General features: G+C 34.2%; 24 protein-coding genes, 1 long non-coding RNA gene and 3 pseudogenes across 36 annotated transcripts in view; 11 read left to right on the plus strand and 17 right to left on the minus strand.

Moving 5' to 3' along the window:
- Positions 1-5364: 5364 nt before the first annotated feature.
- Positions 5365-39193, minus strand: LOC128165206 (uncharacterized; annotated as a pseudogene).
- Positions 9526-13410, minus strand: LOC128165196 (uncharacterized; annotated as a pseudogene).
- On the minus strand, positions 21914-31072 carry LOC128165202 (uncharacterized). Of its 2 annotated transcripts, XM_052829469.1 has the most exons (4): positions 30577-31072; positions 22786-23223; positions 22365-22580; positions 21914-22167 (listed from the first exon to the last, which is right to left on the minus strand). In XM_052829469.1, exons 1-4 carry the CDS (start codon positions 30577-30579, stop codon positions 21922-21924), a joined length of 903 nt encoding a protein of 300 aa, XP_052685429.1. In that variant the 5' UTR covers positions 30580-31072; the 3' UTR covers positions 21914-21921. The 2 variants fall into 2 exon arrangements, with proteins under 2 accessions (XP_052685429.1, XP_052685428.1); XM_052829468.1 differs by lacking the exon at positions 30577-31072 and having other exon boundaries at positions 22786-23784.
- LOC128165075 (uncharacterized) lies at positions 37202-41527 on the minus strand. Its single transcript, XM_052829281.1, has 4 exons — positions 40118-41527; positions 39213-39862; positions 38922-39127; positions 37202-37323 (listed from the first exon to the last, which is right to left on the minus strand). The coding sequence occupies exons 1-4, from the start codon at positions 40157-40159 to the stop codon at positions 37202-37204; spliced, it is 1020 nt and encodes a 339-aa protein (XP_052685241.1). The 5' UTR covers positions 40160-41527.
- Positions 41528-41984: 457 nt separating this feature from the next.
- LOC128165076 (uncharacterized) lies at positions 41985-45771 on the minus strand (annotated as a pseudogene).
- A 5723-nt stretch (positions 45772-51494) lies between these two features.
- LOC128165200 (uncharacterized) lies at positions 51495-55984 on the minus strand. 3 transcript variants are annotated; one of them, XM_052829462.1, is made up of 4 exons: positions 53546-55984; positions 52460-53329; positions 52010-52336; positions 51495-51888 (listed from the first exon to the last, which is right to left on the minus strand). In XM_052829462.1, exons 2-4 carry the CDS (start codon positions 52865-52867, stop codon positions 51499-51501), a joined length of 1125 nt encoding a protein of 374 aa, XP_052685422.1. In that variant the 5' UTR covers positions 52868-53329; positions 53546-55984; the 3' UTR covers positions 51495-51498. The 3 variants fall into 3 exon arrangements, with proteins under 3 accessions (XP_052685422.1, XP_052685424.1, XP_052685421.1); XM_052829464.1 differs by having other exon boundaries at positions 52460-52716; positions 52844-55984; XM_052829461.1 differs by having other exon boundaries at positions 52460-55984.
- Positions 55985-57299: 1315 nt separating this feature from the next.
- LOC128165208 (uncharacterized) lies at positions 57300-59308 on the plus strand. Its single transcript, XR_008241024.1, has 2 exons — positions 57300-58923; positions 58970-59308. It is a non-coding gene; the product is annotated as an uncharacterized LOC128165208 (long non-coding RNA).
- A 1141-nt stretch (positions 59309-60449) lies between these two features.
- LOC128165195 (YTH domain-containing protein 1-like) lies at positions 60450-66941 on the plus strand. The gene is made up of 17 exons (XM_052829458.1): positions 60450-60602; positions 60784-60900; positions 61022-61309; positions 61444-61512; positions 61660-61815; positions 62477-62656; positions 62745-62893; positions 62993-63047; positions 63158-63275; positions 63385-63469; positions 63560-63738; positions 64854-64933; positions 65291-65318; positions 65444-65486; positions 65607-65681; positions 65827-65958; positions 66103-66941. Exons 1-17 carry the CDS (start codon positions 60575-60577, stop codon positions 66226-66228), a joined length of 1908 nt encoding a protein of 635 aa, XP_052685418.1. The 5' UTR covers positions 60450-60574; the 3' UTR covers positions 66229-66941.
- LOC128165201 (organic solute transporter subunit alpha-like) lies at positions 66671-81498 on the minus strand. 3 transcript variants are annotated; one of them, XM_052829467.1, is made up of 10 exons: positions 81406-81498; positions 79475-79555; positions 78543-78712; positions 75971-76044; positions 73994-74158; positions 73332-73446; positions 72853-73105; positions 72405-72508; positions 70608-70638; positions 66671-69341 (listed from the first exon to the last, which is right to left on the minus strand). In XM_052829467.1, exons 2-9 carry the CDS (start codon positions 79548-79550, stop codon positions 70609-70611), a joined length of 987 nt encoding a protein of 328 aa, XP_052685427.1. In that variant the 5' UTR covers positions 79551-79555; positions 81406-81498; the 3' UTR covers positions 66671-69341; position 70608. The 3 variants fall into 3 exon arrangements, with proteins under 3 accessions (XP_052685427.1, XP_052685426.1, XP_052685425.1); XM_052829466.1 differs by having other exon boundaries at positions 66671-70638; XM_052829465.1 differs by having other exon boundaries at positions 66671-72508.
- Positions 81499-81678: 180 nt separating this feature from the next.
- LOC128165207 (uncharacterized) lies at positions 81679-84729 on the plus strand. The gene is made up of 5 exons (XM_052829475.1): positions 81679-81839; positions 82351-82471; positions 83284-83423; positions 83633-83765; positions 84024-84729. Exons 1-5 carry the CDS (start codon positions 81701-81703, stop codon positions 84031-84033), a joined length of 543 nt encoding a protein of 180 aa, XP_052685435.1. The 5' UTR covers positions 81679-81700; the 3' UTR covers positions 84034-84729.
- A 1278-nt stretch (positions 84730-86007) lies between these two features.
- On the minus strand, positions 86008-89121 carry LOC128165205 (transcription factor Sox-18A-like). Its single transcript, XM_052829474.1, has 2 exons — positions 88661-89121; positions 86008-87844 (listed from the first exon to the last, which is right to left on the minus strand). The coding sequence occupies exons 1-2, from the start codon at positions 88896-88898 to the stop codon at positions 87243-87245; spliced, it is 840 nt and encodes a 279-aa protein (XP_052685434.1). The 5' UTR covers positions 88899-89121; the 3' UTR covers positions 86008-87242.
- Positions 89122-90120: 999 nt separating this feature from the next.
- LOC128165198 (octopine dehydrogenase-like) lies at positions 90121-92378 on the plus strand. The gene is made up of 2 exons (XM_052829459.1): positions 90121-90314; positions 91051-92378. Exon 2 carries the CDS (start codon positions 91064-91066, stop codon positions 92288-92290), a length of 1227 nt encoding a protein of 408 aa, XP_052685419.1. The 5' UTR covers positions 90121-90314; positions 91051-91063; the 3' UTR covers positions 92291-92378.
- A 1023-nt stretch (positions 92379-93401) lies between these two features.
- Positions 93402-100184, minus strand: LOC128165203 (transmembrane protein 68-like). Its single transcript, XM_052829470.1, has 9 exons — positions 100016-100184; positions 99309-99587; positions 98886-99053; positions 98670-98768; positions 98056-98150; positions 97839-97902; positions 97396-97471; positions 97110-97173; positions 93402-95440 (listed from the first exon to the last, which is right to left on the minus strand). The coding sequence occupies exons 1-9, from the start codon at positions 100047-100049 to the stop codon at positions 95354-95356; spliced, it is 966 nt and encodes a 321-aa protein (XP_052685430.1). The 5' UTR covers positions 100050-100184; the 3' UTR covers positions 93402-95353.
- Positions 100185-100524: 340 nt separating this feature from the next.
- LOC128165193 (aminopeptidase O-like) lies at positions 100525-107770 on the plus strand. Of its 2 annotated transcripts, XM_052829457.1 has the most exons (16): positions 100525-101342; positions 101605-101771; positions 102058-102163; positions 102291-102476; positions 103670-103856; positions 104238-104356; positions 104499-104589; positions 104669-104776; positions 104865-104905; positions 105013-105076; positions 105424-105480; positions 105631-105696; positions 105910-106026; positions 106401-106490; positions 106660-106786; positions 107337-107770. In XM_052829457.1, exons 1-16 carry the CDS (start codon positions 100531-100533, stop codon positions 107354-107356), a joined length of 2358 nt encoding a protein of 785 aa, XP_052685417.1. In that variant the 5' UTR covers positions 100525-100530; the 3' UTR covers positions 107357-107770. The 2 variants fall into 2 exon arrangements, with proteins under 2 accessions (XP_052685417.1, XP_052685416.1); XM_052829456.1 differs by lacking the exon at positions 107337-107770 and having other exon boundaries at positions 106660-107028.
- A 2178-nt stretch (positions 107771-109948) lies between these two features.
- On the minus strand, positions 109949-114800 carry LOC128166865 (cell division cycle protein 20 homolog). The gene is made up of 8 exons (XM_052832300.1): positions 114513-114800; positions 114288-114401; positions 113960-114168; positions 113267-113364; positions 111651-111864; positions 111427-111552; positions 110360-110546; positions 109949-110200 (listed from the first exon to the last, which is right to left on the minus strand). The coding sequence occupies exons 1-8, from the start codon at positions 114757-114759 to the stop codon at positions 110088-110090; spliced, it is 1308 nt and encodes a 435-aa protein (XP_052688260.1). The 5' UTR covers positions 114760-114800; the 3' UTR covers positions 109949-110087.
- Positions 114801-129128: 14328 nt separating this feature from the next.
- LOC128166566 (40S ribosomal protein S21-like) lies at positions 129129-131944 on the minus strand. Of its 3 annotated transcripts, none has more exons than XM_052831829.1 (6): positions 131888-131944; positions 131578-131639; positions 130486-130549; positions 130297-130368; positions 129449-129504; positions 129129-129193 (listed from the first exon to the last, which is right to left on the minus strand). In XM_052831829.1, the coding sequence occupies exons 2-6, from the start codon at positions 131625-131627 to the stop codon at positions 129184-129186; spliced, it is 252 nt and encodes an 83-aa protein (XP_052687789.1). In that variant the 5' UTR covers positions 131628-131639; positions 131888-131944; the 3' UTR covers positions 129129-129183. The 3 variants fall into 3 exon arrangements, with proteins under 3 accessions (XP_052687789.1, XP_052687791.1, XP_052687790.1); XM_052831831.1 differs by having other exon boundaries at positions 131859-131897; XM_052831830.1 differs by having other exon boundaries at positions 131830-131890.
- Positions 131945-132113: 169 nt separating this feature from the next.
- Positions 132114-139506, plus strand: LOC128166578 (ankyrin repeat domain-containing protein 29-like). Its single transcript, XM_052831846.1, has 9 exons — positions 132114-132261; positions 133691-133801; positions 134051-134149; positions 134556-134654; positions 135127-135324; positions 135652-135750; positions 135965-136060; positions 136153-136251; positions 136370-139506. Exons 1-9 carry the CDS (start codon positions 132250-132252, stop codon positions 136481-136483), a joined length of 927 nt encoding a protein of 308 aa, XP_052687806.1. The 5' UTR covers positions 132114-132249; the 3' UTR covers positions 136484-139506.
- On the minus strand, positions 139093-142624 carry LOC128166577 (PHD finger protein 24-like). The gene is made up of 7 exons (XM_052831844.1): positions 142332-142624; positions 141115-141297; positions 140729-140807; positions 140369-140556; positions 140110-140261; positions 139943-140020; positions 139093-139806 (listed from the first exon to the last, which is right to left on the minus strand). Exons 1-7 carry the CDS (start codon positions 142587-142589, stop codon positions 139725-139727), a joined length of 1020 nt encoding a protein of 339 aa, XP_052687804.1. The 5' UTR covers positions 142590-142624; the 3' UTR covers positions 139093-139724.
- Positions 142625-145476: 2852 nt separating this feature from the next.
- On the minus strand, positions 145477-147913 carry LOC128167065 (PHD finger protein 24-like). The gene is made up of 7 exons (XM_052832571.1): positions 147596-147913; positions 147130-147318; positions 146721-146799; positions 146403-146584; positions 146126-146274; positions 145948-146025; positions 145477-145644 (listed from the first exon to the last, which is right to left on the minus strand). The coding sequence occupies exons 1-7, from the start codon at positions 147863-147865 to the stop codon at positions 145566-145568; spliced, it is 1026 nt and encodes a 341-aa protein (XP_052688531.1). The 5' UTR covers positions 147866-147913; the 3' UTR covers positions 145477-145565.
- A 4446-nt stretch (positions 147914-152359) lies between these two features.
- Positions 152360-156146, minus strand: LOC128166507 (sister chromatid cohesion protein DCC1-like). Its single transcript, XM_052831714.1, has 11 exons — positions 156074-156146; positions 155796-155960; positions 155478-155643; positions 155220-155354; positions 154986-155076; positions 154683-154821; positions 154416-154513; positions 154207-154283; positions 153915-153992; positions 153105-153253; positions 152360-152587 (listed from the first exon to the last, which is right to left on the minus strand). The coding sequence occupies exons 1-11, from the start codon at positions 156094-156096 to the stop codon at positions 152479-152481; spliced, it is 1230 nt and encodes a 409-aa protein (XP_052687674.1). The 5' UTR covers positions 156097-156146; the 3' UTR covers positions 152360-152478.
- A 1487-nt stretch (positions 156147-157633) lies between these two features.
- LOC128165191 (dolichyl pyrophosphate Man9GlcNAc2 alpha-1,3-glucosyltransferase-like) lies at positions 157634-163946 on the minus strand. The gene is made up of 14 exons (XM_052829454.1): positions 163788-163946; positions 162952-163036; positions 161645-161734; positions 161417-161505; positions 161193-161272; positions 161014-161078; positions 160575-160751; positions 160216-160351; positions 159944-160029; positions 159463-159547; positions 158923-158993; positions 158516-158584; positions 158228-158369; positions 157634-157844 (listed from the first exon to the last, which is right to left on the minus strand). Exons 1-14 carry the CDS (start codon positions 163864-163866, stop codon positions 157647-157649), a joined length of 1452 nt encoding a protein of 483 aa, XP_052685414.1. The 5' UTR covers positions 163867-163946; the 3' UTR covers positions 157634-157646.
- A 203-nt stretch (positions 163947-164149) lies between these two features.
- Positions 164150-175998, plus strand: LOC128165189 (EF-hand calcium-binding domain-containing protein 7-like). 3 transcript variants are annotated; one of them, XM_052829449.1, is made up of 21 exons: positions 164150-164266; positions 164941-165076; positions 165410-165475; positions 165651-165796; positions 165945-166031; positions 166784-166889; positions 167078-167131; positions 168829-168873; positions 169285-170109; positions 170571-170612; positions 172060-172101; positions 172219-172310; positions 173001-173142; positions 173428-173534; positions 173721-173875; positions 174127-174260; positions 174594-174742; positions 174833-174955; positions 175332-175421; positions 175528-175635; positions 175870-175998. In XM_052829449.1, exons 2-21 carry the CDS (start codon positions 164944-164946, stop codon positions 175942-175944), a joined length of 2721 nt encoding a protein of 906 aa, XP_052685409.1. In that variant the 5' UTR covers positions 164150-164266; positions 164941-164943; the 3' UTR covers positions 175945-175998. The 3 variants fall into 3 exon arrangements, with proteins under 3 accessions (XP_052685409.1, XP_052685410.1, XP_052685411.1); XM_052829450.1 differs by lacking the exon at positions 167078-167131; XM_052829451.1 differs by lacking the exons at positions 169285-170109; positions 170571-170612 and having other exon boundaries at positions 164151-164266.
- A 4307-nt stretch (positions 175999-180305) lies between these two features.
- Positions 180306-184239, plus strand: LOC128165192 (uncharacterized). Its single transcript, XM_052829455.1, has 2 exons — positions 180306-181753; positions 183468-184239. The coding sequence occupies exon 1, from the start codon at positions 180408-180410 to the stop codon at positions 181740-181742; it is 1335 nt and encodes a 444-aa protein (XP_052685415.1). The 5' UTR covers positions 180306-180407; the 3' UTR covers positions 181743-181753; positions 183468-184239.
- Positions 184240-186519: 2280 nt separating this feature from the next.
- On the plus strand, positions 186520-194712 carry LOC128165190 (DNA-directed primase/polymerase protein-like). The gene is made up of 14 exons (XM_052829453.1): positions 186520-186599; positions 187732-187815; positions 188482-188560; positions 188793-188893; positions 189011-189057; positions 189866-189957; positions 190116-190189; positions 190307-190380; positions 191117-191449; positions 191631-191784; positions 192108-192196; positions 193000-193195; positions 193342-193424; positions 193511-194712. Exons 1-14 carry the CDS (start codon positions 186544-186546, stop codon positions 193630-193632), a joined length of 1584 nt encoding a protein of 527 aa, XP_052685413.1. The 5' UTR covers positions 186520-186543; the 3' UTR covers positions 193633-194712.
- A 6573-nt stretch (positions 194713-201285) lies between these two features.
- LOC128165549 (uncharacterized) lies at positions 201286-205174 on the plus strand. Its single transcript, XM_052830196.1, has 2 exons — positions 201286-201386; positions 203067-205174. Exons 1-2 carry the CDS (start codon positions 201318-201320, stop codon positions 204876-204878), a joined length of 1881 nt encoding a protein of 626 aa, XP_052686156.1. The 5' UTR covers positions 201286-201317; the 3' UTR covers positions 204879-205174.
- Positions 205175-206103: 929 nt separating this feature from the next.
- LOC128165550 (DNA-dependent protein kinase catalytic subunit-like) lies at positions 206104-255391 on the minus strand. Its single transcript, XM_052830197.1, has 95 exons — positions 255220-255391; positions 253978-254054; positions 253766-253858; positions 253585-253659; positions 253109-253220; positions 252799-252911; positions 252539-252632; positions 251629-251780; positions 251435-251527; positions 251266-251325; positions 251072-251167; positions 250882-250964; positions 250317-250404; positions 250024-250192; positions 249572-249726; positions 249141-249287; positions 248950-249062; positions 247702-247785; positions 247511-247586; positions 247127-247246; positions 246753-246872; positions 246468-246624; positions 245920-246032; positions 245535-245721; positions 245057-245262; positions 244595-244702; positions 244403-244498; positions 243996-244120; positions 243652-243746; positions 243134-243236; positions 242804-242928; positions 241934-242003; positions 241634-241809; positions 241075-241225; positions 240575-240653; positions 240239-240361; positions 239784-239878; positions 239253-239427; positions 239039-239146; positions 238393-238640; positions 237955-238084; positions 237623-237715; positions 237413-237477; positions 237225-237327; positions 236909-237036; positions 236366-236573; positions 235905-236086; positions 235060-235228; positions 234529-234594; positions 234134-234313; positions 233669-233743; positions 233249-233383; positions 232623-232739; positions 232024-232161; positions 231590-231741; positions 231276-231407; positions 230642-230875; positions 230298-230447; positions 229982-230155; positions 229715-229804; positions 228917-229127; positions 228633-228792; positions 228321-228539; positions 227431-227540; positions 227053-227184; positions 226381-226560; positions 224813-224900; positions 224591-224711; positions 224095-224233; positions 223902-223976; positions 223692-223793; positions 223453-223581; positions 223151-223249; positions 222835-222943; positions 222396-222507; positions 217932-218124; positions 217620-217764; positions 216931-217121; positions 216646-216805; positions 215875-216047; positions 215557-215679; positions 215048-215124; positions 214847-214940; positions 212537-212734; positions 212281-212349; positions 211359-211509; positions 210326-210393; positions 209998-210218; positions 208909-209004; positions 208472-208633; positions 207944-208145; positions 207578-207766; positions 207402-207441; positions 206782-206875; positions 206104-206701 (listed from the first exon to the last, which is right to left on the minus strand). The coding sequence occupies exons 1-95, from the start codon at positions 255362-255364 to the stop codon at positions 206497-206499; spliced, it is 12363 nt and encodes a 4120-aa protein (XP_052686157.1). The 5' UTR covers positions 255365-255391; the 3' UTR covers positions 206104-206496.
- A 1477-nt stretch (positions 255392-256868) lies between these two features.
- On the plus strand, positions 256869-261842 carry LOC128168057 (synaptopodin 2-like protein). Of its 2 annotated transcripts, XM_052834143.1 has the most exons (5): positions 256869-257125; positions 258803-258954; positions 259050-259231; positions 261051-261122; positions 261295-261842. In XM_052834143.1, exons 1-5 carry the CDS (start codon positions 257015-257017, stop codon positions 261300-261302), a joined length of 525 nt encoding a protein of 174 aa, XP_052690103.1. In that variant the 5' UTR covers positions 256869-257014; the 3' UTR covers positions 261303-261842. The 2 variants fall into 2 exon arrangements, with proteins under 2 accessions (XP_052690103.1, XP_052690105.1); XM_052834145.1 differs by lacking the exon at positions 261051-261122 and having other exon boundaries at positions 256871-257125.
- LOC128168058 (uncharacterized) overlaps positions 261644-286353 on the minus strand; it is a 30237-nt gene continuing 5527 nt past the window's right edge. Inside the window, exons 7-32 of the mRNA XM_052834146.1 lie at positions 285968-286353; positions 282666-282888; positions 282214-282374; positions 281256-281496; positions 280384-280568; positions 279573-280290; positions 279207-279293; positions 278983-279103; positions 275460-275674; positions 274695-275227; positions 270172-270309; positions 269002-269094; positions 268665-268779; positions 268082-268277; positions 267759-267828; positions 267030-267131; positions 266796-266870; positions 266374-266476; positions 266120-266229; positions 265873-265936; positions 265498-265586; positions 265282-265365; positions 264930-264999; positions 264539-264645; positions 264110-264243; positions 261644-262834 (exon numbers count right to left, since the gene is read on the minus strand). The exon at positions 285968-286353 is cut by the window's right edge and continues 2020 nt beyond it. Coding sequence (XP_052690106.1) covers positions 262720-262834; positions 264110-264243; positions 264539-264645; positions 264930-264999; positions 265282-265365; positions 265498-265586; positions 265873-265936; positions 266120-266229; positions 266374-266476; positions 266796-266870; positions 267030-267131; positions 267759-267828; positions 268082-268277; positions 268665-268779; positions 269002-269094; positions 270172-270309; positions 274695-275227; positions 275460-275674; positions 278983-279103; positions 279207-279293; positions 279573-280290; positions 280384-280568; positions 281256-281496; positions 282214-282374; positions 282666-282888; positions 285968-286353 — 4535 coding nt within the window. The 3' untranslated portion in view covers positions 261644-262719. The remainder of the gene's footprint in view (positions 262835-264109; positions 264244-264538; positions 264646-264929; positions 265000-265281; positions 265366-265497; positions 265587-265872; positions 265937-266119; positions 266230-266373; positions 266477-266795; positions 266871-267029; positions 267132-267758; positions 267829-268081; positions 268278-268664; positions 268780-269001; positions 269095-270171; positions 270310-274694; positions 275228-275459; positions 275675-278982; positions 279104-279206; positions 279294-279572; positions 280291-280383; positions 280569-281255; positions 281497-282213; positions 282375-282665; positions 282889-285967) is intronic.

A 286353-nucleotide genomic window follows, 5' to 3' on the forward strand; every position in this document is an offset into this window, starting at 1 on the left:
GGCTTTTATTTTGCCACGGCCCGGTTTTGCTTACCCATTTTACCAAGACTCGTATTCCATACTTCTAAAACGAGGTTCTTTGTTTAAAGCAGCCATGACATTATACGAAAAAGGGTCGATCTGACTATGATGAATTTGCTTGTTGTGCAACATTTCGCGTATGAAGGGAAATTTTTGAAACATGAAAAATATATTGGTGCCGATTTTGTGAAGTAAATTGAGGCTAAATATTTCAATGCGTTGACAGTTTTCACACATGACGTTGATGTTAGCTTGTTCTGATTTTCGTTTCGTTTTCATTATTTATGCTTTGTAACCTGGAAACTGTCGTCTGTATTTCGTGATTTTTACGTATCAAATCAAACAGAGACTTCGGTAAATCAAAGAGTTACGTTAACTGTTTACCTGCGCAAATTAAGCAAAATCTGATGTAGGAGTACTGAAATACAATTCATTCTATCGGTAATTCGGCATTATTTTTTGCGTAATGGTAGATTAATGCAATAGGTTTTTGTTAAGATGCTCGGCATTTTCTCTAGTTTATTCAGTTTAAATAGAGTTTGATATCGCTTACGGAAATATGTAGGTATATACATGTATATATATGATTCATTTCGAAAAAATAAATTGTGTTCTTTATTTGTTATACATGTAGTGCATGTTTCTTGTGTTTAATTGTTAACAATTTCTATTTACTAACCATTTTTGAGTGTTTGCTTCGAATTATAAGCAAGATACAGAGAATTGCTAGCAATTCTATGTTTGTACACAGATCTTAAAAGCTAAAGATTAAATCAAAGTACTGATAGTACTGAAAAGCGCTAACCCAGCTTCTGTATGTATATAACAGATATATGTATATAGCATTTCAGCTTCTGTATACGCACTATATTTCCTCATCACTGCATGACAGTCCCTGCAATGATGTATGTAAGCCCCGTACATTAATTTCACAATAACCCGTAAATTAGATTCACAATAGCCCGTGCATAAACCTCTGAAACTGGTTCCCTTACCAGTTTAAATGATGTATACTTTTGCTTAGAGGGGGCGGTTATTCGATGCACCGGAAGTTGAAGTCTAACGACAATAAAGGGCTGAGCTATGCTTAGCGCTTTAAAAAGTAAAATAATTGTCAATATTTATTACGAAAATTTTCAAAATCTGTTCTTCCAGAAACCAACTTATTGAATTGTAAACTTAACCTTTTTAGCTCACCTGAGAATGGGGCCACAATGGGGGGTCGAAGTTTAACAAATGAATATATAGAGTAAATCTTTAGAAATCCTCTTCTCAGAAACTAATCGGCCAGGAAAGCTGAAACTTGTGTGGAAGCATCCTCAGGTAGAGTAGATTCAAAGATGTGAAAATCATGACCCCTGGGGATAGGGTGGGGCCACAATGGAGGGTCGAAGTTTAACATATGAATATAAAAAGTAAATCTTTAAAAATCTTCTTCTCAGAAACTAATTGGCCAGGAAAGCTGACACTTGTGTGGATGCATCCTTATGTAGTGAAGATTCAAATTTGTGAAAATCATGACCCCCGGGGGTAGGTTTGGGCCACAATGGGAGATCGACGTTTTACATAGGAATATACACAGTTAATCTTTAAAAATCTTCTTCTCAGACACTAATCAGCCAGGAAAGCTGACACTTGTGTGGATGCATCCTCAGGTAGTGAAGATTCAAAGTTGTGAAAATCATGACCCCTGGGGGTAGGTTGGGGCCAAAATGGGGGATTGAAGTTAAACATATGATTATATACAGTAAATCTTTAAAAATCTTCTTCTCAGAAACTAATTAGCCAGGAAAGCTAAAACTTGTGTGGAAGCATCCTCAGTTAGTGTAGATTCAAATTTGTGAAAAGCATGACCCCTGGGGGTAGGTTTGGGCCACGATGGGAGGTCGATGTTTTACATAGGAATAAACAGAGTCATCTTTAAAAATCTTCTTCTTAGAAACTAATCAGCCAGGAAAGCTGGAACTTGTGTGAAAGCATCCTCAGGTAGTGTAGATTCAAAGTTGTGAAAATAATGATCCCCAGGGGTAGGTTGGGGCCACAATGGGGGGGGGGGGGTCAAAGTTTAACAAAGGAATTTATAGGGTAAATCTTTAAAAATCTTCTCAGAAACTAATCAGCCAGATGATTCTTTATAATTGTTAAGACTTTGGCCTCAGGACAATTCTTTGGCCTCACGAGAAGGTTGAGAGTTTACTGTACGTTTATATCCCATATATAAACTATTGTTAGGGATCTTTTTGAGAACTGCAATACTCAACACATGATATGACTATAAAATCATCCTGTTAGAAAAGGGACTAATGATTATAAACATTAGAATATCCAGGGGAAAATGGATTTTATTTATACAGGATTTACATGAATTATTGTATATTGTCCAGATAGTTTGTATTATGACTCCATTGAGCTGATTTTATCATACCTATTGTTCCTCAGGTGAGCGATGTGGCCCATGGGCCTCTTGTTTTAATTATGAGAAGAATATTCTTTTGTAAATAACACTCTTGTCTCTGTTTTTCCAAAGAAATGTTTGAATAGCATCTCGTCCTTGATTTGATTTTTTTGTTTTAAAAAAACCTAATTTTGCAACAATCTTGCTTTCATTTATATTAATTATGAGATTTACTGAAGAATATCACTCGAGTGGACACCTGTAGTAGCTGTTATGAGCATTCATGTGAATTTCAATGGGACACATATTTTTCTTATTTTTATTTTATTTTCTTCCAAATTTTGTCTCGACTGTAACTTAAGACATTAAGACCTCAAACTTGAAACACAGATAAATGTTATTGATAAGAATCAAAAAAAATTTGAATTTGACCGATTTTATTTTTCAAGGTCGAGCATTTTCTAATAATATTGTCTAGACCATTACGCAAGATATTTTAGACAAACAAAATACTTTGATTTAATGGCTTCAAACAAAAATAATACACTGAAATATACTATTGTTAAATATTTGACCTTGACCCTTTTCTTTATTCAAGGTCAAATTAAGAAAAAAAAATGATTTTGTTTAAACCATAACTTTAATATCTTTTGGCTGGTTTTGCAATGAATTCATTGTTGTTTCTATCAAAAATGCCATTTGTGGTCTTATGAATGGTGGACAGCATGTGAACATCCTGTTTGTCCTGATACTTCACTGATAACAGTTCGTCCTGAAAATTACTTGTGAAGTATGTAGTTTCTGTTTCATTTTTATGGCCTCTGAATATAACATGATAATGGCGATCTTAATGTGTCTGGAGATCGCTAAGTATGTTCTGAAAAAAGAACAAATTAAAGGAATGTCCCCATCATCCAAGCGTTTCTCCTAATGTAATGGATGAGGGGCATTCTTGGAAGTCAATTAATCTTCAGCCTCAGACTGTCTTCCAAGAATGCCCCTCATCCATCACATCCACAATGTCTATGGCATTGGAAATCCCATACCTCTTAAATGCTTTTACAATTGTATTCTTTGGCAGTTCCATCCATGCAGCTAGGATCTACTGGCATATGGTAGGAAGATCTGTTTTCTTCTTAGTCTGCCTTGGGTGTAGCTGTGTTATTCAGCATCCACTCATTTTATTTTCTTTGAAGGTTGCAGGGGCAAACCTAGACTGAAATTTCAGGGAGACTTCATTTCTCTCTCTGGGAAATTAAGGGAGACTTTTCTGATTTTAGGGAGAAAACGCATGTTTCGCCAACCTTCACAAATCTTTGTGTTGGCCGATATCAATTTGCTCTTATTCAATTATCAAACTTAACAGTTTAACTAATTTATAAGTAATTGCAATTGTTAATACTGTGTTTATACACGCACACACATATATATATATATATATATAAATGTATGTATACACACATGATCATGAATGCAATATAATGCATGAAAACTGTTCTCATGGAGATTATTTACCACTCTGTAAAGTTACTCATTAATCACAGTTAATATTCACAATGCAAATAACTTTCGCTTCTTTCCTAGCTTCCATATTTTCAGGGCCTCTGGAAAGTCAGTATGTCATGGAAGAACCATCTTCAGAAATACTCATTAAATCATTCAATAAAATGTTGTTCAAGTTGGTTCTCGGTTTAGATTTGATTCTGTTTTGGGGTGAGCTCTTTCACATGTTGGACTGCTGACTGGTATTACAGTACAACAGTAAATCACTCACAATATTTGGCATAATATCTTCATACTCAGATCTATGCAAGGTTAAATCACATATCACTGAGGGACTGGATTGATTAATGGATAGCAAAGGGGTTGGCAAGAACAGCAATTTCCTCACTTCCATACTTTGCTAGTTCTTTCTTGTTGGCAGATGTAATATGAATAGGCTGTAGCACTTGCATTTTTTTAATGAAAACATGTTCCTGAAATCTGTATCTAAATTTGCAACAATGTAATCCAAGTACTTCGGCGTGATACTTGTTGTTGATAATTCCTAACCCTAACCACTCTTTTTCCCTATCATGTCACATTTAAAAAAAAATGATTGAAAATTTAGGACATGTCCAAGATATGGAAACTTGCTACATGTACCTTTATGTTTAAATTTAAGAAGATGAACTGATATCTTAATATCAACGTTATTATAAAAATTTAAAATTGAAATCAATTCAAGTATTATTTGATATATTTGTTATGTACTTACAAGATGCATGTCACACATGATTTAAAGTTTTCACTGGTTTTTCTGTTTAAGCGTTGTCCATTTTTAAAGAATGACACCATGTACAGTGCCATTTATTTTCTGAATCCTTTTGATACCAGTCAAAGGAATCTTGGGAAATTTCCTTTGAAAATTTCTTTCTTGAAGATTCGTTTGTGTCATCTGGTCTTCTTCTTTCTCGTTGTCGCTCTTGTCTTCCAAAAGCAGATCGTCCTCAGTCCCGTCCATGGCGTTTGATTTCTTGAAAGACAATGATCTTCTTAGGCAGCTCCAACCACACATCTAGGATCCACTGGCATGTGGTAGGGAGATCTGGCTTTCTGCATCATCCCCCTTTGGTGTAGCTGTGATCTCCGTTCAGCATCCACTCATTCCATTTTCTCCATAGACTGTTGCAATATGCTGGTCATTCCTCCGGGGATGATCGCTGGTGTTGTCTTTTTCTTCATTAGTAATTTCTTTGTCTTCTCTGTCTTGTGACACCTGAAGGCATCCAATACAAGTAGGCTTGGCTCGCTGTGTCTTGTCCTCTTTCCCCATAAAGTCTTGATCCAGTAGTGCGTCAGGTCTTTGTCCATCCATCCTTTTTCATGTACTTTAACTATCACTCCTTCAGGAAATTTGTCTTTAGGCAGGGTTTTCCTCTTGAAGATGACATATGGCGGCAGCTTCCCTCCATCACCAGTACATGTAAGCATGACTGTAAATCTATTCTTTTCATTTCCCTTTGTCTTAATGCTGATAGATCTGTCTCCTTTGCCACTGTCTGATGTTCGCCTCGTTGACCTTGAATTCTCTACCAGCAGCTCGGTTGCTGTTCGTCTCAGCATACTTGATGATCTTCAACTTCTCCGTCATCGTGTAGGAAATCTTTCTTTACCCATCATTGAATTCTCAGATGATGTTTGATACCAATGTAAATCATGCCCCCATATTTATCTAAAAATGAAAAACAATATATTTTTTCGTAAGTCCGCCCATATAATTATGAGAAAAAGTGGCTTGTGTTTTTTTTAGATGAGACACTGATGCTTATATCGCTTGGGCTAAGTTCCGATCACAAAATTACAGAAATTGCGCTTTGGTTATAAAATTATTATAAAACATCGATAGTTCTGTGGGAAAATTACAAATATTTTGCATGGGTTAAAAAATTATCATTAAACATCGATAGTTCTTTGAGAAAATTTGAAAGTTCTTGATCTCTTGAAGTGAACTCACGGTCCCAACTTTTTTCTCTATATAACTAAGCAAATTTACTCTTGATCTCTCGAACTCCGATCTCTTGAAGTTCTTGATCTCGAAGTAAAACCTAAAGTCCCGTAATACATATTTCATTGTTATTCACTCTTGATAACTCGAAGTGGTTGCTGCATGTGTACACACGCGGCCAATCAAGCATATAATTATAGCTCTGCTCACAGTGGACCTTACCAGGATGGCTGAGTGAACTATTGGGGGTTAGTGTGATAGTGTTAATTGGTTGATTACGCAAGTGACACTATAACCCATTGCTCACTTCAGAGGGTAGATAGGTAATTTGTAACTGATCTATGAATTTCAACAACTTGTGAACGCTTGGTAAACTGCTCTTTATGTAAAATATTTCACACCTGAAAAATGGGTTTGAAAAATTCACATGTGAAAATCAGGTTCCAAAGCAATGTGTTATTTCACATGTGAAAAAGTCAAGTGTGATTTAATCAAATGTGATTTTTTCTCAGGTGAGAACTTATAATGATAACAAAATCAAATGTCCTTTTTTCACAGAAAAATGGCTTTAATTATCTAAATAAACACAATTCAGTGACAATATTTTCATTTGTTAAATCCACTTTCTTCTTTCAGGAATTAGATCTGATGTTTTGATAGAGACTTTGCGATGTCAAGGCATTTTCTGTTGATGATGCCATTGATATCTTCTATTCTGAAATTCTTCTGCAGAAATTCTGTCATAAAATAGAAAAAATATATTGAAAACTGTAATGCATTATTAATGATTCAGAATTTACTGGGAAAATGTTGAATTTGCTACCTGAAAACAAAGTGTTCAACATACCTCTTATTGGTTGAATGATTTCTGTAGGAAGTCCCCTTTTCTGGGACTTCAAGCCTGTAGCAGAATGTTTGAGCCACATATTCTGGTTGAATAAAGTACATCAGCAAGTCTCAAACAACCTTTGAATGATTTTTCCTTCCTTTGTGCCTGATTGCAACCAGTTTTGTTGAATCTATGTAAAGATTATGCGATTCAACAATTTTCACCTGAAAATAAGAACATTTTTATAGTCTTTTTCTTTGTAGCTTTCAACATACCGTATTTCACGGAATTTAGGTCGATATGGTTTATAGGGCGAAGGAGCCCGTTTTTAGCAAAAAAAAAAAAAAAAAAGGTATAAATAGGTTGACTTCGATGAATTGGTCGAAAAATTACCGCTAGTTTGAATGATTAAAAATAGCAGTGTTTTAAATCAACAACGTTATCATAGTAGCACTCTTATACAGGTTAACAATTTTAATAGAAGGTTAATAAAAAAATGAATTATTTAAATTTACGCATCGTAATAAAATGCGCGAATTTGCACCATGATTTTCAACCCATTTTACTCAGTACGTTTGTTATACCCGGTAGAGTGTTTACACTATTTGATCAAGGTGCTTAAGTTCACTTCCCTGTCACGTGTTCAAACTGCCCGGAGGCATGTATAGCATATGCAACCTTGTGTCATTGTTGTAAGGTATTAATTAATTAACCGGGGTAGGGCAGGTTTTTATTTTATTTCATTATGTTACCGGCCACTATCGGCATTATAATTATTCGTCAAGACTTTAAGTCAGTATAACTTTTAAATTTTTACTCAGGTATCGTACCACATGAATTACATAATCTTGGTAATCGTGCGACTTTTTACTGTGTATATACACATAGATCAACCTCTGAACTTATCAAAGCCTGCGGGCATGATTAGCACGTGCGTATAGCTCGACTGTGTATAAATAGGTACACTGATTATCTCCCAGACCGAATTCAGACACTCATATACTAAGTTTTAGTATCAAATGGAAATAAACACACAAATCTTAGTTAACAATATTTTTTTTTTCAAGCATCATCAGTTAAAAACAATAAATAGTAATAAATAAATAGCACAAAATTAACAAAGTCTTGTTCTTTGTGTACACATGTGGAGTTCACAATTTTAGCACACAGTCACATCACTGTTCAATGTTCAAGCACATCTCTTGTCTGCATCGGAATCGAAGCTCTCAAAGTCTGAACTTTCACTATCGCTGTGGAACAAGGCGGCAAGTGACAACGGCAGGTCGTCGGTTGATGCAGCCAGTGGAGGTTCTTCGTCTTCTGGCAACGGAACATCGTCGATCTCGGCTTTCACGAATCCACTGATGATGGCAGAGGGAGGGACTGCCATCCACGCATCTTTTACCCACTGGCAGACGGTCTGGTATGATGCTCCCCGCATACGGCCGGTGTTCGTGAAGCTCTTTTCCCCAGTTGACATCCAGCTCTCCCACATCTTCCGCATCTCTGTCTTGAAGCACTTGTTGACCGATATATCCAGGGGCTGTAGGATCTTCGTCAGGCCTCCGGGGATAACGGCAGGGATGGAGTCTGTGGCTTTGATGCGATCTTTTGTGATGTCGCTGATATGTGCACGCATTGTGTCGAGAACAAGTAGGCATTTGGACTGCCTGAAGAAGCCGTCGGGCCTCTTTACGTAACAGGAGGATATATACGTGTAGTCCCTGTTTTTGGTCGTTATTTCAACAAATATACAAGTATACCTGGTTTAGATTTCGAATTTAAAAAAATGAAAATAAATGACAAAAAAAAAATCCAAGTTTATTCCGTAATTACATTTTGTACGGTTCTCATTTTACTTTTACCAACCGACATCGATTTCCTGTTTATCGTAAGCAGATTGTAACATTCGTGTTAGTTATTGCAAAAGCCTTTCTATCATACTTTGCAATTAAAAAAGAAATTTATGAAGGAAACAGATTAATTGATTTAATTCACATTAGGTTTGTCATGATATATTACTACATTATAATACCGGTAATAATGAAAAGTCATACGATAGATATTGAACGGTGTTTGACAAAACTTTGATTTTTTAAATAGTTTTTAATAGGTAAATTTGCCTTAACTTTTGAAAATTTTTATATCAAATTAAAAAAAACCCATTAAATAGGGCGAAACGATGAATTGGGCGAGGGCCATGTGACAAGGGAAAAAAGTATCGACCTAAATTCCGTGAATACGGTATATCTTTTTTTAATCAATTCTTTCAATATCATTAAATATAGTTACACAATTATAGGTCACAAAATGGGCCCCTCATTCAAGCATACCCTGGATGTTATGGATGAGGGACATTCTTGGAGTACAGCCGGAGGCTGAGGAGTATCAATAGCATAATTCTTGACTAATTATACTCGGGCTCACTCTTCAAAGAATTCAAACCATGTGACGTCAGTAGTATATATAGCACCGCCATGTATCTATCACTCATAATTTAAAGAAAATTTATTGTCAATTAGAAACTAGTGGCGGGCATGAATGTTTCACATGGGTTGGGAATGTTGATACTCCTCAGCCTCCGGCTGTACTCCAAGAATGTCCCTCATCCATCACATCCAGGGTATGCTTGGATGAGGGGCCCATTCTTTTCATACAGCCTTCGGCATATCGGAGTATCAATAGCATGTTCAAAGAATTGACAATAAATTAGATCAATTATTTATTCAAAAAACAATTTAAGACTGTGTCAACAACAACTACATTTGTAAAACAGCATTCATAAATGTTATTACTTGCTGTAACATTACATGTATCTCTACAATAGAATTTTTTAAAATTCTTGGAAGAAGACCAGTCACCAGTTTTAAGTATATCCGTCAATGAGGCACCACTCCTTAATGCTGAAGAAGATGCAGCTGAACGAATAGAGTGTGCTTTGAAATAAGTGATATCTATTCCTGCACTTCCCATAACATCTTTGATCCATCTTGCCACTGTACTAGTAGATACTTTATTGAAAGTCTTATATGACACTAAAAGTTGATCACACTTTCTCCTTTTCTTCGTTCTTTTGAGATATTCATGAAGTGTCGACACAACACATAATTTCTTATCACTATATTTTTGCAATGAAATAGAATAAGACCTTCCTGGTCTGGATGTTTTCAACAATGACGTAAAATAAAACACAACACTATCTGAATTTAAACACATATTCTTAATATTCATACACACTAATGTCTGAGCTCTAGCCGCCGTAGTCAATGCTAACAAGGTACACAGTTTCAATGTGAGAAATTTAATGTCCAAAGACTCCAAAGGAAACAAACTTTTCAAAAAGGTTAATACTTTAGACACATCCCATGTCAACTTGTATTTCGGTAAAGATGGTCTCAGGTTGAACAATCCTTTCATAAACTTAGTTAAAGATATAGAATTCTTACTCCATTTATCATCGTTCAGAGCTAAAGTTTGAGTCACTGCCACTTTATGAGTATTTATCGTGGAATATGATTTTCCATTTTGGAAGATACTAAACAAATATGACATTAGTTCTTTCTCAGTAATTTCATTTGCAGATCTATTCCGTTTATCACACCAAAATATGAAATTTTTCCAGGCAAGGTCATACTGCTTCCTTGTTGATTTTCTGCATGATGAGAGCAGGACGATTCTAATGTCTTTTGGAAACCCTCGATTCTCCAATGTTTTCCAGATATAAGTGCTGCGGCTAGTAAGATTGTTTTGTTGAGGGGATGTTTCCGCTCTCCATCTGTCATTAAATCTGTGTGCCTTGGCAGCCTAACTGGAACAGAAATGAGCATTGAGAGAAGTAAAGGAAACCAAGATTGAGATTTCCAAACTGGAAACACTACAATAGCTTTATCGACCTTATCCTCAATTATTTTATTCAAAATTTTCCCCAATAGATGAAAAGGTGGAAATATACTTCCATGTAAAGGAAAAAGCATCGATTTTCCATGCTTGTGGACAATATTTCCATGTAACAAACTTTTCAATTTTATGATTGGCAAATGATGCAAAAAGATCAACATCAGGAGAAAAATATTGTTTCAAAATTCTTTCATATATTTCTGGTTTCAATGACCATTCTGCTGAACTAGATGTTTCTCTTGAAAAATAATCTGCTAATTCATTTGATTTACCAGGCAAGTATTGACACGTCACCCAAATATTTCTTTTAAAACACCATTCCCAAATATTTCTTGTTAAATAATCCATATCTTGTGAAATCATTCCACCCATATTATTGACATAAGCAATGGCTGTTGTATTGTCACATTTCACTCCAATATGAACATTATGTTTCTCTTTAAAGAAGAATTTTAATGCTAAATATATTGCTAATAATTCGAGGTAATTAATGTGAAATTTCTCCTCCACTGATGACCAACTTTTGCTAAAATTCCTATCTCCAAATACAGCCCCCATGCCTTTAAGAGAGGCATCTGTCTCTATCCAGTAATCTACATGAGATAGTCTAATAAGTTTGCCATTCTTTAACTCAATATTTTCTATCCACCAGTTTAGATCAAGTCTACTTAGAGTAGATAAAGTTGTCTGACCTTCATAATCTTTGTCATTTTTATTTAATGCCTTAATTTTATCCCTTTCCAAAGATCTATAATAAAGTTGACCTGGGGAGATGGCATTACATGCATGAATAATTAATCCAATGAGAGTAGCTAAATCTCTTATTTTATTAAACCTTTCTTCCATTATTTTTCTTGCTACTTCTAATAATCTCTCAATTTTTTCCTTTGGTAAATATACCTTAAAACTTCTGGAGTCTATAATCAACCCAAAAAATTCAATAATTTGAGTGGGTTCTGACACAGATTTATCAAGATTCACTTGAAATCCCAAAGTATTCAATGTGTTCATTATAATCTGAGTATTCTTTCTACAATCATCTATATTTTTGTTCATTATTAATGAATCATCTAGATAATATGTACATCTGATACCCATGGATCTAAAATAAGCATACACAGGCTTTAATATCTTTGTAAAAATTGCCCCCTTTTTCCACAATTCAGTCACTTCTTCATCAACAAGAGATGTTTCGTATGTATCAAAAGCTATTTGGGAAGGTCTGTTTTTCTGATATGGTAATTCATTAAAGGAAATTTCATAACCTTGAATTGTCTTCAACACCCATTGATCATTGGTTATTTTCTTCCATTCATGAACGAAATTTTTTAGTCTCCCTACCTTAATCACATCTTTCTCTAAAATCTGTTCTTTCCTCTTCTGTCCACATTTCTCATCTCTCTGCCATATGCATTTCTTCCCCCTAAAAAAGGTCTGTTTGATCCTCTACCTCTACCATAATTATAATTGTAAGGGTAATTCTTTCTTCCTCTTGTGTTAGTATAAAAAGAGTTGTTCCTTGGCCTGTCTCTTTTGTATTTATCAAAGTCTGACAATTCTTTGATCTTTTTCTGAATATCGCCCCCAAACAAAAGTTCTGATACGGGCTGAGATGTATTACATATGTCTTGGAATCTACTGGGTAAAACCCCTCTCATCAAAAATCGTCTCTTTTGAGAAATTTGGTAGATGGAATTACACAACACGATAATCGACTGTTTTAACAGATTTCTTATCTCTTTGAACTTATCATTTGTCTTCATCATTTCAGCAATTCTGAGTATAGGTGTAATACCCGCAACAATGGTTCTTTGCACTGCTTGAAAACCAGAATCACGACTCTGGGCAAATTTTGGTAAAATGTTCCATATGTCCGTATTGACCCTAGGTGCTACTAAATTATTGCAATTAGCTGGCCTTGGATTATCTTCAATAATTTTTGATGTCTCACCCTCTTTAATACACAAAGTATTGACCATTTCTGCCAGTTTAGAATCAATATCTTTCCCTTTCTTATCTGAACTAAACCAATCTGGTATTGCCCAATCACTTAATTCTATGTCTTTCTCTGATTCATTATCAGCAAAGAAATCAAACTCGTTTTGATTTTCATTCTCACTAGAGATGCTTTCGTGTTCTATCGACTGATTTGTACTTGCACTATCTTGTTGCAAATTGTAAATACAACCAATTAAATCATTTATGCCCATGAGTTCCCTAAACTTATCAATCTCATCTTGACCCATGTTTACTAGTGCATTGGTAATATCTTAACCAGATAACTTGTCATCTTTCTTCGTTTTGTTTGTCTTATTTTTATTGCCATTTGCTTTCTTTCGTTTTGTACCTTTAGAACTCTCTACCAGCCTCGCCAATGCACATTCACTCTGGTCATTACCATTATTGTTTAAGTCTTTGCTCACAGAACCTGTGGCAGAATTAGCTCTAGTAACTGCTTTAACTTCGTTCAATTTTTTAGCAAGTCTTTTTTCTGCTTCTCGAATAGCATCGCTATCGAAACCCTCAAACGAATCATTATCAGAGTCTGCCATTATAGAGAGGACCTCGTCCCCAGATTCGATACAAGATGACATGTAAAAATGTCAACAAAGAAATTCACACGTGAACCACGTGTGTATAAGAAATATACAGCAGCGTAAATTTCAAGCAGTTAAGTCATTAAAAACGAACAAACACGTGAACCACGTGTTAACAAAGACAACGTCTCAGTTTTAATATGATAACAAACCGTAAGTTAAGCTGAGCCCGCACGAAGTGCGCCAAGAAAAAATATGAGTTATAGATACATGGCGGTGCTATATATACTACTGACGTCACATGGTTTGAATTCTTTGAAGAGCGAGCCCGAGTATAATTAGTCAAGAATTATGCTATTGATACTCTGATATGCTGAAGGCTGTATGAAAAGAATGCATATAAATAGCTGGTATTGCAACTTTTAACTTCTTCATTTAATCACTGTGTTAATTGAAAGAAAAAAGATAATTGATCATTGCATGTCTTTACCTTGTTCTCTCCGGGTTCAAAAAAGTTAAAGTCTGTCACTGTTGTGAGTGAATCTGGGCCAGGAACAGTACAGCTGAAGGGAGATTTCCGTTCTGATGTTGATGTAAATTTACAGGGTTTTGGGGGTGTTAATACCGATTCCTCCCAGTTTTCAATTCTCGACACCGCCGATGATTCCTGTGCCTTACGAACATAATAATTGTATGGATTATTGAAGTTGATGCCAACCTGAGGTCTCTCCCATTTTGTGATTAAATTTTTCAGATCCAAGAGAATACCCTGTCCTTCATTTGAGTTTGGAATTCCTGAAACATTCAAATATTATTTTGAAATGAGTGTTCTTTGAAAAAGAGTTGAATAGAATAATTGAAAAAAAAAATTTATATATAATACATGTACTGGTATTGCGAAACATATGATTAAAAGCTGTATAATACCACTAAGTGATTCAATTTCACTCTGTAGCTGATGAACTTCCATGTTCCCCCTCACTGCATCTCAGATAAGCTCGTTATCTACACTCGCAGTGCTGACCACTGCAGTAGTGTTATCTCCTCACTCGGCATGCGCTCCTGATAGCACCATCTCCGCAGGCATTTTCAGAAATAAACAAGACTCGAGTCGTCCAGGTCTTCTAAATCTGAGTCTTCATCGGCTTTTTCTTCAGTATCAGAAATGTCATCTCTATCCCGGTCGTCATTTGTCAATTTCATTCGTTTTGAAGGCCAATCGTCGTCTTTTTCCTCATGTTTTTCTTCATGTCGCTTATTGTCTGTTATCAATGATGATAACTCTTTTATAGATCTTACTAAGATAGTGTCTAATCCCAAGGCTTTATGCAACAAAGCCACTGTATGTTGATCAATCATGGGCGCCGCCATGTTAGGTGTGACGTCAGTCGAATTTCCGGTAGAACTAAGATCTGATCGTGCAGCCGAATCCGGAAAAGTTTTAGTAGCAGGAACATCGGAAGAACGCTTTTCCGTAAATTGAGCAACTGCTGTTGCAATTAATGGCTTCATATTTGGCGCAGATTGGCAAAGCCGAATGGGCAAACCTTGCGCCAAAGGAGATCCACTAAATGGATGGCGTATCGGATTACATGACGCATCTTCAACTTGTAATCGTCTCGAGAAACGAGATCATTATTTGAGCCAGCGATGCTCAATTTTGGCATTGCCACAGAAAAGGTGGGATTAGAACCACAAATGTTTGGCATTGAAGCCTCTGTGGGCACTTTAGTGAGCTGCTCTGAGGCAGCGCGCCCTGCCATGTTAATTAATGGCGTCAGCATCTCTTGGTCCTTCGCCGTAGAATTATCTACAGATCGGGAATTCGGAGAGTCCGAGCGATGTTGAATTATAATATAATCCTGACTTTTATCCATAATAAAGTTCTAACACACACAATAAAAGATAAAAACGTCCAAAAATAAGTAAAAAACAAAAAAGAGATGGGTTACACAACGCGGGTGGTCTTCTCTGAGTGAGCACTGAATTAATATGATGGGTAGTGGCGGGAAATCTTTTATTGTTTCTATGAATAAGTGGTCATTATCTGCGCTTGGCTGGATACTGCATATTTAGCTATGAATGTACGTAAGAGGACGAAGGATATACAAGACTCTCTGACTGTGTTTACATTTACTCTGATATTTTCACTATTATTTGGCAGAAGCCAATAAAAGTATATATTTACTTTTTCAGCAATGATTTATCTATAACATGGTGAAATAAAAAAACACATTTATTTACATATTTGCAACAAATAGGTCAAAAGAAATACAAATTTACTGATTGTCTTTCTGAAAAAGTTTCTTTTTTCTTTGATTGTTGGTCTGTTTTTTAGCTCAAGTGAGCTATTCTGATCACATTTTGTCTGTCGTCCGTCTGTCCGTCCGTCTGTCTGTCTGTCCGTCTGTCCGTAAACTTTTCACATTTTCAACATCTTCTCAAGAACTACTAGGCCAATTTCAACCAAACTTGGCACAAATCATCCTTAGGCAAAGAAGATTCAAAGTTGTGAAAATTAAGGGCCACACCCGTTTTCAAGGGGAGATAATTAGAAATTAATGAAAAATTTCAAGAAATTTTCAAAAATCTTCTTCTCAAGAACCAGAAAGCCAGGAAAGCTGAAACTTGTGTGGAAGCATCCTCAGGTAGTGTAGATTCAAAGTTGTGAAATTCATGACCCCCGGGGGTAGGGTGGGGCCACAATGGGGGGGTCGAAGTTTAACATAGGAATATTTAGAGTAAATCTTTAAAAATCTTCTTCTCAGAAACTAAACAGCCAGGAAATCTGAAACTTGTGTGGAAGCATCCTCAGGTAGTGTAGATTCAAGGTTGTAAAAATCATGACCCCCGGGGGTAGGGTGGGGCCACAATGGGTGGTCAAAGTTTTACATAGGAATATATAGAGTAAATCTTTAAAAATCTTCTTCTCAGAAACTAAACAGCCAGGAAAGCTGAAACTTGTGTGGAAGCATCCTCAGGTAGCGTAGATTCAAAGTTGTGAAAATCATGACCCCCGGGGGTAGGGTGGGCCCACAATGGGGGGTCAAAGTTTTACATAGGTATATATAGAGTATATCTTGAAAAATCTTCTTCTCAGAAACTAAACAGCCAGGAAAGCTGAAACTTGTGTGGAAGCATCCTCAGGTAGTGTAGATTCAAAGTTGTGAAAATCATGACCCCTGGGGGTAGGGTGGGGCCACAATGGGGGGTCGAAGTTTTACATAGGAATATATAGAGTAAATCTTTAAAAATCTTCTTCTCAGAAACTAAACAGCCAGGAAATCTGAAACTTGTGTGGAAGCATCCTCAGGTAGTGTAGATTCAAAGTTGTGAAATTCATGACCCCCGGGGTAGGGTGAGGCCACATTGGGGGGGGGGGGGTGTTAAAATTTTACATAGAAATATATAAAGTAAATCTTTAAAAATCTTCTTCTCAGAAACTATTCAGCCAGGAAAGCTGAAACTTGTGTGGAAGCATCCTCAGGCAGTGTAGATTCAAAGTTGTGAAAATCATGATCCCTGGAGGTAGGGTGGGGCACAATGGGGGGGTTGAAGTTTTACATAGGAATTTATAGAGTAAATCTTTAAAAATCTTCTTCTCAGAAACTAAACAGCCAGGAAAGCTGAAACTTGTGTGGAAGCATCCCCAGGTAGTGTAGATTCAAAGTTGTGAAATTCATGACCCCCGGGGGTAGGGTGAGGCCACATTGGGGGGGGGTGTTAAAATTTTACATAGGAATATATAGAGTAAATCTTTAAAAATCTTCTTCTCAGAAACTATTCAGCCAGGAAAGCTGAAACTTTTGTGGAAGCATCCTCAGGCAGTGTAGATTCAAAGTTGTGAAAATCATGATCCCTGGGGGTAGGGTGGGGCACAATGAGGGGGTTGAAGTTTTACATAGGAATTTATAGAGTAAATATTTAAAAATCTTCTTCTCAGAAACTAATAAGCCAGGAAAGCTGAAACTTGTGTGGAAGTATCCTCAGGTAGTGTAGATTCAAAGTTGTGAAAATCATGATCCCTGGGGGTAGGGTGAGGCCACATTGGGGGGGGGGGGTGTTAAAGTTTTACATAGGAATATATAGAGCAAATCTTTAAAAATCTTCTTCCTAGAAACGGATCAGCAAGATGATACTTTATAATTGTTAAGACTTTGGCTCCAGGACAATTCTTCGGCCTCACAAGAAGGTTCAGAGTTTGATGCAGCTAAATATCCCATATGTAAACAATTGAAAAGGAGCTTTTTGAAAACTGCAATACTCAACATGTGATATGACTATAAAATTGAGGCAGGCAGCTATTTCTTCATTAAAATCTTTTTGTATTTCTGTATTGAGTTATTGCCCTTGATTTATTGATTCTTGATTATTTTAATTAATGCATCCACTGTTAACCAATTATTGTGATGATTATTTTTATACAATAATAAATATTCAATGTATATAAGTTGTTCTGCGTAAGTAGTTTTTGGTTAGGCCGGATTAGTTTGTTTATTTTTGATTTCCAATTTTTAGATACTATGAATTATTTTAGGCCGGCACATATATAGGGACAGTGTCTCTTGCATTACAATGTGCGACTGTTTGGGGTTAAACTTGAACAGGTAAGGATAGATTGAGTGTGTGGACACCCCTGCTCTATCTAATCTTAGGATTTCTAACCTATGATACAGAGTGTGCGCTCTTTCCTGCCCTGTATAGCATTAATACAAGTGTGTGGTCATACTTGCTTGTGGTGGTTGTGGCGGAGCACTAGTAAATGGTCATCTCTGCTGGTGTTCTGGCCTTTCTAGCGCAAGTGTGCGGCATTCCCTGCTTGCGTTATGTTGAGCTGTTGGCGCAAGTGTGCGTTCATTCCTGCTTGCGTTATCCCTGCTTGCGTTAACGTTGGTACCTGTTGAGTTGCGTAGGTGTGCGGACATCCCTGCCTGCGTAACGTTGAGTCCCTATACATGTGCAGGAGCGGTAACTAAAGTCTGCTCTTGTAAATATTGGCAGCAATCAGGGCTATCCGAGTTCCAAGGGGGAAAAATGGATTTTATTTATACAGGATCTACATGTATTATTGTACATTGTGCAGATTGTTTGTATTATGACTCCATTAAGCTGACTTTATCATACCTATTGTTCCTCAGGTGAGCGATGTGGCCCATGGGCCTCTTGTTCTTATTACTGTGCAGAATAGTATGCAAAGTGGCATCCATCTTTGCACAAATGTGCATTGCACACTTTGCATCCATAAACAGTCTCTTTTCTTTCCTTTCTGTTCATGTGTGTGCATCTTGGTTTTGTTCCCATATGGGTAGATTCATGACCAGCAAAGTTTTGGGGCTCATGTACAACTTCACGGTTCTCAATAGACTTTCTTTTTCTGCCAGAAAAACCAGCGATTAGGTGTTGAGCCAATTCTAGTCTGAAGTCCACATGAGTGAACCTTTTCTTTGAATTCTTCCTCTGAGATTCATTACTGAATATTATGAAAGCATTCACCATTGCACAGTTCAAAATAAAATGAATCAAAGTACTGAAAGTACTGAAAGCCGGGCTAAGATGCAGGGTTTTGTGCGTTTTAATTTATATAAAATATAGAATTACATTTATATTGAAACTATAATCATCTAAATTGTTATTTGTTTGTTAGTATTTTCTCATTTTGATGCGTTATTTCCATTATTTTTTATAATATTTTGAGCTTTACCCATAGCTGCAGATATCAGTGCAATTCCAAGTCTGCAGAAAATGAACATACCCAGTATATTTCCTTGGATTTTAGGAAATCTGAATTAAGATGTTTATTTATTTTGAATTAAGTTGTTTATTTATTTTGCATGGTAGGGGCATTTTGTGTCATTTTACAAGTATTCATTTGCCTACAGAGTACTTTTAATAAATTAATCATGCATTGGACTTTTGAGATTGTTAGATTACAGGTACTTAATTCTCAAATAAACTCAGTAAATCAAAACAAGTATCTGTTTGTGATAGAGATTTATTAACGTTTGATAAGTCACATATTTAACAAAGATGAACTATAGATAAAGTATGAATAAACCAAGAAATTATTACTTTTGTAAAACAAAGAACGCTGTCTTTGGTGAGGCAGAATCTAGTAACTATGTAGATGTAAAGTAATTTTTCACCAATAGGATAAACAAACAGATTAGCGATATATTAAATGCAATATCAATGAATAATAATAACAGTTAAAGGAGCAGTGGAAGGTTTTTTTTAAAACAAATGATATTTCATACACAACAAAATTGTATGGAGAAGAACACATGCATAAAATGTGAAACAGGAAAAAATCACATGTATCTGCTAGCCAATGCTCAGTAACAATACCCCCGCTATGAGATAAAGAAACAGAATGAGCCAAAGTTTCTTTATTTAGATAAGAAACCCTCCTTCTAGCAGGACTGGACGAAAAGAGTGTGAAAGTTTGAAACACAATTAATGAGTGGTTGTGAAAATATGTTTAAAATGTATATCTAACATAGAAACAGTAATAATTTAACAGAAAATCGACACAATATTTGTACAAAAATTCATCCCTACATTTAGCATACCTAAACAAACACAGTGTTTGATTGTCAAGCATTTTAGAATAATAGTTGCAGAGAGTAATGTTATTAAAATTTGTTACAGTCAGTCAGACACATGGGTAAAATGGTAAATAAAAGCATCTTCTTCTGAGCAGGGGTATAATCTATTCTAGAAGGTAAAAAATTTTCTAGTATCTATACAACACATCCTAATAAGTACTACCTACAGATTAGACACTGCTATCTAAAGAGTAAATCTAGATATGAATAACTTTTTGTCTAGTCATAAAACTAGAACAATCAACAACTAAGCCTATGTTTGAAATTGTTCATCATAGTTGATCTTACGTACTTACTATGATGTTAAAATAATTTAAGTTTTTAAACAGTGTACTGGTGATTGGTTTGTTTTGAAAAGCACGTTTCAAATATCATATGTGTTTAAGCAGTTGATATTGTTTGTGCAAGGTAGATATCGTAAGCAAAACTGTTTGTAGATTATGGACCTTTTCAAGCAAATATAATTCTATATGGTTTTTAATGTCAAGTGTGCACTAATCAAATAATATGCCCAAGGAAATGAAATAAACAAGTAAAATTGATTTTGAAGATGAAAAAAAAAATAACACATCAGACATTTCTGATGGGGCAATATATGGTCAGACAATGTAAATGAACATTTTATGCGTGAGCATGATGGTCTTTGAAAGTTTGAAGACATTGCAATTGAAAATGAGTATTATCAGATTTTAACAATCAAAACATAGGTAACAAAAGTCATATATACAAGACTAGCTGAACACATTTAGACAGTAGGAAATATAAAACAAAAATATGTGCTATTTTCATGGCAAGATATGAGTTCTATTTGGCAGCACTGTTTTTGGCACTATATAGGGAATATTAGAGTAAATGATTGGGTGTAATTAGAATATATATGATTGGCCATCCTATTTTCATAAGTACTTATGAATATTAAAATTGGCATGAAATAAGCACACAATCTTTTAAGAAATAGAAATACATGTAATGTAAACATTACAAGTAAAGGTTTGGTAAACTAAACAAAAACCCAACATTACATATGTGTACTACATTATCAAAACAACAATAAATTTAAAGGTAGAAAAATGTTACAATATTTGTCCAATTAACATGTTTATGTTAAACATGTAGGAGAACTGAACAATTTAAAAAAAACTGTAACATATTTTAGAAGATAACTTGTCCACAGAGAGAAATGCATCAATACTATTTCAGACAAGCACACAATTGATGAAAAGGTCATGGCATTTTTCGGCACTACACAATTAGTATGACACATATTTTGGGATTTTAGGAAGCATAATTGAAAAAGTAATTGAGCAATGAAATATAAAAATATGTAAGAGGTAAACAATTGTAAAATATGGCATTTTTTGGCACTTTCTGAAAAATATCAGGTTTTAAAAATACTTATGATGTCAACTTTCATATGTTCTATGCAAAATATATGTTACAATTGGTATGACACATATTTTAGGATTATAGTCAGGTAAATGAAAATGTAATAGGGCAATGAAATATAGGAATAATTGAAAGGTAAAGAATTATATTGTATGATATATTTTCAAAGGACATTGTATGTTGTTATTCACAACCTGTTTTTTTTTTAACGAAATGTATGAACATATAGGACTGTGTAATGATATTATTCTGAGAAATTTATAAAAATGATATTTGCAATAATGGCTATACAATAAGTGAAATTAGGTAGCAGGACATAACCTGGTATATGCAGAGTCTCTATGCCAGATAAGAAACAAGGCAAAATCACCTTGAAACATAGCCGTATGTTAAGATTTCTAGACTCTCTGTTTAGAACAATCCATATGTAAACAAACAAAGTATTTAGATGAAATATATACAAAAGAGCAGAACTTGCTTTAAAAAATGTTACAATTTGATAAGAAATATGCAGACAAGCATAACAAAAAAAACAAAATTCACAAGAACATCCACACTCCTACAAAACAATACAACTACTCAACATGCAATTGATCAGTTCACATCTAAAAATGTTTCTGGACAGCAGAAAATTTCCAAATTATTTTCAAGCAAATGTTTATGATAAAAGTAAACATCTTTTAATGGAGACATTAAACATGGCGAAGATTATTTATAGAATTCCTTTAAGATTATTAAGTGTTCAAAGAACATTACATTAATGTTCACAAAAACTCAATGCTTATGACACTGCTCCCCTTTGAGGTGCATCTAATAGACAGCATCGGATTGCAGCGGCTGATTACATAACTTTCAATTTCCTCTTTCTCAACATTTGGTAGGGCAACTTCTACCAATTCCAATGGCATGGTTAGAATGGTATCATCTTCCAACAGGAATGTCATATTTTCCCCATCAACACAGCCAGAGACAGCCTGCTTGACTTTCACTTCTGGAGGACAATCCGTCTTCTAGAAACATAAGATCATGGTTATTTTTTCAGTTCTTTACCCCAGTTCTTTTAAATCAGGAATATTGAGAAATACATTGTCAAATCATGACATCTTTGTTACACTTATATACTACGTGTAGTATGCAACTCCTTTTTTGTTTGTATATGAAGTTGGCACTCTTAGCAAGTAAGAAAGTGATAAGTATAACTACTTACTGTAATTTTGGTTTTTGAAGTTGTTGTCAAGGACACTTCATTGCGGAAGGTGTTGATCACAACATCTGTGATATGGACATAATCTCCTGGTCTTATGTCTTTTTCAGCAAAGCTGCGCCACAATGCAACTTTGCACTTGCTTGTTGCATCCTCTATGTAAATGTTCTTTACATTAACTCTTTCCTCCCTTACAAAAACTTGTCTTGTTGCTTCTTCCTAAAATATAGAAAAATATAGGTAAGATAAGAGATAATAGTTGTTATAATAATGAGGAAGAGATGATTTATAAAAAAATACATAAACTTAGACGATGGCATATATATCAGACATATACTAATTAAATTAAATCACTCCATTAACAATTTTTTGATAAATATTAATTACAAAATGTCAAATTGAATTTGTAAAGTTTGTGTCTTACCTGGGTGATTGTCCCCTTTATTGAAACTCTCTCTTTAGGCGGCGAATTCAAAGCTTCGCTCACCGTCTTTGTTGGGGCAGGTGGGGGGTGCAGAAGATTTTTAGCTTGGTTCACAATGTGCTCAGGAACACTAACTTCTGCACAGGGGAATACCTTTGTGTTGCTAGTGACAGCAACCCCATCAGGCTTCTTAATCACATTTCTCAAGATAACTGAGCTCCCCTCCTTGAATCTTGGGAATTTTGTCTGGTCATACACGACGCACAGAACTGCTTTTCCCTCATCAGCTATGACACAGTTTTTCAGAATACGTGACTCATTTCTCTCATTGGTGTAGGAATGTTCCGGATCGGTGTCGATCACTTTGGCTTTAACACTCTTAGTGTAAGGGATTTGACCCTTTTGAGCCATCAGATCTGACAGAGAGATAGTTGTAGCCTGAAACAGTGATATGTTAATTAGTTTATTGAATATTAATGTACAGCAGATTAAGAAAATTGAATGAATATATTGTTTGGTGTAATACATTTGTATTGGCAGGCACAACAAGATGAATTTAGACTTGTGACAAGCTGAAAAGTTATCATGTTTTAAGATGTTTCTGATATCACTGATAAATATATTGGTTTATGATCAGAATAGTATGATTCTAATGTTCCAGAAAGACAAAGACGATCTTGGGGGAAATTTATGTAAATATGATCTAAACAAGAATCATAATCAGTTGTTGGAGATTTCAAAATTTGATGAAATGAGTAATTGTGCTGAAGGAAGTTTAATACTGAACAATTTTGTAATGCATTTTGATTAAAGTCTCCCATTATAATGGTTGGTTTAGTTATATTTATGATTGACTGTAAATATTGCATGACATTTGCAAAATTCTGATTGGTAGCTGATTTTGGAGGACAATAAATAAAACAAATATTTGCAACATCCAAGATTGTAATAAGTAGTTCTATACCACTAATTGAGGTTGCAATTAATTGGTTCTGAACGATATTTGGTTTGTAGTACAGTGCCATTCCATGTTTGCTTTGTTGTTGATCAGCACAAAACAAAGAGAGTCCTTCAATGTTGAGATCTAGGTCTGATTCAAATACTCTAGTTTCACATAAAGCTAGAATATCCACATGCTTCAAATAAATGTCTGTACGAAGATCATCAATATGTTTTCTCAAAGAGCGACAGTTATGAAAACATACAAGTGCACAATTATTGTTCAGTTTACTCAGATCTGGTAACCTGAGTTGCAGTGGTGATGTTGTTGTCATACGGTTCATTTCCTCTCGGACATCTGAACAAATACTTATCTTTTTGGAGTTTAATTCCTTGATAAAGAGGTTGGACAGGTTTTTGATACGACTTAAACCAACATAATGGATATGGTCATTTTTCCTGCTTCCAAAATGTAAAACTGCACTATTCATAGTAGACCCTTGTGCCTTATGTATAGTCTTTGCTGCAGACATCTGTAGGGGAAACTGTCGTCTAACAACATTATAAGTTTTGTAATGCTGAATGTTAAAACATCTTGTAACCTCTAATATTGGTGTCCAGCTATGGGGAACATTTGTTGTATATAAACTGGAATATTTTTGTCGCCATTGGCAGCCAGATGAGGAGTTTTCAAACTCAACCCAAACAATACTGACACGATGATGCGATGAATCTACACGATAGTCGAACATTTTTATTGAACAGGATGCCCCATTTGTTAAGCCATCTTCTACACTTACATTTAAGCACAATTCATATGGGGGTCCAATGGCAAGATGGAGATTTTTTTGAAGTCCCATTGTTTTCCCTGCATCATCTGGCACTTTGTTCAATATTTTTTCTTTTAATGAACATGGAACATTTCCTGAAACACTGTCAATTGAGTGTACAACTGCCTTCATAGAATCAGGCAGTTTTGTTAATAGATGGAAGTTATGCAAATCACACTCTGCACGGGTGGTAAATAAATGAGGTATCAAATCTAAGTCTGGTGGATGAATAGCATTTGGTGCATTGAGCAGTCTTGACTGCAGAATCTGTATGTCCTGTGGAATCATATGGTTTCCTTCCCGTAGCCTATTCAGAAGTTGGGCAAATGATTTGTCATCTTTTTGACGCATTATTTCCTCTAATTCAAAAATGGTGAAATGGTCTTGCCACAAATTAGCACCAATAGATTCAATGCCTACACGAGGTATAGTAAATATCCAGGAATCCATTACAGGTTTTAACTGATACAAGTCTCCAAATACTATCACACTTACACCACCAAATGGTTTGCAACACCCTTTTATCTCTTGTAACCTTAAGTTTATGAAATTAAACATTCTTTTTCCCACCATTGAGATTTCATTTATGAATACAATTTTCAAATGAAAGAACCTGCATCTCATAGAATCGAGCTGGTGCATATCTAGGGGCTTGAATGCAAATCCTCTTCCAACTGGTATACCAAATGCAGAATGTATTGTATTTCCTCCTATGTTATGAGCTGCCTTGCCAGTAGGTGCACAAAGAAGTACTTTCAGGTTATCTGGGTTTTCACCTACTTTATGATTGAAGTACTTAATAAGAGCTTGGTAAAGAGATCGCAAAAGAACACTTTTTCCTACACCTGCTCCACCAGTAAGAAATGTATACAAGGGCGTTTCATTTGTTTTGAAATGGTTTAAAACATTGTAAAAAAATTGCTTCTGTTTTTCATTCAGACTCTGTACTAATGACCTGTAATTATTATCTGACATTTCATTCATTGGTAACGATTCATTCTCAAATCGCTTACGTGCTATTCCAAAATCCTGACCAATATCATATTCATTGTTTGATACTGTGCCTGTGCAATGACTTTCTGTTCCAGGGTCAAAGCAACCAAAATTATCAGACAATGTAGAACCCTGAGCAGAATCAATTGTTTCTTGATGTTCATTTTCAGGCAAGACAACATTCCTTTGATAGTCATCCATATCATCTACATCATGCAACATGTCCTCTCCAATTTCACATGATATCTTCATATATCGAGCTTTAACTCCCTCCACTTCATCCTTAACCTTCGTAAAACTTTCTTCATATGTATGACAGCCATGTAAGAGATCTGTTTCCTCTTTTCTCCATTTTGTAAATAACATCAATAACTGCCTATAATGACCTTCCCTATCAACATTTAGTGCAATGGTATGGTATCTCAATACCTTCTGCTTTTTGCGCTTCTTCATAATGGTTCCATCTCTAAATTCAAACAATGTCTGCTCATTATGAGAAAAACTGTCTGTATCTTCATTTGATTCAGCTGAAGCTAAAATATCATCTTCTAGGTCATGTGAATAATCTTCCTCCAACAATTCTCCTTCGCAATTTTCAACTTGCTTCTTACACTTTTCTAGAGATGTATCAAACCAAGTAACAAAATCTGCATAACAGTATTTGCTCATCTGTTTTGGTCGTCTCTTGTAGCGTTTTAAAGCATTATCTGATTCCACATTAGTTGAGGATTCTGGCATATCTTTTAAACTGGAATATGGTTTTAGTAAGACTGTTCTATTGTTTAATTCATTTGTGTCAATGAAAACCACTTCTCTGGAAGATTTCCTCAAAGGCATTTGAAGAACCAAGTATGCAGCTTCCTGCGCACCTATTTCCACATGGCTAAGAAATTGATTACCAATTCTTCTTACTTGCTGTCTTATATCACTGTCTTTTTGTTTGGCTTCTTTGCATGCTTCAGATAATATGTTTGATAAACCCCTTTGACCTTTTGAGATATATGACACTATATATGAAACACAAGCATAAGGATCAAGTATGAACTGTATGTCCATGTTTGCCTCCCAGCACTTCAATAAAGTTTTGTTATAGCTGTTAATGCGCACTTCTTCCACAGTACGCTTTAAGAAAATTTTGGAGACAGACAGTGTTGACCGTATTGCCTGCAAGTAAGATGCCAAATTCATGTCTAGTTTGCATAGAAAGTCATCAAAAATGACAAATTCCTGTGTATCATTTGATTTCATATCAGATAACATTTTGGCAATTTTATGAAAATTCTGAATTCCAAGGGCTTTTTCTTCTTCATCAAGAATGGGATCCAGAACAACTGTATTAGGCATGGGAGGAAGGGGGAAATTGAATCTACATATGGCTTTTCCTTTTTTCCTACAGGTTCTAGCATGTCTATGAGTTTGGTAATTAACTAAATTGTATATTTCATCATCTTTTTTGCATGTAACATGTTTATCAATGAATTTTGCCACTTCTTCATGATTTGTTCCATTGTATTCAGGTGCATCTTTTATCCAAATTAACATGTGCACATGTGGAGATCCTCTTTGCTGAAATTCTACTCGGTAAAAAAAATCAACAATTTCTCCAATTGGATTCATTTTGCTTTTCATCACATTGACCAGAAATGTTTGGAATCTATGTTCAAAATACCTTGCACAGGTTACTGGGTCAGATTTTATCAAAATGCATTTTTCTTCCCATGTCAATGCACTGACTTCCTCATCAGTTAGAGACTTTTGCTTGACCAATTTGTTTAAACATTTCAGTAGGGGTGGCCACTTTGTTTCTGCAGCTGAAAAGGAGCAAAACCAAGTTGGTTTTCCTAATTGCCTGATCATAGCAAATACATCTTTCTTTGTTTGCTCCCAATAAGGTGGTGATCCCCTTAAGTTCCTCAGTACTCTAAATCCATCATCTTGTTTTACCAAATTGTCAACAAAGTTAGGAGATAGCACTTCAGAAACAGTCATTTTTTTCCCTTTGGTTTTACATTTTCTTACTGCTAGAGTCACTTTGTCACGAATTTGTTTAATTTGAAGTCGTTTTAGTTTATAGAAAATATTTGGTATAGACATCGCAGCCCTTCTATCAACATTTCGTAATTCCCATTTACAAATATTGCTATAATGTACTGGAATAGATCTTAACGAATTGTCTGGTCTAGCTTGTCCACAATATATAGTTGGGAAAGCTAAATACTCAGAATACACATCTTGAAATAGACCAAGGGGTGTTTGATTTTCACCAGGTGCTAAAGACAATATTTGGTTATATTCCCTAAAATCCATTGCTTGTAAAACAGTGTCAGTATTGCCTGTTGGTCGGTCATGAAAATTATCTTCTTCAGTCCAGTCATCAGAGGACTGATTTGCATCCTTAGATTGCAACAAATTCTGTGTCTCAGGGGCATCATTTACTAAGTTTTGATTATCTTCAACTTCTTCACTTTGTATACACCTGCTTGCATCCTCAAACCAAGAATTGTTTATTTCTATGCCTTCATTTTTGAATAAATCACTATGTTCAACTAACCACTTTGCAGCTTCAAGCACTTTGTTTGGTCTAATTTTCTCAAATGCAACACTGTGTTTATATGACAGTTTTCGTTTTAATTTTACTGGTATTGTTTCTGTGTCATCCAACATTCTTGGTAGTTGTTTTACTGTTGCATTGACATCTGCTGGTACATTAACAACATTACCCTTTAAATTTAATTGGCCACCTCTTGGAAGCTCTCTAAGTTGCATAAATGCAAGTCTTGGTGAAATAAGTCTTTCCTCTAGATGAGTAATATTCAACTGCTCTGGAATAATGGGAAATTTCATATTATTTGCAGTACTGCATGCAGGAATTTTACCTTGTTGAATGGCAAGTAAACATGTTTTACAAATCCATTCATTGTTGTTTACACTCTTAATATTTGACAAACAAACATTCATCAAATGCTGATGTTTGAATCTGACCAATGAGGTCATGCTTACAGAGTGGCGGAAAAATGTTTGTGTGCAACAAGTACAAACATACAGAGGACCATCTGCTATTTTTGATTGAAATGTCTTGTAAATACAATCAATGTCCTGCAGAGACTGAGTCTGAGATTCAGTTGAATTTGTTGGCTGGTCTGACACATTTTGACAAACAGAGGTTTGAAAATTTTCATTTCTATCTAAAGTGAACTGTTCTGAAGATTGTATGTGATCCCTTACAAAGACATTATCTACAGAGAAGTGAGTAGAGGATCGAACAGTTTGATTTTCAATACAATTATCTATATATGACACTCCATTATTTGGAGTTGTATGTTCAGTCTCGGACAAACATTCTGTTGATCTTAATCTATTTTGATCAAATTCTGTTGATTTTGCTTGCTTTCCTTTGCTCATGTACACATTTTCTTCAATAGATGCCTTTCTTTTCCTTTGACCACCATTGACCTTTACTGAATTTATGCAGTTCACCTTGTAGGGAACTGTTATAATATTAGTTGCACTATGGCTTTTGCAGTAAATTTTTTTGGGTTTGTTAAACACAATATGATGCAAATCATACTGAATTTCTTGGGGCTTTAAAGCAGTCAGAGAAGATGCAAACTTCCGTAGGTAAACACAAACCTCAGATAAATTTTCAAGAACACTCAGAATACTTTTTCCAGACTCTGAAGGTAAACCAAACTTGTCTCGTGCATGAGGATCAAAAAAATAATATTTTGAATCATGGAATACAATTCCAATTGCTGTACCAACACATATGAATATCATCAACTTGGAAGCAGTTCCACTGCATAGGGTTGCAAATGCAATCTCTAATGACAATAATGGCCAGTTGCCTGTAAAATCTGAGGAAATTGATCCACTAATTGTTGATTTCAGTTGAAAATGAACAAACACATTGTCAAATTTCATGTGACAAGGAATCGATGAAGGATGTAAGAAATCTGATGTTTCAGACAAAACATTTCTAATTTTTAAGTATAAATAATCCCCAAGATGTAAAATTTTGTGTAATATGTCCTTTGACCATTCAAGAAAAGAATAGTTCTCTTCAAATGCTGTCAGTAGAAATACAACACAATTAGCAACACACTGCCTTCCCCTAGACAAATCGCTAAACAAAAATTCATCACCTTGATGATAGTCAGCATTGCACAATACTTTAAAATCCACCATATTTTATATCATAAATATATGGAAAGTTCAAGCTTCAATATCTCACATAACATTCTTTTTTTTCAAAGACAATTATGATCACCAAGTTTCCAAAGTTTCAATATCTTCAGGTTTTTCAATTTCTCTCCATGTTTCAATTTCTATTTTCTCCAAGTTTCAATAACATATGTCTTCCCTCCAAGATTTACATGCATGTAACAGATACAAGACAATTCATGATCTCCAAGTTTCCAATTTTCAATTTCTCCAAGTTTTTTCAAATTTCCCTCCAAGTTTCAATTTTTAATTATCTCCAAGTTTCAAAATTGTGTTTTCTCCAAGATTTCAATTCCTATCTTTGTCAGATTTCCGCTGTCTTAAGGATCATTTATCATACAAGTTAATTTCTTAATCATTTCTCCATATAATGAATTATCTAAAAAAAATGTACCCGTATGACCTTAGTCAAACCTATAAATCAATAATCAAGGTTTCTAATAACTGATAGATAAGGAAAATTAATACAAATACTGTAATAGTCTGTGCAAAATGATGCGACGATAGCCGATCAAGTAAAGAAATTTGTTGGAAAACACCTCTAGTGGGGATCACGTGACCTTAATTTGTAAACATTGAAAAATGACTAGGCCAGTATTGAAACATCTTTTTTCTACAAACATGTATGTCGTGGATGTTTAATAAACTATCAAAAATAATCTTAGAAAAACTTAATCATTTTTACGCGCAAAGTAAAAATTATATCAATCTTGTAACGATGCATGTGCCTGCCGAGGTACTACATGTTATATATCTTTTATGGCTCAAAACTTAGATTAGCTCCATAAATAAGAAAAGCAATATTTACCATGTCAACTTCTCTCTAATTCTTGATCTTTTTACGCAGTTGTTGTTTACTGAATTCCTTCTAATGATGAAAATCTGCTCAAAATCTTCTCTGGACACTTTCGCTTTCTCAAACCCACGCTATCTTGTTTACGTTTTGATATTACTACGCATTGTACATGATTTTTTTTATTCGAAACGTAAGCATGTCTATATTAATCATAAGTGTTATTTATATCACTTTTGTACATTTGAAATTTTGAAATTGAAAATTATATCTCATATGTGTACATGAATTTAAATGAAAATTCATTTACTTCTGGTACTATTTCTGTATGCGCATGAACATTGAAATACGTACTATACAGAGTGTGCATGTGGAGCAGTAATATTCAAATCTTCCATACATTTCAAATGAAAAAAAAAGTCTATACAAACATGCTTCTTTGTTTTCATTTTCTTTACTATATTAAACAGGGTAGAATTTTAAATACAATTCAACTAAGCAGCAATGATTAGTACTGAGTTAACATGCACTCTTTTAAGTTCGTATGGCGGTGTTGCGGTCAGCTTCCGCCTTGAACAGGCTGACAATAGCCGGCTATTGCTCTTTGAGCAATACGCCCGGCTAAAAATGTATTTCCATGCCTTCTTGCTATCACGGCCAACAGAATACTTCATTCGGAGCTGGCCATGCCTGTCCACACCGTTCATATATTTATTGTATTCATTGGCAGCATGAGGTTGGGTCAGATCGAGTACATTGCGGCCATGTTGTCTGGTGACGGGAACCTGCAGACGAGGATTACTAAGAGTGCTCAGGAAAGCCACTGGTTTTTTGTCCTGCCAAACTGAAGCTTCTGTCTTGTCCGACTTTCTCCTCTCTGCAATCTAAGTTTTCCCTTGAGATCATCTGGAAATCCACGTCTATTTATTCTCACTGCCCTTACCGAAAAAAGAGGCTTCTGGTGAAGTATTTCAGCAAATCTGCTGCAAACTTAGCAGCAAAGTTACCGCAGTTTGTCTGCAGCAACCTTATGGTGACTTTTTACCATGCAAATGAAGTGTACAGCAGACTTGCCGCAAATTTTAGATAGCCAAATATGGATTTTGGTGAACCTCTGGTGAAGTTCTGCGGTTAACCTTTGGCAAACTTCTGATAGCCAAGTACAGTTTGCAGCGAACCTCTAGCAGTGGCAAACATTGTCAGATAGCTATGTATAGTTTGCAGCGAACCTCTGGCAAACATTGTCGGATAGCCTTATATATAGGTTGTGATAAACCTCTGGCAGCTTTCAATTATAACTCCTTAAAACTATGAATGGCTACAAAAGACTAATTACTTATACAAGGGTAATTTGAATTTACATGATCTTCCTTAGACTTTCTCTATATTAATAGAATTTCAAAAACAAATGATGACAATTTCATTTTTAAGAATACATGTATTGTTTATTAAATACTTAAATTATTTTTGATAATCATGCACATTGCAGTTTAATATACAGTGACTGAGAGGATATACTGCTCATCAATAAATTTCATTCATACAAGTTTATACATGTCTTGCCAGATATACATATAAATTTGGTTTTGACAAATAAATCTCAATTAATATTTGCTTCAATATAATATAAAAACTTGAGCCACAGATTTGTCTTCCAAACATAATAGTCAAATGGCCAACTTAAGCTATGATTTGATCTTGTTGTGACCATGTCCAATTGATTTCTTGCACATGAAATTAGACTAAGGATGAACTTTTTAACATTTCTATTTGATTCTTAAATGAATTGAAAACATGCATATTACCTACAACTGGATGAAAAAGCAAAGTGTCTATGAAGGTTTTCATTTAAATCACAGAACACAATCCATTTTTTTTTGGCAAATTAAGATCCAATACTAGTAATTCATACCATCCAGAAAAAAAAAGTTACACAGTGCTGATCTTTGAGCTAAATGAATTGAACACAGGATATATACCGGTATCTATTTGGATAGTCTGTTTTCTTTGATAGCGCGGCACATGGTCCCTATTTTGGTGTTGATATCTTTAACAATGTCTGTGCTGTCCATTCCTAAGATTGTGACTGCAAATGCTGGAAAAATTTAAAAGAAAAATTAACATAATACAAATAACAAACTAAATAAAGAATAATATTAATGTTAAAATCTTAACAAATATTGCAGTCTGATCTCACCTTTCAAAGCCTGGCCAAGAGGCGTCTGCAATAAAATCATTGCGGTTTTCTTTTGAATTTCATTTGGCTCATCAAGTCCATTCATAATCAATTTTAAGCAGTGAGGTTTTGTCTTCCCCCTGAATAGGCTTTTGACATTGGAGAGCCACTTGGCTTCAGTATATATGTCACGTCCTTCTACAAACTTGACCTAACCCCTTGGGATTGTAAAATTTTCTGGGTTTTCAGCAACAACCTAAAATATTACAATTAAAACAAATGATTAATTAGACAATACTTATCTACCAAATATAAGGAAAGTTAAATAACTTGCTTGCACATATTAAATATAAATATATAAATATGTTGTTTTTATTTGTTTATTAATCCTTTATTATTTCAACGGAAGTATGAGTATATATAGTTGATAATGAATAAAAGATAACAACATTTGTCAACACAGATTCCCCTTTTTGGTAGATAATGGTTGCTCTGGCCATCAGATGTTTCTTTGGCTGATTCAGAGCTGTTTTTCTTTAATGCTTCTGATAAAAAAAAAAGGTAGTGAGAAACAAAAGAACATGGGGGGGGGGTTATATATGTGTGCATGCATGTATTTTTTGAAATTAATATATTCCAGAATATCGAAATTTACTATCTAATAAATTTAATTCATTCAAGTCAGAATTTTGATATCCAGATTTGCTAAATAAATTGTGGTTTTTTTGTGTAGGAACTTATAATTTATTTTAATTTACTCATCAAACAGAGATATATATATTTTTTAAGAGCATTAACCTAATTCAACCCTCAATTTAAGAGCCTCAGACTTCCAGTAGGCAATATCTCTCTCTTGCTGATTCTGAAACTCTCTACAACTATTTAATTCAGTATCCTTTAGAATACATTCGCCACAGCCGTTGTCTGAGAGAGCAGATAAAAAGGAGTCTGACTGTCAGGATGTAGCAGGGCAGGAAGACACATTAGCACCAGCATCTGTGTTTGTTAGATATACTGTCGCAATCAACATTCAGATCATTGTCAACTGTGCAAGGAATGTCAGATGTCAAATTCAAAAGATGCGTAGAGCTATCTGAGTGAGAAGGGGGACATTCCGTTGAAGTTGAAAGATTGAGTTTTGGAGGAGAATGCACATTCATAACATTATTAGGGAAGACTGATGGGTAATGATTTTGGTTTTGTTGATACATAGGATAGTAGAATGGTGGAAGGGGGATGGAAACCCAAAACCTCTGTTAAAATGAGGGAGTGAATCAACAGAACATGCCTGGGAAGACTGAGATTGAGGAGAAGAGGACTTGAAAGGAGAAATGGGTTCATAGTCTGGAGTACATGAAGGTGCAGGGGAGGATATAAGAGGCACTTCTATATTATTTAAACTAACATCATTTGTAGCATGCGATGCAGTTAGAAAACTACATTTGAACAACTCCTCAGCAGTTGTAATTGCTGTATGCTTTTGTGCCGCTTTCTCATTTTTTTCTGAAATTAATTCATTTTTGGTTGTCAGTGAATAGATAATCAAAATACAATATATTATGCAATAAACCAGAAATTTCAATAGGGTGAATTAACCATGCATCGGACACATACCTTGGATCGGACAACTTTGTTTATAAATATACAAATAAATGTGCATGGGCTCATGTGTTGTTTTGTATATTCCTGAATTAGAACAAATGAACTTTATCATTATTAAGAATTTGACAGTCACATTGTCAAAGAAATAGCAATATAGGCATCGTAAATTGACATCAACTACGCCATTATTGAAAATTTAGTTACGAAGATTTTACACTAAAGCATTATTTGAATGTTGTGCGTTTGATTGTGAATTAGTGAAAATGCACGTTCTGCGTATAATAATTAAACAGAAGTAATTTTTGAAACAAAATTTGATTAAAATAAGTCCAAGAAATTTGAACAATTAATGTCAAGGTCATTATTGCACCATATGTTCATTTCACCATGGATCGGACACAAATTAACCATGCATCGGACAGTTTTCACTGCATGATTTCTTCTAATATCATGGAGATTATGTGCGCATTCCTTGTGATATACTTTAAATGTGAAGTAAAATAAAAATTTTAAAAATAATTGATACAAACGTTTTCCTCAGATCACTTAGAAATCAAGTTTTACGGATACAGCCCTTTTAGTCCAAAGTTCCTGTAGGAGCTGGCACGATAAAGAACCCCTTATGATAAATATTCCTTTAAACATGTTAAACAGAAGCACTAGTCTAAATTCCTATACGTTGATTTGAGGATTTACATTAAAAGAAATCTGAATAGTAATTGAATAAATTAATTTTTCTGAACCTTTGTATTTTTGCATTAAAACCATAAAATGTTGTTATTTTTAATCTCTACTGTACTGCTATAACTGTCCGATGCTTGGTAAATATTGTCCGATCCATGGTGAAATAGTTCAACACTTCATTAGTTTGCTTTATTTTCTACATTTTTAACAATTTCACAATTTTTTCTCCAATAATTAAGCAAGGGGAAAACCTGTAACTTTTAAAACAAGTTTTCTATATATTTGGACGATATTTGATGCGTAAACAAAGGGAAAAATCCAAAGGTGTCCGATGCATGGTGAAATCACCCTATATAGATATTAACATAAACTTGGAGTTAACAGAACATAAAATATGATCATGAACCTTTCTTTGATTTCTTGAGAATAGCATCTGCATCCTCAACATCTGCAGCAGTTTTATTGGTTGGTACAAGTACTCTCCTTCTTTTCTTTGTCTTCTTCTTTGAATCTTTGTACTTAAGACATTCGTCTTTACTGTCTATAATAAAATAAGTATAAAAGTTAGCTAGTTATGTCTAGACCATGACTATAATGACCTATATATTTGCAAACGATCGATTAAATATCTTGCATTTATCTAAATTCACTAATTAACTCATTCATTTTAAATTACAAAATAAACATACCACTTTCAAATTCAATCTCTCCCTGGTACATGACTCCATTCCATGGTGCTTGCCCTCATGTAAATTTTTTTCCTTAAAATTTGCTGAAACCTGTCTGAAACAGCTTTGAAAAATTGCTTACTGTATTTTTTCAGCTGAAACACTTCTGAACATATATCAGCAACATTGCTGAGCATATCTGAAACATCTGAACACTTCTGAAATCATCTGAACAATTTCTGAAACTGTTATTTTTCTGAAAGACCTCTGAACATAGTTCAACATAAATGCTGAACTATATCTGAACACTTTTGAAATTTTCTGATCAATTTCTGAAATCCATATTTTACTTCATGAAGTAAAATTTGCTCTGAAAAAATTCTTAACATATTTCAGCACCATTGCTGAACTAATCTGAAACATCTGAACACTTTTGAAATTTCTGAAACCTAATAGCTTGAGCAGGCCAGTGCTTTAAATAGGTGAATGAATTTTAATTTCCTCTGAAACACTTGTGAAAATACACTATAGTTTAGCTGCAAAATTCAATTTTGTATTCTCTCATTATAAGAACTCTTAATGTTTAATCATGTAAACATTTTTAGAAACTTGTCTTTTAAATATCTGTGCATTTTTTTTTGTCTATAATTTGCTACATTGGGATATAAATATATCAATCTATAATTTGCTACATTGAGATATAAATATATCAATCAAGGGGAGACAATATTCTTTAAAAAATGTATACTGAGTATACAAGTAACAGCTTACTTCTACTTTGAAAATGCATTAGGAATAAGAATGCTGTACAAGATTTTGAATAAAATATATTTAAACACACTAGGACATTTTTCATGCAATGTTGATGGCATATCAGTAGAGCATTTAAAAATTAAAAGTAACATGTAGAACATTGCACAGAGCTGATATCACAATAATCAAGAAGATAATGACATTCTATGAAATGGCTTTAACACAGCTAGTTCTTTAGTAAGCAGCAGGAGTTTACTTTATTAATTAAATGAATAACACAGTTTAGCTGAATATTCTTGACACAGAATATTGTACTTGTCCAACTCTTAATCTTTTTCATATCTATTTGGGAAAAACCTTCCAAAAATATATTCTTAGTTCTTCATTTCCATCAGGACAATCTTTGTTAGCACCTTGCAGGTTGGAATAAGCTTCATTTGCTGTCTCCTTCATTTTTTAAATAAAAAATAATTGATAATCAAATAGAGCAGAATAGATCATTTTGCAAACAATACACTGATTTTTTTTACACCACAAGTTTTAATAAACAATTTTTTTTAGCTGATTAAAAATCACTTGAAAAATAAACCTAATTGTTCTGGTGCTTGATCAAATTACATCTTGTATATTATTATAAATATTAATTTAATACTCAAATTTTAGAAAAAAATATATATCATTTAGCTACCTTTCCTTCCTGAAGATATGCAGACCCTTAGTAACTTTGCCTGTGGTGTTGTCCTTTACAATGTTGACGTTAATCTCCAACTTTAAATACTTTCTCCTCCCCAGTCTTTCCTGTTTCTTCATCCTCCAATTGACTAGAGGTCAGGAGTGGACTTAATTCCTTATCTGACGTGTATGGAATCACAAACCATTCTTGAAAAACAAATCATTTGAATAGTTTATGCATTTAGGGTATGTAGATTCTCAACTTAATTTAATAACAATCTAATTCATGCATGATGTCTCTTACCATATTTACGTTGTATACAAATTTTAAGAGAACCAATATTCTGATATGGAGAGATTTTATGTGTATAACTATATGCTGTATAGTAATTTACATATGTTAAATCTTTAAGAATAATATCAACACAAAGGCGGTTCAATACTCGCGCGCCCGTGATATCGATGGCGCTGAAAAATATTTTCTGAAAATCGTATTCTTAATACGTTTATTAAATCACAATTACAAATCAAAGTAGGAAGAATCTGAAAATCTTCCTGGGAGTTTGACTCTCCTTTTCGACATATTGGCGTTAGTCTTGACTTCCAATCTTGCCGATGAATTCCACTTCCGACTTCGAATATAACGGTAAAATGCGCGTGGTTATTTGATTTGTCGGGAGAAATCGAAAGTAAACTTGTACACTTTGGCTAAAACGAAATAATTCAGCATGTTGGTATACATATTCTTTACAATGTTTTATTTTGTTTAAAAAAAGGAGGAGATTAGAATACATAAATGGTTCCTATAAAATTGCATAGCTTTGAATAGCATTCAACAACAAAACTGAAGAAAATACTTTTTTTGAAGCTCAAAATAATTATGATTTAAAAAAAACAACAACAAACAAATCTCTCTCTTTCTCATTCCAGTCAAGGACATTAAAGGAATTTACACATGTTCCATCCCATTGACTTTCATCACAAACAGAAGATGTTACATCTTCATACAGCAGTGATATTTGTGTACTTGTTGAATTTGGCCCAGATGGTGTAGATACATAGTAAGCTGCTCTACTTTCTGTCTGTGGATAGGTTATTCTCCTTGGGGTTTCTCCTTTATATGCCGACAGTCGTGGTGACTTCCTTCGGGTTTCTAAATTCAGAAGCATTTTCTTTGGTGTAGCATTTACCCTTAGGGGTAGACAATGATTCTCCTCTAGTTTCCAACTGTGACAGTGGTTGTGCAGTGGATGATGACAGTGGTGGTGACCTCCGAGGGGTTTCCAAATTAACCAGCATTTTTTTTGGTGTTGTTGGTCCTGACTATCATATTCCACTTGAAGGAAATCCACCATGAATTGTTCTATCAAGCTTCCTTTTCAGTTGCTTTCTAGCATAGCTGATTTTTTCCGTGATGGCCTCGTTTATCAAACTATCTGAGGGGTCACTGAAACCATTCGCTTTAAACCAGCATCTGACATAAAATGCAAGGAATAATACATTTAAGTGAATCTATAGAATTGAACTTAGAATAATGAACTTTGAATTAGAATAATCAGCTACTGTGGAATCATTAAATTTCGTGGGGGCCAATTTTCGTGGATTGCTTAAATTTTACAGGTTCGAGGGGACGTAATTTCATGTATTTTTGTATACATACAAAAAGATTATGACTTTATAGCCCTAGTTTATTAGTTCGTGGGGGTGTATATTCGTGGATGAGAGGTAGCCACGAATTCCACGAAAATTGAGCCACCACGAAATCTAATGATTCCACAGTATTTCACTTAAAACAATATCAATACCTTTCAAAACTAAGACTTTATCTTTATCTAGAGCTAGCCTCAAGTCCCCTTTTTTGGCTAAAAGGCCTTGACTTCTTGACAGAGCCATCTCCTCAGTTGTGAAGAGGCCAGGCATCAACTTCATGGTCAAGGTGTAAGCTGGTTTGGCCGATTTTTTGGCTAGCCTGACAGCCACAGCCAATACCTCCTTGTCAATGGTGATGTTACTGTTCAGAAATGTACCATAAATATACATTGCTTTGAACTTAAACTTTTGAATAACACATTGTTAAAATTTTACAATTTACTCACATTGTTTTTTTCTGTTGAGATATCAACTTCAAGGGTACTCTTGGATGACATCTTCCTTGGAGATATCCTGCTGTTTGGGGGTTGAGGTTGGAATCTCCTGAATTTTGAAGAGGTTGAGGTATTGGTAGCCATTGGGGAATTAGTGGGGAAGGTGAAATGATCCGTTGGCTGTAGTTTTTTTGTGCCTCCATCGGAGTAACCATGTTGTTTATTTGCATATTAGTGGTGGGAAGAGGGGATTCAGTTAGTGAGGTGAATTGACCAGGACTAGAAGAAATGTTCATTTTTCTTGAGGGGGTCCTTGGCAAGTACCGGTAAGTCGAGATTGGTCTTGGAGAGTCATTGGTTAAGTTGAACTGCTGAAGCTGATCATAGGAAAGTTCATCTTCAACAGGCATGGCTGGTAAATTAATTTTTTTCCGAGGTGATCTGAGTGTCACTGTCTGTGTTGGTGTGGCACTACAAGGCATCTCGAAGGATTGAGACGAGTCAGAATAGGGTTTGTCTTCAAAAAGCATGGTTGACATAGGCATTTGATCCAAGGAAATAAGAGGTGTTGACAAACAAGCATTTTGGTCGAATTCTTTACTGTGTTCTGGTGAGTCCAAATTCAAAAACACCGACTCATGGCCATGATGGGAGGCACATTCCTGTCAATATTAAAAAGTTCCAAGGCATTTAAAATCACTGGAAAGAATTCAATTTAACACTTGTTTTATCATACTTGTAATAAGCAAAAACTTATTTGAGTTATTCAAATTAGTTTACCCACTTCAAATATATACTCTAAACTCAAAATAAATAATGAATGACAAAATGTTCAAGTGATTATTCAAAATATTAAAGCTCAAAAACATAATTAAAAAATATTTGGATGTTGATATAATTATAAAATGTTATACTACCTGAATATTCTGACTTCCAAACTGATCAACCATTTTCTTCATGTAACCACTCGCACATGGATCGAGAAGCAATGAAAAAAGCTGCAAAACTTTCTGAGGAGGTGGTATGTGTGCATCTGTGCAATTTAAGAAATTGAATTTATGTTCTCTTTCGCTTCGCTCAGCCGAACATAAATTATTTCCTATTCTAATAAAATAAAAAAACACATAATATAGGATAGACGTAGTTAGCCATTTATTAAACTACAAATTGCACATAAGTCATCAGGAGGACAGGTCTACTTCCATAGAATAACCTTCGATTGGATCTTGGATGCCGCAAAAACCATGGCAACTGTTGAAGACTGAAATTTATTCCCAATGCTTATTTATCTGAAAATAAAACTCAATTTGTAATAATAAAATGATAAACTTAGCAACTTGTCAGTCGTGTGGCTAACTAATGTCGAATGATTACTCTGACCGATTCCTGGATTTAAATACCCTAGAGCCAAAGTACCCATAAATCGCTACGATACATGATATAGTACTTATAATATAACACACACGACTGAAACGTTTAAATACCCAGAATTATCCAGCGTGAGTGGCCGTGTGGAACATACGATGGCTCAACAACCAAAACATCTCAGGCTCGAACCCAACAGACAACACTTATATTTTTTTTTACATTTAACCTAAAAGAAATTTATTTATGTTCTCTTTCGCTTTGCTCAGCCGAACATAAATTATTTCCTATTCTAATAAAATAAAACAAACACATAATATAGGATAGACGTAGTTAGCCATTTCGAAAAACAAACGTCGGGTGATGACTAAAGTTGAATAATTTAATACTACATGAAATTAATACATAACAAACCAAGATTTTTTGAAACTGATAAAATAATATTAATATTGTCTTTAACGTAACCATCCTTCGCAGTCTCACTTCTCCATCTTCCATGAGCTTTAAACAACCTGTCTGGAATGTCCGCATTAGCAGCTGCCGTTGCCCCTCCTGACCTTAGGGAATGAAGTCCGAATTTTCTAGGTTCTTCACCGACTTCTGATAACGCTCTTAAAAAAATCTCTCTCATAGATGTATAAGATAAAGGTTTATCAGCAAGAGACAATTTATAAGATCTGCTGTTTCTGAAAAACCTAACGGATCTAAAAATAAATTCATCCGCATGAGTTCGAATGTCAGCCAGACAAAGATAGTCTTTCAAACACTGATAAGGACAAAAAGGCGAATTGGATTTCGCTATATGAACAGAATTACCTCTCCTGTATATATCGGTCTGAGCTCCTGATCTTAATTTCAACATACTCATCATGGAACTTAATGTCCGAATTTTTAATGCTGCACAATTCACTTGCTCTAAAAAAGCCTGCATATCCTAAAACACATATTAATCTGGTGCGTTAATGACACAAGTTATCCATGTCATTTTTTGATTTGAAGATTTTTTCAATAATGTCAATAGTGATAGGTTCCTTCTTATTAACAAACGGTTTAGCCAAAATGCGTCTTCCACCTTCCGCAGTAAGTTTCACCAATTTTTCATAACATGGATTAGGAAATAAATTTTTGTCATGATACCACTGAATAGCATAAATAGTAGCAGTCAGAACAGAAGAAGATGAATTAGCTTGAACCAAAAAGGAAATATAAAGTGAAACCGTAGATGCCGATGCCGGCAGCGAGTCAAGATCATACATTTTACACCAGTTTTGAAATTTGGAAAAATAAGTTTTATATTTACGCAAGGTGGAGTCCGATTTTGATGCATCTATTAAACTAGGAATCTGTCTAGCCAACAAAGCGATTGGTCCATCCATGTGTATATTTAGTTCATTCCAGTGTGAATGTGACAAAGACAGATTACTGTCTATCTGCGGCTGTACTCTGGGTCGTTTGTGTTGCTGTTGGTTTTGTAATGCCTTGAGCTCTTCTCTTAAGAGGGCAGTTGACGCTTCAGTGACCGAAGGCATTGCAGTAAAGGCATTGATCCAGTTGGACTCTGAACGGAGTGTTGATTGCGTCGTTGGCATTGAGGTTTCTCTGGTAGGGCGATATTCTTGAGGATTGAAATTTACTGCGATAGCCACGAAAAGGATTGCTGTTAATGTTAGAATCAAACCTCTTACGTTTGGCCCTCTGCTCTGCCTGCCGCAAGCGTTGGCTGTCTTCAGAATTGTCCGTGATAGGGTCATCCTTGTACTCTCTAGCGACGTCCCAACCATACTTGTCAGCTATCCTGATAACTTTCTGTTGTTCTTTTATTTTGCTAATAGATTCAACAATAATTTTATGAGTATCATCAAGGTCACCACGTTGAACAAGTTTTTCTATATTTTCGAAATTTTCTTTTAATTCCGACAGGAATTTAAATCTTTCTCTATGATGAGATAATTTAAAATCAACGTTCTTATCTTTTACAGTAGAGGTGGATGTCCTTGACTCCAGTTCTCGTAAGATAGTTTTCTTATTTTCTGCAAGGGCTGTGTCAAGTTTATAAGCAAACAGCTGGTACGCTTCAGCATTAGACAAATCCGCATTCCCAGGTCTGGATGGTCCTCCTCGAGACTCTCGGGCAGGTGAGCTCACTTGGCCTTCACTAGCACGTGGTAAAAAACGAATTTCCTCTGCGTCGGACATCAGAACTTGTCAGTCGTGTGGCTAACTAATGTCGAATGATTACTCTGACCGATTCCTGGATTTAAATACCCTGGAGCCAAAGTACCCATAATTCGCTACGATACATGATATAGTACTTATAATATAACACACACGACTGAAACGTTTAAATACCCAGAATTATCCAGCGTGAGTGGCCGTGTGGAACATACGATGGCTCAACAACCAAAACATCTCAGGCTCGAACCCAACAGACAACACTTATATTTTTTTTTACATTTAACCTAAAAGAAATTTATTTACCGGCAGGTATTTATAGCAGTATATTAACATGTTCATTTAAGCCAAAATAAAACTATTTTTGTTTGGAATTGTCCCTACTGCCTCAAGTGGTTTCATTGAAATAATTATAACCCCATGCGCCACTTTTGTTTAAACTTAACTTACAGATGTCGTGAATTTTAGTTTTATACTTAACTTCTCGCTAACTATATCGAGGTGCAAAGGGATTCTGATGGGACGCCAAATTCTGTTCTGGGGAGTGTGTACCCACCTGCTGTACATGTAGATGACGTTGGTGACGCTTGTTGACGGATTGCTGCCATTACCGTGTCCAATGTGCATGATGTGTGGTCATCCTTTTCCTTTCTCTTCTCCGATACAAGGGTCATTACAGTATTTTGAAGACCTAGTACTGTCTGTTGCATGCTCTGCATAGTATTGAGCATGCTGCAGACTATGTCATTGTTCATAGTCGCGGCCGCCATATTGGACGAATTTGCACTCGATCCCGATTGAATAGTGAAGGATGGGCTCGATCCCGACCCCGACTGTGAAACATTTACTCCCGATCTCGCTGTTTCAGTAGGCCTAGTGTTTGCCTCTGGGATAGGTTCAGCGCTCGGAGGATCACTCGCGGCATTTGTGTTTTCCCCGTCTCCCGAATTGATATTGATACGGGCATCTGAGGAGTTCGCGGGGGGCATTCCTTGGTTTTCCAAATAAAGTTTTTTCATTACAACTTTCCCGATATTCGACGGGACACGAATGCCGAGTTAAGCAAGTTCTTGGATGTAACGCTGGGTTGTCCAATTGTTGATGTGGCCATCGTCCCAGCGATTTGATTGTATGCGTCGGTTTCGATTTCGTGAACGATCAGCCATGTTGATGAAAGTAACTTGATCCTCAGCGTCCGAAGTCAAACAATCAGCGTGATACTAAATATCACTGTAAATATCCACAATTTTGCACAATCACATTCTACACGAAAACGATATCTTCAACGAAGGTTAGTCTTCAGTAGGTAGAGTAATAGAAAAGTCCGTGAAACGGACCAAAAAAATTTTAAGATCACAATTTCTTCACAATTTTATCGCACTGCTTACATGTAATTGAATCCCCACTATAAAAATAACAGCCAATCAGATTGAAGCAACATAAATTTAGAATCAATAATGGCGGAAAAGTCAAATCCGAAATAAACCTGTCTTTCCAACATAAACCTGGCTTATTCCATAAGCCTCAAACAGCATTGACAGCATCCTACTTAAATTTCTAAATGTAAATGATACTTACTGAATGTTTGTTGCACATGACTTTGTGTCTCAGGAATTACTTCAGACTGAAGGGCTGGTTTACATAATCTCCATGTTGTAGTGAGATATGTTCCATCTTCTGACTTCTTATTCAGCTCAGATTCCAAGCTGAACTGACTGCTTAAATCAGGATTTCTTTTTCTGTACATAGAGCTACTGTTTCCTGATTTTTTTCTCCGTTTTTCTTGCAGCAGCAGATTCATCCTTTCTCTTCTTCTCCTTTGATTTTTTTGGACTTTCATTATTGCCACTGGCACAACTGTTTTTCTTTTTCTTGGGGCTACATATCTCGGCCTGCTCCTTGCTTTCTTTTATCTTTTCTGTCTGCACCGAATCCTCTTAGTCTTGCGATCGGCATTTGCCGATTTATAGGAAAAGGTTAGGAGCTTTTTCAGTTTGTTTTCAGTGCACACGTCTTTGTTTAGCAAAACATTTTGTTTGCTGCATTTGCAAACTTATTAAGTTGTTCCTCATTATCTAAGAATCATAAAAAAATATAAATTGTTAATAATGAAGGATTAATTCACTGTGAATGGTGATCAAATGCCGCAACAGATTAGCGAGGAAATTCGGTTAGACATGCTCTCAGAAATTAGCCGTAATTGTTCATTTTAAGTTTTATTCAGGGTGACATTTTAAATAAAACATTTTTGACAAACATATACCTACATTGTTTGATCAGGCATCAATAAGAAGGCTAATGAGTAATGATTATGAAAAGTGACTGCATGTTTACGATAGTTCCGAACATTTGCTTCAATCGGTACACCTCGGTACTTATCTTACGAGCTTAGTTTATATTTGACAAACCTTGGGCGATTCACTTGCAAACGTGAGCATTGTAGATAAGAAAAAAGGATGTTCCGAAAGACCGTAACATACGAGTTACGCAAGATGAATGTACTATAAAAATGCTTATTTTAAAAAACCCAAAGAAATAATGATATAATATTAAAAGAAAACTTTAGCAGCACGAACTAAACCAAAGGTTCAATTTAATTCAGTAACGTATATAATTATATTTGTAAAACTTGTATAGATTTAAAAAACGTATCATCAGATAATTGTAGGATTTACTCTGCATAGATTAAGGAATATGATAAAAGAAAATGACGTTAAACTCATATTTATTTGCTGATATTTTGATGCTTGATACTTGTGTAACACGTACATGCTGAATGTTAAGTAAAACGTACCGTTGCTAGATGGTGGGAAAAGGAAGTGCTACCTAATTAATCAACTCGTACCAATATGAGTCTTTTCTTTTGGATTATAACCAATTCGTTCCACTTTTAGTTTTAACAATATTGTAATGTGCTTCCGTCAATTAAATGAGATTAATTTGGTATAAAGGCCAATTAATCTGCCCTAAATAACAAGGAATAAAATGAAGAAAAAAACAGTTAAAAAAATTATGTAGATACTGCATATAGTCAAACCATAATGAGTTACTAATATATGTACTATGCTTTTCAATCAATTTACAAATAAATTTTAATGGTGATTAACAAAGATGTTTAACTTAAACAGCTGCGCAAAATTAGAGATAAAGGACACAAGTTAAAATTGTTAACTTTAAATTTTACAAAAATGATGAACAAACAATAATGAAATTTGACAAATAGTACTTAACAGATCGGTGATGACTGATGATTTGTTGCTGCAGATCGATAAACTTGAATGCAGTTTGATCACAACATGCATGCACAGATGAACTTGGTCAAAAGTTCACAATGAGCGAAGTTCAAACAATATAGATCACAATTAAGCCCTGCACGGTCACTGGTCATATTACAATTAATCACGGCATTCTTTAAGACAATCTCGATGTCTTTTTTATGACAGTTTCCTGTACATGCTCTCCGATTTAATTTCACACATCAACAATATCACACAGTCGAATATCACAATAATGTCCACAATGGAATGGTCAGACTTCAGCACTGTTGTTTATATGCTTTTCTACGTATTTTTTACACAAATTCTGTCTTCACTCTTTTTTGGTTGCATCATTTGATCATAAAATCAGTGAGTTAGTTGTTCAAGCATGGTTTTCTTAAGGTCTGTGTAACCCGGTCACCTGGGCAGACACCTATTGGAAAGATAAATGGATTTCATATAAGCACAACTGTTTTCAAATTTAAAGCAGTTTTTAAGAAAAACAAGTTAGCCTATATCAATATACTTACTCAATCTATTAATCTATATAAAGCTACAAATTTGCACTACTAACTCTGACTATGTGAGTAGAACATGAATTCTTTTATTCAAGTAATAAGATGTACTCATACACTATGTAATGATAATTTCCTAAATTTGGCGTTGTTTAAATAAATTTTAAATTGAAATTATTTGTTCAGGCATCACAACGATGTCAATAACAAGCGGTTTTGGGTGTCAAAATGTACTTGTTTACAGAATTTTGCAATTCCTTACGTGAGGAAAAAGGACCTAATTTTTATTTAACTTTGATACTGCATATACTGACTAAGTCCAATTTCCTAACCTCTTGCTCACGTGAGAAAGTTGAACTTCGAAAAAAAATCTACCGTCAGTGTATCCGTATAGCCTGTTGCTTACATGAGCAATTCGAATAGAATTTTGTTCAAGAGCAATCAGGTGAGCAAATTTTTGCACATGTGCATTTTGGTTAGTATTTTCCTCCCCAACAGAGACTAACAATCTGCACATGAGCAAAATGAATTCCTACCTAATTTGCATTTATTTCTTACTAAATTCTCATGTGCTTCTCATGAGCTGCTCATGAGCATTTGTTAGAATGTTTGGTACGGGCATACATGGGAAATAACAAGATAGGGGCACATCCCTCCATGATGATGTGTTTCTGTGAATGCATGAAGCATTGATGCATGGCGCTGGAATATTCCTCCATTGTTACTTGGTCTTGCAATACAAAATCTTGTACAAATAAGCTTAATAAAATCTGTCAATTACATCACATCATTGAAGAGCATTCTTTCATATTTATGTGTTGCCAACAAATATACTGTACATATATGTTGCTGGCAGAGTAGATTACAGTACATTATTTTTCCTCAATGTATTTGGTAATTGCTACAACTGCTCATCAACAGTTGTGGACAGTTTATCTATTTTGATATTGTTCTCATCTACAATTCCCTTCATTGATAAAATTATAAATTCCTTTTAGAAAGTTTGCTGATCCTTGTCATTAAGTTTAAAAGAATGTTTTTGAGGGGAATGCACAAATTGGTCATCTCTAATTAATCCTACTGGCTTGTGGCAATATGTGAGAATAGCTCCTGTTCTTGCAGCATAAAATATTTTGCCATTGGTGTATTCAACCAATAGGATTTCTTTTTCTTGTTCCTCCTCTATTTCTTTGTTTTTCAAAAATGTTTTTTTAAAGTTGATTTGAATATGATCATTTTATGAATATGAATTCTATTACAAGAAATAGGTTTGATTTAATGACATTATATAACCAATAAAAAAACCTAATCCTTCCCTTCACAACCCGCACTTAATTTAAAAAAGAGAGGTTGTGAATTACCTTTTTCTCACCAGCTGAACGAACCCTTGGTAATTCATTTGGAATGCTCTCCCTTTTCTCTAAACTTTTGTAAATGCTGGAATAAATTTATTATTTTCAAATTTTAAGAATAATTTCTATAATGAATGATGAATGATTATTAAAATTTAGTGTTCATACCTTAGCATTAAAAAGTCCCTCCATGTTTCTTCAGCAAAACATTTCTCATTATGGTTAATTCCTCGAATTGGGAGGTTCTGAAGCTGTTTGAAGTCTCGTCATTTCTTGATAGGCCAAGAAATGACATTTCATGCTATTTGTCTAGCCCTGTGGCTAGTAAGTAAGGCCTGGTTTAATCCCCTGACAACATATATCTCTTGCACATTAAAGTCATTCTTTAACTCGTACAGAAATTTTCTTAACGCATTTAACTTTGTATTTTCCATTCTGTTTCCTAGTCCATGCAATGACCTGTTCACATGCAAAAGTTTCACTTCTTTAAGGGCTTTCCTGCAGGTAGAATAATTATTCTGAGCTGATCTGCCCTATCCACACCAAATGTGTACTTGTTGTACATTTGTCCGATGATAGGACTAGGAACATCCTTGATGGTTCAATCTTTCTGTTTTCGCTGAACATTGATAGTTTCAGAGGGGTTGCAGTTGGTGGAAAGATAAAAAAACAACCTTTTTGTTCTTCCAGGCTGCTGCACATAGTTCTTTCTTTTGCATTAGCAAAGAATCAAGTTTTTTCAGCTTGATCCCCTTCATTTCTTCAGGCATTCCTTTCCTATTTCCTTGCACCAATCTACAACAATAAACTTGTTATTCATACAATTCACAATAAAGGTTTGGCGAGGAGAAAAAGTTATCCATGTAAACATGATGTCCTTTTCCTGTAATTTTACGTGTTAGATCTTTCACTACGCGATATCTGAGTCCTTCTTCTGCGTAACTACATCTACTTTTCCAGTGTAAATTTGAAATTCATGGCAGTAGCAGTTGCGGGGCGAGGCACGTTCCCAAACTTTGATTCCAAATTTAGTTGGTTTAGCGGGCAAATATTGTTTGGAGGAAAGTCTGCCTTTAAAAGCAATCATGCCCTCATCTATGCTTTGTTCTCTGTATGGCTGGTAGTTTGTCAGACACTTGTCATTGATGTCATTCAAAATAGGTCTAACATGACAGAGTTTGTCATGGCCTGGTATTCGTCTTGGTGGATTTTGTGATGCATCATTACAATGAAAATACTGACTAATTTCCTTTTGCACATCTTTTCTTCTGTCTAATGTTGCCAATCTTGTTTTGAATAGTTGCGTTGAACACTGTTGGTCTTAGATGTTCTATCTGTAGACTTTGGCATTTGAAAAACAAGTTATCAGAATAGAAAATGAAAATATATTTGTAATATAAATTTTTTAAAATATAAAATATAATTGCATAATGACTACTTAATTAAAAATAAATAATTTAATTAATATCTTCTGTCTAATGTTGCCAATCTTGTTTTGAATACTAGTAGTTGTGTTGAACACTGTTGGTCTTAGATGTTCTATCTGTAGACTTTGGCATTTGAAAAACATGTATTCAGAAAATATATTTGTAATATGAATTTTTTAAAATATAATTGCATAATGACTACTTAATTAAAAATAAATAATTTATTAATTAATAAAATACATGATGTGGTTGAAGAGGTTTTTATATCTATATTAAAAAAGTGAGACTTTAAATATTGTACAGTATTTAATTTACATGTACCTTTAAGGGTGTTGTTTACTCAGGGTTTGAGTTCTCGAATTCGGATTGTTATAAAGTTCAATGTCATGAGTAAAATTTGTTCTAAACACAAAAAGTATCTGTGAAATGAATTATTATTGACATAACATTCGATATTTCTACTATATTATGGAATTATGCCAAAACAAAAATAGACTTTTAGCCAAACAGAGGAAATTCGGACTAAATTTTGCAGATTTTGTTTTCTGCTAAAACATTCTTGGAAGTACTCTAATATTAAAAGTTAAGATTTTATATTTTAGTCTATATAATTTTGCATATTTTCTGGTAGTTTTACCTCATTTATTCATTATAATAACCGTATGGCATGAATTTAAAAAATATTGAAATATGCTAAAAAACGAGAAAAGACACCATATCTCAAAATTTTGATCATTGACCTCATATAAATTATATGCCAACAGAATAAGATCAATATAAGTAGTTTAAAACTATAAATGTTTTTGTATTATCATCATTCTATTTTTTGTAAAATTGGATCGAAAACGGGTAGGAATTTGAAAAGTGATAGAGGAAATTCGGACTGGAATATTTATAAGAATTGTGAAGAAAAACTTAATGCTTTGTATGTATTTAGTGTCACTGCCATTCATGAATTGTATTTCATTTTCAAAAGTGTTGAGCAATTTGTATTATTTTCACAATTAAGAAAATTTCAATCATAGTGTAAAAATTTTAAGTGATTTTCCTTTAATTTTCCAAAAATATACAATGGCCATTAACTCAAAAAGTAGGTCATTGACCTACTTTTTTGAAAATGAAAAATAACACTACAATAAAAGGTCTATAACACACAATAGTTGGTTTTTCATTATCATCAGTGGAATTTTTTTTCATTCTGAGTAAACGTCATCCTTAATGGCAATCTGTTTTGTGCTTGTCCAATCCTATGGCACCCTTTGTATCCCTCAGTTCTTCTTCAGAGAACACCAATTCCAGCACTTTGGATCTGTTTTTGGGGGGTTGTTGATGGTTTGTACACTCTTGGTGGTATTGATGTTTCAATAGGTGATGATGACAAGCGCCCTGGTAATTTTGCAAGGATCTGTTTTTTGGCGGTCATTGATGGTCTGTGGCATCTTGGGGATGACGTTTCAATAGGTGATGATGATATGCCTCTTGGTGATCTTTTGGTCAGTTTTGAAGTCTGAACTCTCACTGTCACTATGGAACAAGGCGGTGAGTGGTCATCAGTTGATGCAGCCAATGGAGTTTCTTCATCTTCTGGCATTGGGACATCGACGATCTCAGCTTTTACGAACCCACTGATGATGACAGAGGGAAGGATGCCTCTTTCACCCCCTGACACATGGTTTGGTAGGATGTGTCGAGTACTAGTAGGCATTTGGATTGTCTAAAGAAGCCGCCAGGCCTCTTCACATAGCAGGAAGACAGCCACAGGTTCATGACATTGTTGTGCATTCAGCCTTTTTCATTTTGATGAACGATGATCTCTTTTTGGGCAGCATTTCTTTAATGGGTGTCTTTCTCTTGAAGATGAGGGGTGGCAGCTTCTTCCCACTGGAAGTGCACGCTAGGACTTCCCTCCATATCATCATTGATGTTCTTGAGTCCTCTCTCTACATCATTTATTTTTTTTGTTACCTGGAATGAAATTGTCACAGCTTGATGATGACTATATATATTTATATATTAAGTTTTACAGTTTTATTCATTATTACCTTGCCAGTGTTTTCCCCAGAAAATTTTTGATGCATGGGGGAAAATTTGTCAGATTGTAGCGCGGCGCGCCGTAACACAGCCTCGGTCGGGACATACTTACCATGCATTATAGTTGATGCTTACTCATGATATATACAACAAAAAAGTAACAATATTCAATTTATTTCTTATTCATATTTATGCAGAAATTTTCTGATTTTTCCTTTTGCAAAACTAATAGCACTTTTTTCAAAATCAAATTGTTCAACTGGCTGTCCTTCACATGAAATGTTCACAAGACAGTTTAATACTTTCTGCCCCATTCTGTTTCTAAGTGGGGTTTTAAGTCTTTTCAAGCATGAAAAACATCTTTCACAGTCTGCTGTTGAAACAGGTAGAACAAGTCCAATAGCAACAAACTTTGTCATGCAGGGATACAGATACAACTTCACTATTTTATGAAGGGCTTGTCTAAATCCCAGCCCCTTACATTCCTTGTAAAGAAGATCCTTCAGCCCCTCCCACTCAGAACAGATATTCTCCTTTGTGCCAATGGAAACAAATTTATCAACCAATGTCTGCAAGAACAGGATTACATTGTATTAGAAAATAAACAGGTAGTTCTAAGATAGAAAATAGTTTTTACATAAAATACCTAAACAAAATAGAATTAAATAAATATTTCATATGTTTCATTACCTGCAGCTTTGTTTGATGAATCCAGTCATGCTCTGATGGATCATCACCCAGGAGATCTGGATCCAATAGAGTTAGAGCCTCTAGGACTGGGTTGTCTGGAAATCTGTCATGCAGGTTTTCAATTACATTTTGAATGTAGGGGATGTACACCTGGTCATGAAATGTTGTTAAGTTTTCAGGACCTCCCTTGACACCATATCCCTTAAGTTCCTCCAGTACTTGGGGTAGGGCCTTCATATGCTGTCCATAACTTGCCAGGAGTCTGGTCAAGGTCAACTGGGTTGCAGCAACCAGGGTGTCCACAATAGTGAAGTCAACATCTGTTTTCTGCAAGTTAACATTATTTCATCTGAATTTTGTTATTCAATAAAATATTATATTACCGTACAGTCAGTATTGCATATATTCAAGTTATAATATCTAAATATACACCTGTTTACAACTCTGTACCTGGAATGACTTTGATAGTCTTGATAGATGGGGTAGAACATCTGACATCATGTAGATGGAGGCAATGAAATTTGGATTTTTTACAAACATACTTAAACCAGCTGCTGTGGCATCTGATCGCTTACTTGCTTCCCTCTCTAAACTTGTAATAAGGGCAGGCAAGCACTGTCTGACTGCTGAATCAGCCCTGTCATGAGACAACCAGCGAGTGTCTCTCCTACTTCTTTCATCTTTATTTTCTGTCCTCCTAAAATTGTCTATACAAAAGTAGCATGCAGTATTTAGAAATTTATTGACAAGGAGCTTGATCACAATTACCATGCATAGATTTGATCCCAAAACACATCCAATTTTACCAGTAATCTCATCTAATTTTTTAAATACCTCAATTTCTTTCAGTCCTGCCATTCTCACAGCTGAGTTTTGATAGAATTTAAAAATCTGCTGTAATATATCTTTGAACTTTTTCAGATATGGGATGCTATATCAGTACATAGCATGATACATGAATTAGGGATGACATTAGTGATGGGGACATCTAGACCCCAAAATATCAAATGTTTTGGTGTTTTTGGTTGGAAGAATTCATCTAGACACTTTTGTTTTTACTTTCCTTTTGTACCTGGTGTCTGCAAATTGAGTATGCAGTCAGAATACGTCTTTGCAGGAGTAATATTCATGTTCTTTATTTCGAATGGCCGTAAGTACTCCGTCCTGCAACTCATCACCGCCAGTTTCACAAACTCCTCTTTGTGACATACCAGACTATTCTGCCTGGTGCAGGCAGATAGCTAACCATGAACAAAAGTCAAACGCTTTCATGTTTTATTGTGTGGTACACGTTGCTGTCGTGCTAAGGATTGGTAAAAACTACAACAAATAGAAATAACAATTTACAAAATAGGAAAATGTAGAACCATTACCTTATACCTTAGAAAAAATGTGTAAATTACTTAAGACCAAAATGGCTTGCCATACTTTTCAGAATGTTTTATCTGTATAATAAATCTCCATCTGTAATAATACTTCAAAAATATGATTCAATACTGACAAACTAAAGCAATTTATACTAAGAAAAATACTTACATAGTGGTTTGAGGCTCGCATCTAACAGGATGGAATAGGATTGACAAAATGTGACCGCACTGGTCAGTAAGGCTGACCAAAACTAAATGGTTAACTTGTACCAAAGATGTTTATATTAAACTCAGAGTAGTTATCTTGTACATAAAATCCTTCTCATGAATTTTTAAATTGAACTGTAGACAACACACCAGACTGTCATCACTTTCGTGGAGAAATTTCTAAGTTTTTCCATCTCTATCAATCACAATGAAATGGCTGTAATGATCGAAAATCGCGCAATAGTGGACTGGTACTAAAAAAAAACCCGATGAAAATTCTTATTTCATAACCTGCAACTCATGATTCAAATTGTTAAAGAGACAGTACAGCTGAAAACGTATGAATGACTTCAGATTTACCTATTGTATTGATAGGAAATAAGAAATTAAACTCATTGTAATAGTTGAAATACATTAAAATCCCTTCCACATACTTAATTAACGTAATTATAAGCTTCCGGAAATTAAAGGGTCATACAAACCAGAATAATCTTACATTGTTTATTTGTACCATGTGGACTTTAATTGACAGTAATTGACACAAGCTGAAAAATACAAGACCTTCGTCCGACTATGGTCTTCATGGTCATCAGGGTAAAGGGACTCTCTAAACAGAGCACATCCTCACTTACTCGATAATTTATAAATGGTTTACCAATTTCGGTTCAGACATAAATATGTCAAATAACCCCTCAAGGGGCCTCATTTGCAAAAATGAATTTAGGTTGTAGCAACTCCTATGATAAACACAAAAAATACATACTTACAAAATAATAATTGTGGTTATTTTAAAAACTTTGGTCAATTACTATCTGGGAGAAGTTGAAAAGACATATTTTTATCAACAAACTTGTCTAGGAGAATCTTCGCAAGCCCTGCATGGATTTTGTTTACAGTTAATACGCATGCATAATAGTAAAAAAAGGCTAAACCCCGTAACACGTTGTAATGTAAATATGTGATGGGTTATATGTAATCATTAATTTTAATGAAATAAATCTAATTATTTCATTAAAATTAATAATTACGTATAACCTATCACATATTTATTTCATGGAGAACTTAGTAATTATTTGAAAGTTTATACATTCATGAGTAGTACAAAAATATCGAACCCGATTGGAAAAATTTTTCAAGTCGGTTTTTTTTATAAGATGCGCTGTACTGTCTCTTTAACCTATTACACCCAATAGTGTCATCACTCAGTACATCAGTTGCAGCATATTCACCCATGCAAAATTTGTCATAAAACTCTCCTTATTTATTTTATTATACTGGATTTCCTTATTGTAAAGAAAAATTTACTGATTTTATATATATAGGAATGATGTGAATTCTACGGCAAACTGTACAAACTTAATTTACGCACATGTAACATTTTGTTGTGTTACCCGTTGCCAAGCTAACGCTAAGGGTAAAAAAAAAAAACAGATTATAAACTGTGTCTAAACCAATTAGATTTCTGTATTTAACATGAAGTATAATAACAAGTAACTGTTGCACTTTTGCATTGCTCAATATGATGATGAGGGTGGATTCTTTATGGTTCTAACTGCTGGGCATTTTTGTTTTAACTTTCTTCGAGCACTAGTAACTTGATTTGTATTGCAAGAATTGAATTGTAATGGTGATGGTTCTTTCTGGCCAGTTGGACAGTTTGTGATTACACAATATTAAAGAAGATCTGAAACTGGAATTTCAACATGTTTATAAAAGACACCAGTTACAATTAATAATCTTTAAATTTAACACATTTTATAAATACAATAAACACAAATATGATTAACAAATCATGATGAAACTTGATTAAAAGTACTCAGCCGATCAGTGACGATTTGTTGCTGCAGATAAACATGTATTGCAGTTTGATTGACACAAAGCACACAGACGGATATGGACAAAAGTTCACTGTTTACCGGAAGCAAAGCTCAAACCATATACCGTAGTTCACAAGTCCTGCACAACCACTTGCTATATTACGATTGATCGAGGCATTCGTCCAAGGCATTCCAAATGTCCTTTTTTTTGACAGTCTCGTGGGCATTCTGATTTCACACATAAACAATCACAAAACCAGCTATCAGAATATCACAACAAAATCCACATTGGAATTCAGCACTGTTGTGTATATGTTCCTCTCCATAATCTTAAACAAATTACGTCATCATTCTTTTTTGGTTGCCAGTTGCACCATTTATTTAATCAGTAAGGTGACAGCTTTTTTCATGGTTTTCTTCAGGTCTGTGTAACCCAGGGCAGACCTATTGGGAAGATAAATGGATTTCATATAAGCACATTGGCAATTGTTTTCATATTTTAAGCAGTTTCTAAGAAAAACAACTTACAATTATTAAAGCTACAATTAAATTGCTCTACTAACTCAAAGAAGAACATGAATTCTTTTTTTAACCGGGTTTTCCAACGGAAAAATCCGTTTATTAAAATGGTGAAAATGGCGGGCGGGCGGGCGGGCGGCTGCCAAAAGGGTACCCTCATTGTACGGATAACTCCTCCTACAGTTTTCAAGATAGGAAGTTGTTCTTTTGCAGATCAATTGTACATATATCAGAGGTGTGCATATTGCTAAGATTTTGATTTCCGATAATTTATCGAAAAAAATACCAGCTTTTGAACTTAGTCATTTTTTGGCAAAATGTTGCATATAGGGTACCCTCATTGTACGGATAACTCCTCCTACAATTCTCAAGATAGGAAGTTGTTCTTTTGCAGATCAATTGTACATATATCAGAGGTGTGCATATTGCTAGGATTTTGATTTCCAATAATTTATCGAAAAAATACCAGCTTTTGAACTTAGTCATTTTTTGGCAAAATATTGCATATAGGGTACCCTCATTGTACGGATAACTCCTCCTACAGTTCTCAAGATAGGAAGTTGTTCTTTTGCAGATCAATTGTACATATATCAGAGGTGTGCATATTGCTAGGATTTTGATTTCCGATAATTTATTGAAAAAATATCAACTTTTGAACTTAGTCATTTTTTGGCAAAATATTGCATATAGGGTACCCTCATGGTACGGATAACTCCTCCTACAGTTCTCAAGATAGGAAGTTGTTCTTTTGCAGATCAATTGTACATATATCAGAGGTGTGCATATTGCTAGGATTTCGATTTCCGATAATTTATGAAAAAAATACTAGCTTTTGAACTTAGTCATTTTTTGGCAAAATGTTGCATAAACATGTAGGGTACTCCATTTCACTGGAAAAGGGTTGACATGGATTATGGATACAGTTTACATAAAAGAAAACCCGGTTTGCTGTCACATTGACAGCTTTTCACTTGTTTTTTTGTTTACGTCATATAAATGTAAATTTTATAAAATGCAATTACCTGTTTGGTTATACATTTTCGAATTATAATTTTCTAAATTTGAAATTGTTAAAATAAAGCTTTTTAGATTATTTGTTCATACGAGTAAACATTAAAAAAAAAAAAACGGGCATTTTGCTAGATCTGAAACATGGTATTGTCTTAGGATTGGTCTCATGCGCGGATCTGGAGGGGGGGGGGGGGGGGGCAGGAGGGTCCAAACCCCCCCCCTGCAAAATTCAAATTTCTTTAAATTACATTATAAAACTACCAAAAATATGTCTCGGACCCCCTTCCCCTGGCAAACTCAAATACCCCCCCCCCCCCCCCCCCCCCCGGAAAAATTTCTGGATCAGCGCATGGGTCTTAAACAGTGTTAAACCCATTGGTATAAAGGTAGATCGCAGTCTTTCGGTTTATATTCTTATAATTTCTTTATCTTGTTATAATTAATGCAGAAATCAAATATGATGCCTAGCAGCATTGCCATAATTATATATTATGTATAAATTAATTAGTTCATGATTTTAAATGATCAAATACATGTAGATGTTACCAGAAATTATTTCTGGCAGTATGAGTATTGCCAGAATATTACCAGAAGTCGTTGCAGCTAGTGGCAATATTCTAGGTGCATGTTAATATAATTTTTTACAGAAATAACTCTAATAGTATTGCCAGAATATTGCCAGAAGTTATTGCTGCTAGCGGCAACACTCCAGCAGTATTGCCAAAATGTTAATAGAAGTTGTTGCAGCTAGCGGCAAAATTTCACTAGTCTCAAAATCTGGTTTCTGGTAACAAAAATGTGTTGCTACAATATTGCCGCATTGTTGCAGCAATAATTTTACTTTGGTAAGGACCTAAAACATTGACTATGGTGTGTGTGCATGTTTTTTTTTGCTTTATATGGGATATGAATCCAATAAGAATAGAAACAAAAAAATTTAAATTATGCAAACAAAATCCTTACAGATTTGTTAAGGATAATGCCTCCATCTCATAAAACTGTGCTTCTGTGTCTTTCCTGCATGTTTTTCCTTTTTCTTCAAAAAAGTTATGAGAAAGATTATAACTTCAGCACAAAAAGAGAACTCCCCCTGGGAGTTTTGGTGTAGTTCATTGTGTTGATACTTGATAGCATGTTACTCATTTGCAATGAAATTATCAATTTTTTCACACTTTTTTCAAGCTAAGAGAATACTAACATCAAAGAAAGAGGTCAATGCATTATTTACAAACATAATATGCACATACAATAAGAAAGAAATGCATAAAATCGAAAGACCACAAAAGAAATACAGGCACTACACGTCGGCCCGGAGTTTCAGGTGTGCAATCTAAGGTTTACCGGTACATACTGGTACCTGGCCTGTGTGACGGTGCCTATTTAGAAACAGTGATCAGCTTCACCGTAAATTAATGACGGTCAAAGAAAATTTTAAAACCTCTACCTCCACCTCTTCTTGTCGACCTAAGACAATAAGGTGGTAATTATCTGTATAATTGAAGAAGTCTTGTAAACCAATTGTTTGTTTTTAATGAGATCCAACAAAGTAGTTTTTAATTAGGTTTTAAATATGTATTTTTTAACCTTTTGGCAAAAATTCATCTATTTAAATGATCAAATACTTTTGTTGCCCGTAACCAAAAGGACCCAATTAAACCTCTATGCTTCTAGATATGATGTCTTAAGCTTTTAATTAAATTTGAATATTTTGCTATACATCTGTACAGTTCTTCTTTCTAAGGATATTAATATAGTGTATTAAGCAACAACATTCCAGCCTTCTTAAATAACTTTTTATTAATCCATTGTTAGCGAAGTCATATCTTTGTATAAATGCCAATCTACACAACTTTAAGCTGGTGTCATTTAGAAAAACAAAATTATTTTTTAATGAAGGCCTAAGAAACATAATTATGTTATTGCAATAAAATTGTAGTAGAAACACTTTGTTTCAGAAAATTTTGTTGCAGGTTTTTGTATTATTTTGTAGCAGGTTTTTGTATAATTTTGTAGCAGGTTTTTGTATGATTTTGTAGCAGGTTTTTTGTATAATTTTGAAGCAGTTTTTTTTGGTATAATTTGATATGCTTTATGATAGTCATTGTTTAAGATACATTGTTTCTTTTTATCATATGTATGCACAGTCAACTTTTTGTACTTGAAAATGAAGCATTGCTTCAATATGTGTATCAAACTTTTCTCTCAAAATTTGTGAATTTTGATTATTATTTTTTGGATTCATATTTCATTCACATATAAAGTATACATATGAAAATGTAATGTAGAATCATTTGTGGGATAATTTTGTGGATTTTATCTTCTACTTGCATCTATTTGTAATGAATAAGAGCTGAAAATAAACTCTAATATGCATTGAATTTGTGTTTGTTTGGAGTTTGTTGTCAAAAGGATAAAGAATATTGAAGGAAGGAGTACTGGTATATAAGGAAAGCCAGATCAGACCACAAGGTAGATATTTGATCTCCTGTAATTAAATGCACTAGCAGTTTTCCAGATCTTCATCCCTTAGCCCAATTCACACATGGAGTGCCTGTGGACAAAAGTTGTGCAGTAATTAAAGGTCAAGGTCATGTTAAAGCTTATCGTATAAATTCAATATTGACGTATTGTTGGGGGCGCCAGCAGGGTTTTCATATTTAATATTTTTATTTTTATTTTAATCGTACAATTGCTGTAAATTAAATAAATATAAGTAATAAGGAATCATTCTTTGAATATTTTTAGGTAATAATTTTGGTTGTGGCATGATTAAATCTAACAGAATGCCCTTTGGGCTTCATTGAATTTAATCATACCCCAAAATCAACCAAAATTATCACCTCATAATACTCAAAGAATAATTCCTTATTCCTTAAATAAACTTAATATGCAAAGTCTATGTATATGTTTATCTCAATACTATATAAAATCAATTTAATAGTAGAGGGGGTGAACATGTAATTATATAGACTAAATTTTATATTATAGAAGGTAAACATATATTGACTCAATTTTATAAAGAGAGAGAGGGAGACACACACACAGTGTTATAGTGATAAGAGGATAAACGTATATATAGACTTATCATTCGTCATTTACAAAATTAGATGTGGTGCGTCTATGAATAATTCAGAAAAATAATTATTAGACGAAGCATTGGTACTAATAATTAAGTTATGAAAAAAACTTAAACCTTAAGGGAGGGATTGTTTAGAAGTACCTCTCTTAGTAATTGATTTTAAAAAATCAAACTTGCTTACGTCAAGTCTTCCCACTATAGACTATGAAATGGCGAAATATTTTTTTGGAAAAATAAAAAGGAAATGAGGGCTGTTCAGGTGAGAGATGTAGGCCATGAGCCTCAGATTTAGAAACCAATAACCAGACGGGTGGCACGGTGATATTATGAATACGATATAGATTCACTGATTTCAGTTCTTTGCTAACACCCAATGTATATTTCTGAAACTCGTATTATATTCATATCTTTAGGAGGTTGGTCTACACGAAAGTTCACAATCGAGTACTTAAAGAACGACTTAACTTGCGTCTTCTTCGCCGCCATATTTGTTTCATTGTTTTTGGTTGAAAGTGAAGCGAGGAAAATTACGTCAAATACTGCTAAAATCGTTTGAGAAAGCACAATGAGTGCTGAATCAAATGATACATCAGGTAGTTTATATTATATTTTAGTGTAAAGTGATGAAAATATTGGTTTTAAGGAAAAATGTGTGCATACTACGTAGGATTGATGATGCCAACTCGTGTTAATATTTTATTCACACAAACCAGGAATATTAATTAGTTTATTTGAGGGTATTGCAGTAAAAATTAAAATTCTTTATATTTTAAGGTGGGGATGGAGTAGTTAACGTACTGGACGATATTTTGGAAGGCCACACGGGAGACGATGATCTAAGTGCTGAAATCGTTGAGGAGGAAAAAGAGGAACCCGAAAAGCCTATTCAAGGTTTCGGAAATTAACATTGGTTAACTATATGAAAGTCAAAGTTGTTTTGTTGAAGAATAATTTAACCTAATTTTTTATGGTTGAACTTTGAATTTTTATTTAATATGTTAAATTTTATCAGTGAAAAAGGCTCGCACACCAGCCACCAGAAAGAAGAAAAAAGCACAGTCTGCAGCTGCAAAGCGTTTAGCTGCTCAGAAAGCAGCAGAGAAAAAGGCTAAAGAAGCAGACGAAGAAGCAAAAGAGGATGAGGAAGTAGAAGAGGGGACCAAAGTCAAAGAGGAGCCTGAAGAACAGGAGCAGCAGGCAGGAGATGAGACCCCAGACAAGCCAGCTGAAGAAACACCAGTTAAAGAATCGCCCAAGAAGAAAGCCATGACCAAGTCTAAAGGTTCTGTGAAGGCAAAGAGTAAGAAAAAGCTGGTCATCCATTTTATAATGTGTTTTTATGTAATGATCTTCAATGTAAAACAGTAAACTATTTAAATATTTTTGTTGCAAAATATTTAAAGATAAAATATTGATCATTTGTGTTATTTGTAGCAAAGTCTCCAAAGGTTATTAAATCTCCAAAGAAGAAAGTGACGACTGAAAATGTCTCACAAGATGAAGGTAACATTCTCTTTTCTAGACCTTGTTTAAGTGTTGTTTCTTTTTATGGATAATCATATCAGTAGAAATTTATTGAAGGGAAAATTGTTTCAATTAATATGGATGTTAGAAAAATGGTACCAGTTTTGAATTACCATTGCTTTACAGAAAATGAGTCCATGGAAGGGGACAAGACACAAGAAGAGGGAGAGGCAGAACCCCGCCCTGTCCCAGAGCCAATGGACGCTCAGGATTATGACACTCGCAGCGAGGCAGGCTCCAGTGATGGCAGCTTGAACAATGAAGAGGAATCAGGGGAATCTGGTATGTCATTAAGTTTGTTTATTTACGATAACTCTTGTTTATAGTATCAATCTTGGAACCATTGTTACACTCAAAAACTGAAAACAATCTAATGATTTCACATCAGTTTATTCCCTTAGGGTATCAGTGCGAGGTTGAACAAAGACTGACTAAATTTCTCATTCAATGTCTTTTAAATAGAAATAAAATTAAAATGTCTAATTGCCATTGACAGGATGTAGGTAATTAAATGTTAAAACTAGAGTAATTTGAAATTGCCTAGCCTTGTTTACAATCTGTAATTTAATTAAAACAAAATCTGCTAAGTCCCACGATTTGAGTGATAAGGTGCGAGAGAGAGTGGGGAAAGATGTCAAAGCCATTCCCCCATTCATAATTTTACATCATTTGCTGACCTTACTGGAATTTGTAGAATTCTTACTACAAGGAAATTTAGGTTAAATTTTACTCTTGACACCAATGTGCATTTTTGTGTTGCTTTTGGCTGTTTTTATTTTATTAAAACATATACACCTTCATATTGTTTCCTCATCTCTTGTTTCAGAAAAATAGGTTTGAATATAATTTTGAAAACCTACCTATATTTGAATGTAAATTTTGATAAACAAACAAATTCTGAAGCATCTTTTGCACATTTTTAAATTTATGAACTTAATTTTAGGGTTGGATGATGAAGAAGAAAGTTCCATTCCAGAAAAGAAAAAGCGAAAGACTAGAGACATTTCTCCCATTGAGTGGGATAGAAAAAGTGAAGGGAAGAGCGAAGAGGAGGAAGGAGAGGAAGAAGATGCTAAAAGCGATGATAATAAGAGTGAGAAATCAGAAGACTCAACTGCCAGAAGTGAGTAGAATTGAATAAAGTTTTATAAAAAATATTTAAAATCTTCATATCTGTCATTGATCTACTTTTTCATTTTCTTTGTCCACAGAAATAAGCTCTAAAATGAAGTACATATACCGTGGAGCTCGGTATTTTTTGATCAAAAGTAACAATCATGAAAATGTGGCCCTGGCTAAAGCTAAAGGTGTGTGGTCCACACCTCCTCAGAATGAAATTCGCCTGAACAATGCTTATAAGGTAAGATACCTCAATAAAATTAAACTTGCTCGATTTTCAGGGGGGTTGCTTCTTTTAAAGAATTAAAAATCGGGTAACATCTCCCTCTCTTTTTTCCAGAGCTGTGATAATGTGATACTTATATTTTCTGTCAGAGAAAGTGGAAAGTTTCAAGGTAAATTATGAAATTGTACGAGATTTACAGTGCTAAATGAATTATGCTTGATGTTGTGTAAATTGTAGTTTAGTTTGAATAGGCTTGTACAATGCTTTGTTTATTCTAAGGTTTTGCTCGTATTGCTGATGAATCCACAAAAGATCATCCTCCGATCAGATGGGTGCTTCCCCCAGGTTTGAGTGCAAGAGCACTCAGTGGTGTTTTTAAGCTTGATTGGATCAACAGGTAAAAAAATTCTGGCATAATTTCAAAGCAGTGTGTCATTACTCTGTTTTTCTCTTCACTTTTGTATGAATGCTCATGTAACATTTACATGAATGTATCATTTGTGTAGGAAAGAACTTGCCTTTACAAAGACTCAACATCTTCACAATGCGTGGAATGACAATAAACCAGTCAAAATTGGAAGGGATGGACAGGTAGAATTCAAATATTTTTTGTTTCAACAGCATATGGTGAAGTGATTTTAAGCCCCTTGTTTTTACTTTAAATGTCTGCTTTTGTTGTAGGAAGTGGAACCCAGATGTGGAGAAGCTTTGTGTAAAATGTTTCCACCCGATGAAAATGTGGATCTCTCTTCTATTGCAAGAAAAGCTCGCAAATCTGCTCGTACTGGAGGTGGACATCATCAAGAGATCACAGAAAGAAGAGATCGTGGGAGTTTTCGCGGGCGACATGATTTCATTAGGTTAGAGACGTTTGGAAAATTGTGTAGTAACCTTGTAGGACTTTGTATTAGGTACCTAAATGTAATGCAAACAAATTTGCTTGTGGTAAGTATGTGGAGGACGACTGACCGTTCATTGATTTTGTTTGAAGATTTTTCAGGTGTAGAGCCTCCAGTTAATAATTCTGGAACAAAATGTGTGGACTATTTTGTAGCATGGCTAGGTGCCTAAATAGCCAACAACAAAATGGTTTTGAACTGTATGGGCTCTTAGCATGCTATGTGTGACTGCCACACTAAAGTTCGAAAGGACTATTCCCCCCATATTTGTGACCCCTCTCTATATCTGGACTAATCCACCACAATACTAGCTACAATGTTTATCAGTGGATTCATCATTCTAGCTCTGTATGGACCAGAGAAAACAACCAATGTGGTTAAAATGGGGGGAAATTTGTGAATGAACTCTCATCTCTGGACTAAAGTAGTTATTGAAGCCAGGTGTTCTAAAAATTAATGTGTGAAATGAACTTTTCTTTGGACTAATATTGTATTACCACCAGTTGTTGCATTATATTGTGTGAATGAACTTTTCCTATTTGGACAATGTTGTAAACGATGTGTAATTGACAGCAGTGATAAGTATGTGAAGATGCTGACCGAGCAATGTACGGTATGTTATTTGAACTATTGACTTACATCAAGTCCACAAACCCTATATAGAGAGGTATAAAATGCCAACATTCATTCAATTTCCCATTCATTTTGATTATACATGTACTTAAAAAAACAAAAATAGAAAACCAGACATGCACTTCATGAGATAAATACTTCCTACACACCTAAACATAACAATACTTAGATACAAATCAAGGTAATTTTACAAGTGCAAAGACACATTTATGGCTAAATAAATTAAGCAATTTAGTTACAGTTGTATTTTTTGTAAAGTTTGATTTGATTATATGAATAACCATGTTGACTGGGTTGAAAAAAGATGAGGTTTCCCGTGGAATGACAGCAGATGGACTTGATGTAAGGAACCATTGTAAATTCTAACACAACTGTTTAATGTTTTTTTGGTTTATATTGATCTTACACTGATGCAAGTTTGGTTGTTGTGATGTTGAATATAGGCATCGTCCATCATACAGAGAGGATTTCTTTGACCAGGATCGAAGAAAGAGAAACCGAGATGAGATGGAGCACGGTAGAGGTAAAAATCAGTGTTTTAATTGAAATAAATTGCAGTTTTTTAAAGATGCCCAAAATTAGAAATGTCCAATCCTGTATCCTATTTGAGTACTGTAGATTCTTTATTTTACGCGAGTACTTAATTCCCCGGTTCATAGGTTTTCCATCAAATCGCGAGAAAATTAAATCAGGAATGTCAAAATTTTATCATAGTTTAACGTAGTTTACATATGTTTGAAAATTAAAAGCGAGATTTTAAAATTCGCAAGACGGGCTTCTCGCGATTTTACGCGGGTATTAATTCGTCGCGTTTAATTTGGAATTTACAGTATATGTAATATTTACAGCTATTAATGTGTTCCTTGCTTGCATATTTCAGGTTTCTTCAAAGACAGAAGGATGGACAGGTTGGTACTTTGTTTCTTGACATCGGTACTTGAGGTCATTTATAAAATTAACATGTAATTCAAGGTTTAAACAAAGAAACATGTTTGATTCATGTATGATATTCGTTGTTTATATTTTATTTCAGGTCACCTAGATATGGAGTTCGGAGGGAAACTTTTATAAATGGGGTTAGGAAAAACCTGCTTTTTATAACCTTGTCTTCATTGTCTTGGTATTTAAAAAAAATCAGTGAGTAAAGAAAATATGCATGTCTATCATAATACCGGTAATTTAACTTTTGCTTTTAGTCATACAGCGATTACATCAGGGAGTTCACCCACAGCAGAGCACCCCCTCCCCCTATGCCACCTTATGGACCACCGGTAAGTTATGCAAAATCTATAGAACAAATTTTTCACCATCCAATTTTACTAAATTGGACTTTTTGCTAAGGTACATTAATCAACAAAGTGCATGTGGTAATTTGTTGAGTGCAAGTTTTAATTATCGTACTCTGTTTTAATACAGCCTCCAGGATTTGCAATGGACCCAATGAACCCTTACGGTAGCCACTATGATCAGAGACCAAGAGAATACATGATGACTTCCCAAGAATTCAATATGGCGTCAATCTCCCGATCCAGAGCAGATAAAAGATCAGTAAGTTAATAATTTATGGAAAATTCATCACCTGTTAAGTTTCCTTGAATCTTATATACGCTTCAGCTATGATTGTTTTCCCTTATTTTAATCTGTTTGATTTTCCTACTTTATATAAATGGTTGTGATTTCCCGTTATTTTAGTATGAGAGGGATGTGGATGATTTTCTGAGACGGACCACAGAGGGAAGTAGACGACGTCGACATAGCAGTGGTGATCGCGAGCGTAGTCGAGAGAGGGACCGTCATAGACATCGGGACCGCAGATAATAGCATCATCTAATCAGATCCATTTTTGCACTGCGCATCATTTATGTTGATTTTAGTCATCTTCTACCATGTGATTCTAAGTTTTGTTTTTAGATGTTCGTTTATATTTGTGAAAATATATAAATGTGTTGTTTTTACCTCCTTGCTATGAACAAGTCTCGTGTAGTATTAAGTGCCATTCCCTATCATCTATCAAATCCCAAAATATCAATTTTAATATCAAATTTTAGTAGATTTGATGTTTATACTGATGCTGATGTTGTACTGCAAGAATATTCCTTCTACTTGGTAGAAACGTAGGTGTATATGTAAATGTTTATTTCTGTTTTGAAGTGTTGTTTTGAGCAAAATGGTGAAAGATTTCACATTAAGCAAGGAGATCATTAGAGATTCTTCATTCTTCTTTTTTTCACTTTTATACCAGATCTGGAAGATTTTCCTCTCACTATTAGATTTAGGATAATTTCAATCATCCCATCTTTGCTGTCATTTTCCATTGAAGTCTGTGATTATGTTTTGGCAATATCTTGACATTTCATGGTGACATTACTGGGTTTAGGGAGGTGATGTGTGTTTAAGAGGAGCTTGGTTGTGTGCATTGTATGATCTACATAATTCACATGTAAGGGGTTCATAAATGATGCAAGTTGTACTTCATTTATTTTGTACAAAAATATCTTCATCTATATGTCAAATAAAGAATGAAATTGTGATATTTTTTTTATTTTGTAGGTTATTTTCAAAGCCTCAGTAATATACATGAGGCCTCACTCTATCAATAATGATGAAAAGAAAAATTTACAATTATATCAGATTCTATCTTAAACTTTATTTGTATAAAATTCCAATTTTCATTTGAATACAACAAAGAAAAACGTGACTCGCATGTATAATGATTGTACAATTTAAATAGCACCAGATACCAGGGAATATGTGTCAACAAATCAAATCACTTTTGGATCTACAACATTTAAAAAGCCCTTGATTAAAAAAGAATACACTGTTATCAGATTCGGCACAACCCAAAATAACATGAATGTTTCTACAAAGTCTGCACTCCTATCAATATGTATAAACAGAATCAAATAAAAGTGAAATGCCAAACAGTTCCCATTTAAAAGTTCAAAGTCTCTATTTCAGAGAACTAGCTTAAATTGAAGAATTAAAGGGACCTAGACATGATTTGAGATAAAAAGAATTATAAATTTTTCTGTATCAAATGATTTATGTGGGTATTTGTGTGTGTATTTGGTATGATTTACCAAAATTTCAATGCTAGAAATCAAGTTACAAGCAAGATACTGAGGATGTTTACAAATACTGTAAAGTAATTATCATTTTTTAGACAAAAAAACTTGTGGCAACAAGATACACTGATTTAATTTGTTCCTGAATACTTTTATGAACAACAATAAGCAACATTAGAGTGAAACTTATTCCAATACAATGCATATGTAAACAATAACAAGACTTAAGCTTTGTTTACAGAACAAAGAATTTTAACCTCTGTAACTTGCTTGTAACTCTATATATGACTTTCAAAGTTTGATAAAGCATTAAAAACATTCATATTAACCATTATAGTCAACAAAAATGAAAAAAAAAAAAAAGGAAAAATTTGAGCTCAAATCTTGTCCAAGTTCATTTAAGTATACTTCTATATACATGTAGTTTACATTCTAACCAATGCATACAGATTCTATGATAAAAAAAATGGTTTAAGATATATTACCTGATTTCATACTCTTTAGTCAAAATTTAAAACTATTTTATGTTTATTCCAAAAAGGAAACCGTGTGTTCTTGTTAAAAGCTAACCCACAGACTTTGAAGAACTATATGCAGTAGCACATTACTTCATTAACGATGAAAGCAAAAAGAAATAGAAAAAAACATTGTCATGTCATCTCATCATCTCTTTAACAACACAAAAACAACAGGACCATAGGCCTGAAAGCAAAAAAAAAGAAAAAGAAAAAACTGTCATGTCATCTCATCATCTCTCTAACAAAACAATAGGGCCATAGGCCACATCGCTCATAATACAGTTCCTTGTATCATTCTATTTCAGTTTTTAAATATTTTCCCTATATATTTCTTTGTGAAACTTTGAACCCCTGTAAGGGTCTCAGTATCAGTCCAGGGGTCATGATTTTAACAGTTTATAATCTATTATTTGAGGATGCTTGCATAGTAATTTTACAAATTGTATAATTTGAACTCTTGAGAAGATTTGAACATTTTCCCTCTAATATTTTTATGTTAAACTTTGAACATCTTTTGGGGCTTCAATAATTGTCTGGGGTCATAATTTTAACAATTTAGAATGCACTATTTTATGATGCTTGCATAGTAAACTCACAAATTGTAGCATTATTGTTCGTTAAATGATTTTTAAACATTTTCCTTATATATTTCTATGTTAAATTTTGAACCCCTCTTGGGGCTCCAGTATTGGTCCAGGGGTCACAATTTAAAAAATTTAGAATCTTCACTATATATATACAAGTTTGGTGTAATCACTGGCATTTCTGATGCAATGGTTCATAAGATTTTTTAAGATGCACCATATTTTCACTGGTTTGCAATTATTTACCTTTTATAAAATGGTTTTGCCCTTCATTTTAACAATTTAGAATCTCCTTCCCATTAGGATGCTTTTTATCAAGTTTTGGATCAATTTTGGCTCATTGGTTCTACAGAAGAAGTAAAAAATGGAAAAGTTTACTGACGGACGATGGACAACAGGTGATCAGAAAAGCTCACTTGAACATTCGGTTCAGGTGAGCTAAAAATGTAGCTAGATTTATACAACAACTTTATCTGTATCATTTCTATACATTCACATGTACCAGAGACTTCACAATGATCTGAAGTTAGTTTCAAAGTAAAATTAAGAAGCAGAATGGGCTTATTGGTAAAATAAAAAATTTAACTTGCAAAATATGCCGTTGATCCAAATGTCTAGAGAAAAATTTGCGTAATTAGATTCTGAATTTCAAATCACAGAACCGAATGAGGATATCAAAATACAATACATTGTAATACCATAAATCCAAATTACAATTTATTTGTTGTTTAATTTTTTTTTATTTACCCACTAGGAGTCTCAACCTGAAATAAATTTTGATAGTAGTATTAAAACAATATTTCATCTTTCATTGAATTGACACATATGATTGGTTGGTAAAACAAAATTAATGAATATGTGTCTAAAATTTACTTTCCACCATTCTATGACACTCAGTTTGCTAAAATTGCACGTACTACACAAGAATCCTGCATGCATTCCCCTAATTATGAAACATACCACCAAGTCTAATACATATACATAAGAAATAACACTAGGAGTTTTATTTCAACACTGATTCAATGCATACATAAAATTACAATATTTCCAATTGGAAATGATACCCTATACCCAAATTTAATTAAAATTAGATGTTAGATCCCCTTGCTTACTCGCTATACACAAAGATGTTCGAGAATAGAGCAGATCTAAACATCTAATATTAATTAGATTGCCGTAAAACATACTTAATGATAGATTTAAAAAAGAGTGTCAAAATCATGAATCAAGTTACAGTACGCTTAAAGGCAACGGACCTTTCGTAAACAAAAAAAATAATGATCTGTAACATGTAATTATAAACATGGCAAAATGAATCAAATTTAATAATTAGTATATGTACCAGATAACTTTGATAACGATCTACAGTGGTGACATGCTTATCTAAAGGTCATGGTCATGATATATACTATAAGTCAAAATAGCTTATATTTGAAATTTGTCAAGGTCTTCAACTTACATTTTATTTATATTTCACCATTAGAATTTTGAATTGATTATTATTCTTTGTTACATGTGCATTGCCATTAGATTATTCTTATATGATCCACAGACACATTCCACTGATGTTTCACAAAGATTTCAAGTCAAGGACTCTGAGATGACTCAATCAAGTCTAATGGCAAAAAAAAAGAAAACAACAGCAAAATAGCAAATTTTCATTACATGCAAAAACTGGACAAACATCATAGAAAATTGATAATAAGTGAAAAGAACTTTCTTTTTGGTTTTCTCTTTTGGCCTAGCAAACTAAATTTGTTATATATTTTTCCAAAAGATTTACTTCCATGTGCAACAAAATTCACATTTACCGGTAAATTTGTCCAAGCTGATTGCTTTAAAGGGTAGTTGGGGGTTGGCTGTCCACCTTTCACAACAATGATGTATGTGTTACGGTAACCCCCTCCCTCCCTCCAAAAAGGGGAAAAATTATTGAAGTGAGTGAGGGTGTACAGATATATATATTATACAGGAAAAACAGTCTACATGCAGAGATACTCAGTGACTAGCACTACATTTGTAATGCTTACTCTAGTCTGCTGGTTTCAGTTTTTCCTGAATCTATCATAAATAAAAAATAAGATTTTATTTTTAAATTTCACAATACAAAAAAAAAAAAAAACTCTGTTCTAAACAAGTTATGAAATGATTTCATATCTCTTATATTGGAGTAACTAAAAGGTCACTCTTTTGAAGCAGAGGTAGATTGAAGAGAATCAGTGTAAAATTATATATATCACAGACCAAATGAGATTTCATTTAATATTAATACATGTTTACAAAAAGTGATAAAAAGTTCTTTTGAAGAAACTTAAAGCTAATGAACACCACTCATAAATCGGCACTGTCACACAGGTTACATGTATAAATCCTTTGATTTTGTTACACCCCATTGCACATCTGAAACTTGTGGCCGATGTGTAGTTTCTATTTTTTAGTCTTACATTTTGTGCTTTTATTTCTGGTTTTATGTGCATTTTTTGTTTAAAAATAATGCATTAACTTGTAAATTTGATGTTAGTGTTATCATTTCTTGGAAGAAAAAAAAGCATTAAAAAAGTGCATACAAATTTGATGAATTCATTGTGATTGAGTAACACAGAAATGTAAGATGTAAGTCCACGCATGTGAGATTTCTAAACTGAAATAATTTGAAGTGTTAAGAGGTCTGCAGCTCATATAGAAGTTGTAGAGATATAGCGACAATGAAAGAGAAATACATGTATGGCAGACCTTTTACAAGTAGTGTTCAGCTTTAAAACTTCAGCCATGGACAAACATGAGCATATATTTATACATTTACCTGCTACCCTGTTAAGTAAACAAACTTGATTGAAACTGTTACAAAATCCCATACAGTAAAACACGTTTATAACGAAATGTCAGACCATTTTGCTTCGTTATAAGCATAGTTTGTTATATCTGTCAAGTTTACAACATATAGAATAGTCACAGGGAATGAAAATCACTTCGCTGTAAGCATCAATTCATTATATGCATGTGTGCTATAACCGTGTTTTACTGTACTTATGGTACTCTATTATAAAAACCATACATTTTGTAAGTACATTACAATATTTCTATATAACAATACGTATATTTTTCAACAAAAGTATCAGAATAAAAACCAACAATTGTATGCAGATAATGCCCTATACGACTTCAATACAATCAAATAAGTATCATTTTGGTATAAAAATCATTGAAATTATTAACTGTTTAACAGACATTATGCAGAGGCATATAGTAAATTCTGAATTTGAAGTCAGGGATTAATTTTGACATTAATATGTTATTAGCATGAGAGTTTTGCAAATTTGAATATTGCTTACAATTCATTTACTGGTCAACAAAGGTTATACCGGTAATATTATATAAAATATTTCATAAAAAATATTATTTAGGTTGAAACTAAGTAGATACTGAGGTTTCATCAATATTCGTTAAATACCAATTTTCGTGGATTTTGTTAATCAGATGATCCACGAAATTAAATGTTTATTGAAGTGCAATTTCTAATAACATTTTGTATTGATAAGGCCACTGGCCACAAATTCACGTTTCCTTGAAACTTTGATTTTCACTTTATCCACGAAAATTGATACCCTTGAATATTAATAAAACCACAGTATTGGTATCCCACTTCAAAGTCTGCTTATACAGATTTTTTTTTCTTTTTAATGATAAAAAATATATTTTCAAATCTACAAATTATATATTTATGAAAATATAAAATATGAATAAGGGTACTGCATGAGAGACATGCATCTCTACTGCATTCACAAGTAGGTCTGGGGCTCTGATCCTTTGTTAGCTATGTTGTTTACCTCCCTGGTCGTTGCTTTGTAGCTCTCCTCTTTTCTCTTGAATGCAATTCTGGCAAAAATCATCAGCAGGAGCATCTCAATAATCAATATGAAGTAATTGGACCCTGAAAAAAATCTCTTGTTTATAGGACATCATATACAATACATGTACATGTATTAGATTGTTAAAGCAAATAAAATTGCTGAAGAACTAAAATCAAGTACCAGGTACTGTAGATTTCTAATAATACACAAAGAATTAATATCAGCGTAAAATCATGATAAGCACCTTTCACGAATTTTGAAATCTCATCATTATTTTTAAGAGTTGAGAACTATAAGAAACAAAGAGAAAAGTTCCACGTTAGCGATTTTATATTCTTGCAACTTATTAGTATACAAACCAGTGAGATTGTGGAATTAAGTACTCACATATTAATATAAAGAATTTACAGTATATTACACTCACTGTATGCCCTGACTGTGGAGCTAAGGGCCCTGACACACTCTGGAATGTTGTACTTGGCCAGAATTTGGAACAGAAATCCTTGAATGTTGACCACCACAATGGTCAGCTGAAGGGCTGCAAACTTCTTTCCAACATTGTAGTCCTGTAATTGACTTCTCAACGACCTGAAGGTGACCATCATGGCCCACATAGCAACCAAACTGGACACAGCACCAATCAGGTTCAGATATAACGAGGCAGCTGATGGACTCATCTATACAGCAGGCAAAATTAAATGTTTTCCTAAATTTTCTATTTCACAATCCATACATAAAGTATACAAGCAGTCTTAAAATCACATTTATCATGCAAACACTGCATTTAAGAGAGATTAGTTTTAAACTTTCAACTTTATTCAAATTTCAAATATCGGTAATATCATCGCTTATTGTTATTTGTTAAAATATCTGTCTACTGCAATTCTTCACTCTCTCACTTACATCTTCTCCTAGGATGTAGCGTTTATCAGCCCAGAGAATCAAAGCTACAATGGTGATTATTGGTCGAACAAAAGCTCCCTGTAATGTCATCAGGTTTACTCTTTTGAGGTTTGTGCTACAAAGTTAAATGAATATTACAAGCATAATTTTCAGTCAGATAAGTACTTAATTCTCTTCTACCAATAAACCATGTGGGTATAATGAACATACGGATAACCAGTAAATATAAACATGCATCTCCAAAAAATAATTTCAGACATGATCATTTTAACTACAATTTTTTTTGTCTGATAAATGATGCCCATAGTGGTACATTATCTGCATAGTTCTTTCCTATTTTACATACAGAATGCTTGTGAGCTTCACACCTGTAATAAATTGCCCCAACAGTCTAAGCAGACATTCTTTTTAAAACTTCAAAACTTTCCTATTTTTGCTTTCTGAAGATTCCTAATTAAAAGCATGGAATTAATATCCACGTAAAATCACGACAAGCGCATCTCACAAATTTTAAAATCTCGCTTTTATTTTTCGGACATTTGTAAACTACAGATTATTCGTAATTTTATGTTCTTGCAGTTTAGTGGAAAATGGGTGAATCACAAAATTAAATGCGCGTAAAATAAGGAATCTGCAGTAATAGGAAGCTAACTGTCCCTGACCTGTTGACCTTCTGTTTGTACACCCCGGGACAGCAGCAACAACAGCAGCAGGGCGGGGTCCTGAAGGACATCTGTTCCCCCTCCATCTCCTTACACACCGCTTTGAATCCACCCATGTAATCCACCACCATTCTTACAAACATTAGAATGCACACAGCCATGTACCTAAAAATACCATCATGTACGTAACATACATTTACCGGTATGTACAATGTTTACAAAGGAACAGGAAACGATTGAACCTTCAACACTTATTGATCTGCCATGTAACACCCCATGATTTGCTTTGTACCATTTCACACTGATATACCACGTAACTCACACATGTTATAATGTAACACATAATGATTTCCTAAATATCACTCAATGCTCGACCATGTAACATACAATGCTCTACTATGTAACATACAATGCTCTACCATGTAACACACAATGCTCTACTATGTAACACAATGCTCTACTATGTAACACACAATGCTCTACTATGTAACACAATGCTCTACTATGTAACACACAATACTATGTAACACTTAATGATCTTCCATGTAACCTACCATGATTTACCATGTAACACACAATGGTTGAACATGTAACAAAACAGGCTGACCATGTAACAAACAAAGATCTACCATGTAACACACAATGATCTTCTTATTGACAGTTTTGAATAATTGATCCCAAAAATGTAAAAAAAAATTGTGGTATACCATATACCAAAAATAACCACAAGCACACCTCTATATAATCATGATATTGTACTTTATAGTCTATGCAAATGCACATAAGTAATAAATTAGTGCAAAAAGCTGATATAAGCAAAGAGCTAAGTCATGTTGCTGCTACATAGTATGTTCTCTAAAAGATGAATAATATGTGCAAGTCATTTAAATATATATATAAATAATTTCCGACTTCAGCTTTTCACAATTTTTATATAATACACTATGTTCATTTCACTGTGAGGGAATGAGAAACTATAGACTATAATATTTGTACATGTATTATGACAACCAAAGTCAGATACCCAAGTTAGCCTTGCTTCTGTCACTAAACAATTTAAATACTTTACCCATAGTCACCTTTAGATGAGAGGCCCATGGGCAATAATGCTCACCTGAGCAACAATATCCATATCAGCTTACTGATAATTTATGGTATCAAATACAAAATATCTAAAATGATAATATAGTAAAAAATATTTTATTATATAAGATCTTCAATTTTATCACATGTTTAACTTAATATGCGATGGATATCACTCATGTGATAAATTTTTGATATTCCACTGTGTGTTTTTACACCTTGTGTCATCATTATTAAACATTACCTAGCTTTTGGCAGATGATTGACTTGGAATGCAAAAAAAATAATTCAGTTGAAAAGTGTAGCATTATAAATTTAAAGCATTAAATGCTGTTTCATTTTTTTCATAAACTGATAAAAGTATATGTCAGAAAATGAAATGCTTGTTTGTTAATCTTCAAGGAACTTTTTTCCATGCGTGAAGTTGTTGACCTCTTGTTGTGAATGTGTTATGTGGCTCACAATTATAATGTTTACAGAAAAGACTGAGGTTTAACAAATGACATGGTAAAACATGTGAACAGTGATATAAATAGAATCTCTCATGATCTGCGATGGTATATGATTTTTATCTAACCAGTTGTGTGTATTCTATCCCCGAGCCTTACTGAGGTCAAGATTTTAATACTGTACAACATGATACATGTACAAGAAAACTAACTTACAGATGGATAAGCCCACCACAGAAGGGCATATGTAAAATGGTAAGAAATGCAAGACTCACTGGGTTTCAGACAATGTATACAATTAACTCTGCATTGGATTTAGTAGGATCTAACAAGATTAGCATAGATATAGGATCTAGCTCTTTCACAATGGTTGTCAAACACAGCTTTGTACGGTACACATGGAACAGAAATTATAAACTATACCTGAAAGTTGACTTGCACTTACATTGCAATCATAAGCTCGGCTATCATTGTCGTACGGGGCAGTAAAAGTGACAGCATACAAACACAAGACACTAACTGAAAAAGTATGCAATACGACAATTTACAACATTCCTGTCCTATTGCTGCAAAAAAAACATTCATAGAGTGCATCATTTCAAGACCTCTGTCCTGTATCTAATTAATTATGATTCAGATAAAATTCTTCAATATGTAAATTAAATTGTTCATATGCTGTTTCCACCAATTCTAAACAACCTTAAACACTATAGAATACCCAAACATAGGTCAATGTTAGCTAGATTAAAGAGGTTGGCACAGTGCACTGTTGGATACTTCTCTGTAGACAATTTGTCTACCAATACATTTCAATTTAGGATAAAGACTTGAAGAGAAAGGGAATGAATGATTCACTGTGTCAATTGTTTGCCTTCTTTTTTTACCAAAATTGTTATAAATTGGTATAGGTTAAAAAGGCATCTATATGCTAAGCTCTTGGACAAATTAACACAAGATTTCCTAACAATATTCTTTTTGTTGACTCAGGGTTTTTAGTGCAACATAAATGGCTTCCTCAACATACAAACTAAAATTTAACCCACTGAAACTGTGCAAAAAATGCAACTTGAAAAGCATGCAATTCATCATAAAAATTAAAGAATGTAAGATTTATATATAGATTATGATCAATCAAAGATGCTCAATGAAGCTTTTGCAAAGGCATATTACACATGGAAAATAAAGCTGAAAATGCAATTACAACAGATAAGCAAAAATGTTCCACCATCATAGCACAAAATGGCAGTGTAATATGTTGGGTGTTGCTAAAATGCAAAATGTAACATGGAAACAAATCAATCTTTAGCTAATAATGAGTTATTGTTTTGGAAATGATGTCTCATTCATGTATGAGGTTTCCTTCAATTATGGGCATAGCACTTGGTCTGTATCAATACTAGTAGATTAATATAGTAGATTTCCATTTATTTTGTTTTCCATTTCACATTTCAGCAACATCATCATATACCGGTATACCATCTCTCACATCATCATAACAGCACCTAATGTGTTGTACAATGAGATCAAAGTTTTCACTTTTCTTATTTTGTTTGTTTTTTTCCTTTAGTTTTTCTCTGATACTTGAATAATTATGTCATCTTATATGAAATCCTAGAATAAACAAACATGTATTTATTTTTAGTAGTTTTTCTCTGATACTTGAATAATTATGTCATCTTATATGAAATCCTAGAATAAACAAACATGTATGATAATGAATGGATAAATCTATTTGTCTTGTTATTTGAACAAAAATCATAATAAATATGTTTTTCAAAGATTGCACAGCAGGTAGACATTAGGCTGTATATCACAGTATACAATTATTTAATGCTTTAGCAGTCAACAGACCAGAATATTTTTCCCGAGGTGCAGGGAACAGCTCAGTGTGATCTATTGCCCGAGGCCAACGGCCGAGGGCAATAGATCATACTGAGCTGTTCCCTGCACCAAGGGAAAAATTCTGGTCTATTGACTGTTCAAGTGTTAAATAATTGTTTTATTACCTAATTCCTTTTTTAGTTTTCGGGGTTTACAATTTGCATATTGCAGATGGTTTTCGTGCCATAATGCAAAATACTAAGATTTTTTTTTCATCTTTTACATGCACAAAACCTGTTGCATGCATTACAACATCTCCATTTAAATTAGTTTTCACAAAGAAAGGGGAGTCTTCAACCCATTAGATTTTAAATACATGTAGTCTTTTACCTTATATGAGGCTTTGAAACTGTTGATTATTTGATACTCCATTTTGATAACATTGAACTTGGTTTCACCAAGTACTAAAAACAGCGTCTATGTAAAGGAATATACATTCCATGAGAACTATCGAAAGGATGTAACATTAACATACCCGCGTTCTGAAATACGTTGCCGGTCCAATAGATCGCAGTCTATTGACCGGCAGTCCAATAGATCGCAGTCTATTGACCGGCGGTCCAATAGATCGAAGTCTATTGACCGGCGGTCTAATAGATCGCAATCTATTGACCGGCAGTTCAAAATAGACGCAAATATTTAATATGTAATAAAACAACAAAATCCCTTTGATTAGGTAATAATACAGAATAGAGGAGGACCACTCCTTACAGAACAGTGGAGGACCACTCCTGACAGAATAGTGGAGGACCACTCCTGACAGAATAGTGGAGGACAACTCCTTACAGAATAGTGGAGGACCACTCCCTACAGAATAGTGGAGGACCACTCCTGACAGAATAGTGGAGGACCACTCCTTACAGAACATTGGAGGACCACTCCTGACAGAATAGTGGAGGACCACTCCTGACAGAATAGTGGAGGACAACTCCTTACAGAATAGTGGAGGACCACTCCCTACAGAATAGTGGAGGACCACTCCTGACAGAATAGAGGAGGACCACTCCTTACAGAACAGTGGAGGACCACTCCTGACAGAATAGTGGAGGACCACTCCTGACAGAATAGTGGAGGACCACTCCTTACAGAATAGTGGAGGACCACTCCTTACAGAATAGTGGAGGACCACTCCTTACCGGATAAAGTCCCAGCATTACTATCACTTTGTACTTGTTGATTTTGATTCCCTCTAGCCGGCGGTGGCTATACAAAAACCTCAAGGTGACAAAGTACAGGACCACTGTCGCGATACACATGAATCCTGCTGCAATGGTCAGGCCTAGAATCACAGGCTGCCTCTCCAGTTCTGTATTTGAGAGAGAAAATATGTGTATACTCTGAAATTCCTATTTCTATAACACATGCATGTGTATAAAGTATAGATAATCACGTTTACATCAGACAAGAGGAACAATGCATACATGTACAGTATCAAGAATTTTCAGCATCATATACTGTGAAAAAGTGTACAGTCTGCCTAAATTATTTCTTTTTTAAGCTTAAAAGTTTTAATGTGATATAATACTGTTAACCAACTTTTATTCGCGTGCAAGAAATTTTCGCGAGGTCCGTGAGGGCCTCATTGTGGCGAATATTTCTCGCTGCAGACCAGTATTTACCATATAGTATAATAATATACTATATGATATATACTAAATAATAAAAGAAACAGGTGTGGATAAGGTTTAGTCGCAAAAATTAGACGCCACCGACCAGTTCATCTCGGATATATCGCGAAATAAAGTTGTCGCGAATAATAGTTGGTTTACAGTATGTAAAATGTAGGTAAATTTTCTTTAAAATATAATTTGCATATTGTGATATTGGGATATTGTCAATAAAAAAGTTTAGGTTCAAAATCCAGTTCCCATTATCACTGAAGCCTTCAGATTACTGAAGTTCAAATCACTGAATCCATATTTTATTTCCTTGAAAAATTAAAATTTTACTAAAACTGGACTGTAAAGTTGTGAATCAGTACCAGTGCTTTGGATAATAATAATAATAAAAGTAATAAAAAAAAGTCAAGTTTCTGTATCTTTTACGTCAAAACATGAACTTACGGTACCTGAAAACAGAACAATGGAGACGGGGAAATCAGTGTGTCTACAACCCACATCTTCTTCAATGCTGCTGTTTGTCATGGTTGCTGTAAATTAAAATTGACATGGTCAATGATAAATATATTCAATCCTTTATTTGTCTACTATATAACTCAGCTGCAGATCTGTAGCTCTCTGGTTGATAAAATTTGGATAGACAAATCTGTTTTTTTCAACCAGAGAACTACAGATCTGCAGCTGCTATATACTTATGAGTAGAGCATCTGATTGTATATATACTTGCCTTTGAATCAAATGCACATTCTCATCCATAAATGTTAAGGTGGAATAACACATCATCACAAAATGGCTGACCGCTGATTGAAACGACACTTCGTTTTATTAAAAGGATTTTATGAACTGAAACAAGTAACTTACTCCATAGCCAAGTGGATAAAGTGTCGGACTTGTGATCCGTACATCCCGAGTTCGAATCTCGCAGTGGCTTTTGTTGTTACATACTGGATTATTCATTTTTCATCCCAAAACTGCAAATTTTTCGCTTATTTGACATTTGTACAGTTTATTTATCATTATACCTTTCATTATCAAAAAATTTCCTGTTAATTTGAGTGACTTTTTTCCAGGTATGTTATTCCACCTTTAAGTTAATGAAAACAAATAAACAACAATATAGCCTTTAAAAAAAATGATAATTAAACTACCGGGTATATACGATTCAAAGCTTTAATTTTAAAAAAAAAAAGGATTTTTATAATTACATCATTTTTCAAAAAAAAGGATTTTTATAATTACATCATTTTTCAAGGCTAAGTTTAACTTAATTAAGTCAACTTATCAATATGTAACTGCAGACTCAAAATATGATGAAAATAAACAAACCATATAGCTCAATTAAAGTCATAAATTAAAGGGACCTGGACACAATTTGAGATCAAAAATTTTATTTTTATTTTTTATGTATAAAATGGTTTACTGATGCATTTTAAATGATTGACCAAAATACTGAATGTTAAAGTACAGTTACAAGCGAGATACAGAGGTAAGAATTGATTGTTTTGTAAACAAAGCTCGAGTCTTATAGTTGTTTACAAAAAATGTAATGTAGAGAATTATCATTTCTTAGACAAAATGACATGTAAAAACAATTTAAACTAATTCAATATATTCATAAATACTATCATCAACAAAAGAAAGATATTTTTGATTGAAACTTACACCAATGCAACACATATGTAAAAAATGACGATATTCAAACTTTGTTTACAAAACAAAGAACTAGTAAATCTATATCTTGCTTATAACTTGATATCTGACTTTCAAATTTTGACATAGCATTATAAACTTCAATATTTATCAGTTTAAACATTGAAAATGGAAAAATAAAATTTGAAAATTTTATTATTAAGTAAAATCGTGTCCAAGTCCTTTTAAGGGGGGGGGGGGGGGGTGGTGGGTATGTATAACAGTTTATTACTTAAAAGTCATACTTTAAAAATTACACATTTTCATCTGAATTAATTAAATAAAATAATGTACCAGGAGTCTGGGACAGAAGTTTAATTCATATTTATCCTTCTGTAGCCTGACAAATATCTTATTCTCCCTATTTTACCTGGAATACCTAGTGTAATTAAATTCTTGTGCATTGTGTTCCCAACCTGCACCCATTCCCACTTAGCAAACACAGATCTACCTGTATTTTACCTGTATTTTTTCAAACTGTTGGCTAAGTGAAAAGACACCAAAGTCATGACAATAGTTCTTGCAGGCCTATATGTATACATGCTTAACGTTATATAAAATAAAGATATTCATCTTACAGTGCTTACATTTTTATAAATAATTACGAGCAAATGATACTTTGTGCTGTTTCTAATTAGGTCCAACTAGACTAGTCTTAACTTAAAAACTGAGTTTAGGATTATCACATCACCTGTTCAAAACAAAATCCTCTACCAAATGCACATGCTGCATAAAGTTGAAAAACTGGGTGTTTACTCTCAATCGGAACTCCTCAGATGTTTCCCACACTAAACACACATTTAGAATGAATGTGTGTGAAACATCCGAGGAATTCCGTCAATTTACACCAATCGTAACTACTCGGTCATTTCCGCTGGCGAAAAATAAATTATTTTTCGCCAGCGGATATGGCCGAGTAGTTACGATTGTGGTTACACAATGGGGATAGACTAGGAACCAGTTTAAAAGTTACTTAGGTAAACAATATGGCGGCTAGTGGAGGGAAGTGGCGAATTTTCTGTCGAGTTTCTTTGGCAGTCTTATTTCTCGTGATTCTGAATTGTGAACTCATTTACACAACAAAACCAACAATAGCTGTTAAAGAATCGAAGCCTCTTACATGGGGTAAATAACTATAAAATAATATTTTATGATCATGCTGATTATTGAATCACAGGCACCTGAATTTTTATCAATCAGTCGCTTAATAAGCCAAATATTAAAAAAATTCTACCTCCTCTATAAATAAATACATTTTTGTATTTATAAATAGAGGTGGTAGAATGTTTTAATATTTGGCTTATTAAGCATGTTGTCTGTGATTGAATTTATTCCGACCTATAATCTGGCCCAAAATATTTATGCAGCACATTTGGACGATTTTTAATAAGAATACACATACCCGTGAAAGAAGGGTACATGTAAAGTGCGAAATCGAAATCGAAACAAAACGAAACCGAACGAAAGTAAATTTTACTTACTGGTATACAATGCCATTATATATACATGTACAGTGTATTATCAAAAATGCTTTCCATACATTCAATTAGGATTGAGGGATTACATTTATCTCAAAGAGACTGAAAATTTTCTGAGAAGACCTCAGTTTAAAATATAAAGAATCATTACTTTTCAGATTGCACAGATAACAACGGTGCAGTTGTTGGACATGAAGCAACATGGCCTACATCAACAGGTTCCTGTGATAAGAATAAATGTTGGCATGGAACGCTCAAGAAATTTGTCCTTACATACAGGTACTAAAGTATATCATTATTATCAAGGCCAAAATAAAATTATTATTTGTTTGAAATTGCCTCCCTCCTCATTGAAATATGCCCAGCTGATAAATTTTATAAGCCAAAAAAAAATTATTTGGATATTTTTATTTTTTAACCAATTTTTTTATTAGTTATACTTCAAGTTTATAAAATAATTAAAAAAATTCCCTCCCTCCCTCCTCGATCTGAAAACCTGCTAGTGCCAATTCCAAACAAAAATATTTTTAAGGATAACCTAAGGACAAAGGACCCCACATGTCACTTTGTTTTTCTCGTGTAATTGTGCAGCTAAAAAAGTGATAATTACAATAGACATGACTCTAAATATGACATTACAATCACTTATATTTTTCATTAAAAAGTCTTTTATGATGCAATATTTACATACATGCAACTATGTGAATATGTTTCCCAAGATGAACCATTATAAAAAGCAAAAACGTTCATTACTGTGTAAACTATAAACATAACCCATTCTTTTGCAAATTTAAAGTTGCTAAAAGATTCTATTACACGTATAAGTAATGTAAAGTACACTTTAATTAGCCTTTTAAAAGTTTCATAAATCAACTCAATTAAATTTTTTCTTAGAGTTTGCCCAAGTAATTCTTTATCGAATATTTTAATTAAAGAAGATATTTGATGTTCATGTAATTGTGCAGTAGATATTGTTAATGAGATATTCTCCTTCATGTTTTAATGCAGATCTCAGTGTGATTATTTAGTTAAAAGCTGGAGTGACTTACTTCAGGCAAGAATTTGGTTTAATTTGAATATTTTTGTTGCAGTTGCCCTTCATTGAAATCGGGTGAGAACCCTGACACAGATAACTGCTTTGAGACGTCCAATTCAGCTCTTAGCTTCCCAGATTGCTGTCCAACTCTTACCTGCAATTCCTCCGCTCCACTGACAACTTTAGCCCCAACAGGTCAACATTTTATACTCACAAATTAAAAACTGAAAAACAAAAATGATGACATATGAATTGGATATATTTAATTTTGAAGTATTTTAAAGCATTTGTTTTATCATCTGAGGAAGTGAAAAATAACTGTAAACTTTTTTGTGTGTGTACTTTTGATATTTCAAGGGTTAGTAACATTATGTTTGTTGCAAGTACTTTTTTGTGATTTCCAGCCTGCTATGACTTGGGGTCAGACTTTGCCTGTAGCGTGTGGTCCAACATGACCGCAGGCTGTGTCAGTGGGACGGACGGGTACGGGGACAGGATATACAACTACACGGTCGTCTACTGTAGAAAGACTTGTAGGTTAGTGTCTCCAATGTCAGTCATCGGAGAGAGAGAGAGAGAGAGAGAGAGAGAGAGAGAGAGAGAGAGAGAGAGAGAGAGATCTCAAAATCAATAACAAGTATTGGGCATAAAATCCTAATAGTTTACTTATGTCACTAGAACCGAATATAATTTATATTTCATTCATAAATTATATAATATATGCCTGATTTTAATGTTTTTTGTCACAATATTTATATGTATTACAATGTAAAGAATTCTTTTTTTTTATTTTAGGTTTTGTTAAACAAAACACTCATCAAGTGACAGAGGGATAAACATGTATTGTGCTCTGTCCAGGATATTGTAATATTGTACAATCAATTCTATAATCACCCTCACAACATTAATACACATATTAACCAAATGAATTTCATAGCAAACATTTTGTACTTTTATAATATTCATTTGTTTTTCTTGTCATTATTCCAATACTTTGTATATTCAAACTCTGTATGTTAAGCAGGTTAATTGCATTCAATCAAACCAAAAGACCAAAAACTGTAAAATTTTGTAAATATTCAGGGAGTAAATTAAATATGTAGCTTGTGATAATTTTTGCAGGTATTAAGACTTGTAACAAAAATTTTTGTTTTTTTTACCAGAAGCTATTTCTTTTCATGATGATTTTGCAAATCTGAAGTTATTTTAAAATTTGAAAAGCACCTCAGAAATGCCTCCACAATATTGTAGTTCTGGTCTTGTCTTTCAGTTTTGTTTCATCTTGTCTTACAATTCAATGTTGATGGATTTCTTTCTGTGATAGGGTTTTTTTTTTTTTAATTTCTTCTTATAAACTTTGTTATACATATTTACATTATATTTTAATACTTTATATTTTATGAGATTATCATTATCCACCAAATGCTGTATATTAGGGCAGGTCCCAATGTATATAAAATAAATTTCCTTGTTTAATAAATCTTATTTAATACACATGCCAGATTGGAGTGGGGCGTTTTTTTATGCTGAATAACTTTGAGTCGCTTATAGTTGATCAACTAAGCTTTTACTGCAACATTTTTAATAATGTCAACCTACCGGTACTTTAATCTTGACATCCCTTCCACCACCCAAACAAAGCAAAAAAACATGCACACACACCAAAGTCAATGTTTTAAGGGTGTAATAATGTTATATGTTATATATGTATTGTTTATTATCGGACAAACAGATTGCACAGTATGGACGCCTTTACTTAAAGTGTAACTTTTGTGGGAGATAATGACGATAGGCAAAGGCATCATGGATTATGCATTGAAGTTTTTCAAGATTTCTTTAATATTTATGTTCTTTGAACTTGGGCATTATATTAGAAATACTTTCATGTGTTTTAGAGATTCTAATCCTGAAAATTTCCCCTTATTAGCTTTACATATGCTCTATACCCCTATACTATGTCCCCATTACTAATCTGAGTGAATTAAGGTCATTTTAGGCCTCTCTTTTTTGGGAGTTGATTTTAATCAACTCTCCTATGCAGTTACTCTGGCAAACCGAAAGTGAAACAGTGTTTGGACCTAAGCACAAATCACCGCCGCTGACAAGACTTAGATCTTGAAAATATTAGATAAATTCTGTGTACTGTATGCTGAACCATTAATTTTCAAGGAAACGTATTATTACATACCTTGAAAATAGTCAGATTTAAAATAGTAGGAACAATTTAGATATATTTTGTAGTCGTATGTATTCCTACGCCAGAGTGCAATTTAGTCTCGTTTATCCAGACGCTCGGCTGTATCCGTAAATCTCCGACAAACAGTGAGTCTCTCTTGGTAGTCGGAGATTAACGGAGACAGCCGAGCATCTGGTTGAACGAGACTAGAGTTCAATATTGCTTGGATCCAGACATGTGTACAATTTTTAGAAATATTTCGTTTACTGATACATAGTTTGATGGAATTAGTTCTATCTTTTAATATTACACAACATGATTCATATGGGGTTTTCTTGAAATTCTTGTCCGAAATGTTCAAGATTTCATATTATAAAAATGTGCGTAATTCAAATACAGATTAGAAACTACTTGCCTTGCAAAATAACATATCGTTGATTTTAAAATTAATAATAATCGATAAAATCAACTCCCGTCAGTACTTCAGTACTTTGATTTTTCTTGGATGTGTAGTTGGATCAGCACCAGAGCACGTGACAGAAGTTCACACCCTGATGAACTTATCACAAGTCACATGACTTTATAGTACAAGTGAAGTCGCCAGGTGTTGTGTTGATTTATATTGACCCTTTGATAAGTAAATCACAGTCATACATGCTTACATTACTGTACAATTATAACGAGAAATTTTGAAATTAAAAATTAGATGAACTGAATAATATGACATCCATGAAAGTCGATTTATTATAACAAGTCTATAAAACACAGCAAAAAAATCAAGAATCTACAGACCATCAACATACAGAGTATATGAATTCATCAAACAATTTACGATTACATCAGAAAATATTATAAGTCGGTCACTTTTAATAAGAAAAAAGATCATTATATATTTCATAGTAAAGTCTACAATTCAAATTGATCATTTTTTTCAATAGAATTCTATCATAATATACTTCGATTAATGTAAAAAAAAAAGTTCTATTTAGCCATAAATGGTTTTCTCAAGCAGGGAACAAACAAACAAATTACATAAAATAAATAAATATCACACAATTCTTACACAACATGTGTATTACATATAATCGCTATCACGCGACCCCAGATCATGAATCCACGACCCGTGTTATCACATAGTCAATTGGACGACCGTGTTAATTGATTTTGAACTCTCTATTTATATAGATTACTGAATCTGGAAAATATATGTTTTGTGTGTCTAATTATAGAAATATTTGCATTACACAAAATATATGCAATTGATATTTCCCCCAAAAAATCTCTAAAACATAAAAATGTTCATTTCACGTAAAAAAGTACAATAATTTAGATTCATGAAAATAAATAAATGATGTTTATATAAAATGATTATTATATAAACAGTTTCAGTGCAAGGCGTCCATTCAGCTCAAATAAAAAATAAGCAATTCTTAAACAACACAGAGACTTCAGCAAATAAGGGTGGCAAGCAGAATACATAGAGTTCATAAAATATTGATAAATAATAGTAAAGCGAGAAAGGATTACAATCCTTAATCCCTGTGACCTTTCATAGCTTATGAATTCTTTTGGGTTAAATATATCATATAAGGTAAATCGCGCTTTACCGAAACCTGTGTTCTTCATCTTAAATTGTCATTTTGGACATAACACAAATATTAATGAGAAATCATTTCATCTTGTGTTATCCAAATATTACTTCGTAATGTAGCCTTTTGAACCATACGAATAATACACAATATATGTAATGACGTAAAACTTTTGAAAAAAATGGGTGTGGGTTTTGTTCCTTTTTTTTGGGGGGGGGGGGGGGGCAATGGAAGTCAACTTTCTAAATATCACGTTTCTGTTGTGCATTTGACGTTGTCGTCTGCTTTGAGATACTGATCAAACTCCGTGCTGTCAATCTCTGTCACATCTCTTAGTTCTTGTGACGACAACACGTAGTTTTCCGGAGTTTCCAACTCTGGACACTGAATTGCGGACGACATGGCTCCGTGCAAGAAGGTCAAAGGTCGCTCTTGCAAATAATGACACATTTCGACACGAGTGTTGGAACAACCATCGGAAAAGTCAAAACCCTTAAATCTGTTGTAATAGGGTGGAGTATCCGGGTATTCTCGGAAGTTCAAAGTCGCATCGGTCATCGTGTGGTCAAAACTCATTTCCTCCGAGACAGAGAACGGGGTTACCATCTTCGGATGTGATGGCACAGGACTGGCAGGAGGCGTTAGGTGACCAGAATTAAGCACGACACCTTCGATTTCCCCGAAATCGTACGCAGTCCGATTGTCATCATGGGGGACTTTGAACTTGGCCTTTCTCCGACGCGGGCGGTACTTGTAATCCGGGTATTTTTGCATGTGGAGATCTCGCAACTTGTCAGCCTCTTCGCTGTAATACTTCTTTTGAGAAGGACTGAGCTCTCGCCATTTTTGTCCTAAGAAAAGATTTTACAATTTAGACAGACTGATTTAAACAGAAGTGAATATCAATGATCTTAGTTTTTTGTTTTGTTTTTTTTTGGTTTTTTTTTTTGTAAATTAGATTTTTATCATTTTTTAATTATGTTACCAATATTGGTGATTATTTTATTGAAATCTTTAAGAGTTTGGAAAACATGTAATGTTTATTAACGAATAAAAACTTTAATTTAATCAATTATAAATGAAAATTTTTGTGAGAAATATCATTATGTAGTGTTTATTCATATTAAATCGTTCGGTGTAAGGATTTTTTTATCGATAAAAATCATTTGATTGCATAAAATTTGCTTTTTATTATCTGAAGAACAGACAGTTACTGTCGTTTTCAGTTGTAAAACTTCCAGATATTGCATAACAACAACGAAGTGTTCACTGTATTTTATTACCATTGTAAATTGTCTTTGAATGTGATGTCTGAAGTAAATACGCGACAGGTGATTAAATATATTGCGTGTATGTACTTTAATACAAATGATTTTTAAAAATGTTTCCACATGATGTAATAGCCTCTAATGATTTAGCATGGGTTTATTATTTTTTTTTTTAATAAAATAAGTATCTAACAAATAAATTCTACATGTGCAATATGTACGATAAAGCATTTTTTTAAATAAAAGAATTATGCAAAAATGTCATTATTTAAAATAAGGTAGAGAAAAATATGAGTCATTTATTTTTTTTTTAATAAAAAAAAACATATTACTTTGTTGGATAAACGGTAAAGTTCTAATTCAAGCATACCGGTCATCATTCATTATGCGACAACTCACCAAGGATTTTACTCAGGTCAGCATTGTGAACTTCCGGATTTTCCAGAGCTAATTTCTTCCTTTCCGTTTTGGCCCAGACCATGAAAGCGTTCATTGGGCGTCGAATGCGTTCCTCCCCTCTTTTACCCTGGGGTGGGTTCGGTATAAACTCGTGACTAGAACCAGTCTCAGGCATCTGGTACGAAGTAAAGATATCCTTAATCGGTGGCAACTTCATTTTGTTATCCGAATTATCCATAGCTGGGGTTATTTTTTCAGTTTATTTCCCTGTATAACAAATCGGTAGGCACACGTAGTCTATGCAGTGAACTCATAATTTTTTGTAAATAAATACCCAGGTAAATTGTGTATGTCACTTAAAATAGCAGGGGAAATTGCTGTACATATATCAGTGGGCGAGATTCATGTCAATCATCTACCTTTATTATCTTATCACAAATTTCAAAGGGCAGTAAAAGTGAAACTTTTATATACAAGCACATCCATACCCGTAAAAACCACAAAGATACAAAATCCAGTTCGGGCGTCACGAGTCTCATTACATTAGCTATATGTATATCAAAATCACCAAGAGTTTAGGGGTGTTTATTTTCTTTCCAGTACTCTTTTATATGTATATATTTTTAAAGTTTTGTGTTGGTTTTTTTTCGTGAAGATTTAGTTATTGATTCATTAATTCATCTATCAATTTATTTATCATTTACCTATATATATTCATTTGAAAAATGAGAAAGACTGTAACGTTCATAACGAAAAATGTTTAAAAAAAAATTAAAAAAAAAAAATTTTAAAGGGACCTAGATACGATTTGGGGTCTAAATTTCATTTTATATTATTTTTCATGCATAAAATAGTTTAATTGAGCATTTTGAATGATATACCAAAATTTAAATGTTAGAAGTCAAGTTAATTACAAGCAAAATAAAGAGGTATAACAAATGAATTGTTATGCAAACAAATCTCGAGTCTGCTATTTGTTTACAAACAATATGTAAAGAAATTGCCATTTCCTTGACAAATTAATGAGTTGTGGCAAACAAGATAAACTGATTCAATGTGTTTGAAAATAGTATCATCAACAAAAAAGCAACACAGAGAGAGAGAGAGAGAGAGAGAGAGAGAGAGAGAGAGAGAGAGAGAGAGAGAGAGAGAGAGAGAGAACTTCAGATTTTTATAAGCATGCATCGTTTCATAAATATTACATTCGTTTTTCACTCTAGGAGTTTTGAAAAGACGTTGTTAATCGGGAAAAAAAGAACATAAATTGAAAAAAGTACATATTCTAATCATATAGACGCCTTGGAAAAAACAAAGCGACATGATCGAAGGGATTCTTGTCACAACTTTTTTAGCATTTAATGAAATGCCAAAAAGTAATCTCATAGTTTCTGTTCGCCCTTGAACAACACTGATTATTATTGACGGATTCCTGGTAAATATAGCGAGGCATTCTAAGCCATCGCGGAGGATGAGTCTTTGGTTGGGGAAAAGTGGAAACAAATGTATCTACTGCACGCGCTCTGTCATGCAGGGAACTGAATAGGATATCTTTCCTGTCTACAGTGGGGATCTGATTTCTGCATGTGCGCGCACCTTGTTGCATTAGACATCACATACTACACGAGCCGACCTTGCCGGACTCTCTTCCGTGAAGGTAAGTGACCAACAATGTTTTTGCTTCATGTATGCATGTTTACCTGTTCTTAATTAAAGTTCGCTAAATCCAAACCTTTTTAAACTTTTTTTTATTTTTGTTGTTGTATTTACGGATATTTCGCAAGGTTTTGGATAAGTTATCAACGTAATTAATCAAGAGCGATATACTTATTTTCATGAATAAAATCAAATTATATTAACCCTTATCGTAAGTAAGAAATTATAGATCTGCGATGTCTTGGCAGCAGCGCAATAAGGCTGTCTCAGTTTGGTGCTAGAAGTGGTGTCGTAATTGGTTTGTGGATGATGATTTTTGACGTCAATGCAGTTGACGTATAATCGAATTAGAAAAAGAGAAAAGAAAGCTGAATGTTATTGCCTACACCTGCTGATGCTGCTGAAGTAGTTGCACAAACATTCCTTGTTCCGAGGTATGCACGTGTAGCTAAGAGGATACCAGGAAGTATAGGTATAGAGCAAAGCTCGCCGCTGACCGGACTGTGTGTATAACGATAAAAAGCGGAATGTCGATTGAAGACTACTATAAATAAATAGAGAACAATTGTTCTTATTGAAACTTAAGTAGAGGTTGGATGATACTTATAGATATTTTACACGAGAGAGAGAGAGAGAGAGAGAGAGAGAGAGAGAGAGAGAGAGAGAGAGAGAGAGAGAGAGAGAGATTTTTAAAAACACCTTTTTAATAATCAAAATGTTTTGCTTCTTTGTTTCAGTACAATATAAGTCATGGCGTCTGGACCATTAAAGATTTGTGTCTGTGGGGGTGACAACAACACTCATCTCGTCGCAGCGTTCTCCGCATCCAACCCGGAAGCTGAGACGCGCATTCTGGTCCTTAACGAAGAAGAGGCCACTAAATGGGAAAATACACTGGACAAGAAAGGGGGTATGGTTCTAACCATCAACGAGGAGTCTGGTACTAAGAGAGATGTTAAGGCAAAACCTAGGCTGGTGACAAGCAATCCAAAGGAAGCCATCAATGCTAGCGACCTTATCATCCTTACAACGTCAGCTCTGGACCACGAGAAATATCTCCAAGCAATTGAACCGTTTGTAAACAGGAACGCCGTCATTATTGGTTTACCGGGAAGGCCCGGATTTGAATATCTGTGTTATAAAATTTTAGGGAGCAAAGCGGATCTTTGCACGTTTCTGTCTTTCGAAGAACCGTCTTGGACATCCAAGCTCATAGAATTTGGTTATCAAGTAGAAGCCCTGAGTGCCATGAAGGTTTTGGTCGGTTCAATTGTTCGTGGGCGAGGAATTTGCAGACGACCGCCCCTGATGTGTCTTCAAATGATACATGGAAGTCAACCGTTGTTTCGACCTTCTAGGCATTTTTTAGAGGTCACACTATCGCCAAACACGTTCCTTCGCCCAGTTATTATCTATGGGCAATGGGACAAATGGGACGGAAAACCCGTATCAGAGGCACCACTATTTTACCATGGAATTAGCCAAGAAACAACCGAAATTCTAAACGTCTGCAGCCAAGAATGCCTGGATATAGCACAGGCATTAACGACATCCGAACAAGTCCGAGTTGATGTGACGGGCGTGCAGGATTTGTACCAGTGGTGCATGGAACGATTCAAGGGGGACTATAGTAGCAATGCCGATTTGCACAGTATCCTCACTACCATAAAGCAATTCGCCGATTTGCGGCACGTGATGAAAGAAGCAGATGGCGGTCTGGTACCGGATTTCGACTGTCTTATCGAGGATTTAGAAGCGGGATTAGTGGTCATCAAAGGTATTGCACTGATAGCCGAAGTACAAACTCCTAAAACAGATGAACTTATTACGTGGTGTCAAGAGAAAGTCGGCAAACAGTATTTAGTGAACGGAGAATTAACTGGAAGTGACGTTGCAGCTTCCAGATGCCCCCAGAGGTTCGGTCTATCAACGCTAGAAGCAGTCGTAAATGGAAAGCTACTAGATCAAGAACTTTAGCAAATTACGTTTAAAAGAATCTTCATTCCATTAACACTGTCCATTACCTTAAATATGAAATGCTAATATAATTTTTCACCCGCCCTCATTTATGTGTAATTGAGTGATTTTATATATAAAATATATATCGATAAACGAAGGTTTGAACACACTCCTTCCAAATTTCAGAGGTACACTTGTAAACAAGCATACATTGTACTGATTAGTACTACAATACATGTATAGTACATCAAGAGAAAGCGAGACAGCATGATGTCAGCTACTAATGAGCTGTCGCGATCGTTATCAGGGTAACTATGACGGTAGGGGAGATAATGCTGTCAGACGGCCTTGGTGTAACTTATCAACAAGGTAATCCGAGAATATCCTAACTCCAATCACAAACAAACCCACTGAACACACGAAATGTATTATGAAACTTAATATTGACCAGAGACGCTTTTTTGAAACACGCTTACTAGGACACGGAAGAGCCACAGAGACGTATACCGTATATCCGGTAATTTTCGCGATGATCTTATTTTCGCTATTTCTTTCAAATCGCAAAATATTGAATACGTAGAAATTATATCTTAAATTATTTTCAAAAAGAAACTTTTAAAATCGCAAAAATGACTTTCGCACATTAAAAATGCAACATGTTTTCCCCATTTTCGCAAATTTTGTGACACGCGAAAGAAACAAAATAAATTAAGGAATGTTAAATTTTCTAATTTCACATGAAGACATATCCAAGTTCAATTTAGGTATAGTTGTGCAAATCAACTTGTAAAAAAACATTATTTTGCCTTGGACTTAAATGACGCAACGCCAATATTCAATAGATAAAGGGCCTTGTGTGTTGCCGTCGATAATTCTGTAGTCAGCTAGTAGAAAATTATAGACTGCAACAAAACGGCCGCGAGGTCTTTTTTCGTCTTCAATTTGTTAATATGCATGAAGTTTGAGGCCTTGACAAAACAAAGCACTTATTAGGTTAGTTACTGAATGTCCACGGGAATATGTTGGGTTTCAACAAACCTTATAGTTATACTTTGTGGTATCCTTATCATAATAATGTTTATTAGTATTTATATAAAGTTCTAAAAAGATTACAATTTCAAACTCAGAGTCTCAGTCAAAACTTTAATAATAACATCGACAAGAAACAAATATTGAATGTTCTTTGCAACAAAAATTGCTTGGAAAAAAAAAATGAAATAATATTCCACATTTCTAAGACAGACAGTAAAAACAGACACATAAAACTGATATCAAAGGATTGTATCTATTGAACACAAACATTTTAATGTCAAAAATACATTGCCACATGTTTGGTGCACATGAATAGAGATCAGTGGGAAATAAATATATACGGTATGTACATATGTACTAGTATGTTATTCACAGCTATTAGCCCATTTGAGGACAGAATCACAGTTTCAAAAGCATTATACAATTAAGTTACTTATAACAAATAATTACTTTTTCACTATAGCACTTTTAAATTTAGACAGAACATTAAAGAGACAAATTGCAAAAATTTTACATTTGTCAATGAATTTGAAATAATATCCCACCTGTTATCCTATTGCACACATTCTTATAAAATATTTCAAGTTTCATACATATATATAAATATAATAAGGGGGAAAAATAAATAAAAATAAATGGAATTTGCAAAACACTGACTTTCTGTGCATTCCTAAATTATATAAATATCATAAATCAGAGAAACATTTTCATTCCTAACATTCATTTTTACTCTTAATTAATTCTACATTTTCTTCATGAATTTCATCGATATCACATAACAACTTGCATATCATAATTATCAAAAATTTAGTAGATGTATGACAACATACAAATGCTAACAAAGACTACTCTACATACATACACTGGTATCTATAGAAAAGACAAACATCTTCCAATAATTAAATATTAACCTCTTTATATGAGAGTTTGATGTATATTCTAATTTATAAATGTAAAACATTTAACAGACACTGTACTACATCACAATTCTGTGATTTGTATATATATAAATCTAAATGCTGTTCAAAATTGTTTACTCACTTTATATACAAGTGGTGGTATCAACTTAAGAAAACTAAAAAAATAATATCAAATGCTTGTTCTTATTGGTAGCAACTATATAAAAAGTAAACTGCTCCTCTGACTTTTATTTTTACACCTAAATTCAATCTTTTTAAAATTAGACTCGTAAAACCGCTCCTCTACGATATGCTGTTCATGATCTAACAATATCCCTTACAGGGTATCTCAGAGTGACCTTTCAAATAGCCAATGAAATCACTGCTTTTGAAATCTTGACTGGTAGTTTGAACATGTTGTTTCTTTATCACAGATGAACTTCAATCCCCGAGATGCCTTGTAATGTGAACAAAGTTATGGCGAAGTTTCTTAGTTTTTGTACGGTAATTGTTATTTGCATTATTCAAGGAAAAATAGCAAATCAGAAGGATTTTATACACAATATTGGCAGAAAAACTTAAAAGGGCATAAAATAGACAACCAAGCATTAGAGATAGTTATAAGAAATAAAGCTATCAAAGTATGTAAGACTTGTTTACTAAAGCTTGAATCCGATTGGTTTTCATGTATATATTTATTTATACTTAAAAGGTCGTCCTGAGATGATTTTGTATGGAATGTTGGTGGATCTTGTATAGCTTATTGTAGTGGAGTGGTTTTACATGTCTAATATTAATCAGATTTCATCTAAATCGTAGTTAATATCACAAAAGTTTCGATCAAATATTCATTTCCACAATTAGATGGAAGTACATAGTGTCTTCCATCCACAATGGTGACACCCACCCTTTCTCTTTAACTACAAGATGATGATTGTTGAAATATTGGAGATATGTTGCATTCAAAGGAAATCAAACAGACAAATCGGAATCAATCTTATATGAGAACATGGTATACTTATCTAAAGAACAGTTCATTTCTACACACTACTCCTGAGAAATTGATGAAAGCAGGGACCTATATTTAATAGTATCCATGTTTAGGTCTCTGATGAAAGCCAGCATTGGGTAATGGGCGTGTCTGCCTTTCTCACACAAGTCTGTCAATCAGGGCGAAGAGAATATTGCCCGGCAGTCTCTGATGCTGATATATCAAGGTTCCTACGGAATTCATTACCTAGCAAATATACACATATACAGTACTGATCAGACCCAACCTAACAGAAAGTAAACCCCAACTAAACCCTGGGTTTACTTTCTGGGTTTACTTAAGGTTTTACCCCAGGGTTACTAAAGTGGACCCAGAGTAAACCCAGAGTAAACCCAAGTAAACCCAGATTGGACACAGAGAGAAAGCCTGGTCAGATGTACACCCCTGAAAGCAGACGCTAACTGTGTATTCAGAATATACAAGGGACAGGAATTACAGGCAGTAGGATGGTAAAATAAAAGACGGGTCTGCTTCACATTTCAGTGCGTACAGTTGATCTCAAGAGCAATTTCCAAGTAAACCCAAAGTAAACACAGAGTGGACCCAAATTTTCAAAAAGCAAACCCAGAGTAAACCCAAAGTAAACCCCAGGTTCAGTTGCGGTTTACTCTGGTGTTAGGTTCAGTCTAATCGTTACTGTATGTACACTCATAAAAATTTCTAAAAAACTTAATTGTGAGCAATTGCAAGATCCATTGAAAACATACAGATGAAATACAGAGCTTTGTTATAAACAACATGATGCAACATTTTTAAAGATTCAATACAGATAAGAAGGAATATAATTAATCAACAGGTTTCTATCAACTGTCTGGATGAACTCCCAAAACGGAGTTCACGGAAGTGAATTTCTGCAAGCATTTTGGAGTCCGTTTTGGGAGTCTACGCATGCGCACTGGTACAAAATATGGCGATTTTTCGATGAAAACATGGGGTCAACAAGAAATCGTCTTGCAAAGTGCTGCATGTGTTGGCAGACTTCTTATATGTTATAAAAGACCCAGAATATAATTTACTATTGATCGTATTTGCACAAAATAGGGGTTTATTTGCACTTAAGAAAGTTATTCATCTACGAAGTTGGACGTTAGGACAATGCTTAAAAAGTGATATTTTTGTGTTTTTCATGGAATTTTATTGTTAGTTAAAGGTAAATTGCATTAAATTTTACTTTTTTCATATTGTGTTACAATTTAAAATCACCAAACATACAAATTGATAAGTGCGTAAACGAAAAAAGCTTTGATTACTAACAAAAACTGGCTGCTCTAGCAATGATTAAAAAAGTCAATTCAAAAAATAGGATTGATTGTTTAAAAGCCTAGAAAATTAAACAAATTGTCACTCTAGATAAAATATTGAACTGATAATTATCATTAAAACAATTATAGTCGCTCGCAGCATTTGTGATGTTAGAAAACCATGTTAATTATATAATCATTCAAGATAATTGAATAATTTAGCATGAAAATGATTGAAATGAGACTAAACTTTAAACAAACAATGATAAATAAACATATCGAAGTTTTTGGTGAATTTTTCATTTTAAAAATTAATCATACGTAATTCAAGTAAACGGCTATGAACATAGGATATCAATATGACACATAAACGTTCAGAAATGTTTTTTAAAGTTTAGAATTAATTTTTGTTGTGTTTTTGGCCAATTTTAGAGATTTATTTAGAACCAAGGGGCATAACTCACATGTTTACATTAGAAACGCCATTTTACCACAATGCATGATGGAGCCAAAGACTTTATTTTGGGAGTTAACTCCGTTTTGGTAGTCTTGTCTAGACTGATCAAGATTTGTTGTTAAACTTTGTAGGAATATTTGTGTAAGTTTGCATGTACCTCATTAGAAAGTGATTCTGAAGTTTGGTCCTTTTTTGGATAAATGGGATCCCCTATAAACATCCTGGAAGAAACAGAGGAATACATCATCATCATCATCATCAAATCTAAAACCTTAATATGACAGAGTTACCTTTGCTAAAATTACATGTATGTTACTTTGATGCCCAGATTTAATTTCAAAACACAGATAAAATGAGCTAGAATGCCCCCCCCCCCCCCCCCCACCACCAAATATTTTTTTAACTCTCTTAACAAAAAAAAATTATGCGGGAAAATTTCTTACTTGAATTTAACAGGAAAGAATCCATAGATTGGAACAAGAGGAAGGCGAGTCTTTTCATACAACCTTCGTAGACAAGCTTCAAGAAAAATTGTAAATCCTGAGACATCAAACTTCATCAAAATTTCTAAATTTGGTAGAGATTTACAGTATGGACTAATGCCTTAGCCATCTCAATATTTGGATTGACACCTTTCATCAACAAGAGTGTTAGTCCAAATATCAAGCTGAGCCAAATTTTTATCAAGATTATAAATTTAAAGTTCTTCTATCAAAATGAATACTATTCATTTGTTTGTGATGTAAATTACATGTAGGAACAGTAAAGTATTTTTGGCAGATATCTGACTGCTTAAATTCAACATATTTAACATTGTACATATAACTACAAAAGGCACTTCAGTCCTACTACATAGTACTTGTAATTTAAAGGGGGAATAACTCACCCCTGGTAACCTTGGGGGTTCTAAAGGCTTCTCTAACATTCTGTGTGAACACTGGAATTATTGGCTGTAAAATGAAGACAAACATTACATATCAAGGGTTGTGGAAATTTGATTGACAGGATCAGCCCTCTTCTGGAAACACACATTCTCTAATTCTAATCAAAGATCAAATCAAACCTTAAAATGATATCAATGAACCCTTCACAAATAGTCATACCACATTTGCTTGTATAGCAGCTTTGGCAAATCCCTGACGTTTTCCCCACAATATGGGATAGTTCTCATCACCAAACAACGCTTCTCTCACTCCACCTGTAACGCACATGTACTGCATACAGAAAACCAAGCAGATTAAGTCACATTATTAATAAATGATAATCTCATAATTCTCAAATACGCTGCCTACAAAAAGGATATATTTGCTTATCAAGTTATTTTCATAATAAAAAACAAACATTCTGAGAGTATGGCATAAGCAACCCACGTCTCTTTCGTGCATCCGGATTATTTTTTTTATGTGCTAAATAGGTTTCAAGAAAATTCGATGGAAGATTCTTTTCAAATTACGAATCCCATTAGTAAAACAACGAGTTGTTTTATAGTAAAATTAATTTCTTCATCATCTGTTCATCAATCTTAATAAAACTTAAACTTAATCTGTAGTTTCTCATTATAAAGCTACACTGCAAGTTTCAAATAGATTCACTAAACCATAACGAAAAAAAAGGTTTGGAAAACAAAGTTGGTACAGAATGACCGACAGATAGCAATAAAGACTTAAGTCCCCTCCGGTTTCACCAGCAGGGGACTAATGAAATTAAACAAGCATACCTGGAGCAATGGCCAGCAAGTGTCCATCATTCAAGACACTAACACAGCTTTGTAGTGTACCAGGGGTGACTCTGAAGACCTCCAAAAACCTTCTTAACCCTGTCAATGTATGATTTGGAAAAAACAAATTCTACCATTATAGATTTGAAAAAAATTACAAATTCTATCATTATAGATTTGAAAAATAATAAATTTTGAAAACTTGAAGGCATTGACCTGGTATATGGAAAAGGAAGTTGTCCCCTACTGCTCTTATATGTCTCTTCTTTTCCAGTAAACATCTGGCAGCAAGGTAATAGAAGTCAATGGGTAAAGTTCCATGGTAGTATACAATCAATGCTGCACCCTTGTCAGGGATCTTCTCCAAACCATCTATCTCAAAACCTATCACCAGTATATCATAAAGTACCAGTATATATTTCAGAAAAAAATACTGTGACCAGAAACAGCACGTAAATATTTCATTTCTGTTATCAAACAAAGTTTTCATATGATTATGATTTTTATAGTGTAAAGTTTATATGCAAATCAAATGTCAATTTTAAACAATGTCATCTGATACTAATAAAAAAAACAACTATATCAATAAAGTTAGAAAGATACTCATGCAGATAATGCATTATTAAGTGAAATCCTTACCATGCCAAATTCTTCCCTGGGCATCCCAGGCAGCAGCTATGGCTGTCCTTGCACCATCCCATACATCATGATTGTAAGCCTCTCTGAAGTTGTGTCGGTAATTGTATAAATGAAGAAAGAATGCTGAACAGTATAGAAATAACAGGATAAAGATTGGAAGTAGGAATGAAAGAATAATGGGATATATGACCCAAAGCACCCAGCGCCAGTAGTCTATGTCAAGGTCACTCAGCGTCTCTTGGAAACCTTCCCAGTAACCAAGGCAATATTCCCAAGTCCCTAAAAAAGTGTAAGAAAAATTTATTTTTTTGTGTAGGCTCTTTTAGTAAAAACATATTTACTTATTTTTTTGTGGGTTTGGGGGGGGGGGGGGGGGGTAGGTTAAGAGATAAGTAACTGCCTATGCAATTGAAGATTTGGAAAAGATTTAAAAGTGTCTTATTGAACAAGTTAGGCCAAATTGTCAATTTTCCCATTACCACAGGTTTCAAATTCACTTATGATTCTTTCATTAGAATGTGTTGTAATAAAAAAGAGGACAGACAGACAATTATCTTATATCTACAGCTATTTCATACTATCCCGTCTTTGAAAAATTGCTGTTGTAATAGCAATTGTTTCAGAGTATGTTTTGGACCGAATTTTCTCTATCTTTAAATGGGAGTTTATTAATTTTTCACAAAATAAGAGATTCACATTTTCTTTACCTTCCCATATTCCATTATTAGAAGCTGACATCATCTTTATACATCGAAAAGTCTTTCTACCTTCTTAACACTACATGTTTGTTGAGTAGTTGTGTTCAAACCCGACTCTTTGCCGATTGAAGATTCAGAGTTGGTTTTATCTTTAATCAGGCCTACGAAACTTCCGGTATACAATCTTTTTATCAAACACACACAAATGCACAACAAACTGTTAACATTTTGCTACATTGACTCTCAAGTCACATAGAATATTCCTTTTCACAGACAATTACTATTTCCATGTTTCCTTCAGGATAAATAGTGCGATATGGTATGCCGACATCTTAATTGACTCCAATTTCGACTTTATCAGGGCAAGAAAAGACATGTGCATCTGCACGAAATGGACAAGTACACGTAACAGGCTGTACAGCTATTACTATTTGTGCTAAAAATCGATGTAGTTCGTACATGGGTTGTTACAATAATACTATACAATCGAAGAATTGGTCAACCTCAGGCTTAAATGACTAAAGATGGACGCTAATGTCCAGAAAAGAGGAGAATTAGATCTGCCACTGTCATCTAACTCCTCGGATATACAGGTTCATCACTACTTGATAGATCTCAAATGTGATCTCTGTAACGATTTTTTTCAAGGAAGTACAACTGTTTATTTTACCAAACAAATGAAGAGGGATCGACTTCCAGATCCACTTGATATCGACTCTGGTATCTCTGAAAATACAACACCAAAAAGTGCAGATTCTGAAACCACCCCGATAGAGGAGAAAGAAGAACTCAAAAGTAAAAGTTTTGTTGCAGAATTATCAAGTGAAAATGAACCAGTTAACAATTACATTGAAATTGTAGATGAGAAATGTAGAGTGATGTGTGATGTAGGAAAAACAAGTATGAAAAGAAAAGTCAATGACACAGATATTTCAGCAGCTACACTCCCAATGAATAAACATTTAAAGCAATCAGTTTCTTTAAAAGATGATACAAACATATCTTATGATGCAAACCTACAGAGGTTTGACTGTGAGAAAGAAAATAATAAAGATTTTATTCTGATATTGGACTGTCATGAACTGGAAATACAAAGTGTATCAGAGACAGAGGTAACTACAAGCATTGATGCACAAACACTAAGCTCACCCCATTGGTCAACAGATGAGGGACAGACATCAGAGAACTTGCTTCAGTATGATTTGGGAGACCAGTGTTTAAAAATTAAGGTTCCAAGTCAGAAAGAATCTGAGGACAATCTCAGAGCAATTAAAATATCGTACAAAACAACCACAGATGGTCTGTCTCTGAAATGGACCAAGGATCAGGATGGCAAGTCAGTACCGTTTCTGTTTATGTTCTTGAATATAATAAGCATGCCGTAACTTTATTTTTATTTATCTAGCATCCATACCTTTAAAAGTCCAGAGATGCGCTCTGATAATTGACAAAGCTCAATCAATATCAATTTTAAATCCTTTATATTATACGTGTTTATAAATTAAATTGATTGCCATCCAAAATGGGTAAATCATTTGTTTAAAAATCCAATATTTTGCTCTCTTTTTATGATGCAGAGCTCTATTTTATGGTTGCAGTGATTGTGTGTACACACATGGGCACTGGGTCAACAATCGCTCACTGTTTCCAAGTCAGGATGTTCCAGAAGCCCTGGCTACTTGGCAAGCCTACATAACAGTACAACAGGGACTCACTGTCATTATGAGTGGAGACCTAGAGCCACAGTGTAGAGAGTGTAGTGATGGTGAGTAGTCTTTCACATCAGGGAGAATTGAAGAAAAGGAAGATACTATCAGTCCTTCTTTATTGCCAGGAAAATTTTTGTTCTTTGTGATGCTTTCCCTTTTTTGAATATTCTTCTAGAAAGTAGGTTAGGAAGGAGTCTCACATCAAAATTGAGTGGATATTGGTTTGTTTTAAAAAAGGTGATACAATACAATGCCTTACTAGTACATGGATATCCACCCATTGTAAGTACAAATGTAAATGCCTTGAACTTCACTCACTCATTTAATTTTCTTTGGGTATAGGCATGGAATGTTTCTACTTTTGGACAACCTTCCCGATGCCTAGTTCTACTCTTTCTCTTGCTGTTGGATCTTGGAAGGAGTGCAAAAAGCCAAAACTCCAAAATCAGTCAGTCATTGTTTGAACTGCATCATGAAAAGATACAATCAATCGTGTAAATGACTAGCATAATAGAATTATTTGGTACATTTGACATGTCATTTCAAAGACAAAATTCCATTTTGATTTATGGTAGGTCTGCCAATGAGAGTATCCCCTACCGTGTCTTTGGTCCTGAGACATTGATGACCAAAATGAATGACATTCATCGATACATTCCTTTGTGTCTGAAGGAAGTCACCACTGTGTTGGGCCCACATCCCATGAAAAGACAGGATATTTTAGTGGTGCCCTCATCTTTTGACAGTCTAGGAATGGCAAGGCAAGGATGAAATCCTTTTCCATTCTGTACACTAATTAATGCTTTAGTAATGTAACAGGGGTCCTATGTAATGAGTATAAACAGACACCTGCTGGTTCGTTGATATATGATTTATCATATTATCACAATAAATCACCCTGTAAATATGCATAAATATAATTCAATTTCATATACATGTTCAATGCACATATGCTATAAATAAGACAGAGTGATTCCCCTTGTCACAGCATTTAATAAAACACTTAATTCAGATCTATCATCATGATCAGTATTGAACATTCATATTTCAATTATATATTCTTGTAAAAAGTATAAAATTAAGCATATATTTATGACAAAGAATAAGTACCTGTTTATGGAACAGAGCTTTCAGTCTTAATTACTGAATCTACTGTATGAGTATGAAGTACTATGACTGTAATTAAAAAAACACATTCACTCTAATATCTTTCACACTTTATACATTGAATTTAGTTTGATAACTCAGAATAAATTATGAGATGATTAATTTACAACTTGTTAATTAGAAGAGAAAAGTTAGTTCTTACATAATTATTGGTTCTGCTCAGTCTCTTATAATATAACTAAAGCCAGATCATGCACAAATTTCAAGTCAGTCTAGATTGGCAGTAGCTGATTAAATGTCTTTGTCTTAGGTCAAAGTTTTGGAGGTAAAAGTTTTAACCAATGAAATTTAAGGAATAAATAAAGCTTAAATACTACTCAGGTACCCTCTTACAGGTGTACTGAGAGTATCAGTGGTGGATCAAAAGATTTAGTTATTAATGAATTATTCATTGAAATATTTTATTTTATTATTTGATTAATTATCTTTATTCAATGTATACACAATGTTGATAAAATGATACATACATTATTGCTGGTCAATATTAATTGACACATAGCTTTGTATATATATATCATTAATTAATTAAAATAGAGTTACATATTCATAAATGTACAATCATGTAATTGTACATTTAAATTATTTAAAATATACCAACTATTACGGTAACACCAAATAAGGAAGTCTGCATTTTATTCCCTTGCAACCTTAAATGATGTGTCTTTGCCAAATTGGTTTATTTAAAAATTTTCTATGTTGCTCTAGATTTTTTTCAGATCTTCATACCATATGCAATTTAATTGAAAATATGATTTTCATGAATATTTTTCAATGGTTTATTTTTCAGCCCAAGTGTTTTGTACATCTCCCAGTCCCTCCTACATTCAGATTTGTCCATGTTTTACCGGCTGGCACACGAGGTGTGTCACACATGGTTCGGCATTGTGATTGGTCCGTTAGACTGGACAGAGGAATGGCTGACCGAGGGCTTCTGTACCTATCTAGAGGACATCATACACACCAGAGTCCTAAAAGTAAAAAAAAAAATCAAGTTCTGTGCTTTCATCAGTATTTGTTGAATTTTGTTGGGTTGAACTACGAAAAGAAGTGACCTTGAGCTGCAGCGTCTAATAACAAATTGTATTAATAAGATAATTTGCAATGAATTTATGTCTAATTTATTTCTTACTGAAAGCCCCCTACACCTTTATCAATATTTTTATGATACAAACATGTATTCAACAAAACAATACAGACTGAAATAGAATACCGGTATATAATTTCTGCTTTTATTTTTGTAAATCTAGGGTTTTGAGAATGCATGCTTACTGTAATATAAAAAAAATAGCTGAGTTATTTCAAGATAAAAATGTAATGTACCGGAAGTTGCAAATCACTTCTTTTGTTTTCTGCAGACAGCTGGAATGATCTCGGAAAAGGAGGAGAGTGATGTTCGATACCTGAGAGATTTTGTAAAGTTAAGAACTCTGACTGCTGAACAGCAAAATACAGAGGAAAGCCTACAGACTCTGAAGTATGTTAAAGTTTTATTGGTAGCTGAGTATTAAGTATTTTGCTTTGTTAAACATTAAAAACTTGGAGAGAGAGAGAGAGTTGGGTTTATGAACCTGTATATTTTATTTAACAGATTACCAGGTATCTTTTCATTTTTATAGACCTGATTGCTGTGAATTGAGCACCAACAAAACTTTTGTTAAGAATGGAATGAACCCAGAGAAGAAGTATTTACAGGTTCATTATCTCAAAGTAAGAGACTTCAATAACCTATTTATTTTGAGTCTTATATACACATTCAGAGAGAGTACATGTATGTTATTTATTTTAGGGATATTTTCTACTAAGATACCTAGAAAAAATGGCAGGATCTTTAGAGTTTCTTGCTTGTCTCAGGAAGTATGTGCAAAAGTATCATGGAAAACTTGTTTCATCTCAGGTAGGTTTTGATTGATTTTTTTTTTCAATAAATTATAACATGTACCAGATTTTCTTTACATAAAATGAATGCAATATTTTGTTTATAGGAAGTGCTACAATTCTTCATCCAGGAATGTGAACAAATTTCGTAAGAATTTCACACTCTCGCAAGCTGCTGAATGAAATGCTCTTCTAATTAATTAATTGGGCTTTATGTTTTGTTCCTTTTGTAATAAAGGTAAATGATTGTTTTAGAGCAGCAGAAGTTACAGCACCAGAGTTGTCCTTAGTTTGGTTAGAGTGCTCAGGGATACCCTCAGTGAGTCAAACTTAGAATGAATCATTTTTCTTTCTAAAATATGCTGTGGAATGGGGCCAATTTTCATGGATTGTGGGGTTTTTTTTTGCTTATTTGTGGGGATGTAATTTCTTGGATGCGTCAGCTTTCAGTTTCAGTAGGAAACTTGATCTTCTTAAAATTAGTTTTTGCTGGGGGTGTTAATTCTTGGGCAAGGGCTACCCGCGATTACCACAAAAATTGAGCCACCATGAATTCCAATGATTCCACAGTACATGTAGATATTAATGAAAGTTGACTAAAAAAGGAAAGATTAAAAAACAACGGAAAAACTGTTTTAGAAAGTGTTTTTCAATTTTTTTTTAAAGCCTCTTTTACAAATGATGGAGACAGAGAGTGGTGTAATGTCCTCATTCAAAAGACAGGTATGCCTTTGTAAAAAAACAAAAAAAAAAAAAAAAAACAACCAGCTGTTTAGTTTTGATTCAATGTAAAATATCATTTTGTAGGTGATACATATTTTTAAAACTTTATTGCTTTTTATCATTACCGGCAATGTCTTTTCTCTGTCTTAGGTTAAAGAATTTTGCAAAAGCTGTAAAAGAAAAACAACAAAGTTTGCCCAAGATACTTTAAAAGATGTGAGTTTTTATTATGTCATTTTCAAGGAATTAATTTACAGAAATATTCGAACAAAATTAGCTTTATCTTCAATTCCTTATTACTTAATATTTCTGATAATATTTTACAATTTTGCTAAAAAAAAAAAAAAAAAGAGACAAACTAACGCAATAATGTAAATCTTTGTCAAATATCAGCTTATCTTGCAGAAAATTGATTTTTTAATGTTTCAGTTTAACCCAGATGAATTATTACTATTTTTGGAGCTACTCCTGGATGTAAAAGAGATACCACTGATTGCCTTGTCTTGTCTAAAGAAAAAGTACAACATAGATAACTGTAATGCAGAGGTATGGAACACTTATTAATCACATGTTGATCTATAAATCAGTGTATAATGAGGAAGACAGACGTATTTTACTTTTATTTTGCAAAGGGAAATAACTCAATTTTTGTATTTTAACTGAAAATTGAGTTATTTCCCTTTCTACATGCCAAAAAAATTAATTTATGTGGCAGCATCTTACCTAATGCGGTGGTACATGAAGGCCAAAACATTAATTTTTTTTTAGCCTAAGCTGCCAGTCTGGAAAATGTTTATTTCTAATATGCATATTCTCTTGGAGAGGGAAGAAGTGTGGCGGAGGGGGGATAATCAGACTACCGGTATCATGCAATGTTTCTTTATTTAATTCTAATACTGTGCTTTTCTTTTTTCTTTTAGATCAAACATAGGTGGTGTGAACTTGTAATAAAATGCAAACAAGGAAATAAATTCAATAAAGACATTCAGAATTTTCTCCTAGACCACCAGGTAAAGAAAAATTGTACTCGGGTCATGAAAAGAAAAAATGTTTAATTAAATAAAATCTGAAACATGCGTTTTCTTCATAATGTACTTGTCCAGACTGATGTCTACTGGTACATGTACTTTAAATTAAATTACCTCTATGACCTACTGTTTATTTATTTCATCATTCTAGGGCATGGGGGTGTACCTTTATGGTGAAATGATGTTGAGTGGCAGGAAAGCGTTGATTGACCTCGCACACAAATGTTTCCAACAACTTCAGCACAGTATGAGCACAGACAATTACAACACAGTCCATTCCATGCTGTTTGGGGACTGAAGAGCACAGACAATTACAACTCAGTCCATACCATGCTGTTTGGGGACTGAAGAGCACAGGCAATTACAACACAGTCCATTCCATGCTGTTTGGGGACTGAAGAGCACAGACAATTACAACTCAGTCCATACCATGCTGTTTGGGGACTGAAGAGCACAGGCAATTACAACACAGTCCATACCATGCTGTTTGGGGACTGAAGAGCACAGACAATTACAACTCAGTCCATACCATGCTGTTTGGGGACTGAAGAGCACAGGCAATTACAACTCAGTCCATTCCATGCTGTTTGGGGACTGAAGAGCACAGGCAATTACAACTCAGTCCATACCATGCTGTTTGGGGACTGAAGAGCACAGGCAATTACAACACAGTCCATTCCATGCTGTTTGGGGACTGAAGAGCACAGGCAATTACAACACAGTCCATTCCATGCTGTTTGGGGACTGAAGAGCACAGACAATTACAACTCAGTCCATTCCATGCTGTTTGGGGACTGAAGAGCACAGACAATTACAACACAGTCCATACCATGCTGTTTGGGGACTGAAGACCACTTTTGGGTATCCGATGCTCAATGCTTATTCACATTATCACCTAGGTTGCTGAACCCCATTGAGAGGAATCATAGTTTCCAGCTGTAAGATGGGTTTCACATGTTTTCAAAAGTTTTATCCAGACTCAGAGAAAACATGCAGGTAGCCAGAAAGCATCCCAATATTTCGTAAACTCAAAGGATTGACATTATAAATGTTGCATTACGTCGGAAAGTGCAGACTGAAATAACCCTCCTTCAAGATCTTGGCATAAAATTCTTATTATTACATTTTTGTACAAGTGTGTTACAATTTTTACAAAATAAAAGAAATTGAATGCCTATATTACAGTATATGTGAGGGTCATTATGGAAATTACGTGTCTGAAAAAAATGAAATGAAAAGAACGTGAATATATTTTCTCTCTCTTTTTTTACTGAATATCAAAGATTTACCTTGCAACAAAGTTATTTGTCTTTTGAAGATACCTTCATTAGGATATCATATATATTTCTCATATACATAATTAAATTGATTAAATGTTGCATAAAAAGTTTAACATTTCAAAAAAAAAAATTCAAACTTAACAGACTTCAAGCTGAAGGAACTTTTCAACTTAGTGGCCTAGCCGTTGACTGTCTTTGCATAAACATCGGAATTATTAAGATTATAGCGAATTTTCTCAGAACCCAAGAATCTGTTCAGACTAAAATATGGTGTACTGTTAAATACATGTATGTGTAGCATCAAAGCCATTCCAAAATATTTTGACTTTAATTATGAGTAACCCCCCCCCCCCCCCCTCCCCCTTAAAAAAATTAAATATTAATAAAAGAAGATGGATTAATAAGATGGTGCATTTGCCTACTTGGTTCAATAATATATAATATATAATATAGAGATAATTTTTTCCATTGAAATTTACCTTACTACATAAAACAATTTTTCAAACGCAAAAGTTCTAATTATACAGTATATAGTAAGTTTGAAAATTTTTTTTATAAAATAAAAAATAGATTATCCCTATTCTAGAAAAAAACACAGCAAAGAATGGACCCATATAAAAATACAACCGAGTCAATTTGAAAGGATGGATAGGGGTCCAATTTCACTTAATAGAGATTTTTTCCGAAGTTGAAGTATTGCAACAAAATCCTTTTGTACGTACATGTATATGTATGTTACAAACATACCGGTAGGTGATCACAGATTACAGAGCTCAACGAGATGAGGCATCGCCTTTTTGAGACAGCCTTGATCATAATACATGTGTAGGAAAATCATAGTTAATGATCTCTTATATCAAAATATTAGATAATCATATTGTGGCGGGGCTTGACACAATTTCATAGAATACAAAATTGTATGATAATCATACTTTCTTTGAATATCAATTAAATATTGGTTTACTTATAAATATGATGGTCCACAAAACTTGATGCAATATTAAAAAAATAACTGATTGAGCGATGGTTTAAAGTGAATCTATAATGAAAAAAAATAAATCTTAATACATACCGGTACTAGTAGCCGCTGGAAGACAATTGAAAGGGGGTATGTATAACAGCCAAAATATACATGTATAAAAAAAAGGTTTGTTTGGCTAAGCCATAATTTTCTTTTCCTATATCATGTACCTTTTCAAAAGACATGGAGTGGGCGCTGGGATGGGTGGGGGGGGGGGGGGGGGGGGAGACTTAACCTCCCTTCTCCAGTTCCGACGCCTATGTAATACGACTCAAGCCTAATTGACCAATTTGATGAGAAATTATCTTTGTGGTTCGACGTAAAAATTTTCGAATGGCGTTTCCTTGTTTACTCTATAACAATCGGGCTTTTCGTCAAAAAGAAAAAGAAATGAAAAATTAAAGAATTATAATTATCTCTATTAATTAAATTTTTCTCTATATAATCCTATGTAAAAAGTCGACCACCTATTGTGTCCAAACACTAAAACCCCATTGTACCACCAGGGATCTTGATTTGAACAAAAGGATACTTCCACATAAATTTAAAGTGTTCCTAATCCAGGCACGTAGCATCGGGGGGGGGGGGGGGGATTATCATGGAGTTGCCCCCCCCCCCCCCCCCCCACTTTTTTGGGCGCATGTAAAAAATTAATATGATAATAAGGAGATACTACGCCAGCAGCCCCCACCACGGATTAGGATTTTGAAGATTTTGGGAATGTCCTAATTTCCTTTTCTCTTTTTTCTTTTTTTTTTGGTTTTTTTTTGTTCGTCAAGATTTTTTGGATGAGTCTGCCCCCCCCCCCCCTTTCAAAAACTATGCTACGTGCCTGTAATCGATTAGTTATTCAGAAAAAAAATTGAAAATACTCAACAAATTTTTATTAAATCTGAATTATCTCCCTTTGAAAGAGGGCGTGACACTTCATTTGAACAAATTTAATCACTTTCACAAAATAATGCAAGTTTGGTTGAAATTAACCAAGTGGTTCGGGAAAAGATGTCGAAAATTCGAAAATGTAAAAAAAAAAAACCCCAAGTTTAAGGACAGACGGACGGACATACGGCGCAAGACAAAAAGTGATTAGAAAAGCTCACTGGAGCTTTCAGCTTATGTGAGCTAAAGAGACTATCGCCAACAGAAATACATACTTTTAATTCAGACTCTACAACAAAAACAAAACATTGATATCTACAATTATAGAAATCACAGTGATTGGGACCATTCGTTACAGAACACACGACAGTCATCGAATCATCTACTAAACTCGGAATTTCATCGAATCATCTGGTCCAGTGCTAAGGTCGAAGACGACTGTCTCCGAAGGTGATCGCGATTTTCTGGAAAACATTCCCAGATGCACATCATTTCATCCACTCCCGCAGAAGCTGCAAAAGACAAAAGCATGAAAATAACGAAATAATGATCAGAATGCATTCCTTATGGGATAAAAAAAAAATGGCGGCAATTAAGAGTACGAACTATATGATCAAAATGCATGTCATGCGGGACAACAAAATGATGGTATTTTTTTTCAAAGAACTTACCAATAGTGGTACCATTAGGACTGAGCGCCATGTGAAGTGGTCTCGCGAGATGCTGCTGAAGTCTAGTCTGGGGTTCGAATTGAAATCTGGACATCCTCCACAGGACGATGTCGTTATTTTCTGGAGTTACTGAACCGTGACTAGAAGCAAGTTCTTGATACTCTTGGGACCACAACAAACCACATATCTAATAAAAATCGGCCGTTTTAAGTGACTGATATAATAGCCTAAGTCCTTACTTGTGCAAAAAAGAAAGTATCTGGGCTGCATTTTGCAAAAGAACTTACGAAAAAGTACGAAAAAGTAGTAAATATTAACAGTCTCGTAAATTGATATTGAATGAACAAAATTGACTTAAAACCATTTGTTTACTATAGCATTGAATCATGATTTTTTGAAGTATACACTCTCATAACTGCAGCGGTGTGTGCATACAAATTGAGTAACGCGCGTTAGCGCGTTATGAAAATTTGTATGCACACACCGCTGCAGTTATGAGAGTGTATACTTCAAAAAATCATGATTTAATGCTTATATTTACATTTTTTTTAACTTCTTGCCTTGTCTGCAAATGTGATTCATACCTTAAAATTCCTATCTTATCCTAAGGGTAAGTTAATATTAATGGAAGAGCCACAGTAACAGCCATAAGCGTGAACTTTGATTTTAGCTTGTGACGTTGCAGATTACAGCGTTCAACGTTTGTGACGTCATAATAAAACTCGTCAATTTGACCTTTGACTACTTGTTGCATTTAGAGGCATTTAAACATCACGGAATTTAATGGAAAAACACAGTAGAATGTAAATATAAACATTTCAATTCTCATAATTATATTTTCCAGCCATAAGAATAAATCATTAAATAGTTGGCGATCATTTACCATTAATTAATTCGGTCGTAAGTCGTAAGTTCTTTTGTAAAACGCATATCACATATTTTTGCTAAAGCTTAATTAATGTTTGCAGTAGTTAAAGACCATTTTTGCAAATTGATATACTAGTATTTGAATATCTGGTTCTGTATAAAACAGTGAACTTGGGAATTCACTCAGGACTGTCGCATACCTGTGAGTTGGTTGAAACCTCACCAATCATTTCCCCGGTGTGGATCTGCCATAGTCTGATGTACCCATCCTGTGCGCCGCCACCCGTTGCTATAACACTACTTCTCCAAGGACACCATGCAAGTGCCTGTGTATATTTCAAATTGAAAATTACCGATATTGACTTTCAAATTATGAGAAAAATTAAACCAAAATTCATTAGAGTGTAAAAGAACCGAACCATACCTTGGCACATGCGCTGTGCGCTTTGATTGTTCGAAAACACTGATGCGTGCGCAAATCCCATAACCGCACCAGTCCTCCATTTCCGCCAGTCACCACATGGTGGGAATTATGGGACATTGCCATGCCGCAGACATCTTGTCCGTGTCCCAACCGTCTACCACCAAGATTTGGACACCTTGTATCGTACTGGATAACACCCCCGTTACGGTTTCCACTAACAGAAAGATAGTGAGAGGTCTGGTGAAAAAATGATGAATAAAATGACGTAAGCAAAATAAGGAACATTTAAGTCACGGTCTGGGGTCAGGTAAAAAAATTTGGACAGTTCAATTGATTTCACTAGAGTCCTTCACATCCTTCCATATATATTCCTTGGATACTTTGAATTCTAGCATGCGATCGACTTGAAAATGACAGAAAAATGGTGCAATCTTTGGGGGGTCAACTTTTAAAGACTCATCGTTATTCATAACAACAAAACCTTGCAGTATTTGATATTGGGTGCTGTGGGTCAACAGACCAAAATTATACCCACTGTGCTACAAAGATCCGGTGATATGTATTAATATATAAACAAGTTTATATAAAATTTGCGTCAAAAAAGTTATAATTGACAGTATTTATTATCAATTTTCCTAATTTTAACTTGTATATTGATCAAATTCAAAATCGACGAATATCAGCGCAAAATTTGGGAGTGTCCAAAGTATGACACAATAATGTCAGTCAACTACCGTTCTCCCTTCAGCTTTTCATCGCATAAGTTAGGCAGAAGATGCTGATTGAGGGGTGATTTTTATTAATGACAGGTGTGTTTTGCTGTATACCTTCTGTACACTTACAGATGTAAAAAAAATTTATAATGAGGAAAATATATGACGTCATGCGCCTGTCATGCGATTTATTAACTATAGTTTTCATCTATAAAACTATATGTAACGGTTGTTAACTATAGTTAACGTTAACGGATGATAATCTAAGTTTATCTGTCTGCAAATAACGTTAACAATAGATTTTGCTGATAAATATAAAATATAGTTTAAAAGAGTTGTAAATCATAGTTTTACAATCGTGAAACTATATTTATCATATGAATTATGTTTTGTAATCACAGATGGTTGTTTTCAGTGTTAATCATAGTTTTGCTCTTCTGAAACATAGATGATCGCGTTAACTATGGTTTACAGATGTAAAATATAGACTATCGTCGTTAAACCGTTAAACTTAGTTCATCGACTGTGAAACTATGATTAGCTCATTTTTGTGAATTTGGCGTGCCAAACACACCGAAGAGTGATGTAAGCGCAAAATATGATATACATTGTAGTGAGGTCACGGTGAAATGTCTGATCAGAAAAATATGAGTCGATTCGATTGCTATCATCTATACATTTCGATAAGAAAATCATGATTTTTTTTTGTTTAAATCTAAGCATAGAAAAAGTGTGTCGGACAAACAGAAGAAATAAAGAGGAAGATCATAGCAAACACCTTAATCATTTGTCTCGGTCAAATACATGGAAGACTTATAAATGAATAACAACATGCTTAATCATTGTGTTACTAATAAAGAATTTTCTATTTTCAATCCCATAATTTACATGGTTTATATTTACGTGTATAGTTCGTGCGTTCTCCATCTTAAAACGCTGATTGTGGCATTTCCATTTACTCCAATATTCTGTATAATTTTCTCCGTTTCAGGGTCGAAAACCTGCCAAATGATAAATTATGCCTTATATATATATATATATATATACAAAATACGATATGCTCCCTCACAGTAAAGGCTGGGTATAGGGAAGATGCAGGTGTTTTGATTTTTGTTTTTTCGTTTCAAATTACTCCAAGCGTCTTCTCGAGGCATGGTATATACATGTATATTTACATCTATACCAAGCATAATTTCCTCTATTTCTTACTGAAACTTATAGTTAATTCAAAGCTCTATAGAAACAACTACGTTAGACTGAAATCTACACGCCCTATTTATCGATTGGTCGAAATCTACAGCGGCTGAAAGTGACAGGACTGAAATTGACACGCCCTGTTTATCGATTAGTCTGAACCTACAGCGACATTAGTAAAATCCCGGACTGCACGAAAAAATCATGCGGGTTATGAAGGTAGCGATCATTGCAGGAAAAATTTACATAACCCGCGTTATGTATTTTTCCTGCAATGTCGCTACCTTCATATCCCGAATGAATCACCAAAGAAAGCATTTTATTGTTTAAATATACATGTATTTGGTAAACATGATAAGTAATTTTTTCCTTTTTCTTATAGATTGTAGTAGATGCTTTAACCTTCAGATGTCCCTTGTTATCTCCCGTTGCCACAAGGTGGCCCTCGTTGTCCCAGCAGACGGCAGATACAAAATACAAGCTGGCTTCCTCTTCCTCCGAGGCGACATTTATCTTCTTGCAAATTTTGGACTCTACATCCCAGATGTATGTCGTCTGCTCTAAAGCCACAGCAATTTTGTTGGACTGTCCCCAGTCAAGAACATTGGTATCTGTATGGACAGAGAGTACATATTTATAGAACGTATGATAGTATCTACTTGTAAATATTTATTTGGCAAAATGACTTTTTGAACGATATTTTTTACAAAAACTACATATGGTTACTTACAGAAATCGTTCCTTATTTTCGGCATATCCAGGATATTTTTGGGGGATGATGCAACCCTCCTTCTGGTTTTTCTTGAACATGATTTTGGGTCATCAAAGAGTGGTGTTGTGGGACCTAAATCGATTGGTCAATGTCAGTTTAGGAAATAATGATCTATTTTATAAATAATCAACAAGCTACCAAAAAGATATTCTTTATATAGTGGTCCGGTAGTTGTTTACTTACTTGTTGCTTCCGGGCTTTGTTGAAAGATGGGCAACACTTGTTTGTGTCCGGGAGTATCGAGAATTCCACCCAGAACATCGCTGTAGATTAACAAGCGCTCGTCGTACCAGGGGGACTGACAATTCCTGGCACCACTGGGAGGGCTCATCACCCGAGCGTGGGCCACATCTACATTTAGGTGTGGTCGATATGGAATAAAACGATCGTACGTGGAAACTTTCGGAGAACTCAGCTTACCGGCAGCCATTACTTTGCCATTCTTTGCCTGAATACGATGATCACTCAAGTGAAACGACTAGAGCATTCTTTACTCGATAACAGGATCACTCATGTGAAACGAGTTGTGTTCGTTTCTAAAAGTAGACACATGCCACGGACTTTCTTAGCTGATCTCATATACGTTGTTTTTTCTTATACTAGATGATATCCCGTGAAATGACGGGAATTAACACTAATTAATACATAATAATATAATACAATGCAGCATGCTTAATATTTTGAACTATATTTCTTTTTCATTTTTGTTTTTGTTTTGCAGCTGACTGAGGAAAAATACTTTTTTACTTTATGTCAAACGAAAGAGTGTGTGTATAATGCGTCGTATCTCTCATATTATTTGGTTCTTTATATCAAATTTCACTATAACTTTTATCACTGTCCCAAATCAGAAACTTTCAGATAAAAGACTGCAACCACCACCCCCTGAACTCAACTTCCCCGTTTTATGCATATATCATTTATTCATATAGACAGAGTTGTTAACACAATTTGTATTTTGACTCCAACCCCTACCTGCGTATGTGCTGCCCATGTCACTGACTCATTTTAGTGCATGCGCCTTGTTCTGTGCATGCGCAGCGATGATCCCGCACAGCCTCCTAGCGCTGCGTGACTAAGGCGCTTCGAGTACGTCGACAACGCCGGATCATGTGTTCCTTTCTTCCTACCTAAAAATAAATGTGACCAACAGAAAGAGCATTCAATTGCCATTCTAAAATGTGTTTGAACTGCGAAATTCGTCCAGATATAAGCAAAATACGAGCAATTTATGTATCGCTAATAAATTCATCATAGTAATCATTGTTTCTCCATGTTTCCAAGGGAGGCTAGGGGTGTTCTGTGCGCAATTTTCTAGCAATTCCAATGAATCTAAACACACACTTATCCTAACACAATTAACGCCGTAAGAAAAGCACACTCCCAACCCTATTTTCAGCACCGGAAATGAGTAGAGTGTCCGCGTATCTCATTTATCTCAGCTTTATTTACATACTGAGTTGTATATTTTGACTGCCACCCCTAACCGCGTATGTGCTGCCCATGTTACTGACTCATTTTAGTGCATGCGCCTTGTTCTGTGCATGCGCAACCATGATCCCGCACAGCCTCCTAGCGCTGAGTGACTAAGGCGCTTCGCGTACGTCGGCAACGCCGGATCATGTGTTCCTTTCTTCCTACCTAAAAATAAATGTGACCAACAGAAAGAGCATTCAATTTCTATTCTAAAATGTGTTTGAACTGCGAAATTCGTCCAGAAATTAGCGAAATACGAGCAATTTATGTATCGCTAATAAATTCATCATAGTATGTATCCAAGGGAGGCTACTATGACGTTCAAGTGATTTTTCTATTTTTAACCAAACTTAGTAACAGACTTTGATTCAACGCCAAATATTTATTTGTGCAACGATTTGAGTGCGGTTTTCGCTAATGTGTTCTGTGTGCAATTTTCTAGCGATTCCAATAAATCTAAATACACACACTTATCCTTACGCAATAAACGCCGTAAGAAAAGCACACTCCCAACCCTATTTTCAGCACCGGAAATGAGTAGAGTGTCCGCGTATCTCATTTATCTCAGCTTTATTTACATACTGAGTTGTATATTTTGACTGCCACCCCTAACCGCGTATGTGCTGCCCATGTTACTGACTCATTTTAGTGCATGCGCCTTGTTCTGTGCATGCGCAACCATGATCCCGCACAGCCTCCTAGCGCTGAGTGACTAAGGCGCTTCGCGTACGTCGGCAACGCCGGATCATGTGTTCCTTTCTTCCTACCTAAAAATAAATGTGACCAACAGAAAGAGCATTCAATTTCTATTCTAAAATGTGTTTGAACTGCGAAATTCGTCCAGAAATTAGCGAAATACGAGCAATTTATGTATCGCTAATAAATTCATCATAGTATGTATCCAAGGGAGGCTACTATGACGTTCAAGTGATTTTTCTATTTTTAACCAAACTTAGTAACAGACTTTGATTCAACGCCAAATATTTATTTGTGCACCGATTTGAGTGCGGTTTTCGCTAATGTGTTCTGTGTGCAATTTTCTAGCGATTCCAATAAATCTAAATACACACACTTATCCTTACGCAATAAACGCCGTAAAAAAAGCACACTCCCAACCCTATTTTCAGCCCCGGAAATGAGTAGAGTGTCCGCGTATCTCATATATCTCAGCTTTATTTACATACTGAGTTGTATATTTTGACTTCCACCCATACCCGCGTATGTGCTGCCCATGTCACTGACTCATTTTAGTAGATTCGCCTTGTTCTGTGCATGCGCAACCATGATCCCGCACAGCCTCATAGCGCTGCGCCACAAAGGCGCTTCGAGTACGTCGGCAACGCCAGATCATGTGTTCCTTTCTTTCTACCTAAAAATAAATGTGACCAACAGAAAGAGCATTCAATTTCTATTCTGAAATGTGTTTGAACTGCGAAATTCGTCCAGAAATAAGCAAAATACGAGCAATTTATGTATCGCTAATAAATTCATCATAGTAAGTAGTAACCATTGATCCTCCATGTATCCAAGGGAGGCTACTATGACGTTCAAGTGATTCTTCTATTTTTATACAAACTTAGTAACAGACTTTAATTCAACGCCAAATATTTATTTGTGAACCGATTTGAGTGTGGTTTTCGCTAATGTGTTCTGTGCGCAATTTTCTAGCAATTCCAATGAATCTAAACAAACAATTATCCTAACGCAACTAACGCCGTAAAAAAAAAGCACACTCCCAACCCTATTTTCAGCACCGGAAATGAGTAGAGTGTCCGCGTATCTCATTTATCTCAGCTTTATTTACATACTGAGTTGTATATTTTGACTCCCACCCCTAACCGCGTATGTGCTGCCCATGTCACTGACTCATTTTAGTGCATGCGCCTTGTTCTGTGCATGCGCAGCGATGATCCCGCACAGCCTCCTAGCGCTGCGTGACTAAGGCGCTTCGAGTACGTCGACAACGCCGGATCATGTGTTCCTTTCTTCCTACCTAAAAATAAATGTGACCAACAGAAAGAGCATTCAATTTCTATTCTAAAATGTGTTTGAACTGCGAAATTCGTCCAGAAATTAGCGAAATACGAGCAATTTATGTATCGCTAATAAATTCATCATAGTATGTATCCAAGGGAGGCTACTATGACGTTCAAGTGATTTTTCTATTTTTAACCAAACTTAGTAACAGACTTTGATTCAACGCCAAATATTTATTTGTGCACCGATTTGAGTGCGGTTTTCGCTAATGTGTTCTGTGTGCAATTTTCTAGCGATTCCAATAAATCTAAATACACACACTTATCCTTACGCAATAAACGCCGTAAAAAAAGCACACTCCCAACCCTATTTTCAGCCCCGGAAATGAGTAGAGTGTCCGCGTATCTCATTTATCTCAGCATTATTTACATACTGAGTTGTATATTTTGACTCCCACCCCTACCCGCGTATGTGCTGCCCATGTCACTGACTCATTTTAGTGCATGCGTCTTGTTCTGTGCATGCGCAACCATGATCCCGCACAGCCTCATAGCGCTGCGCCACAAAGGCGCTTCGAGTACGTCGGCAACGCCAGATCATGTGTTCCTTTCTTTCTACCTAAAAATAAATGTGACCAACAGAAAGAGCATTCGATTTCTATTCTGAAATGTGTTTGAACTGCGAAATTCGTCCAGAAATGAGCAAAATACGAGCAATTTATGTATCGCTAATAAATTCATCATAGTAATCATTGTTTCTCCACGTTTCCAAGGGAGGCTACTATGACGTTCAAGTGATTCTTCTATTTTTATACAAACTTAGTAACAGACTCTAATTCAACGCCAAATATTTATTTGTGCACCGATTTGAGTGCGGTTTTCGCTAATGTGTTCTGTGCGCAATTTTCTAGCAATTCCAATGAATCTAAACAAACAATTATCCTAACGCAACTAACGCCGTAAAAAAAAAGCACACTCCCAACCCTATTTTCAGCCCCGGAAATGAGTAGAGTGTACGCATATCTCATTTATCTCAGCTTTATTTACATACTGAGTTGTATATTTTGACTCCCACCCCTAACCGCGTATGTGCTGCCCATGTCACTGACTCATTTTAGTGCATGCGCCTTGTTCTGTGCATGCGCAACCATGATCCCGCACAGCCTCCTAGCGCTGAGTGACTAAGGCGCTTCGCGTACGTCGGCAACGCCGGATCATGTGTTCCTTTCTTCCTACCTAAAAATAAATGTGACCAACAGAAAGAACATTCAATTGCCATTCTAAAATGTGTTTGAACTGCGAAATTCGTCCAGAAATAAGCGAAATACGAGCAATTTATGTATCGCTAATAAATTCATCATAGTAATCATTGTTTCTCCATGTTTCCAAGGGAGGCTACTATGACGTTCAAGTGATTTTTCTATTTTTAACCAAACTTAGTAACAGACTTTAATTCAATGCCAAATATTTATTTGTGCACCGATTTGAGTGCGGTTTTCGCTAATGTGTTCTGTGTGCAATTTTCTAGCAATTCCAATGAATCTAAACAAACAATTATCCTAACGCAACTAACGCCGTAAGAAAAGCACACTCCCAAGCCTATTTTCAGCACCGGAAATGAGTAGAGTGTCCGCGTATCTCATATATCTCAGCTTTATTTACATACTGAGTTGTATATTTTGACTTCCACCCCTACCCGCGTATGTGCTGCCCATGTCACTGACTCATTTATAGGATTCGCCTTGTTCTGTGCATGCGCAACCATGATCCCGCACAGCCTCATAGCGCTGCGCCACAAAGGCGCTTCGAGTACGTCGGCAACGCCAGATCATGTGTTCCTTTCTTTCTACCTAAAAATAAATGTGACCAACAGAAAGAGCATTCAATTGCCATTCTAAAATGTGTTTGAACTGCGAAATTCGTCCAGAAATAAGCAAAATACGAGCAATTTATGTATCGCTAATAAATTCATCATAGTAAGTAGTAACCATTGATCCTCCATGTATCCAAGGGAGGCTACTATGACGTTCAAGTGATTCTTCTATTTTTATACAAACTTAGTAACAGACTTTAATTCAACGCCAAATATTTATTTGTGCACCGATTTGAGTGCGGTTTTCGCTAATGTGTTCTGTGCGCAATTTTCTAGCAATTCCAATGAATCTAAACAAACAAATATCCTAACGCAACTAACACCGTAAAAAAAAAGCACACTCCCAACCCTATTTTCAGCCCCGGAAATGAGTAGAGTGTCCGCGTATCTCATTTATCTCAGCTTTATTTACATACTGAGTTGTATATTTTGACTCCCACCCCTAACCGCGTATGTGCTGCCCATGTTACTGACTCGTTTTAGTGCATGCGCCTTGTTCTGTGCATGCGCAACCATGATCCCGCACAGCCTCCTAGCGCTGCGTGACTAAGGCGCTTCGAGTACGTCGACAACGCCGGATCATGTGTTCCTTTCTTCCTACCTAAAAATAAATGTGACCAACAGAAAGAGCATTCAATTTCTATTCTAAAATGTGTTTGAACTGCGAAATTCGTCCAGAAATTAGCGAAATACGAGCAATTTATGTATCGCTAATAAATTCATCATAGTATGTATCCAAGGGAGGCTACTATGACGTTCAAGTGATTCTTCTATTTTTAACCAAACTTAGTAACAGACTTTGATTCAACGCCAAATATTTATTTGTGCACCGATTTGAGTGCGGTTTTCGCTAATGTGTTCTGTGTGCAATTTTCTAGCGATTCCAATAAATCTAAATACACACACTTATCCTTACGCAATAAACGCCGTAAGAAAAGCACACTCCCAACCCTATTTTCAGCACCGGAAATGAGTAGAGTGTCCGCGTATCTCATTTATCTCAGCTTTATTTACATACTGAGTTGTATATTTTGACTGCCACCCCTAACCGCGTATGTGCTGCCCATGTTACTGACTCATTTTAGTGCATGCGCCTTGTTCTGTGCATGCGCAACCATGATCCCGCACAGCCTCCTAGCGCTGAGTGACTAAGGCGCTTCGAGTACGTCGGCAACGCCGGATCATGTGTTCCTTTCTTCCTACCTAAAAATAAATGTGACCAACAGAAAGAGCATTCAATTTCTATTCTAAAATGTGTTTGAACTGCGAAATTCGTCCAGAAATTAGCGAAATACGAGCAATTTATGTATCGCTAATAAATTCATCATAGTATGTATCCAAGGGAGGCTACTATGACGTTCAAGTGATTTTTCTATTTTTAACCAAACTTAGTAACAGACTTTGATTCAACGCCAAATATTTATTTGTGCACCGATTTGAGTGCGGTTTTCGCTAATGTGTTCTGTGTGCAATTTTCTAGCGATTCCAATAAATCTAAATACACACACTTATCCTTACGCAATAAACGCCGTAAAAAAAGCACACTCCCAACCCTATTTTCAGCCCCGGAAATGAGTAGAGTGTCCGCGTATCTCATATATCTCAGCTTTATTTACATACTGAGTTGTATATTTTGACTTCCACCCATACCCGCGTATGTGCTGCCCATGTCACTGACTCATTTTAGTAGATTCGCCTTGTTCTGTGCATGCGCAACCATGATCCCGCACAGCCTCATAGCGCTGCGCCACAAAGGCGCTTCGAGTACGTCGGCAACGCCAGATCATGTGTTCCTTTCTTTCTACCTAAAAATAAATGTGACCAACAGAAAGAGCATTCAATTTCTATTCTGAAATGTGTTTGAACTGCGAAATTCGTCCAGAAATAAGCAAAATACGAGCAATTTATGTATCGCTAATAAATTCATCATAGTAAGTAGTAACCATTGATCCTCCATGTATCCAAGGGAGGCTACTATGACGTTCAAGTGATTCTTCTATTTTTATACAAACTTAGTAACAGACTTTAATTCAACGCCAAATATTTATTTGTGCACCGATTTGAGTGCGGTTTTCGCTAATGTGTTCTGTGTGCAATTTTCTAGCGATTCCAATAAATCTAAATACACACACTTATCCTTACGCAATAAACGCCGTAAGAAAAGCACACTCCCAACCCTATTTTCAGCCCCGGAAATGAGTAGAGTGTCCGCGTATCTCATTTATCTCAGCTTTATTTACATACTGAGTTGTATATTTTGACTGCCACCCCTAACCGCGTATGTGCTGCCCATGTTACTGACTCATTTTAGTGCATGCGCCTTGTTCTGTGCATGCGCAACCATGATCCCGCACAGCCTCCTAGCGCTGAGTGACTAAGGCGCTTCGAGTACGTCGGCAACGCCGGATCATGTGTTCCTTTCTTCCTACCTAAAAATAAATGTGACCAACAGAAAGAGCATTCAATTTCTATTCTAAAATGTGTTTGAACTGCGAAATTCGTCCAGAAATTAGCGAAATACGAGCAATTTATGTATCGCTAATAAATTCATCATAGTATGTATCCAAGGGAGGCTACTATGACGTTCAAGTGATTTTTCTATTTTTAACCAAACTTAGTAACAGACTTTGATTCAACGCCAAATATTTATTTGTGCACCGATTTGAGTGCGGTTTTCGCTAATGTGTTCTGTGTGCAATTTTCTAGCGATTCCAATAAATCTAAATACACACACTTATCCTTACGCAATAAACGCCGTAAGAAAAGCACACTCCCAACCCTATTTTCAGCACCGGAAATGAGTAGAGTGTCCGCGTATCTCATTTATCTCAGCTTTATTTACATACTGAGTTGTATATTTTGACTGCCACCCCTAACCGCGTATGTGCTGCCCATGTTACTGACTCATTTTAGTGCATGCGCCTTGTTCTGTGCATGCGCAACCATGATCCCGCACAGCCTCCTAGCGCTGAGTGACTAAGGCGCTTCGCGTACGTCAGCAACGCCGGATCATGTGTTCCTTTCTTCCTACCTAAAAATAAATGTGACCAACAGAAAGAGCATTCAATTTCTATTCTAAAATGTGTTTGAACTGCGAAATTCGTCCAGAAATTAGCGAAATACGAGCAATTTATGTATCGCTAATAAATTCATCATAGTATGTATCCAAGGGAGGCTACTATGACGTTCAAGTGATTTTTCTATTTTTAACCAAACTTAGTAACAGACTTTGATTCAACGCCAAATATTTATTTGTGCACCGATTTGAGTGCGGTTTTCGCTAATGTGTTCTGTGTGCAATTTTCTAGCGATTCCAATAAATCTAAATACACACACTTATCCTTACGCAATAAACGCCGTAAAAAAAGCACACTCCCAACCCTATTTTCAGCCCCGGAAATGAGTAGAGTGTCCGCGTATCTCATATATCTCAGCTTTATTTACATACTGAGTTGTATATTTTGACTTCCACCCATACCCGCGTATGTGCTGCCCATGTCACTGACTCATTTTAGTAGATTCGCCTTGTTCTGTGCATGCGCAACCATGATCCCGCACAGCCTCATAGCGCTGCGCCACAAAGGCGCTTCGAGTACGTCGGCAACGCCAGATCATGTGTTCCTTTCTTTCTACCTAAAAATAAATGTGACCAACAGAAAGAGCATTCAATTTCTATTCTGAAATGTGTTTGAACTGCGAAATTCGTCCAGAAATAAGCAAAATACGAGCAATTTATGTATCGCTAATAAATTCATCACAGTAAGTAGTAACCATTGATCCTCCATGTATCCAAGGGAGGCTACTATGACGTTCAAGTGATTCTTCTATTTTTATACAAACTTAGTAACAGACTTTAATTCAACGCCAAATATTCATTTGTGAACCGATTTGAGTGTGGTTTTCGCTAATGTGTTCTGTGCGCAATTTTCTAGCAATTCCAATGAATCTAAACAAACAATTATCCTAACGCAACTAACGCCGTAAAAAAAAAGCACACTCCCAACCCTATTTTCAGCACCGGAAATGAGTAGAGTGTCCGCGTATCTCATTTATCTCAGCTTTATTTACATACTGAGTTGTATATTTTGACTCCCACCCCTAACCGCGTATGTGCTGCCCATGTCACTGACTCATTTTAGTGCATGCGCCTTGTTCTGTGCATGCGCAGCGATGATCCCGCACAGCCTCCTAGCGCTGAGTGACTAAGGCGCTTCGAGTACGTCGACAACGCCGGATCATGTGTTCCTTTCTTCCTACCTAAAAATAAATGTGACCAACAGAAAGAGCATTCAATTTCTATTCTAAAATGTGTTTGAACTGCGAAATTCGTCCAGAAATTAGCGAAATACGAGCAATTTATGTATCGCTAATAAATTCATCATAGTATGTATCCAAGGGAGGCTACTATGACGTTCAAGTGATTTTTCTATTTTTAACCAAACTTAGTAACAGACTTTGATTCAACGCCAAATATTTATTTGTGCACCGATTTGAGTGCGGTTTTCGCTAATGTGTTCTGTGTGCAATTTTCTAGCGATTCCAATAAATCTAAATACACACACTTATCCTTACGCAATAAACGCCGTAAAAAAAGCACACTCCCAACCCTATTTTCAGCCCCGGAAATGAGTAGAGTGTCCGCGTATCTCATTTATCTCAGCATTATTTACATACTGAGTTGTATATTTTGACTCCCACCCCTACCCGCGTATGTGCTGCCCATGTCACTGACTCATTTTAGTGCATGCGTCTTGTTCTGTGCATGCGCAACCATGATCCCGCACAGCCTCATAGCGCTGCGCCACAAAGGCGCTTCGAGTACGTCGGCAACGCCAGATCATGTGTTCCTTTCTTTCTACCTAAAAATAAATGTGACCAACAGAAAGAGCATTCGATTTCTATTCTGAAATGTGTTTGAACTGCGAAATTCGTCCAGAAATGAGCAAAATACGAGCAATTTATGTATCGCTAATAAATTCATCATAGTAATCATTGTTTCTCCACGTTTCCAAGGGAGGCTACTATGACGTTCAAGTGATTCTTCTATTTTTATACAAACTTAGTAACAGACTCTAATTCAACGCCAAATATTTATTTGTGCACCGATTTGAGTGCGGTTTTCGCTAATGTGTTCTGTGCGCAATTTTCTAGCAATTCCAATGAATCTAAACAAACAATTATCCTAACGCAACTAACGCCGTAAAAAAAAAAGCACACTCCCAACCCTATTTTCAGCCCCGGAAATGAGTAGAGTGTACGCATATCTCATTTATCTCAGCTTTATTTACATACTGAGTTGTATATTTTGACTCCCACCCCTAACCGCGTATGTGCTGCCCATGTCACTGACTCATTTTAGTGCATGCGCCTTGTTCTGTGCATGCGCAGCGATGATCCCGCACAGCCTCCTAGCGCTGCGTGACTAAGGCGCTTCGAGTACGTCGACAACGCCGGATCATGTGTTCCTTTCTTCCTACCTAAAAATAAATGTGACCAACAGAAAGAACATTCAATTGCCATTCTAAAATGTGTTTGAACTGCGAAATTCGTCCAGAAATAAGCGAAATACGAGCAATTTATGTATCGCTAATAAATTCATCAAAGTAATCATTGTTTCTCCATGTTTCCAAGGGAGGCTACTATGACGTTCAAGTGATTTTTCTATTTTTAACCAAACTTAGTAACAGACTTTAATTCAACGCCAAATATTTATTTGTGCACCGATTTGAGTGCGGTTTTCGCTAATGTGTTCTGTGTGCAATTTTCTAGCGATTCCAATAAATCTAAATACACACACTTATCCTTACGCAATAAACGCCGTAAAAAAAGCACACTCCCAACCCTATTTTCAGCCCCAGAAATGAGTAGAGTGTCCGCGTATCTCATTTATCTCAGCATTATTTACATACTGAGTTGTATATTTTGACTCCCACCCCTACCCGCGTATGTGCTGCCCATGTCACTGACTCATTTTAGTGCATGCGTCTTGTTCTGTGCATGCGCAACCATGATCCCGCACAGCCTCATAGCGCTGCGCCACAAAGGCGCTTCGAGTACGTCGGCAACGCCAGATCATGTGTTCCTTTCTTTCTACCTAAAAGTAAATGTGACCAACAGAAAGAGCATTCGATTTCTATTCTGAAATGTGTTTGAACTGCGAAATTCGTCCAGAAATGAGCAAAATACGAGCAATTTATGTATCGCTAATAAATTCATCATAGTAATCATTGTTTCTCCACGTTTCCAAGGGAGGCTACTATGACGTTCAAGTGATTCTTCTATTTTTATACAAACTTAGTAACAGACTCTAATTCAACGCCAAATATTTATTTGTGCACCGATTTGAGTGCGGTTTTCGCTAATGTGTTCTGTGCGCAATTTTCTAGCAATTCCAATGAATCTAAACAAACAATTATCCTAACGCAACTAACGCCGTAAAAAAAAAGCACACTCCCAACCCTATTTTCAGCCCCGGAAATGAGTAGAGTGTACGCATATCTCATTTATCTCAGCTTTATTTACATACTGAGTTGTATATTTTGACTCCCACCCCTAACCGCGTATGTGCTGCCCATGTCACTGACTCATTTTAGTGCATGCGCCTTGTTCTGTGCATGCGCAACCATGATCCCGCACAGCCTCATAGCGCTGCGCCACAAAGGCGCTTCGAGTACGTCGGCAACGCCAGATCATGTGTTCCTTTCTTTCTACCTAAAAATAAATGTGACCAACAGAAAGAGCATTCAATTGCCATTCTAAAATGTGTTTGAACTGCGAAATTCGTCCAGAAATAAGCAAAATACGAGCAATTTATGTATCGCTAATAAATTCATCATAGTAAGTAGTAACCATTGATCCTCCATGTATCCAAGGGAGGCTACTATGACGTTCAAGTGATTCTTCTATTTTTATACAAACTTAGTAACAGACTTTAATTCAACGCCAAATATTTATTTGTGCACCGATTTGAGTGCGGTTTTCGCTAATGTGTTCTGTGCGCAATTTTCTAGCAATTCCAATAAATCTAAACAAACAATTATCCTAACGCAACTAACGCCGTAAAAAAAGCACACTCCCAACCCTATTTTCAGCCCCGGAAATGAGTAGAGTGTCCGCGTATCTCATTTATCTCAGCTTTATTTACATACTGAGTTGTATATTTTGACTGCCACCCCTAACCGCGTATGTGCTGCCCATGTTACTGACTCGTTTTAGTGCATGCGCCTTGTTCTGTGCATGCGCAACCATGATCCCGCACAGCCTCCTAGCGCTGCGTGACTAAGGCGCTTCGAGTACGTCGACAACGCCGGATCATGTGTTCCTTTCTTCCTACCTAAAAATAAATGTGACCAACAGAAAGAGCATTCAATTTCTATTCTAAAATGTGTTTGAACTGCGAAATTCGTCCAGAAATTAGCGAAATACGAGCAATTTATGTATCGCTAATAAATTCATCATAGTATGTATCCAAGGGAGGCTACTATGACGTTCAAGTGATTCTTCTATTTTTAACCAAACTTAGTAACAGACTTTGATTCAACGCCAAATATTTATTTGTGCACCGATTTGAGTGCGGTTTTCGCTAATGTGTTCTGTGTGCAATTTTCTAGCGATTCCAATAAATCTAAATACACACACTTATCCTTACGCAATAAACGCCGTAAGAAAAGCACACTCCCAACCCTATTTTCAGCCCCGGAAATGAGTAGAGTGTCCGCGTATCTCATTTATCTCAGCATTATTTACATACTGAGTTGTATATTTTGACTCCCACCCCTACCCGCGTATGTGCTGCCCATGTCACTGACTCATTTTAGTGCATGCGTCTTGTTCTGTGCATGCGCAACCATGATCCCGCACAGCCTCATAGCGCTGCGCCACAAAGGCGCTTCGAGTACGTCGGCAACGCCAGATCATGTGTTCCTTTCTTTCTACCTAAAAATAAATGTGACCAACAGAAAGAGCATTCAATTTCTATTCTGAAATGAGTTTGAACTGCGAAATTCGTCCAGAAATAAGCAAAATACGAGCAATTTATGTATCGCTAATAAATTCATCATAGTAATCATTGTTTCTCCACGTTTCCAAGGGAGGCTACTATGACGTTCAAGTGATTCTTCTATTTTTATACAAACTTAGTAACAGACTTTAATTCAACGCCAAATATTTATTTGTGCACCGATTTGAGTGCGGTTTTCGCTAATGTGTTCTGTGCGCAATTTTCTAGTAATTCCAATGAATCTAAACAAACAATTATCCTAACGCAACTAACGCCGTAAAAAAAAAAGCACACTCCCAACCCTATTTTCAGCCCCGGAAATGAGTAGAGTGTACGCATATCTCATTTATCTCAGCTTTATTTACATACTGATTTGTATATTTTGACTCCCACCCCTAACCGCGTATGTGCTGCCCATGTCACTGACTCATTTTAGTGCATGCGCCTTGTTCTGTGCATGCGCAGCGATGATCCCGCACAGCCTCCTAGCGCTGCGTGACTAAGGCGCTTCGAGTACGTCGACAACGCCGGATCATGTGTTCCTTTCTTCCTACCTAAAAATAAATGTGACCAACAGAAAGAACATTCAATTGCCATTCTAAAATGTGTTTGAACTGCGAAATTCGTCCAGAAATAAGCGAAATACGAGCAATTTATGTATCGCTAATAAATTCATCACAGTAATCATTGTTTCTCCATGTTTCCAAGGGAGGCTACTATGACGTTCAAGTGATTTTTCTATTTTTAACCAAACTTAGTAACAGACTTTAATTCAACGCCAAATATTTATTTGTGCACCGATTTGAGTGCGGTTTTCGCTAATGTGTTCTGTGTGCAATTTTCTAGCGATTCCAATAAATCTAAATACACACACTTATCCTTACGCAATAAACGCCGTAAAAAAAGCACACTCCCAACCCTATTTTCAGCACCGGAAATGAGTAGAGTGTCCGCGTATCTCATATATCTCAGCTTTATTTACATACTGAGTTGTATATTTTGACTCCCACCCCTACCCGCGTATGTGCTGCCCATGTCACTGACTCATTTTAGTGCATGCGTCTTGTTCTGTACATGCGCAACCATGATCCCGCACAGCCTCATAGCGCTGCGCCACAAAGGCGCTTCGAGTACGTCGGCAACGCCAGATCATGTGTTCCTTTCTTTCTACCTAAAAATAAATGTGACCAACAGAAAGAGCATTCAATTGCCATTCTAAAATGTGTTTGAACTGCGAAATTCGTCCAGAAATAAGTAAAATACAAGCAATTTATGTATCGCTAATAAATTCATCATAGTAACCATTGATCCTCCATGTATCCAAGGTAGGCTACTATGACGTTAAAGTGATTCTTCTTTTTTTAGTCAATTTTTGCTTTTTTTACGATCACTTTTACATTGCAAACTATTGAATACACAGAAATTAAATCTGGTATAATAATCTATAACGAATAAACTGAAAAACAAGGACAAACTTTGATGTTGTGTAAGTGTTTATTATTCTTAAAAGTAACACATTTCACTACATCTTCAGAAGTTCCTAGGGAAAAAAAACAAGAGAAATATTTTAATCTTAAACATGGTGAAACATATTAACATTTTTTTTAAAAAAGCTGATTTCTAAAATGCAATCAATTTGAAACAGGAAACTGTTGAATTAGCAATGCCTTTATTTCAAGTAAAACTTCTAACAACAAATACTTTAAAGCATTTTAAATTTATCACAAATACATCCACTTCACAAATTGAAAAAACTTTGAATGTAACTTGACATTTTATAAATCAGAGTACTTACTGAGCTATGAGGTGATCTCTTTTAGCCAGTCTGATCAAGGAGTCATCTGATTCTCCCTACACAACAACAAAAACTTATCTTAGTTTTTGACGACAATTTTACTATTAACAATACCTTTAAATATAAAAACTGTATAAGCACTATGATGGTAAGTGAAAGATATGCTTTATGGCTTGATTTTAAATTTATGCACTAGACAAAATACAAATAAAAGTTGACCAGTGTTTTGCACTTTAAGAGTTGATGCTTTTCTGCAACCTTAGTGCTTAAACAACCTGTCTCATGTATTTTCAAGAAAACATGTCCCATCAGATTTTACTCCCATTGAATAAACTTATCTTAATGAGGTATTGAAGAAAAAATTACTGTTATATCATGTTCAGATATGCAAATTTGGTTAATAAAAAGAATGCTAACATGAGCAGCGTGTTATAAAACATCAAGTTGCAATTTCACTATCTGAGAATGGGCAGTACATGTCATTTTGCAATAATCGCTTTAGTCCCCATCAACAGGAATGGGGTAATCATAATTGGTTAATTGTAATCAATTGCAATGATTACTCGTTTTCAAATAATCCACAATAATCTTTTATTGAAGAGATTTTTTACTTCTACTTTTTAATCGTGATTTAATCGATTACAGCTAAAAATTTCAGTGTCATTATAATTACTTTTTCAATTACTCTTCACATTAGTGGGACCTTAAGACCTCTAGGACCTACATAAATAAGCGTTATACATGCTAAAACAATCTATAAATATTCTATATATTTTAAATATATATATTTTATATAATATATATTTTAAATATATAAATATTTTCTAGCAAGAATTAAATGCACATACCATTCGCCTGATATTTCCACAGATGGCATATGTTGTGTTGGATCCAGTCATGCGTCCAGTGGTGGGATCCACCTGTAATTTTGAATTCAAGAAAAAATATACGTAGTCCTGTCAAAATGCCAGTTAAGGTAATGAATATGGTGGCCTTATCAAAAATTAAAATATCACATCAAAATATATTGAACTTACATCAGCGATGTTGATCTGGATAGAAGCATGGTCCTTTGCAGCAATAATTCTGTTACTTGCAGAGCTGAAAGTATTTATTTAATGTTAACAGTTTTGTATTATGCAACCTATACTTATTTGAATCCAACATGAATCACCAAAGAAAGCATTTTATTGTTTAAGTGTTGACATTTAATCATTACTGGCACTGTACCAGTTATCGGCTAAAATTTAATGTTTTCTGTTCGTATTTCCTAATTTCTTGATATTTTGGATAAAACTTGACATGCTTTATATGGTGCACTCCTTATTTATCTATCTGTTAGCTTATATCATTATTTAGAACCCAAATCATCTTGTTTTTGTGATTTTAGCATGCCTCAAACTTTTTACGATTTACAGTACCAGTTATCAGCTTCCTGATAAAATAGTAAAGCCCCTGTACATGTTCATTTTATAGTAATACTCTGCAAAATGTAATTTGAATTTATATGCCCCTTCAGGGTCAGAATAAAGGTTGTAGGGGTTATGATACGGTACATTAACAAAACTCATAAACTTATTCGGTTGTTATCATACGGTAATACACAAAATTGTAGACTATTTAATGCACAGTTGTGCAATCAGGCATTCAACTGCACTATGAATCTCTCGGAATTTAATGAATTTCTTTTGCTTACACGTTATACATTTCAAATTAAAGAAGGGATGTAATAACGTATCACAAAGAGGTAATATTCTAATTTTTAACTTACTACGTCACTTCCCTCACTGCTGAAAGCGCAAAGGTGATAAACATCAGTAAACAATGATTGTTTTAGCTCATGTTTAAAAAATATTTCATACAAACTTACTGTTCTTCATCTGAAACAGATGACTGAATTGAAAAATCTTGGATTGTCGCGTGCTATAAACCTGAACTCTTAGTTTAGCCAATAACTGGTCTAAGCCGATAATATTGGTACAGTTATAATTATTCATTGAAAAAAAACTTGAATAGTAATGCAAAAGAGCAAATAAACATGAAATTATGATCACAAATGCATGTTCTTTTAAAAGACATGAACTACTAGAAATCAAAGAATTTAGTTGCATTGTGATTTGTAAACAAACCATTTTCTTGGGATGTACATATCCACAAACTCTCCAGTTTCGTTCTGCATGTTGTCAACTTACTGAAAGATAAGTTAAAATTTCGAAAACTACATCACACTTTAGTAGGGGTAAGTCTATGCTAAATCTACTGAAACCAATACATGTCCACTCTTATTTTAGGAATGAATATTATCATTCTTCACCAGTATTGATAATAGTTGTGAATGTATAATTGAATTCAATATCCGTAAAAAATTATGTGAAGTATACTTATAACTATTTAAGCTTCAAAAACTGACACAGAGAGAGTGACAAAATAAATACACACGACTGCAATGGCTGTTATAAGCAAAAAGGAAGCACATGGGATAATTACCCATAATGCAATAGTTCCTAATATGAAAGGGTTGGTATAAAAACTCATAAAATTATAAATAAATGAGTATAGAAATGGGCCGTCTTTCGTCATTGTATAAATTGATTAATTTTATTGGTAAGTTCTCATGAAAACATATAAAACATAATCAATATAGGGGATCTCTCATTAAAACTTCCACTGTACTGTAAATCAAATACACGTACGAGTTGACAATATTTTTCAAGCGTCTCGGTGAGGAACTTTATTTTCACCCGTGCGCTTTTGGTCTGCTGGAGAAGTTGGAAGTTGGAGAAGTTTTGGTTCCCTCCAAGATGTCCTTAAAGGTTTGTATTTCAGTTAAGCCCTAAGTTTGCATTTATTTGTTGTTATGACATTATGTTTTATGTTGAATTGAATATACTATTTTCTGGAAGGGTTAATGTCTTTGGAAAGGTACCGTGGAAGGGTGTACAGCAAAAGATATCTGGAAGTCACTCATCCGTGACTGACATGACTGTCAGTGACAGTAAAGTTGATCATGTTAATAATGTAAAGATGTAGAAAAAAGTTAAAATTTATTATTTAAATATATATGTGAGGAAACTCATAATAAGAGAACGTTTTAGGGTTGCTCTTATCACAGTTCACAGAGTTTTAGCCATAATTCGTATACTGTTATCTTTGATCCGACAAGCATTACGAGTGATAAGACCAGTAAAAGGTGCTCAAGGGCAAGAAATCATAAACCTGCCATGTTTAAATTGCATTAGTCTACAAAACTGTCGTAATCAAAACCGACTTTCACTACAACTATGAATTTAACACATGTAACAGATGGAATAACTAATGTGATTTCATCTCAACACATGCTATTCATTATGATACCAAAACTGCAGGCAAAAAGATAACATAGCAGGATTAGAAGAATTAACAGAATTATAGAGATGAAAAGTATTTACATTTACCTACAAATACTTCCAAAGCTCTTAAAAAGGAATTTGAGAATTTGAGAAAAGTCTTTTAAAAGTTAATGGAGATGTTTAAACCAATGATAAAAAATAACACCGATAGTTTTTATCATGCAGTAACAAAATTGGGTAACTGGGGTGAAAAATAATGTCATAGTTTAAATCAGTTGAACTTTGGCATTTCAAAAAAATTGATATCATGCATATGTTGGACCCAACAAGAAAACTTTTAACGAAGATTTGTTTGTCATCTCTTAGGCCATCCTTGAAAGAAAAACATTTGTGTGGAATTACCATCTGGTGGTTTCTAGACCCAGGAAAAAGGGAGGGATTTTTTTTTTTTTAATTTTTCAAACTTGAAGTTTAACTAATTAAAAATTGGTAAAAAATAAAAATGTCCATTTAAAAAAAAAGTTCTTTACTTTTTGCTAATAAAATTTTATCGGGGGGGGGGGGGGGTATTTCAATGAGACAGGAGGCAATTCCAAACAAACAATAATTTCATTTTGGCCTAGATAGACTCTGATAATATAGGGTTGGTTTGTATGGAACTTAATTTTTATTATGAGTTGAGTACCTTTTGCTAGTCAGTCAGAAGACTACAAATAAATAATTTTTGAAAGATGACCCCACTGTTAATTGTACATTTTTGTATCTAAATTCCTCTGATATTTATTTTTGGCCCCATTGAGTTTTAGATGTCAAGGTATGTGTCCTTTTAAAGATAATGGAGACTTTGTTCTATGATAATTTGATAAATATGTCAATTGGCCAAATCAAAAGTAGCACTATCTATTTTTTGTAGAAGGAAACACCCTCTGACCAGCAGCTTCATTTAGCTGCTTTACAAGGGAATATAGAACAACTAAAGCGTGTTCTGGACAGTGGAAAAGTACATGTGGATTGCAAAGATAAGGTAATATGATGTAATGCTATATTATTTAAATGAATAATTATGTGAATAATTATAAGGATAAATTTTGTCAAAATGTTCATTAGGTAATTGATTTGAAGTCTTCGTTTCTTTATGAAAATGTTGTTGCACATGCAGATAGTCTATAAACATTTTATCGAAGTTGAATGCCTTGATTTAGATGAGACTGTTCTGAAATATTTTTTTACTTGGACTATAGAGTATAGTTATCTGATTTTGGCTTCCTTTTAGGAAGGAACAACTCCATTGATTTTGTCTGCAGCGAACAACCATCTTGAGTGTGTGAAAGAACTCTTGAAGCAAGGTGCAGATCCATCAGCTCGAAGACTGGTATGCTGCACAGAAAATTGGTCAACTAATTATATACTTTAAAATGAAGTTCAAAACTGCATCTCTCTCTCTCTCTCTCTCTCTCTCTCTCTGAGAGAGAAAACAAGTAAGGTATTTTAATTTTATGGAGTAACTTATAAAAAAAGCCTACTGTGGAATCAATAGGATTCATGGTGGTTTAATTTTCATGGTATTCTTGTGTAGCCCTCATCCATGAATTACATTGAAAAAAAAAATTATAAAAGTGTTAGTTTTCTCTCCAAAATTGAAAACCAATGCATCCATGAAATTACATCCCCAATGAATAAGCAAAAAACACACAATCCACGAAAATTGGCCCCCACAAATTTACATGATTCCACAATATATACCAGTATTGATTTTCAAATTTATGAGTGTTTTACAGACAGGTACTTGTGCCCTGTTCTTTGCCGCTCAAGGAGGATTTTTGGACATTGTCCGTGTTTTGTTGGACAGTGGAGCTTCTCTGGATTTGGCAAGCTATGTAAGTTTACAATGAATTACAATATATGTGTTTCCTCATTGATTCTGATGAAAGTCCAATGTAAATGAGGTATAAAAGCGTCATTTGAAACCCATGGTGAGTTATGCTATATTGTTCTCACCATCACTGGTGAAGAGAGGAACGAAGCAAAATCACCAATCAACCATGGAATTCCAAAAATGATGCTAAATTACAAGGTCACTCACAAAGTTCATGATTATTTTGATGATAAATGTGACTAGCTTCGAGGTAATGTGTTTCAATTCAATTTATTTTTCAATTTATTTACCATTTTCACTCAGACCATCTAGATTACAAGCACTACCTTAATACTTAATATCAATGAAAACAAAGGGAAATTGTATGGTAAATGAATTTGATATCCTTTTACATATAGTTGTATGGATGGATTGTGGTTTATGGTTTTACATTGATTTGATTTACATGGTCTGATTTGCTGTGATTTTGACAGGATGGAGGGACCCCCTTGTTTGTAGCCTGTCAGTGTAATCACCTGGATGTCGTGGAGGAGTTACTCAGCCGGGGGGCAGATCTTCATGCACAAATGATTGATGGTGCCACACCTCTGTTCATCACTGCACAAAACGGTCACCTTCATCTGTTGAAATACCTCATCAGTCGTGGGGCTGATGTCAATGTCAAAAGACAGGTAGGTAACAGGAACATAAGAACGGTATAATGCTGTTACTTAATGGTGCAAGGTGTAGTTAGATTAAAACTGTAGTAGTTGAATGAACAATTTTACTAACCATTTCATAATTTAAAATTTATAATGATGATTGATGCTGTAAACAGGTAAGATAAGATATACCAGTGAATCGACCAGACTTGAGTTGTTAATCTAAATTTTAAAAAAATTCTAGTTCTTAAAACAGATCATTTCATTAAAAATTACCCAAAGTCCTGCAATAATTTTTTCTTTTTTTATGATAACAAGGTTAGATGTTCCAACAGTAAATTTTCTATGGTTTTGCAGGATCAAGCCACACCTTTGTGGATAGCTTCACAAATGGGACATACTTCTGTCGTCAAAGAACTTCTGTCATCTGGTGCTGATGTAGATGCCATAAGAGAGGTAAAAAGTCAACTTTCATTTATTCACACCACCATTTGTCTCAAATGAAACAAGGTTAGATTGTGTAGGTTTTCTTTTATTTAAAATTTTAAATCCAAATGTCACTTGAAATACTTATTAGATAAGTTATTGATTGTTTTTTAAAGACTTATAATATTCTGCTAAAGCTAGTATATTTATAGACATGTACAGGGTGTGTACTATCTTTTCACAGGATGGAGCCACGCCCCTCTTTAAAGCCTGTCACAAAGGCCATTTAGATGTTGCGGAACAGCTTCTGAAACACAAACCTAACTTGGGACTATTGCAGGTTTGTTGGTTTTAGGAAAGAATTGTTTTTTTTAATTCAGTACCACAAGATTTAAAGCTAACAGTTAATTTTTGATTGCTGGTTGTGTTTAGAATGGCGAGACCCCACTCCATGCTGCTGCCTTGTTTGGACACATGAAAGTGATGAAGCTCCTCATGTCCTATGGTGTAGACACAAGGCTCAAAAACAAGGTGAGGAAAATAACTGGAACTCTTTGAGCCATAGTCAAACACAGCTAATATAACGTAAGAGTTTTTTCTAATCGAATGTCAAAGGCACATGCATGCACAGACCTTTTTTCTATTTCAGGAGGGAAAAACTGCAGGAGAACTTGCTCAAGATGCTGGATATGACTACATTGCCAAATTTATCAACAGTTACCAAACCAGTCAAGACAGAAAAAGCCCCACTACTCCTCCTTAATGTTCCAGCTGATTAAGGAACTTGATTATAAACCCCACCGGCTTCCAGCTAAGCAAGCTTTCTGTTTGTCTGTGATTCTACCAAGGTCCCATATTTACCATCAAGTGTTTCATAATTACGCAAATTTAGATATTTTTTTTGTAGGTTATGAACTACTTATATGTACATGTAGGCCATTTTCTTTGTGTACATGAATTTTATGCAGATGATTTATTTTTACGCATTCTCAAACTTTTTTGTTGAAAAAGGGGAGAGAGAGGGTTGTATATAGAAACCATCATCATGGTTAATGTCATTTTTTGTTGACAGAAGTTATATATGAATATAACCTTGGATTTTTTTCCTGATGAAAAGTTTTTCAGACATTGTGATTCCTGCATAAGTATGGTTTAAAGTGTCAATGCCTGACTCCTCTATGTGTAAACATGTAGTTTAAAGTGTCAATGCTTGCACTTTGATTTTTTCTGAATGATCTTGCCCTTGTTTTCAAGGCTTTAAAATTGTTTTTGGAAATGTTTGTTTATGTGGTGCAGGCCACCGTGTCAATGGCGTTGGTTCATCCTGTGAATGATTGTATTTATGTGTTTATATATTTTGAAGCCAAAAGTATTGTGACCACTTAATGTTATAAAACTGGCTCTTTCTGACATATTACCATTACTTGCAGCACATCTTGCAAATCAATTCAACTGAAAGTATCAACAACAAACAAGTTTTAAGTACTGGTATTTAGAAAGGGGAAGAAAATCTGCATTTGTATTTTGTTGGGGGTTTCAAAGGGATGGATTTTAAAGTCAAAGATGATTCAACATTCAATGCAGCACTGCAAATTGTGATACATACAAGATCTGCTTTCTTTTAAAGTATACATGTATATATATTTAAATATTTATTTATATTGATGTCTTTATGTAATACTCTTAACTGATACCTTTGATAATCATAATTTGAATACTTTATGCACTTCCAGTGCGACATGAGCTAGGGAATTGTAGTGCAATTTTATATTTCTATGCTAGTCATTACCAGCATGCACAGATCTTGTGCAACAGCAGTGTACTGAAGAAGAAAAAATGGTAGAAATAGTCCTTGTAATATATACATGTATATTGAAATACCTCAACATTGATAGTAGTTTCTGAGACAATAGGAATTGATTAGTTGGATGTAATTGTGTGCGTTTGTAATGCAGAGAAATAATTGAAATTGGTGCATAATATTTATGGGTGGTATTTTCATTTTTAATGTCAGTTTTTGTAAATATCATCCTCCAAGTCTTTCCATGAAATGAAGGCTGCCTTAAATGTTGTGCTGGTGCTTCTTTGGCCTTTTGTAGATATTGAAATTGTTGATGCTTTTTATAGACTCGTAAAATTAGAGATGTTTATTTGGACTAATTAGGTACTATGCTTGAATAGTTGACAATCAAAAAACCGAGCACAATGGTGAAACTGGTTTTGTTTTTCTTCTTTTACAATTTGTATAACCAGTGTGAATACAAATATCAAAATACAAAGTACTTGTTTTAAATTCACTTCAAGATATTTGATAGATTTAATTTCATTGGTTGTGAGCTAGTTTACATAGACATGGATAGATATACATATTTCAAGTAACATGGTTATTAATTAATGATGCAACATGCAATGACTCTGAATACTAGAAATGTAATGAATATCGATATATATATTTTTTTGGCGGAGCACTGTACATCAATGAATTGACACAACATATATTTTGGGGTTTTTGTACAGTTTCATGGTCTCAAGACAGTTGAGAATGGTGCAGATATGAATCCTTGCAATTCATGTATAGTAGATTCCCACAAAATCCAATTATTTTTTACACCACCCCTATGTAAAGCACAATTTCTCAATGTTAAACAAGTTTATGCAATTTAGCTTTTTAGAGTCAACTTCAAAAGGAAGGTTGTGTTAAAGACTACAATATTGAATGCATGCACTTTCAAACAGAAATTATATTTTTTGTTTTGTTCAACATTTAATTACTGTAATTGCAATTTTCATTTCTCTGAATAATCAAACATTTATAGTGGCCTGATACTGGTGTCATTTATCTCCAGATTATTTATTTCTGAATATACTTTTGAGATCATCTTTTTCTAGAGGTTAGAAGTACTTGATGTAAACAAACTCAAATTACCTGGTTTCAATATTCTAGCTTGAGGATGTGAAATCTAAATGCTTTAGTTTGCAGGCTGCATCATTTGTTCAGTGACTATAGTGAATAGTTCAGAAATTTTTTTTTAGATATGCATGTAGTATTGTATATATTAGTATAAAACGCATTCATACTTGTTATTTAATTCTGTGATTAAAAAAGAGTTTCTGTGAACAGTATTAGCTTTTATTAATACTGCATTTTTTATTAAAACTACATGCATATTTTTGCTACCTACATGTATTTGTGTTTAATAACGAAAAATAACTGTGCAATAAAATCAAAGCATTCAGAATGACAAAACCGTATGAAACCAGTGGATATGGAATCAGCAATGGTGGTGACTGATTATTTATTTTCTGAGCTTAATACATCAGCCGATTTTTGTTTAAGAAAAAATACCAAAACAATAAAATGGACCAATGGTATAGAAAACCAGGTACTTTTATTAACATAACATGCGTCTGTTAACAACTTTTTGGGGTGCCATTGGTTGAATATTGTTTGATTATGAATGATGCACTCTATAGTCATGATTATTTATACTATAAAAATAATGCCTCAGAACTTTTTATTTACATGTAAGTCATTGTAATAATAAATCTTTTTATCTTGTTTTCTGCTAGTTAATAATCACAGTAGTTTTGTTTGAGAGTTGTCGCCCATTTATGAATTGATATTAACTCATGTAGTCCAAGTCATATGTACTCATGTGTTGTGAAAAAATCAAAGCAACTGGATCATCTACTTAATTATTTGGACAGTTTTTGTTACATAATTGTATTATTGTTATAATCAATATAATTTTAATTATATAGCAAATAAACCTTATGCATTGGCAATGGTTTTGATGTCTTAATTTGAATTCTACAACATTTAATGCAATTTATGCAATTTTTTTTAAAATTCTCTTACACAACACAATTTACCAAGCAAATCTATAGCATTTTCTCTAATAATCATTCGATGGCTTGCAACTTCTTTAGCATTGTCTCTAATAATCATTTAATGGCTTGCAACTATCTCTAAAAAAATTCACAAAAACGACAACACGCTTTCTTCATTTCAACTCTGTCATATTTGGGCGAACAGCAATGATATATTGTGCCTGACCATTAAGAAATTCATCCCATGTTACTGATCTGAAAGAAACAAATAGTTATACATGTAAATTTAAGCATGTTATTCGGAAAATATGAAATGTTTTTATCTGCAAATATTGAACATTAACAATTAAACGATACTAATAAATGTCTATTGAAAATTGCTCATACTGACCCCATTTCTTTTACATCTAATGACATGGCACGTTCAAGGGCATGCTTGGCATACGTCTCTGAACCAGTATTCTTCCTCCTTCAATAGAGATCAACCATGTCCAAAAATAAACATATCAAGGAGCATACCAATAATAGGTAACACTGTGATTCTATGTATATACATACCCATCAGATATGTTGAGACAACTAAAATACTCATCGAACACCTTCCGTGCTTCGTGTTCCGTAATGCTGCCATCATTGTTGATGTCCAACCGGGAGAAGGCAATCTTTGCCATCATCACTTCTTTTTCCGTCAGCAAGTGAACTAACTCAGCCTGGTGTACAAAAAACCCACTTCAATTCTAGTTTTATTTGTATATGAACCAGCGATTTATATAATATGTCAAAGGTATAATATTATGAAATCTACTTTAAAACAAACCTGTTCCCTTGAAGCAATTTTCGTTTTTGCTTGGAAATTAAGAAATTCCCACCAATCAATCGTCCCGCTGCCGTCTGTATCAACCAATCGAAATTCGAGATCAAACTGTTTGCGTTCATCCTCTGTCACATGACGTCCATATTGTTTTTTCTTGTATTCAATGAATTCTTCAAATGTGATTTGTCCTCCTGTAAAACGTTCATAATCTTGCAATAATTTATTACAGGGGTAATGAAATTTAACATTAAAAGCGGTGAACTAAATTGAATGTAGATTGATAATTTACATAGTTCATCGTCCGAAACTTAGCCAGTCTCGAATATTTTAGCAAATTCGACGATGCCAATACTGATCCTTTACCTTTAGGATTGATTTCTTCATCGAAAGTATCTATGATGCTTTGTAGATCCTTTTCTTTTAAAAGTAAACTCAGGTCGTCCTGTCAAAACAAAGGAGTTTGTGTTGAAACTACAATATCTTTTTCATGCTTGAACTTATCCAAATTTCTGTTTCTCGGACTGTTTCATTGTCTCGGTTTATCCGTCTTTTCTTTCGATCTTTCTTTCTTTATTCCCGAATGACTGTTGGATTTTAAATAATCACAGTATACATGCCCTTTATTACAGGCACCTGCCGTTACATATGTTTTCATAATGAAAAAGATATACCCTCTTCCTTTTATTATGATCGAGATAAATACATATGATAACGTCAGGTGCATGTGCCCTTTCTATAAAGAATCTTACACACTCTGGGCAGCTCCAACCGACACTGGTGTTGGCTCTCTTTATGGCGGTAAGATGGGACGGGTGCAGTTCCTTTAGGGAAAGAACACAATCTTTGTGGAACACTTTGTCACATATTCGACATGGATACTGCTCTTCACAGGCTTCGAACTCTTTTCTACATATGTGACAAACCTCATTCTCCTTGAAAAAAGAACAAAAGTGGTGTATACCCATCCTTGAATACATCAAATAAATTAACAATAAAAATGACGCAACTAATCGACAGTACAAAAGGTTTTTTTTATTGTTTGATATTTGTCCATTGAATTTTTTCCACTACATGTACTTTAGAAAACCCATTGTTGTTCATTCCGCTATTGGCGAAACCAAATCTATTTCCAGCCAGTTTAAAAGTATAAATCAATTTCATGCGCGGATCTAGAGGGGGGGTCGGGGGGGTCCCGACCCCCCCTGGAAAATGAAAATTTATTAAATTTACATAGTAAAATTATCGAAAATATGCCTCGGACCCCCCCTGGCAAACACAATTATCCTTCGGACCCCCCCTGGAAAAATTTTCTGGATCCGCGCATGAATTTGTCCGCCTAAGAATTATACGCATCCTTTGAACTTTTTACAAAGCTTTCAAAATAATGAACTTGAACTTGGGAATAGGGAATACTATTAAACGCCGACGGACGCCAGACTTGCACTTCCTTATTTGGAAGAATTTGCTCTTCTTTCTATGTAACGTTCCGATCAACAATAATTTGTACATACGTTACTCGTTCTACACGAATTCATAAGAAGATGTAATATATAATATTATATGTTCTTTAGTGGTTGATGCGGCTATGAATGTTCCAATTACTGCAAAAAATTGTAATAACCCGCTGTAATGCTAGCTTTTTTCATACTCTTATGAACCACCAAAAATTTAAAAACTAGAAATATCGGAAAAGGTATAATTAATGACTCAGCATTCTGTTACTACATGGTACATGTCTATAAACTAGTTGGCGTCCATGCTTAACTCATAGTTCTGTGTCATCTTAATTGATATTAGCCAATTAAGGTAATTTCTGTGCACCATAAAATTGGAGTTCTAAAAACATCATTTTCTTTATGAATAGAACTCTTTCCTTTTTCTAACTTGTGGATGAATAACATAAGTTTAAAAACAAACACAACAGACTAAAATTCTGTTCGAAATTACATGTGTATCCCCGACTCACCTGATGACGCATCAGTAGGTCCCTGTGCGTCAGACCGACGGACGCCGCGTTCGATTTCCTCCTGATGTACCACTCCCGTACCACAGAGTCCTCATCTTTGAGGTCCTCCTGTGTCTTCTGGGAGTCCTTTTTCATTTCATTCATAAACTCCCTCAGCTCCTGTCGAATTTGAAGATGATCTTTGCAGTGTTTCAGAAGCGAGCCCACAAGGGCCGCTCTGGGGAGGAACTTGTGCCATTTTTGTCCGGTTTTGTCCATGACTGTCCACGAACTTACTACTGGTACTTAGTCAGAACAGCTAGGTCATTCAGATTTTTCTTTTTCTTTTCAGCATTTAAAAAGAAAAGATTTAATACGATTATGATAAACTCTTACAGTGCGAAACGTTAAGTTTGAGTACTACATGTAGTATATTGGTATAAATAAGATATTTTAGGACTGTTTTTGAGTGTTCGTTTACAAACACGTTAATCATAAATTAAATTTAATCTTTTAATTTCTTTTACCCGGAATTGCGTATTGAAATAAAGAATTAGATCATTGCACGTAAGCTTTTGTGTTCTTTGACCAATTAGCGAGAGAAGAATTACTTACATTCTTTAGAAAACCGATTTTAGGTGACGGTTATAATTGGTTTGTTGTAACTTTTGAACTTATCTAAAATATCAATCTATATACCATGAAAACTTTATTGTGAAGTGAAAAAAACGACATTAGTTTTCCAATTTTCTACGCATTTAATTTATTGAAAATTCGGTGTTCAGGTTGACAAAAGCATAGAGTTCGAAAATTAAAAGTGAATACATGTAGTGTTGGGGCATGATGATAATCGAAATATTGTCTTGTAAAATTCAATTGAAGTTTACGGACAACATTTTACATCATTTACGGACATCAATTTACGGATAGTATTTTTAAGTTTAATGTTGCAGTAGCAGTAAGTACTAACTTTAAGTCTGGCATTGTTCCAGTTAAGGAATAATGATTTTTTGTTTTCTACGAAAGCCAATTAAAGGCAATGCAGTGATGTCATGCAGAAGAAAGAGGCTTCCGAAGAAATATCTTTGATTTTAGCGGACAAAAAGGAGCCGATAATAAACCGTTTTGGTTTTTTGTTTTTTTTTTGTTGGTTTGGATTTTTTCCCTTGTATTCAACAACTAATCAGGGAAGATGCTGATCGGAATACATTTGAAAGAGTGCAAATATATACAGTGTAATATTATTGAAAAAGACCCATTGAAATTAAATTAGGAATTTCGTTCCATCTCAATTGCTTGGTCATATAGATACAGGCAACTGCATATTTACAAATTTCACAGCATTTCAAAGTTTAATTAATTAAGGGCTAAGCTGTGATTTATCATTAGATATGTACAGTTAACACCAGATTACTGTAAAGTGAGATATGAATGGCTAAGAAAGCGCTGTTTGGGCCGAAACAAGACATTTAAGTTGTCTTCTTCTATAGTTCTACATAACAAGGATTCAGATATTGTATAGATAACAATATTGTAAAACGCTTTTCCTTTCATGATTTACTGTACATGAATTGGTAAACGACAACTCTGAATGTAAGCATTGCCACCGTCCGACTGAGATTTTGAAATGTTTAATATCGTGTATATTCTGATTATGCTTTTTTACATTTGTTGAGATTTTCGTCTCTTTTTTTTCCAAACATAAAATTTTGATATGGAATTACACCCATTCAGTTCGAGGGTAGAGTTATCCAAATATTGCTTTGCTGCATAATGGAATTAGTATTGTTTCTTGTCCCGTTTCACCACAAATAAAGCGGTATCAATACCTAGAAAATAAGCTAGTCATCTTTGTTACGCTCTGTGTTCAAGTTTTGTTTGTAATAAGGGATTTCAGGGGCTTATCTTCTGACATATGACCAGTGAGGCGCCAAAATTTTTACTATAAGTGATACGGTACTGATCCGCATTGTAAATCCTTAGAGTATAATCGTCTTGCTTTTAAAATACTTAGTTGCAATGACTTTTCTTGACCAAAAGAGTCCTCCTTCTACTGTATTTACTATGGTTTAATTTTCCGTTGCTCTCAAAACAATCATTTGAAATGAAATAGAAGGTACAATCTATATTTTTCTTTTATTTAAGTAACAGTTATAGTACCAAACGAATAAGTCAAATCGTTTGTATTCAGATTGTAATTTAAAAGAAAAATGTTGATTCGTAAAGAATTAAATAACGTTTCAGAATAAAAATACGTGATTTGGGTAACTTTCAGTTATTTTATTTTATGTTTTGTGATATTCTTTTTTTTATTTTCCATATTTTTGTATTTACAAGAAACTAGTATATCTATAAATCATAAAAAGGATCATTAAATACATCTCAAAGTGTACAAAGGCTGGGTATATTTAATCTTCATCTTCTGTCAGATATCAAGAGGGCCGGGTGGTTGTGTCCATTGTTGGACTATATTGGTCTCTTTAAGAAGGAGAGCTCGTTATACCGATATAGCAAAATAATCAAATGTAAAAGATAAAATATCTGGATTTTTTCTTTACTAACTGAAAATTTAAAGCGAAACAAATCATATATGGAGGTTAAAGGAAGTTCTGCTGGTTAATTCGTTAACCAACGAGCCTCCTTTAGCCGTGGAGTTTATATTATCAAATCATGTTATTGTTCAAGATTATTATTTACTGTCTTTTTCACCGTTTTGAATAATATTGATAAAACCACACGGATTAACGTGCACAAATACTGCATGCGTCAATGGTAGCATTGTTGTCTGATTTCTTTAAAACGTTCGTTGAAACATTGAGTATTTAAGACGGCTCGATGGCCGAAGCTATTTTTAAACTGTATTGATCTCCTTTTAAAGAAGAGCTTCCTATCAAAATATAAAAGAATACCCAAAGTTTAAAGACTAAACAAACGGATATTTTTCTTTGTTGCTTAATTAACAAATCATATCTTAAAGTTTTAAGAAGATCTGATGGTTAACTTGCTCCTTAATAATCAACTTGCCGAAATTCCACATAACCCGTTCTCCGGCATACGGGTAATAGTCAGATAGGCAGCAATACCACTCTCCAAAAAAAAAAAATGCGGAACAAAAAGTGTTAACTACAATAACACGTTTAACGCACAATAACTTTTAAAAACAAGGTTACATACTTCACCGGCATTTTATTCTATATCAGACATCACAAATAAATATTTTCATGTATAGATTTTTTTTATGGATTCTGTTTTTGTTTAGATCTTAATAATGTTTGGACGAGCACCAATTATGTATTTGGCTTGCCCCTTCAGAAAGTCATTCCACGAAATAGACCTGAAAAAAAAGTTCAAAATAAAATGGTAAACATTGTATTCTTAACGAAAAGTGCTTAATATCTCTCTTATTAATGCATTTATTTTAGATTCATGAAAAATGCATAATGTACAATAAATGGTTTATAATTCTTATAAGAGTTTCTTTTTCATTTTGGATATACGTTTTTCTTAGAAAATAACGTGATATTTGCAATCTTCTGCATTAATTTACCATAAATGTGAAAATATAAACTTGAATAGTATAAAATTTATGCATTCAGAATGTTTTTTAATCAAAAATAGAATAATGATTTAAGCGTACCCAGGTGGAGTATTATCTAGCGCCATAATTCTTGTAGCGGCAAGGCTTGCATAGTGATCAAGCATTTCACGTTGTTCGCTACGTTGAACGAAAGAAAAGAAAAATACATATCAAAGTTGGTCCTCAATAAAAATTTATTTGGCATAGTGCACGACTCGGTTCATTGAGTACCACTGACCCGTGACTGTCCAGAAGTCGGTACCACTCCGACAGAACACGCTTGGATTCCCCAGGGGACACTCGTCCACTTGTGTTCAGTTTCAAGTGGGAGAAGGCGGACTCTGCCGCTTCTATCTCCTTTGCGGTCAAAAGATTCACGAGTTCGTCCTACAACAATGCAACTGACATCATCATCATCATCATCATCATCATCGTTATCGTCACCATCATCAACAACAACAAGAACAAACTCGATCGACAGATTTTCTGTCATATGACAATGCAATGATGATTACCTGATTCCGAGAGAAGAGCTTCATTTTGGCCTGGTAGGTCAGAAACTCCCACCAGTCGATTCTTCCATTGGCGTCTGTGTCGACCAATCGGAACTCCAGACGCAGCCTCTTCACGTCTTCCTCTGTTGTGTCGCCATGGACGCTTTTAAAAGCCAAAAACTCTTCAAAGGAAATCTGGTCACCTTGCAAAGACAGCAACATTTTTTTGGTCCGTAATACCTCTCTCTCTCTCTCTCTCTCTCTCTCTCTCCTCTCTCTCTCTCTCTCTCTCTCTCTCTCTCTCTCTCTCTCTCTCTCTCTCTCTCTCTCTCCAAATACCTTTCGGGTGAATTTCTTCATCAAAAGTTTGTATAATTTGATTCAACTCGTCTTCAGAGAGTAAGAGGCTTAGATCGTCCTAAAATATTGGAAGCAAAGTTACCCTAATCAAGATTTGAAAACTATCATTTACTTTATTAAACTACTCATTTTTCATTTTGTAAATAATGTAATGTAATGTACTAGATATAAAAACTACATTTATTACAAACTGTTAACATGTGGTACAGAAGCATTCGCCTTATATTATAAAGAACGATATTTCGTACGTGTATATGAAGTAAAATAAATGTTAAAAAGCAATCCTTAGCATAAGAATAAAAAGCTCGGTTTTGAAACGGTATACATGTATAAAGAAGTAATGGAAACTCTAAACAAAAACAATGGATAAGTATACTATATAACTGACACAAGCTGGACAACTCCAGCCTATTTTGGAGCTGGCTCGTTCGATGGTGGATGCGTGGGATGGGTGAACATCAGTGATACCCAGGACACAGTCTCTGTGGAACACCCCCTCACAGATACGGCAGGGGTACTGTCTGTCCGCCTTCCGGAACCGGCACTGACATACCTCACAGTATACGTCATCTGAAACCTGCAAGAAAAAAATTCTGTTGAATCTGCACTGCGCATACTGTCATTTTCTATGATAACGATGATTTCTTTTAAAATACCATTTAAAGGAATTTAAAGTCGAAAGACATGATGAAGACAAGAAACTAGCAAAGTAAAACACAAGTGTTGCATCTGGTAGTCCCCTCCCTTTTCATTCACTTTACATGCAGGCCGACTCCCTTACTCAAAACTTGCAAACAGTCATTAGGAAAAGGGGAAAAAACCCAGCATGTATGCAACCAAATCAGTTACCTTACCTTTTTGGCTTTTGGAATAGAGCAAGGAGTAAGCCTAGTCTCGGACCCGCGCCGGATGAGCCATCGATGATCTCCGGGGCCCTCCTTCTCCAACTCTGTGCTAATTTCTCTCGTCTGCTCCTTCATGTCTTTAATGAAATCCTTCAGTTCATGATTACTCTGTCTTCTCGTCTGCAAAACCTCTAGATTCTTGCGACAGTGCTGTACTAGGGAGCCAATGAATAAGATGCTGGACGAAGCAGACGACCACTTGGTATGAGAACTCTCCATCGGACGTTCTGTTGACTTTTATGTTTTCTGTTAGAACGATGTACCCTCTTCGGATTAACTGCAGAATCGGTGTTAATCCTTGTTGGTAAATTTATCGGATTATCACAGTCAAATTGACCCAACCAGTAATACTAAACCCACAAGGATTTTGACAAGTATCAAGTACATGTATACCTGTATTATTTTCAAAAACAACAAACAAAGTTTACGGCGTTATGAATTACAGTTCTCCTCTTGGCATGTTCCATGATGTCCGTTAACGCCTCATGGATAATAGTTAAAGGGGCATGGCCACGATTTTGGTCAAAAATTATTTTTCCGATTTTATTATTTACAATGTTTCAGAAAGGCATTTTAAATAGGCAACCGAAATTTGAGTGTCATTTAATGAGTTATATGCGAGTTACAGAGCTTGAAATTCTTCGCTATTTAAACAAAGCGCTTGTTTACATTTTGAACATTGAAGTAAAAATTTCAGTTTTAAACCTAAAACGAATGTGTTAAACGTTAGGAACTGTTTATCTATGATAAAAATAGATAAAAAGATAGACAAATAAGCTGGAAAAAGATTTTTTTACTGGTATATTGAACCTACGTAAACAAAAACAGGGCACGAGCATTGTTTACATGACAAAGAATTATGAGCCCTGTATCTTGCTTATAACTCTACGAATGACTCTCAAATTTAATTTGATCATTTGAAATGCATTTCTGAAGCATTGTATATAATAAAAACATAAAAATAATATTTGACCAAAAGCGTGACCACGCCCCTTTAAAGGGCATGGTCACAATATTTTTTCTATCTGCTAATTTGTCTTGGACATGAAAAACAGTTCCTATTGTTTATCACATTCTATTTAGGGCTAAACCTGGAATTTTGCGACAAAATGTAAACAAAAACATGATCTGAGGTTTGTTTACATAACAAAGAACTATGAGTTCTGTATCTCCCTTATAACTCGACGACTGACACTCAAATTTCGGTTAACTATTGGTAATGCCTTACTGAAGCATTGTTAACATTTAATACCGGTATATTCAACAAATGTCAACAAAAACATAGCACGAGCCTTGTTTACACAGCAAACAATTGTGAGCTCTGTTTCTTGCTTATACCTCTTCGACTGACACTCAAATTTTGGTTGATCATTACAAATGCTTCGATAAACCATCGTAAACAATAAAAACAGAAAAGTAAAATCTGACCAAAATTGTGACCAAGCCCCTTTAATATGCCTTGAACAATTATTGGTCATCATATCAATTCACTTTAATAAACGTTCTTTAACATTTATGTTTGTATATAAAGTTTAAAAATCATTAACAGAAAGTATTTATAGGAGCAATTTCATTTATTCAGTTAGTAGTTCCAAGAATTTTTCAATTTATAGGGATATTAATATCAATCAGTCACATGATAAAATTCCATATAAAGCCCAGCTTAGGGTACATCCCAACCAAAGATGTATTCTTTTGGCGTTTACAAATGGTTTAAGTACGCAAATAGACTATATTCTCCTCTCCGTTTCATAAGATGAAAACATTTTTGTATAGTGATTGTGTGAATAAACAGTATTTTAGACCATGAAATTAAAAGCACAGATAGCAATCTTGTGTTTTTGTTCCAGAACATGATTTTAAAAATTATATTTATTACAAAAATTTAGCAATAAAATAATATGACACGAAAATTTAGAAAAACGATATTTTTTAAACCATTTAAAATTGACTCGTTTGATAAGTTGTACTGTGTGCTTTTTCAAAACTCGAAAGAGTTTGATTCATTCTAATTACACATGTACGTCAGGATGAACTTAAATTTTACCAAACCAAACTTTGTCAGCTGTAACAGTGAATTCTTTTTAATTTGAACAAGGTTGAAAAGTAAATAGTATTGCTGATCTTGTCAAGAAACATTTAAGATATGGCCTCTGCATCTGGGGTCATCCCAACTCCCCTAGAACTGAAAATGGCAAACCATCTTGAAAAACATTGCCTTCATACTATGGTAGCATATCTCTGCCCCTTGTGTGCAAGTTATTTTTCTATCAAATATGACGACATGCAAGATAAATATGTTAACATGCACGATAGTTAAGTCAACATGCAACATAATTATGTTGACATGCAAGGAAATTGCAATCAGATAAGAATTATATAAAATCTCAAAAAAATCTCAAATATCGCCCACCTGTAACATCCAATATGCTAGATGCTACCTTTTTGTCGACATGCAACTTATTTATGTTAACATGAAATTATTTATGTCAACATGCAACTTATTTATGCCAACATGCAATTTATTTATGATGACATGCAACTTATTTATATCAACATGCAACTTACTTATGTTGACATGCGAGATGATTTTGTTGACATGCAAGTTATTAATGTTTACATACGTGATAAATATGTTGACATGCAACTTAGAAGTTGTATGTCAACATAACTAAGTTGTATGTCGACATAATGTATTGCATGTCAACATATCTATCTTGTATGTTAACATAACTAAGTTGCATGTTGACATAAATAAGTTGCATGTCGACATAAATAAGTTGCATATTAACATAAATAAGTTGCATGTTGACATTAACAGGTAGCGTATCTAGCATCTTGAATGTCACATGTTGGCGATATTTGAGATTTTTTATTACTCTCATTTGATTGCAGTTTTCTTGCATGTCAACATAGTTATGTTGCATGTTGACGTAACTATCTTGCATGTCAACATATTTATCTTGAATGTCGACATAATTAATAGAAAAATAACTTGCACACAAGGGGCAGAGATATGCCATCATAGCCTTCCTCACCCCAACACATATATTTTTTGTTCCTTGTCAGCATCGAACCACCCCCCCCCCCCCCCCAAAAAAAATTTAAAAAATGGATAATTATATATTATTCCCGTTTACTTTCTTTTAATGACGTACTATATCATCATATATTAGTATTCGATCTACTTCCTATATCATCATATATTATCTACTTACTATATCATCAGATATTATCTACTTGCAAGTATATCATTAGATGTTAATTATTTTTATTCTGCTGAGGTCTTTCCAACTTCTTTAGTCAGGAAAAGAATGAATCTTTCACATCACATTACAATTTTTTTACTTTCAAACATCAGTTAATACACCCTATCAAAAATATTAAATTGCTTTACAAAAAATTGTAAAGAGTTAACTAACAAATCCAACATAATTTGACACAATCCTGATCTTAATTACTGTTATACTGAAAACTCTACAACTTGAGTTGAGGAGGTTATGAAATCTGATAAAAGCCTGAATATAGCTGAAGTAAAGCCTCTTTGCGGGGAAAAATAAAAATAAACAAAAACCCCAAATCCAATATAAGTTAACAAACTCTGGTATTGGATTTAAATTGTGGTCTCTAGAAAACTAAAACGATTATGAACCTTTGAATAATCTTACTTTTAAAGGTCTCCGGGGAAAAAACCCAAGTATGACAAAGGTCAAACAAGATTGTTCATGTAAAAAGCTCTAACATGACCATTGAATATTTTATCTTTGTAAAAGCGTTGAAATTACAGAAAGTAGGAAATGTAGCACATGGGGGTGGGGGTGGGGGGTGATTGATATATGACTAGCAATGACTTTTCAAAATTTAATTACCATGCAAACTAAACAATATGAGATGGTGACCATCTCAAAGGGCCCCACTTAAATAGTGGACAAAAAAAGTTTTGGTTTGATCTGATATGACCTTGACACTTAATCTACAAATATCATATAATGTCACTGCATACCCTTTGATCAAAGGCACTATGTGAGTGAAGCATGAGCCAGATTGGAGAACAGGGAGAGAAGATATGCTCCAGAAAAGAATTTTTCATATTTTGCTATGACCTTCATTATTGACCTTAAAAATTGATTCAAGGTCACTACACACCTGCTATTCATAAGCTCTCTGTTTATTCGAAGTATGAGCCAAACAGGGCTAAGTGGAAAGTATATATGCTCTGAAAAAAGGATTTTGGCACAGTACGATATGACCTTGACCTGCAAACTTTATTCAAGGTCACTGCACACCCTATTTCCATAGACACTATGTATGAGCTAGATTGGACTGAGGGGAGAGAGGATATGCTCTGGACAAGGATTTTATTTATAACACTGCTATAATCTTAACCTTAGACCTAGAAACATGGTTTAAAGTCACTTCACACCCTTTACCCAAAGGCACTCAGTGGGCGAAGTGTGAGCCAGATTGGGCCAAAGGGAGAGAAGATATGCTCTGGACAAACCATCTCGGACAGACAGATGGACAGAAAGACAGACTGATCACTATAGAGCACCCGCAGAGTGGGACCCTAAGAATTTTGTTCAGCTTACCATAACACAATTAATATGATTTACACATCTTTTGATTATGTATTTGCAAAATCTACCTATAATGCACATGTATAAGACTTTATAACAAACAGAACTTTGACCTCATTAAAAATTTAACAATACGTGTAATTGTATGTACAAGTACATCACTTTAATTCATACGTTGTGATGAAAACAATTTACACCACCTGTTCCAATTTTAATGTGTTTATACATAAATAGTTCTTAAAATAATCGCTAGTGTCATGTGACAGGTTTCCGTGAGCTGAAAACTTTGATGCCATTCATCATGGAAGCTCTTGCATACTTTGTGAGCAGACCACCAACATCCACTTTTTGTGTTGTCAAATCCCTGAAACAAAGAAAACATACAAGCATACAATTCTGATATATCTGAAAACGTGCAATTGTTAATGCAAGATCCAAAAACGGGCAACAAAAATTGCACAGCTGAACAAATATAAAGGCAAAGGAAGGTATTAAATACCTGATATACAAGCACCTAATGAAATGGGAGATGACACACCTGATATAATGGGAGATTATATAAAAGGACTATGTAATAAACAGAATTGATACAATACTAAATCTTATAAGGAAAAAATGTAAGGGGAGATAACATACCTGATGTAAAGGGGGGACGGGGGAGGGGGGGTGATGTAACTGATAAAATGGGAGATAATATTTATGATAAAATAAGAGGTGATATAACTGATATAATGGGAGATAATAAATCTGATGTAGTGGGGGGGGGGGGGGGGGGGGTGGTGATGTAACTGACACAATGGGTGATGATAAATATAAGGGGAGAAAACATTTGAGTAGCATTAGGGGAAATGATATAATTGATATAAGGAGAGCTAATATACCTGATATAAGGGGAGATCTCAGCAAGAGACCACTTCTCCCGTGTTTTGAACAGTGTGTTGAATCTCTCTCCAACATCCTCCGGTAAATCCTCCACTGGAAAATACCAGATGACCTCTGGCATACAGTTTCTGTCTATCAGTGCAATTCCCTAAAAAAGGAGAGATGTTTGACATGTTAAAAATAATCCTCTCACATCAACTTTCATGTAGAGCCTTGTACAAGTAAAAGTAACTGGTACTCTAAAGAAAATAGTGAATAGATACAGTTATAAGGTAAAGGTCCTTTCTCTGTTCAACACACATCTTTTTAATCTTTTTTGTTTTGCACAACTACATGTACATTCTGATGGTATGATCCTTCTGGGGTTTGTGAAATAATGTAAATGTAATGCACATTTGAGCCAGGATGACTTCTTGTGTGTCTGATAAAGGCCCTCACACCACATTAAGGTACTGAGGCTTGAATGTTAAATTTGAGTTGATTACTGGTAATCAGTTGCATTTCTCAAAAATCAAAATATTTAAGGAATATCAACATATGCCAAAACTCATTTTCTGTTTTGCAATACACAAAATCATGAGTAGCAAGTTCCTATTTATCCATTTAATATTATGTTCAAAACTTTGCGGGCATAAGAAGAATTGGAGTATCTTTTTGAATTGAGAAGATGATTTCAGAAAAATATGTTATTCTCTTTTTTTTTTTTCATAATTTAATCTACTTACCGGTACATTTCATAACAAATGCAAAGAAGAGTAAAGGTACACAAGTTTTTAAAAAATATTAATTTCTAAAAAATTATTCTCTACCTCTAGTTGGGATAAACTGGTTCTCATGCCTTGTGGAACTGTCTGCTCCCAGACTTTCAAAAACTCTTTCAAGTTGAACTGTAAAAATATTACATGTCATTAAATAAAAGAGGAATACTGAAAGTTAAAGTAACATGTAAAAAAAATAATAGAAAGTTGACAGAGGAACAGGGGAAGTTTGAGTTACATGTGTTCATGTGTGTAAAGATAGAGAAATGAAAGAGGAACTGTGCAAGTTAATGTAGCATAATAATCTAGCAAATACATGTACCGGTACATGAACAGTACAAACCTTTCCTGAGTTTTTTAAAACCAGCTCTGCAAAGAACTGACAGATCTTATCTTCGCTGAGAGAAAAGAACTTGGCATCTACAAGCAAGAAAAGCTAAATAAAGAATTGTAAAGGAAATAATATTTTAACTTTCAAGAACTGTTGTCTTTATCGTATTACATGTTAGATTATTGTGGTTAAAAACATGAAATGACAAACAGATTGCTCACCAATTTGCATTGGTTGATCATCTGGATCATGATCTCCTTGCCCTCCTCCTGACTTCATTTCATTAGCATAGCAATCTATAACATGGGCAATCACTTCCCTGAAAAATGATATCATCTGTGGTATTTATATTACCTTACAGATTCAGTATTTGTACAAAACAACTGTGAACAATTTGTGTGGAATTTCTCTTTTCATTTAAACTGTGTTGTAAATTAAAATTAAAATCTTGTGAAGCCATCTCCTTTTTTTATTGTATATTGGTTTACCTCGGAAAGAGTTGTCCCAGAGTTTCAAGACACTCATCCAGCGGTATGCCAGTAGAGAGCCAATCATTCTCTTCACAAAGCTGGATAATATGGTTCAGTACTTGAGTTAGGAAATCAAAATCCAGAACTCGCCACAAACCTTTATAAGAAAGGAAACATTGCTTTTAAACATGTAACACTAAATCATAATTTCATTCGCATTGCATAGAAGAAGTTGTAGAGTGGGGTTTTTTCTCCATTATCTAAAAGTGCTTTAACTCAAAAAAATGTTTCACATTCATCATCAGATTAATAAGGACTGACCTTCTATTTGACATGCCTTGAGTTTCTTTAAAGATTCCTTTATTTCCACTTCACTTCCTTGAACAATATTCAACAGATCCTCAAAACAATACTGCAATAAAAAATAAAATATCAATGCAAGCATGCACGTTTTGTTAAGAAAAAGCCATAGCATTCATCAAAATTTCAGTTGATTTAATTGCTTAAGTATGGGTAAAAATATTAGGAAAAGTAACTTGACGCTTTGACCCTTACCTTGTGACCTTGATGTTGCTCATCTTCCTCACACTCTTTACCACTATACATATTCTCCTCCAAAAGTTTTTTCAGTTTTGCAACTTTTGGTTTGCAATGTCGAAGTTCGTAGTAGTTATTCATCACAGAAATAACCTATAAAAAGAACTTAATTGTTATACATCTCTATAGATTTATAGCCATTTTTTGTAGGTTCAAACCTGTTATCATTTGTATTGCATGCTGTTGCTAAAAGTTAAAGGCTCTGAAATGTCATACTTTTGAGACTTTGGTGTTTTGAGGACCTGAATCACCCACATCCTCCCCTATGTCTAACTGGGGAGTTATCAACATGGAATTAGAAATCTCTGCCTCCTTAATTTCAAATGTAGTTGTTTGTGTACATAGCACCGCCATATCATCTGTGTTGCCACGAATCACCACCCTGCATATTTTTATAACGATGAAATCAAATTACTAATCTTTTAAATTTATTACATCTATAACATGTAATTTTGCACTGAACAACTGTTTATAAAAGTTATAAATACATTGTACATGTACATATGTTTGTCATGAAGTCATTTTGAAACGTACTTTTCTCCATTGGTGAGGGTTTCCAGTACAGAATCATTCAGTTCCAAAAGCTTAAATGACTGGTTATCCAGTTGTTGTGAAAAATAAATACACTGGACTGTTGGCTTTACATCACTCAGTTCAAGTTTAGCATATTCTAAAACTGTATTAATGTCTTCTAGAGACCTACAAAATAAACGAATTTTATATATAACTCCTTCCATTTAGTTGGATCCTCATTTTTTCTAGAATTAATTTAAAAGATGCATACTTTATTCATACATTCGCTAATTACTTACCTTTCATTTTGATCGCAATCCATTCTTAATTTTTCCGCCAAATAAATTGAAAATGAAAGTAAAGCTATGTTTATGTTTAAACTTTAGTTTCGTATTCGTAAACAAGTCGTTCCTTGATTTTCGATTACATCTACTAATAATGGCGAGTTTTCACACTTCTTTCTATCTTTATAATATAAGCAAGGAATTTCTATTGGTATTTCAAATGAAAACCTAGTTAATGATTTAAGCATTTGTGGAAGAATTTTGAAAAAAGAACATTATTTTTGCTACATTACTATTTGATTACATGATTTATCCCCGAGTACCCAAACTCCGTCACCATAAGCAGAAAACCTCCCGCGTTTCTCTGTAAATTATTTTTTGTGGTTTTTATCATTTGCAATCACTAAATATAATCTGAAACAATATAATTTATAAAATTATTAACAAAAATATTTTTGTTTTTATTCAAATAAGCCCTCTGAATACGACGTTTATCACGCGTGCCCATGATATCTTATGAACCTACTCCGTCACCCACATGCTCTATGATATGGCAGGGAATGAAGACACATTAACAATTTAGTTAAAACTCCATTTGTATCTAGTCCAAGTTATAATAAGTAAAAATGGTGCATACAATTTAATTGTATTTAATTTCATCGAAATGAAATGATCGCCAGAATAAAATATGGGTCCATATGTAACAACAATCACCGTGAATGGCCTTTTCAGAATGTCTGGATGCCGTTTGATTTATGTCCTTACTTATTTCAAATATTTTATATCATTAATTAATATATTACTTATCATATTATTTATTTATTACATTTTTAGAAATGTATCATATTCTAAATAGCGATATACCGGATATATCTATACCCTGTATAAGGCAAAAGTAACGGCATGAGCGATTTGACGTTATCATCAAGAATAGTGCAAAAAGGCTATTGCGGATTGAAAAAAATGTGTTAATTACCTTAATAAAAAATGTATTACATGTGATATGTTTCATCTTGACATCTCTTAAAATGGCTGACCACCGTAAATGATCGAATGGGCCCGCATGTCAGAAATATCGATATTTTAGTGCACCCGTGAAAAAGTTTTAGCTGATTTCACACAATTAATGGTGCATAAAATGAACAAGATTTAATTCTGTTATTTTTTGAAACATTCTTAAATTTAACCGTTTCAAATTGTTGACATTTGATTGAAGATTTTTGACATGTAAAAATTGACGTCATAATCGTACTTGATTTCAAACGGCGAGGAGTTTCCCGAAAGTGACGGAGTTAGGGTAGTGACGGAGTTAGGGGGCTATGCGATAACGTTATGCTAAACGTGTGCAAACTTAATCTTATTAGGGATGATCCCAATTTTTACCATCACATTTTGCTACAATTATTTCAGTATTTAAAAGAGGTCCATGTGCCACATTGCTCACCTGAACAAAAGTTCCCCCGTAACATTTTATTTCGTAGCATATGCTATTTCTTTTTTAAACTCTGAACCTTCGGTTCAGGTGAGCTAAACCCCAATTTCTCATTTAAATTTTAAAAAAACGCAAAAATTGTGTTTTATATATTTTTTATTGCACTTTTTTCACGTTTGCACTTTGAGAAGGAGACTGAAATTGGAAATAGTGAAAAGCTGCCAAAAACAATACAAAGTGAGCACAAGAATAAATGGAGACAAGAACTGGGAAAAGATCTGGGTATCTTGGTGGTGGAGTCAAGATGAGGCTGGCAACTGTCAGTAAAACTGCTCCCATCATTGACAATTTTAGCTGAAAGACAATAAGATACCATATGTAAAATGATTTTGTATACAACTGCAATTTAAATAATATAAAATGTATAGCATATGAATATTCCCTGTATAAAGTGTGGAAACAAAAGAAGTATTTGTTGCAGATTATCAATATTAACTTTTCTTAAATACATTTAATGATTACATTTACCAAAGTTGTGTTCAGCTTAGAGAGTGCATGTCAAAATTTGTGTTGCGGATATAGGGAATTTTGGCGAGTGCTCATGAGCATTAATTCGCTCTGAATACTTAGGTCTCAGAAGTTTGTAATATCAGCTAGTCTTCAACATTGTAAAGATAACCTGTATAACAAGGTGTCATTGCGTATCACCTATAATTTTCAATTGTCATTACACATACCAATGTGGTTTTAGCTCTGTCCCAAAGCTGATCATCTTTTGTTGAACTTATGTTCATGCATGCCTTACATATGAGAGCATGTAAGACTGTGGTTGCCACAGCAGCCATAACCAAATCGTCTTTCACAAATAGTGGAAGCATGCTGTAACACAAATCATAAAATGAATTAGAACCAAAAAGTCAATTTTGTATGGAATGACACACGTCATTAATTTAATATCATTAAGACTAGTTTGGGTTTTTTTTCATTGGCCATTAGTAATCCACGAGAAAATTGCAAACACCTACCTAAATGTTGATATAAAGTAGAACCAGACACACCAAAAAGGGTAGTCGTGTACAAGGAGTGACACTGCCCTGGAATGGAAAGACTCATATTCTACAGTAGGCAAAACAATGACAACCCCCATCCATGACTAAAATGACATAAAAAACATCAACTATGAGGGTCAATATAAAAATACAAAGACTTTTGCCATGATAGCGTTTTTGGTCACAATGATAGTTCAAAAAATTGCTCTGCTTTTACCAGCTCTCTAATTTTACTTGAAAAGTCCACTTCATGACAAGTAGATTCTTTCAAAATGAAGCAGTGTATTTGACAAAGTAAACTCCCACTTATTTTCATGAAAGATAGCCTGTTTTAATTATTAAGTGGCAGAACATGATTCATGAGCTTTAAAGACATCACTTACAGTGCTGGTATCAGAATGGATTTCTCGTGTACATGGAATGAGAAGAGGAAGAAAACTAAGGAGGAATTGACCTGCAAGTAATAAACAGATTTCATGTGCATTTGTGTCTATTCTTTTTATCATTTATAGTAACATGACATGGTTCATATATTAGCAAAAAAGATTAAAGAATATGATCTATCTTTTCTAAGCTTAGAGTGAACATTAATAACAAGTTGTTGATAATAATTTTTTATATAACTGTTCACACAAAAATCTGTATGAAAAATAAAACCAGAAAAAAATAATTTCATGAACACCAGTACAGTTACTTGTGTATAGAAGTTAACCTGAATTACATCATTTAAGTTATGTAGCTATAAGTGTATCAGTGCATTTATTTCCATTAATAAATATGTTTTTTATTTTGACTTCCAATTGCTTCGTAAGTGATTGTGTTTATAAATACAATATATAAAATACAATCATTTATGAAGCAATTGGAAGTCAAAATAAAAACACAATAAATGATGGAAGTTTAAACTGTAGTTCTGCACTTACTAGAGAAATTTTGAAGTTTCTGGTTGTTGGAAAACAAAGCAGATGAAGTGAAGATGGCAATAAACACACAAGAGTGCTCAGAAGGCTGGAAAATACCCAAAAAATAGTTCTTTAAATTAATAAATCCATAATCCAAAAAATGACCATGTATCATGTAATCCATCAGACAAGAACTAACTTTGCTGGTAATGTTCATCTTATATGATACACACCAAAGTGAACCTTTTGATATTCGGTATTTTTGGAGTGGTTGTACATGTATATTGTTTTCTTAAAATATTATTTCTTCAATTCTTATTTTCACCTTGAATTTCTCATTCTAAACATATGCCTTAACTTTTAAGAGCACTGAATTCAAATTAACAAAAATATACATGTACTATTTTTTGTCTTCTAATTAAGTGCTGACATTCTTTTTTTTTTTTAAATTACCACCAATAAACTTAGCTAAAGTAGCTTGCGTACATTCTCTAGATCTTACCATATCAAAACCAGCTGATCTACTGTAAACATCTGCTTCAACTTGATGAGGACTGACAAACTGCACCATACATTGGCAACCTTGTCCTAAAAATATCATTTTTCTTTCTAATAAACAACTTACCACTAATCCATACATATGCATTTAATATTTTTCTACATTCCCTAAAATCTTTTTTAAAAAAAGAAATACATTGTATTTGCATGAACATGATACTCTGAAAATAAAATCATTTTATTTTGTTGATTGTAGCAATCTATGCTTTGTTATACCTCATACAGTCCTCTGGCCAGTGGAAAAACTCTGTGGAGAACTTGTAGGACCATTTCTTTGGATCTTAAAAAGGGCAGCCAACAAACCAAGAAGGTTGATATGACAGTTACAGCTATTTTAAACAGCTGAGGTATCCTAAAAAATATGTTATTAGATTATATAACAACTCCTCATTATTTGTTATGTTCAACACACGTAATTCTTTCTTAGTTTGAAGTATATCTTTCATTTTTGTGATATTTATATTTTTGTTGAAAAATTGTGCAAATGTCAAAAAGATCAGGACCAAACTTTCAAAGAAAAGTGTTTTCTTCACAGACAAAATGCTGAGACTTTCAGACAAATGTGAACATAATACCTGGACCATTTCTGAAAGCACCACCCCAACAAATAACAAAAGAATGGTAAGGCATGGTACAGCTCCATTTGCTTGTAGTTCAAAGCCAGAGAGAAGCATATGGAGCCCCAAAGATGGAATCCCTTGCAAATCCAGACAACTCCAAACAAGGCAAATCCTAGACTGACACAGTTGTATCTTTGTACAAGTTAAGGAATCGGCAAGCTTGTTTTAATTTCCAGAATATGCTGTCTTTCGAAAACACTATATTAAATGATATATTAATAATACATTGTGTGTTATATTCTTAGGTACATGCATAAAGCAGTTCTATTTACAATTCTAAAATGTTTAAGGCACAAAACTTATCCAATACATATATTTGTACTAAAAGGAATTTCTTCAGTTATTATTTTTGTCTTATTTGATTATACAATTATCTTTTATTCCTGGAGGATACTGAAAATGTCCATGGTCAATCAGAATGAAGCCGGGATACATCAAAACAACCAGCGACATCTTGACCTAATGAATCAAACAATATGCAGTTCTAAGGGCAGTAACTCTGAAATATTTACTTAAAACTATTGTTAAAAAAAATTTCAAAACTTGATATCTTTTTGTTGATAATCATCTTACCTTGTCTTGTAATTGAAGTTTTTGTTGAGCAAAAAACAAAACAACAGCAGGGAAAAATATGGAAACATCAGCCAATATCACTAGATATGAAAGAAAAATATTTAAGAAGTGCAGATTGTCAATTACCGGTAATCTTTTCATACCAGGTACTTTTCATATTTGAATAATTTCCAATATTCTGGTTTTTTTTTTCATAAGTTAACAAATTGAAATCAGTTGTGTACCTGTATATCTCATGAACAATTTGTGAGCATAGCTTTCATGCCCATGTGACTCTTTCAAGGCAACCCAGGATGGGTTTATTTTATTTGCGCTGAAACCAGAAAAAAAATCAGTTATGATCATCATTTAGAAAAAAAATAGGGTTCTGTTAAATATGGACATCTCTCTCTCTCTCTCTTTCTTTCTCTCTCTCTCTCTCTCTCTCTCTCTCTCTCTCTCTCTCTACTTACACAAATCCACATAGCCAGCTATGGTATGCTGTTAAAGGGGGGTAATCCAGTCCCCAATACAATAAATTGTTATTGGTACTATTGAAGTACCTGCAAAAATTAAAATATATATACCAGTAAATAATCTTTATTGTATATCAATGTATATGATACATATTTGGGAATGTAATAAGAGATATTGAAATCCTTTCCACTGTAAATTAACTGTCACAGAAGAAGACATAATGGTTATAAATGTCACATATAAATTTTCTTCTTCTTTTTTTTAACTCAATACCAATTGAGGAAACAAGTTTACCCATAATATCTTTATAACGATGGTCTGGAAAACAAGATTTCAACAATACCAATAGACACTATGACTATACACAAAAAACATTTCCTGGTACTTACAACAGCAAGCAATTTAAAACTCAACATATTCAATAGAAACCAATCTATAATCATGAAGAATTTAAGATCATTCATTTATGATCTTTGAACTTGATTACCTTGAACTTACCGTATGAACTTAACATGCCTCTCAAAAAAATGAAACCTGGATAGATAATGATGTAGGAGTGCCATGATAAATTGCTGACTTTTGAAATAGAACTACCCAAAAAGCAATGTATCTTATCATTGCCATGACTTTGATCTTGGAGGTAACCAAGTATAACTGTTCAAAAGGAGTGATGTACAGGTTTCAGACAGATAGAAAGTCCAGACACATCATACTAGTATTGTAAGAGGGGAGTGCTTGAAGAAATTTTGAAACTAAACTAGAATGAATTGTGAGCTGAATTGCTTATAACTGTTGTATCAACTAAATAGAAAGGTCTAATGCATAGGTGCAAATAAATGCAAAACTTTTGTGAATTAATGCATACCGTTTTCATATTTACAGAAAATAATAATGCAATATTTTCACAAATAATTCAGAAACTTTCATGAATATCATGAATGCATAACATGTAGTTCCAAAAATCAATTTAAAAGTTAAGCAAATAATTTCATATCAATTCACATTGACCCCCTTTCCCTCCACACCAAAGGTATAAGGTTCATTACCAAGACCCCTTTTGGTCTACAATTAAGATCCCAAGTTTAAACTTTGTTTCTAATAGCATTTATTTAACAAAAAATTAACGCATTTAATACTCTGGAAAGTTTATTATTCATTCACCAAAGTTATTTGTTCAATTCCAAATGTAATGCAATTATTGCAAAAGCTTTTTGAAAATAATATGAAAATATTCAAAATAATGCATTTATTCACTATATATAAACTCTCTTATGAGCTTTAGTCTTATCTGGTTTTTGTATACCATTGCTGTGGAGGCAGGTGGTATGTTATTTCCATCCAATGTCTCTGGGCTTCAAAGTCACCATACATCGGAGAATTGCCAGCACCTTTAAAATCATAACAGATAAATCTATAATTTATATGCAGAAAAATATCTAGATTTTTTGTGGTTTGCACTATTTATTGATCTTTTTTCTTCTCTATGTATTAAATACTGGTTCCAAGATGAGTAAAATTTATGTTGTGGAAAAATGACAAAACTACAAGCAAATCTTAATTTGGCAGTGATAATTTCATTTAGTCCTGAGCTCAGGTGAGTCGATTATCATTGTTTTTTCATCAAACTTATTGAAATTATAGATGATGAGACCAATGAAAAAAACCCAAAACACCATGAATCTATTAATTACAGTTTAATTATCTATTAAAATCAGAGACAAATATATAAAAATAAAAACTTGAGATTTTTTTTAAATTAAGGCGATTCATAACAGCTGCATTAAATAAGGAACCAGAGACATAAATATTATTATGTCTCTGGTATAATCAGGGACGTATATACGTCCCTGGCTCCACCGTCACCAAAATTTTCAAATCCCTCAACTCATTCCTCAACTCAAATCCTTTAAAGAAACGTGCATAAATTTGAGGTCAAACCTCAGATTTGAGGCTGAGTATTGACTTGAGGAAAGTTGGTGACGGCGGGGCCAGGTATAATGAGCGAATGAGAGTACATGTATTACGTTTCGAATTTACTCTGTCAATTTTCGAATTTTTCTCATGTAAATAAAAACTTGCTCATATCCAACCAAAAAAAGATCTTAAAAAAAAGTTATGGATACAATTAGTTGTTCATACCCGAGTATTTGTGAAGCGAGACCAGCCATCTCGCTAAAACAGCAACGAGCAAAGCAACTACGTATCCCGACTTAAACATATTCAGTGTTTATAATTTGCTTTTAACTTAACCATGTTGACGTCCAAATTTGTCCTTTTATTAAACGTTCACCTGATTATAAGAAAACAACAATTTTTCGTAGAGCGTTCGTAAGTATATTCGAAGTCGCCTGGAAATTTACTTTATTCGATAAAGTCAGAATTAATTCAAAATAAGGTTTATCTGCTCTAAGTTATACTTGCTTATTGTAAAATGATTCGCTTTCCAATTGTAATAACATTATTTTATACATTTAGATACTTTTAACGAATCAACTATGTATAATTAATTGTATCGAAACAGGAACAACTCTTTGCGCATGTTCGGCGTTCATGGTTTCCTTCATTTCTTCTAACTCTGTTTAATCTTGTTTTTGTATGTGTTGACACTGTTTTAAAAGGTATGAAAACTATGCTTTTTAATCATACAAGCTTTCAATCGTTTACAAATGTTGTTTAAGAAATAATTGTGTGTCATTTTTAGTGAATGAACATAGAAAATTAAAAAAAAACTGTTCTTTGACTGTGAAGATTCAGGAGCTTTGAATCTTAAAATACTTCACAAATATGCACGGACTTTTATGAGTAATAGCAATCTTAATTAATTTGTTAGTGTCATGCTTTATTCAAGTTTCCATTGATAAGGTATCTCCTTTCCATGTTTTGAAGTTCTGTCTTTAAAAGTTTACAGTGTTTGGAGGACCCTTAAATATTTATAAAATTGAACAACAAAAGTTCATATTGTTAATTGGCGTATAGTCAGTAAGACAAGTCTATATACATGATTGGTTATTGGGTTTTCAGTGTGTGAGGTAAGGGAAATTGTCATCAATTACCATAATCCGAGATTCTTCTGACTCCAAACCCCCCTTTTAATATTAATGGGACGTGCGTCCCAATATAAAAGCTGAGGTTAGAGTCAGAGTAATCTCATATTACAATTTCCAGAAATGGGAAGTGACAGGGACATATAAATATACTAGTAGATTTGTCCCTGGAAATGATCAATGATTTAAAATCTTTCTTCTTTTTTTTTTTCAATTAAGATAAAGATATTTAAATTTGCTTTATGTAGATTATGTCAAGACGGTCCAGTCGAGTCTCCATGACTGGAGATAATGGGGAGTTTTATCTTGAGTGTAAAGCAGCTTACCTCTCCATCTATGACAGTGTCAAGGATGAGATTGATTCTGTAGAAGACCTAGTGCAAGGTGTGTGATATATACCGGTACAGTGAACTACTAATCCTAAAATGCTAATGAAAACTTTGAAATACATCATTCAAATGTAACACAAAATCTGACCAGTTTTGAGATCAATTAATTAATGGTTACTACTACCAATACATGATTCTATGAATCTTTACTTGAAATATGTGACTAAGTCTAGAAAAATAAGACATTACTTATTTTGAACTCTTATTAAACTTTGAGCTACCCCTATAAATCCTCTGAATTGAAAAATATGATAATGGGTTGCATTTAACTTGATAAGGTTTTATTGGTTGTGGTTTTCAGTCTGATTATCCACTTTTGTCCTTTCAGTTTTACAGCAGGCAGGCAGAAATCCATCAAAGAAAGTTTTAGCCAGATACTGGAAATCTGACACAGGTAAATATGAATTATGATAATTCAAATGCATCCACATGATTGAAACTATCCTCTTATTTTGAAATTTGAAATATTATCAGATTTTAAATTTTGAATGCTGTTAAAAATTTTTAATGTTACAATAAATATAAAATCATTGATGAACATGCTTTCGTAAATTGACATGATTTTGCAGAGCACTTGACATTCGATGAGTTTGTGGACATTTGCAAAAAAGAAAAAGCCACCACAGCGGATGACTTGATGAAAGCATTTAGGAAAATAGATATTAATGGAGATGGTTATATTTCATTAGAGGAGCTCTACAAAATAATGACCACTGTAAGCCTACTACCCCTTCCCCCCTCCCAAATAAAAAAAAAATAAACAAAATTAAAGAAAAATAAAATTGAAAAATGTTGTAACATGTACGTGTTCTTCCTTCAAAGTACATGTTAATATTATCTGTTTTATGTTAAAAACTTTGTAGAAAGGTGAAAAAATGAGCCGTTCAGATGTCAAAAAGATGATTGATGAAGTGGACGAAAACAAAGATGGACGTCTGGACTATGGAGAAGTAATAAAACTATTTATATTGAAGACCACTAAAATTTAATATGAAACATTTGCGATCCAATTGTTTTCTCTTTTAAATGAATTAATATCTTGAAAAAAATATTATTTATAAATATCTGTCTTTGGAGTTTGACTATGCCAAGGTATAACATTTATGTGTATTGCCTGTTTATATAAAGTTTTCACATGTTCATGCACTGCATGATGATGAGTACAACTCACTTATCAAGCTTTACAAGTCACAACATAAATGTATGGCCAAAGAAGAGCATGCTGTATTTTTTGTAAAAATTGATATGAAATTTGTCAGATGAAATTAATTTGCAATTTTTCATTCTGTATTACCGTACTGTCAAATTCAATTCAGTTATTACTTTAAATTTACATCTCATATTAAGATATATTTATGTTAAATTTTGGACCCTCTTTGTTGGCCCTCTCTGATCCCCAGGCAAACAAACCAGGTACTGTAAAAGTGGCTATTTACGCAGATGGTTATGTACGCATTTTCTATAGTCAAACAATACGCATGGGTATTAAATACGCGGAAACTTGATTTACCACTCTAAACACTGGGGTTTTTTTTACCGTACATGCGGGGGTATTTTATGCGGTTTTCAGCTTACTGCATAACTAGTGTAAATTTCCCCCATGCGTAAATTACCACATTTACAGTAGTTAGGTGTCCAAATGATGCATGTATATGGGGATTGACATAACTTGAGACCATAATTCAGTCTCTTGTCTTTTTAGTTTTGCAAGATGATCATGGAAACAACAGAGGAATGTAAGAAAGTGTCAAGGAAGATCATGGAGAAAAAAGAACTTAAAAGAAGGAAGGAAGATCAGACAAAAACAAGTAAGGCATTCAAAAAGGAAATAAAGCTACACGAAAATATAGAATTAAACAAAGCACCTAAAGTACCAATTATCGTAAAGTTAATCTTAGTTTGGCTTTAGTTTTAGTCAATGGTTTTTTTTTATTTTGGAGAAACAAGAATGAGTTCTGTGTTTGTTGAATGTTAAAATAAAATCTTGTACAAACAGGTGACTCTAGGTCAGGTTCTCAGGTCTCAGTGAGATCAGCAGCATCTGTGAAAAGTAAGATCCCCCCCAACAGTTTTCACTGGCGTGGCATCACAGTCTTTGCACACTTCCCATCCATTTTGCTAATACTAATCAAAGCTTCATTTTTTAATACGTGTAATTTTTTAATTACATTTTTTTCCCCTACAGGAGTTTGATATTCCATGTCATGATAGAATTGCTAGTCAATACTGTGATACATGTATTAGATTTAAGTGTATTGATTTTTAAAATTTGCATTGTGAAATTCCATATAAAGATACAAAGATAAATTAGATCCTATATTCATATGTATATTCACAAGCTCTCAACAAACTTGATTTTGGCTTTTGAAATTGCCTGTAAGTCAAAAAATCTATCAGAGAAAAGCTAAAGAGTCGACAATCATGCTTGAAATATATCTTTGTAAATGCAGTTTAATAGTACATTGTATGTTTTGCTTGCAATATATCAGATGCAATTTAAACATCCTTCAAGAGGCACAATGGTGCCTAGCTTTGCAACCAATTACTTTTCTTAAGAGAGCCATCAAGAGTTTTTCTCTAGCCTGAAAGCTTTCATATATACTAGTATACAATGGTTCTGTGTATTGTGACATATCACTGTGTGGAACATACTGGTATGGTACTGTTATCATGTAATGTACATGTATACCACCTTCTCTATTATATCATTGAGTGATGCAAGCAATATGTCATTCATGGTGTGGTAAATGTGTTTTCTCTGAATGGTCAATGATTCATTCTACACACACTTGATAAAATGATTCTTATATTTTGTATTCATTTAAAAGTATTCAAAAAATCCCTTGCTGTTCAGTGACTATTTATATTTCTCTATAAAATTAGCAAGTTTTATCATATTTGGTTCCATATGGTGAAATTTTGTGATTTTCAAGAACATTTTTGTCCTTGGAAAATCAATTTGATATATCCATATAGAAAATAAAATATACAAGTTCAAGCTAATTTAGTGTACATGGGAGTAATGAAAATTTATATTTAAGACTCCTTATGCAATTAAAAAAAAATTCCGATACTGATACATATACATATATATATATTTTGGTGTTGACTAATAGACCCTTTCGCGATAACTGCGGTACTGCTCTCTTGCAGGGCAAATTGATATACTTTGCGTAAGTTTTGCTAGGCAGATAATTAAATGATGTAATTGAAACAATTGATGTTACGTCATATTTCACCAAACTATGTCATTTTGCCCTGCAAAAGAGCTGTACTGCAGTTACTGAGAAAGGGTGTATAATCAACACACTATTCTTATTGTTATTTTGGTACATTCTCTTAGTCTTGAAGAATGGAGATCTAGATGGAATGCATTTCATGCTTCCAAGTTCTGAATTTAAATTACCATAACCAGAAAATTAGAAATTCTTTTTTTTTCCAGTTGTTTTTTTGTCCTTACCCTTTCTTTATCTTTTCCCATCTTTATATTTTGTGTTTTGTTTGTTTTTTATTTTCCACCTTTAAAAATGTATTTACATTCATTTTATAAAATTCTCTCTTTAGTTTGTATATTTAGTTTTAAAAACCCTCCGTTTATGATAGTTTTCTTTTTTAATATGTATTTTTTTCCTTTAATGATCTTTCAAAAGAGATATTATCAATGACCAAAAGTTTTCATTAATTGACATATATAAACTGTGTATATTTCAATAGGCTATGTGGCTATATTGTTTGGTCTTTTTACAGGTTACAGTGAGAGACCCATGTCTGCCTCTTCCAGATCAAATAAAGGTAAAGAGACACTTTTATTCCGGTAGTCGGTACACTTAGAGAGGTTTCCTGATTAAGGTGTCAACTAATTAGTGCATGGTTGTGGTCATAATCAGACTGTGATTAGATTCCTAATCTCATTGATATCTAGTGCATAAGTAGTTTAGATGAAATGCCCTTTGTTTGGGTCAAATAAGAGAGCTGCTTGATGAGAGCTGCACACATCATTGTGGACCATCTCTGATGTAGAGTATTTAAGTTTTCTACTTTATTTTAAAATTGATAGATCCTTTTTTTTTTTGATAGGTCATTTAATTAGTCTGTTTTTTAAAGATTTTATGATAGATACATGTATGCATTTTTAATGGAGGAAATAAATTTGTTCATGCGTGAAAATTTAATAGAATTTCAATTTGTGTAAAATTGTACAAGATAAAAATGAGGACACACCTGCAGATCCAGAACCGTCAGAATCTCCTAGCAAAGAAAATGCCACAACAGAAAAGGAAATGGGGTCAAAGGTTTCACTGAGGTCAAAAGGAAGTGACCAGGCATCTATCAAAGGATCAAGGGTTTCACTGAAATCAAATAAGAATGAAGACCAGTCCAAATCCCAAGATATGGGGTCTAGAGGTTCAGTAAAGGAAAATGAGGAAGAAGGACAAGAGGAGGAAAATATGGGATCTAGTAGTACACTGAAAGAGACAGAGCCAGCACCATCAGACCAAAACATGGGATCTAAAGTTTCAGTCAAAACCACAGAGGAAGGAACTGCATTAGATTCAGGGTCAAAGGCTTCTTTAAAGTCTGACACAAAGAAAGATAGTTTGGGTTCCAGAGCTTCACTGAGGTCTAAAGGCGATGGGATCAGTAGCGAGGAAGTTAAAAAGTCTTCTGCCTCCTTGAGGAGCAAGGAAGACAAACCTGAAGGCATGGGATCCAAAGTATCATTGCATTCAAGAAGGGAATCCAAAGGAGAAATTGAGGGATCAAAAGCATCTCTGAAGTCAAAAGACAGTGATGTTATCAAACAGGAAAATATGGGATCTAGAACATCACTCAAGTCCCATGGGGAAATGGGATCTAAAGTTTCCCTGAAGTCTAAAGCAGAATCCAATATGGGATCGAAAGTGTCTATTAAATCCAAAAGTGAGTCTAATGCAGCATTAGAGGCAGCAGCTACAGATGATGAGGAAAATCTCAGAGTGAGGCCAACTGCTCGTGCTAGAAAGGACAGTAAATCCATGAGACAAATCAGTAAGCACTAAAACTGGGGTTCATCAATGAAATTCAAATTCAGATTTGTTTACCAAGGTAAAAGGATCATATATCATTGAATAGTACGGTATAGGCAATGATTAAAGATGGAAAATTTTTACTTGGTACAGCTTTTAAAACATGAATCTAGTGTATATGTTTTTATGATCTCCAAAGTAAACTTAATATATGGACACATTAAATAATATTTCTGAATTCATCAAACCTAAATGATCAGTAACTGGGTTTATTGACATGAAGGGATTGGGAGAGCATAAAATGTAAATGAAAGTATGCATATTTTAGATTGGCACATTACCGGTATATACTTTGCTTTTCTTTGGACATCTTGTTTGAATCCAAAATTTTGTTTGGGAAAAAATATTCTTGAATCTTGATCCATACCCTCTTCCGTTATATTATACCATCTGCTTTAACTGATTGTGGACTCTTTTAAACAGATGAAGGGAGTATGTTTGGTTCATTTGCCTCCGTAAAATCAGGTACACGTCCATGTGGTCTTTATTTTTTCACCTGGTTGATAAATTGCTTTTTTTTTCTCATTCTTGATTGCCATAACTTATATCAGTAGACACGAGTTCTGCTCTCCATGCTTTCATTAGCACATCATTTACCTCCCCTGCAGGCACTCAGTAGCTTACTTCCGATTCAATGCTGCAGTGTGTCAATTTCATTCATTTTTGAAATTTTATAATTATCTTTTTTTTAACAAATAACTGATACCAATTTTTGATCATTACAGATGTCAAAATACTGTTATTTAGCTTTTTTATTTTCAAGAATAATTACAGGGAATATATAAAAACTCTGTAGTTTGATTTTTCAATGTGCCTGACAAATTTTTTATTGTTATCTAAAACTTGTTTTGGAGTACTGCTAAAGTGTTTACTTACGTGTGGGGGAAATTTACACTAGTTACTTATGGTAAGCTTTAAACTGCATAAAATACCACCGCATGTATGGTAAATAAATTAAAACTTTAATGTGGCAAATCATATTTATTACCCATGCGTATTGTTTCACCATAGAAAATGCGTGCTTAATCACCAGCGTAAATAAAAACTTTACAGTATCATATGTATAAATAACAGTATTTATTCTAAAGGAGTTTAGCTCTGACAATGATTGGGTTATGATATTGTACTGGTATAATTTTTACAAGATAATGAATACTCATGTCATTTATTTTAACAAAATTAATGGGAATATAACCGTGCCATGCAAACCATTTTCCATTGTAAAATGTCACAGATATACATCATTGTCATGGGTCTATTGTGTTTTCAACTTCATAACAGGTGTTTTATTTTGTATAAAAAAAAATCACTGATTTGGATGGGACACATGCAGGAATATAACAGTATGCTTTGTGACTGAATTTTAACTTTGAGGATTCAGTGAGGCGTATGACAGTGTTTCAAACCTTGAGGATTTTCTAACAGTTTGTCTTCATCATTCATTTGATTGGCTGATTTCTTCTTTTTCTTACAAGTTTTATTGCAGCAACATGACACTATGATTGAAACTATATGTCTGAAGTGTGATGTTTTAATTTCAATTTGGAATTGCTCTTTCCTTGTATATATTTTCCAATAATACATATAGTAGTAAATAATTGAACATGTTGTATAAGTAATTATATGTATTTGGTAGCGCTGGTTTCATTTAATGCAAACAGTTTGCTTAATTAAAATGCTGAGCTCCTACTATTCTGCTGGCATTTCCTTGAAAAACCCTTGAAAATAGAAAAGCTTAAGCTCTTAGAATTCCATATCCCTTTCTTGCTTTGAGAAAAAATGACTTCCATTAGATAGATAAAGAATTACATATATATAAAAATCTTTTACTTGCCGATAATCTTTAAAAGAAAATATCATTTTGGTCATAATAATTCCCCCATAATTTCCTATATTGTATCTTTCTTTTTAGGTGCATCATTGGCAGGATCAAGGAAGTCTTTGCTTAGTGTTGGTATGTGTTTCTGATAAGAGTACACAAAACTATTGAACTATTGAATGTGTTTTCTAATTAAACCGGAAAATTGGTAAAAAAAAAAAATTCAGTGGGTTTTTTAAAAAAATTTGACAGATGATCTTCCAAAGCCATCTCCAAGGAACAAGAAGTCCAAAGGTCCGGCTGCAGCTTCCTTGGCTAAACTTTCAGAACCCAAAAACCTAAAGGTTAGCATTGTCAATCAAACCTTCTCTACGACAATTAGAATAAAACTGTTTGAATTTATCAAATCTGGAGTCAGTGAAATGATTCGAGATCATGTGCAATACTTGTAGCAAGTGTTTGAAGTTCATTAATTGACTTGTGATATCTGCATGTTCATATTTCAGAACTATGATGCAAAGAAATATTGAATCTGAATTGGAAATATCTTTTCCAATATGTGTTAGTCTGTTTGTAAAAGCAACTTTTCCAACACAGGAAATCAGCTGTGGAGAGAGAGAGAGAGAGAGAGAGAGAGAGAGATCCTCCACTTGCTCTTGAGGTTTTATTTCTGCTGCTAATTTGATGCAACTCTTAGGACAACTGTGATTGGTTGCTCTTTAAGAGATGACCCTGCATTTTAAATTTCAAAATTGCTATCAAAAAATGCATCCCAGACTTAAGAGAATAGATATATGATTAACAATCAAATTTTGGTATGAGTTTTTTTTCTGTGTGGTAAAAATTTTCATTTCAAGTTTACAACATACTCTTTTTTGTTTTCAACATGTTTTTAATGCATAACAATTGAATATCTTTGAGGATTTCAGCCATATGATTAAACATAGCAGTGTGATGCCCATCTATACCATTCTTCTGTAACATACAAAGATTGATCAACTTTCATTAAGTTTTGATATTTTTGTTTTTTCAAGGAATGGACACATGCAACTAGTAAAGGGATGTTTTACATTGATGAAGAGACAGAAAAGCTTCTCTGTCATCAGTATAATCTTAAATTGACAGAGGACACATCTGTGTGGATCACAATCCAGCCAATCAAAACTCGCTGTCAAGGTGAGTTGTAACCAATAGATTCATGGTAATCTTTTTTTTTCTCTGTAACAGTAAAGTGTGTTGTGACAGATTGATTTTTTTTAGACACTACTGAATACCATATATTAGCTAGTTTACAAATGCATGTACTTGTATCCATGTAAATGTTTTACTACACATGTAATCTATCAGCACTCACAAATTACACAAGTACAGAAATGATATGTGAATGCTGAATTTTTATGTGCATTTATGTTTTGAATTGAACTGTAAGATGAAAACTAAAATCCGTAACATTTTGTTCAGCTGATTCGGACCAGGTCATAGACACAGGCTTGTTTATCCTGAGAGACAAACCGGATGAAGATGGCAATGTCCTTATAACGTTTACAAGGCACAGAGATGCAAAGGGGGTCAGTAAAACTCTTCAGCTATTATTTGATTTGATGTATTCTTTGTACATATATTTCCATGATCAAATGCCTCCTGTGAAAATATCTAGTGTTAATTTGATTTTTATTTATAAGTTTGTTCGTTGTAGTTAGACAAGCATTGTTCAATAATATTTGATCATAGCTGAGTAAAAATGTCATTTTTAGAAATATGGAGTGAAATGTTCTTTGGACGCAGGAAACTACCGCATCATTCCCTTCACAACAGGATCTCGTCTCAAAAAACGAGAGAGCGATCCTTCAAGTGCAGCAAAATTGCTACAACTCAAAGATGGAAAATATACCATATCCAAGGCCTTCAGGTTTGTATTTGCTTCATTCTGAGTGAATTCAATTTTACAAAAAAGAAAGAAATCATCAAAAAACGAGTTCATGGGAATTACATGTATATCAATTAATTGAGTTTAATTCAATTTCTTTGCAAAGGTCTGTTGACATACATGAATTACAAAGTCTTCATACTGTCATGTTTGGCAGTAACACTGTATGTAGTTTGCCCTTATTGAAAGTGACACTGTTAGTGTGTGCTGATGACGGAGAGGTCTGTTTACAGGAAAGTGCTAGAAGACATCTTTGACCTGTCTGACCTTGACGGGAATGGGACAATGAGTCGGGAGGAGTTCAACTGGTACAACATCCGGACGAGTGATGAGGAGGTCGGCGATGATGAGTGGGAGGTGGTGGAGGGTACGTTGGACATTCGTCTTTTTTTCTGCCTCTTCTTGAAAAAATATTGATTCATTGTTGTTATGTTTAATAATTACAATATATAAAAGTACATTCACTGGAAATGAAGATTTTGACTTCTTGTTACTAATGTGATTAGGTATTCTGAGCAGGGCATGTACCTGTGTGAATTTTTTATCTGCACATTTACTGATAAAACTATCAAATTAAACTCAGTCATTGATAATTCAGTTTAACATATGGGAAATAGCAATTACAACATATACATGATGTATATAATGAGTATTACATGTAATAGATTCTTTAGGTGCAAAAAACGTGTCTACATTTCAGAGAGACTGGAACTTGAGGATGGCGAAATTACAAAGAATGGTTTCCTCCAGCTGAATGAAATGGAGGCAGAGGATTCTAATGGAGATGAGGACGACATGTGGGTGACACTGGAGAGTCTGGGCATCAACAAAGAGCTGGTCATGGATGAGGTAGTTTGGTCGACACAGTTGAATGATTTCTCTGCATTTACACACACAGAAAGTCCTTGAGGGTATCATGTGATGTTTTTTGTGTTGCAGGCTTGTCCATTCGTAATTGATGTCTACACAGAAGACTGTGATGATGCTGAATTTAAAGTGGAAGCCATTGAAGACATGATGGATAAACTGCAGCGTCCCTTGTGTCAGTCTGTGATGGAAAAGGTAAAGGAAAAATAACTAGTGTCTATTCCTTTTATTTTCTCATTTATGAGTAATATTGGTCAGGCATTATGGTTCTTGCCAAATAGTCAGATTGTCATTATTCAATATGCATTTCTTATTGCCCACAAAATCTGGATTCCAAGTTTTCTATAACCTGATAATTATACATGTAATTAAAAGACCGTGACAATTAAATTGTTGTTGATATGAATAACCTGTAAAGGCATATTGTTTATGCAGAAAATTAACACCAAACACAAACAACAACAAAAGTATACCTGTAATATAAAATGTTAGAAAATGATAATCAAAATTTATAGATTTTGTTTCTTCCTCAAAGATTGAAATATTATTTTTCCTCATGCTTTCTACACAGGGTGAAGCCACCAAGGTGAAGGGTATGAAGGATTTAACGATGTTCACATATATGAGTGACACCAGAGCCACCATTGTAGTAGACAATAAGGTGCGCGACAAAAAGAAAATGTCAATACACTCACTTAATTTTGTCAATTCTGCAGTCAAAGGAAGGTTACCTTGATAGAATAAACAAACTTTTTGTGTCATTTCAGTCTTACAGTAGTGTCCGTTTAAACCTTGATTGTTCTGGCAGCCGAAATTGTCTGACAAATCAACCCTCATTGGATGAAACATTCTCTGTCAAATCACAGTCTCAGATCGTAAGTTTCTTTTTAACTCATCTTCTCTAATTGGTAACTCGATGGCTTTATAATTCGATGTTTGGATTTCAGTTAATATTGGTTAGAAACAAATGCATAGAGTAGGTTTGGTATTCACATTTAGAAAATTTATTGTGCTTGTACTCAAGAATACATATGTAATAACAAGAATTTCTATTTGACTTGGAACCAATTGCAAACAAAAATATTAAGAAGTATATGATCATTTTTCAGATTGCGTATCATTTTACACCAAAGAATGAAGATGATGAATGGAATGTCAAGTGCGAAGAGAGTATTCAGAAATAACATCATGCAATTAAGAATAGATTGATTGTATTAATTACAGATTTCTTAAAGTTTCCGGTAATTGTAATTCCCGTAAATAGCAGCAGGACTGTAACTTAGAGGCAGATTTTGTCCAACCCTTTTAAACTACAACAGTACAATTACCGGTAGTGCAGGGTAGCATTTATTTTTTTCTATTATTGGCATTTACATGTAGTTTTTTGAAAAGGTTACATGTACAATAATAGTGAGACATTAATAAAAACAGATAGCAAGTAATTTAGACATTGCATGTAGATATATGTACATGTATTTGACTCCCAAAACTGTCTGTGTATATATATACTGAATTAAGGTACATTGACCCTTTGTATGATTTTGCTTTAACGGTAATGGTCTAAAATAAATTTGTACACTCAATACAATTTCAGTATACTTTGCTGCAAGCAAATGCTGGGCAAAATTTGACTGAAATAAACTTTGAAGTTGACAAACATATAGATTAAAGAATAATTTATCCCAGAAAGGGTTTTTTTCCCTAGCAAAGGGCCAGTATGCCTTAAATTATTTTTTTAAATATTCAATACATAAAGTTTGTTTTAGAATTATGCATTTTGACTGAAATAAACTTTGAAGTTGACAAATATATAGATTAAAGAATAATTTATCCCAGAAAGGGTTTTTTAGACGGTGGCTATAAATAGCCACGGTCTATTGCTACGGTCCTGACCGGAAGAGTATTTCTCACGGGGACCCTAGCGGATAACGAACGATAACTCTGTTAGGTACATGTATGCAGTGTTATACAGACAATGTTTTATCTACGTGTCGATTTCAGTAGGAGAACTAATTTTAATCTTATCAGATATTTTAAGCATTATAGCTGCTAATTATTTTGTACATACATTTAAATAATGTATGAAATTGTGTTTTATTTTAAATGAGCCGTTACCCTCGCTGCTTAATTACGCGGTATTAATAATTTAAGCACCAACTGCCAGTTTTGACGTTTAACTGTATCAGGACTGCATAAACTATATCACTGCGATAATTGGTCACAATAATTGCTTCTTGTCTTTTTTATGATATAAATAATTGTCAGAAACACACTATTTAAACTGGTTTGCCATTTCATATTTTAGCACAATACACAATACACAAAAAACTTTAAATTTACGATACAAATGTGTTTAATTTTTGACTGACCTGTGATTTACAATGTAGCTTATTTTGTACCTCAGTCAGTCTGTAGAAACATTAATTTTATTACAGGCACCTCGATATTCATCAGACAATATTTACTGCCGATGTTGACGCTTCACTTGCTGCTGACTTTCTCTCAAACACGCTAATCGACGTCGGATTGTACAATTAACGTGCAAATCGGGTTGCCATTTTAAATGTATATAAACTACATTTTACGATGTTTCAAAGATTTTTAGTTCAGATTTTTTTTTACATATGCGTCTTATGGAGTACGGCGTGTCAGCTCGTGTATCTCTAATTTGTAGCAAACGCTAGCTTTTTTGTGAGAAAAAACATGCGAATTTTCCATTAGATATAATAATTTTGCTAACTAAACAGTTTCTGTCGAATTTTTTCACAATGAACTGAATAACGCAATTCGATGAGCGAAGTACAAATATTGACTTTAATTCATATGCGTCCGTCCCTGCTAAATGTATTAGAGAATCTTCTCTTTGGTTTGGGGCCATTTTTTCACTAACAGATAACATTATTTACATTTGTACGTAAACATCGCCCCGTTCGTTCTCAAATAATTTTTAACTCGCGAGTACAACTCTATTATGAACTTTCTTCGACATTTGTTTCCAAGTGTTAGCATCATTTTGTACACATGCATTTACAAATAGGCGGGCCTATATAAATGCGCCAGTTTGTTGCTACTCGCAATTGAAATACACACCGGTTAGAAAGTGTGATCACTTAACGCAATGCTACATCGGCCGTAGCGTATACATCCATGCTATATTAGCGATAAATAATGAAACATGCAGGCAAAAAAAATTGCTTCATAGATGACTGTAGAATTCTGCTGATCTACAGAACTATAGCTTTCCGAAAATATTGCCGGGATTTGCGAACCCTAGATCTATTGTCTAGTACATGCAAAGAATAAAATCAAAGAAGATGAGAGAATAAGGCGTGTAAAATGCCCATTTGAGGAATGATTAGATACGGCAAAATTAAAATATCATTAAATCTGACACTTTCTAAAAAAATAATTAAAAACAAAGTATATTTAACGTAACATCGGGTTGTAATCTTTAAATATTTTAAATACTTGCAATATATAGATTTAAACTGGCATATGAGTGTCAAAACCTCCTAATAGTGTAATTTTAATAACTTCAATGCATTTTCTTTCATAGAGTGGGTCTGAGCTCAATATTTTTTTTACAGTTTAAATGTGGTTTAATGGATTTTAAACTGATTTTACTCAACAAAAATGTGGAGAGATGACCCACTACAGTTCAAATATGTCATTTTGTAGCTCAACAATTAAACGTTTTAGAAATATAATACAGGTCCGTAATTTCGTGGTCATAGTCCCATATAGCATTTAAACAACTCGCTTTGTTGTGAATGAAATGGCTCAGTGGTTAGAGCACCAGCCATAAGGAAACTTTATAGAACTTGGGTTTTTAGGTTGTGGGTTCGATAGCACCAAAACTTTAAAGATTTATTTTTTTTCTTATCTTTTTGAAATATTTCAAACTGAATATAGTTAGAAATTACCATTTTTTAAACTTATATAATAACATATCAAATATATTTAATTGAAAAAATGCTATTTTTGAAATTGTATTTTACGACTAAACCAAATGGGCAGTTGCGCCATCTTATTCCCCCATCTTCTTTATATACACAGCTGTACGGTCAGAAAAACGTGCGTTCAACTAGAATTTTGTTTGTTTGGTGTTTTTAAAAACTTATTTTGTATAATTAATCAATATTTGTTGTAAGTTTACTAGAAAAGTTTAATGTAGCAAGTAATTTATGCGTGTTAAAGTGTACTGAGAAGCGATAAAATATACATCTGAGTTTCCCGAATTCATTCAAATGATTTGAATAAATCTATAGCTTAATACAATAGAACAAATGTTTAAAACGTTGATTAATGAAACTGCCGCGACTGAATGTTGTATGATATTTTTTTAAATTTTCATTCACTTTCGTTGTGAGCAAATGGAAATAATCCACTAAAGTCGAAGATAAAATATTGATTTACTCTTCTGTTTCATGATGACGTGCATTCCAAAAGCAATACCAGTTTTATCAAACAGGTTCTTGTAAACCCATTCCGTTTTCTTTACACCTAAATGTATTAACTGACTATGAGGAAAAAAGCAAATGTGATGGTCCACAAGACTGCAACTTTTTCCTTGTGAAGAAATTGAGGGAAAATGCTGTCGAGTGGGACAATGAACATACTATATGTATGCCCAAATAGTTAGTAAAAATAAGTATTTTATCATGCCAAAGCTTTATTTGATTTCGTTACTTTCAGAAATCTACAATATATTTAAAGCACAATAGTCCAATCCACACTTTTCAAAAGTTGTTCCCCTTTGCGGGGTCAACCCAAAGGTCAAAAGGGAAAAACTCAAAATTCTCCTTCTTCAAACAATCAAATATTTGGGCGAACTGTAATGAAATCTCTTTGGATTTGATTAATTCATTCAATATGTGGTGGCAACCCACATATTTAATGAGTCATTCAAACGGGGTTTTAATGTCAACTGATAAAGATACAAACATATTGATACAAAATATATATACCAACTTCTATACGACAAAGACTACTGTGATAAATCTTTGGGTTTTCCCCAAAAGATGACGACCAAGAGACACAGCATTTGTAAAGTGTAGATTGAGATCACAGCTACGATTTCCACAGAATTATCCATGTAGGAAACTCACGACCAGTTGTGCGAGTAAGCGTTAATGCATGTATGCGATACTGGCCGCGGTTTTCGACAAACATAATTATCATACATCACTCATTGTTACATGTAATATGCTACTTTCAAACGACGCCACCGTCTAACAGTACTTTCAGTACTTTGATTTCCCTAGCAGAGGGCCAGTATGCCTTAAATTATTTTTTTAAATATTCAATACATTAAGTTTGTTTTAGAATTATGCATTTTGACTGAAATAAACTTTGAAGTTGACAAATATATAGATTCTGTTACGTCATCATACCAAGGGAATCACGTGAGATAGCATTGCATCTGCGCAGACGGGTCAGTGCGTTGTTACTGCTTGAAGTAGACGGGCGCTCCGATTTAAATAGTTCTAATTCCGTTGTAAACGGAAGATTTCTTCGGAGTTTTACACCCTTTTTTGTCGTGGACAAAAAATTAACGGGTGAATCATTTAATTCATAATAATCTGTCGTGGACAGATTTTCTTTAGTATACTTACCAATTAATACAACGAGTTCGCAGAACACGTGCATGACTATGGCATCCGCCATGTTGAAAAAGTCGGAACGCGAGAAAGATTCAAGAGGGAAGAGCACCAAGCCTGAATCAGTCTCGCTACCAGTGCAATTTCCGTTGACTACTATTTCACATGAAAGTTTTTTTGAACGAATGAGCTCGCCGAGCACGTTACATGTGACAAAAAATACTGTCGGTCAAGGATCATCACGATCCACTATGGCCACCAAGACAGAGACATGTACTTCACCTCAAAATCAAGTTAATGAAGAAACCGGAAATGAGTCTGTTGAAAACAGAAATTCTCAGAATTTTGACAATTTGGCAAAATGCTTCGAAATGTTGACGAACACTATCACAGCCGGTTTTCAAGGACTTAAGTCGGACATGGCTGAACTTGTTTGTGAGAAAAGTGACAATAACTATGTAGACAATAATTATGAGTCTGATGAATTTTACTCTGATGGTGAAATTTATGAGAAAGACAGTGAGTCAAATACAATGACTGTGGATGATTTATTGTCAAAAACAAAACTGTCGGGCTCAATATCCGGTAAACCTGATTCCGGGAAAAATGAAAACGAAAGTGGGTCACAGTCGAGATTTATGAAAGTCGCTTCTGAACAAGTAACTTTGCAAGACGTTACAACAGAGCCCATACACAAAGACTTAGCAAAACTTGTGAACGATCTTATGTTCAAGGTAAAAATTGACAAAAAGTTGGCCGAACAGGTGAAAGAATCTGCTGAGAAAATCAAACGACCAGAAAATTGCGAGAGTCTCGTGTGCACAAAAGTCGATGAATTGATATGGAACAGATTACAAGTTCCAACCAAGTCGCTTGACAGCAGATTTCAATACGGTCAACTCTTTTTAGTGAAAAGTGTGACAGTACTTGTAAACATTTTGGATAAGATTGTGTCAAACAAAGATGTAGAAAAAGAAGAGTTAGTCAGAGAACTGATCAAGACTGTTGAAATGCTCAGTTATTCGAATTACGAACTCAACATGAGACGAAGAGAATGTTTAAAAAGTGACATAGACAGTGTGAATTATTTGTCACTTTTTTCGTCTGGAGTTCCTATAAACCAGTTCCTTTTTGGGGGAGAATTGGGAAAACGCTTAGATGAAATTGAAAAGACCAATAAAGCAGTCAATAGAGTTATGACAAGCAAGAATATGAGACGAGGCACCTTTCATGGAGCTCGAGGTCAGAGATTTCAACCTTACTCCAGACCGTCTGGGTCACAGGGCTATTTCCGAAGCAGGAATGTCCCTTTTTTAGGCCAAACTTCCAAGAGAGGGAATTACAACAGGAAGTTCACAAAAGGCAAAAAGAAACAAGAATGATTATTGATGGGGTAAGAAATAAAATTAAAAACATCAAATTTGAAAATGAATCGGTTGAAGTTCTGTTACCTGAAAATTTCAGGGCAGGTAGACTGAAACAATTTTTAGATGAATGGAAAGATATTACATCAGATAAAACTATATTAGACACTGTAAAAGGATGTCATATTGAAATTACAAATGAATATGAGTTAAATCAATTGAGCCCATCATACCCCTTGAGATTTAATGAAAGAGAAGCTGATATTGTGTCTAAAGAAGTTTACAAAATGTTAGACAAGAATGTCATTGAGAAATGTAATCATTGTTCTGATGAAATTATATCAAATATATTTATCAGGCAGAAAAAAGACAAAAGTTATCGAGTTATACTGAATTTGAAAAAATTCAACAGTTATGTAGAATACAATCATTTCAAAATGGAAAGTTTACAATCGGCTCTGAATTTAATGAAACAAGGGTGTTATATGGCATCAGTTGATCTGAAAGATGCATACTATTCAGTTCCACTTGCGAGAGAATACAGAAAATTCATGAGATTCATGTGGAAAGGAGAATTGTTTCAGTACACTTGCCTTGTTATGGGTTTAGCATGCAGCCCAAGAAAGTTTACTAAACTTATTTTAAACCAGTTTATTCAGATCTTAGAAAACTAGGCTTTTCTAATGTTCCATACATTGATGATGTGTATTTGCAAGGTGATAATCAATATGATTGTTGGGAAAATGTTAAAACTACTGTCAACAAATTGCAGAGCTTGGGTTTCATTTTGAATATTGAAAAATCAGTCTTCATCCCTAAACAAGAAATAGTGTTTTTAGGGTTCATTTTGAATTCAGTAGAGATGACAGTGAAATTAACACAAAATAAAATTGATAACTTGTACCAATGTTGCCAAAAAATTTTAAAGTTGAAAAAAGTCAAAATTTTAGAGATTTCTCAATTGCTTGGCTTTATGGTGGCTAGTTTTCCAGGAGTTGAATATGGACCTTTATTTTACCGTACTTTAGAAAATGACAAAATTGATGCATTAAAATATTCTCGAGGGGATTATAATGCAAGTATGGAAATTTCCTTGGAAGCAAGAAATGACATAAACTGGTGGATAGAAAATATACACAAATGTATGAAGCAAATTTGTCATGGTGAACCCAATTTTCTTGTCAGAACTGATGCATCCAGTAGTGGATGGGGAGCTGAGTTTGATAATGTAACTACTGGTGGTAGATGGAATGAACAGGAATTACAATTGCATATAAATGAACAAGAATTGTTAGCAGTATTATTTGCTCTTAAATCTCTGTGTAAAAAGATTTCTTGTGCTCATGTCCACATATTGTCAGACAATACTACAACAGTATGTTATATAAATGCTATGGGAGGTAGTAAGTCAAGATCTTGCAATAAGATAACTAGAGAAATTTGGTTTTGGTGTATAAATAAAGAGATCTGGCTATCGGCTTCTCATATACCTGGTTCTAAAAATACAGTAGCTGACAGATGTTCTAGAGTTTTTAATGACCACACAGAATGGATGCTTAATCCTAAAATATTCAACAAAATTAGTACATTATGGGGACCATTTGACATTGACATATTTGCGTCAAGACTTAATAAACAATTGCCTAAATATGTAGCATGGAAACCTGATCCAAATGCTGAGTTTATTGATGCATTTTCAGTCAATCTAAACAAGTTTTATTTCTATGCATTTCCTCCTTTTAGTGTCATAAGTCGAGTTCTTCAAAAGATTCAGAAGGAAAAGGCAGAGGGGGTGATGGTAGTCCCTGTATGGCCGACACAGACATGGTACACAAGTCTGTTGGAACTGTTGGTGGATGTTCCTCGAATAATTCAAAAAGAACAGGGCTTGCTGAAACTACCGCATTCCGAAGAGAAGCATTCGATGAAAATAACTTTGATGGCATGTCGTGTGTCTGGATCAAATTCCAAGAACAAGGAATTTCGCGAGACGTATTACAAATCATCAAAGAATCGTGGAGAGGATCTACCAGGAGTCAGTATGCAACAATCATTAAGAAATGGACAAGCTTCTGTGGTGAAAGGAGTATTCATTTTTTTCAACCAACTATAAATGATGTGTTAGAATTCTTGTTAAAATTATATAAGGGAAATTTAAGTTACAGTTGTATAAATACTGCCAGGTCGGCATTATCATGTTTTGTAAAGATCGATGGTACTGATGTGGGGAAACACCTATTAGTCTCAAGATTCATGAAAGGTATTTTTCAACTAAGGCCTACTCTATCTCGATACAATGAGATTTGGGATGTGGATGTTGTTTTTGATTACATTAGAAATATGAACTGCAATGAAATGCTATCTTTAAAACAGCTCACTTTGAAAACTGTTTCATTAGTAGCCCTAATTTCATCCCAAAGAGTACAATCTATTCATAATATATGTTTGTCAAATATGAATGTTGATGATTCAAAATATGTGTTTTATTTAGGTAAGATTAAACAATCTAGACCTAGTTGTAAATCGTTTTATATGAGTTTAGAAAGGTTTCCTGGAGAGGAAAATTTGTGCATTTTTAAGGCTTTGTCAGAATATTTAAAAAGAACAGAAAGTATCAGAAATGGTTGTGACAAAGTTTTTATTAGTTATTTGAAACCCCACAAGCAAGTAAGCAAAAACACTATTGCGAGATGGATCAAGACTTTTTTGGGTCTTGCTGGAATCAATATAAAGAAATTCTCAGCACATAGCACTAGAGCTGCTTCTTCTTCAGCTGCAATACGGAATGGTGTACCCATTACAGAAATTCTAAACAAAGCAGGATGGAGTTCTGAAAAAACTTTTTTCAAGTATTACAATCTAGATGTAACAAAAACCAAATGATGTGTTTGTGTTTCTTTAAAGTTTTTGTGGTAACATGCTTTATTAAAAAGAAATAAACCAGTTATCAATTTAATTGTTGTATATTTCAAATAAGACGGTGCATTTCAAAACCTTAAATTCTGTAAGGAGAGGTTTGATTGGTTTTCACATACTGGTTTATTTTGAAACAACTTGGCACATCAATGCTTTAAAATCTCACGTGATTCCCTTGGTATGATGACGTAACAGAATTAGAAAATTAAACGATACTTACCTGTAAGTTGAAGTTTGATTGGAATTCTGTTTCGTCATCTTTATACCAAGGGGATTACGTGCCCACCCTTTAAGGCCCTCCCATGTATGGACTGTTGGGGTGTTTATGTTTTGGTATTGATGAGCCAAGTTGTGATTTTAAAAACTGACCCGTCTGCGCAGATGCAATGCTATCTCACGTAATCCCCTTGGTATAAAGATGACGAAACAGAATTCCAATCAAACTTCAACTTACAGGTAAGTATCGTTTAATTTTCTAATTAAAGAATAATTTATCCCAGAAAGGGTTTTTCCCTAGCAGAGGGCCAGTGAGCCTTAAATAATTTTGTTTAATATTATTCAATACATAAAGTTTGTTTTAGAATTGTTTTGTGTCATGACAGGCAAGCTATCCTTTTTAGTATGTAATTATACTTACAATTATAGTATTTTTCTTCTCAGAAAAAAACCCTTTTTTCTTTCTTTCATAAAACGTTAATTAAATTTCATTTTAGCTGGTAAAAAATCCAAAATGTTTTAAGCATATAGACAATGGTAATTAACATTGTGACACTCATTTTCATCATGTTGCAGTGACTATAATCAGCTAATTATTTTCATCATTATATAAATCCAAAGAGCAACAGGGATTGGATTTTTTTTGTTTATTAGGTAATGAAAACTTAATTGTAACCAACAAGATGAAATACCAAAAACAATTTAATTTGATCATCTGCAAATCAAAAGAAAAGTATACAGAATGAGATTTTATATATTTCATGTTTTTAAAAAGTGAGAGATAGGGAAAACTTGCAGAATTTATTTGGTTCATATGCTTTTTATATGGTACATGCCCTGCAAAAAAATTGAGTCTTTTTTCACATCTATATGAATTTTATGTAATATACATTTTTCTTTTCCGTCCATTTAATTTATTAAAATATTGAATAAAACATTCTTTTTAAGTTATCATTTCTTGCTTTGAAATTATAGAGTAAAAAGGTCTCAATCTTTATAAATTATGACATAGTTTAATTATGAAGATTGTGACCTATATACTCTATAATTAGAAGTGACTATCACAATAGAAACACACTGCATGGCGGCCGGTATATCAGCTGGTATGTTCTAAATTTTGAAAAAGTAATTATTATATATAAAATATAACCTAATAAAACTCTCATTGGGTTCTTAACACATTGGTTAATGTAATTGGAGAGAGATGACTGATTTTACTAACCACAAGCATGATTTTTTTTAAACAGTTGAGTATTGTATTGTTAATTATTACCAAGAACCATACGATTCATAGGTTTAACATATATACATAAGTAAACTGAACAAACATATATGTAGACATTTTTTAAAAACATCACAATCTTGGATTGGGCTACGTGTGCACATAGAATTGTACATATACAGTTTGTATTAGTTTTGTTAAATATTCTTGTACTTCAAAATTATTATATAACTGTTAAAATGCTTATACATTATACATTTGGGAGAATTTTCAAAGTAGCCATGAATCATTATTAATGTTTTGGATAAATCTGATTCAACAATATGAAATTATAAATAATATGCATTATAAAAAATAAAAACAACGGGGGAAATTTGTCCAACACAAAAACATCCGTAACATGGAATCACATCGTGTACGAGCTATCTACTAATCAAAAAAAATTTTTGGCGCCAAAATTTGAGAATGTCAACAATTACAAGGAATCTGTTTTATGGCGTTTCCAATAAAACTGCTTTGAGGTAAGATTTTTAACTTAATAAAGTAAACTTCAGTCTCATATATGTATAATTTGAAAACGGTTAAGATTTAACATAGTTAAAATTCAATGGTTGCAAATCACTAAATGCAATTGATCAATCATATTTTGGATACACATGTGCAGATGTACAGGTTCTAGAGGTCTAAAGACTGTACAAAATGGGTTGTTACCTTTTGATATTTATAATATACTCACTTGAAGTCGACTGTAAATTAAATGGTTGTTGACGAGTTTTTCTGTCAACAATGGTACAGAAGAAATTGGGAACTTCCAATTTATGTGGCTAGGGACGTATATACGACCCTGATTTGGCAAACCTCTGTATAAATGCAATATTTTATTTAATACATAAATTGGATGAGTTGGTCTGATAAATAGTTTCAATGTGGGTTATGGACGATTGATATATATTGCTCTAATTAAGTAGATTAATTATAGTGCTAAAGTTGCAAGGCATTGTCGGAAACCCAAACAACCAGTCTGGCATATGCTATACTAACCATGCTAACTGGGGGTCAACTTCTAATAAATCCTAATTCATGCCCATGCAACACCTATATAATTATAATATATAAACAACAGCTGAATGTTTTCATACATTGTACCTCCTTAAAAAGTTTCACATTTTTTAATTGAGAAAAGTGATTGAATGTTAATGAAAACGAGAAAAACTTAATAAGTTGACCCATGGTAAGCAAACACTGGTAAACAAGACTGAATGTAGGTTTCTGATGATGGTTGCAGTGGTGTGAGGTCCATTTAAAAGTATAGAGGTCCAAGATGCCACCTCCTTCAATGTTAATTTTAAAAATTTCCTGAGGGAGGACCCCCTACTGCTGAGAGGGGGGACACCCCCCCCCCCTCTCAGACCCACCAACATCAGGCCTCTGGCCCTCAGTTTAGGCCCTCAGTCCTCAATAGTGCCCCCTACTATTTATTTTCCTCCACTTACTAGCTCTAAAAGATAAATGAGAACCCTGCATTTAAGCCTTATATTTTCATTGATATATTTGCTCATTTTCCTTGCCTTTGATTCTACAGGTCCAAGTTGTAGATGAGTTATCAGTAACTGGTGTTTATATTTCCATTTTATAAGAATTTTTGTTTTGCAGAAAGAGAAAATTGATAGGGAAATGCTTAGATGAAAAAGTTAAAGACTTCGAACATTATAAAATTCCAAAGGATTACAAGCCAAGGTGAATTATTGAAGTTTTAACGAAGTACATATAATACATGTTTAGCACATTGTTATGTTTTATAATTATATTATGGAAATGGTTTTAATTGTAAATGACTTGCAATTTATATTTAGGGTAAATAACAATGTCATGTAATTTAATATTTAAAGTACATTGCAAATTCATTGATGAAACTAGGATTTTTAGTACCCATGAATTTTTATTTCTATTTATTATGCCCTCCTTCGAAGAAGGGAGGGCATATTGCTTTGCAGCTGTCTTTCTGTTGGTCGGTCCACCAAGTTTCCATTCATTTTCTTTGCAGAGGTTGCACGTATTGAAATGAAATTTGGTATACAGATACATGTATATCATAACAAAAAGTCCCTTGAACTTAAAAAATTTCCATTTTCGTTCTTTTTGTTCACAGGGGTTGTACTTACTGAAATGAAATTTTGTATACAGATTTATCATAATAATATCTAGATCAAGTTCAAGCAATTTTTGACAGAGTTATATATGCTGCTGGGCTTAGAAAAATTTCAACCATTTGCACTTTTTGTTCATTTCCTTTGCAGAGGTGTCCAAGGGAGGAAGCTAGCATACGTGTTTCACAAACATCTCTTGTTCATTGTTTAATTCAGCTTAAATAAATACCCCATACATTGAAATATTTTTCTTTAGGATAACAGGACCAGTTGTTGACTGGAAACTGTTTTACAGACAACAAAGTGCCTTTAATTATGCCAGAAACCAGTCTGAGGTACATTTTTATGTTTCAATTTAGGTAGCACAAAACAGATAAGCTAAAAAATTTCCTTTCGTTCAATTTTTCTGAAAATTTGATATTTTGTAATTTAGAATGAAATCTATAAAAATGTAAATTTTGAAAAAATTTGACCTGAATCTCACAACAGTTTAAAACAGTTATACATGTACCACCAGTGAGCAGAGTACCTTAACTTCATTATTGTCTTTGTGTAATTTTTTCACAGGAATTGCATGTATTTGCCTTTGAGAGTTCCAGTGTAGGGTTTGGAGACGGAAAACGTATGTACCTCGTCTCCAGTTATGATGTCTTTTGGAATTATTACAAGTTAGTACACACATTGAATTTCTATGGTTAAACCTATTGATTTATCAAGAATACCAAGGATACAGCTTGATTTAATTGCTTGCCCATTTTCATGCATGTTTTGCTTATTACTTGCAGACAGTTGTCAAGTGAGAAAAAGTTGCATTATGAGATTATTCCTGAGGGTAAGTATTTACTTAATGAAGCATTTAACTTGTGAATATATATGTATCTTTAATATATAAAAAAAAAACACAGTGACAGTTAGTGAATTTTACTACAGATGTGATAGAAACAAAATCAAAAATCACTGAGGTGAAATATGATGCAGTCCAATGGATTATACAATTTTGACAATTTCTTTATTCTCTGAACTGCATAAAATACAGTGTTGAGAAAAATCACAAAAAAAATTTGAACAATAATACATATAATACATACATGCATTGCATGCATTGGAGTGACAATACAAAAGTGAAAAAAAAGGAAAAAGGAAAAAAGTATGATTAGCAAATGACAAATTAACTTATTACTTAATTGTCCAACGAGATCAAAGAACAGAAACTCAGAGAACAATCTGTCTTTATTATTTCTGTTAACAGCAAGGGTCATGGTTATTAATATATGTTCATAGAACTGTTAGAATACTAAAGGTACCGGTTGATTTAGCATTTTACAAATACATATATGTTTTTCTTTATCAAAGTTTCTTTGATTTATAACATAGAGGTAGTATTAAGAAATCATTTAGTCCATGGTTATCCATGAATTCTCATTTCATGAAAATTGATACCGTAATTAATTATTTACATGTATGAATACCTTGGGCTTCTCAGTCTCTAAATTCTGTCCCCATCAAGCTGAAAATTTTGACAACCCACTCAAACAAATGCAGTTTCTTAATAGGTGTCATTTCCAATGCCTATAAGGTTTGTTGTACTTTGTATTTAAAAAGAATGTTAACAATTAAATGAAATACATATATTTTTTCAGGTGCTGTATGCAAGCTGTACTTTGATTTGGAATTTTCCATTCCAGACAACCCCGACAACAATGGGACAGAGATGGTGGCCATATTTATACAGGTCAGTTTGCTATGGATACTAATTAACTGGATAAGTTCACATATATTCAGGTTTTAATTGACATCAGTAAATCAATAGTTCATCATGACACTTGTGTGAAATGGGCTATAGTTATGTAACTTAAAACTTTATAGATAAATGTATCTCCTTTATCTTAGTATGTCTGTTTATGGTTAGAGGAAGAATTCAGTGTGAAATGTTCAAGAAAAGATGTACTGGATTTGGAAGCAAGGCAAGTAACTGCCCAAAATAATTTAAGAGAATTGAAAATTAGCTTCTTAAAACTTATTTCTTCATAGGGTTTTACAGATACTTGAAGCTGTATGACATTTTCCATTTTTGTTTTCAGTACAGACAAAAAGTTCAGCAGACATCTAATCTTCCTTTTACCTGATGTAGCTTTTCAGGACAATGTCACCATTGGTTGGTATTTTTCCTTTGTCTTCTTTAGGTACTGAAGCCAAGTTTAGATACAATTTAATTATTACAAAACAGAATTTTTGTTGCTATACCTATAGTTTCCATGAATCCTTTCATCATGCAGTAAGCAATTGTACTTATTTAAACACAAAGTATTTCCAATTTTCATAAACAAAGGAGACACACTTTATACAGTTTACTGTACTCATCAGTGTGTCAAGCCATGGTTTTGTGTTTGCATAGCTCTTTCCTATCGCTGGCCACTAAGTCATAAATAAAAAGTAACCAGAATAAGTTAAATATTCAATTCACAATATGTGGCATAATGTTAAACTTGTTGGTATTCTTCTGTTCATGCACTTTGACTCCATCAGAAATAGACTGAAATGTATTAATGGTACTTGAATTTTTTTTTTGTTCTGGTAAACTGCTATGATCTCTTACAATGTTTCCATGAGGATTTTACATATAAATACTGTATAAAGGGAAATATTTGCCCCCATTTTATTTTGACCCCTTTCACCTTTGTTGTCAGCAAGTTAATTAAGACTGGGTAAATTCCAATATCTCCAATGACTGTATTTCTCTTTAAACACAACTGTGTCTGGGTGAAATCAAGATAGGGCAAAACTGTTTGCAAGTGTAGAAGGGCAAAAATTAGGGGTGAAAGTAACCCGGTATGCGGTATTGGCTGTGTGTAGCAATTTAATTGATGAGAATATACGTGTACTTTTTCCAGGCTGTTTTATTCATCATATAATCGAGGAACTGAATAAATATTGTGAAAGTTCAGACTTGCCCAAAGTGGAAAATAGACTGTCTCTTGACTCATGTACTTCTACTAAAAAGGACAGTGTAACTAATGCATGTCTTGGAAATCAAATCAATTCTCCTAAAAACTGTGAGTCTGCTGTGGAGGATGCTTCATGTTGTGGAGACGATGGTGTGTTGGACAATGTCAGAAAGAAATCACAGATATCAGACAGGGTGTTAGGACATTTCACCAAGGAGCAGCTCTTATCTTTGATTGTCAGAAACAAACATGGGGAAAAAACTTCATTTTGTGATATGGGTACTTTCTGTGTGATTTTTTCAGTAATTCAAAAGCAAACAACTTCAGTTTCATTACTTGAAAATACTTTGTGTGCATGCTTAAAAATGTTATTCAACTCTTCTCTATGACTTTTACACAAGTATGAGAAATTACATTGTCAATAAGAGTATTAAGATATTTTTTTTTCTTGCCAATGCAGGAGTGTACACCAAAAATAGGAATTTTCGCCTGTACCTGTCCAGGAAGTATGGCAAGAACAACCCTCTTCTTGTGGCTGCAGAGAACGAGTTTGTTCCTCTATCATCGATGAATGATAAAGCCATCTTTATGGACTCACTAATAGCAAATGTGAAGTAATGATCATTTATTAATTTGACAAAATTAGTATGGTTTTTGTTATGCCAGTTTTTCTCTTTTAGGAAAGTCACTTGTTATTCTAGTCAATAAGACGATAATACATAATACCAATTTGTCAGTTATCATATTTTATTTTGTTTTTTGTAATTTTAACATCTACATCTATATCTCAAATCCTTAATTAAATGTCTCAGATACATGTATGTTTTCAGTTCCATCAAGTTTGGGATAACAAGGTTTGCATTGCCTTATGCCATAAAGTAATCATTCATATTATTCACCTCTGTAGATAATGAATGTGTGATTCTATTCAAAACAGATTTTCACCCAGAATGAAGATATTAAAGTCTAATGACACACATAGAAGAAGTCAAAGATCATTTTCCAATAAAGGTGCATCTAGTACAGGTATGAATCAAAGGCTTGAAATGGCTCGATGCTTACCCTACTACCAGTAGTTTGGTGGAACAGAAATTACTATACTCAACTGTTAAACACTTGATTAAATAGTTCTCCAGATGTGCATAAGAATATAAGTTCAATAGCCAGGTGAATAATAATTTTTTTTTGCAGGTATGGAATTACATATGAATATAATGCAATGGATTTCATTTTAGTATTTTAGGTTCTAACATGATGATACTGTATTTCTTTTTAATACACATGCATCGTTAAAAAAAATCCGTGAGATTTTTAAATGCACTATACCTAATATTAAATGCATAAAAGGAATTTAGATGGTTTAGTATTGATACTTTGTCAATCTTTATGTTCTTATGGGTACATTTTTAAGTGTAACACTATGACTTGATTTTGTAATGTACATTCCATTAAATTAAAATGACTATTGTTTGGGTGCAAGCAGAGTTTGCATGAATAGAAGAAATGAAAATCACATAAGTATGTCAATATTCTAATAGTTAAAAAATTGTACAATTGCTGAAAATTTTATAATAGATGCAATAAGGAATCATTTTTTGAATATTATTAGGTGATAATTTTGGTGGGGGCATGATCAAATCTATCATAAAGCTGGAAGGGCTTTATTGGTTTTTGACCACACCCCAACCAAACTAAAAATTATCACCACGTAGTACTCAAAAGGATAATTTCTTAATTACAATTTACAGAGTTATTATAACTTATCAGATATTTCTCATGATTACAAATTACCCTCCAATTGCAAATTTTAATCTTATCTTTTTTTTCAGCATGTTTGGAGGGCTACAAAGCCTCTCCTTATCCAGAAGTGGATGCTTTCCTTTTAGAACATGTACGAAAACTAGAGCCAAATGGAGGGATCCGTCATTGGACTTATTTCAGTCAGGGAGAACTTATTGTTTATGAAATGGCCAACTACAGATTTTGTCACAATGTAGAAAGGAGTCACAAGAGCAACAATGTGATGTAATTAGTCCTGTTTTTTCCACTTCTCAGAAAAACTTTTATTTGTCAGATATACCTAGGCTTTATATTTTATCATTTGTTACATTATTTTAATGATTTTGATAAAGTTGGAGGAACAAAAATTTTCATTTTTTCTTTTACTACAGGTTCGTTGTGGACCTGAAGAAAAAAATTTATTACCAAAAATGCCACGATCCTGTCTGCAAGTCACAGGGGTTTAAATCTTCAGGTAAAAGAATAGTGAATTAATTTACTTTAAAACAAACGCTGATAATCCTTGGTACTGAATAATCCAATCAATCATTGATCTTGTAGACTTCCCATTGCCAGAGTCTGTGTTCCCCTCCTTCTTGTGGGAAGATGACCCTATGTTTGATGGAGAAGATGAGGATTTATGTAGTGCTGCTGAAGACATTGAGAAGACATTGCCTTTGTGACACCCTGTACCAAGAGGATTTAAGTAGTGCTACTGAAGACATTGAGAAGACATTGCCTTTGTGACACCCTGTACCAAGAGGAATTATGTAGTGTTCCTGTACCAAGAGGATTTAGTGTGACACCCTGTACCAGGAGGATTTATGTAGTGCTCCTGTACCAAGAGGATTTAGTGTGACACCCTGTACCAAGAGGATTTATGTAGTGCTGCTGAAGACATTGAGAAGACATTGCCTCTGTGACACCCTGTACCAAGAGGCAGTCACACACTGGAACAAGACTCTTATGTCAAAGATATACTAGTATCCATGACATCACTTGCAAAATATATCCTACACTCCAAATGTACATGTATATCTTAGGTTATTTTATATGAAAGAGGGATTCATAGCATGAAATCTTTTTGAACAAGGTTAACAGCAGTGCAATTCTACAGATGTTCTAATTGATTAAAAAAGGCATTGTTTTGCTATTTGTATGCCTAATTTGCATACAAAACAACATGTAGAATGTCATTTGTATTGCTTTTATACAACTGTTTTAGTCAGTTTTTGGACAGAAAGAAGCCAGTTAAAGAAATGTTTAAGAAATGTTTACATTCTCAAATGTACAAGATGACCGCACATCCCCCTTAATCAAAGAGATCATTTAAATGTCAATTAAAACAGCATAGTGACTTAATGTGCAAGGTAATTTGTTTTTTGAGCTTTATATATAGTTATAACTCGAATATTCCAAAAATAAAGACTGTTCACTTATACTGTTAAAAGGCCTCTGTTTCAGATTGTACTTGGCATCAATAGCCTATGTAATGTAAAGTGATCGAGGCTCTTTATAAAGTTTATAGGTATCGTTGACACCCCTGCGAATGTTGTTGTCATTTGAATTTAGACCACATGGTTTTATTGTGACACTATCAGTTTTGCAGTAAAAAGTTGTAGTCTTTTTCCAAGAATCTGGGTATTTATAGTCAAATAAAAACTTTAGACGTTTATTGATTTCAAACTTTATATTTTCATTAACAGGTGGATAAAATGAGTTCTGGAAATAAATGTGACCAAAAAAATTTTTTTGGCATACATGTAAAAGCAACCCCAACTCCTATCGCGACCATTTATTCATTTCATGGTTAATTATGAGCAATTTAGCATATGTATATCAACATTGTAAGCAAATTTCGATTTAGTATTATACGGTGACGCCTATGATTTGACAGCGAGTTAGTGGTGATTTTTTTTGTGATATATGGATGCATTAATGTTGAAAATGTAGAAATAGTAGGTCTGTTACGATAATTCAGGGAAACTGGAGTCGAAACATGGGTCGAAGCGTAAACCGTCTTTGGTTCCGATATTTACACGTTTTCCAGAACAAAATATGAGGGCTTGCGAAGAGAAGTGGATGTAGGCTATGCCTATCCTGTCCACTTCTCAAAAGAGAATAATATATATATATAACTTGAGAGTCATGTGTTGAGTCATAAGCGAGTTACAGAGCTTACTATTTTTACAAAGCTTTTGTTTACATTTTGAATGTTAAAGTACAAATTCCATTTTAAGACCTAAAATGAATGTGTTAAACAATAGAAGCTGTTTAATGATGCTTAAAATGAATAAGAAGATAAACAAATCAGCTTGAAAAAGATTTTGAACTGCATGCATGGTATATTGAACCTATGTAAACAAAAGCAGGGCACACGCCTTGTTTTCGTGACAAAGAATTGTGAGCCCTGTATCTTGCATATACATGTACTAGTAACTCATCGACTGACTCTCAAATTTTATTTGATCATTAAAAATGCATTCCCAAAGCTTTGTAAATAATAAAAACAGAAAAATAGAATATGACCAAAATCATGACCATGTCCCTTTAACATATCATATGCACTGATAAATTAGCATCATTGAGAACACGCATACTTACTAGCATACTCACTAGCTATTTCAAATCATTGCTAAGAAATGAAAACTTTCCGGAGTAACCAATGTAAAAATCACTGCACAATGTCTATCAAGTGATCTTGGCAGTATATTGGCTTGTGTATGACATCAAAATAACTAGCCATGTTCAAATCTAACGATGTCATAAGCCATGATAGAAGATCAGTAGAACATTTTCAGTGCTATGTTTGCACAATTAAAAAATATATTAGCATCAGTGTGTTGTTTAGTAAGCGTTAATTCAAATTATTTAATAGGATTGATGCATTAAATCTCCCTTTAAAAAAAAATCTTGATTGATAATGCAAAGAATCTATCAGTAAAAAGACTACGTTGTATTAATGATTTGATACAGGGACATGCTATTTTCATTATTTCACTCTTGTTCGTAATTTTATATGGAAGGTGAAAGAGGCCGGGTGTGGTTCATGGGTTCAACGCAATTGAATTGGATACAAATTCTTTGTAACACTTAGAGTCCATATTAACCAAATATTGAAAACCTTCTTTTCATGAGATTTGCAAGTAAAGGGGTTATCTTATCAAAGAACAAGTTTTGTTTTCGGTTTTGTTGACAGATATGATTGTATCGCATGAAATGTAGTTATATTAGAACATCTTTTTAAAAAGATAAATAATACTTCAAAGTACATCGTTTGTCGTAGAACATAGAAAATTACTGTGATCATTCTCAGAGACTCTCATTTTTACTTGCCAATAATACCTTTACTTGCATTACCAATGGATGATTTCAAATATTATGAATGATTGAAAAAATAAAACATAGCCTAAATAAAATAATTACTTATCTAAAAATGTTAGTCTTGGGATCATGAAACAAATTTAAGACTTTTGTCCAAATTTCATTAGATTATGATAAATCATAAAATTACACTTAAAATTTCAAATTATCAGCGTGATATATTTGCATTTCCATTGTTCTTTCCCACTGTAAGCCCATACGGAGGAGCTGCAATTATTTCTCTATAATCGCAATTGCTCTGTCAGTATACTGTGACGTCATAAAGGTGTAACGTTATATATACTTTTCCATGACGTTATAGATAAACCACTATACGATACATCATGTGTTTTTCTCCAACTCCATTAAAATTGACGTATTTAAATGTAATATTAAAACATGTTTTTGATAACATTTTAAAGGAATTACTGTTATAACATATCATTGATTCTGTTAACAAATCTATGTGAATTAAAAATATACATTACAGTCTGAATATTTACTTTTGATGTAATAGCTAAATGTAAAGGTCTAGGCTAATACAGGGTATTTGCGAGTGGTAAAATGCAAATATAAGTAATAAACAACGATTATTTAGTGAACATGGCGTTATGAATAGCAACTGCTCTGCTGGCATATTTTCCATGATGCGCTAGCGCGCATCATGGAATATGCCAACAGAGCAATTGCTATTCATAACGCCATGTTCACTAAATAACGTTGTTTATTTCTTAAATAAAGGCACATGTTAGTAGCATTTCATTTTTCCATGTTTTTAATTACAAGACAATCAGACAGCGTACAAATTTTGACTTGAGTCTGTAACTGCTTGATGATCCCGCGGCACTAGATCATATACAGGAACGTAGCATATGGGGGGGGGGGGGGGGGGGCTACTTCTTATCGCAACAGACGTTAGTTCAGTTACCGATAGATGTTGAAATTAACTTACATTTTAATAGATATTTATGTTTTGATATATAGTTTATATTTTAACATATATCAAAGTAAGATATGATATGAAAAACGATCAGTACTTGCATATTTTGAGAATATTGTCTGAACACTCATACTTCCGCTCGAAATTTCACAGGAACTGAACAAATCTCGGGGGAGTCTGTCATTTGAGCACATCTGTATGAATTTATTATATACTTAACGAGGATAAAGAAAACATTCCGAACACATTCGCAGGGGTGATTGAGAGCATATATTTTTGACCCGAGAAGTTATTCACATGTATTTATTATAAGCATATTCATATAAAAATTGGAGATTATTGAACCACCATCAAACAAATGATCAATACTCATAAACAAATCGGTCACATGGAACGTTACCTGTCTACCAAAGCTAAGTTTGTACACTAAATACTTTTTAAAATGTTTTCTCTGATTATTATAACGTGCGTTTAAGATGAGCAAAACAATACTGAATTTACCGATTATTTTAGATGTTTTATCAATAGCTCGTCAATAAAATCATATTTTCTCCGTCCATTTGATATTTTGTCAAATTTGGACTATGAGATGGTTTTCGCTATTGCCGACTTTCGTTTTGATAATTTTGTCATTCCGCAATATGGAGTTGTTTTAGTGAGAGACTAGGGAGATGACAGAAACCCTAGTCCTAGAGGCTGAATATAAGAAAGTGGTACGTAGTTATGTTTTACGGTGCGACCGTTGGGGGTGAGCGCAGCATAAATTGAGTAATACACACGGGTACATGATAAAACTTAAAACGTGGCTTACCAATGCATCAACGTGAATAAAAATAAAATATTTTACGCTCCAATACGGTGTGACGGTCTGGAGGACCACACTTTTCACTATCAGATTCATCTGAAACGTGCACAGTTGGATCCGCCTATCTCTATCCACACTTTACAAAAGTTATGTCCCTTGGCCGCCATCTTTGGGGGGGGGGGGGGGGTATTTTGTAGTTTAGAGGGTTGTTACTTTGTCATTTGACATTAGAAATCCGTTTCTGCTGTGAATTTTGATTGCCCCAAGTTGGGGCAGTGCCACATCAATGAGTTAAATTCCAAGAGGTTTCTTCACAGGACGCCCAAATATTTGGTTGCATAATTATTTTAGAAGGGGAAAGTTGTTTTTTCCTTTTTGACCTTTGGGTTGACCCCGCAAAGGGGAACAACTTTTGCAGAGAGTGGATTTGACTATTTATTCATTACGCTAAAAGGCTGCATGCTTAGGGTGCTTTCCATTAACGTTGCCTCGTCAGCAACATCATCGGGAAACGGTGATCTTGATGGAACGGTTGGCAACGTCACAATGCTCCAACGATGACAATTTAGCTTAAAACTGATACTTATTTTCTCATAATTTGGTCCTGTATTCTCGATCTGAATGTTTATTGAAAAATTTGTCAAAATTGTCCATGTGACCCTTTCGAAGGGGGGCTGGTGTAGTATATAACTTTAATTTCAATCCTAATTTCCTTGTTTTCAAATTCATTTTTTAATGCTCCCAAAAAAGTGGGGGGCCAACTCCATCATAATTCAATTTTTTATATGTCAATTTAATTTTAAAAAATTAGCTGCTGCGAGAAAAAGTGGGGGGGGGGGGCCAGGCCCCTCCTGGCCCCCCCTGATGCTACGTGCCTGATCTTAGGACAATCTTTAGCCAAATTATAAAGTGAAAGATTATTGTCGTACATTTTATATATTTTTAGTTTAGGTTATAATATGTTTTTTAAACATGATTTGTCAATTACTTAAAAAGAATGAGTCCACTTTTAACTGCAATCTTGCCCTTTTATAATCATCAAATTTACCTATCTAAAAAAATAAATTGTGAACTTTTTAACTCAAAACTCAAAGCAGGGTTTAATAAGAAACAACTCATATGTTCTTGTGAGAGACTAATTCAAATCTTGACATAATATCAAGTAAATAAAAGTGTATAAACTCCAGTGCTAAACCTGACCTCAATATTGCCGATCATTGTATAATTTAACTAAGAAGACGTCAATCATACATGTGAATTGATGTGTTCGAAGGGTAAAAGTGAATAGAGTTGAGTCACGTGTTCAATGTTTTGATATTCATGAGGTCAAAACAGGTTAAAAATTGTAAACAAGGTAGGCCTCTCTTTTCTATAGAGAAAATTATCTATGGTTTTTGCATAAATTCAAGATATAACATATGAGCGCCTGAATGTTTCAATTTCTTTCATTGATGTGAACAATTAATATATAGCCTATATTAATATAACCGTATTAAATGACCACGTTAATGACAAATTGAAACATTTAATGCACTCATATTGAAATCATACTCTCAATATGGGGGTGTGGCCTAAAGTCTATGAGAAATTGATGTAAACAACGCTTAATTACAGTGTATAGGAAAGAAAACTGATATTGAAAATATTAAACTACTGGTACAATGTTTGACGGAAAGAATTGGGTAATGATCTGTATAAAATCTTTATTATTATTTTCGTGCAAATTATGAGGGGCCAATTTAGGATGTTAAGCGGATCAACTCATTGTAGTTAAAACTTAAAAAACGTATTTTGATCATGTATTATTATCTAAATATTAAGCAAAAAGTGAGGGAAACAATAACCTTGGACAGAGTATAACCCTTTAATAAATTGCCACCAGAGAAGAGTTCAAAAAATACATCTGTGTGTTCACCATTGTCTTCTTCAGCAGCCATGATAGTTCTTGCATGATGTGATGATCAGAGTTACGCTTGGACTTTAGTTTTAGAATACCGTATTTTTCGAAAATTAGGTTGAAATGGTTTATTGGGCGAAGGAGGCCGTTTTTAGCAACAAAAAAAAGTATAAATAGGTCGACTTTGAAGAATTGGTCGAAAAATTACCGCTAGTTTGAATGAATAAATGGTTTAAACCAATAACGTTGTCATATTATAAGTAGCCTTTAATCTTATTTCACAGTTTTAAACAAAATGGAAATAAAATGCATTTCTTAAAAACATCGTAAGAAAATGTCTGAAATTGCATCAAAATTTTCAAACCAATTAATTCAGTACGGCTGAGTTAATTTAAGATCCTTTTTTATTACCCGGTACTTCCCTGCCATGTGTACAAACTGGTGTTAACCGTGGGATAGTAATCATGCCTGGAGGCATGACTATGGTAGCACATGCAACCTTGTGTCTCTGTGTGACTTTTTACTGTGTATATACACACGAGTCAACCTCTGATCTTATCGAAGCCTGCGGGCATGAGTAGCACGTGCCGAGAGTTCAACTGTGTATAATCAAAGTAGGCACTACCCAGACTGATTTCAGAGACACCTGGCTAAGATTTCATCGAGAGTTTAATTTTGAATACACAGAAAAAAACTTGCACATGTATTCAATTATAAAAAGAAATCGTTTTTTTAATTTCTATACCTGGCGATATTTCCCCCCGTAATTACCCTTTATACGGTTCTCATTTTACTTTTACCACACGATCGATTTCCTGTTTATCATAAGCACACGATCAAAATGCATGACAGCATGTAATAATGATCGAAAGATGATTCAGTCAACGATCTAAGTAAGAAGAAATAAATTTATTCACATTTGATTTGTTTAAATAATAAATTACTAATGTAACAGTATATTGATTAAAATCAATACGATGTTTACACAGAAATTAAAGCAGTATTAATATTATAGTAAACACTCATGATTTCATTGGAGGTTTGTATAAATCTTTGCAAAATTTCATATCAAATTGTCCTACCAAAAAAAAAACATAAATGGGGCGAGGCGATGAATAGGGCGAGGTCCATGTGTCAGGAAAAAAAGTATCGACCTAATTTCCAAAAAATACGGTACAAGTTTATTTATTGTGGTTGATAATGCTTGTTATCAATAAACCACTTTCAAAAGATATGCTTGTAAAATTATATCCATTGTTCAACAGACAAGTGTTTGTAAATATCCCCTACACAGGGGAAATTCTGCCAAATTTTTCATGATAATGGTGATTGATCATATTACATACTGTGATACATATATGTTATGATTTACTTTTTCAGAAGAAAAAAAAAATCCAAGGTTAGAAAAATGGCTACCTCAGACAATGTAAATGTGAGTATTGGTTGTTTTCGTATAGTATAAATTCAAAATTGTGAAAATCATGATCTTCGAGGGTAGGGTGGGGCAACAGTGGGCAGTTGTATTTTTTAATACATAGGAATATATAGAGTAAATCTTTGATCATAAACACAAGAATATCCAGGAGATAAAAGGATTTTTGTTCATACAGGATCTAAATGTTTTATACCACATTGCCCAGATAGTTTGGATTTTGACTCCATTAAGTTGATATTTCATCATACATATTGTTCCTCAGGTGAACAATGTGGCCCATGGGCCTCTTGTTTGCTGTAGATTAGCTCAATTAAAATTTTTTAAAGATATAAATTGATAAAAGATATATTAAAAAAAAGAAAATGGTTATAATGAGGATTTGGGGTTGCCCAACCACTTTTCTGTGGGGTCAAAAGGTCATGGGGTCTAACATTGAACCTTATCGGAAATATAACTTGAAAACGGACAAAGATAATAATATAGGGTTTTTAGAATCATATATTGATTGTTACAGGCAATGTATAGGGTTTATTAGATCTGACCTCTGGGGTCATCCCCACCCACCAGGAATTTGAAATGACCATATATCTCAGAAACTGTTAGAATCCTGACTCCTTAATCATATATATTCTTGTTCCATGTGTTTAGGGACAACAAATTGTATGTAGGTCATGGGCCTGGGGGATGGTCCTAAGTTTGGACTCCTAACCCCTCATAAACAGGAAGTGCCTGAATATCTTGAAAATGGTTAAAAACCCCACCCCTAAACCATATATATTCTTGTTCCTTGTGTCAAGGGGCATCAAATGGTATGTAGATCATGGACCCAGGGGGTGGTCCTAACCCCTCATAAACAGGAAGTATCGAATATCTTGAAAATGGTCAAGAACCCCACCCCTAAACCATATATATTCTTGTTCCTTGTGTTAAGGGGCTTCAAATGGTATGTAGATCATGGGCCCAGGGGGGTGGTCCTAACCCCCATAAACAGGAAGTGCCCGAATATCTTGAAAATGTTGAGAACCCCACCCCTAAACCTTATATATTGTTGTTCCATGTGTTAAGGGACAACAAATTGTATGTAGGTCATGGGCCCCGGGTGTGGTCCTGACCCCCCTCAAACAGGAAGTGCCTGGATATCTTGAAAAAGGTCGAGATACCCACCCCTAAACCATATATATTCTTGTTTATTAATTGTGTTAAGGGGAATCACATGGTAGGTAGGTCATGGGTCCCCGGGATGGTCCAGACCCCCATCAAACAGGAAGTGCCCAAATAACTTAAAAATGTTTAAGATCCAGACCCCTAAACCATGTATATTCTTGTTCCTGGTGTCAAGAGGCATCAAATGGTATGTAGGTCATGGGCCCCGGGGGTGGTCCTGACCCCTCTCTCAAACAGGTAGTGCCCGAATATCTTGAAAACGGTTAAGAACCCCACCCCTAAACCATATATATTCTTGTTCCTTGGGTCATGTTGGTTCACTTGATGTATAGTAAAGGAGTCCCCTAGAACATCATGAAACTTCAGAAATAAAAATAATCAAGTTCCAAATCTTTTTGTCTGTTAAGTTTGATCTGTGGGTCATCTCCACTCCAAATGATGGCCTCGTTCGTTTGGGAGACTTTATAATTGCCCCAATCATAATTACATCTTCTTTCTTTCCCTTCTTTTCAGATTCCAAAATTTTCTGATGATATTGATGAATTTGATGGTAGTGTTCTGGAATATGTAACTGAAGACGAAGAAGCAACTCTATTTGCAAATATAGCCGATTTTAAAGCTAGACGTTGCTTTGTGAAAACAAAGTTCCATGAAATGTTTGTCAACATAATTGATAGTTGTAGGAAAAGTAGGAATTCTTGGACTTACCTTAGTGGAATTCAGGGACTTGGAAAGACATCATCAGTGCTGTACTATGTTTTGGATCGCAGGAAAAATAATGATACTGGGGTTCATTACTTTGACCTTATTGAAATCGAAAAGAAAGATAAAAACCTACAAACTTTCTCTACTTTTGTTGAAGATTTTCAAAGCGAAGACTGTTTTATCATCGATCATGTTACAATGTTCAATTCTCATTACCTTGACCGAATTAAAGAAATAGTTGCAAGTAGAATTGACAAATTTATGTTGATTGAAGCAGGATTTACTGCTAGTGCACACACTGCTCTATATGATTGTGGAAAAGAATTACAATTGGATGAGGAGAACTTTTTGAAAATTTGGAATGGTTCTTTAAAGTCTTTGGGCTGTCAGGACCATGCTCTTTCACAGAAGGGAAAAGAAGTGTATGATGTATTCTCGAAGCGCTTTTTGGTAACACCTAGATTGCTTCATGGTGTTCTGGACTATATGTACAGCTTTCGTTGCATTGGGAAAACAGTTCAACAAGCTTTAGCACGCTATACAAAGCAGACACGAGAAGAAATTGTCCACTTTAAGGGATGTGGAGACAATGAACAATATGCACAATTTTTGCTTCACACTACTATTCTTTTGGAGCATATCCCAGATGAAGGAGAATACATCTTTACAGAAAAACAGGCAACAAAGATTTTGATTGCAATCAACATTTTTGAAACTGAATATTGCATAGTCACAAAAGATGAATTAGACTCAAATAAAGAATTATCAGAGCTTGACCTTAAAGAAGGAGATAACTTCGTAAAAGTTCAGCACCTTCAACCTTACCTTGCAGATGCATGGCGACAAAGATTACCTTATCATCTTCAATTTGTGCTGGAAAAAGCTAGTGATGAGATTTTTACCATAATGTTCCGGAATGGAGAAGCTGGAAAGGAATTTGAGAAAATGCTTGTAGAGATCCAGAGGAATCAAGGCACAGTAATCCTACCTTCCAATTCAACAGTTCTTGAAACAGTGTTCGAGCCTTCAGAGACAAAATTTGATGGGTCACAAACAAATGACTGGCTACTCTTGAAAGTTCCACGTAAGAATTTTTTGGAATGCAATGTTCCAGATAATCTTACAGATATCCCAGAAGATTTAGAAAACCATCAAAAAAATATTGCAAAATTTGCTTTTTATATAAAACAGCGTATAGGATCAACTGACAAGCTTTTGGTTTATCCTCAGGACCGAAACTTGTTGGGAGTTGATTACTTTGTATACAGAACAGACAGTGGTGGTATGGAGGCATGCTCTCCTGCTAAGAAACTTAAAACCAAAGAGAATTCAGTACTGTATCTTGTTCAAGTTGCAACTGGTGCGACACACAGAGGAGACACTATAGGCCAAGCTCTTGATGTTGTGAAGAGGGTATTTTCTGACATTGATGTTACAATTCATGTTGTTCTTATCATTGCACAGAGTGACTATAAACCATACACATTAACTAAATGCAGGTTTGAAAACATCACAGTCTTAAATTTGTATGAGAACTCTTCAAGTGTACTTCAAACCCTTTTGCAGTCAAATGCACTTTTGTATAAATTTTACGTACAACTGATAAAAAAAACAACGTAAAACAATTACATGTAATATATAGTGTATTTTTACAGTCTTTTAAAACAACATAAAAATATGTATGTAAATACATGTATGTGTATAATGCCTTGTTTGATTATAGGACTGAAATAAAGCCTATCTTAAAAATATTGTTGTAGACAGTTTTCAAAGTGCACAAAATTGGTAGAATCACTTTGCTGATAAAGGTTCATGTAGTCTTGGTTGTAAGTACCGGTATATTACCCTAATTATTGTGACACTTGTTTGTATGTGTATTAGGCTATTTGATTTTAAATAAAGATGAAAATATGTCAGTTAGAATACTTGTTATTGTCTTTCGCAAAGATTTATATCATATCACACAAAACAATGTCTACAAATATGTTATTTATTTGAAAATTGTATTTTGTCAATCTCGCCTACAATGTACATGTACCTGTATTTTATAAGAATTTGATTAAATGGGATATACCTAATTTGAAACTACTCAACTAAATAGTTGAATTGCATGTCACATTGGTCACTTGATTTAAGGAATTCTTTTTATTTAAGGAATTCTTGATTTAAGGACAGAAGCAGGTAAAAAATTTTGCAGCCAATGCATAGGGATTTGCGCTTAACATACCGGTAAATAAAATGACATGCATGTCGTAAAACTTTAAATAGCAATTTAAATTTTATGTCTAAAAAAGTTATTTTATCATTTTTTCATAGAAATTGTTATCTCAAAACTTAAGAAAATAATGAACCACTTTTCAAACTATGTTATTTGACCATATATTACAACAGTGATGTAATTTTAAACTTTGACATAACAATTAAGAGAAGTCAACGCTGCGTTTTTTTTATTTCATTTAAATATTAACCAAGATATGAAAAATGACTTAATACATGCAGCTTTTTTAGCTCACCTGAGCCAAAGCAAAAGGATTTTGATTAATTCAAGCTATTTAGTAGATTTTAAGGCCAAAATAACTGAAAAACCCTCAGTGTTATTGAAATAGCATGTCAAGGTTCACAAGTTGGGGGTTTGGGGTTGGGGGAGGAAAAATACGTTTGCAGAATTTAGTCTCCTGTGCGGGAGATCAGTTGGATGCGGAAGATTTTAGATTTTTAGGCCGTTTTGTGGGAGGGTTACAGGTATGTTTTAGCATTGATTATGAAAATAGTGGATTTTTATAGGTCTTAGTTAGTTCATATTTGGTATGCATGATTAAATTGTTTTGTTATTGATTTTAATATCTTATAATAAAATTGTTTGTTTAATTGAGTGACAGGTATATTTCAAGTAAGTAACAAGCAATAGTCTACAAACAATTTATTTTTACCACCTTTCTGGTATAACATGTACTGGTTGTACTTGTAAACAACAGGGTATTTGTGAATGAAAATGATACACTAAATGGTAAAGTACCATTTCTTCAGTCTTTTAGATCCATTTATATTTTCCATGTTTGTACCTAGTGACTCTATTTTGTACTTTTTTGCTATATTTGAATTTACTTTTGATCAGTTACTGTCACACTAACACTACATGCATTCTACAGCTTTGAGCATGCAATAAACCCAAAAGAAAATGGTTCAGCTATGAAAAATGACCATTCTTGCTACGTCCACAGTTCTAGTCACTGACAATTCACATCCAAGGCTCCCAGCCTCCCCACACACGGCCCACAATATTGGGATCTGTCGCTTGGTCGATCAGTGCTGCCACCTGTTGCTCCACTGTTAATCCCGAAGCAGGAAGCTGGGCTCGAACATTTTCTCTCTTATCTCCCTGAAGCACTCTCTCTAATGCTGGAAAAGCTGGCTTCTTGGAGTGTCCTAATTTCAATTCCTCTCTGGAATATATACAGTAAGTCATGAAAATATCATTTATAACAGCTTTTGAGGTCAAATGTATTGTATACCATTTGATTACCTTGATATGCAGACAGGATTATCCCCCCTTAGTTTGCGCTTCACATACTCTATTTTTTCTTTTGGATACCACTGAACTTCATCTTCTGGTGATACTGAATTTAAAAAAATATCATTCCTTTCAGTTTCCATAAACAATTGTTATGGATTTTGCCAAAAGGTGGGACATCCCCCCTTCCCCCAACACACATGTATACATGCAGTAACCAAAATCACTATAAAGTCTTGATGATTTCTTAAATTTCAGTTGGGAATTTGTGCATTTTCATTGGCATTATTCTAACAAGAGGCCCACAGGCCTTAAAAGTCATGAGTACCACAACCCATACACAGAACTGTCGGGAAAACTCGTAAATGTATTTAATTACCTGGTAAGTGGAAAAATCAAAACACAGTAATGAATTTCCCTCCACTACAAAGTTCATACGCTAAGAAATTCAAAGGAGGCAAAATTGCCTGTGCATAAATTGCTACAGTGTAGGTGTTAAAGAAGTGATAGCATATTCCTTCTTTGATTTTTATTACATACACATTCCCATGTAGCTTGAGTATTATCTTTCATGCATGTATATGTAGAACAAATACATGTATTACTGATGCATACTGTGTGTATGTACATACCTTCTACTTTCATTTCATTCATTTGCTTTTCTGCATTTACCTGCAAAAAAGATTTTTTGAATGTATATCCTGTGATACTGAATATTGGTGGATAACTTGTACATAGTACATTAACATTAATGTCCTTCAAACAAAGTTTGAATAATTCTGTATTACCGGTAAATATGTGTACTAACCAGCCAATCAACAGATGGTTCTTTGACAAAAATGTCCATGGTATTCATTAACAGATCACAGTTATTTCTCAGTGCACGGAGAGTGTGAATCATGGTAGACTCAATCAAACCATGGACCTGTAGCGGCATCATTAAGTTTCGAAGCTGTCGAGTCAGTCTGAATGGTATCAACTCAGGAATTGGAAGGAACTGTAAATAGAGAGTTGGAATTACATTATTGGGTTTGATTCCAGGTTCATCCATGTTCAATATATAGATCCATGTATCTTCATTTGATTTGTTCATTCCTCCTAAATAATGTACAGTATTATCTTGCTCAAAGTATACTATATGAAAAGCTAACTAAGAGACTAAACCAATGCTGACCTGTGTAGCTGACCCAAAAGCATGACCAAAGTCTATGCCCACCATTTCTCCATTCTTAAGATTTATCATGAAGTTGGACAAATGTCGATCACCAATGCCAAGCACATACTGACATATCGAGATTAGGGCGTGTGTTGAGGCACACTTGCAGCGAAGGACATGGAATGCCTCGGGAGAAGTGCTCATCTTGTGGAAAGCTCGCCTGGAGAATACATGTACATGTATATGTATTCATCAGTTACACATACATGTAACAAGATTACCTTAGATCTATGATTATCATCACTTTAGGGAAGAGGAGAAAATTTCACCTGCACATTTAAACAAGAAATGTTATAGAATATGTATACATGTATGTGGCAATACTGTAATTGGGACAGCTTTTTACAAATCAGGAAAACTATCTATTTTCATAAAAATCTTCAAAACATCTCATGGACATTGTTTTTTGTAATTGAAAAATTGATCTTAAATGCTCTCTCCACTTTCATTTGTAATTCAATACAATAATACAATGAGAACCGTTACCTTGATAAATCCCATGGTATAGTATTTTCTTTTTTCTGCAGTTCCCTCCTAGTTTCTGTCATGTTATATTTCAGGTACATCTGCATGTAACCTTGTGGAAAATCTCTTGGATCTTTGCTTAGTTTCATTATCCAGGAATTGTGAAGACTCGAGGGTCCCTGTCTGTGGAAAAAGTTGAATGATTTGTCAAATCTAAGAGTAATTTAAAATCATTATAAGAAACAGGTACATCAAAACTCGCTCAGTACGAACACAAATATAGTGAAATCTCGGATATAGCAATTGAAAGTTTTATGGAGTCCCCAGCAAGACTCTAAACAAATCCTAGCAATTTTTTTATGGCTATAATGAACATGGTTATTACAAATTTATGGACTTGGAGTCCCTAGGACTTCGCCATAACCAAGTTTTACTGTATATTCGTATATTGCACTTACTTGCCACTGACAAATTTGGCTTCTTGCTCTGTGAGATTGCAAATCAAGAATTCTTTTAGTGGGATGGTGTCGTTCATCCATTCTATCAAACCAACCCTAAATAAGAAGATAATATAAGTAATCAAAAACTACAGAATACAGAGCTGCTCAAATTTTTTTTACCACTTCCAGCAACTACAACATGTGGATCAAATTTAGCATCCAGGCATGTCACATTCATGACATTTAATAATATCACAATATACATCATTCTTCAGGTCTTGTAAAGATTCAGCCAGTATTAAATAACTTAGATGAGGGAACCTTCTCCAAAAAGTCCTCCAGCATCCAAAATATATGGCTCAGATTGAACACCTAAGGATGTTTAGAGCATATCATGTATCTCTAGGTTAACCATCTAAGCAAGTACAGTAAAACACGTTTGGTACGAACACGGATATAGCAAAATCTCGGATAAAGCGAAGTTTTTTTGAGTCCATGGTAAACTTTGTAACAAATCTTTGCCAATTTTTATGGTTATAATGAATTCGGATATAACAAATTTACAGGTATAGTGAACTGATTTTGAGTCCAGTAAAGGTGAATGATAACGAAATTTAACACTTTTATAACAAATTTCTTTAAAGTTAAAAAAATTTGCATTACCATTTAACAACAAAGTTTGAATGAATGTATTTTCACAACCCGGTTTATAAAGGCATCTAAAGAATTTATTTTCATTCTAAGCCTCAATTTGAAAAAGTTACGTACTCTAGTGAAAGAAAACATGTATATTGTGAATTTGCTCTAGTTATTATTACAAGTTCGTTATACGGATATAATGAATTACGGATATAACAAAGAAATCCATTGGTCCCTAAAGACTTCGCTATAACTGAGCTTTCCTGTATAGTGAAACAAGGACCAGTAATAACCTGGATATTGGACCTGCTCCAAAAACTTTAACTGAATGCAGACAGTCAAATCAAAGGCATCCAATGTTTATGCCTAGTATTTACTTACCACCACATGTATTTTGAGAGAACCAGAAAGCTCATAATGAAGAGGATTCTATAATCATAAAAGCAAGGCTTTGATAATCAGACAAACCTTGAAGTCATGGGGATGACCTGGTATGTTTTGATTTTCAGATTCCTCTGCTTACAGGCAGGGTCACTCTCCAGTGCCTGGTTCATCAGGAAGAAGAGCTGCTCTATCCGCTGATCCTGCCTCAGGTCTTCCCCACCCTTCACCAGATAATGATACTCTCTCTCATCATTCCCGCGGATTGTTATCCTCTTAGGTTTACGTATTGAGGTCATCACTTTTACCTGTCAAGAAATGTATGAAAATATTTTCATTTTTGTTGTAATTGGTGTGTAGTGCAAATTATTAATTTTTTTTTTCTGGAATGGTATCCTTTAATTGAGACACTTACCCTTTGATCAAATCCCACCACTTTAATATGATATTCTGGCATAGGCTTTTTCACTCCATCATACTGACCTTGAAATGCAAAAAAAACATTTATGTTTAAATACTACAACTCAAACCTTTCCACAGTGCTGAGAAATTGAATGGAAATGAGGAACACCAGTTCACCCATTGTCAGAAACCCATGGTCAGTCTTGCATACACATATATAATGACCTTGAGCCAACTGATTTCTTTTTCACTTTTACAAATAATTCACTAATCATATCAAAGCTTGCTCATTTTCATAAGAAACCTATATTTTCAGGTATCAAAACGGAAGCATACAAAATCTATGAAATTTGATGTCCAAGAATATAAAAATAATCACAGGATGTGAGACTGTCTGTAGTCTCCCAACATTGCATTTCAAGTCAACCCAGATCACTATAGCTACAATATACATGTCATGAGAAAAATCATAAAACTTGATACAGCAATGATAAGATTGAGCAGCTACCCTTTTTAAAGAGCTAGTCCAGATAGTGTAACAAACACAAATATTATTGCTTTAATTTGCTTGGATTTGAACCTAAGTCCTCTCCTGGCATACAAATACAGCTCCTTACCAATTAAGCTAAATGGTTAAACCAATAGCTAGAGCTAGTAGAAATCCCATATTTCTGACTCTACCACAATAGTGCTTTTAGAAATTTGTACATACTAGGGTAGCAACTTTTTGTCAAATGAATCCAATGGTTAGTAAAATTAACTCCTTTTCAATCAAATTGTGTCTATACATTTGTAACAAAATCAATAAATCAGCTATGGTTTTTCTTGGTAACTTCATAATTTTTACCAAAGATTATTTGCTTTTCTTGTTTCAGCAAACCAAAACATTATGAAGCGTGACTGCAGATTATCAACAACAAGCACACATAATGCAGGTCTGTACTTTGACATTTAAAGTAACCAAACAAGTAATTCAAACCTCATCTCAATAATCTTGCTCAATCAAATACATTAACATTGTAAATGAATATTCACAATCTCCATACCTGGTATTTCTAGATCTTTGCCCTGAATGCTGGGATTGAAATTGGCCAGCCACTGACAGTAATCTTTGAGGTTTGCCGGGGGCTTCAGGTTTTTCTCTTTCACTTCAAAATCCATGTCTTTGTACACTTTCTTGTAAGCACTTGCCAGTTTCTGCAACATAATGAATAACTCTTCACTGAATTAGTCGTATTAATTCATTGGATTAATAATCTGACAGTATATATAATAAGGTACTCTAAAACAAGAATCATGGGGTGGAGAAAAAAAAATATAAGGGTCTAATGTTGGTCTGGGTGTGATGTGAAGGATTTTACACCGAGGTCTGCAATGGCCTTGACATTTGAGAAACTCAATTCAAAGTTACTGCAAACCTCTTACCTATAAGAAGTCTTTTGTTAAAGCTTAAGCAAAATTGGACCAAGGGGCAAGAAATTAAAGTATGCTTTGGCCTTGACTTAGTGACCTTGGTTAAAGGTCACTTTGCAACTACATGTATATGTATTAACTACAAGGTTTTGGTAAAGTCTGAGCAAGAGCAAGAGTGGGTTAAGGGGGAAAGAAATTATGGTACAAATTTCATAACGATCTGCTAAGACCTTCACACTTGGCCTTCAAAAGTGGTTCAAGGTCACTGCACACCCACAAGCACACTTCATATTCAATATGTGCCAGATAGAGCTATATAGGAGAAGGAAAATAAGTAAAATGATCATATATATAGGCCCTGCAAAGCAGGTTGCTTAAAAAAATTGTGGTTAAAATCTCATCTCTTGTAAATTTTGGTGTTCCACCATATCTTAAAAGGGGACAATTTTCAAACTACCAGTTCATACCACATGCAGGTAATACTTATGCGTGATATAAATGTCTAGTCCTCATTTACATTTGAGTTATTTATCTTTTCTATTCACATTCACTCACACTAAATGACATGTCCAAGATTTTCTCTCCATTTTTTCCAAAGCAGCTGTCAACATCTTTCTTAAATCGCTGTGGAGAAAAAATACATGCTTTACAAATTATCATAAAAACTTTGATTACCAATTAAAAAATCCAAACTTATTAAACATGAATGCAATGAAGATATATCTTTCAATGACTGTACATCACATGTGATGCAAAAGAAGAATAATTATCAGTATCACTTTCATATTATTAAAAATAAGTCTCAGCTTACCTCAGCAAACTTTTTTGGGTATTTTCCCTTGTCCACTATACTAAGTGTTTCCTCTGTCTGTGACCTCTGGCTTGCACCTCGACCCGCGGTCTCAGTTAACTCTAACACTTTCTTATACATAATCTGATATTCTTCCTTCATGGCCTTCTTGTCTGGTTTGTTCTTCATAAATTTCAGTCTAGTGTCATCAAACCAGTCCTAGATAATTGGGTATCAATAAATCAATGAAAGGATATCTCCAACTCGCAAACATGTACCTGTCAACTCATCCACATCCACAAAAAATTACACCATAACCTGCAACAACTGATTATTCAATGCTGGCCATTTTTTAAATATTTATAATGGGAAGGCCAGCTGGATTTTTGCATCTTAAATCTTTTTTATGATTCCAGTGATGTACATTTTTCTCCTTTCACATCCACTGCAGATTGATTTTGATAAATTAAATACATTGATCAGCTGAAGATAAAAACAAGAGGCCCATGGGCCACAAATCGCTCACCTGAACAATAGTCCTTGTATCATTTTATTTCGAAAGCGTTTATTATGAAGTGGATTCTGAATAAATATTGTAAAACTCATATATTTCAAGATTTCGCCATATATTAAACAATACATAAAAAGAAGAAACAATTTTATCTTTGGCATGTTTTTATTCATAGTTATTTTACACATCAAATGAGACTGAATTTTAAGCTCTAAAATACCCATTTGCAGTAAAAAAGAATCCCAATTTCACTGAAAAAATTGAAAAATATTCGTTAAATAATTAAAAGATGATATTGGCATCTGTTTTGTATTTCAATCATTAAAAGCTTCTTTATCGATTCATTAAATAAAAATATTGCAGGTGTGATGAGGACATTAGGCATGTTAGATTTTGCATTCTCATCGATCATCTGTCCTATAGACTAAACTCAAAAAACAGGGAAAGTCTATATATAGTTGATAAAGTCTATCAATGATTCCTAATTTTTTTCCATAACCATTTTTTATCTTTTGTTCCTTTATCTTTCCTAACTGTGTGTTTGTGAATCAAAACTTCGTAAAAACTAAGATTCACACCTTTTTGAAGTTGTTTGAGTTTATGATCTTTGATCCCGATCACTTGGATCCCGATATGTGAGTAATTGATGTCGGGATCGAAATTCCAAAAAACAAAAAACTAGTCAATAAACATACACACGTATTTCCAGATAATTTAACTATGATAAACTTATCATGGAAATGTCTTTTTTTTTTCTTTTTTTTAATACTTCTTTTAATAAAAAATAATTTAAACAATTTAGAATCTGCACTATCTTAGAATGATTGCATAGTAATCTCACAAACTGTAGCATTGTAATTCTTAAAAAGAAGAGTTTAAAAACATTTTCCCATTATATAAGTCTATGTTAAACTTTGAACATATTTTGGAGCCGTACGTAGTATTAGTCCGGGGATCACGGTTTTCACAATTTAGAATCTACACTATCTTAGGGTACTTGTATAGTAATCTCACTAATTTTAGCACTGTAGTCCTTGCAAATACATTTTTAAAAACATTTTCCCCCATATATTTCTATGTTAAATTTGTCATTTTTAATCAACTTTGAACCCCTCTTGGGACCCCAGTATTGATATGGGGATCACGATTTTTACAATTTAGAATCTTCACTATATATACAAGCTTTGGTGTAAATATTGGCATATCTGGTGCAGTGGTTCTTAAGAAAAAGATTTTTTAAGACACCAACCCAATTTTCGCAGTTTCGCAATTATCTCCCTTTTAAAAAGGGTTGTACCTTTTATTTTAACAATTTAGAATCCCCTTCCCATAAGGATGCTTTGTACCATGTTTGCTTAAATTTGGCTCAGTGGTTCTAGAGAAGACGTCAAAAACGTGAAAAGTTTACAGACAGACGGACAGACAGACGGACGGACGGACGGACGGACGACAGACAACAGGTGATCAGAAAAGCTCACTTGAACCTTCGGTTCAGGTGAGCTAAAAATGACTGAAGTTGCTTTGGTTCATTTTAAGGGCTTTTGAAAATCTATGGAGATTGTTATTTATATAGTGTAACTCTACCATTTATTAAAACTCCATGTCTGCCATATAATCTTTTTGTTTTGAATAAAAAAATGCAATCCATGTGAATTCTGACATTTTAGGCTTTTTTAGTTGATTTACTAACTACATAGGTCAACAACATTCTTTGCAAAATTTCATTCTGTCGATGAGTTATTAAATTTTACAGTTTACAGTGCCATGAAGAATTTCTAATGAAACATGCCATGTTTTCTCTCATGCATATACAAATGTACCTTAAATATTTGATCTGGCTGGCTCATGTGTTCCAAGGCTGAAATAAACTTTGGCACCAATGGGAGCTGTTCATCACCCAGTGTGCTGCCGAGTCTGTAAAAAACACATGGGATCAGACATACACAATTTTTTTTGACATAGAATATAGCTATCACATGTTTACCAAACACTGTTGAAAATTGTACAGCTATTTTATTTACTTTGCCACAAATGCCTCATCCTTCTTGTTAGTAAATTTGTATCCCTCACTGCTCAGTTTGAAGGGATAAACCACAGCCTAAGAGAAACAAAAAAAGAACTTCATATACCTTTAATTTCACTCAAACGATTGGAAAAAAAAGCTTCATTATACATTTACATCTTATATCAATAAGAAAGAAAACATATAAAAAAGAATTATCAATATACAGTTTTTTCAGCATTCCCCCCCCCCCCCAGGAGGGGATGTTGTATAATTCAATTTCCTTATTAAGCAATTAAGGGCCCTCAAGGGGCAACATGAAGATACATGAAGATATGATACATGAAGATATGATACATGAGTGTGAACTATACACAAGACTTTACAGTAACTAATGTTTAAGTAAAAATGAAGATAAGAGTATATAACAAACAAAACTAATACCATAATGCATATACACTCAGTACATTACATTCAAACATTCAAAATGAACGTTCAATGATTAATGTATACAAAGCTGAAATTCACCTGCGGGTAAGTCTCTGCGAGCTCAATCAGGATATGGTGAACAGTGCTGCCCTCTGGTTTATCCAACAAAGCCATCATCTGGCTTATCCACATAATAAACATCCAACATGGAACTTGCCCACTCTGACCATAGAAAAAATGAACATACATAAATGTGACCTGTATATACAAATTTTAAAGTTATTAAAAACATCAGGTACATTAAACCAATAGAAACAGTTTGAAATTCAAAGGGAGTACAAACTTACTGTAATAGCTTACCAGGTACATGTATATTGTTACTTTGAAATTTCAGAACTTTTTGGGTTTACAATTTACCTTTTCCACAAAAGTGGAGCGAATTTCTGGATACATTTCCACCAACTGTAGTAACCGTGGAAACCTCTGTCTGGCCTCCATGGAATCAAGCTTCATTGCGTTTAACAGACAGACAGTGATTGTTTCCGGAAAATTCTTTTGACACTCCTTGGAGAGATTTAGAGACTCTTTGTCTGTTCAATCAATCAAAAAAATATCATCACTGTGTTAGCCCACATAAATAGAAGAACAGAATATAAACCTATCTATGAAAATGAAAGTTAAGTAAAGGTTCAATTTAAAGGTAAGAGGGAAACTAATATACAATACCATATATACAGTAACTGTTACAAGATTCTAAACAGTTTAATTTTTAATTTTCTCAATCCCATTTGTAAATTAACAAATTAATGAAGACAAAATAATAATTACAAAGTTAAGTGAATTTCTGATCAATGCTTTCAAAAAAAGACAGAATACTTTGAGATCTAAATGACCGGTGAATTACTTATACAAATCATGATACTATCTTTATATTTTGTATAAATTACCTTTATGACTATATATTATATGCATACTGTTCATATGTTTTGACATACCGATGTACATTTGCCCGGCTGTTACAAGTTCATGTATGTGTATGGACTATTTTTATATGTAGAATCTATCTTTAAGGCATTTCTATCTAATATCTGTAATCTTGTATGCCCTCTGGGCCCAAAATTGGAAATAAACTATTATTATTATATTATTTTTAACAAGAAAGTACATGCAGATATCCATGGTACATACCACTGTCGTCCTCTGCCATTCTGAGGAACTTGTTACAATACTGAGCCAGGGCCAGGTAAGCCTCCTCCAGTCCATAGCGACAAGTGCGGGTCCCTCGACCATCGTAGGACAAACTCTTCCTCATCTGGTTATATCCTTCTTCAACAAGACATCTGGCTAACTAAAACAAACAATACCAAGTGTTTCTTATAAATATCTGCATACCGGTAGTTGATTTAACAGAGAGCTACATGTATATAACAATTACTACAATGTTCCATTTGTACATGTATCATTATATTGTACCTCCCTCGGGTCCAGTTTGCTTGCTTTAGATATGCCCATGATTTTCTCTGAGTTTTTGTCACTTAGGCTGCTAAAACAGTTCTCGCTCTGCACCCCTTTCACAAGCAGACCAAACGCTTGTCCCAGCAGGACGAAATGTCTGCGGCCTAATCCAGCCTCTCTCTCAAACAGAGAACTGTCCTTGAATTTCCCTGAAAATGAGACCCTTACATGTAAATATATTTAACACAAAAATCATAGCAAAACATTGTCAAATTAAAGCCTGTCCCATCTGGATGCAGTTGAACGGGTAAAATATTGAGATACATCATTAAAATATTTTGACTTGTATTTGTTTAATCATAATCTGTGATAAACCAGTACTTGTGTATTCTCTTTATCTTTCCTGTAATATGATTCTCTAAATTCAGTTTCATGAGGGTAAATTTTTTTGTGATTTAAAAAAAAATATTATTAATTAAAATGGTTTTAAAATTTACAAAAAATAAATTAAAAAGAAAGATTATCACAAGATTCCATTCATGACCTGAAGAATACTTTGATTATCTGAGACATACTTGTATCCCCTAATAATGGTACTGAAAATACTAGTACATGTACATGTAATTCCAAAGTAAATAGGTATGAGTTGACTGTACATGCTAATGAACAACCAATTTTATAGATTGATTTGCACAAAAGCTCTTTACCCAGCCTGTCTATGGTTGTGATAACACTAGAGAAGATGTCATTGGTCCAGTCCGTGTCAGCTGACATTGCACTGAGCTGGTGAGTCTTGGCGTACAAATGACTCCACTCCAAATTCAAAATCTCATTTTCCTTGTCTCGATAATTCTGAAGAGGAAAAAAAAGAAATTACCTTATGTTTCTAAAATAAAGGAACACTTAAGTATCTTTCATTGGTATCTCAAAACAAATGATTCAGCTAACATTAATTTAGTATGTCTGACCTGAGAGATTTGGACAACCTGAAAAAGTCACGAACTTAAAAATACTCGTACTTTGTGTATATCTGCTAAAATATTCAATGCTAGCTTATGGTTCCTCTTGTGGCAACTGCTGTCAGCCATCTTTAATCTGAGATGGATTTTCGAGGCCAAAAACAAGTCCTCTTCATCTTCTTCCATTGCGTCTTCTTCTTTCTTCACCAGGGAAGTCGACAGTCGGTTAGATATGTGGTCCAGGAACATCATTCTGAGAAATTGGAATAAACATAATATGAATTATTATCACTTTCATAAGCCAGTTATATATGTGGTTCAGGAGACATTCAAGAAAAAATAATATCAAACTAGACACGATCTCGTTGCGAGCAACGAGGAGGTCTTCCGTCCGATTTTTAGAATATGGAATTACCTCACTCTTGATCTTCGTCAACGAAACGTATCAGAAAAAGGAGGCGGGATCTAAGAGTAATGGATGAAAGACTATCTATCCCTTAGGTGTCTCTTATTTGAAGGATCAGCTCCTTTTCATTCATTTTAGCTAAAAGGTATTTTTGTGTACCGCTAATAAGTGTTTAGAAATTGGTTACCGTTTTTGAGATATCTGGGAAAAATCGTTTTGATATCCGGTCCTAAAACTTATTTTAGGATCCAGATAACAATCAATATATGGTTGTACATTGTTTTGTTAAATACTGCTTTTCAGAACTTTCCTCTATTTCGAGATATTGAGGATCAAAGTGATGGACTTCTGGCCCCTTAAAATCCCTATTTACATAACATAGGAGTAAATGATTGCCATGTATAGGTAAAAAACCTTATAATGAACATAATTGCTTCTATTACGTATCACAAAATATTTCACAGTAAAAAGTTATCATTAAAAGACTTTGGAGCCCCCTCAGCCCCTTATTTGAAGGGCCAGCCCCTTTTCTTGATTTCAAATAAAAGCTCTTGTCAATTCAAACACATTTTGTTCAACAAGTACATGTATTTACAAATTTTCTACCGTTCTCGAGATATCTTTAAAGGGTCGTTTTAGGGGCCGACCCTGTAACTTCCTTTAAGGACTGCATAACAAAGAAATTATGGTTGCAAATTGTTAAGCTCAATATTTTGAGCATCTTTTGTTCAATATTGCTTTTCAAAATTTTCCTCCATTTTGAGATATTGAGGATCAAAGTTTTGGACTTCTGGCCCCTTAAAATCCCTAATGACGTACGATAGGATAAAATGATTGCCATGTATAGGTAAATAACGTTAGAATGAACATAATTGCTTCTATAACCTATCACAAAATTTTTCACAGTGAAAAGTTATCATGAAAAGACTTTGGAGCCCCCTCAGCCCTTATTTGAAGGGCCAGCCCCTTTTTCTTGATTTCATTAGAATGTTCTTGTCAATTCAAACACATTTTGTTCAACAAGTAATTACAAATTGTGTACCGTTCTCGAGATATCTTTAAAGGGTCGTTTTAGGGGCCGACCCTTTAACTCCCTTTAAGGACCGCATAACAAAGAATAAATGGTTGTACATTGTTAAGCTCAATATTTTGAGCATCTTTTGTAAAATATTGCTTATCAAAATTTTTCTCAATTTTGAGATATCAAGGATCAAAGTTTTGGACTTCTGGCCCCTTAAACCCCCTAATTACGTAACATAGGAGTAAATGATTGCCATGTATACGTGAATAACGTTAGAATAAACATAATTGCTTCTATAACGTATCACAAAATATTTCACAGTAAAAAGTTATCATTAAAAGAATTTAGAGCCCCCTCAGCCCCTTATTTGAAGGGCCAGCCCCTTTTTCATGATTTCAAATGAAAGCTCTTGACATTATAAATATTTTTTGTTCTACATGTTATAACAAAATACTATCGAGGAAACTTATATTGAAAGAAAACAACGAAAAATCACGACGCTTTTTTAGCCATCATTTTCGAGCTCGGGCGAGCTTCGGCGCTTTTGGTCACAGGAAAATATATATACCACATGTCAGATCTACAACCTTTTGTCTACAATCCCTGAAATTTTGAACTCAATATCTTAATTCGTTCAGGATTTTACTCCTGGACAAGCCGACCCTCTGAAAATCGTTAAATTGTGAATAACTCAAAACCGGTAGTGACGTCATCGGTAAAAAAAATTTCCAACAAGGTTCAGGTCACTGGTCACTATCTATCAGATCTAAAAGTTTCGTGTGAATCGGTCGAGCAGTTTCCGAGAAATCGCGTACACAAAATTTGTAAGAAAAAAAAAGAAAAATAACTAGACACGATCTCGTTGCGAGCAACGAGGAGGTCTTCCGTACGATTATTATAAGGAAATGTGACGTCATTGACTTTGATTTTCGACAACAAAACATGATATGAAAAAAGGAATGGAGTACTAATGTTTTTTTTTGTATCTCTTTTTATAAGTTCTCTGACATTGCTTTTTTAAATACTTGCACTCTTCCAATTAAGATAGAAAAGGTGAGAAAATCATTTGTTGTTAGGATATATTAACGTATTATACCTAATCTAGCTTTAATAACCTTTAACAAAATGGCCCTGAGTAAAAGGATATAGGTAAAATACTTTAGAGCCCTTTGGTTCCCTAATTTAAGGGGCCAGCCCCTTTTTCTTGATATCAGATGAAAGGTCATCTAATTCTAAACACATTTTGTTCAACAAGTGTTTAGAAATTCGGTATCGTTCTGGAGATATATTAGAAAGGTTTTAGGGGCCGATCCCTTATCCCCTTATAGGGGCTGTTTGACGAAATTTGGAAGGTTGCATTTCGTTAAGAACATTATTTTGAACAACTTTTCTTCTATACTGCATTTCAAAAAAAAAATCCTTTCTGAGGTATGGTTTATCAAATTTTGGAACCTTTGGCCCCTAAAACCCCCTAATTACGTTACACATGATAAAATCCTTACATTTCTTGGATACATTACTGTAAGGTAAACATATTTGCTTCTAAAACATTTCACAAAATATCTCTCAGTAAAGGGCTACAGATAAAAGAGTTTCGAGCCCTTTGGTCTCCTTATTTAAGGGACAGCCCCTTTTTCTTGATATTATTTGAAAGGTCATCTAATTCTAAACAAATTTTGTTCAACAAGTGTTTTGAAATTCGTTAATGTTCTGGAGATAAATGAGAAAGAAGGTTTCAGGGGCCGATCCCTTATCCCCTTATAGGAGCCGTTTGACGAAATTTTGAAGGTTGCATTTCGTTAAGAACAATATTTTGAACAACTTTTCTTCTATACTGCATTTCAAAATATTTTTCCTTTCTGAGATATGGGTGATCAAATTTTCGGACTTTTGGCCCCTAAAAACCCCTAATTACATAACACATGATAAAATCCTTACATTACTTAGATACATAACTGTAAGATAAACATATTTGCTTCAATAACATTTAACAGAATATCACTGAGTAAAAAGATATATGTAAAAGACTTTAGAGCCCTTTGGTTCCCTCCAGCCCCTTTTTCTTGATATCATATGAAAGGTCATCTAATTCTATACACATTTTGTTCAACAAGTGTTTAGAAATTCGGTATCGTTCTGGAGATAAATGAGAAAGAAGGTTTCAGGGGCCGATCCCTTATCCCCTTATAGGGGCCATTTGACGAAATTTTGAAGGCTGCATATCGTTAAGAACATCATTTTGAACAACTTTTCTTATGTATTGCATTACAAAATATTTTTCCTTTATGAGATATGGGTGATCAAAATTTTATACTTTCGGCCCCTGAAAACCCCTAATTACGTAATACATGACAAAATCATTACATTGCTTGGATACATAACTGTGAGATAAACATATTTGCTTCTATATCATTTAACAAAATATCTCTCAGTAAAGAGCTACAGATTAAAGACTTTAGAGCCCTTTGGACCCCTTATTTGAGGGACCAGCCCCTTTTTCTTGATTTCAAAGAAAAGGTCCTGTAAATAGAAACGTTTTTTACATTACATGTCTTAACAAAATATTTTTCTGAAAAGAGATAAACAAAGAAAACCAGAAAAAATAACGACGTTTTTTAAATCTCAATTTTCGGGTCCAGGCGAGCTTCAGCGCCTTTTGAGTCAGACAAAACTGAATACCTAAAGACACATCTACAATCTTTCGACTACAATCCCTGAAAGTTTGAACTCAATATCTTTAATCGTTAAAGAGAAGATCCCAGGACAAGCCGACCCTCTAAAAATCGCTAAAACGTCAATATATCAAAAACGGAAATGACGTCATCAAAATAAAAAATTACGTATAAAGTCTAGATCAGTATCTATCATATCTGAAAGTTTGATGAAAATCGGTTGAGTCATTTTTGAGAAATCGCGTGCACAAAATTTGTTGGAAAAAAAAGAAAAATAGCGAAGAAAAAGAAACAGAACGAAAACAATAAGGTCTTCCGTTGGAAACGGAAGACCTTAATAATTTTTACTCTTATAAATATGTTCCAAATTGGCAAATACCATCACAGATAATTTGACCGTTTTCTTTAAGTGCATCAATTATCACCTGTTTGTGACAACATTGTCCCATACTGCCTCTGTGTCCAGCAGTGGATGCAGGGCCCTGGCTTGCCACCTTTCAATCAGTGAATTAGCAGGTGTGACAGATGTAAAATTACCTGAAATGTACAAGCAACTTGATATCAAAATCTGTTCCATCAAATGAATATCAGTATTATTTTATTTATTTATTTTATTTAAAATTTATATACATGTACATGTATTTAAAATGAGAACCATCAATTTTTTTGAGTTTAGGGTTAGGGCTAGGGCTAGAGCTAAGGTTAGGGTTAGGGTTAGGTTCGGGGCTAAGGTTAGAGCTAGGGTTAGGGTTAGAAAAAAAACAAAACTGCAAAATGATGTCCAAATTTATAAAGATGAAAGAAAATAAAGTAGTCATAGGTTTGTTGATTCTGAGCATGAGCATCATTGTCTGTCTGACTCACCCTCTGAGGCCATGAAGCTGAGGAACTCCTGGAGTTCCACCAGAGGCTGTAGTCTCTGGAGCTGGCTCCTCCTACTGACTGACATCAGGCTGTCTGTGCTGCTCCAATCCTAAAGGAACAACGATAACAAAATTCTAAATTCAAACTGGGTACATTTTATTTTCATACAATTTTGTGATTTTTAAATTGACAACTATAGAAACAATTTTTTGCATCCTGCATAAAACCTGAGTCAACATGTCTAACTTTTTACATATACAAGTACAACAAGTGGTGTAGTTTCCTTTATTATGTTGTAGAATGTGTTAAAACTTACAAGAAGGAACTGTTGTGTGGCCAGGGTGGAGTAATGTCTAGCCCGGTCATAGTCTGCTTGCCATATGTACATAAGCGCCAGCTCTTCACTGTAACGACTCTGTCAACAGCAGACAAAATCAACCCCAAGATTCAGTGCATTCCACAAATTAAACACAAACACTAAGGCTTGCTATCATCAATAACTTTTAGATAAGTTCATATTTTGTTTTTGATAAAAAAAGAAGACACTGATTCATGAAGAATGAACTTTAAAATGTACTCCTCAAGCTCATCTTGGACAATTTATAGCTGCGACTGTACCTCTATCAGAGCCTTCTGCTCTGTCTGCTTCATGCAGTCATCAATAAAAGTCAGCAATGGCTGCTGGTCACCATCTCCCTGCAGCATTAGCTTCACCTTGCTCCTGATGATGTATGGCAGATAATGCTCCTATATGTATATAAACACACAAAACCTCCAAATTCATGAACCTGTAGTATGTACAGTACCCGGTATGTTAGATATGGCACAGCCTTGACCTGACCTGGTCTTGCACTGACCTGATAGTAGGTGTCCTTCCAGACCTGACTGATGGAGTTACTGCTGATTCCAGACATGGCCACCCCTTCCAGCTCTTTCCACTGAGAAAGGTTGTCAAGGCACTAAAAGAAAGAAAGGAAAAAAATATGGTCACAAATTCATGTACAATGAACATGTAGCAGTTGGCAAACAATGTTTTGAAAACATGCAGAAATTCGATTCTGAGATACCTCCATTCTGGATTCATCCCACATATCTACTTCAATGGTGGGCGGGTTTTCATCCCAATCATTACAAGACAAAGCCTGCAATGATTAAAAAAGCAACCTGTTTTCACTAGCACATTGTGCATGTATCTTACCAAATGTATAATAAACACTTGGTCAATGACATTCTCATTCTCTCTCTATCTCTCTCTCTGACCTGATTGTACAGTTTGACAGCTTTGTAGTAGTCCCCCCTGGCCTCCATCTGTACAGCTTCCTTTGTGATGTCTTGTGTTCCTATTCTTCCACTGAAGATTCCCAGCAACACATCATACTCCTTAACAGACTTGTACAATCTGTAATGAAAAATTGATGCTTTACAACCATTCTTAAAACAGTACCATCAATGTTGATTGCCTATACATGAACATCAGTGTAACTATCATAGTGATCTGAGACCTTCAGTCAAGACTTTTCATTGTGACATTAAAATAAATATGATTAAAAAGTCTTTGGATATCTGGAACTTCAATGTCTTTCATACTATGGATACACTGTGGTAGGCGTGCTGGAAGTACAAACTACGGTACTGAGTTATTTTTCTGATACATCAAGTTCAAGTTGACAAGTATTGAGAGAATATAGTAACTTTTTACATCCCTTCTCTGAATTTGACTGATTTTTGCTCTACAGCTTGACCTAAGCAGGTCTACCTGGCGAGCTCAATCCAGCTCAGAGTGTCTGTGGACACTACAGCATTATCACTCCTCCCTCTCTTTGATGGTCTTTCATCTTCATCTTGTGAGATCAGTTGTTCTTCTAATACACATATACCTACACAGTAAAAACAACGGTACAAGAAATATCAAAAAAAGATACCAGCACATGCATTGAAGTCAAGTTTATACAGAAAATATTCATTTCCAGAACCTCACCCAATGGTTGGATATTTCCGAACATTGCAGCAGAGCTGACGTCTGACACATCAACTTTAAGTTTGCTTCTCAAGCTGTACAGAACATCCTTAAATTTAAATTCAAAAAACTACATGCATCCTGAAGCATTATAATAGCGAGCGCAGCTCGCCGGCGCACAGCGCCGGCGCGAAGCGAGCTCTACCGGCAAGGCGTGTGTGAATAGAAAATTCGGACTATAGTTGCACATTCATTCAATTCATAGTACCAATGGTTTCCAACCTCACATTCCAACATCACGTTCTCCCGAAAATCAAAGTAAAACCTCTGAAAAGCTTATAAGATGTGTAATTTTAAGAACATCATGCTTTTTAAGTAAATAAAACAGTATACTTCGCATACTTTTATTTCTCAGGGGAGTTTTAAAGAGTAAGACGACACTTAACCAACGTCAGCTTTAACGTCACAATAAGCACTGATAAGGGGAAATTACTCTAATTGAAGTTATTGTAAATCTGCTGAAATGACCAAAATCCTCTCAAAACAGTTGTAAATTGCACTAATTTGGATGAATGCTCACAAATATTTTATTCACTATAATTACGGTAATTTCCTGAAACGTAACGTTATACGTAGCAGCGCCTTTTTTTAAAGGGGGTGGGTGGGTGGATGGCAGCCTCATCCAAAAAATCTTTGCAAGCAAAAAGAAAAATAAATCATGAAAATTCTAATCCTTCAGCTCTTTAGCAGTTCAATGGTTTCTTTATTTTCACTTCCATTTATTACATGCGGCGGGGGGGGGGGGGGGGGGGAGACAACACCATGTTCTTTTAACATGATAAGCAAATATTTTTAAGCGTAAACTAAAAATAAAATTAAACATTAATTATTTTTTTTTAAGTGGAGGGGCAAATCCATGGTAAGTCGATTTTCTATGTATAAATTGACAAAAATGAAAAAAAATTTAGCATGGGGGGAGCTCTATGATGAGTCAAGTTTTATATGTAAGTTTAAGAAAAAATGTCTACTGCAAAAAAAAGGGGGAAATCAATCAATCAATCATAATCACAATCACTTTTAAAGAGTAGATGCAGTGCAATGAATATTTATATATTAAAATCTTTATTATTTAACAACATTGTATCTGAGATTAAAATATTGTTCTACATATAAATAAATAAATTATAACAAATCTTATAAACTATGAATAATGAAAATTTACTGAAAAATAGGTATGTTTTATTTTTTGGCATTCAAATTTCACGTTGTTAATTTTATTTTATTAATTTATTATAATTCATTGTTTGATCACATGCTGTGCTCGCCCCAACGGTCGCACCGTAAAACATATTACTGCTTGATCTTACGTCCAGTGAATAATATTCTTTTTTTGTCATAATTTGCACTGAAAGTTTTAAAACCAAACTACATAAAATAAGACTCTCAGTCCACTGTTTGATTTCAGGCAGACAAAGTTTGAGTCTCAAATCGTAGGAAAACTATAATTACTCATAATTACTTGCGTACTGAATGAAATACCGGTACTTGACAATCACCAAAATGTTTGTTGATTAGTAAGTGGTAATTACCAGCAAACAGCTGATGAATGGAGTGAAGTACTGTATGGATGTGGTCAGTACCACTCCAATGCTTTTCTGAATTTGTTGTATGGTCTCCTGTACTTCCCTCTCCGTCTTGACCTCATCCATCTTGGAGAATATTCCCTTGAATATGGCACCAAAGAGCAGTTTGGCTACCGAGCTGTCCCTCTGTGAAACATAGTTCAATTTGTACCATGAATCTATTGATACAGTGATAACATATTGAAAATTTCAAATATTAAATAAATATGTTGGACGGAATGTGGTGCTGCCCCTCAGAAAATGTTAATTGTCAAATGATAGAATCTGTGGGAATACTGTAAACGTATTACATTTGGCTGTGTATTCTATTTCGGGTTTTTTGCGGTAAACGGCGTCCGCTAAATCAAGTACATCGCCAAATGTAAATATATAAGTAGATAAATAGGTACTTCAAGAAATGCACTAAATCAAATTCACGCTAACTCGTTGAAAAATCATATTCCGCCAAATATCATACACACCAAATATAATACGTTTACAGTAGTTGATCTGTATGTCTGATACACTGTATATCACCCTTTGTATGCTTACATGTACTACAGCCTGTAATGGCGCTATGATGTAGGAATAAATGATCTGTATGTCTGATACACTGCATGTAACCCTTTGTATGCTTACATGTGCTACAGCCTGTAACGGCGCTATGATGTAGGAATACTTGATCTGTATGTCTGGTAGATCGCCCTTTCTATACTTCCTATACATGGTGACTTGGTGTTCTCTGCGAGATTTCTGTTCTCTCAGTGCCTCCTTTAAAACAAAAACCTCACAGAATGCAGCTAACAAAATATACATGTACAGTGTATAATCATCATTCCATTTCAGATCTAAATAAAATGGTAATCTATAAACTTGTTTCCGATAATCATGCATAATCAACACTCCATGTTTGGATCTTAATACAATAAACTGAATTTGAAAGAATGTCATCTTATTTTACATTTCTGCTAAGTTAAATGTTCAATGACTGACTGGATGTCCTATAAAGCATTTTACCTCCCTCATCTTCTCCAGTCTGGTGTGGCGTTTGATGAAGTAAGTTTTGGTCTGTTCCTCATCTCGCAAGAAACGCCTTTTCAATCTGTACATTTCACTGTCTTGATCCTCTGATGACAAAAATTAACAAATGAATTCAAATTTCATCTAAGAAAAATACATGAAGATCTCATGGTCTTTTTTTTTCAAACTAAAGTCTTGTCTCTTAAAGAAGTAATAATTATATAAGATTCACTGCTTTATCTGCATATCAATTCATCTACCGGTACATGTATAGTTGGTCAAAAGAACTATACTCTTTTCATAAAATGTTCAAAAGCAGTGTATCTGAAAAAAAAATATTCTTATATATTGTTGGTCAAAGTCATCTTCAGGGTGAAAAACTAAACTTTCCTGATTCACATATACTATAACCTAAACAGGATTGAACTGATACAGAAGACCAAATTATAACGATCAGACTGTCTACAAGTTATTTTCATCCAGGGGGTCATTCTTAATCTATGTTTCAAGTATCACAGTCTTTGTAGCATTGCAGCAATACCATTCAAAGGTTCTTACATCTTACTATTAATAATTCTACAGCTTGAAATGTTGATTAAAATATGAATTCAAATAAAAAACATATTCAAAGAAGTGCAAAATGCTCCTGTAGTTTCCTTACATTATGTGAACCCTAAGGTCCATCATTTCGCTGATTTGCATCAAATGTTGAGAATAATAAATTACAAGCTCTGAACTGTTGTTATGATATCAAAACTGTCAGTAAAATAATGAGATTTTAAAATCTGTGAAGGGTGCTTCTTGTTATTTTACAGAGATACATCTTCCTTGTGTGTAATTAAAAATCTGCAATATTTCTTGTTAGAGCATCATTATACATGACTAACCATTACGACTTCTCTCTGCTGGTTTAGTACTGGCTCCTGCTCGAGGTCGGCCAAACCCGGGACCAGGTTTTCTTTTTGGCTTGAGGCCGGTCCTGAGAGCCATGTCCTGTGTCCCCACAGTGAATAACAGAGAGCTGGAGGTCTCTGAGCCCACTGTGCTGTAATCCGTGAAGGTATCCAAACTACTCCCAGTCAACCAGTTAAATGGAGCTTTGGAAGCTGAAACAAGAAAGTTAACAATCTGGTTTGTTGGTTTTATGGTTTACAAATCAAGAGCATGACATGTACAATAAGTAAAAATTTTAATGTTACCATCCAGAGTGGCAGTGAATTGCTGTGCATCCTGTGTGGCTCTGATCTCTCCACTATAACTCTCATCGTCATCCATCATACTCTGTGTTGCCATGGTATTGGCAAACAGTGGTGTCATGGCTGCATGCCTCTGTTTCCAAGATGATTTCACATTATAGTCCTGTAAATACAAGAATTCTGAATTTCCGCAAAAACTTTATATCACTGTCAGAAAACCTCATTTTTATATTCTACTTATATAATTACATGCATTCATTGAAGAATAAACCCAAAAGTTTAAGAACCTGAAATTTGCAGTCCTCAAGAGGCGACTCAAACATTTCCCTTTGATAGTCTGGACTCTTGGAGGTCATTTCAAGGACAAGGTTTGTGGCATAGCTCAGGAACTGTTTTTCTGTCACAGGGGAGTACATGGCCTCCAACATGGCCACCAGTCTGTCCAGCGTGTTGCCTGGAACTCTGGTCTCACTGCTCCAGAAATTCTGTACTAGCAGTCTACAAGTAGACCAAAATGATGGGCCAATAGGACTTACAGTTTCAAATTTTCAGCAACACTATAAGGCCAAAAATCTGCTCAAAATATTATCTGGCAAATGGATACATGTATTCTATATAAGAGTAGCAAAGGGGAATTACTCCATTTTTATACGTTAACTAAAAAATTTTAATGTGGTGGTGCTTGTGAAACAAAACTAATTTTGTTTTGGTCGTAAGCATTTTATTTGACCCAAATCATGCACAAATTACTGTAAACGTACATGTATTACATTTGGCTGTGTATTCTAATTTGTGTTTTTGGCGGAATGTGGCTTCCGCTAAATCAAGTACATTGCTAATGCCATGCATACATGTATAAGAATAGTCACATTCAGGAATATGCTAAATCAAATCCATGCCAACTTGTTCAAAAACTATTTTACACCAAACATCTTACATGCCAAATATAATACGTTTACACTACACTTATACATGTAAGTACAATTCTCATTCCAACTGCATCTGATGTACCGGTAGATTGACATTCCAATGCATATGAGCCACAGATGAAACTTGTAATGTCTATTGATTATGCACGGCCATACCTGCACTGCATATCATCATCGCCCAGTCCTTTCAGCAGGCTTTCTTTCGTTTGTTGCATAATAGTGTCAGCTGTTTCACTCTCATCTTCTCTATAAAAAGTCAAAACAGAGAAATAAGCAAATGAATAATAATGAGTACCTGTCATAACATGTACACTTACATATAGCAATCTTTGAAAACAAGGACAATAGAAATAAGCTCTGTGCATAAAAATACCAATGATCTGGCTTACAAATAAGGGTGCTTTACAAATTGTATGTCTGTACCTGTAGTTGTCATAGACCCACATCAAGATGTCGTACATGACATTACGACAGGGAATGCTGGGACTGACACAGAATCCACAGATCAGGGGAAGTAACTCCGACACCTCACTTGGCTGCAGTTTGCTCTGAATGCTCTTAACAATTTTCAAAGCAATAACCTGTGTCTCATCATCTCTGAAAAACACCAACTACATCATTAAAATTCATAAATCCATTTAGTACAAGCATTTGAAATATTTCCCAGAAGAGTAAATCACCTGTAGAAAGTTTCATACATGTACAGGTACATGCATATTCTTTCATAAAATTGACTGACCTGTGAGTGAGAAAAGCAAGGAGTCCTTTACTTTTGAGTTCTACATAGACATTTTCCAAAGTGTCGATTCGTGTTAGGACAATTTCAAGGCAGCGATTGCGGAATTCAGCATGAAGATTAGGAAGTACAAACAACAATCGGTTCATAAACCTTTAAAAAAAATTGTGAGCATATCAATTTAAAGGTAATATATCAATTCTTTTTATGAATTTAAATTTTCAATACAATATTAGCAACAAAAATCCAAGAAAAAAAGATATATTCATTAAGAATCAACAGAGAGGCTGTAGTAAGCTAATGAAGATGATTATTAATCTATGGTCCAAAAAAGTACATCCATTTACCTGTCAGCTATTGGTGGGTAATGGAGATGCATCCTATGAATGCAAAGCAGAAAATTGCCTGGGTTACTCTGCTGGAGGGAATTCATGAGGTTTACGACGTAGTCATGAAATGTTCCCTCTGTCTGTCTGTCTTTCTCTGCAAGGTGCTTGAAGATCATTCCAACCACTTCAGCTGTTGCTGCATACACAGCCTTGTAACGATTTCTCATATAAGAAGCCACAGTGGTGAAGAATCTTGAATTGAAAAAAAAAAGGATTTTTAAATGTTCCTCCATACCCCTCGACATGCTTTTTATGACTCTGTTTCAAATACAGCAGGGGCTTCTTTTGTCATGAATTTTCATCAATATCTTAAAGCTGAGTTTTTTCCCAAAATTACAACCATTTTTGGGGTTATTTTTAAAAACTTTACCACTTTTTTGGTCATTTTCAAGACGAACACAAGCTATAATTTCATATCTATAAGGAATATACCAGCTTGTTCTTGTTTACAACTCTTTTTCCAAAAGGTGTGTAGGATCCTCAAGAAATTACAGTGCAAACACTTTATTACCAGTATTTTCCTTGCAAAGTCAGTTTCATATCTGAAGATCACGACACATTCATTGTAGTAGTTAACCATTGAGTGACTTACTTTTCCTGATCAACGGGTGCCGTGGGGGCGTAAGGAGGGAACTTAGCAGAAAGGACCACACCCATCAACTGGATTCCAACACAACTCTCTTTCTTTGTCTCATCAGGCTGTTTCAAGTGCTTATACACAATGCTGTGTACGAAAAAAAAACAAAAAACAAAGTGTAGCGATAAACTCCAAACTTTTCTTCATACCAGCCACACATTTCAAATTCACTATGATACTACATGTATGAATAAAGAACTCAAAATTTTGATACACACTGAAGAATAGAAATGGCAAAAGAATATGTTCAGTATTTATTCTTAATTTACTTGTAAGGTATTTCCACTCGGTCCTTCCAGACCTGCAGGAGTGTTTTCAGCAGTTCCAGGTTGTTGCGATACACCGGCCGAGTGTCGTTGTAAACGTATCCCATCACAAACTCCACCAGGCGGCTGGACATGGCTCGGTCCTCGACAGTGTCCTGTAAGAAAACCATAAAGTGTGTAATCAAGACATGTGTTTCTCTACCTGCACAACAAATCTCAGTTCAAAACAACAAAGTGTGTAAACAAAAACCATTCAGTTTGTAACTAAGACGTTTCTTCCACTGAACAACAAATTCTCATTACAAAACAACGAAAAAGGCACTGGCTTGCAAAGTGCATTTGGATAACATTTGACATAAAAATCCATAATTAAAACAAAACAAACAACTTTAACAACAGTTTAATAGATTATTGTTGTTAACTATAGCAATAGTTACCTGAGGTATTGCCACTTGGTGCCAAGACATGATGGTGACTATCACATCAATGACAAAGTAATTCAGGCCTGTGAAGAGACCGCTGATGATCAGCTGGGTCAGGGGGCGGATCCAGTCCCTAGCATAGGGGCGGAATATCTGAAAGTCATGACATCTCATTTCATTATTTGGAAATGCCAGTTCTGCAAAACCGAATTCAATAACATGAACAAACATGTATAAGATACATTTACAAGGTACTGGTATATAAAGCTGCTGATATCTTAAATCTTTTTTTACTCATGAATGCTGCAGAAGAAATTGCAACCTTTCCATAATTTTATTATTCTATTAGTCTAAGAAAAATGTGCCTGTAAATAATCAAATCAAAGGCATTGACATATGCCTTCACCAATGAGAACCAACTTGGTTCTGTTATTAAAAATATCTTCAGCTATTGCATGCAAAGCATCTTTCTTCTATAAAAAAAACTGAAATCTGGGTAAGTTTATCATGTGTTTTTGCTTGCACAATGTCCTAACACTAACTCTCTATAACAAGTACTAAGTATAAAAAATTGAATACCACTTGACTGATATTCGACCTTGAGACAGACTGACCTCTGCAGTGTTGATGATCAGCTTGGTGATGAAGTACTTGATGTTGTTGTGAGTCCGTGGACTCCTCAGTTTATCATTCAGGTTCTTCATCCAGGCTGGCAACTCAGGAACCACACCCTAAAATACAGCAACAGTTGTCCCAATAAACACATCCTGATATACTGCAGAAGCAGAAATATTTGTTCAGGATTTAATTTTGCTATTTTAGTTGGCAGTGTAAATCAACCAAAATTAAATCCATGACAAATTTTAACTAAAGTATAAATAAATACAGAGTTGATACGCGATTCAATTTAGAGATTACAATCTGACGAAATTAAATGCCAATGAAATTCTATTTACTGTAGAAGCAGAAATATTCATTGAGGATTTAATTTCGTTATTTTCGTTGGCAGTATAATACAACGAAATTAAATCCATGACAAATTTTTAACCCAAGTATCAATAAATACAAAGAGATTACGATATGACAAAATTAAATGCCAACGAAATTGTATTTGGTTTAAAAACAACGAAATTTTGACCCAACCAAAATATGTGCTTCTACAGTACTACAGTAGTTGTCCCAATAACCAGACCCTGAATTACTTCAGTTGGTGTCACAAAGTCTTGAATTGCATACTTACAGATTCTACAAGAGGAATGATTTTCGCCCTCTGCATGTGTTTAAGGAGTGCTATCATGTTTGCCATGCACTCGTGTTGGTTGAGTTCATCCATCTCTAGTTCTACATAGTCATCCTCCACCATCACTTTGGTATCCTGTCAATAAATGCAACCTGTCGATATTTTCTGTAAATATTTTTTTTTTAAAAGAATTTCAAATACAGCTAAACTTTGATATACCAAACATTGATATCTTATTGATATCATGGATAGGTCAAAAGGTGTTCGAAGTTAAAGCCACTGTTTCTTTATGTACCAGGTATTTTAACCTCTATATCGCCAATACTCTGATATTTCAAAGTTTTTTCTCAGTCCTGTCAGGTTGGATACAATGAGGTTGACTGTGAACTCTATTGCAAATGAATTCATTGAACAATGTACCGTATCATCCTCTTCATCTGTGTAACTAGATTTGCGAACTGTCAACACTTTTTCCCTTGGCGACCCCTCAGACATCTACAAGACAAAATATAATAAATACATGTATCTTTGTAATAATTAAAAACTTTGATGTACAATAAACATTATTAATGACTTACAGTATTATATACATGTATATCATAGACCACAGATTTTTTATCCTTTGATACATACTGTCCTAAAGTACTTATACTTATCTTTTTTAAACAATAAATCAGAAAGATTTACAGATATGCATTTGTACACATATTTTGATCTTGCTGCATTTTAAATTTCTCAATTTGGTTCATCTCTTTTAATTTCTGGGGAGATCTACTTGCTTATTTTACCTACAATATACTTGTTAAAAACCTGAGTTGATTCCCCTTTAAACAATATAACCACCACAATACAATATCAAATCAAAAGAGTTCTCTCCCTTGGTACCTGAGGCGTGGCTGTGAAGTCATACTGATTGAGGTCCTCGTGCAGGCTGCTGTCCGCGAGGTACTGTGAGGCGAGGTGTAGAGAGGAACTCTCCCCCTCGTCTGCCTCCCCATTCTGAGAATTGCTCTCCTTCACCTCGTTTCTAATGGAGACATACTGTTTCTTTCTGGACAGAGGAGCCTAGATAGGGATGCACAGACACATAAGTTCAGTTGAAATTTTAAGAACAAGGGAATCACCTATGATTTGTGCAAGTGATTTTTATCCAAGTATCTTAGCTCAGGAATAAAATGAAATTTGCTTCAAACAAATATATTGTAATGGGGGGTCCTAAATTGCATATACACTGTACTATTTTAAACAGACAGCTGTAAACTGTTGGCTATTTTACTTACCTTCAGCTCCGACGAGAATACGTATGCTTTGTCTTTATCCAGCAAGTTGTCAAACACAAACTGTCCCTGAAACAGAAACAGCACAAGGTTACGATAGAGGTTTCTCCATCATCAAATATTTTACTGTGGTATGGACTGTGCAAATTTTATAGATCAATGACATACATGTACCTGTACATGTATGTATTATTGTTGGTTTTTTTTTTTTTTCGATGGCCACTGTAGATAGTAAACAAGCTCATAGAGAACCCTGTGATACCTATAAAACTCTTATTATCGTGTACATGTACATATAACTGAAAAATATTATAACAGGATAAATTTTTTCTCCCTCTTCTTTATCAGAACTTACAACAGGCAATTTTTGGTAACAAAATTTAATTCCCCTTCAAAAATAAAATGTTTTCAAACAACAGAGGAGAGAGAGGAATTAAGAGAGAGAGAAGGAGAGTGAGTGAGAGAGAGGAGAGAGAAGGGATGGAGGGGGTTGGAGTATATACATATAGATTCACAGATAAACCTTAAACATACTTTGGCTTCATCTTCTTTGAACAAGAAGGCTGTGTAGAACTTGGCATCGGTCTGAGTGCTGGAGAGGACAGCTATTAGCAGATTGTAGGCGGCACAGTGGTACTGTCTCCTCAACTCCACACAACTCGCCTCCCCCCGCACATCCTCACCCTTAGCCTCATGGGCCGTTCTTTAATTGAAAAGTTTTTTTTCTTTTAAAGCAATGCATTGCTGTATTAAGATTTTTTTAAATAGATGTAAACTTAATTTTAGTGATTGTAAAACCCCCATGAAATTACATATAACCGAGTCCAGAAATATCCCGTACATTGTACATCCCAAATATCAAAGCAAAATGTTTCTTGTGATATACCAATATGCTTTCTTAGCCTATACAATCATTAAGAAAATGTTCAAATGGGTATTTAAGACATACTTCTCTTAGAGTTATTTATAGGTAATTGCTTTAAACAGTGTCGTTTTGATAAACATTATGGTTTTTAAAAGAAATAAAGACTGATTGAAACTTTTAGCTAGCTCAAACCATTTTTGGTGCATGTTGGGATTATTATTTTATTTCTATCTATTTTAACTAAAGGTACTGTAGAAACATATATTTTCGTTGGGTCAAAATTTCGTTGTTTTTTAACCAAACAAGATTTCGTTGGCATTTAATTTCGTCATATCGTAATCTCTTTGTATTCATTAATACCAGGGTTAAAAATTCGTCAAGGATTTAATTTCGTTGATTTATATTGCCAACGAAAATAACGAAATTAAATCCTCAACGAATATTTCTCCTTCTACAGTATATCATTAAAATATTTTTGAAGCGTGATATGAAATCTGATGCAATTAGAGATTACCTCATGATGACTTGAGTCATTTCCTTGCCTGTATCCACATTCACAGATTTCACCTCACAGAACTTCTTGTTGATCACTGAGCTTTTACCAAACACCTCCTCCTTACTAAGACGCCCATACATCAATTCAAGGAGTTGGAAACAACAAAGCTTAGAGGTTAGCTGGTTCTCCAGCCCAGATCCCTGCAAAGTCAATACACAAGTACAAACTGACCTTGACCTACATTTTTTTCCTTCAAAAAACTAATTAGCAGATAAAGACAAATATCTATCATTTAAGTTTTCATACATCCATGCAGTGTTAATAAACTGGTTTATTTAATTTTTTTTTTTAATTCAAGTCAAAATATTCCCCCAATAGACAGAGTAAGTAGAATGCCTAATTTGTCGTAACATCAATAATAAGTTGGGAGGTTTAAGATTATGCTATTTGCTAAACGTGTGATAGAAATGTGAACAAACCTTGACTAGCTTTGCTTCCACCGTGCTTCTGAGGTCACCCATGTGGTCATTGGAGAACTCGAGCAGGGCGGACTTGTGGACCAGTCGGAGGATGGGCAGGGCCACCTTCTCTATGGTGGTTCTTCTGACCTCCCCAGGGTAGAGCTTCTCCTGGCAGAAAATGTTATATGCAACATCCACCATCGACTTCTGCTTAGCAGTTGGTACCCTAAATAAAAAACTCACAAGCATAAAAATACACTATCAGTCATTTCTCCAAACTTTTCGAAGCATTGGAGGAAAGTTGACAAAAAATTATTTTTTTTACCAAAGAAATATGGCAGTAAAAAGAGTAAACTGTGTTTATTTTAACTACATGTATACTCTCATGAAAGTAACCAAACTAACCATAACGATCAATGACACAATGAACCTCTAATCTTAAAGAGAGGAAGACAGGTAAAAAATTATATAGTGAATACACATGAGTCTCTTAATCTTTATCTGTGTACTTAGAAGACACCACTCTCTAATTTTCACTGGGGACAAGTCAAGCCCTTATACCTTCTGGTAAACCTGTTGATGGACTCCAATATCTTTGTCTCATACACGTGTTTGGGTTCACGACAGAAGATGCTGATCAGAAGCTCTAACAACATCTCACTTCCAGAGAGCTCCAGGCTGGTCAGTAACTACAGAATACACAAACTACCGGTACATGACTATACAGTATACAGAAGATCACCATTCTTCTCTCTAGCTCACAAACTATCACTTCAAATCTCAAACTAAAACTACTTTTTCAGCATTAAATGTAGGTAATTTACTTTTAAAGTTGATTGGATTATGAATAATCTTTTTAGAATTGTTCTGCATTTACCCGATCTATAGCAGCAATGTAGTCTTTGAAATGAGGACTGGATTCAGGCAGATCAGTGCTCTTGATGGGGAAATGGTCTGCCACAAGTCTATCCAAGCTTCTCCTTTTTTAATTATTATCAGAAATGATTTTAACAAATCAAACATACCTATATCTATATTTATCTCATGCATGAAACTGTTTCTTACTTTAATTTTTTCAAATGAGGTTCTGGTAGCGTGGCAAAGAATGGCAGAAGTTCCAAAATCTTGCACTGTAATTCAAGAAACAGGATGACAGTCAAGAATGTAAATAGGACACCAAACAATATAGAAATTTTCAAGATAAGGAATTTCAAGTTGATTTTCGTAACAATGGTACAAGTGTCCGACTTCTATCTGGATCAAACTCCCACCTACCTTTACGGATAATGTTGTCTTTTTTTCAGTCAGCATAGAGAGATATGTTTCAAAAACTTCTGGGAAATGACCACTACTGCTGTCTGTCACCACCTAAACAAATATCAATTCATCACAGAGAAACTCTCTTGCTTACAGGCTCACCTTTCTTGATGATTTCATACTCAATTTACAAAGTAAATTAACCATGCTAACAACTTGGTAAAAATAATGAGCACGTTGCTAGGCCATTAAGAGTAATACACTTGAAACTTTCTCAATAGAATGAAAATCTGTAAATTGTAAACAATTAAGTCATGTGGTCAATGATTCTCTGGATATCTTCATTGTACCTTACTGTCCAGGAGAACCAGTTTAGTAAGGAGCAACATGGCCATGCTGTGGAGTTCAGGGGTTGCTAGGCACCAGGAGGAAATGGATTTCCATTTCTCCACTACAGAAGTCACAACATTGGCACTGATCCTGAATTGAGTAAAAAATAAATGATCATACTTCAACTCCTCAACCAATGTTTTGCAAATGATGCTACATGCACATATTAATGTAACCACGCAACAAAAACCTGCTAAGCAAGAAAATCTAGACAATAATGGTGTGGTAAAAGTTAACATGGAAATATAAAATGAACACTACCATTAAGTAGATGTTTATACCGGTATATGTTTGTGATGTATTTTTCCACCATACTCAAATTAAGATTAATAAAAAATTGGTACCAAAATAAAGATTTTTTTTTCAAGCAACTGTCTAAATATGGTTAATAAAATTACTGTTTTCTGAGGTTTTTGTCCTTAGAGACAGTGTCTACCATGGTAACCAGGATGCTCATCACTCGGTAACACTGCTTCTGAGCATGCTCACACAGCACAGGAACTGCCTGTGCCATGGCCTTGGCCAGATGTACAGATACTGTGGTCTTGAAGGCTGTGAACACGAGTTCTCCATGACTTTGTGAGTAGCCCTTGGCTGTGCCTTCAACCATGGATTCATCCAAAATACACATGACAACTTTCTTAATCTGCAAAGTGTACAGCAGCCAGTGATAATAATGAAAAAGCAGAAAACATGTATACTATATATAAAACTGACTTAAAGTTTATAGTTTGTTACAATTTACTTATAAACATAGTTTTCTTATAAATGTTATTTGCTTTGTTAATTATGGCCCAATTTGATCATCTACGTTTGCTTTGCCAATTTACCAGGTACTTTATTCTACAAATCAGTCCATAATGTACATGCATTTGGTAGAAATTTAAATGTGCCCCCCCCCCCAATTGAGTTTAAGATATTTAAGTTTAACATTTCATGTATCAGATTTCTATTTTGATAAGTATAAAAATGAAATATTTTATGCATTTCATATACCTGTATATATATATCACTTATTGTTGTGTAAAGTAACCATAGACTCACCTGGACACCAAGGCAGAAGGACAACTCCAGCATTCTGGTAGCCGTGACCTGAGCTGTCGGGAACAGGGTCTGGGCTTTTTTAGTCCCTCCCTCCACACAAATTAAGCTCTGTCACAAAACATTATTTTTTTTAAAACATAAACTCTAAAAAGGAAATTTATCAATCAATGACCCACCTATGTTCATGCATGTACACACATATCTACATTCTTACACTGTGGACATATTCCAAGAGCTTGTTGGCCAGATCGGGCAGCGTCGTTGCCATGGAGACCTTGCTGAGTAGCCCCACATTGTGGAGAAGCTGGTAGCCTGACACTAGCTGTTGTAGGAACACATGGTCTGTAGAGGGGTCGTCCAGGGGCCTGTTCAGCAACCCAGACAAGTCTCTAGAACGTCACAAAATAAAGAACAAATATTTTCAAATGATGTACTATAAGTAAACTACATGTATTTTAGTAATCTTTATGACCAAAAATATTTTTCTGACAATATATCTTTAGCAAATACAGGTAACAGACTTTTCTTTAAATTTCACTCTGTTCAAAATATCCTCTCTTAATGAATATTTAGTCAATTAAAAAAAATGAACAATTTTTTCCTTTAATTTTTTTATGCCTTTTTCAGTAAGGGAGCAATGAACAATCTTGTATGTATCTATGGCATACAAAGATGTAAATTGTATCTATTTTTTTTTAATAGATAATTAAATATAATGAAATACTGTGCACTGTTTTTTAGATACCTATCTCCTTGTAAGAGTCTCCCAAACTCCTTACACATTGCAGCTAGCACATCTGGTTGGAGCTTTGCATTCAACACTTTCAGCAACTGTTCCATCTACAAAAATTATGCCACAAAAATAAAATGGAAACATGCAAATTTCATTAATAAGGATGTTATACAAGACCAATAAAATTTCTCAATATTCAAGGACGTTAAAAGATCTCTTATAATCCAACAATATTATAGATTCCTTATTTCACTTAATTCTAATTTGTATCAAATCTAAGATACCAAATTTTGTTATGATTTCATTTAGATGTAGTTCACACTTGTCCAAATAATGGTGGTATTTTAAAATCTTTGAGGGTTGCTTTTGCCAAATTTAATAATTCTTTACGCTATATTAGGAATTTCAGCAATTATACCAGTTTTTACTTTTTTTACAGTCATATGAATTGCTAACAGTTGTCTGACCTCTGTGGGTAGGTTTTTGATGATTTCTACGTCCCCTAGGTTGAAACCAACAGCTGAGGGTTGTAGCACACACATACTGATCAAGTTCCACAGATCCTTGCCCAGAATTTCTGAGGGCAGCAACTGAAATTTCAGATTTAAGAATTTTAGAGCATGGATGCTTAAAAGTCTAACAAATACTGGTGACTTTTACCAAGTGAAGTGTATCAGAAAAGCTCACAACTTTTTATTACAGATTTTAAGCTAGAATTTAACATGAAAAATGATTGGTATGAAACAAAACACTTGTGTTCAAAAGTCTTTGAATAAAGCTGTTATTCACATATTTTTGCTGACCTTCTTAACACTGGATGGGCTCCTAGCCACTAGGACACAGAAAAAATTCAGTGTTCTCACAACTGCAGTGCACTTTGTTCTAGATATAAATATATAAAAGAAAATTAATTTCAACTGATGTTCAAAGATAAAAGTATATGTATATAACAAGAGATTTAAAAAAGTTAAGACTTTAAAATCAAAAAATATAAAGTTGATCATAATAATCCTTAAAAATTTCACTTTAACTCATAATTTTTAAAATACAGAAGCTTTAGTTCTTAAAGGCAATCTCATGTAAAATGCTTTTAGAGCATCAAATACTCAGAAGTGTATATTCTGCACATAACATCAACCAATGCCACATCTGCCTTCAATTTTCTTCAAAACTAGACAAAGCTAGCTTAAAAGCGGGGAAAAATGAGAATATCTTCACTATACCAGTACATGTCACAGCAGCTTTACAAAAGATACCAGATAAATAAAGACAGACTTATCAAGGAGAGTAAGTCTTTAGTTACCTGTTGTATTCATCCCGTTCTTTGGGTGTGTACACATCTGTCAGGGGCTCGTGTCGGAACATCTTCCCTACTTCATCCATGTCCTCCATCACCACCAGGCTGAGGAAATGCTGCATGGCCTGTAACAACTTACTCTGCTTTCTTCCCTCTCCTTAATATATATGGTCATATTGATCTTTGATTGCAATACAGATCATCTTTTAAGGTGATCTGCTGCCAAAGTAGCAAAGAGAAATAATTCTGAATACTAAGAAGTTTGTTGCCTATGTTTTAATTTTGCTCTCATTAACAGTGAGTAAATTTAAAGCAGGGCTAGTTTAAAACATATGTTATACATGTACGGTACATCGATCTTGAACACAAATTGCGAGAGTGAATTTAAAACTGCAGGGATTTGATAAGTGCAACCAAACCAAAATAACAAGGGCAAGAATGATGCTTTATACAGAACATAAATATAGTTCAGTATTTCAAGACAGTTTTTTTCAAATATTAAAAGCACTAATTTAAAGTTTAAGTCAGAAAAAAAGTTCAAAATATGTACATGTATGTACTTTACCTAAGAAAATGTCATCCGGATTCAACAAACTCTCTCCAAAGGTCCAGATGTAGCAGTCCAGGGCTGCCAAATAGTGATCAAACCAGGAAACTGCATTCTGGACGGAGAACGAAGAATCCACAGCAGTCATCTCAGGGCAAGACAGCAGGCCGTACTTCTGTTGTTTCCCCTCAAATCTACAGAGAAAAAATGAACCCCATCATTCACATATCAATGCACATGAAGAACTTCTTTAACAACAAGTATATTACTTTTATTTTCACTGTGGCACATATTCCTTGAGAATGAAACAAAAATTACCTGATGATAAAATAGGATGCCTTTTCGCTCTTATAAAACGTCTGAAAATAGTCCTTGGTTGACTTTATCCCTACAAAATTCACACACATTCTGATGTAAAATATCCTAATTAATGCAAATGTGCACTGATTTCTAAAGTCAGTGCAATTCAAGCAAACTAGCTTAACAATTCATGTTAATCTTTTTCAAGTATATATATCAAATGTCATGTAAAGTCTAATGAAAATATACATGTACAATGTACATCTTCTATACTTCATTTCAGATTTGAATATGATTGTACATATTGTACAGATAAAGTATAATTGGTTAGATTTACAGAACACATGTTATGAGAAATTGGGTTCTTGAAAGTTGAAGAGACAATAAACAATATGACATCAAATATCAGGAAAACAAAACCACATGCCCCAATAATTTTGGTAATGAAGTCAAACCAATGGCAGACACTCATTTACCAGGAAATACTGAAAATTTAAAAAGTATCACATTAAGGGTATACTATGCTACGTTATAATGATGTCAGTAAAAAGGTTATATACATGTAATTACAACTACGATTCAAACTACTAGTACATGAAACTAAAATGTACTATAACTCAATGGTTTAAACTTTTTTTTATTTGATGCTATCTATAATAAATACTGCATACCAACTTTTATATGCAAGAAAATCTTAAGAAGTTTACAATATCCTCCTTATCATTAAAATTTCATCATTGTAAACTATAGTCCTTGCATATCTATCAATCCAATCCAGCTCATCAGAGCTAAACCGTGAAATAATGTCATCTCAAATAAAAGTTAGTTTACAGTACCAACACACGTAAATATATGAGGCCATCTTTTTATACAGGGACGTAATTTTACCTGTGATGCAGGGGGCCAGCTGATGGACTAACTTCATACAGGCGTGTCTACAGTCTGTCTGGGGCCGACCACACTGTCTCATCAACCAGCGCACAGCAATGTCCAACTTGACAACACTCCACTGTCTACAAGTCATGCATACCTTACAAAAACTGAATTTTGACTGAGTTTCCACAATGGAATTATCCAAAAAGATCTCATAATCATCAGTACTTAACATGTTTTATCTTTTTCATCATTCAATTGGCTCTCTCTCTCTCTCTCTCTCTCTCTCTCTCTCTCTCTCTCTCTCATATCACCAGACAGACAAATTATCTACAGCTTCATTACTTTGGTTCAGTTCTATTTTTGTCTTCTTTGCTGAGAACATTGGCCTTCACTTTGATGATTCTCTCCATGTGGTCCAGCACCATCTTACATTGGGTCTGAGTACCTGATACAAACAAAATTCAAACCCATACTATAATACCATCTGTTTTATACTAACCAGTCAAAGCAACCTGGAAAACAGAAAAAGCACCTACTATGGAAGACACATTTAAATTCATGGCAAAGAAACTCATCTCATTGTATATACCATATAACCATATAACCGGTAATTTTTGCCATGATCTAATTTTTGCTTTTTTTTTTCCACGATCTCTTTTAAGTTGCAACTAATGGAATATGCAGAAATTATATCTGTATCATTTCCTATATGAAACTTTTTAAATCGCAAAAATGACTGACACAAATTAAAAATGTAACAGATTTTCCACATTTTCGCAAATTTTGTGACACAGTATATCTACAGCTATACAAGAAACTTGACTTTCATGCGTTGTAGAATGACTAAAAAAAACCAATACCCATCGATGACTCATCCTCGTGAGCAATGGCCAGACTCTCAACAAAGTGCACAAGAATCTGGAATGTGTACAAATTCACCATCGCATTGTCCTCTCTGTAAAAAAAAACCACACATCTTAATGATTTTCAAACTCTTTGCTACAACCTAACATTTTGGGTTTTGGAAGGAAATAGCACTTCCTCATCTTTTCTTTTATAAAGGAAGAATTAAGTTTTTTTTCGCATTTTGGGTTTTGAAATGAAAATGGCACTTCCTCATATTTTCTTTTAAAGGTTTTTTTCGCATCAATATTTATTTTTTTAGCTTTTCCACACACAAGAAATAATTCTAAGGATGTCTGACCTGAAGACTGTGTAGATATTGTTAAATGCTAGGGCTGCCCCCAGTCTTTTGAATGCCCCTGGGTGAAGCGCATAGCTGTACAATCTCTTCAGCAGCGATTTAGCATTTATTGGACTCTTCTCTACCTGTATAAACATAACCATATGGTTTTATTTGTTTAAACTAACAAAATCATATATCAGTATCTTATACACAAAAGCTTATGTTAAAGATGTGTTAAATCAGTGAGGAATGAAAAAAAAATCCATAAAATTCTTCATAAGTGATATTTCTTACAGAAAATGATACAGAATACAGTGTATAATTTCTGGGTATTCAATAATTTTCAATTTAAAAGACATTGCCAAAAAAGCAAAAATTAGATCATCGTGAAAATTACTGGATATACAGTATTATAAACATCTTACATTTTTTGTTTGCTTGATTGACCACTTCAAGAACTCTCTCAGACAGACGGCACAGAAGTCCCTCAGTGCCGTGTCATTGGGTTGTATGATTCCATCCTATGACATAAAAATACGAAAACAATTTTTAAAATCTTATTTGAGAGCAAGTCCTAGTTGATCACAATAACATTAGAGTGAACTTTGACCCCTTACATAGATTGCGTCCAGTAGGGCCATGGATTCCTCACTCTCTGCCTTGTTGTTTTTTGTGAACCAGTGAATTAACTGCATCAGTAAGGGCTCAAATAACTGTTTTGTTACCTACAAAATAACAGATACATTTACATCAACGCTATAACCTAAAGAATCTAGAAAGCAACAAAAAGAAAGAATATGATTTATGTTTGTGGTATTTGTTAGAATATAGATTAGATTATAAAACACTGGCACACACAATTGTTTCTTTCAATGTTAAAAAGGTTTAAAACCATGATAAATTTATGCTTGTACTGAGAATAACATTATTTCACTTGTTTGTAGGGTTTTTAATAACTTGTAAAGTCCATTTTGTCTTATTTTTATAAATGTACAACATAACATTATTAACTCATCATTGAGGATCACTAAAGAGCAATAAATGCACATCAACTTTCACCTGAACATGCAAGTACCCACCAAATCTACATCACAAGCCAGTTGGAGAATGCTGGGAAACATTTTCTTGTAGAGCGGGGCCATTGAGTAGCGTTCTCTACCAGGCTGGGTGGCACTTCGCCCCACACAGAGGAGAATGAGGGAGTGAAGGAGTTCACAGGCCGCCACCTTTGTCTGCCTATCTCCAGATTTTGTGGCTAGCTCCACAATGCGAGGCAAAAAGGGGTCTGAAAACCAATAAAAAATACACATATAGAAGTCTCCTGTTGAAATATGGGTACTAACAAGAAAGCATAAACTTAATCAACAAGGCAACAAGAAATTTTAAGTTTCTGTGATATTCAATCAAAGTTTTACACTGATCATGACCAATACATGACCAATACATTTCCCCTCTGAATCAAAATGCTGTCAACTTGAATCAATAGAATGCCTCTTCATTAATAATTCCTCAACATTTATAAAACTTCTCACAGACTATACAAGCAAATGTACTCACCAAAATATATCTGAGGCTTCATGTCCATAAATGGCACATCAAATCGGAGGTGCTGTTCAGCATCCCATGCGATGGCTTCTTCACAGACATCACTTCCAGCCAGTAGGGCGTGGTTCACTTCTCCTCCAAGTCTTCCTAAGTAGGTCATCACCCTTTGTTTTACCTTTGCCAGCTGTGTCTCGAATACCTGTCAAATCAAATAAAGGAAGTCAATGTTAAAACATGCATGCCATGGAAGATGTCATGACCCAACATTAAATTTCCTCCTTTTGAATTGAATATATTTTATTGATACATGTCAAAGGGATTGGACACAAGTTCTAAAGCCTAGTCCTCTCTTGCTACAGTACCAGCATATAAATACGACACACAAAGAACATAGTACCTGTTTGGAATCTGTCTTGGGGCCCTTGAGAATTCGAACTGGTAGTTTTTTCCTTCCTTTCCCACTCTTACTCTTATTCATTTCCATGGTGTTTTCACTAACATCATCCGCTCCTGTAAACAATACCATGTCATAAATGGGAGTGTATTGTAAACTATCTTCCATTTGCAGTATTTTTCTTGACCATAGCTATGATTCATTACCATTTGCAAATATTACATTCTTAAACCTACATGTACATGTATTTGTGGTTGAGAAGTACTTGTGTATTTCATATTAAAATCTTTGTAATGCAGAAATAAACAGTTTGTTGAAGCAATGTTTTATCTTCATGCAACAAAGACATGTAAACCATTTGATAAAAAAGCATGTTTGCATTACCTAATATGTGCAAAGTGTTTGCACATAAAATTATAAGAGGGAAATTGTTGGAAAACAAAGTCAATTTTTTTATCCAAAAAAGATTTACCCAGGCATGTCGGTGAAAAAATTACTAAAATTAAAAAACATATAAACATTCAATGACTAAAAACAAATGAGTTTCTTACCCTGGTCCATAGTTTTGAGGTAGCTGTCCAGACAGGGTAGTATCTGTGGATAGAAAGGACGGATGACTGAGGCGGGCAGTGTATCCGACCAATAATCCAAGGCGTCCAGGGCAATCATAGCTAAAGGGAGGTAACCCAAACCAATGGACAAAGTCAGCTAAAACAACACAACAAAACAAGATATATAATTATCTTTTAATATATTCTGTCATCTGCAAGCAAATTAACTAGTTCCACATAGTTTTAAATTAACTAGTTCTATATAGTTTTAAATTAGAGATTGACCTGTATTGCTGGCACCACACTGGACATCTGCTCCGAGACGATTTCTTTAGGAAGGGTCAAGATGAAGGTCAGGCATGCTGCCAAAAGGTCGTCTTTGTATTGTTTCATTCTCACAAGGACCTAGGCAGGTTAACAATATCATTAAGGAACTTTTTTGCAAATTTATCAAACCTTTCAACAAATTCATTAAAACATCAAAATATTTTCACAAGAATATTCAGGTTTAAAAGAATATGAAGTTATAACTTCTTTTCCCCAAAACCGTATGTGAATGCATTCAGGTATGTGTGTAGAAAAATACTGGCAATCAGAAAATATTTTGATATGCAAATATCTAGTTCTTTTACTGTATATTTTAAAGCATCTCTGTGTACCTCTTTAGTGAATTTTTGGATCAGCTGGAAGCAGGTAGCTCTCTGATGGATGTCTGCTTTCTGATCTGAATCCACCTCCATTTTCACTTCTTTCTTCACCGGGGAAAGACTGACCATTCCCTGATGGAACAACAAATAAGAAAAATAATACAGTACATGCAGATATCACAACAACTTACAGTATAACCTTGGGAGAAAAAAATTCATTTACGAAATATCTGAATCAATGAGAAAAGGTATCCTGCATAACTAGGATTCAATTTTGGGTCTAATAGTAGCCTTTCTCCAAAAATCAAATACAGAATATGTAAGGAAAATTCTTATACAAAATTTAACAATTTCAAACATCATAACGCCAATACTGGTGCAAGTTTTTATTCTCACCTGGAAATAGTTCAGTTTGTTGGCAATCTTCATACTGACGGCCAGCAACTTGTAGTACCCACTGACCAAGGGCTTTCTACAACAAACAATTACCATTTCAATGCATGTACTTAACAAGTTCAAGTTTTGAACATCAACTGTATGACCAATACACACTGAGTTCATAAACAATTTTAAAAACAAGCTCCTACTCTGTTGACTGAAGAATCAGGGTGTGGGAGAACAGGAATAGCCATTTCCCAAACATCTTGTAGTGTTTCTCAGGTAACATCTCTCTAATTGAAAAAAAAAGAAGAAAATAAATACTCAAACGACCTGTAAATCAAGAAATGCTATAAACCCTTGAGATTCCAGTAAATGAATGAAACTGAATACAGGTCTTACTTTTAAATTAAAAAAATGAATATAAAAGCCATGGATATTACTTATATCATATGGTTGTGTCAATATTTGACCTTTATAAAAATCCATTTAGATATTTGACCCTCCATTGATCAACAAATGCATATACATCTTCATGTATTAAAATATACTGTATGCAAGGAAATATTCGCCCCAGATTTTATTTTCGCCCCTTTTGCCCTCATTGTGGGCAAATTTAAGACTGGGCAAATTCAAATGTGTTAAATTAATCTTTTTAAATACAACTGTATCTGGGCAAATTATCGATAAAGACCGAGCGAGGTCATTTACAAAAAAATTAAAGTAAAAGGGCAAAATAACATGTGGCAAAAAATAACCCTGTATACAGTATGTAGATCTTGATAATATGACATTTAATTACACTGATATCAAAACAAATTTTGACAGAATAAAATGTAACTCTGTAAGAGTAGCCATACAATGCGCATTACAAACGATATCGGCAGTCTTACTCCCATAATTATCCAAAATCATGGCCTGAAAAAAATGGGGTGAATAAGCGACTCCTACTTTTGATCTAATTTTGACAGAAAAAAATTTGTATTTATTTATAACAAGACTTAACGGTTTAAACTGAAATGAGTTGCTAGTTTGGATTTTTATTTACAGTTGTTCAAATCAAAAGCAACGACAGGAAAACTTATCGATAATTGAGCAGTAATTATCCTGCATAAGACCAATCAATACATGTACATGTAAGTGGCCGGATTACAACAAACCGACAGACAGCAGCAAAGCAATATGCCTTCCATTCTTCGAAGGGGGGCATAATAAAATAATAAGAAAATGTCAAGAGACTGAATAATTTCGCCAGATTGCAAAACATTCTGGAATGCACAACATCCGGATTCAATAAGTTTTACTGTACCATAAATAATCCTGTTGCTCAGCATTTCATTTGAAGACTAAATTATTAACCAAAAGTTTCTTGCACTTATTTAAAACATTGGTAATTATATATACATGTACTTTATTGGTTTATTTGACTCATAATATTAATTTATTATATACTGTACCTGCAAAAGTCAACAAGGTTGATAAAGATCTGAAAGTCTTTAGGCTTGTTAGGCTGCATGCCATGAAGAGGGTCACTCGAGACATCTTCAGACTCACTAGAACTTGTTGGACCCTAACAAATGTCAAAGTTCATAAAAATAAATTTAAGGTTACTAAGAGACGTTATTCAAGCAATGAACATTATAAGTACCTCTTGCTGCTGTGCAACTTCAGTGCTGGATTGAGACGTCAGATCGAGTTTACCCAGCATTCTCAGCACCGAGTTGATAAGCTCGTCATACACCGCCTCTGTCAGTGAAAGCCTTACTTCTACACTGATGTCAGCCACGCTAAATTCCTAAATAAGAAATATCAGTTATGATTAGTTTGATCATCCCAGGATAGTTTAAATATTCAAAGTAAGAAGGGCATTACACATGTGTGCAATTTGGTGAATAAATTCCTCAAAACTAGAAGAAAATTAATTGGTATATATTTGTTGATCTAAAATACTCAAAAAGGAAAAATTATGAGTTGATATACTCAAATGGAAAAAAGCTGGTATGTACATAAATGTATATAATGTTGCAAAAGATTTTTTTTTACACTGGAGTGACTTAACAATGAAACTGGTTCTCTGACCTTGATCCTGGGACTGTTGAAGAGGGTGTCCCACAATTCAATGAAATCCTTGAAGGTGACCTTGGTGCCCGTCTGCTCACTCTGATTGCTCTCTGTCATGTCTTCCGTCTCAATCAATGGAGGATGAGAGCAGGTCCGAATCAGCATTTGGAACACTAACAAGAGACAATTCTGTCACAGAAACTTTTTTGCAACAATTTTTTTAAACCTCAAACATGAAAAATACATGTATCAATCACATGAGAAAATGTCAAAGATTTTGTCATAGCATTTTTTCAGTATTACATGTATTTCTTCTTTATGAAAAACATAATTCACATGAAAAATTGTATGTAAACACAGTAACAAATCTTATTTTGAAAACTGATTACAGTACAATCAAAATCAATCTTCACTTTATATCAAGAGTAAGTACATTTATATTTCGTTTTCGATTTGTGCATTATTTTTACCAAAGCCAGACAGAACTTGAGAGAACACTTCTCCTTTTGGCATAAGTGTTATCAACACCCAAAGGAGGGACTTCACAGAAAAGAAATGCTGCTTTTGGTGAATTGTGGGAAAGTTTTCTGCCAAGATAATCATCAAACGTTCAATGGAAGTTGCGTATGTTTCTGGTACCTTAAAAGACAAAAAAATAAAATATCAGTAATCGAATAAAAAAAAAAGATTCCTGTGATATATTTTAATCAAAACAAGCATGAAACAATGCACACGATTTACATGTATAATTATTTTAACATACATGGTCTAGCTGCCTGATAATATTGCCCAATGCCTCAAGGTAGCTTGGTAGACTGTACAACTTGTCCTCAATATCTTCTTTATCTGAGCTACAAAATGAGAGATTTCATCTTTAATAGTAAAAGTGTTGTATTGTATTGTATTATATTATATTTTATTAATATATATATATATATATATATATATATATATATATATATATATATATATATATATATATATATATATATATATATATATATATATATATATATATATATATATATATATATATATATATATATATATATAATTAATATTAAATATATAATTAACTTATATTATTATAAGTATCGTAAATACAGTTTTAGGTAGATATTCTTTCACATAACATCTTCTGAATTCCAATTCCACCTGCAATTTCACATGCATGTGGGGACTCATGACTCCCATTAATTAATGTGATCCAAAGTCATGGAGAAGGATGAATCATTTGAGAGTATTCTAATTGCAGGAATTGTTTACAAACATACCCCACCAGCCCTCACCTTCTTAAAAAGAATGAATGGTATCCCTTTAACCTTTACCTCAAATATAGCTGTTCACTTTTGGTGATCATCTCACTGAACATGAACTGGACATCTTTTTGCTGAAGAAACTCCCTACATGGCTAACAAAAAGAGTTTACTGGTATCACAGATATATAAAATAACGTGCAAGGTTGTATAGTAAATTTGCTTTCTGTAAAATTTTGCTACAAACACAATGAGAACTTACTGCTGCCAGCAAGCCATATCCTCTAATGGCTAGTGACATTTCTTTGGCACTTGCTGAACTGTCCTCCATTATTTCTTTGAATCTTGTGACGAAAAACTATAAAATAAATGAACAACAAAAATTGATATACAAACAGAACATAATAATTTTAGTGGGTCAAAACAGTAGTTTAGAGAATGAAGAAACACACAAACTTTGAACATGGCTGCTTCCTTCTTCCCTTCTCTTGCTTTTGTAACCAGCACTTCTGATATCTGAAAATTTGATCACAATAAGCATGAATATAATGACTATGGGGAGAAAATCAAAGTTGCAATTTAAAAATATTTTTATGTTTTCAGGTTCATCATTCTCAAATCTGACCTGCGTTAAAAAAGCCTCCATGGCCGCTGTTCCCAGATGAAGCAATTCTCTGTTGTTATGCTTACTCCAACTTTTTAACTTTTGATACATGCCCTAAAATTATATGATTAAAAGAGAAGGCTACACCTCAATCTAGATTGATAGATGTTCAATAACCAAGTAATACAGTAGTCAATAGTAGTCAGCTCTCTTACCTGATAGTCATCTGCTAGCTGGGATTTGAACTGAGCAGAGTGTCTCGAGAACAGCTTGAGTCCTGCTCGGGGGACATCATAGCGGGTGTAGTTGATATCAGGATCAATAGCCATTCGAGCAAACTTGAAAGTCTCATAACTGTTTTGGGAGTCTAAATGAACCAAAAAGATTTTTATTACTGCGTACAATAGACAATCAATTAAAAAGTTAAATACATGTATTGTCAAAGCATGATGGGTGGTATCACATGGCAACAATATAATATTTGTAGACACATACAAGTAGCTCTGTGCATTTGTGGAACACATGGCTTAGTGGTCATAGGTGTAAGGCCAGTAACCCAAAGTTCACTTGTTCAAGCCCCACTGTGGTAACTTGATGTTGTACCCTTATAAAGGCACTTTATCTACATTGTCTCAGTCCACCCAGCTGAAATTGGGTACCGGCTTATACTGGGAATTAACCTGCGTTGGACTGGTGTCCCATTCAGGGGGAGTCAATGACTCTCCTCCGCTTACATGTACTTAGCACCATGGAAACTGGCAATACATTTTAAGAATCGGTCCTTCATGGCTCAGAGAAGGATTTTACCTTTTTAACACATATAACATTTCACCAGCTAGTATATAAACATGTACTAAACCCAGATCTCATATAAAAAGGATAAATAGCCAGAGTGCAAGATCACCATCAATATCTACAACTCACTTTTAATACTTTAAATACTTGCATTAAAGATGTATAATATTTCAACAACAATTTTGTAACTTCCATTGCAAAATAGCTGAATACCTTAGAATGATATTCTTTAATACATTTTGTCTTTGTTGAACTCTTTCAGTTAAAAAAACCTTACATTCTAGTACAATAAAGATTATCATACACAATGTCAAAAATTCAGCCACTGACCCTCATCCTCTGTGAAATTGACGAGACAGCTGGCCAGTCCTTCCAGACACCCACTTATCACCGACAGCTCTGGTTTCTTGGTTTTACTGGTCATCTGTATAGCAGAAGACCATAGTAAATCATCATTAACTTTGATATTATTGCTGATTGGGCATGTCTATTCAAAAAACCACTGTTTGAAAATTCACTTCCAATCTATAAACATTATATGGAAGTAATTGAGCTTATTTAGTGCCATGAAAACTACAGTGTTAATTTACCTCTGCTTTTAGAGCTCGCAGATAAATGTCCACCAATTTGCCTGCATACTGAGTCATGTGTTCAGGGTAGATTTCAACGAGAAGTCCCAAAATCACATATATGCTTTCCTTTACTGTTCAATTTAAAAAAAAAAAAAACAACATATAAAACAAATTCATCAGATTATTGGTTTTAAACTACCGGTATTATGTCTTATAAATAAAATTTTCAGTTCTTTTAAAAATAAAATGAATAGTATCTAGGAAATGAAAACATTTTCAGGGTAAACTACATTTTTATCTTCTTTGATAAACCATAAGCTGTAGATACCTGATGCTGGGAGTTTGGACACACTCTTTGTGAGCTCCATGAAGAACTTGTTGATCATCTTATCAATTCCCAGGTCCTGGACATTCACAGATCCAACCGACAACTCTAAGACCTGAATACAATGTCATATAAAATGAAGACATGTTTTTACATTTGAATACATAATCTAACACAGTTCATTGATGGACTTAAGCCTACGTAACTTAGGTAATGTAATATAGTTCTGAGTAGGTGATTCATTAGAACTTAAATTGAAACAAACTTTTAAAATGCCAACACTAAAGATAGAATTTTTAACATAAAGCTTGAAAACTCCAATTTTAAAGTTGGAAATTCTAACTTGTGTCTTGGAATTTCGAACTTAAATGTCAGTATTTTTAACAAAGTGGCTAAATATATGCTTTTGTATGAATTCAAATCAACAAGTTCTAAAAATATTCAATTTTAGCTTGCATGATAAAAATTCCTGAACTTACTTTTGCCAAGACTGGAATGGATAAATTCTTTATTTTGGCCAGCCTCTCTCGAAAAAATAAAGACACACACACATCCTAAAATAAAGAAACATAAAATTCAAATAAATGACTTTAAATTGAAACAGTTCAACTCTTCATATTTTTCAAATCTAAAATAATTACACACAGTAAAGCCACCGACCTTTATGTCAAAAACATATGGAATAATTTTTTTCCCAATCCTTTGTACAAATTCTGACAAAAATTCTAGAATTTTCTGCTTGCATGTCTGAAACTGTAAAAGGTGATATCTATAGGCATTAAAATCTGATATGCATCACTTTAATCTAAATCTACTATTCCAATACAAAACCAACCTATCATTGACAAGAAAAAAAATCTTATTTTTCTTACCTCTTCCTTCGTAACTGTCTCAGATAGAAATGAGACCAACCCTTTTCTTTTGTCGAACAAAACAGAACAACATAAATCTGAAATAAATTCTTTCGAATTGACATACTGTTCTCAAATTTAAGACATGAACAAAAGCTCCAGGCAGATTTGAACTCATGATCTGCGATTCAGAAGCCCAATACTTTAACCACTGACCTACAATGATATACAGCCCTGTCGAAGGATATAAACAGTTTAACAAATCATTTTAATTTTTAAATCGCCATCTTGTGACGTAGTGTCTTAAAAAGTAGAAGTCCAGGTGTAGTGAGGTACCTTAATTTGAGATTATGAGATCTTCCCATGATGAAATATACTCTGTTCCAAGATATATTTATGCAGCATATTTCCTTAAATTATTCAATATTGATAAATACCTTAGGGTTCATATTATGTTTATTCAATACTAAGATAAAACCCAAGATTTATATGTAACTACTCATCTAGTTTGTCAGCACAGCTAAAAATAAGTCTATACGGATTTTGCATTGCAAATGACATGAAAGTACCCCTGATGGCACCGTTTAAAAAAGTGCGAGGTGTCTCAATTACTTCCAAAAGGAGAAAAGCTGTAATCATTTCCCATTATAATTTCTGATAAGTTTGGTAGGTATATATAGTACATTTCAAAACGATTCGTTTATTATGCAACACACAAATGTAGTCATACAATTGGGATAAATAATTTAATCATTTTCCAACCTAGATCTCATCAGAAATCTTTGGAAAAATTGGAGAACTTGTTTCAAACATAGCGTGAAACAAGGGCCCAATTTAAATCTAAGATGGCGAGTGTCATCCCTTTCCTTTTTATTAATGTACATTGAATACACTTTTTTAACATGATCGAAACAGGGGTTTTCCGTGAATGTTTTTATTGCTATACACAGAAATACACATAACATTACTAATTTTAATTAAAGAATAATAGAGAATTCCACTAATGACTATCAAACAACCAAGCCCATGTGAGTACAAATAAAATAAATAAAACTTCAGTTGAAGTTTGCCGTTTAGAATATTGTAAACCTAAAATAAAAAAATAATAATAATATCCCAGCAGAAAACACCCGAGCATTTAAAATTTCTTTAAGAACTGCACCTAAATCAACATGATCAATGCGATTACAATATATAATAGGTGTCAGTAAACATTACACCCCAAAACAAATGTTCCTGACTAAGACCATTCGTGTCACGTACCTATATCCTTGTCTGTCGACTCGTTGATACATATTTGACTAATATCTGCAACAATACTATCTGCTTGCTCTTTTGATGAGTTGTCTGCAGTCGTCAAACATTCGTTTAGGGACCGCAAATTCTCTTCTAACAAACTTGCCGCCATGGCTTGCTGTTGACATACCGAGCCCGAAAAGAATGAGCCAAAGACTGAAAATTGATGCTGCATTGCCAGTCTAACACAGTGTGACACATGCAAAAGGTCTATGGGTCTTACTGGTCACCTGGGTATGAGTAGAATCCATATATAAAATGTAAATTGTATTTTTATTTAGTGCATACTCTTATTGGTGTAAATACAGACATGAATGAACGGTCTATGTATTGTTAACGATGGAAAGGGGTGGCGATGAGCTGTAACGAAGAAGTTTGACCCGTGTTGAAAATTGACCTTTGTCCATTTTTTAACGTTGTCACCTGTTGTCCATCGTCCGTACGTCTCTCTAACAGTCTGTAAACTGTTTACATCTTTGACTTCTTTTATATTGTTGGTTTTCGTTATCAGAGCTTACAGAACATTGAGACCACAAGATGTTGAATTATGACCCTAATCCGTTGAAAACTGAGCCCAATGTGCTGTGGAACTTGAATATGAAGGTTCTAAATTCAAGAGTAAATTAGCTATATAGCAAATACCATTGAACATAATGATAGCATTATATATAGCTAGGATTATAATTCAACGATTTGTCAAGAAACAATATATATATTAAAATTTCACTAAATAAATTCAAAACTTAAAACAAAATTTACAATGTACATGTGTAACTCTTTGTAAATTTGATATTTAAAGTTCTTTAATACTTTGCAGTATACAGTAGTTTTATTTACAATACGACAATTGGCTAACAGTAATGACATGCATTTATTCAATAACATTGACTGGACCGTGTACCCATTGTATTATTAAAGCCAACCATTGCTTTTGTGCAACTCATCCCCATCCATTTTGGGTATTCCTTTCCTAAATTTTGCTAAATCCAGTAAAGACACCAAGCCCCGCCCAAACACCAGAACTTTGGAATTATCTCACACTGCTTTTTCCATGAAAACTGACAAGTTGTTTTATAAAATATTTTATAAAATTCTAAGTAACTAATTATTCTATATTAGTTTTTCCCTTATAATATGTGACGGAATTCCAGATAATACTGGGGCATATTTTGATACCGCCCATTTTAAAACGTCCTACATCTCGGTTTATCTTGAAAATATGTATACAGTATAAATCAAGGAGGTCTACGTGTCTGAATCTTTTAATTCTATTACATAATATATATAAAACTTTCCAAAAAAAAAATTCCTCTAACATACTCAACGACATACTCTTATCATAAAACTGACTGAATTTACTGAATAAGAGAGAATTGTAGGAAGAAAAGCTTTGTCTTGAGTGACGCAGATCTCTTGAACCTTTCAAAGGTCTCTCCTTCAAATGACGAAATAAATTAATATTTCAATTCTCTGTTTAAGTACCATTAGTCACGGTTCAGAGAACAGCCGGACATGGGGCGGAGGGGGGACACTTGACATAATTCTTCGCTGACACTCGCCAGTCGAAGCATCAGCACCTATATAAATTCTCCTGACATGCTGTATGTATGTATATACTCAACGTTTTACACGGTGGCTGCAGCTAGGCTCGGCGAGTTGTGTTCGGGAGATATAGATATAACAACCCCCCGCCTACACGCGCAAAACACGAACCAACTTTTGAGGCCTGCTGCTGTTTTTTTTTCTCCGGAGAGTGTTCAAAATGAGTGACGGTCCTGTACTCGTCCGTCTGAGGAGAAATCAGTCCGGGTCGCAATGGGGATTTACCATGCAGGGGGGATATGACCAAGGCTCGTGTTTATATATTCAGAAGGTAAGAAAACCGTGTGTATACTACATACAGTTTTGGAAATACGATATTCGTTCATATAGGAGAAAGCGACCTTGTCTTGTTTCATCAACTACGTGTGCAAGGCCACAATTGAAACCGCGTTTTTAAAAACATTTTTATAAATCTGCTGCCGAGACTTTACATTATTATTTTAGGGCCACCTGTTGCAACCCTTCATTGCACCCCGTTAACTTGGCAATTGTATCTTCATCTTTACATGTCAGTGTCATTTAGAGACATTGACCCGATTGAAAGCAGAGGTTCCAGCAGGGGTTTCAACCGGTAAACTCCCTTTAGGATTAGCATCGTAAAACCATGTGTTTATGTAGTTGTGTTTTTGCTCCTTCAGATATCCATCAGGACAGCCCGCTGCTAATAAATATCTTTATCCGTGTGGTTCGCTATTTTGATAAGCTCTCTTGCAAATTGGTTTCATGTTCAACAAGTAGCTCCCTTCCCTCGGTGTTCGTATCTGGATCAAACAGGTTCAGGGGTGGTATGGAAATCTGGGATCTCTCCAACTCGTCTTAGGCCCATATTACACGGTATTTGTTTAGTAAATGGAAAAGAAACAAAATATTTTTATTTCTGTTTTGAAATATGCATGCTTCATTTCAACCAAAAAATGAGACACCAACAGGAATTTATTTTATTTTTTAAACCTTCAAAATGCTCCGATCGGCAATATATGAAATAGTGAGAATTGATACTCCGTCCGTCCGTCCGTCAGTCTGTTGCCCCCTCTCTCTCTCTCTCTCTCTCTCTCTCTCTCTCTCTCTCTCTCTCTCTCTCTCTCTCTCTCTCTCTCTCTCTTAGCTCCTGCGGCTGGTCGTAATCATTGATATCAATGCTTACTATTTGTACATCTGTCCGTCTTAACCATAATACAAATAGCTTTCCATCAGACACCCTAAGACACTATGCAGAATTCAGAACAGCCATAATTCGTTTCATGTGAAAACGAGAGCAAAATCAATTAACAATGCTCAGAGGGTTGCGCCTCTGTGCTCTATTACACACTTTTTACATAGGAACCAAATATATACACGTACTTATCTAGTACATGTAATTGCATCAAAATATACCAAATGATTCGTCAATAGCTAGGTCAAACGTTTTTTCTATTCAATAGTATTTATTTTCTTAAAGTGGCTCAGTATGTCATGTTTTGGGGTTTCTAAGCAAGAACAGACGCTGAATATTTTTGGCGTTCACACAGTTGAAGGTTGTCTGTCGTGTTCTGAAAGTCGGCTCACAAGACGTGGATGTCGCTGTAGGCAACACAGCACATGCACAAAAACACAACTAAGGCGGCACAGTCTGCATCTGTATGTTATCAGCGTTTATTTAGATCAGGGGCTGAAATTTCACGTAAACAATGCTAGATAAGTGAAAATGAACGTGTCAGAATGTCGATTTAGATTGGTTTTCTAATTTATTACATTACAGGGTATCTGTTGTTTAACATCCAATGTTTATAGATCAGTATCTTTGCGAACACTTTGGCTGATCAAAATTTGTAAAAACATTTCTGAAAATCCCCTTTTTTTAATCATCCAATCTGCTAGGTTACTATTGGTGTTTACATCTTTATTGAATCTGAACATTGTTGCAAGGAAGTTTTTTTTTTTACAATAATGCCTGGTATTTCTCTTGCAGGTAAATCCCAAAAGTATTGCGTATAAAAGTGGATTACGTGTTGGAGATGGTATTATAAGGATAGGGAACACCCCAGCACAATATCTCAACCACCCAGACGCCAAAATGGAAATCATAAGGGCCGGGAATGAACTAGATTTCGTCGTTCAGAGGTAAATATGACATTCATTGTAAGCTGAGTCAGGACCCTTTGTATATATTAAATGTTTATGTATCTTAATGATATTTGGTTGGGTTTTTTTTTCAGAAATGTGGTTGATTTGGGACAGGGCGATCACGTTGATGCTCAACTGTCACACCACGTGACCGAATCTAGCCAATCCACAGTCGAGGAAGAATCAACGGCCTACCGTGGATACACCAACCCCAACGTTCAGTCAAGGTCTTTCAAAATCCTCCAACAGTCCCTCAACTATTCCGAAGCCTCAGGTAGTGTCTGATTGAACATTCACGGTATATATCTTATATGTGGGGATAAGATCCAAATACTTGGTTATAGTTAAAGATCCAGATAACAGATGCCGGATCGAGAGTTTTATCGGCATACTAGTACATAATTAAAAGAAATTAGATAAACGGTTTTCTTTTTGTTACCCGAAGAACACGTTATCCGATTTATCCTCGGTAAGAATATTGCACAATTATTGGAGTTGGGAGCAATTCGTGAAAATTAACGAACGTTCGTTTTATTTTCACTAAACATGGGAATAGTATTAAGGGTCTTCCAAACTCCAGTTCTGTGAACATTTTTTACCCTAATGGGTTACTGTACATCAACTTCATTATGATAGAGACTTTGAAATTAATTTCACAAATCACGGGCCATATTGCAATTCTAGATTTATGGTATTGTTTTAGCATTGCGAGAGAACATGTGCGAGAAAAGTACAATAAGTAATTTCCTTGTGCCTGATTAAGTTGTAAACAATCGAGAAAGTGGGCAGGTTTTTTTGGGGGGTCTACTTTGATTAAAACCAGGCACGTCATGTCAGGGGGTCGAGGTGTGTGTGTGTGTGTGTGTAGGTCCACCTGTCTGTCCACTGTCTTTTATTTCTCTGAGATAAAACATATATTTTTTTTCACTCTCTTTGTCTGAGGTATAACTACGAATCGATTTTGTAAATACTAATGTATAATATCCAACATATCCAACACATTTCACCAAAGACCATATTAATATATAATCGTACAATTGCTGTAAATTATGAAAATATAAGTAATAAGCTAGGAATCGACCATTCTTTGAATATTATGAGGTGATCAATACGGTCGGGCGTGATCAAATCTATCATAAGGCCTTTCGGGTATTTGATCACCTCATGATATTAAAAAAATTATTCTCTTTTTGTTATAAACCGACTATAAAAAATAATTGATTTTTATATATATATATATACACACAGGGGGAAAAATAACTTTTTATTACGTTCGTACATAAATGCAATTTTAAGATACGAGAACGGTTATAGGGTACTATCGTTTTTGGCTTATATTTCTAAAAGTCTTTTGTATAATAAAAGAAATCGTTTTAGCCTATTCAAAAATTAATTTACTACAAAAGATTTTCTGGTTACTAGTATTTAACATATATTAATTGTAACATATCAGATGCGTTTCCAAGTATTGTATATATACGTAGTAAGTGTGTGTTACTGTTGGGATGAGTGTGTTTTTCATCTTCTTAGTCTTCCTTAGTGAACTAGATCTTTGCATAGACTTTCTTCTGAACTTCCACGGAATCTTTCACTAGAATGAATACTCTTACTTAGACACTAGTACTAGTATTTCACATATTGATATTCTGAATAAGTTCTTTGATCCACTCCGAGTGTTCTTTTCATAAGATATCCAACTGGGAACGGACCAAAGAGCTTTTACTCCATAACTATGCAGGCACGTAGCAGGATTGTGGATTGTGGGGGGGGGGGGGGGGGGGGTTGAAGGGATTGCTACATCAACTATACAATGTACCATTTTCTGCTTTTAAGGTAAACTTACGAGATAAATGACGCTCCAATCACAGGGGCTTGTGTAGAAAAAAAACTTCGTTAAAGAATGATATGGGTACCTCAGAGGTTTATTTTTTCTCTTAGGTATCCACCTTTTTAAATAATGATATTTGTTTTTACACAAGCCCATGTGCTCCACTTTTGTATGACCCCCTCCACTTTGATAAACGATGCTACGTGCCTGTTTCTGCATGCTTCTGTCTCTGTACCGAGTATTTAGACAGCGCCCTGTTTTACAGGTGGTTGCTCTCCCTCAGACACCGCCAAGGGACAAGTCTTTGCCCTCAGTGACTTATTACAATTCGTAGAATGTATGTATTGCATTTTCTTCTCAGGAAATGCCAAAATAAATGCACTCGACTCAAATGGCTTGCACCTTTATGTTTATCTAGCTTTCGTATTGGCAAGATCTTGTATGTTACATTCCTTGCAAATACCTGATACTCGATAATATTAAGATTTTTTTCCCTTCTCTTTTTTCAGATCAGTAAAAGGGACACCTTTGTTATCTCTCATAACCATTTCCAACAATGGGAAACTCCGACTTCATGTAGAGGAAATTTACAGTTTTGAATAGAAAATAGTATTAAAACTTTCGGTCGAACTATCTGACAGAAAAAAGCAAATTCTTGCCAACCTACCTATATAGTTCCGTACCGACGTCATTTTTACACAAGCCTCTATGAATACACAAGCCTATGTGAAAGCATGCCTCCTTTTTCTGTGAAGTTTGTTTTATGATTTTTTAAAAGTTTTTATGTGTCCGTTCGTTTTCCCTTTGTGCATTGGTCGTAATTTTTGTTGTATTTTGTTTTTGATTTTTTTTTCTTCATTTTATGTGTTTGTTGTTGTTGGCAATGAAACGCCTTTCTTTGTTTAAGAATCATTATTGTTATGAATATTGTGATGTAATTAATTTGATATTTATACACGAGATTTATAATATACATGTATATATTTGTAATGTTCTTGGAGAGTTCATGTATAATTGTGAAAATAATAAAAGTTGGATTTTGATAAAGTTGAGAAAATTGGTTTTATTTTCATTAATACCTCTTTGGATGGCTATTGGTTATCCCGCTATTTTTATCGTCCCCTCCGCCATAACCTGCTGTCTCCACCATCAAGGTTAAAAGGGGATGGGTTCTTTGATGCATATTTCAAATATTGAATTTTCTAAAGGGTCCGCCCCCTTTTAACCTTCTTTGGAGAGTAACCTTGACAAACTAAACTGCGAAACCAGATTCTATTTTTCATTACTGACATAGTTTTCATATACCGGTATTCGTGCCCATTTAGCTGACCAGAGGCATTTTTCCACTTTAGTAGGATTAGCCTCCCTTATGTGCATTTTATATGAAAGTCAAATCACTAAATGGATACTAAGTAAAAATGAGACAGTATATTTTTGGTTTATTTTCTCATTTAGGTTGTACAGTATTCCATTAATAATTAACTCATAAATATACACACTGTACAGTCATTGGACGGATAATTCACGGTTGTAAAACGTAAAAAATCAATAAATGTACAACAGTTCCATCAATCCTCAGTAATCTTGATACACTGCTGTAATATACACAGACTGTCATTTCCTCATCAACAATCCAGCCCCCCAACCCCCCAAGATATAACTAAAGAAATACACATTTTCATAGCCTCCATGCAATAAAAAAATATACAACAATTCCATGCAATCTAGTGCAAAATATCACATGCTTGAAGAAACATGCAGTTTTTAACATGCATCTGTATAAAATATGAACCATTTGCTCGATCTCTGATTCTGTTGTTTGTTTGGATTAATCTGAACCTAGAATCAGAACTCTACAATTAAGACAATGTTCTAAAACAAACAGAGCAGTTGAGAATTGTTAGTTTGCAAAACAAATAGTGGACACGCACACACTATGGAAGAGGAACCAGATTTTCCTTGGCCCATTTCTTCATGGATCGAATGATATACTCCACCTGGGGATTACTGGTGTTCCGGAGCATATTAATCACATCCCTCAGTGTGTCCCTAAAAGTAGAGGTTAAAAATTCAGCATGCTAACTTGCTATTAAAGCCACTACTGCGTCATCACACTGCTAGTGATAAAGGGAAATAATTATGTAAGAAAAAAAAAAATAAAACCATTAAAAATTAATAACAGCAAATACTGGTATTATACTTCTGAAACTAAAAAAGTGTACCATACTAGTAAAATATATTGTATGAATAAATGATTAGTAATATACAATGTATATGAAATTATATGAGTGCAAATCAGCTGGCATTGACTAATCTTTTTTTTAATAATTATTTTGCCTGATACCAATAGTCCTCCAGATGCTTTTATTCTCATGATTAAGGTATAAGGTAAAGTACATGTACTAGTTTTCAAAATTATGAATATAAAAATCAAAGATATACTGCAATTTTTGAGTAATAAACCATAATCATAAGAAAAATTTTGTCTACGTTAGATAAAGCTTTGACAAATGATTTTGTAAATGATTAGTTGTAGGTCCATGCACAAACAACCATCTACATATTAATTATTCAAAACGATTGACATATTTTACATGGATTTAATTATGATCATTTTTACTTGGAATGTTCATATTACGGGAGCAAGGCAATCAACTTGTTTAAATGACCAGCATCTATACAATACCAAAATATATTCCACAACATAAAAAATAAGGAATAAAATGTGTGCAGAAACAACGAAGGAACTGAAGGATAGAGCATGCCTATTTTTAAAATGCTATCAAACGCTGAGGTGACTAGGATTGTATGTTGACTTGATTATCACGAGCCCACTTTTTCATGGTGCGTGTTATGTATTCAACTTGAGGGTTTGTAGTGTTTCTGAGTAATTGAACAACTTCCTGTAATTTGTCTCTGCAGAAAAAAAGAAATGAAATGTCTTAAGTAAGTTTTTTTTTTTTAAGGGACTTCTTAGGGATAAAAAACGATTGCTAGGAAAAGTTATAGAAAGTAGAGAAAAAAATTCAGGGATAGATTGAAAAGACACAAAAATTGTCCTTAAAGAATATTATACATGTATGAATAAGTATTAGTTTCATTCATGAAATACATGTACACTGAAATTGTATCATTAACTTTTTAAACCAGCTTAATTTAATTAATCAAATTCAAATTTGTTTTGTTCAAACTGTGAAACGTTTAAATCTCCCTTCAAAGTGCCAAATACTCCATATGTTTTTGATCCAAAGAGTGACTTTTCAAACTATAGTGTTAAAGATAGCCATAATATATCATTAGATAGAGATATTAGGGGGTCATTACCTTGGTTCGTGGCCGGCTATGATCATCTGGAATACACCTACACAGGCCCCTCTTTTTCCTTCCCAGTACTCGGGATTAGGATCAAGTCTCTCCAGCACATCAAAGGCCTTGGCAGCATAGTAAAATTGTCCCATCTACAGAGGATCAAGTTTTATTATGATTTTTTCCAGTTTGATGCACATTTACTTAAGCAGTTTTTTGATCAGAGTATAGAAAAACATGTAGTAACAAATTGGTTACATTGTAAATTTGAATATTTATATGCAATCTTATGAATCAAAACAATAAAATGAATGCCTTATGTTCAAAGTTATACAATCTGTTAGAGTTCATCAGCTGTTCAATGCTTGTATCAACAGACTGAAAGTATGACAATCAGTGGTTGAATACAGCCTGTTTAAACAAAAAAAAATGTTTTTGGCAGATTACCTTGTAGCAGTCATTTGCTATGAGTTGTAACAGGCTGAAAGATTCTCCTGAGGTCTCCATTTTGAGGTACAGCTCCCAGGCCAGCCTTGATTTTCTGTTCATGATGTCTGGAAAATAAAATAATACAGTTTTTGCATCAGTATATTACCGTATATCATGCGCATTAGAATAAAAATATGTCATTTCAAAGGAGAATTTTTAAAATGATTAGTGTTAGACTTTAGAAACGTATGTACAGTACATTGATAATACTCAAATAGATCTATTAGCGTATGCATCAACATTTTTGCACATGAAAATCAGTATTCCACTCTACTTTTTTTGGTCAACAATGAATTACTTTACCCCCACCCCCTCTCAAACCAGCAATCCCCCCTTTCAAAGTACTTACAAACCCTGGCAAGCCAACTCAGATATGTGTAGTCATTTTTAATCTTCTCACTCTGGATCAACAAGAACACCTAAAATGCAACCAATCTCTAGGATGAAGATTTAAATTCTCAACAACAAAAAACAGCTGATATTTATAGTAGTTAAGTTGCTTTGTGCCTTATTAATAAAATTTCACATCTTTTCATTTCTGCACGATGCATTGTACTTAATCCCAGTGACTATGTTAATGGAACACATCAAGAAAAATTACATGAAAATTCCAAAAATTGCTTGTATCCTTTTCGAAGGGACGATGAGATTAACTTATGAAACTAAATTTACTTCTATTTTTCTGATCTGATGTTACAAACCTCTTCTGATTCCTTGAAGTTTCCCACTGCAGCCTTAGCTTGAGCATAGTTGAAGTTGAAACTGTCGTCATTGTAGAAATAACTCTGTAAACAGATAGACATCGTCATAAAAACAACACATACATGTACCTTCAGAAGCCAGTTTTTATGTAGAACTTTGATAGCTATTAAGATGCATTGTACCATTTTCATAATACATACAATATTTATACTCGCCTTGATAGAGTTCAGATATATTAACACATCTTCAAACTGCTTTAACAGAAAGAAACATGAAGACATGCACTGACGACCAGGAATAGTATCTGTCCAGAAGAAAGTAAGAGCTTTGTAAGTAAGTAACAATTCGATCTTTTGCCAGGTCAGATACATGTTATTACACCACTAATACAGTCCGTACAAATATCCTAACTAGAATCCTTATTATACATCAATAATAACAAATGAAACTGAGAATGGAAGAAAAGCATACCACTGTTCATTTAGGATAATATGTAATTCAAGAAAGACAAGTAACATGTAATGAAGATACTTGTAAAATGCACAGGGATAATACACAAAGACTCTCTTTCTCTAAAAATGAATACATACCACATTCACTAGCTGAACCCCCAACAAGTTGGAAATACTGTTGAGCTATTTTGAGATGTTCCCTCTGCAAAAAAAAGACAAAAAATAATAAAAAAAAAAATAATTAAAAACAAAAATATTTTCAAGCATACATGTACTTTCAAATTTAGCTAATATTCTAAAAATTTAATAGAAATCTTCAAACATGGGAATTTTTAATTATTGGTGCCAATTCCCATTCCCCCACTGAATAACCTATTCAACTTACAGATCCTTGCTCTTGACCTAAGGCTGCATTGACCACACCCTTCAGAATGTACTCCTGGGGAGTGGTGGGTTCCAGATCTTTTATCAGATTGTAGGCCTCTGCTATGTCATCTGAGAAAAGAGAAACAATCCAATGATTATCAATCCAATTATTACAGTTCATGTATCACAATACAGCAAATTTCCTTGTCCATCATATCAATACTTGTACCAGTATTTACATTTCAGCCTAGGTGCAGCTTACTTAATACATACCTTGTTTAAGGTAGTAGATGACTAAGTTCAGCCTAGCCTCTGGTAAAACATCAATAAGGGGAGGTAAAACTTGTAAAGCCCCTTCACCTCCTCGGAACACCACCTATATAATAAAATATAAAGTCAACATACCTGTACATGTATCATATCAGATGAAGATATGATAAAATATTGTCAAAGGCTTTTATATATACATGTACCGGTATATACCCAATTAAATCTTAAAATAGATGCGTGTACTTTTGATGTATATAAAAGAATGATCATTTACCATGATCATGATAAAAAAAAAATTCCCCAATATATATACCAACTAAAAAGAAATTTTAGCTATAATTATTCACAAACAGTTAAGTGTAATGTATAACTACTGGTACATGATGATTTTATCTGATATTTATACTTAAATCTAGTTAGCTTACCAAGTTGTGTTTGATGAGATCTCTGGCAAATACAAAAGAAGGTGAGGACATCTCCTGAAGACTTTTCAATTCTGCCTAAAATTGACAAAATTAGCTTTATACACATATTGCTACATGTATTTGAACAGTGCAAATTAATACAAATTACAAAATTTTCCAACTTTTGCAGATGAAATTGCACAACTCCTATAAACCACATATAGTGCCATTCTTTTGTTTTTCTTTTTTGTTTACCTCTGCAGCCTTCCCATTGTAAAGTCTGAAATGATTACAGGCCTTGAGATTCAGAGCAATAGCACTATCTGGATATTGCTGGAGATAAACTGCTAGAACTTCCTACACAAAATATAAAACAAACAATGTAAGTAGTTTATATAGTAAACAGAATATTTCAAGCACATTTTAAGTAAATCTGTGACTCTAAATAGAGCATACTTGTCAAAATAATAACATACAATATGGCATGGGGTCAAGTATTTTGATATGATTAACTGCATGGTTCATTTGATTGTTATCCCTATAAATAAACAAGCAAGTATTTGATAAAAAACAATCAAATTCTAAATCCCAAAAATATTTTTTGGTTGTTAAAAATTACCAGTATATTTTACCCACTGATATCAAATTCATTTCCAATTTATGAAATCCTATCAAAAATAACTTTCTCTAGAACATGATCTCATTGTAACTACATTGTATTGTAATTAATTTGACCTTGAACTCATTGGATGATACTGACCCTAAAATATCATTTACCAGTACCAATGTAATTAAACTTTTAAGGTAACTCATTATGGAGGACAGTTAATACATCATGTATTAACATGTACATGTATATGTCTATAGATTTATTAATATATATGTATTACTTCCTGTAAACAGACAGACTAACAAAGAACAGATATTCTCAACCTTGTATCTTTGCAACATAGGTAAATAACACATTTAGGCTGATTGCCTTACCTGTGACACATCATAGTAGTCTAATTTGTAATAGCACAGAGCCACATATACATTCAGTGCCAAAAAGTCTCTGAAACAACAAAACAGCTTTATTGTACAAAAAAATCTCAACATAATTATACAAATTAGATTTACATGTATGTACATAAAACATAAGAATGAATGTAGCATTGAAAGTGATACATCCTATGTTCAAGTATATAAGAGAATGCAAAGCATTGTGCATTATAATGGAAATTTGAAATGAGTAAATATAAAATAAATTCAAAAGTATAGTACCATGGTCCATGGCAATAGCATTATACATGTATATCAAAGCCTACCTGTTGTCTAACAGTATCCGTTTGTATATGTCTATGGCCTCCTGGTAATGACTCCGTAAGTAATGTATGGAGGCTAGTGAAAGTTGGTCCTCAATCACATCCTGCAGGCTTTGATGGTGGCCCATCAACCTTTTCTCATCCCCAAATTTGTGAGACAGATGAAACAGTAATCGATTCTGAAGCTTACTTTTGGGACCTATATGAAAAAAATCATTTCAATAAAATTTTCAGGGTGGTGGTTACCTTCCCTCCCCCCTCCCAAACAAAAAACAAAACCAACACACTAACCACACTACCATAAAACCCTCTTATTGACATTTACTGTGATATTCCTAGGCATCAATTTTGATAGATTTAATAATTTGTGGAAAATGCATGGTCCTACTAATAAACTAAAGATTATTGTAATATTTCTAATCTAGATTTATCACAAAATCCATGAAAATTGAAGTTCACCATCTTAGTACAAATTGAACTTCTTTTCTCAGTTTTCTCACTTAACAACTAACAAAAGTATATACCGGTAATTTTTCATTAAACAGCTAATCCCAACTGGATCAAACAAACACTTTGAGTCCTTTACCTTTTGCGCAAGCTGTGTCAGCTTCAGGGTACATTCCAAGAAAGAAATAGCAGCAGGCCAGGTTTGTCCACACGTCTGGGTGACAGCCATCCCGTCTTGTCATTCTCTCAAATTCCTGGGGGTGTCAGAACAATAAGAGCATAACAAAAAAATGAACAGCAGTAGGAAAACAAACAATAGGTACACATCGTACTCAAAACTTTCTTTGCCATAAATATGCTGCTGATTTAGTTTTTGTAATATAAATTTCTATATTTTATTAGATAAGTAAACCAGAAACCTATATAACATTTCAGTTTATAGATTGCTGAATATTCTTCAAACTAACTATACTGACCTCCATAGATCTTTTGTAATCCCCAAGATGAAATGCACAGTATGCGATCCATAGATCAGTTTCATCGTTACCTTTTCCACTGTTTCTGTTGAACTGAAATATCATTTAAAAAGTTAATGATATATACAGTTATGGACTTCATTGTAGGCCGATAGGTGGTTTTATTGCCCCATGTAAAATGATATCAACAGAACACACAGAAAGTAATAACAATCCATTTCACTTTTTGTGTCTGAGATTATAGGTGTCATAACAGTATTTCACTGAAGGTTCACGTCAAAACATGGCTGAGCCAAAATAATTCCCGAATTTTCCTTTGAATTCGGGGCGGTTCCGCCCGAGACAGGAGCTGATTTTTTGTATGAGATGAAAAACAATGTGTAAGAGGTCTAACTATCCCAGTTTTGTAATAATGCGAGGTCATTTGAATTTTTGATGCGCGTTGTTTCTGGAGGGGGGTGAAAAGTCCCGGGCTTGATTTTCAAGCACATGTGTAACTTCGATGTAAACAAAGTCGCACGCCTTGCTGGATGCACGTGTGTATTTTGCTAGAAACTTGTAAATGAAGCGTTGTTTAAAAAGTTGTCAAGAGGATTTTTTCCAGAAGTTCGTTTTGAATTTTTAATCTGTATGTAAAGTTGTGCAATTTTGGTAAGAATATATAGTAGAATTTAATACTGTAGTGCAACCTATAGTTTTAACAGAATATTATTAAAGAATATTTTGCTAATCATCATTTTCAGTATAATGCATTTTAATAATTTCCCAGACATTTAGTATTTGCAATAACGATTTCAGTTAATACTGCCAAATCCTTTAATATCAAATTCCACATATGCCTTTTGCATCGATATCGTAAAAGGGTGAATGTCACATGATGTACTTTCTGCCAATGAAATTAAATGATGAAAAATATTGTATTTTAATATATTAAAGCATAACCCATGGTTTGAAAAAAATTGTTAAATAGATCTTATCAAATTCTGTGTTATATATATGTACTATGCCCAGTGCATGCCATATACGAATGTCATTTGTTGTATACAAGAGATATACATGACTTAATCATTATAAATGTAAATATTTACATCGGGGAAAGTCTGTAAAATAAAAAAACCCTGAATAAATGATTTTAAATAATTAACCAAATTAATTATGTTATAGGATTACCTCTAAAAGGGTAATTGCCCCTGTATAGTCTCTCATGTTCAAAAAGTCTTCAACTTTTGGAACTTGCTTCTTTTTCTTATTTTCTTTAGCTGGTGTTGTTGAGCCGGGCCCAATGGCCGGCTTTGCCCTTGAGAGCATCTAAAGAAAACCAATGATGAAGTTGCTGATTGTTTAAAATTTGTAAATATTGAACATTACAATTCATGAATGAATTACACAAAAAATGTCAATGTCTTTTGAATTTCATAAGGTTAACCATTACATTATAGCACAGTGCCGATATAAACTTTGTATTTCAAATATACTTGATTAAACTTACCATTTTTAATGCCTAGTATGTTAATTCACGCCAAACACGGCGAACAATTCTCCCCTAGTTTTAGCAGTTTCTGTTGTCTGGCGATTTGTTTGGAATGCAATCGTTGTCTCACTGACGCTGATTATAGCAACCAAAAAATGTTGTTAAGTAAAGCGTTTAAAAGATGCAAGGAACGCAAATATAACTATAGTTAATTCGTACTCTTATTCATACAAGAAGAGTAATATAACTTCGCCTATATATTAACCGTTTTGTGTCGAATTTTGTGATAGTTATAACAGATAAATGTCAGGAAAATACTCTGTGAGATAATTAATTATGCGAGGAAACCTCTTTTTTAACACAAAATGAATCCACAGGGGCTTGGTTGTTGGATAGTGACTTTCCTAATTATTTATTCCCGAAGAAAAAATTGATTTAAAATGGTAATCTTATGTGTATATCTGTGTATCCAATACATAAATTCACTGAAAGCCCCCGTTTCAGTCATGTTAAAAAAGTGTATTCAATGTACATAAAAAAACTTTTTTTAATGTACATTGAATACACTTTTTTAACATGTCTGAAACGGGGGGTTTCAGTGTATTTATTTAATGCAATACACAGAAATATATCTAAGATTACCAATCTTAATCAATTTTTCGGGAACAAATAATTAAGAACTTCACTATCCAACAACCAAGCCCCTGTGAATGAATCGGGATTGGAATTCTATATCGGGCAGTCTATGGCGGGAAAAATATGAATGGATACGAGGATGCAAAATTGTTAATTAAGACTTTGATGGGGATGGCATCATGCATTAAAAGTTTCCCGTAAAAGGCAATATTTATAATAGGTTCTTTAAGACTTTTCTCCGTAAAATGTAGTCGTTAGGTAGAAATAAAAACAAGATTAATAAAGACACATTTTCCTCACAAATTCATAATTATAGTTGTAATACATTTACCATAACCAACTCCCATCACACATCCCAAAAGATTGAAAACACATCCAATGTAAATTTCGTCTCAAAAAACTTGTTCGAGGCATATGCGTTGGAACCGGGGGTGGGGGGGGGGGGGGACCCACTGCAAATCTCATTTTATAAATGCTGGTTTTTCTAGTTAAATGACACTTCAAGTTGGATAAATATTCAGTAACCTGACTTCATAAACAATTTTTTCCAATTTCTAATAATTTGTGTCTGTCTTGAAAACAACTTATGAAATATATAAGTGGTCAAAGTAATTAATTGTTTAGAAAAACTGTTATTCGTTTCGTACTTGCTTTATAAGATGTCTTTTGTTAAGCCCCATGAACTCCATATTTAAAAACATCGCTGAACTTATTATTCTCTATTAAAATGTCCTTGTCTTAGTGAAATTTATCATATTCTGGCTATTGTCAGCATGACTTCTAATTGTTCTTCCTTTATTCAGCTATTAATAATGACAGTTATTAATATTATGCAAACAAGCATCGAACTCTTAATGTGAATAATCAAAATTGATTACTAGTATGTACACTTTGTATGTCTTACTGCATTTAATATGTATATGTTCACATGTATAACCTCAGAATGAGATATTTGTCTCTTGGAATAAAGAACTTGAACTTGACAGGGCCTATTAAAAACATAATCTTCGCACACCAAGGCAAACATGTATGATCCACTCCAATTTGGTAAGAGAGAGCTACGCGGACACCGGACCGTGGCTTGAGACGATCAAAAAACGTTAGTTTCCCTGTGATCTAAACCTGAAAGCTGAATCTGAGCCAAATGTTTCAGATGCTGAAGGAAGTTAGGGTTTTTGGATCAGGTGTCTTTTGATGGTCATCTATATATTATAAATTTATCACTCTAACTCAAAAGGTTGGGACCCATCGCGCACATAGAACCCTATGTGGCTAAACATATCAATAAACTGTCAAATTTTTGGCTCACCTGAATCGAAAGTCCAAGTAAGCTTTTCTGATCACCTGTTGTCCGCCATCCGTCTGTTTGTAAACGTTTTCCTTTTTTTACACTTCTCTAGAACCACTGGACAAAATTTAATCAAACTTGATACGCAGAATCCTTAAGGGAAGGGGATTTAAAAGTCTTAAAATAAATGCTGTTTTTAAAAGGGAGATAATATCGCAACAGTGAAAATAAGGTCTATGACTTAAAAATAATTCTCCTCCATAACAACTGCACCAGAAATGCCAACATTTGCATCAACGTTTGTATGTTTAGTGAAGATTCTTAATCACAACCCCCGAATTAATTCTGGGGCCCCAAGAGGGGGTTAAAAGTTTAACATAGAAACATACAATGCAACAATTTATGAGATCACTATGCAACCATCCTAAGATAGTGTAAATTCTAAATTGTTTAAACCTTGACATCGGGCCAATACTAAGTCACTAATAGGAGTTCAAATTTCATTGTAGAAGCATTAAGAGAAAATGGTTTTTTTTAAATCTTCAAGAACATCACAGTGAAATTACTATGCAAGCACTCTAGTCTCTAAATGGTTAAAACGTGATCACCGGGCTAATACTGGGACTCAACGAGGGATCAAACTTCTCAATAGAAATGTATAGGAAAATTGTTAAAAGGTCTCCTTCTAAAGATATACAATGTTACATTTAGTTGTTTTACTATATGAAAGCATCCTCATATCTTTATATTTACATCCAATTCTTTCACTTTTTATAATTATTCATAGTTCAATCTACAATTTAGTTATCTTTAATACATTGAGGCCTAGGGTTGTAAGATTGGCCCATTGAGGCATTGCAGATCTTGGGATATGTCCAAAAAGTATAATTCTACACAAGAGTGAAGATGCAAATGGTTCTCAAGATTTTGCTGTTTTGCAAATTCCTAGCTTTTCTATTGCTCCATTGAATGCAATAAGTGAGATGACCACACATAAACAACAAAAATTGGAAAGTAACATTTATTCATAATTACCTGCATATTACATGTACCAACATACTTTGGATACAATAACCGACCAGAGCCAATAAAGCATACAAAGAGGCATTGTAAGTTTCATGCATTTACTTGTTGGCTCAATGTCCACTATTAAGGATCACAGAGGGATTTGATTAATAAGTATAAACCCCAGTGAATCTCAGTAACCATAATAACTGATTTACATTCTAAGAGTTGATAAAAAAAAAAACCAAACAAGTGTGAAAGAGCTGCAAGGAGCTAACAACAGTGGAATTCCACCCCAGGCTGAGAATACATTCATTTATATATTTTGCATAATCAAGGGTCCTCCACACCTTTGGGATTTTACAAAATATTTGTAACCTGCAAGTTAACACAACTGCTTTTTATGTGGAACATGTGATCCGCAGGTCCATTGTCTGATGCCATATCCACTGTGCTATTACACAAGAGGTACCGGTATATATCAACAGTTACCCTATTTAATAGATTACCATATCATAAATAGTATAGTTCCAGGAAGTGGATGACCCTTAATGTAATGTACATATCAAGCAACCTATAAAATCTTTTATAAGGTACCATATTTACATTTTTGGAAAAGATATCACATTCATTATAGAAAAAAAGTTGATTGGCTTGAATACTCATGATGTAATTATCATTGAAACAAAAAAAATACTAAATAAGAATGAATTTCAAAAGAATGCCAAACAATTGGTTCAAAAAAGTATTTTGTAGAGCCTCAACTTACATATATATATAAGTATAATGATTGTCAATCATTGAATGTTACAAGTACACAGAAATGGTTTAGCATTAATATAATCAGATTCCTATCAATAGCACATCCAACAGTTTTACAATAGATCTTGATTTAAAGATGTATAGCACATGACCTATAATGCTGCTGAGCACAAATACAATACATGTACTACATCAAACCTTTTGTCAGTTATATAAACCAAAAATCATTTTGTCTCTCACCTTCAACAGCTTTACAGAAATAAACGGAAACATTCATTGTACTTATATTTCAATTCAAAATGCAACAAAAAAAATGGATACATGTAATAGTAAAACAACATATTTAACTGTACAAAAATGATTCAGTAAACGTTATCTTTTTTATATGGTGTGTGTATTTCCAAAAATTATTTTTATAAGTCTTAAAGAAAACTTAAGTGAATATACATGTACACAAATTTTCACTGACGATTTTATTAAAAAAAAAAATCTGAGTCCAATCCAACTAAAACGTAGATCTGGCACTTAGACATTTTGTTGACTGGAAGCTTGAGCCAACATGGTGATGGCAGACAAGGCCTCCTGATTGAGCTGTCCGTCCGGACACTCGATCTCATACTGGACAGAAGGAAAGCTGTACACCAGCGTGCTGCCGCCACCCTCCTGATCCACCTCGTTAGTTTCCACCGCGTAATACATGTTCTCTGTGGAGCCGTCACCTTCGTGGATGAAGTACTCCTCCACCTGACCGGGCTCCACTTCAATCCGGATGTTACCGACCACATTGGAAATGGATGGGTTTTCCCCTTCTTGTACGGTCTGAATGATGATGTTTCCGGGTTCGGTTTTTTCAACTGTTTTTGTTGTTGGTTTCTTGTTCTGCAAGGCTTTCGGCTTCCTTATAACTAGAGATTTCACTTTCTTTGTTCCTCCTTCTGTTTGTAATTCGTGCTGTTGCATATGGCGATTTAGGTATTCTTTTCTGAAGAAACCTCTTTCACAAACCTTGCAAAAATGACTTTTCACTGCATCATGAGCAGACTTTTCGTGACGCTTTAAACTCTCTGAAATAAAATATGGTAACATCAAATAAATAAACAAATAAATTGTCAGAAATTATTCTCCTTTTTATCTTTACATGGTAATATTATTTCATTACTTTATAGAGATAATTTTGTTTTCTTGTACATTTTCCACACCTGTTTTGGTCTCTCTTTATATCTTTTGAGAAATAATTCAAGAATCAAGACAGCTTTTTCATATACATGTAATAAGGTGCTTGTTAAAAATTCTTACTGCGGCTGCAGAACTTCTTCCCACACTGAGAGCAGAGATGCTCTTCTTCCTCTGGGGGATGTTTAAACTTCAGGTGCTTCTCAAACCTAGCATCTGTGGCAAACTCCCTGTTACAGAGCTTGCAATAATGGATGTTGTTGCCTCCCTTGGCATGAATCTGTAGATGAGAGCGCAGGCTATTGGGAACATGAAATCTTTTGCCACAAATATTGCACCTGTAAAATAATGAATCGAATCAAATAATGATAGGATGGATATTTTGTTGAAAACCTTATATCTTATATTTCTTGTATCAAATGGAGAGAGAGAGAGAGAGAGAGAGAGATGGGGTATATATTCAACTTGGTTAGCATTTCTCAATAAACAAGATGCATATTAACACTAGCATTGAAATGATACATGTGTAATTGTAAATCATAATTTAAAGTTCAATAATTTGCATATACATGTATACGTATTATGGTACATGTAATAAAGGCTAATTGAAAGGAAAAAAAGGTACACATATACAAAAGTAAATATGCCACTTGTCAAACGTAAATACTTTCATTGGAAATTTGTTCTACCGGTACCTAAAAAATATATTAAATCAAAATGCTTATTAAAAACAAGAGGCCCATGGGCCACATCGCTCACCTGAGGAACAATAGGTATGATAAAATCAGCTTAATGGAGTCATAATACAAACTATCTGGACAATGTACAATAATACATGTAGATCCTGTATAAATAAAATCCATTTTCCCCTGGATATTCTTATGTTTATAATCATTAGTCCCTTTTCTAACAAGATGATTTTATAGTCTTATCATATGTTGAGTATTGCAGTTCTCAAAACAACAGTTCTCCTTAACAATAGTTTATATATTAGATATAAACGTACATCAAACTATGAACCTTCTCGGGAGGCCAAAGAATTGTCCTGGGGCCAAAGTCTTAACAATTATAAAGAAACATCTGGCTGATTAGTTTCTGAGAAGATTTTTAAAGATTTACCCTATATATTCCTTTGTTAAATTTTGACCCCCCCATTGTGGCCCCACCCTACCCCTGGGGATCATGATTTTCACAACCATGAATCTACACTACCTGAGGATGCTTTCACACACGTTTCAGCTTTCCTGGCTGATTAGTTTCTGAGAAGAAGATTTTTAAAGATTTACTCTGTTTATTCCTATCTAAAACATCGACCTCCCATTGTGGCCCAAACCTACCCCCAGGGTTATGATTTTCACAAATTTGAATCTACACTACCTGAGGATGCTTCCACACAAGTTTCAGCTTTCCTGGCTAATTAGTTTCTGAGAAGAAGATTTTTAAAGATTTACTCTATTTAATCATATGTTAAACTTCGACCCCCCATTGTGGCCCCATTCTACCCCCATGGGTTATTATTTTCACAACTTTGAATCAACACTACCTGAGGATGCTTCAAAAGAAGTTTCAGCATTGCCGGCTGATTAGTTTCTGAGAAGAAGATTTTTAAAGATTTACTCTATATATTCCTATGTTTAACTTCGATCCCCCATTGTGGCCCCACCCTTCCCCCGGGGGTCATGATTTTCACAACTATGAATTTACACTACCTGAGGATGCATCCACAAAAGTGTCAGCTTTCCTGGCTGATTAGTTTCTAAGAAGAAGATTTTTAAAGATTTACTCTATATATTCCTATTTTAAACTTCAATCCCCCATTGTGGCCCAAAACCTACCCCCGGGGGCCATGATTTTCACAACTATGAATCTACACTACCTGAGGATGCTTTCACACAAGTTTCAGCTTTCCTGGCTGATTAGTTTCTGAGAAGAAGATTTTTAAAGATTTACTCTATATATTCCTATGTTAAACTTCGATCCCCCATTGTGGCCTCACCGTACTCCGGGGGTCATGATTTTCACAACTTTGAATCTACACTACCTGAGGATCCTTCCACACAAGTGTCAGCTTTCCTGGCCGATTAGTTTCTGAGAAGAAGATTTTTAAAGATTTATTCTATATATTCCTATGTAAAACTTCGATCCTTCATTGTGGTCCAACCCTACCTCCGGGGATCATGATTTTCACAAATTTGTATCTACATTACCTGATGATGCTTTCACACAAGTTTCAGCTTTCCTGGCTGATTAGTTTCTGAGGAGAAGATTTTTAAAGATTTATTCTATATATTCATTTGTTAAACTTCGACCCCCCATTGTGGCCCCACCCTCAGGTGAGCTAAAAAGGTTAAGTTTACAATACAATAAGTTGTTAAAGTTGGTTTCTGGAAGAACAGACTTTGAAAATTTTCTTAATAAATATTGACAAATATTTTACTTTTTTAAGCTTTAGTTTTTAAGATCTGTGTACAAACATAGAACTGTGAGCAAATCGCTGTATCTTGCTTATAATTCGAAGCTTAACACTCAAATATGGTTAGTAAATAGAAATTGAACACAAGAAACATGCACTACATGTATAACAAATAAAGAACACAATTTATTTTTTCGAAATGAATCATATATATATATACATGTATATACCTACATATTTCCGTCAGCGATATCAAACTCTATTTAAACTGAATAAACTCGAAAAAATGCCGAGCATCTCAACAAAACCTATTGCATTAATCTACATGTACCATTACGCAAAAGATAATGCCGAATTACCGATAGAATGAATTGTATTTCAGTACCCGTCCCCTACATCCGATTTTGCTTAATTTGCGCAGGTAAACAGTTAATTGATTTACCGAAGTCTCTGTTTGATTTGATACGTAAAAATCACGAAATACAGACGATAGTTTCCAGGTTACAAAGCATAATGAGAACGAAACGAAAATCAGAACAAGCTAACACCAACGTCATGTGTGAAAACTGTCAACGCATTGAAATATTTAGCCTCAATTTACTTCACAAAATCGGCACCAATATATTTTGTATGTTTCAAAATTTCCCTTCATACGCGAACTGTTGCACAACAAGCAAATTCATCATAGTCAGATCGACCCTTTTTCGTATAATGGCATGGCTGCTTTAAACAAAGAACCTCGTTTTAGAAGTATGGAATCATTTTACCGGATGCCGAACCCGAAGCTATTAAACTGATTGAAACACGCATTTCCTTTATTATTATTTTCGTAATAACTCAGATTTGAAACAAAATTTCCACTTAATTTTTGCAATTTATATTTTCCTTCCCATAAGGATAATTTATGCTAAACTATGTTGAATTTGCCTCGGTAGTTCTTGAGAAGAAGATTTTTAAAAATGCACCCCCCTTTTTCTACAGTTTCAAGGTTTTCTCCGCTTTGAATACAGATCAAACTTTTATTTCTGCAATTTATATTCGCCCTCCCATAAGGATGATTTGTGCCAAATTTGGTTGAAATTGGATAAGCGGTTTTAGAGAAGAAGTTCAAAATGTAAAAAGTTTACAGACGGACAGACGGACAGACGGACGGACAGACGGACGACGGACAAAATGTGATCAGAATAGCTCACTTGAGCTTTCAGCTCAGGTGAGCTAAAAAAAAACACTTACAGGAATGGTTTCTGACCAGCATGTTTGCCAAGATGGAATTTGAGTGTTTTCTTCAGAGTAAAGGATTTATCACACAAGGTACACGGGTAAGGTTTAACACCAGTGTGGCCATACATGTGTACTAGAAAATAGAATAAAATTTTGATAACCATAGAAATAATCTCAACGTCATCATCAGCATAAAGAGAATCACATAGAAAGCAACAATGAAAAACGTAACTAACTTTTATATTTGTTGTGTCCCTTGAATATCATCCCACAGTATTCACAAACCAAATGAATGGCTTTTCCTTTTTTTTCTTCTTTAACACCTGAATGGAAACACATTAATAATATTCTCTTGTAATATTTTAAACATACATACATAAAATTTACCAGTACCAGTTATATTACTATAGCGCATTGTTGCTGCTTCTTACCTACCTGCTAATTTAAGAACAAGCTACTTGCAATACAAGTTGACAACAAATACACAGAGTACAGATATCTTTGCGATATGACAATCAGCATAAGTGGATTTTAAATCTAAAAGTATCATGACCTATTGCTTACTCATGTATCCCCATTTTCCTTGAAACCAAAAGACATACCGGTAGATGAAGACCCTGAAACATCCTCGATTTTGGGAACCACCTCAGTCAATGTTTCAGTTTGCATGGCTTCTTCCTCTTCTTCTTCTTCTTCTTCTTCTTCTAGTTCTTCAGGCGGAATGATTGAACTGACAGCAGTCCTTGTGACTCTGTCACTCATTATTCCAGTCTTCATCACATTCCCAACTGTCGTGGTTATCATGGTATCCAAACCATGTGCCTCTGTTTCCTTCTCGGGGCCTCTGGTAAAGCTCTTAGTAGAAGTGATTTTTCTATTCGTGGGGCTCTGTTCCTTACATAGAGTTTGATTCTGAGTAGTACTCTTTTTCTGCTTCTCTGTTTCTTCAGTTTTCTCTTCTGTCTCTCCAGCTTTATCTGTCTTTTCTTGGCATTTCTGATTCTCATTGCCTTCCTGTGTTTCCTTTACTTTCTGATTCTCATTGCCTTCCTGTGTTTCCTTTACTTTCTGATTCTCATTGCCTTCCTGTGTTTCCTTTACTTTCTGATTCTCATTGCCTTCCTGTGTTTCCTTTACTTCACTTTTCTCTCCTGACGTATTCCCTTCCTGCTTTTCATTTTCTTCATTTTTCTCTCCCATCTCCACTGCTTCCTCTTCCTTTACTGGACTGTTTGGTTCCTCTTTAATGTGATCTAGCAAGTCCTGTATAACAGGTTTGGAATATTTTTCTTTCCCTTGAACCAAAATTTTGTCTACCACCTTTTGAAGAACAAGTTAAAAAATTGTTGAGTACATAAATACATGGATAAAAAAAATCAACCAATCAACAGAAGTAAAAAAATTTTTTTTTACCCCATTTAGAAACTGTTTGTTGAAGAAATCCACATTCCTATTAATAAGTGTTCTTGGGGTTGCATATTCCTCATCTTTTTTCTTACAACAGCCAGCAATAAAATTGTTGACACTTTCACCCATGCGATTCCACACAAACTTATCTGACAACCTGGAAAATGTGTCTCCTGGTCCAAAGTGTTCATCTGGAAATATACCGGACAATGTTCTTCTGTTTAATGTACAATATTTACATTTGCAAATATGTTTCCTTATATGAACCTATAGAATAGCAAAAATGTTCAATTCTGTATGAACTTTTTTGTGACGTCACAATGATTATAGCACGCGCTTATCGCTTGGATTATGGTAAACATAAAATCTCGGTAATTTTAACAGTTCTGAACGATTTGTCTTTTTCAAACGTAAATATAAGTAATAAACAGTAATGTTAAAAAGTTCACCAGGATATGAGGTTGGTTGGTATGTGATCAAATCTACTGAGAAGCCCTTCAGACCTCACAGGATTTGATCACGTGACCAACCAACTTCATATCCCTGTGAACTTTTTAAATTGCTGTTTATTTCTTAAATGAATACTGGAGCTTCATCCACAATGCATACAACAGTCAATGACAATGAAATTGACATGTACATGTATTTTTATTTGAAATATAGGACCAAATTCAATAGATACAGATTTTTTTGTATATTTAAAACTGACTTGAACACTTATGCTTTATAAACTGCAAAGCGTTTTATAATTAAGAGTAAACTGTTCCATCCCAGTTTATTTGGGTATAAATTCTGTAAGTATTTATTAAGATTAAGTCAATGAAGCGATCATCTTAACAAATCTTTAATAAAAAATTATGAGTTATTTTTTTCCATACCATTGCTAACATGAGCAGCCTGCATGGCTACTTTCCTGTCCTTGGTCCCTACTTCCAGACATCTCAAGTCTCCCATTTTCCCTTTTTTGTGATACAGCACTCCTTTTTGAATCACAAAGTTTTTTGCAATGCTAGTAACTGTGTCTTTCTGGGACTGAGGAGTGGTCGAGGGAAACGTCTGCTTCTGAAGGTAGTTCAGCAGCAGACTGTAGTTATCTTCAGCCATCTTTAGAACTGGGTCCTGTAAATAGAGCGTTTTTAAAACTTACAGGTAAACAAGAGATGTTTGTGAAACACTTATGCCCCCCTACCTGGGAAACATTCATAAAGAAAATGAACGTAAACTGTAAATTTATATTTGTAATTTTTCTTAGTCCAAGGGCCATAACTCTGTTGAAAATGGCTAAATTGTACCCAATATCAAATTGACCTAGATATTATCATAATAAACCTGTATACCAAATTTCATTTCAATATATTCATTCCCTGCGAAGAAAATGAGCGGAAACTGCAAATAACTGGAATTTTTCTACGTCCAAGGACCATAACTCTGTCAAAAATGGCTCGATCGTACCCAATATCGAACTTGACCTAGATATTATCCTAATAAACCTGTATACCAAATTTCATTTCAATATGTTCATCCTCTGCTAAGAAAATGAACGGAAACTGATGGTGGACCGACCGACAGACAGCAGCAAAGCAATATGCCTCCCTTCTTCGAAGGGGGGCATAATATAAAATATACAAAAACAAAACATGATGAGAAAACCTATTTCTCCCAAAGTAAATAATATACATTTTTTTTTTACCTTAATTACAAATAACAATAAATGGTAAACATTAAATGTCTAACATTGATTTCTTCAAATTGCAAACCAGCCGAATACCTGTTGTATAAATTCTGTTACTGTATGATATTCAATAAGAAAAAGAAATGTTATATATTTTTGATTACATCTTTGAAGGACTGCTTGCTAATGGGTTCCGATTTCCTTTCACCAAGAGTGCAGTGAGGACAAGCAGCTGCAAATGCTGTGCAGTCCACAGATATACCTTTCCAAGCAATCTTTTTATCTGTCATCCATTGTGCCATGTTGTTCTTATTTATGTGTTTACCTAAAAAAAGACATTTTTCCCATCATCTAATTACTATGATATAGCAAAGCATTGTTTTAATTTTTGCTTCTTAGTTTCTGATGTTTGTGCTTTTCAAGCTTTATTACCAGTAAACTTTTTTATTGTGCACATTTAGGTAACTCTCTCTCTTTTCTTATCTGTATAAAAAACTAAGAATAACTCTTAGTGTTCATTACGTTCTTTAAAGTATGAGAATTTTAAAAGAAAAAGATTTTCAGCTTCCGTTAATTCTTAAATACCGACATGAACTTGCAACAAAATCATTTTAACCTTTCTGTGACATGTGGGCCGAGGCCAAATAGTACAGTCTCTCTTTCCATGTCATTGGAACATAGCGTAGTTCTCCGTCTGTTGTATAGAACAGCTTGTCCTCAAACACTGTGTAGCTAACAGCAGACTTCCGTAAAACTCTCTTGTAATTGTCTGGGCAGCCTGGCAGGTAGGACTTGTGTTTCTTGTACTGGAAGATGGCCTGATAATACGCATCCAGCTCCTGAAAAATTACATTGAAACTCCTTTATTCCATTTCTGCACAATATCATAAAGATGCTACGAATATTTGTACAATACTTTAGTCACTTCAAGTCTAGGATGTACTAGTAAACTACGATACTGTTTAAATTTTCAACCCCAAGTAGAACAGCTCCTTAATATTCTACAAAACAGTATAATGGTGCACGAGTATTTTTACATATATATCTTACAACTCCAAATAATGCATCTCCTTGACACTTTACAGAACAGTACTGTGTTTCAGGAAATTCTACAGAATCTAATTCTTCAAATTCAAAATCAGCGTCAGAAGGATTCAAAATAGTACCGTAGACAGGGTTATTTTCGCCCTTCATCATTTGCAAAGGGTTTCTCCCCTATTTACATTCACCCAAACAAAGTTGTGGTGAAAGAGAGATATTTTGAGACAATGGAATTCCCCAGGCCTAAATTTGCCTGCTGACGATGAGGGCGAAAAAAGCAAAATAAAACGGGGCAAATATTTCAGTGTTTACAGAGTATCCATTAACAAAATGATTCAGGAGTTTGTACCAAATCTCCAACAACTGTCTAGTCCTTTGGCCAAAAAATTTAATGTATTGGTCATTAAGAACAGCAACATTAGGCCAAATACTGATGTATAAACTAATAAACATTTATGTGCCCCATCCGAATGAAACCGACAATTTGCAGACAGTGGGAATTCTACAAGCAGGTTTACCATAAACTGACTTTACTGAACATTTTAAGGTGCACAACATTTTGACTATTCATTAAGGTGGAAAATTTTTCTGGCAACTTCAGTTTGATTCATATTGAAAGATATGCGAATCTGGAATGGATTATTGCAGAATACTGTTAAAATGATATCCTTTTGGTTTAAAGTGGTATTCATATTGAAAATTTGTAAAATATTTCATCAAGTGCAAAAATTATAATTTGGCCAAAATAAAATTGTTTGTTTGGAATTGCCTCCAACCTCATTGAAATACCCCCCCCCCCCTATAAAAAAAAACATACAATGTTTACACACAAGTTCATTTGTCAAAGTAGCATCTAATTTCTACTATTTATGGAGATTTTTGTTTTTGACCTGAATTAGCTAAACTTCCAGTTTGGAAAAAAATTCCCCTCCCTCCTGGTTCTGGAAACTCCCAGGTAGCAATTCCAAACCAACCTTTTTTTAAAGGATGACCTTAGTACATTGACCTGTATCTGTTTATTACCTCAAATAGTTACATACAAAATAAAATGTTAGAACTTCTTTGTATTTTCTAAGGATTCATATTGGGTATGAACAATCCCTCTTCAATAGAATGGCATTATCCTCCAATAGCTATACTCTCACTTAATTAATGTACGGTAACCATATTCTTGGAACATTAAATTAATTCCATACTGTGAAATCATTAAAATTAGTGGGGGTTAATTTTCCTGGACAGCTGAAATTTTGTAGGTTCATGGGGGAAGTAATTTCATGTATTTTCTTATACCTACAAGAAAAGGAATTAAGACTTTATAACTCTAATGTAATACCGTAATCTGTGAATGATGTTAATTCGTGGTTGAGAGGTACCCATGAATTCCACGAAAATTGAGCCACCATGAAATCTAATGATTCCACAGTATATAGATTTATTTCTCTATGGTAGTTTCTCTGAAGTTATAAAAAATTACATAGTCAAACTCAGTATCCAGGTTTCAAATTTCTAAGGTGCCAGGTAAAACTATCTTTAGAAAAGGGTACCTCCTGTTCCAACACAGGAGTAGGCAACATAATGAGAAGGATAATAACTGTGTATGTATTCTGTCAATAAACGATTTCCTCAAACACACATTTCCAAAATCGGGTTAAGATTAGGTCTAATTTATGAATGAAAACAAAAATCAGATCATTTTTTAATGTGTAAAACATACAGTTGATTGTACCAAGTAAAAGGCTGTAAACTCTTGTACAATGTTCCTCAAAGAGGGCTTTCTTCAATTAATTCTTAAATTTACAATTAATTTACAACATGATTCACTAACACACTACAATGAGTACATAAAATGGTGTCTACAGTTGATACTGTATGTACAGGTATTAAAATGGTTTTGTACATTTATTTCATTAATTGGTTATTAAAATAATAAAAATGATGCCATAATCTAATAGTAAATGTATCCTCAGTGCCGCAATAAAAATGAATAAATGGTGGCACAATAAGCTTGTAGTGGTATATCCATTTACAAATTGCATGACCATTGATACATGTCTGTGCAAAAAATATTTACACATTATCTAAGGCCAGCATTAATAATTTATATGTTTGATGTGTACTTTGACCTAAATTTTCCATGATGGGTAGTTTAGGTATGTAGGTAGCCTTTTTTCTTAAATTTTCTTGCACAATGATAATCTGATAATCATACAAATTTTTGGAGGGTAGAGGCAATTGTAATGGGTTGGTCGGAGTACATCAAACAAAACAATTTTTATTTTGGCCTAATCATCTTACTATTAAATGTGAACCCACTGGTAGTGGAAATATAGGTATACACTTAATTTGACGTAATCACAAATTAACTTGCAGACTTGATCTGCATGAATTGAAGCAAATAGAATGAAACTATTTAAATAATGCAAACACATTGCATCCCGATACAACTTAAAAACTGCTGCATATAGTGTACTCAGTAAAACTGTGTTTCAGAGTAACATAGACCAAACAAACTCTACAAAAGAGGATTACACAGATGGTTTTATATTACCAAAACTTGAGAGAAAATATACATCCTCTTAACATTGCACATATAGTTAAAGTAAAATCATATAAGATTTCTCAAATACATGTATTGCTAAAAAGTGGAAGATAGCAAGTTGATGTTTGTGTAATTTTTCCTTGAATAGAAAAAAAAGTTGTAAAAATAATGCCAAAAATAATAATAAAAAAAAAAAAACACTTCCAAATTTAAAATTTTCTAAACTATTGAAATTGAAAAATTCAATCCCAGTACAAAGGTTTTAAATTCTTCATATATTGTATATGTACATATTTTCTGTTCATTTAAGGAGCTCCATTTTAGGACTAAGAGTTCACAGAAGTCTCCATTTCGTTTGGGTTTTCAACAGGCAGATTCATTTGTGACGAGTCTGATAGTTGCATCAAGTTTTCAACGTTTTCCGAAGCTTCTGTGGTGTATGATGAATGCTGCCCCTTTGGCTGTTCCCCAGTTTGTAACGAATCCACCACCATCGTGTAATCTGTGCCATCACTGTCCCCCAACTGTGATGGATAGGAGTTTGAGGCGGGATCAGGGTTAGCAGGTGAGATAATATCTGGGTCGGTGGTCACTGTGTCATACTCTACAGCTTCCTGCACCTGGGTTGTCAGCTCTGATGTAAACTGTACGTCCTCTTGGACAGGGTCAGCTGTTGCTTCTGAGAAGGAATCTCCCCCACTTTCTATACCATCAGCCTCAGTAA

This window comes from Crassostrea angulata, chromosome 10 (assembly GCF_025612915.1).
Source record: "Crassostrea angulata isolate pt1a10 chromosome 10, ASM2561291v2, whole genome shotgun sequence".
Taxonomy (NCBI): domain Eukaryota; kingdom Metazoa; phylum Mollusca; class Bivalvia; order Ostreida; family Ostreidae; genus Magallana; species Magallana angulata.

Excerpts from the sequence above, each read along its gene's own strand:
- LOC128165202 (XM_052829468.1), bottom strand. The coding sequence starts at position 23,313 with ATGTATTACACCAAACAATATATTCATTCAATTTTCTTAATCTGCTGT. Across the intron at positions 22,581-22,785 it reads TAAAGGGGACAATCACCCAG|GAAGAAGCAACAAGACAAGT; the intron begins GTAAGACACAAA and ends TCTATATTTTAG. Across the intron at positions 22,168-22,364 it reads CTTCAAAAACCAAAATTACA|AAGACGGATTGTCCTCCAGA; the intron begins GTAAGTAGTTAT and ends TTATGTTTCTAG.
- LOC128165075 (XM_052829281.1), bottom strand. The coding sequence starts at position 40,159 with ATGAAGAAAATGGTTGATCAGTTTGGAAGTCAGAATATTCAG. Across the intron at positions 39,863-40,117 it reads TTGGAAGTCAGAATATTCAG|GAATGTGCCTCCCATCATGG; the intron begins GTAGTATAACAT and ends TAATATTGACAG. Across the intron at positions 37,324-38,921 it reads TAAAGTCTTAGTTTTGAAAG|AATGGTTTGTGATTCCATAC; the intron begins GTATTGATATTG and ends TTGTTTTTCAAG.
- LOC128165200 (XM_052829462.1), bottom strand. The coding sequence starts at position 52,867 with ATGGCAGGACTGAAAGAAATTGAGGTATTTAAAAAATTAGATGAGATT. Across the intron at positions 52,337-52,459 it reads GACTATCAAAGTCATTCCAG|AAAACAGATGTTGACTTCAC; the intron begins GTACAGAGTTGT and ends GTTAACTTGCAG. Across the intron at positions 51,889-52,009 it reads TTCATCAAACAAAGCTGCAG|ACATTGGTTGATAAATTTGT; the intron begins GTAATGAAACAT and ends CTGTTCTTGCAG.
- LOC128165195 (XM_052829458.1), top strand. The coding sequence starts at position 60,575 with ATGAGTGCTGAATCAAATGATACATCAG. Across the intron at positions 62,657-62,744 it reads AGAAGACTCAACTGCCAGAA|AAATAAGCTCTAAAATGAAG; the intron begins GTGAGTAGAATT and ends CTTTGTCCACAG. Across the intron at positions 64,934-65,290 it reads TGAGATGGAGCACGGTAGAG|GTTTCTTCAAAGACAGAAGG; the intron begins GTAAAAATCAGT and ends TGCATATTTCAG.
- LOC128165201 (XM_052829465.1), bottom strand. The coding sequence starts at position 79,550 with ATGACAAACAGCAGCATTGAAGAAGATGTGGGTTGTAGACACACTGAT. Across the intron at positions 78,713-79,474 it reads CTCCATTGTTCTGTTTTCAG|AACTGGAGAGGCAGCCTGTG; the intron begins GTACCGTAAGTT and ends TCTCAAATACAG. Across the intron at positions 73,447-73,993 it reads TACAAACAGAAGGTCAACAG|CACAAACCTCAAAAGAGTAA; the intron begins GTCAGGGACAGT and ends TTAACTTTGTAG.
- LOC128165207 (XM_052829475.1), top strand. The coding sequence starts at position 81,701 with ATGGCGGCTAGTGGAGGGAAGTGGCGAATTTTCTGTCGAGTTTCTTTG. Across the intron at positions 81,840-82,350 it reads ATCGAAGCCTCTTACATGGG|ATTGCACAGATAACAACGGT; the intron begins GTAAATAACTAT and ends ATTACTTTTCAG. Across the intron at positions 83,424-83,632 it reads GACAACTTTAGCCCCAACAG|CCTGCTATGACTTGGGGTCA; the intron begins GTCAACATTTTA and ends TGTGATTTCCAG.
- LOC128165205 (XM_052829474.1), bottom strand. The coding sequence starts at position 88,898 with ATGGATAATTCGGATAACAAAATGAAGTTGCCACCGATTAAGGATATC. Across the intron at positions 87,845-88,660 it reads TGACCTGAGTAAAATCCTTG|GACAAAAATGGCGAGAGCTC; the intron begins GTGAGTTGTCGC and ends ATCTTTTCTTAG.
- LOC128165198 (XM_052829459.1), top strand. The coding sequence starts at position 91,064 with ATGGCGTCTGGACCATTAAAGATTTGTGTCTGTGGGGGTGACAACAAC.
- LOC128165203 (XM_052829470.1), bottom strand. The coding sequence starts at position 100,049 with ATGATGTCAGCTTCTAATAATGGAATATGGGAAG. Across the intron at positions 97,903-98,055 it reads CTGCTATACAAGCAAATGTG|CCAATAATTCCAGTGTTCAC; the intron begins GTATGACTATTT and ends TTCATTTTACAG. Across the intron at positions 95,441-97,109 it reads CAGAATCACTTTCTAATGAG|GTAATGAATTCCGTAGGAAC; the intron begins GTACATGCAAAC and ends TATATTTGCTAG.
- LOC128165193 (XM_052829457.1), top strand. The coding sequence starts at position 100,531 with ATGGACGCTAATGTCCAGAAAAGAGGAGAATTAGATCTGCCACTGTCA. Across the intron at positions 104,590-104,668 it reads TACAGGTTCATTATCTCAAA|GGATATTTTCTACTAAGATA; the intron begins GTAAGAGACTTC and ends TATTTATTTTAG. Across the intron at positions 104,777-104,864 it reads GAAAACTTGTTTCATCTCAG|GAAGTGCTACAATTCTTCAT; the intron begins GTAGGTTTTGAT and ends TTTTGTTTATAG.
- LOC128166865 (XM_052832300.1), bottom strand. The coding sequence starts at position 114,759 with ATGGCTGCCGGTAAGCTGAGTTCTCCGAAAGTTTCCACGTACGATCGT. Across the intron at positions 111,553-111,650 it reads CGCACAGCGCATGTGCCAAG|GCACTTGCATGGTGTCCTTG; the intron begins GTATGGTTCGGT and ends AAATATACACAG. Across the intron at positions 110,547-111,426 it reads AGGTTTCAACCAACTCACAG|ATATGTGGTTTGTTGTGGTC; the intron begins GTATGCGACAGT and ends GATTTTTATTAG.
- LOC128166566 (XM_052831829.1), bottom strand. The coding sequence starts at position 131,627 with ATGCAGAACGAAACTGGAGAGTTTGTGGATATGTACATCCCAAGAAAA. Across the intron at positions 130,550-131,577 it reads ATGTACATCCCAAGAAAATG|CTCTGCAAGTAACAGAATTA; the intron begins GTTTGTTTACAA and ends AAATACTTTCAG. Across the intron at positions 129,505-130,296 it reads GTGGAAATATCAGGCGAATG|GGAGAATCAGATGACTCCTT; the intron begins GTATGTGCATTT and ends GTTGTTGTGTAG.
- LOC128166578 (XM_052831846.1), top strand. Across the intron at positions 135,751-135,964 it reads ATGTAGATGCCATAAGAGAG|GATGGAGCCACGCCCCTCTT; the intron begins GTAAAAAGTCAA and ends ATCTTTTCACAG. Across the intron at positions 136,061-136,152 it reads CTAACTTGGGACTATTGCAG|AATGGCGAGACCCCACTCCA; the intron begins GTTTGTTGGTTT and ends GGTTGTGTTTAG.
- LOC128166577 (XM_052831844.1), bottom strand. The coding sequence starts at position 142,589 with ATGGACAAAACCGGACAAAAATGGCACAAGTTCCTCCCCAGAGCGGCC. Across the intron at positions 140,557-140,728 it reads TGAAGAAATCAATCCTAAAG|GAGGACAAATCACATTTGAA; the intron begins GTAAAGGATCAG and ends AACGTTTTACAG. Across the intron at positions 140,262-140,368 it reads AAATTGCTTCAAGGGAACAG|GCTGAGTTAGTTCACTTGCT; the intron begins GTTTGTTTTAAA and ends TTTGTACACCAG.
- LOC128167065 (XM_052832571.1), bottom strand. The coding sequence starts at position 147,865 with ATGGAGAGTTCTCATACCAAGTGGTCGTCTGCTTCGTCCAGCATCTTA. Across the intron at positions 146,800-147,129 it reads GCTGGAGTTGTCCAGCTTGT|GACGATCTAAGCCTCTTACT; the intron begins GTCAGTTATATA and ends CCAATATTTTAG. Across the intron at positions 145,645-145,947 it reads CTAGATAATACTCCACCTGG|GTCTATTTCGTGGAATGACT; the intron begins GTACGCTTAAAT and ends CTTTTTTTTCAG.
- LOC128166507 (XM_052831714.1), bottom strand. The coding sequence starts at position 156,096 with ATGGATTGCGATCAAAATGAAAG. Across the intron at positions 154,822-154,985 it reads CAAGGCATGTCAAATAGAAG|GTTTGTGGCGAGTTCTGGAT; the intron begins GTCAGTCCTTAT and ends TTTCTTATAAAG. Across the intron at positions 154,284-154,415 it reads TGATCAACCAATGCAAATTG|ATGCCAAGTTCTTTTCTCTC; the intron begins GTGAGCAATCTG and ends TCTTGCTTGTAG.
- LOC128165191 (XM_052829454.1), bottom strand. The coding sequence starts at position 163,866 with ATGTTTAAGTCGGGATACGTAGTTGCTTTGCTCGTTGCTGTTTTAGCG. Across the intron at positions 161,506-161,644 it reads AGCTGGCTATGTGGATTTGT|CGCAAATAAAATAAACCCAT; the intron begins GTAAGTAGAGAG and ends TTCTGGTTTCAG. Across the intron at positions 160,030-160,215 it reads TGGCCAGAGGACTGTATGAG|GACAAGGTTGCCAATGTATG; the intron begins GTATAACAAAGC and ends TGATATTTTTAG.
- LOC128165189 (XM_052829449.1), top strand. The coding sequence starts at position 164,944 with ATGTCAAGACGGTCCAGTCGAGTCTCCATGACTGGAGATAATGGGGAG. Across the intron at positions 165,476-165,650 it reads ATACTGGAAATCTGACACAG|AGCACTTGACATTCGATGAG; the intron begins GTAAATATGAAT and ends ATGATTTTGCAG. Across the intron at positions 175,636-175,869 it reads TCAAATCACAGTCTCAGATC|ATTGCGTATCATTTTACACC; the intron begins GTAAGTTTCTTT and ends ATCATTTTTCAG.
- LOC128165192 (XM_052829455.1), top strand. The coding sequence starts at position 180,408 with ATGACTATGGCATCCGCCATGTTGAAAAAGTCGGAACGCGAGAAAGAT.
- LOC128165190 (XM_052829453.1), top strand. The coding sequence starts at position 186,544 with ATGTCAACAATTACAAGGAATCTGTTTTATGGCGTTTCCAATAAAACT. Across the intron at positions 189,958-190,115 it reads TGGTGGCCATATTTATACAG|TATGTCTGTTTATGGTTAGA; the intron begins GTCAGTTTGCTA and ends CCTTTATCTTAG. Across the intron at positions 193,196-193,341 it reads CACAAGAGCAACAATGTGAT|GTTCGTTGTGGACCTGAAGA; the intron begins GTAATTAGTCCT and ends CTTTTACTACAG.
- LOC128165549 (XM_052830196.1), top strand. The coding sequence starts at position 201,318 with ATGATTTACTTTTTCAGAAGAAAAAAAAAATCCAAGGTTAGAAAAATG. Across the intron at positions 201,387-203,066 it reads CTACCTCAGACAATGTAAAT|ATTCCAAAATTTTCTGATGA; the intron begins GTGAGTATTGGT and ends CCTTCTTTTCAG.
- LOC128165550 (XM_052830197.1), bottom strand. The coding sequence starts at position 255,364 with ATGGCGGCAAGTTTGTTAGAAGAGAATTTGCGGTCCCTAAACGAATGT. Across the intron at positions 242,929-243,133 it reads AAAAATAGAACTGAACCAAA|ACAGTGGAGTGTTGTCAAGT; the intron begins GTAATGAAGCTG and ends CATGACTTGTAG. Across the intron at positions 206,876-207,401 it reads GAATGAAATGAAAGTAGAAG|TATCACCAGAAGATGAAGTT; the intron begins GTATGTACATAC and ends TTTTAAATTCAG.
- LOC128168057 (XM_052834143.1), top strand. The coding sequence starts at position 257,015 with ATGAGTGACGGTCCTGTACTCGTCCGTCTGAGGAGAAATCAGTCCGGG. Across the intron at positions 257,126-258,802 it reads CGTGTTTATATATTCAGAAG|GTAAATCCCAAAAGTATTGC; the intron begins GTAAGAAAACCG and ends TTTCTCTTGCAG. Across the intron at positions 259,232-261,050 it reads CAACTATTCCGAAGCCTCAG|GTGGTTGCTCTCCCTCAGAC; the intron begins GTAGTGTCTGAT and ends CCTGTTTTACAG.